The sequence below is a fragment of the Mobula birostris genome, chromosome 13 (genome assembly GCF_030028105.1).
Source record: "Mobula birostris isolate sMobBir1 chromosome 13, sMobBir1.hap1, whole genome shotgun sequence".
In the NCBI taxonomy this organism is placed as follows: domain Eukaryota; kingdom Metazoa; phylum Chordata; class Chondrichthyes; order Myliobatiformes; family Myliobatidae; genus Mobula; species Mobula birostris.
Window position 1 is genome coordinate 49,202,146 of NC_092382.1, and position 288,358 is coordinate 49,490,503.

Here is a 288,358-nt window from a genome sequence, read left to right on the forward strand (position 1 = left end):
ACACGTCCGCCTATAAGGTCGTCCTGTATTTCACATTGACCAGCCTGCTAACCTCCGTATGGTACACTGTCCTGTTCACAGTCGATCGGTTTGTAGCGATCTGTTACCAGAAACTGAAAGCGAAATATTGCACAGTTAGGACAGCTGTTGCCAGTATTATAACCGTGGCGCTCCTGGGGCATTTACAGAGCGTTCCGCTTCTATTTGAGCATAAACCTATGGGTATAGTTAAAGGTATTCAGTAGGGCTGTCAGCTGAGTTCGTGGTTCATGACGTCTCTTGTGGGAATCGCATTCTCCTTTCTGCAGAGTATTTTAACGGTTATATTACCTTTTGTTTTGATAACCCTGTTTAACTGTCTGACAGTGAGGCGCAATTTATTAGCCAGTAAAGTGCGCCGCGGACTGCGCGGTCACAGCAGTCAACACAGAAGGATCCGGAGATGGAAAGCCGCCAGAAATCCATCATTTTACTCTTTAGTGTGTCCGGCAGTTTCATTTTGTTGTGGCTGACGGCCGCCGTGAGCTTTCAGACCACCCGAATCACAGGAACCGCGCATTACGACGGCGATTACACCGACTCTGCATATGTCGCCACTGAAGCCGGCTACATGCTCATGTATCAGAGTTCCTGCACGAACGCCTGCATTTATACAGCGACTCAGAATAAGTTTAGAGAAGAAATGCTGCTGGTGTTAAAATCTCTTTGGACTTTGTTTTTAATATTGTTTAAAAAACGCAGGTAAAGCAAAGCACATGTTCCTAAAGGTCGAGTTATCTACTAATGCCCCGCATCGGGCATCCGTCATTGGGTCGCGATGTACATCTGAGTTTGGGGTGTTTAGGTATAATGCGTCTCGCTATTAAATCGACATGGAATAAAATAACACTCAAATTCATTTCCGTACAGGAGCGTCCTTGGTTGCCGTGACGTCGTCAACAATCCCGGTATCCGATCGCTTAGTTGATTTCATTCACTCGTTGCGTTTGACAGCTGCGTTGACACTCAGGGCTCATTCGGCCGCAGGGTAACCCGGGTAAAGGTGGAGCCATCGCAATGACTTTCATGCTGGCACTGGAGATTCAGTGCGGTCAGCGCTGTGACAGAGCTACCTTCTTGTAGATTGCAGTGGGAAATCAATATTGCAGAGATTCTGCCCCAGCCCGACTATGGCGACCTATGCCAATCCCCTGAGCCATAGAACAGCCCGTGTCCCTCGCTACCTTTGTTAACCAAGGGTTGTCTAGACACGTTTCCATGATTTTATTATCACCTGCATCCAGCACGTCTGCTGTACACATAACCACGCAGCACTGGGAGATAAAAGAGTGCCTTCAGATCTGTGTCTGCATGCGCCTGTAGTTTTAGCCACTGCTGACATAAGAAAAGACAAAATTGTTGGCTATCTGTACAATATTTACCTCCTCATAATTGTATACACTTTTACAAGGACCCTTCACTTTATTTTCTATTTCAGACAATCAAACTTCTCCTTATAGTTTATCCCCTTCCCCACAGTCCAGTAAACAATCTGGTGAATTTGATCCACCATCTCTCAGTTCTTACAAAATCCTTCCCATGGCGTGGCAACCAGGATTGCACCCATTGCTCTCAGTCTGTTTAGCCAGTGCTCCGTATAGCTGTAAAATTGAGTCGGAATTCTTCCACTCAAACCCTCGGTGAACAAGGCAAGGATAACAAAATCCACTTTCGCTGTACTGTCTCACTGCATTCAGAAAGGTATAGCCTAGCATTGAAAGGTTACAACTAGAAACGAACCTCTGAAGGTCTATATGTCCTCCCAGACTTTTATTTCACAATTTGGATTAAGTCACATTTTGTTTCATATACACTTTTACAAACAATAAAGGACCCTGCAGCAAATGTACAGCTCGCCACTTATTGCCGGCGTCCGGGAGGAGAGACACGCTGGCACACTACCATTTGCATCCTTTTACCAAGCTAATTCTGTTACTAGTTTGACAATTCATGTTGGCGTCCCTGTATCTGTATGGGTGCCTTGTTAGAAACATAATGAAAGTCCATCCAAACTCTATCTACCTTCCTGCTTCGTTAAATAGTCGAGATTATTCCTTTAAAATCACAGACATATTTGTGACACATGACGTGACCGGCACGACACCACACTGACTCCTTATTCGCTTCGATGAACTGCCTTCCGAGCTGTACATACATACATTCTGTTGACAGAAATTTTCTCGCATGACATTCCCATACCGATATAAAGAAAAATGATCCCAATATTCAAGAAATGAAGTGATAAGGGGTGCGCTGTGCAAACGGTGAAGAAGGGAGTCAAAGACATTTCAGGCAGCACAGACGGTAAACGAGGTTTGGGGGATAAATTGAAGGCACGTGTTTGCATAACTAAAGACACAACTAAATCGACATAGTGGGTTTATAATTATATGCACTTATATCCAGATTACTCCAATGTCCCGTCCGAATCAGTCCCTGATGCCAGAGTTCAGCGCTCTTTCAGTCATGTCCGCATGGTCCTCCGTCCACTGCGGACGTCCATCCTTCAGCCACCTGAGGTGAAATTTCCGCGGTACCATCCGTCAGCTCTGTAGCCTGTCTATTCCTTCCGCTTTTGAGCATTCTCTCGGTGGAGAATTGGGCAAGATACGCATCCCGTCAACAACTCATCCACAAGAATGCTCCAAGCCGTCTGATAAAGGACACGTAAGTGAAAGCGTTCCAGGAGAACGAAACCGGGCAAATAGAGCATAGCCTCCTGGGTAATAACTGGAAATAGCGATCACACTGCGAAAATTCTCTTAGACCATAAGACCATAAGACAAAGGAGCACAAGTCGGCCATTCCGCCCATTGAGTCTGCTCCGCCATTTTATCATGAGCTGATCCATTCTCCCATTTAGTCCCACGCCCCCGCCTTCTCAGCATAACCTTACAAGTCCTGGCTACTCAGGTACCTATCAATCTCTGCCTTAAATACACCCAATGACTTGGCCTCCACTGCTGCCTGTGGCAACAAATTCCATAGATTCACCACCTTCTGACTAAAAAAAAAATCTTCGCATTTCTGTTCTGAATGGGCGCCCTTCAATCCTGAAGTTATGCCGTCTCGTACTAGACTCCCCCATCATGGGAAACAACTTTGCCACATCCACTCTGTCCATGACTTTCAACATTCGAAATATTTCTATGAGGTCTCCCCTCATTCTTCTAAACTCCAAGGAATATGGTCCAAGAGCGGACAAACGTTCCTCATATGTTAACCCTCTCATTCCCGGAATCATTCTAGTGAATGTTCTCTGTACCCTCACCAAAGTCAGCACATCCTTTCTTAAATAAGGAGACCAAAACTGCCCGTACTCCAAGTGAGGTCTCACCAGCGCCTTATAGAGCTTCAACATCACATCCCTGCTCCTATACTCTATTCCTCTAGAAATGAATGCCAACATTGAATTCGCCTTCTTCACTACCGACTCAACCTGGAGGTTAACCTTAAGGGTATCCTGTACGAGCACTCGCAAGTCCCGTTGCATCTCAGAACTTTGAATTCTTTCCCCATTTAAATAATAGTCTGCCCGTTTATTTCTTCTGCCAAAGTGCATAACCATACACTTTCCAACATTGTACCTCATTTGCCACTTCTCTGCCCATTCTTCCAATCTATCCAAGTCTCTCTGCAGACTCTCCGTTTCCTCAGCACTACTGGCCCCTCCACCTATCTTCATATCATCAGCACACTTAGCCACAAAGCCATCTGTTTCATAATCCAAATCGTTGATGTATAATGTAAAAAGAAGCGGTCCCAACACGGACCCCTGTGAAACACCACTGGTAACCGGCAGCCAACCAGAATTGGATCCCTTTATTCTCACTCTCTGTTTCCTGCCAATCAGCCAACGCTCTATCCACGCATGTAACTTTCCCGTAATTCCATGGGCTCTTACCTTGATAAGTAGCCTCATGTGTGGCACCTTGTCAAAGGCCTTCCGAAAATCCAAATATACAACATCCACTGCATCTAGCCTACTGGTAATTTCCTCAAAAAATTGTAATAGGTTAGTCAGGTATGATTTTCCTTTAAAGAATCCATTCTGAGTTCTGCCTATCTTGTCATATGCCTCCAGGTACTCTGTAACCTCATCCTTGACAATCGACACCAACAACTTCCCAGCCACCGACGTCAAGCTAACAGGTCTATAATTTCCTTTTAGCTTTTTGCCCCCTTCTTAAATAGCGGAGTGACATTTGCAATCTTCCAGTCCTCCGGAACCATGCCAAAATCTATCGACTTTGAAAGATCATCGCTAATGCCTCTGCAGTCTCCACAGCTACTTCCTTCAGAACACGAGGATGCATTCCACCTGGTCCGGGAGATTTATCTACCTTTAGACTATTCAGTTTCCTGAGTACTTTCTCTGTCGTAATTGTGACTGCGCACACTTCTCTTCCCTGCCATCCTTGAGTGTCCGGTATGCTGCTGATGTTTTCCTCAGTGAAGACTGATGCAATAATCTCGTTCAGTTCCTCCACCATCTCCTTATCTCTGCATCTCCCATTACAATTTCTCCAGCATCATTTCTATCTGTCCTATATCTACTTTCACCTGTCTTTTCCTGTTTATATACTTGAAAAAGCTTTTAGTATTCTCTTTGATATTATTTGCTAGCTTCCTTGCATAGTTAATCTTTTCCCTCTTAATGACATTCTTAGTTTCCTTTTGTAAGGTTTTAAAAACTTCCCCATCCTCTCTCTTCCCACTATTTTTTGCTTCCTTGTATCCTTTGCTCTAACTTTGGCTTTGCCTTCTCTTGTCAACCACGGTTGCATCCTTTTTCCGTTCGAAAATTTCTTCTGTTTTGGAATATACCTGTCTTGCACCTTCCTCACTTCTCGCATAAACTCCAGCAACTGCTGCTCTGCCGTCTTTCCCGCCAGTGTCCCTTCCCATTCAACTTTGGCCAGTTCCTCTCTCATGCCACTGTAATTTCCTTTACTCCACTGAAGTACCGACACATCAGATTTCGGTTTCTCTTTTTCTAATTTCACAGTGAACTCAATCATGTTATGATCACTGCCTCCTAAGGGTTCCTTCACCTCAATCTCTCTAATCACCTCTGGTTCATTACACAATACCCAATCCAGTACAGCCGATCCCCTAGTCGGCTCAAAAACAAGCTGTTCTAAAAAGCATCTCGCAGACATTCTACAAATTCTTCCTCTTGAGATCCAGTGCCGACCTGATTTTCCCAATCCACTCGCATGTTAAAATCCCGCACAATTATCATAACACTGCCCTTCTGACAAGACTTTTCTATTTCCAGTTGTAATTTGTATTCTGCATCACTGCAGCTGTTTGGCGGCCTATAAATAACTGCCATTAGGGTCCTTTTACCCCTGCGATTTCTGAGCTCAACCAATAAAGATTCTGCACCTTCCGATCCTATATCACCTCTTTCTAATGATTTAATATCATTTCTTACCAATAAAGCCACGCCTCCTCCTCTGTCTACCTTCCTATCCTTCCGATACACCGTGTATCCTTGGACGTTCAGCTCCCAGAGACATGCATCCTTTGGCCAGGTCTTAGTGATGGCCACAATATCATACCTGCCAATCTGTAGCTGTACGACAAGATCATCCACCTTATTCCTTATGCTGCGTGCATTTAAGTACAACACCTTGAGACCAGTATTTGATACTTTTCACTTTGATTTCACTGCAACTCATCCCAATGGCTACAAATTTGCTCTATCACCTGCCTGTCTTTCCTGACATCTTTACTGCTCACTATCTTAGATTTATTTCTGTTTTCCCCTTCCTCCGCTCTATCATTCCGGTTCCCACCCCCCTGCCAAATTAGTTTCAACCCTCTCTAACAGCTCTATTAAACTTTCCCTCCAGGATATTGGTCCCCTTCGGGTTCAGGTGTAACCTGTTCATTTTGAACAGGTCATACTTCCCCCAGAAGAGATCCCAATTATCCAAGAATCTGAAGCCCTGCCCCCTACACCAGTCTCTCAGCCACGAATTCATCTGTCTGATCCTACTATTCTTGCCCTCGCTAGCACGTGGCACAGGTAGCAATCCCGAGATTACTACCCTGGAGGTCCTGCTTCTCAGCTTCCTTCCTAACTCCTGGAAACCTCTCTTCAGGACCTCCTCCTTTGTCCTATCTATGTCATTGGTACCAACATGTACCAAGACAACTGGCTGCTCACCCTCCCCCTTCAGAATATTCAGGTCTCAATCCGAGACATCCCGTACCCTGGCACCTGGGAGGCAACGCACCATGCGGGTATCTCCATCAGGCTCACAGAATCTCCTGTCCGTTCCCCTGACTATGGAATCCCCTACGACTACCGCATTTCTCTTCTCCCTCCTTCTCTCCTGCACAACAGCGCCAAGCTCAGTGCCAGAGATCCCGGTCACCATGGGCGTCCCCTGTCAGGTCATTCCCCTCAACAGCATCCAGAACAAGATATTTGTTGCTGATATTTGTTCCTTGGAATATAAATGATTGAGGGGAGGTTTGATGGAGGCGTTTTAAAATTGTGAGGGTTATAGATGGGGTAAATGCAAGCTGCCTTTTTCCACTGAGATTGGATGAGACTACAACCAGAGGCCATGGATGAAGTGTGAAAGGTGAAATTTTAAGGGGAACATGATGGGAAACTTCTTCACACAGATGAACATCTGCATGTGGAATGAACAGCCCGCACAAGTGGTGAATGGAAGCTCAATTTCATCATTTAAGAGGTTTGTGTAGGTACCTGGATGGTAGAGATATGGGAGTAGAAAGTTTAAATAGTTCAGCACAAACTTGATAGGCCGAAGGGTCTCTTTCTGTGTTGTACTTTTCTATGACTGTGACAAGAACCTAAAATGATACTAATATTCACTCTAATTCCTTTTAACAGCTGTGCAGACCAACCATACATCTCAGTCAGAGTCATTTACATGGTGTTAAAACTGTGGCACTTTAAATTAACAGCACATAAAAGAAAATCCCAGCAGGACGTCAACAAAGGCTATTTGTGTGAGAGTGTTTCAGTTACTGTGGGGCCAGGCACCCATGCAGCTCAGTGGGAACGGGGAATAATACCAATGGAGAGAGTCAAACTGAGCCAGGTCACAGATTGGAGATGGCAGAAATGCCCCATTCTTGTAGAGACAGGAAGAGCATCAGAGAATTTGATGGTCATTCCAGATACCAGCACTGTGCCCAGATAGAAGATGATTTCTCTATCCAAGTTGGGTTGAACTTCACTGTAACAGTTTGATGTCAGATCACACCTTGACAACTCAAGTGATCTCATCTGAAATGTTGTCCTGCACCCACTGATGGATTTTGTAAATCTTTTTACAGGTTAAAAATGACAAGGAATTTGTCTACAGGAATCTTGAACACAACACGCCAGTTTTGCTGTCTCTGTCCAGATATTTAAGAAGTGGAGCAAGGGATTCACTTGATCATCCTTCCTGCTCAGACTGTGGGGAGAGATTCACTCAATCATCTGACCGAATGGCACGCCCGTCATTTTACACAGGGGTGAACCCATTCATCTGCTCAGACTGTGGTAATGGATTCACTTGGTCACCTCAATTGAAGGTACATCAGCAAGTACACACTGGGCAAGGCCATTCGCCTGTTCTGTGGGTGAGAAGGGATTCAGTCGGTCTTCCCACCTGTGGATGCACCAGTCAGTTCACACTGGGCAGAGGCTGGTCATCTGCTGAATTTGTGGGGAAGGATTCACTCGGTCATCTGACCTAATGGCTCACCAGCGAATTCACACCGGGGAGAGGCCGTTCACCTGCTCGACCTGTGGGAAAGGATTCACTTGGTCATCTAAACTGAAGGTACACCAGAGAGTTCACACTGGGGAGAGGCCGTTCACCTGCTCAGTCTGTGGGAAGGGATTCACTCAGGCATCAAACCTGCAAGAGCACCAGAGAATTCACACTGGGGAACGGCTGTTCACCTGCCCGGACTGCGGGAAGGGATTCACTTGCTCATTCCAACTGAAGGTACATCAGCGAGTTCACACTGGAGAAAGGCCGTTCACCTGCTCAGACTGTGGGAAGGGATTCATTTCGTCATCTAAACTGAAGGTACATCAGCGAGTTCACACAGGGGAGTGGCCGTTCACCTGCTTGGACTGTGGGAAGAGATACACTCAGTCATCTCACCTAATGGGACACCAGCGAGTTCACACTGGGGAGTGGCCATTCACCTGCTCAGACTGTGGGAAGGGATTCATTCGGTCATGGCAACTGAAGGTACATCAGCGAGTTCACACCGGGGAGCGGCCATTCACCTGCTCAGACTGTGGGAAGCGATTCATTTCATCATCTAAACTGAAGGTACATCAGCAAGTTCACACTGGGGAGAAGCCTTTCACCTGCTCAGACTGCGGAAAGGGATTCACGCGGTCATCTAAACTGAAGATACATCAGAGAGTTCACACTGGGGAGAGGCCATTCACCTGCTGAGACTGTGGGAAGGGATTTACTTCCTCATCTCAACTGAAGGTACATCAGCACGTTCACACTGGAGAGAGGTCGTTCACCTGCTCAGTCTGTGGGAAATGATTCACTGAATTATCCTTCCTACAGAGACACCAGTCAGTTCACACTGGGAAGTGGCAGTTCACCTGCTCAGTCTGTGGGAAGGGATTTGCTTCGTCATTTCAACTGGTGGCTCATCAGAGAGTTCACACAGGGGAGAGGCCTTTCACTTGCTCAGTCTGTGGGAAGGGATTCACAGGGTCATGTCAACTACAGAGACACCAGCGAGTTCACACTGGATAGAGGCCGATCTCCTGCTCAGACTTTGGGAGGAGATTCTCAGCCAAATCAACCAGATTTGTATCATTGAGTTCACAGTGGAGAGAGGCCATTCACCTGCTCAGACTGTGGGAAGCGATTCACTTAGTCATCTAACCTTATATAACCCCCACTTCGGCTAGCTGCTTAATATAGGGGATGATAGTCCCTCAGTCTGGCCAAACTTAAGAAATCTCATTTGGGTGGATACTGCATGATGTGTTCCCTGTTACAAATCAGTACCACAAAATAACAAACAGTAAACAATATGTGATTAAGTGATTGAGCTTTATAATTCTTACTTTGACTATATGGTTAGTGATGTAAACAAAAAAAAAAGGGCCCACTCTCTCCATTCATGTCTTCTCATCTCTCCCCGACAAAAGACCATGAAAATCTCTCTTCCAGACTCACAAGAAAGAACACTTCTGTCATGGTATAGCCTGCACTCCAAAACCCTGTTGTCTCTAGTTATAACCTAAACATTGCTGCTACAGAGAAACCATTACCTCAGCAGTGAAACGTTACAGAGAGACCAGTACATTAGCAGTGAAACCTTACAGCTTGTGACACACTACCGGGTTTACAATGGGTAGAAAGTTTCAATAAGCTGCATGCTGGATATTTGTACTTCACAGTTGCTGATTGCAATTTCGAGAGTGACTGTCGGTGCTGAACTCTGCAATTATTGCTGCTGCTCACCACACCCAGTTCTGCACCCTGGTCACTGCACATGGGAGGAGCTTCTGCTGCATATTCACCTTTAATGGGACTGGAGTTTAATATTCTGGATAAGAGACCAATAAATCAGTTCTATTTTAAACTCTGTCTATGGTACTTAGTGAATTTATAACACAACTAGTGTACAGTAGAGAGTCAACTCAGGCCGTCTGGACCCTGCCAGTGATTCAGTTGCACAACAGTCCTTTTAAATCCTCCCCTGTTGTTCATCTCTCGCTCTCCCTGTGGGATAGGTTCCAGTCACCACTCTGTGGGTGAAGAGGATTCCATTGAACTTTCTGCAGACTGAAGAAGTCGAGGAGAAGGGAATCAGCAGCGGGGCATGGCAACGAATGACTGAATAGCAACATTTGGAAGCTGATTGACAGAGAAAATCTTTCGGTTGTGTGACTGATGACACAAACAATACCCATGGTGAGGATGTGTTGGGAATGGTTTTATTTATTGAGGGAGTTGTTCCTGCTTGTTTATCCTGTAACATTATGCCCGAATGGTTATTATGGATTATCCTATCTGAAATAATGTATTGATTATCAAATAATTTGTAAGATTTTGACTATAAAACTGGATCAGGCTTGAATTTATGGCGCCTTTATGAAGTGATGGAGGGTATTCATGAGTTTGAATTTTAAAGCAAGATTTTGGTGAATGATATTTGCTACTTGATTGTAGCTTTGTAAGTAATCAGATTGTGTTAACCTGCTGCAGGATCCTGAAATGTGTTGGATTGTTCCTGCTTTCTCTTGGCATTTTCTGCACTTACTCCCTTGTTTGTTTGTTCTCATTTCATGTATTTTTGATATTTTTTTCCTTTTGTTAACCATCCTGTCCTGTACAGGTGTCCCCTGCTTTTCGAACGTTCGCGTTACGAAACCTCACTGTTACGAAAGACTTACATTAGTTCCCTGTTTTCGCTAACAGAAGGTGTTTTCACTGTTACGAAAAAAATCAGTGTGCACCCCGAGTAGCTGCTCTCCCCCCAGATTTGGAATGGCATTCTCGTCGGCACTACTTAATCACGTTGCATTGAGCAGCCATTAGCAAGATGAGTTTTAAGGTGTCGGAAAAGCTAGAAAGAGCTCGTAAGGATGTTACACTTAGTGTAAAACTAGACATAATTAAGCGTTTTGATTGTGGTGAATGAAGTAAGGACAACATGAGTTTGGCTTGTGGAAGCTGATGAAGATGATGTTGAAGAGGTTTTGGCATCCCATGACCAAGAACTGATAGATGAAGGGTTGATGCAATTGGAAGAGGAAAGGATAACAATCGAAACCAAATTCATTAGCGAAATGAACATGAAGCAACTGCTTGAGATTTTCACTGCAATGATAAAGTACGACTTTAATTTTGAAAGGGTACGTCGGTTTGGGGATATTTGCAGGATGGTTTGAGTGCTTACAAAGAACTGTATGATCTAAAAATGCGCGAGGCTCAGCAGTCAAGCAAACCTTCCACACCAGCCGATGAATCTCAACCTTCGATATCGAGGTGGGCAGACATAGGAGAAGATGAGCTGCCTGCCTGATGGAAACAGACGACACCCCAGTGTCCCACCACCCCAACCCCCAGACTGCGGACAGATAGTGATTCACGGAGAATGCAGCGGTAGCTGGGGGGGGGGGGGGGGGGGGAGGAGGCACACAGCACATCTTTAAGAAAAAAGCCAAAATAAACATGATAATTAATTAGGTGCCGCCGACACGTAATTGTCGGCCCAGATCACGGAGGGTCATACTCATTCCACTGGTTAATGTTTTCTTCCATAGTAATGATTCATTTTTCTGAGTTAGTATCTCATTTAAGTTTTCTGGCCTGTCTTTCTTATCACAACTGCTTATCAGATACTTACATGCTTCTTGAAAGAACAAGCTGGTAGTGGGGTTGTGTGGCTCTGTTGGTAAAATATTAAATAAAATCATTAGAAAGAGGTGGCATAGGGATGGAAGATATAGAATCTGTGGGTAGGATTAAGGAAAAGCAAATGTAAAAAAAATCTGTGGTGGGAATTGTATAGAGACCTCCAAACAGTAGTAAGTATGTGGGCCTCAAATTACCATGGGAGATAGAAAATGGGTGCCAAAAGGGCAATGTTACAATAGTCATGGGGAATTGTCATGCAGGTGCTTAGGAAAATTAGGATGGTGTTGGTCTCAAGAGGAGGAATTCCTACAAGGTGGTTTTTTGGAGCAGCTCGTGGCTGAGCCCACTTGGGGATCAGTTATTCTGGACTGGGTGTTGTAATGAACCAGAATTAATTAGGTCACTTAAGTTCAAAGATCCTTTGGGGCAAGTGATCTTAATATGATCAAACTTACCCTGACATTAGAGAAGGAGAAGCTAAAGTCAGATGTGAAATAAAGAGAATTAGAGAGGTATGAAAGAAAAATTGGTCAAAATTGTTTTGCAAAGAACACGGGCAGGAATTTCTGGAAGCAATTCAGAAGGCACAGGATATATACAGTGGCATGTAAATGTTTGGGCACCCATGGTTAAAATTTCTCTTACAGTGAATAGCTAAGTGAGTAAAAGATTACCTGATTTCCAAAAAGTAAAAAGTTAAACATGACACATTTCTTTAATATCTTAAGCAAGGTTACATTTTTATTTCCATCTTTTACAGTTTCAAAATAACAGAAAAGGAAAAGGGCCCGAAGCAAAAGTCTGGGCAATCTGCATGGTCAGTACTTAGTAACACCCCCTTTGGCAAGTATCACAGCTTGTAAATGCTTTCTGTAGCCAGCTAAGAGTCTTTCAATTCTTGTTTGGGTAAATTTCTGGGTTCTATCATTAGCAGCAAAGCACTGACTGTGGAAATTACAGATCAGAATATTATTAGTCACAGAGCCCAGCAGCACTGAAACAGGCCCTTCGGCCCTTCTAGTCAATGCTGACCTGCTTTTGTTTTTACTGCCTCGTTCCAACTACCTGCACCATAGCCTCCATAAACCTCCCATCCATGTCATCACCCAAATTTCTCTTTAGTATCTCAATCAAACCCACATCCACAACTTCCACTGGCAGCTCATTCCACACTCCCACCAAACTCGGAGTGAAGAATTCCCCTTCAGGCTCCCCTAAAAGAATTCACTTTCACCAGGACCTTATGTCCAATGTGGAGGTGAGAGGGAAGACGGGGCAGAGAGGGAAGGCAGTAAGGCGATTGGGTGGGTGGTCGATTGCATAGAGGGAAACAGTGGAGAGTTTAAACTTAATATATTTCAGAAAAAGTACGTGTTTGAACTTACTTCCTGCAAACCTACCATCCATACCCTGTACATGGTCAACCAAATTATTGATCTAGATGACAAGATGATCAGTGTAAGATCAAGTAGAGCAGAGAATTCAACAACTGTGTAAATGCAATTATAAGTAAATATCAATAACTAATGAGAGCAATGGTTGTAACCCTGGGGAACATTACTAGGCACAGGCCTTGAGTCCCATAAACAGCCTTTCACTATCACTCTCTGCTTCCTACCATCAAGACAACTGTGCATCCAGTTAGCCAGCTCTCCTGGGATCCCATGTGATCTAACTTTCCACAGCAACTTGGAGTACTGTGTCCAGTTCTGGTTGCTTCACTATAGGAAAGATGTGGAAGCATTGGAAAGGGTACAGAGGAGATTTACCAGGATGCTGTCTGGTTTAGAGAGTATGCGTTATGATCAGAGATTAAGGGATCTAGGGCTTTACTCTTTGGAGAGAAGGAGGATGAGAGGAGACATGATAGAGGTGTACAAGATAATAAGAGGAATAGATAGAGTGGATAGCCAGCGCCTCTTCCCCTGGGCACCACTGGTCAATACAAGAGGACATGGCTTTAAGGTAAGGGGTGGGAAGTTCAAGGGGGATATTAGAGGAAGGTTTTTTATTCAGAGAGTGGTTGGTGCGTGGAATGCACTGCCTGAGTCAGTGGTGGAGGCAGATACACTAGTGAAGTTTAAGAGACTACTAGACAGGTATGTGGAGGAATTTAAGTTGGGGGCTTAGTTGGGAGGCAGGGTTTGAGGGTCGGCACAACATTGTGGGCCTATACTGTGCTGCACTATTCTATTCTTACCATGCTGAACCTTGTCAAAGGCCTCACTGATGCCCATGTCGGCCACGATCCTGGGACAGAGGTGTCACTGATCAGAGGGCACAGATTTAAACAGAGGACGAAGAGGTTTACAGGGATCTGAGGAAGAGATTTTTCACTCCGAGGGTAGCTGAAATCTGGAACACACTGCCCGAGGTGGTGGTGGAGACAGGTCCCCTCACAACATTTACGAAGTGGATGAGCATTGAAACTGTCGAGATACAGTCGGCTATGAACCGAGTGCTGATAAATGGGACCAGTGTAGACAGTGAGTGGATGGTCAGAACAGGTATGGCCGGCCAAAGGCCTGTTTCCGTGCTGTGTGATCCACCACTCCGGACATGACAAATTAACGATGGTGGCACCTCAAGGCATTGATTTCAAAACTCCACACCCCTCTCCAACCTGAAATAAACCAGACTGAACCCCTTTGTCACCACTGTGAAAATCTGTTTCTGTCGAGGTAACATACAAATTGGTCACTTCTGCTAAACAACTGGCAATTGATGAAGTCCCGTGTCATCTTCCATTAACGTTGCTTCCTTACAGCAAAACTAACCCTCTCACTGTGTCAGAATCAGTGATTAAATCCGACACCAAACACTGTGTTTTCATTCCTGCACATTGTAACTTGAACCATCTCACCAAGGGTCTGATGGAGACACAACCTCTGCCTTCTGCACATGTGATCACATCTCCCCTGATTCTGACATTTCAAATACCCTCAGAATGGTTTTCTGATTCAATCTGAAGGTTATGGTACATTCAGCTCATCGTCAGACCTGACAAACCATGTCTTCCCACAGCTGGTTCCACCTGTTGGTGTGTCCTCTTTCCTCCACCTGCAGGGAAGCTGCATCTCAACACAAACTCCTCACTTGAGACGACTGTCTGTACCCGTGACACAGGAAATCACATCACTGTCACTCTCCTGATACCATCCGGGAAGCGGTACAGCAACATAAAAGCCAGGACCAACAGGCTCCGGGACAGCTTCTTCCACCAGGCCGTCAGACTGATGAACTCACGCTGACTTGAGTGTACTCTATATTACATTGTCTGTTTTATTTATTATAAACTGTTATAAATTACTATGATTGCACGTTGCACATTAGACAGCTTCTGTACCCCTCCACCCCTGTTAAAACTCTCTGCTCAGCCCCTTCCCTATTCCCTTTCAGACTCCCGATGTGCCAGCAGATCCGAATTCACCGTGTGGACATTTCTACCCCACAGGAGGCTGTACAAACCCGTGTCCTTCTCTGATGCACAGCTCAGTGACCCCAATCCCTGTCTGCACTCGCAGCCCATGACGGTGACAGCTGTCCTAGACTCTGTAACTCACAATCTTGTAACACAATCTTGTTCATAGCAAGTTTAGACAGTCATTAATATGAAGAGAGAATTGTTGTTTCCTGAAAGGACAGGCGAGCGAAGCTGTCTGATCCAATTCACCAGATGTTCCGGTGTTTACAAGTTAATTTGTCCCGGGACCCACACCCACACCCACTGTCCCTTCGCCCCAAACCCCCTGCAGAACCACAAGGAATTGATCCACGGCCCGGGCTCGGTCACAAAGTGAAAACCGGGGCTGAGGAGAGCCCAGAGACAAACACTCCGCTGCCCACTCCACCAACAACACGGCACAGCCGGACACATCTCACAACACCGGATCCGGTCCCGATGAAACCCGAATTTAATTTTGTTGTTCCAGATCGGACCCAACAAAAGGTGTTTTAAAATTGAAGCGCTCCCCTTCATGTGACGTCACACATCAGCACCCCCCCCCCCACGCGCCTGACGTCACCCATGGTCTCCCCGCATCTGTATCTGCTGTCACGAGCACGGTGCCTTACATCACACACGCGCTGCTGTGCTCGAGCTTCTTCGGTTTAATGGCTGAGCTGCTGAGCACGAGCCTGAAATGTCGACTGTACCTCTTGCTAGAGATGCTGCCTGGCCTGCTGTGTTCACCAGCAACTTTGATGTGTGTTGCTTGAATTTCCAGCATCTGCAGAATTTCTCGTGTTTATGTTTTTAAAAAGACATGTTGAGGTGAGTTTAACAGGTGTCATTTGTTCATTAGCATAGCCAACGTTATTTAAACTACACAAACACGAGGAAATCTGCAGATGCTGGAATTTCAAGCAACACACACAGGCTGGCTGCTGAGGAGCTACGCTATTGATGTCCTACGTGATGAGGCCGAACTCCTTGTAGACTTGCTTAAAGTTATAATAGAATAAACATGATAATATAATATAAGTACATATTTTAAAGTCACATTTTCTGCATATACCCAACTTGGTTCACAGATTAGACAAAATGACTAAACAAAGTATTACATACACCCTTGGAGGTCGACCAGGGGTGGGGGTGGATATGGGGTTGCGGGGGGCACTGGCGCTACCTCCCTGAAATGAGTTTTGCAGGGTGCGATGTCTGTCATTACCGGTTGAACCAGGGAGCCCAGTCTCTGAAAAACGGGGTGGACTGTCCGGGACTGAGATGAGGGGAAGTGTCTCCACTCTGAGGGTGATGAATGTCTGTAAATCCCCACCACAGAGGGCGGTGAAGACTCAGTGATCGTCCTCACATAAAACAGAGACCGGCAGATGAGTGGAGACCGAAGGCATCGAGGAAATGAGGATCGGACAGAAACATGTGGCTGAGATGGGAGAGCAGCCATCATCTTGTTGATGGTTAGAGGGGCTGAATGGCCACCTCCTGCTGTTTCTCACTTGGTGTTTCAGTGCTGCTGTCATAGTCATGTCATACTTTATTGATCCCGATAAATAATTAAATAGTAATAACACCATACATAGTTCAATAGTGATATGTAAATTATGCCAGGAAATAAGTCCAGGACCAGCCTATTGGCTCAGGGTGACTGACCCTCCAAGGGAGGAGTTGTAAAGTTTGATGGCCACAGGCAGGAATGACTTCCTATGGTGCTCTGTGTTGCATCTCGGTGGAATGAGTCTTATCAAGTCTCACGAGGATGTTATCAGAAAAGTGGATGAAGGCAAGGCATTGGATGTTATCGACATGGCCTTTAGCAAGGCACTTGACAAAGTCTCATATGGGAGGTTGGTCTAGAAGGTGCAGTCACTCAGCATTCAAGATGAGATAGTAAATTGGATGAGACACTGTCTTTGGGAGAAGCCAGACTGTGGTAGCAGATTGTTGCCTCTCCGACTGGAGGCCTGTGACTAGTGGTGTGCCTCAGGGATCAGTGCTGGATCTGTTGCTGTTTGTCATCTATGTCAGATATCTGGATGACAGTGTGGTTAACTGGATCAGCAAATTTGTGGATGACAGCAAGATTGGTGGTGTAGTGGACAGCGAGGAAGACTATCATGGCTTGCAGTGCAATCTGGACTCACTGGAAAAATGGGCTGAGAAACAGAAAATGGAATTTAATGCAGACAAGTGTGAAGTGTTGCATGTTGGTAGGAACAAGGTCTTACACAGTGACTGGTCGGGCACTGAGGAGTGATGTAGAAGAAAGGGGTCTGGGAACACAGGTCTGTAATTCACTGAAAGTAGCGTCAGAGTTAGATAGGGACAGAAGGAAAGATTTTGGGACATTGGCCTTTATAAACGCAAGGACTGACTACAGAAGATGGATGTTATGTTGACTTTGTAGAGGACATTGGTGAGGCCTAATTTGAAGTATTGTGTGCAGTTTTGGTCACCTACCTACAGGGAAGATGTGAAAGAGGTTGAAAGAGTTCAGAGAAAATTCACAAGGATGTTGCCACGTCTGGAGGACTTGGGTTATAAGGAAAGAGTGAACAGGTAAGGACTTTATTCCTTGGAACATAGAAGATTGAGGGGAGATTTGATGGAGGTGTACCACAATTATGAGGGGTATACATAGGGTCAATGCAAGCTGGCTTTTACCACTGAGATGAGGTGGGACCACAACCAGAGGCCATGGGTTAAGGGTGAAAGGTGAAACGTTAAGGGGAACATGAGGGGAAACTTCTTCACACAGATCGCCATCTGGGTGTGGAATGAGCAGCCAGCACAAGTGGCGAATGTGAGCTCAATTTCAACATTTAAGAGGTGTGTGTAGGTACCTGGATGGCAGAGATATGGGAGTCGAAAGTTTAAATAGTTCAGCACAAATTAGATAGGCCGAAGGGTCTCTTTCTGTGTTGTACTTTTCTATGACTGTGACAAGAAGCTTAAATAATACTAATATTCACTAATTCCTTTTAACAGACCAACCACTCATCTCAGCAGCAAATTTTTATATGGCGTTTAAACTGTGGCACTTTAAATTAACAGTGCGTAAAAGAAAATCCCGGCTGCAGGTCAACAAAGGCTATTTGTGTGAGAGTGTTTCAGTTACTGTGGAACAAGACACCCATGTAGCTCAGTGGGAACAGGGAATAATACCAATGAGGAGAGTCAAACTGAGCCAGGTCACAGATTGGGGATGGCAGAAATGCCCCATTCTTATAGTGACAGAATAGCATCAGAGAGTTTCATTCCAGATACCATTTAATTCCAGATACCAGCACTCTGCCCAGTTAGATGATTTCGCTCTCCAACTTGCGTTGACCCTCACTGTAACAGTGTGATGTCAGATAACACCTTGACAACTCAAGTGATCTCGTCTGAAATGTTGTCCTTCACCCATTAATGGATTTTGTAAATCTTCTTACAGGTTAAAAATGACAAGGAATTTATCTACAGGAATCTCAAACACAACACGCCAGTTTTGCTGTCTCTGTCCAGATATTTAAGTGGAGCAAAGGATTCAATCGATCATCCTTCCTGCTCAGACTGTGGCGGGGGTGGTGGTGGGGGGATTCACTCAGTCATCTGACTGACTGGCATGCCTGTCATTTGACACATGGGGAGAGGCCGTTCACTTGCTCAGACTTTTGGAATGGATTCATTCGGTTATCTCACCTGAAGTTACATCAGTTTGGGCAATGGCATTCACCTGTTCTGTGGGTGAGAAGGGATTCAGTCGGTCTTCCTACCTGCTAGCATGGAGATGACTGCAGTTATTGAAGAATGTGCACATCTCAGCCTGTTACGTTGCTAGAAATCCTTTGCACACTGAACAAAGAGAACGAAGATACAGAAAGGATCACTGACTCAAGACCCATTCAGCTTTTCATCACTGTCAACTGGTACGAATATTGTTGCTGAGGGCTTGAGTATAGTTCTAAAAATAAGAGAGAAGTATAACATAGCAAAGACGAGTGGGAAGACGGAGGATTGGGAAACATTTAAAGGGCAACAGAAGGTAACTAAAAAGGCAATACGTGGAGAAAAAATGAGGTACAAAGGTAAACTAGCCAAGAATATAAAGGAGGATAGTAAAAGCTTCTTTAGGTATGTGAAAAGGAGAAAGATAGTTAAGACCAAAATTGGGCCCTTGAAGACAGAAGCAGGTGAATTTATTATGGGAAACAAGGAAATGGCAGATGAGTTGAACAGGTAACACACATCAAAGTTGCTGGTGAATGCAGCAGGCCAGGCAGCATCTCTAGGAAGAGGTACAGTCGACGTTTCAGGCCGAGACCCTTCGTCAGGACAGGAGTTGAACAGGTACTTTGGATCTGTCTTCACTAGGGAAGACACAATCTCCCAGATGTAATAGTGGCCAAAAGACCTAGCGTAATGGATGATTTGAAGGAAATTTATATTAGGCAGGAAATGGTGCTGGATAGGCTGTTGGGTCTGAAGGCTGATAAGTCCCCGGGACTTGATGGTCTGCATCCCAGGGTACTTAAGGAGGTGGCTTTAGAAATTGTGGACGCAGTGGTAATCATTTTCCAATGTTCTATAGATTCAGGATCAGTTCCTGTGGATTGGAGGGTGGCTAATGTTGTCCCTTTCTTCAAGAAGGGAGGAAGAGAGAAAACAGGAAATTATAGACCGGTTAGCCTGACGTCGGTGGTGGGAAAGATGCTGGAGTCAATTATAAAAGATGAAATTACGACACATCTGGATAGTAGTAACAGGATCGGTCTGAGTCAGCATGGATTTACGAAGGGGAAATCGTGCTTGACTAATCTTCTGGAATTTTTTGAGGATGTAACTATGAAAATGGACAAGGGAGAGCCAGTGGATGTAGTGTACCTGGACGTTCAGAAAGCCTTTGATAAAGTCCCACATAGGAGATTAGTGGGCAAAATTAGGGCACATGGTATTGGAGGCAGAGTACTGACATGGATTGAAAATTGTCTGGCTGACTGAAAAGAGTAGTGATTAACGGGTCCCTTTCGGAATGGCAGGCGGTGACCAGTGGGGTACCGCAGGGTTCAGTGCTGGGACCGCAGCTGTTTACAATATATATTAATGATTTAGATGAGGGAATTAAAAGTAACATTAGCAAATTTGCCGTTGACACAAAGCTGGGAGGCAGTGTGAAATGTGAGGAGGATGTTATGAGAATGCAGGGTGACTTAGACAGGCTGGGTGAGTGGGCAGATGCAGTTTAATGTGGATAAATGTGAGGTTATCCACTTTGGTGGTAAGAACAGGAAGGCAGATTATTATCTAAATGGAGTCAAGTTAGGAAAAGGGGAAACACAATGAGATCTAGGTGTTCTTGTACATCAGTCACTGAAAGCAAGCATGCAAGTACAGCAGGCAGTGAAAAAAGCTAATAGCATGCTGGCCTTCATAACAAGGGGAATTGAGTATAAGAGCAAAGAGGTCCTTCTGCAGCTGTACAGGGCCCTGGTGAGACCACACCTGGAGTACTGTGTGCAGTTTTGGTCTCCAAGTTTGAGGAAGGACATTCTTGCTATTGAGGGCGTGCAGCGTAGGTTCACAAGGTTAATTCCCGGAATGGCGGGACTGTCATATGTCGAAAGCTTGGAGCGACTGGGCTGGTATACTCTGGAATTTAGAAGGCTGAGGGGGGATCTTATTGAAACATGTAAGATTATTTAGGGATTGGACACGCTGCAGGCAGGAAGCACGTTCACGCTGATGGGTGAGTCCAGAACCAGAGGCCACAGTTTAAGAATTAGGGGCAGGCCATTTAGAACAGAGTTGAGGAAAAACTTTTTCACCCAGAGAGTGGTGGATATATGGAATGCACTGCCTCAGAAGGCTGTGGAGGCCAAGTCTCTGGATGCTTTCCAAAAAAGAGATGGATAGAGCTCTTAAAGATGGTGGAATCAAAGTTTATGGGGATAAGGCAGGAACTGGGTACTGATCGTGGATGATCAGCCATGATCACAGTGAATGGCGGTGCTGGCTCGAAGGGCCGAATGGCCTACTCCTGCACCTGTTGTCTAAATGTCTGAAATGCTGTGAATAAGGCATAACGATACCCAATTTTTGTTCTATTACACAATAAAAGTGAAGAGATTTGCATCCTTATACCTTGGTCATCAAGTAACAGAGTCTCTGGCTTGATGCCCCTGTGTGTAATTCCATTGTTGTGAAGATATTCCTGAAAGTAGGCAAAGACAAATATAAATCAGGTATTCTGAATTTACATCTTTTTCTAATTCTCCAAGCCCACAAAATATCAATTGTACAAATGGAACAGGTTTCTGGCAGAATTAGTCAGATACAATTGCTGGACAATCGGTTCAGAGAATATTTTGTGACTTAATCTGGGTGCACACCAGACTTCCAGTGCCGATATGAAAGTTGAGTATTAAGGCTGGCCTGGAAGAATGATGAAACTTCTGAAGATGCTTTGGGAGGTCACCCATCCATGAACAGCATTTTACTGTCAAAGGGAACTATGGTGAGCTCCAAAATTGATCTCATTTGAAAATTGGGACAAAGCACTGTTAACCTCCTTACTGCTGGTTATAGTGCTAGTTCAATTCTGGCAGACAAAGCTCTTCGAGAGCAAACATGGGCAGGTCAATCCATCTATGATCATGCTCAGTAATGCACGTCGAAATAGAGAAAACTGCTGCTGCACGTCATAAACACTCACTTAAAACAAAGGGATAAATGATGAGGAGCACTTACCACTCCTGCTATCAGCTGCTGGAAAAACCCATCAGCATCTGCCTCGGGCATCCCCACGTCAGGCTCTGTGGGAAGGCAGATCACATTAATCAAAGGCTGAACTTGGGATCAGTTCGCAAATCATTAATATTGTCTGAAATTATGTCATTTTACATCACGCTTAAATTTAATCCCAAATCCCAGGCCTCATTTCACTGAGGTGCCCAAGTAGATGGATTCTCCAACATGCCCTATTTAGACCACAGACAAAAAAACCTAGGACAGCTGAAGCAGCTTACATACTGAACTTTAAAGCCTGTCCTACTTTGTCCCCGTAACATCTGGAAATGTATTATGTACAACTTCAGATGTTCCATTTCTCCCATAATTTAGTTTTCTGGGTGTTCTATAGGGAGAATGTCTGGGAGTGGATGCCAGCTTTTTCCAGCTCAGGACACAAAGGTGCAGTTACTAAAGAACCCACACAAGTATATCTGTAAAAGTGACAGCAACAGTACAACCAAAATTATTAAAATTAGCCAATCCGTATACAAAACATCTTTAACCCTTCCCCCCTCACCCCAAACTTCTCTATTTTAAACCCTAAGTTTAAGCACAGATCCTACCTATTCTATCAAAGAGCTCTCCTCCACTGCAATACTCCAAAAACAAGTATTGGATATGGGCCTCGACGATGCCCATAAAAGCCGACAGTCTTTTCATGGTTCAACATCTTATTGATGCATATTTCTCTCTTGATGTTATCAGGGTAGTCACGAGCATGTGTGGTGTCCACTTTCTTCACTGTCACTGCTTCCTTTGTTCATCGACTAATTGCCAGTTGTACCCTATGATCAAATACAAAACCATTGTCTACATTGCAAAACTTCTCAATGCTCCATTGAGTTAAATGCATCAGAAACAGAGCATGAGCCAAATGGCTCTTCATCCCCGCTACCCCATGCAATAAGATCATTATTGATCTGGTTTTGGCCTCAACACCACTTTCCAACTCTCCCTCTGCACCTGTAGATTTCCATGTAGTTCATATGCCTGCAATATATTGTATATTCTATGGCTCTACCACAACTCTTAAAGTGGAGAATTCCAAAGGATCACAACCTGCAGAAGAAATTCTTCTTCATCTCCTGATCAATGGGAAACCAGTTACTCATACTATATCCCATTTTCTCGATATCCTCACTTGGAGAAACATCGTCTCAGCATCTTGTCTGACAACACCCTCAGAATCTTGCTTCAGTAAGATCACCTCTCTTTCTTCCCTACTCGCTCACCCCTCGCCCCCATACGTGAATCCCAATTCAAATATATCCTTCCTTAAAGACGAGATCTAAACTGTACACAGATCGCCAGGTGTTGTCTCACGAGCTCCCAATAAATTTGCTACAAAACATCCTTACCTTTGTTTTCCATAATCCTTACAATAACCTACACACCACTCTTGTGTGCTAGAGATTGAGTTTGCACTGCAACATTCTCTAATCACCTCTCTATTTAACCATCAAGTTTTTCATTCTTCCTTCCAGGGCAGGCAGGCAACTTCATATTTTGTTCTACATTATATTTCAAAGGCCACCTTTCTGCTCGTTCACTTAACCTGTGCTCATCACCAGATAAGCCACTTATCTCAAATTTGTTGAAAATATAAAGAACACACATCCGGTCTCCTCAGATTACAAGCAATGCATCCACTATCTCTGATGCCACTTATTTGTAAAGACACAAATTTGTCCTGTACTTTTTCACTGATAAAAATAAAAATTTCTCTCTCCCTACAGACCTTTGCAATCTGTTATTATTTTCATTATTTAGAATCTGTACCTTCTCATTCCCAATTTTACAATGAGCCTCAAAAACCAACATTACTTTTGGCTTTTTGCTTGTATTTCTGTAAAAACCCCATCAATATTTTTAATAATTTTCTTATATGTTCCACATTCTTTACAATTTTTGTGGCATACCTTGTAGTTTTAAACTTTCCCAGTCCTCTTGCCTACCGTCAATTAATTAATCCTCATTATAACACATGTTATTATCACCCTAACTTCCTTGGGAATTCTCCACAGATGGTGCACCCTTCTCGTGGGGCGTTTCTTTCTCCAGACTTTTGCTGCAAGTTAAGAAATACCTCCTTAAATGAGTGCTATTGCTAATCTACCAAACCAGTTTTTAAGAATTATTTTTTGAACTGCATGACTTACTCACCATATGCTCCTTCACCCAAAGTCTGCAGCAGATCCCAATCTTGCACAAACGGAACTGCCATCGTCCTGCACAATCACGAATGATGCTGAAAAGGGGAACGCATGATCACAAGCTGAAGTCATCTTCAGGTACACTTGAAGGACAGCCAGAGACCTTTCCTCCCAGTGCAGAAGTGGCTGATACCAGAGGGCATCATTTTAAGGTGACCGGAGAAAAGTACAGGGGGATATCAGGTGTAAGATTTTTTATATATATAAAGCACAGAGAGTGGTGTGTGGAACACACTGACTACCAGAGTGTTGGTAGAGGCTGATATATTCTGGACATGAAAGGGATTTTAGAAAAGTAGAGGGTGATTTAGGAGGGAGTGGTTAGCCCGAACGATCTGCACTGTGCTGTAGTGTTCTATAAGGTTATTTTTAGTTATTGGCTTTTCAGAATCCACACTTCATTGCCAATGTGAGATTTCACTGCACATCCATCATTGCCCAAAGGAAGTGACAGTGAATGCATCTGGAACAACTGCACTTCTTCTGGTTAAGGATCTCTGTACTCCTGAGGGGGAAAGCATTGGCGTTCCAGGATTTCGATCCAGCCACCACAATGACGGAACGGCAATATCTTTTCAATGAAAATAAGTGCTGGGGATACTTGTCACTTCATTCAGCATTCTGCAGAGAAACAGAGCAAATGTGTCAGGTTAATGGCTCTTCCTTAGAACTGATGAAAGATCTCTGCCATGATTAAGAATCACATCACATCTGAATCATTCTCTACAGAATGCTGCATTACCACCGAATCCTTTTCGGTATTTTATGCCTCTTTTCCTCAGATTTCCACCTTTTTCTCTCCTTGGAGATGTAGTAAGCCATAGGTTGGAGAACGTTGTTAAATGCTGGATGGAGCTGCACAAATTTAGGCAAATGTGGAATATTCATAAATATCTCCAGTATTTGGCTTGTGGCATATGGCAGAAAGACCTTGGGATATCAGGAAAGCAGTGTACCCACATTCTCCCGATTATCACCAATTTCTTAACGGAACCAGCTCTGGTCAAAAAGCTGAAGTCCAGCGGGACGGTTAGATTTTTTTCTGTGGAAATAATCCATTGACTGCTATGCCGTTATTTGTCACATGCCAGCTCACATTTAAATATTGTCAAAGTTGCAACCCTACCCCCTCCCTTTCGTCCGACTCTACCCCGTCCCTCTCCCCCCAACTACCCATCGTCCCTCATCAAACGGCCTCACTTCCCCCATTTACAACCCCAGCCATCGCTTCCATCCGATGTTCCTATCCACACTCCTCCCGTTTCCGGAGATCCCCCTTCCCCAGTCACCTGCCCCGCCGGGCCGCCGAACGACTCGGCCCAAACTTTGCTTCTCTCGCTGCAACGCCTTCCGTAAACGTCATCACGCTTGCACTAACATCAGACGCTAGAGAGGGCGGGTGGAACAGTTCAACAGGACTATCAGCTGAGAGGAGGAGTATTCATACAAACCACGGCCGCCTCTCTCATTTGGTTGGTACAGTATCAGCTATTTTACGTGATCAGCTGTATTCCGAGAGAGATTTCGCGACAAGGGAGAAAAATACAACTTATGTCAAAGATTGAGAGAAATTACACCAAATCTACTTCAAACGTTGGAGAGAAGTAGGATAAATCGGTGTCCTGTAGACAATCGGTCCAACTTAATAGAGGGAAGACTAGCAGGATCCAAAAGGGTCCGGACAGTTGTGGGTATCGCTTCTCGGCCTTTTGGCTAAGATCAAGCTTAGTATCTGTTCTTATCAGACCAGAAGGCGGAGGAGGAGAGTTCGCGCTGACGCAGGGGTGGATCCTAATGCTGATTGGCCTCCAATCTAACACCCCATACCAGCGACGACAGCAGTGAGTTAGAAGTTAGAAGATGGCAGCAGCGAGCAGTACATCAGCTCGAGGCCAGGGTATCAAGAACACTGTCAGGCTGACAGTGCGAGACCGGAACGGGGGCACCGGCTTCACCCGAGAGACCTTCATCCGGAAGGTCTTGCTGGATTGCTGCGGATTTACGCCCGATGACATCTACTGCGTCCAGGACTTCGCAGGCTTCTTCGATGTCACTTTCCGGCAGGCTGCAGGGTGGCAGAAGCTGTACCAGCAGCTTCAGCTGAAGGGGACAGAGGCGCCGCTGTCGCTGCTGAAAGCACAGCCCCTCTTTGCAACGGCTACGCAACAGGAAAGGACAATCACGGTGCACACGTTCAACCCGCACGTGCCAGTGGTAGATGTCCTTACGTTCCTCGCTCGGTATGTGGAGAGCGCAGGAGCACCAGCGGACGGGAAGGACGGGCTGGGAATCTGGACCAGCAAACGGCAGGTGAAGGTGAAGCTGAGGTTGGATTCCAACGGCGGCATCATCCACCCCCCCTCCGTCTTCGCCATCGGAGGGAACCGAGGGTACATGGTGTACGCGGGACAACCCAGGGTGTGCCGAAACTGCGGCAAGGAAGGGCACATCGCAGCCCAGTGCAGGGTGGTGATGTGCAAGAACTGTAAAATGGAAGGCCACCTGACCAAAGACTGCACGCAGGCCAAGGCCTGCAACCTCTGCGGACAGGCCGGCCACCTGTACAGAGCCTGCCCGAAGCGTGGGGGCACCTACGCACAGGCGACCAGGGGAGGTGCTGGCCCTGAAAGGGCCCAGGCTGATGCGGACGTACCCGCCAGCGCTGCAGATGAGGCACCCGACAGGACGGATGACGAGACCAGGGAGGAAGGTGCAAGCACCCCAAGACCTGCCACCCCACTGCAGACCCTCCAGGACCAGGCAAACGACGAGCAGGAGTCCATGGAGGAGGGGAGAGCGGAGGGGGAAACCGAATGGAAGGTCGTGAAACGAAAAAAGACCCAAAAGGCGGCGGCCAAGCGACAGAAGGCGGAGCAACGCCAGAAAAGGGCAGGGAACCACGCAGCCCCTGGTACCCTGTCCTCTTCAGAGGAGGAAGGAGTTGGGGGAGGCCAGCAGCCCCGGCGGAAGAAGCGGCTGGCAGAACAGGTGGAGAGGAGGAGAGAGAGGGGAGAAAGTCTGCTGGCCACCCCCCAAGTACAGGAGGCGGAGAGCAGCGGACGCACAGAGCTCCGGGAATCCGGGAGCAGAGCCACGGCTGGCACCCAGCAGCCGGAAGGGGAAGCAGCCCAGGAAGTCAGCAACCCCCCGGGCCCAGACCCAGAACCAGAATGGCCACACACGGAGGAGTACTACCAGCAGTACCTGAGCCCACAGGAGGTGGAAAACTTCACAAAGGCGGTGGGAATGAAGGCTCAGGATGGCAAGAGTGAGGACGGAGAGCAGCCAAAATAAAAGACTTAACGATGGCAGACCTTAAATTGGCGTGCTTGAATGTGCGAAGTTTGAAGAGTACTGGGCGATGCGTCAGCACGCTCCAGTACCTGGACACTGTAAAGGCCGATGTGACCTTCCTCCAGGAGTGTGGACTACCACATCTCCGTAACTACCGGAGGTGGTCACGGTGGTGGAAAAAAGGTTTGTCTGTGTGGTCGGGGGGCAACAATTGTCGCGCTTCCGGCCTGGGGATTCTGCTGCGGGGAGGCAACTTCTCAATCACCCAAGTTAAAGAGGTGGTTGCGGGTCGCCTCCTGGTAGCAGACGTCAAATACCGGGGCGCTCCGCTCCGGCTGATCAACGTGTACGCCTCCCCCGTGCGGAGCGAGCGGCGGGCCGTCTTCGAGCAGCTCCCACAGCTGCTGGTGACGACCCAGCCGGTCGTTCTGGCCGGAGACTTCAATTGCACCATTGATGCGGCTGGAGGACCCGGCAGTGCCGACGGCAGGCTAGACAGTACCTCTAGACTCCTGAGGGAAATGGTGAAGACAGCCAAGCTGCGCGACGCCTTTGGCACCCCCACAGGTGGAGCACAGCCGCAAGCCACCTGGACACGATCGGACGGCTCAGCCCGCTCCCGGATCGACTTCCTCTTCCTGTCTGAGTCCCTCACGGTCAGGTCCACCGACGTCACGCCGGTGTTCTTCTCTGACCACTGCCTTCTGAGAGCCACCTGTCACTTACGGGAGGACCAGAAGGCAGGCAGGGGGACGTGGAAGCTGAACGTAAAGCTGCTGACCCCAGAGAACATCGAGGAACTAGAGAGGGAGTACACAGGTTGGAGAACCTTGAAAGCCTTCTTTGATTCCCCGGTTCACTGGTGGGAAGCCACCAAGGAGAACATTAAGAGGTTCTTCATCCGCAAGGGTATTCAGAAGGCAAGGCAGGAGCAGAGGGAACTGCGTAAACTCCAGACAGAGTTGCAGCAACTTCTCCTTCTGCAGTCGAAGGGGGTGGATGTCAGGGAGGAACTGCGAGAGGTGAAGGGCCGGCAAGCCCAGCACCTCGCCGCTGAATCCTCCAAGATCATCTTCCGATCAAGGGTCCAAACCGTGGAGCAGGACGAGACGTGCTCACGCTTCTTCTTCCAAAAGGTGCACAGGGGGAGCTCTGTGATCCACAACCTTAAGGAAGAGGACGGCTCAGTCGCGTCCTCGCAGACCGACACACTGAGGATCTGCAAGTCCTTCTATGCCGGTCTGTACGAGGAAAAGGCCACAGAATCCACAGCCTCCCGCAACTTCCTGTCGTCTATCACGCAGGTCTTAGACGACGGCAAGCGGGAGAGTCTGGATCGGCCACTGACCCTGGACGAGCTGACAGGCTCCATCCGTTCCTTCGGGTCGGGTAAGACTCCCGGAAGCGACGGCTTACCGGCTGAGTTGTACTCGGCTCTGTGGAACTGGATAGGCCCAGACCTGCTGGAAGTGTACAACGCTATGCTTCTGGCCGGCAGTATGTCTGAGTCCATGAGGAAAGGCATCATCACCCTCATCTACAAGCAGAAGGGGGAAAGGGAGGACATTAGGAATTGGAGACCCATCTCTCTCCTGAATGTGGACTACAAGATCCTGTCCAAGGCTATCGCCAACAGGGTCAAGTCTGCTCTGGGACAGGTGATCCACCCGGACCAAACCTGTGCTGTACCGGGCAGGAAGATCTCAGACAGCCTCGCGCTGCTGAGGGACACCATCGCCTACGTGCAGGACAGGGGGGTGGACGCCTGCCTGGTCAGCTTGGACCAGGAGAAAGCCTTCGACAGGATATCGCACACGTACATGGCGGACGTGCTCTCCAAAATGGGATTTGGGGAGGGAATCCGGAATTGGATCAGACTGCTCTACACAGACATCCATAGTGCAGTCCAGGTCAACGGGTGGGAAACAGACAGCTTCCCCATCAGGTCTGGAGTCAGGCAGGGCTGCCCCCTCTCCCCTGTCTTGTTTGTCTGCTGCATAGAACCCTTTGTGGAAGCCATCAGGAGGGATGAGGGCATAAGAGGGGTGACGCTGCCAGGCAGTGGAGGGACCCAAGTGAAAACCTCCCTGTACATGGACGACGTCACCGTCTTCTGCTCTGATCCGAGGTCAGTTCGCAGGTTGATTGGCACCTGCGAACAGTTCGAGCTAGCGTCGGGGGCCAGGGTCAACCGCACGAACAGCGAAGCCATGCTCTTTGGCAACTGGCCCGACCGATCCAGCGTCCCCTTCACCATCAGGTCCGACCACGTGAAGGTGTTGGGGATCTGGTTCGGAGGGGCTGAGGCGTGCAACAAGAACTGGCAGGAGCGGACTGCCAAGGTGAAACAGAAACTGGGACTGTGGGGAGGGCGCTCCCTGTCGATAACGGGCAAGAACCTGGTCATCAGGTGTGAGGTGCTCTCAGGGCTGCTGTACTTGGCGCAGGTCTGGCCCGTCCCCCGCTCCTACAGCACGGAAATCACCCGGGCTGTCTTCAGATTCGTCTGGGGATCCAAGATGGAGCGGGTGAAACGGACCGCCATGCACAAGTCCCTGGACAATGGGGGCAAGAACATCCCCAATGTCGCCCTCACCCTGATGGCCAGCTTCGTATGTGGCTGCATCAGGTTGTGTGTAGAGCCCAGGTATGTGGGCACCAAGTACCACTATGTGCCCAGGTTCTACTTGTCGCCCTGGCTACGAAGGATGGGTCTGGCCCCACTCCCGCGCAACGCCCCAGTCAGCTGGTCGTTGCCGGCATACCTATCCCACGTAGCAAAGTTCTTCCAGGAGAACGCCTTTGACCACAAGGCCATCAGGCAGTGGTCGGCACGAAGTGTCCTGCAGGCACTGCAGGAGAAGGACATGATGGACACAGTGGGGTGGTTCCCTGAGCAGACTGTCCAGTTCATCTGGCAAAATGCCTCATCGCCAGATCTCACCAACAGGCACCAAGACCTCGCCTGGCTGGCGGTGAGAGGGGCCCTCCCAGTCAGAGCCCTCCTGTACGCCCGGAACGTCATCTCCGCACCCCACTGCCCACGGGAGGACTGCAGTGAGGAGGAGTCTGTGACCCACCTCTTTGCACACTGCCAGTTCGCAAAGAGGGTGTGGAGGAGGATGGACGGGCTAGTGTCACGTTTCATCCCCAGCAGCTGCGTGACAGAGGACTCTCTGATCTACGGGCTGTTCCCGGGGACGCACACGGAGACCAACATCCGGTGCTGCTGGCAGATCATCAACTCGGTGAAAGACGCTCTTTGGTCAGCCCGAAACTTGATGATCTACCAGCACATGGAGATGTCCGTGGGAGAATGCTGCCGACTGGCACACTCTCGGCTGCAGGAGTACGTGCTGAGGGACGCACTGAAACTTGGTGCAGCCACCGCAAGGGCCCGGTGGGGAAGGACCACAGTATAGGTTTCTCCACCCGTGGGAGTGGGAGGGGTCGGTGGGCGAGGAGTATACCCCTCAACAATGAGATGCTAAGCTGAACTACTGGAGTGCCACATGGGTGGCTATAAACACGGGTATTTTACTGAGTATAATGGAAACGTATGTAAAGGATGAAAAGTTATTGAATGGTTTATTGTATATATTTATTTTTGAATAAAGTATATTTTGAAATAAAAAAAAAATCTGTTCTTATCAGTTTAATATCTGATACGTCCCTTATCTGGGGACCATATATTAAATTGATTTTTGGGACAGGGAGATGGACTAGGGGCTTGCTCCGTCCACTCCGCGCATCGACCCGGTATTGCAGTGCCTCTGGGAACGGTGCACCTCCCTTCGGGGAGACTAACAACAAATTAAAAAATAGAATTCTGTTATTCGCAGGCAGGCTGTCGGGTATATTTCTTGTTTCTGCCTCGTACTTCTTGCAGGCTATGCTTGTTTTTAATGAGGACACAAATAGGCTTGCTTGCGTGAGTAAAGCAGTTTATTTGCAGAATATTTAGGAGCCTCTTGGACCACCACATGGAAGAAAGAACTACAAGCGAGGAAACGGATTCTTCAGGTCTCAAAGGCAACAGAAACAACACGCACACAATTTACAGCAGTCGTGGATAAAGTCGCATCGGCAGAGACACACGCAGAGAATTAAAAAAACGAACCTGGGAATAAAGTACATACATATGCAAGGGAAAAGTCAATACGATGCCCCTTCACTGTACAGGCACGGCTCAATGCTATCAGGGACAATCACCAACCCTATTCAATGCACAGCTTACCAACAATTTTCTCCAGCGCTGTTCCAAGGTTCTCAGCCTAAAATGAAGCAGAGTGGTCCCTCAGAAATGGCAAAGAGAGCGTCCAGCACACGGGGCGCCCTTTTAATGCAGGAAGTCTGAAGTGCCCGGCCCAGGTAATTCACAGGAACGCTAACGGCTCGGTGCCGGCAGAGTTAGGCTACGTCCACACTACGCCGGATAATTTTGAAAACGCCGGTTTCGAGTAAAAACGACAGGCGTCCACACTAAGCGTTTTTGAAAATATCTCCTTCCACATTAGACGGATATTTGGGCGAATCTCCTCCTACTGGGCATGCACAGGACACACAGAAAACAAGCGAAGAGGAAACGGTGTACTTAGTGCGCGTTTGTCCAGTTACAGACTAGAGAAACTTGAAAGGAATTGCTCTTAGCTCTCGCGCAGGACTTAAAACTTATATTAAAAAAAAACAAATACTGGAGCGAATGGAGGCAATCAACAGGGAGTTCACGGACAGTATGACCCAGCTGACGACGAACATTGAAAAACTGACTAACGCTGCTGCATTAACAAAGCACCTTGTTAAATGTATAAAACGTCTGCATCAGCGTTATTTCCATGCAATGTTACATTAGGCTGTTACACATTTATTGTCAGAGAAGTACTTGCATAAATAGGTAAACTACCCTCATACAAGCAAGGACAGAAAACAGGGCGAAGTGAGAATACGTATTTATTCAGTAAGTTATGGGTCAAAGTATTTGGTGAGTACATTTCTAACCCTTATGGCTTCAGTCTCGTCCGTCTGTTCTGAAGTTGTCAGGTGGTGGCGTTCAAGAAAACAACGAACATCTGTTCCAGCCCGTCATGACAGCGTTTTTAAATAGTCAAAAAAGCGCACTTTACAATTTAGCTCTCACGCCGTTCACACAGACTGCGCGTTATAACAGCTTGCGCAGTACCAAGCAGAAGCAGAAAAAAGCATTGTTATTGTGGTGTTGTCACGACAACGTTTTTAAATCTCTCCGTTTACCCCGTACACACTACGCCGGATATTAAGCGTTTTCACATTTATTCACTCTGGAGAGTGTTTTCGAAAATTTCCGTTTTCGGGAGCTGAAAACGCCGGCTCAGTGTGGACCGGAGGGCAAAACGAAGAGAAAAAGCTTCGTTTTCAAAATTATCCGGCGTAGTGTGGACGTACCCTAAAGCTGATTACAAAGGCCAATTACCCGAGGCCATATCCAAGGCTAACTAAAGAGGCCAGTGGTTAGGTGTGCAGTGATGGGCGAGGAGGGGTCAATCCTTGATTGGCAGGGGGCGTGTCTTCTGACCAGGAGTGGGCAGTGCTGTCACGTGACAGTCACGACTCCTCCAGTACAGTCCACCCCTCGGTAGCCACGCCACTCACCAAGCGTTACCACAGTGAAAAGGAAAGGAATATATCTTAATGGAAGTCTTACACTAACTATTTCTAAGGTTAATGCTTTTTGTGACTAAAGATAGGCAGACGTGCTCTTAATAATTGGGCAGACAACATAATATACACACAGCGATGATAACGAGAATGGGTGCAATCGACCAGTTGCCCACCACCCTACCGCCACAAAGCTCCTTCCACAGGGTGTAGAGGTCAGGGTTGGGGATCCATGTCCATGTACAGCTGCCTGCGCGTAAAACGGGGAGGGGTTGTATCTCCAGCCCTTGCCTCTGCCCTACGGACCAGGGTGGGTGCCCCCCGTTGCATCTATTCAAGCCCTTCCAGGACGGTGATGGCATCCCGCACGGTCCTCCCGTTAGCTGGTGCCATGAGGGGCAGTATCACTGATTTAAATCGGGGTGCGCGGTGGTGACCGGTATCCTGTTAGGGCACCGGTCACCCGGGTGTTTGCTAAAAAATTACAGTCGCAGGCTCCCTGGTAGATGCCGTTGACCAGCGCACACTCTTTAACAGCCCAGGTACCCTCACTGACCGTACCCCATTGCGGGCGCCGGTGTAGATCCCACTCCAGGAGGGTGGGGTACCGGACCCTCACAGCGGTCACCAACCGATCCCACAGGGTACAGCCTTCCCTGATCTCCGGCTTCGGCACCCATAGGGCGTTGTTGATGCTTTCTTGGTCAGAGAGGCTCCCCAGGGAGCTCGCGTCTCGAAGAGAGAGGTTCATGTTGCCTCCCCCCCCACCCCCTCATCCCACAGCCGGAGCAGCCCAGCGGGCAGGTGCTCGCGACGTGGGTCCCACTGCTCGGACCAGTCAACCGGTTTACAGTGGTCCGCCAGCGCTCAAATCCCTCTCTCGTCGGTCCACCCGGGAATCCTATGCTCGGTGCCTGTACTGGCTTTTTTGCCCGTTCCAGAACACTTTCCCCACGCAGCGCCAATTGTTGTAAGTCAGGAAACAGATTCTGCAGGTCTCAAAGTCAAGGGTTCTGGGCTCACAGTCTGGGTAGTGAAGGATTTTATTTACAGAAGGCAAACGGGGGAAAATAGCAACAGAAGCAACACGCGCACAATTTACAGTAGTCGGATCAGCAATAAATCACATTAAATCGCGTGGGGACAAAGTACACACACACACAACCACCCTTGACTCTGTGCAGGCACATCTCTTCTGCTTAGGGACAATATCCACACTCCCAACCCTATTCAAAGCACAACTCACAAACAGCAGGGTGGTCCCTCGGAGGCAGCAAAAAAGAGAGAAGGTCACGCACACGTGGGCTCCTTTATAGGACTGGAAGGTCCAGCCCAGGTGATTCACAGGGAAGCCAATGGCTCGGTGCCAGCAGGGTTAAACTGATTACAAAGGCCAATTGCCCGAGGCCAAGTACAAGGCTAATTAAAGGGGCCAATGGTGAGGTGCGCATTGATGGGCGGGGTGGGGTCAAACCTTGATTGGCAGGTGACGCGCCTTCCGACCAGGTAAATGGGCAGAGCCGTCACGTGATAGTCCTGACCCCAGTACAGACGCCAACTGCGTTTCATTGGCTTTGTATCTGTAGTCGCCACAATGACAATAAAGTTGCGTCTAGTCTGATCAAATCACTCAATTCAGACCCAAACAGGAAATGTGCAGGTTTCATTCAAATCAGTCTGTGTTTATAAACACTCATTTCTATTTACATTCCTCCGGCCTCACTGGACTGGAACACTGAAACACCAAGTGAGAAACAGCTCATTCAGCCCCTCTAACTATCAACAAGATGGCGACTGCTCTCCCCTCTCAGCCACATGTTTCTGCCGATCCTCATTTCCTCGATCCCTCCGGTCTCCACACATCTGCCAGCCTCTGTTTTATGTGAGGACGATCACTGAGTCTTCACCGCCCTCTGTGGTGGGGATTTACAGACATTCACCACCCTCGGAGTGGAGACATTTCCCCTCATCTCAGTCCCAGACAGTCCACCACCTTTCTCAAAGACTGGGATCCCTGGTTCAACCGATAATGGCAGACATCCCACCCTGCAAAACTCATTTCAGGGAGGTAGCATCCCCGCCCCCTGCAACCCCATATCTACTCCGTCCCCCCCCCACCCCCCGTCGATCTCCAAGGGTTTATGTAATACTTTGTTAATCATCTTGTCTAATCTGTAAACCAAGTTGGGTATATGCAGAAAATGTGACATTAAAATATGTACTTATATTATATTATCATGTTTATTCTATTACAACTTTAAGCAAGTCTACAAGGAGTTCGGCCTCATCACGTAGGACATCAATAGCGTAGCTCCTCAGCAGCCAGCCTGTGTGTGTTGCTTGAAATTCCAGCATCTGCAGATTTCCTCGTGTTTGTGTAGTTTAAATAACGTTGGCTATGCTAATGAACAAATGACACCTGTTAAACTCACCTCAACATGTCTTTCATATTTTGGCCCACCATGGGCAATAGAAAAGTCACTGTTGCAAACAGTGCAGTGAGCAACATTGTCATTATTTTTGAGGTCGACTGTAAAGCCCATCCACAGAGAAAACTGATAGGTCTACTTAACAGGGGTCCCCAACCTTTTCTGTACCGCAGACTGGTTTAATATTGACAATATTCTTGTGGACCGGCCGACTGGGGAGGGGATGTGGTGTTAATCACGACCGGAATATTGGTGATAAGTCAACCATAAGTCACTTATAAGTGGCTAATACACTCAATTTCGTTTCTAAAAGGGGTTATCTAACGAATTTAATATTAAATACACAGCGCATACTTTCCTCACATTAATAGAGTGATAAATCAATTATAAGTCAATAGCATCATAACATTTTAAGTAACGTTTGGATATTAAACAGCGCATATTTTCCTCGTGTGAACATATAAAATCATTGCAACACACCAATATCACTGAATCAGTGGGAGCCCTGGGCTTGTTTCCCTGCAACAAGACGGTCCCATCGAGGGGTGATGGCAGAGCGTGATACTCGAAGGGAGTTCCTTATGTCCAGTCTATTCTGCAATTTTGTTTTCATTGCAGAAAACCCTGCTTCACAGAGATATGTTGGAAATGGAAGCAATGTTTTCAGTGCTTTCGTGGCTATCTCAGGATATTCAGCCTTGACTTTGATCCAGAATGCCAGCAAAGATGTTACGTCAAACATACTTTTCAGCCCGCCGTCATTTGCAAGCTCGAGGAGTTGATCTTCCCGCGCTGACATGGATGACGCGCGGGTAATGACCTCGCATGCGTTCGAGTTCAACAGTGGGCGTGACAGGGAATGAGGAAAGGTGCAGCGGGCTCATATCGCCATATCATATTGTTTCCACCACTCTTAGCATGAAGAGAGACCATTCAGGATGCTCGCTCTCCCTCTCAATAAAATCAATTTCCAGGATATTGTATATAATTTCTGGGCATCAGGGAGCCACTATCAATATGCGGGAGACTCCCGGAACTTCCGGGAGAGGTGGGACGTCTGTAATGATGCTGTGCATTTCAATGTGTTCACCTCTCAGTCCTCCATTCTCTAAATCAGCAGTCCCCAACCACCGGGCCGGGGACCAGTACTGGGCTACAAAGCATGCGCTACCGGGCCGAGAGGAAACAACATGATTTGGCAATATGAGTCAGCTGCATTCCCTGTCACGCCCACTGTTGAACTTGAACGCACGCGAGGTTATTACCCTCACGTCAACCATGTCTGCGCGGGAAGGAGATCAACTCTTCGAGCTTGCAAAGGACGGCGGGCTGAAAAGTATGTTTGACATAACACCTCTGCCAGCATTCTGGATCAAAGTCAAGGCTGAATATCCTGATAGCCAAGAAAGCACTGAAAACATTGATTCCATTTGCAACATATCTCTGCAATGAATGCGATGAAAACTAAATTGCAGAATAGACTGGACATAAGGAACTCCCTTCGAGTATCACTGTCTCCCATCACCCCTCAATGGCACCGTCTTGTTGCAGGGAAACAAGCCCAGGGCTCCCACTGATTCAGTGATATTGGTGTGTTGCAATGATTTTATATGTTCATAAGAGGAACAACATGGGAGAGGTCTGGAGGGGGATGAGGACCATCACTGGGTTCTGGCAAACTAGCAACAGAGGAGTGGAAGGCAGTGTGGACAGGGCCAACGAACTTAACCTGTTCTTTCACAGATTTGACATTGTGATCCCTGCCCATCCCCAACATGAGCCATCTGTTGTCGGCCCCCAACCAACACATATTCCACTCTCCCCTCCTACCCCTCCTCACAGTCCCCCACCCTGCTCTCATGACTATACCCCTTCCCCACACAAAACCACCATGGTGGGCTTCACAGCTGAACAGGTGAGAAGACAGCTGAAACATCTCAACCCAAACAAGGCTGCAGGACCGGATGGTGTCAGTACCAGGGTGCTCAAAGCCTCTGCCCCTCAACTATGTGGAGTACTTCGCCATGTATTCAACATGAGCCTGAGGCTCCGGGGGGTTCCTGTACTGTGGAGGACGTCCTGCCTCGTCCCTGTGCCAAAGATGCCCCGCCCCAGCGGCCTCAATGACTACAGACCGGTGGCATTGACCTCCCACATCATGAAGACCCTGGAGAGACTTGTTCTGGAGCTGCTCCGGCCTATGGTCAGGCCACACTTAGACCCCCTCCAGTTCGCCTACCAGCCCTGATCAGGAGTTGAGGATGCCATCGTCTTCCTGCTGAACCATGTCTGCGCCCACCTGGACAAGCCAGCGAGCACTGTGAGGGTCATGTTTTTTGACTTCTCCAGTGCATACAACACCATCCGCCCTGCTCTGCTGGGGGAGAAGCTGACAGCGATGCAGGTGGATGCTTCCCTGGTGTCATGGATTCTTGATTACCTGACTGGCAGAACACAGTACGTGTGCTTGCAACACTGTGTGTCCGACAGAGTGATCAGCAGCACTGGGGCTCCACGGGGGACTGTCTTGTCTCCTTTTCTCTTCAAAACTTACATCTCGGACTTCAACTACTGCACAGAGTCTTGTCATCTTCAGAAGTTTTCGGATGACTCTGCCATAGTTGGATGCATCAGCAAGGGAGAAGAGGCTGAGTACAGGGCTACGGTAGGAAACTTTGTCACATGGTGTGAGCAGAATTATCTGCAGCTTAATGTGAAAAAGATTAAGGAGCTGGTGGTAAACCTGAGGAGAGCTAAGGTACCAGTGACCCCTGTTTCCATCCAGGGGGTCAGTGTGGACATGGTGGAGGATTACAAATACCTGGGGATACGAACTAACAATAAACTGGACTGGTCAAAGAACACGGAGGCTGTCTACAAGAAGGGTCAGAGCTGTCTCTATTTCCTGAGGAGACTGAGGTCCTTTAACATCTGCTGGACGATACTGAGGATGTTCTACAAGTCTGTGGTGGCCAGTGCTATCATGTTTGCTGTTGTGTGCTGGGGCAGCAGGCTGAGGGTAGCAGACACCAAAAGAATCAACAAACTCATTCGTAAGGCCAGTGGTGTTGTGGGAATGGAACTGGACTCTCTGATGGTGGTGTCTGAAAAGAGGATGCTGTCTAAGTTGCATGCCATCTTGGTCCATGTCTCCCATCCACTACATAATGTACTGGGTGGGCACAGGAGTACATTCAGCCAGAGACTCATTCCACCGAGATGCAGCACAGAGCGTCATAGGAAGTCATTCCTGCCTGTGGCCATCAAACTTTACAACTCCTCCCTTGGAGGGTCAGACACCCTGAGCCGATAGGCTGGTCCTGGACTTATTTCATAATTTACTGGCATAATTTACATATTACTGTTTAACTATTTATGGTTCTATTACTATTTATTATTTATGGAGCAACTGTAACGAAAACCAATTTCCCCCGGGATTAAAGTATGACTATGACTAATATGCGCTGTGTGCTTAATATCGAAATGTTACTTAAAATATTATGATGCTATTGAGTTCTAAGTGATTTATATAACCATATAACCATATAACAATTACAGCACAGAAAGAGGCCATCTCTGCCCTTCTAGTCCGTGCCGAATGCTACTCTCACCTAGTCCCACTGACCTGCACTCAGCCCATAACCCTCCATTCCTTTCCTGTCCATATACCTATCCAATTTTTCTTTAAACGATAATTATCAAACCTGCCTCTACCACTACTACTGGAAGTTTGTTCAACACTTACTTCAAGCTCCCCTGTCCTCCCCTGATAATTGACTTATCACTATATTCATGCGAGGAAAATATGTACTGTGTGTTTAATATTAAATTCGTTAGATAAACCCTTTTAGAAATGAAATTGAGTGTATTAGCCACTTATCACCTATATTCCGGTCGTGATTAACACCCCTCCCCCGAGCAGAATTGCCAAAAACGATTTGTAGAAAAAAATGTGCAGGTCACGCATGCACACTGGTGCCCGCTCAAGGCTTCATGGTCATTGTAGTCCTTCACGGGGTAAACACCATGTATTTGACTGCTACTCTTGTCCGTTGGCAACCCTACACCCCCCCACCCCGGGTTGGCCGGTCCGCAAGAATATTGCCAATAATAAACCGGTCTGCGGTGCTAAAAAGGCTGGGGACCCCTGCTCTAAATGAAAGGGTTATCATATTTGATCGTTCTTCATATGATGACCCCACCATTCCAGGGATCAGTCTGGTGAATCTTCATTGCACTCTCTACAGCAAATACTCTCTAACCTCTTTGTTAATCCTCTATGGAATTAATTTCCATCTTCTGCAGCCCTGTGTTGCCCCAAACACTCACCTCCCACCCCTGTCACTGTTTCCACCTTCCCACCTCCCCCTCACCTGGATCCACCTCTCACTCCCCAGCTCTTGCCCCATCCCCACCCCTCACCTCTTTTCTCTGACGATATCCCATCTACTCTCAGTCCAAAGAGAGGATCTCGGCACTAAATGTTGACGTATAATAAAACCTAAAATTCGGTGAAGCTAAACCTCCATTCTTTTTAGCTTTTTGAAGGTGAACTTTATTTAGTTGAGAATGTTTGTTTTTCCATATATAAGGAGACAGAGTAGAATCAAGAGAGTCAAAAAAGGTCTCAGGAATAAAAATGGGTAAGGCCTGAAAAAGATAAATGAATATAGGCAAGATATTCATTTTAATAGAATTAATTTGGCCAATCAATGATAACAAGAGGGGCGACCAATTTGATAGTGCCCTTTTTACATAATTCAGTAGGGTAAGAAAATTTCCTTTGAATATGTGTTTATAATTCTTAGTAATTGTTACATCCAGATAGGCAAATTGATTTCTTACAATTTTAAAAGGAAGGTTAGTGTTAATAGATACCAAATTATTCAAAGGGAAAAGTTCACTCTTATGTAAATGCAATTTATATCCTGAAAACTGGCTGAAACAGGAGAGTAAAGAAAGCACAGAAGGTAACAAAGTCTCAACATTAGAAATAAAAATCAATAGGTCATCCACATGGGGAAAAACTTTATGGGTAGTACTTCTTAAAATACCAGTGATATCACCAGATTCTCAAAAAGCAATAGCTAAGGGTTCTAAAGCCTGTCTGGTTCCACATTGGAGTTTAAATGGTTTAGAATTCTGAAAATTAGTAAGAACCCGAGCAGAGGGAGATAAGTAAAGTAATTTAATCCATTGAGTGAAATCGGGCCCCAAGTTAAAATTTTCTAAGGTTTCAAATAAATAATTCCATTGAACCCGATCAAAAACCTTCTCAGTGTCTAAAGATATCACGCATTCCAATATCTCCTTATAAGGAGAATAGATAACATTAGGTAAATGACGAATATTAAAATGGGAGTACCGATTTTTAATCAATCCAGTCTGATCATCAGATATAACCATATAACCATATCACCATTACAGCACGGAATCAGGCCATCTTGGCCCTTTTAGTCCATGCCGAACTCTTACTCTCACCTAGTCCCACCAACCTGCACTCAGCCCATAACCTTCCATTCCTTTCCAGTCCGTATAGCTGTCCAATTTAACTTTAAAAGACAACATCAAACCTGCCTCAACCACTTCTGCTGGCAGCTTGTTCCACACAGCTACAACTCTCTGAGTAAAGAAGTTCCTCCTCTTGTTACCCCTAAACTTTTGCACTTTAAATCTCAACTCATGTCCTCTTGTTTGAATCTCCCCCACTCTCAATGGAAAAAGCCTATCAATGTCAACTCTATCTATCCTCCTCATAATTTTAAATACCGTACCTCTATCAAGTCCCCCCTCAACCTTTTATGTTCCAGAGAATAAAGACCCAACTTGTTCAACCTTTCTCTGTAACTCAGGTGATATAATAGCTGGTAAAATATTTTCAATCCTATGAGCCAGAATTTTGGATAGAATTTTAGTATCAACATTAAGTAGAGAGTTTGGTCTATATGAAGAGCATTCAGTTGGGTTCTTATTCTTTTTAAGAATAAGCGAAAGAGAGGCTTCATAAAAAGATTGTGGCAGCCTACCCAGCTTAAAAGAATCCCAAAAGACTGAACATAAATGAGGTATAAGCAGTGAGGAAAAAGCCTTATAAAATTCTCCAGAAAATCCATCAGGACTTGGATCCTCCCCTGAGTGCAATCAACGTACAGCCTCAGTAAATTCCTCATAAGAAATAAGTTGATCCAACTGTTTTCGGTTATCAGCAGAAAGTTCAGGGATGTTTAATGGTCTAAAAAAAAATCATTACAGTATTATCTTTAAGAGGGTCAGAACTGTAAAGTTAGAATAAAATTCTCTAAAGGTATCTTTTATTTCTAAATGATCAGCTGTCTTATCACCATCAGCATTACAAATTCCTTTAATTTGCCGTTTAGATATAAAGGTTTTTAATTGGTTAGCCAATAGTTTACCTGTTTTGTCTCCATGAATATAGAATTGACTTTTATCTTTTAGGAGTTGAATTTCAATTGGCTATGTTAAAAGAATATCATAATTAGTTGTAATTTCAACATGCCTTTTGTATAAAACAGGACCTGGAGCCGAGTCATATTCTTGGTCTGATTATTTCAACTGATTAGCTAATTCAATTCTCTCTTTATTAGCTTTTTTCTTAACACTTGCTGTATAAGAAATAATTTGTCCTCTAATGTAGGCCTTAAAAGCATCCCGTGTAATAAGACTGGAAGTCTCGTCCAGCGTATTTTCTTCAAAAAAGAATAGTTTGTTTCTCCAAAAACTTTTAAAAATCCTTATCAGAAAGCAAAGTTAGATTGAAATGCCAAACGCAAACACGAGGAATTCTGCAGATGCTGGAAATTCAAGCAACACACATCAAAGTTGCTGGTGAATGCAGCAGGCCAAAATCTGTTTATCTGCGGGAGACCAAGGAGGTTTAAAGAGAAAAACACAGCAATCTCTGAAACAGCAATCTCTTTAGATTCACAGGATCGAACTAATGGAATCATTTGGCTATCAATAAAAAAAAATCAATCCTGAAATATGCATGATGGTTATTTAACCTCATTCCCCTTCCTGACTCTCACCCAGTTTCCTGTGTCCTGCACTTTTGGTGTAACTCACCTCTCTTCATGTCATATCTATCATCCGCTCTGACTCCCGAATGATCCAGAATTCATCCATTTCTAGCTCCAACTCCTTAACATGCAGGATTGCAGGGACTCAGATATGTCAGGGTATCAGGGACACTTGGAGGTCTCCCCACCTTCTCACCAATGTCCCCTCTAATTTGTAATGATCAGTGTGTGCAAAAATCTTGCGCTGTGCAATTTTCACCCAGTGACAACAACATGCATAAACTGGATTTTATATAGCGAGGTATTCATTTCAAAAGCGAGCAAATCATTGTTACTAAGAGCTTTGATCTCCCCCAGGTTTGATCAAGTTCATCTGCACTCTCACACAACCTATGTAGCAGGCCTATAGCGGGTAATGAAGGATTTTTTTTTTCCACCAGAGCTTTTGCACACTGCCTATATTTGATTTTCTTGCTAAATGATGCTTTAAAATCTCAGATTTCCAAATATCACTCCACTTCTCCCCACTTGCAAATTCTCCAGCAACTTTTGCATCACCACAATACACACAGCTAACACCAGTTTCTGCATTGTACATAAATATTTCCCCAGAACCCTCCCCCAGGTGACTGACTGTGGCGAACTCACTGATGGCAATGCCAATCAATATGAAGGGCAGGGCAGTAGTCTGTCTCATTGGAGTCTGGCACATTTGTGATGTGAAAGCTTTGCTCAGCGCAAAGGTGTTTGATATCATTCTGTACCCAGAGAGAATGGGTCAAACAAAACATGTTCTCTCGGATAGAAAGGTTCAGAACAGGAGGAGGTAGAACAAGCAACACAGACAAAATGCTGGAGGAACTCAGCAGACGAGGCAGCATAGATGGAAAAGTGTACTAATGCTGAATTCCTCCATCATTTTGTGTGTGTTGCTTGGATTTCCAGCATCTGTAGATTTGCTCTTGTTTGTGACTGAAGGTAGAACAAAGGTGATTTTCTCAACAGCTGATGTAAAAGATTTTGATCCCTTTCTCCGAGTTCCGAATCCTTGCATTTGGATAGCTGGAGCTCAGCTCTGTCTGAGGGATACATTAGCTCACATTCCCTTTTCAGCCGGAAGCTCCCCGGGGCCCGTGTACGGATCGTGGGGCTGAGAGAAAGGGAAGAGAACAGGACTGTCCCGGTATTGCGGGTCATGGTGTCCGCAGATCACAGCAATTAACCCTCAATCGGTGTTTAAAAGTTACGTCCGGAGATATTCTTACCCACAGCCGATCTAGGGAGGGCCTTTCTGTACTGCGCGCATGCGCAATATTCGGGAACGGCTCAACCCTGACGCCTGCGCATTTGATCGATGCTTCAGCGACAGCGAAAATTGTTCACGCAGAGATTTCTGAGTAATCACGGTGCCATTGAAAGTTTCTGCAAGTACCGGTTCTATGTCCATACCTCAGTTTTTTTTTTGTGTGTAGAAAACTCAGCAGCTCTTTTAACGCAGGAAGCAGCTCCCATGAAACAATACAATTAATATCAGCAAACTTTCCGCGTGTCTGATGCCAAAGTGGAACGTTCTTACAAATGCAGATATAAAACACAAGAGATTCTGCTGTTGTTGGAGATATAGGCACATGTACACAAAGTGCTGGAGGAACTCTGCAGTTCAGACAGCAACTAAGCAGAGGAGTACACAGTCTAGGCATGCTGAAAGGGCTCGTCCTAAACGTTGTCTATTTATTCCTCTCCACACATTCTGCCTGATCTGTTGATTTCCACCAGTATTTTGCAGAAATTAACCACCTTCTTTTTTCAATCAAACAGTTTCAAAATGTTTCTGATCTTTCATTTGTAGTCACATTCTGCCGGTCTGATTCCTCTTCCTCCTCCTTCTTGTAAACTCCGGACCCATCTCTCTCTCGAGCCCCAAAGCCCTGACTCAGGCTGGCAACTCCGGTTTCTGACTCTGCGCCATCGAAGATTCACTCACTGGTCTGCTGTTAGACTTTAGAGGCGAATTGCAACAACCCAGCTGTCTGAGGCACATTCATTTGAGATGAGTGAAAATGACCCAAAACGTTGAAAAAAGCAGGGAAGAAGGAGTTTAACCACCTTAGTCCGGAGCCCTGGGGAACGGCAAAACCACAGTGAGCTCATTGTCTTATTCAGCCTGGAGAAAATCATGAAGGGAATTCATGCAGGTGCACAAGATGATGAGAGTCATTGATCGTGTGGATAGCCAGAGGCTTTTTCCCAGGACAGAAATGGCTAACAGGAGGGGGTGTGGTTTTAAAGTGCTTGGAAGTAGGTACAGAGGAGATGTCAGAGCTAAGTTTTTTAAACAAAGCGTGGTGTGTGGAATGCACTGCCGGTGACGGTGGCGGAGGCGAATACAACAGGGTATTTTAAGAGTTTCTTAGATTGCTAAATGCAGCCGGTAAAAATAGAGGTTTCTGAGGTAGGGTAATTCTAGACAGAGTCCAGAGTAGGTTACATGGTTGGCACAACATTGTGGGCCGAAGGGCCTGTAATGTGTTGTAGATTATATGATTCTATGAAGTTCAAAGGAAATCTCTTCTCCGACGGAATGGTGACTAGTTGCAACCTGTCATCACAGGGAGACTGAGAGCGGAGCGGCAGGGATTGGTTTTAAAATACTGATATGGAACAGAAAAATGAGCAGGGACCAGATGGGCCGAGTGGCCTCTGTAGTGTACATTGTGAATGTGGTAGAGACAAGAAGTACCTGATACACAGGATTTGATACAGAACTGATTTATCTTTCACAGATCCAGAATATTAAACACCAGTCTAGTTTAAGGCTAACATCAGCAGAACGGACTCCTCCAATGCTCAGTGACCAGGGTTCAGTCTTGGGTGCGATGAGCAGCCACAAGAACTGCAGAATCTGACAGTAACAGTCCCTCATGAACCTGCAGCTGCCTTCAGTCACCGTGATGGTTAAACATTGAACACAGAACTGATCTGAACTTCCTCCCTGATGTGAAGCTGCTGGTGTTGCAGCAGTTGGGCTGATTGAGTAAAACTCTTTGCTCACTTCGGACAGAAATGTAGCCTCTATTTATTGTGAACTCACCGGAGCATCACAAGGTGGGTTAACTGAATGAGTCTCTTCGCACACACGGAGCAGGTGAACGGCCGCTTCCCAGTGCGAAGCTGTTGGTGTATCTGCGATGGCCGACTGAATCCCTTCCAAAATGAGAGCCAGTGAATGACGTCACACTGCTAGAACGTCATGGCAATGTATCCAATCAGATGACGGACATGGACACGTGATCGTGCTCTCCTTGTAGCGAGTGGGGCGCTGTCTTCTCCAGCATCTCCGCCTCCACATTCAAGGATCGGCGGCATTCAAGCGCTGGTGAACTGACAGATACAGCGGAACTAACGTGACGTTGTGTTTGAGATTCCTATACACAAATCCTTTGAATTTTCTGCACTGTTAAAAGTTTACAAAGCACGTCAGTGGGTGAAGGACAACATTTTAACTCAGATAATTTTAGTCCCCATGGTGCCTTCCGATGAAAACACTGTCACAACTCAAAACAATTGGAGGAGCAAGAGTTCATCTTCTGACTGGCTACAGTGTCGGCATCAGGCACAATATCAAACTCTCTGTTTCTCTCACTGTATGAAAATGGATCATTCCTCCCCTTCATCAGTCTGTGACTTGGCTCAGTTTGTCTGTCTCCTTCGCATTCTGAGCATGCTCCACACACCCACTACGATCACAGTTTATTTACACGGCTGCGACTAGAGACCTATGGCTGTGGCTCAAAAGAGGGGAGCCATGGAGTCATAAGTAGCTAGCCATCTGGACACAAGCTGGGGTCTGATCAGCCCCGGCTGGATCACCTGGAGGAGGTTGTATGATGTTGAATGACCCGAAACACCCGATGATTCCAGGAACATCACTGAAGATGTGTCCAGAAACATCGGTCGATGTATGTACACAGCAGATTATTATGACCCTCCTGGAGTTGATGGTATATTCAGAGTCAGTAATGTTATTGAATCTCAGGAGCAGGTGATTAAGCTTTCCCGTTGCAGATCGATAAACGGCCGGTAGTGCGTGGCTGGATGAGTGGGTCGTTTTCAGACTGGAAGGGGGTAGCGTTTGGAGTACCCCAGAGATCAGTCCCTGACCACAGTTGTTCACAGTTTAATGGCCTGGTGGAGGCAGCGAGATGTGAGATGTCCCAGTCTGCTGGTGACGCAGAAAGAGCGGAGTTGCGGGAGGGGAGGCTATTCACATGCAATTTCGTAGTTTTGCAATCAGTACATAGTGCACTGTGGGGCTGCAGTGGCGGGATCCATTGCTGGGATCAGTTTACAGTCACTGTGGTCTGTGAGGATTTTGTGAATAAAGCGCCATTCTCCAATTTAGAATCTCAAGCCGGGGAGCAAGGGCTATCGTTTGTATATGACAACCCCGCGTTGATGTAGACAGGAGCATTATATCACAGACCGACCCCCCCCGCACCCCCGACTGGTGGTGTAGACAGGAGCATTGTATATGTAAGTTGTATTTATGGCATTGAGATAACCAGACACCACAGCCCTCCACGACCTCTCTATCCAGGCCTTTCGATATTCGACTTCATTCGTAAATTTGGCCACACGGCCATCAATACTGTCATCCGATGCATTGACATAGAACGTAAACAGAAACGTTGCCAACACAGACCCCTGTGGATGTCTGCGGTAGTAATCTCAGGATTACTGCCTGCGCCACGTGTTAGTGATGTAAGAATAACGTGATCAGGCGTATTAATGTGTGGCTGAGAGACTTGTGTTGGGGGCAGGTCTTCAGATTCCTGGATCACTGAAGCCTCTTCCGGGGAGGTACGACCGGTACAAAAAGGACGGGTTACACCTGAACCCAAAGGGATTCAATATCCTAGCGGGCATATTTAAGAAAGCTGTTAGTGAGGGTTTAAACGAGTTTGGCAGTGGGAGCGGGTTTGCAACAAGAATGTCCAGGTTGTGAGCTTCTTTGAGTACACGGCCTGCTTTTCCGACGCAGGGGAAGTGCAGGAAGAGTCCATGGAGGGGAAGCTTGTTTCTCTGATGTTCTCTGCTCTCCAAAGTTCTCTGCAGTTCCTGGCAGTCATGGGCAGAGCAGTAGCCATACGAAGGCGTGAAGTATCGACAAGAAGCTCAGAGACCTCGGCCCTCACCCTGCCTTGTGTAGCTGGATCCTGGACTTCCTGTCAGATCGCCGGCAGGTGGTAAGAGTGGGCTCCCTCACCTCTGTCTCTCTGACCCTCAGCACTCATACCCCACAGGGTTGTCTCCTTGCCCCCTCCTCTACTCTCTGTATTCCCATGACTTGTGTCCCCACCCACAGCTCCAATCTGCTAATCAAATTCGCTGATGAAACTGCATTGATTGGCCTAATCTCAATTAATAACGAGGCAGCCTAAAGATAAGAAGTCATCACCCCGATACAGTGGTGTCAAGAAAACAACCTCTCCCTCATGGTGACAAAAACAAAGGAGCTGGTTGTGGACTACAAGAGGAATGGAGACAGGGACCAAATTCAACATTTCCAAGTCTGTTATTGACACAAAATGCACATTTTAATATTGATCAGGACACAGTGTATTTTATATATTGTTAATGACATAAAACGTATTTATAGATTGTTACTGACAGAGCATCGTATAATTTGTGTTCCGTGTGTTATCTGAATGTACTTGCCTGTGATGCTGCCACAAGTCAGTGTTTCTCTGTACCTGTACCTTCCCGTACTTGTGAACTTGGCAATAAGTTCAACAGGACCTGAGAAATCTCAATGAGATTTGATTAGTGATGATGATCTTGGCAGCTCGGTTGGTCGAATGTATGAGACAGTACACTGTTAAATGCAAAACCCTGAACGGTGTTGATGATCAGAGGGATCTTAGACTCCAAGTTCATCGCTCCCTGAAAGAGACTGCACAGATTGATCCGGTGGTTAAGAAGGCAAATGACGCGGTTGTCTTTATTAGTTGAAGCACTGAGTTGAAAAGTCGGGAAGTTGTGTTGTGGCTGTTGCGAGCCTGCGGTCGGACTGTGACTGTGTCTTTAAGAGCGCCGGAGTGAGGAGGCGGGACTATGACGTCAGTCACAGGCTGACGGCGCTAACTGTGGATTTAACCATAAGAGAGAGAGAGCGATCTGCAGACAGGCAGTCGGCCAGTCCAAAGAGAGAGAGACTGGAAAAGCTGATAGCTTCAGTTTGTCACAGCTGAGGCTTGGAACTCTCCTATGCTCTTGATCATCGGTACACGAAACCACAATGAATGTGTGTGGCTATCACTTCGTATAATCGATAGGAGTGAATTTTGGAATATCTTGGGGGACTGCTTGTGTTAACCCTTGCCTGGGTATGTTGAGTGGTAATACCTGTAAAACGGTATTCCTGTGACAGGTCACTTTCGCTGATAACTCGTATGTGACTTTGTCGAGGGCGCAGAGGAGCTTTACCAGGATACTGTCTGGATTAGAGGGCATGATCTGTAACGAGAGGTTGGACAAACTTGGGTTGTTTTCTCCAGAGCGGCGCAGGCTCGGGTGAGACTGGATAGACGTTTATAAGATTACAAGAGGTAGAGATAGAGTGGACAGACGATATATTTTTCCTGGGGGTTGAAATGTCTAACACATTTAAGATGAGAGGAGATGTGAGCTGCAAGTTTGTTTCTATCTACATTACGACAGTACATTGAACTGATATACGACAAACAATAACTGTAACAAAGCATTATGGCTGCAGAGAAAGTGCAGTGCAGATAGACATATGGTGCAGGGTCACGTCGAGTTACATTGCGAGGTCGAGTCCATTTTATCGTACTGGAGACCATTCATTCGGCTTATAACCGCAGACAGGAAGCCGTCCTTGAGCCTGGTGGTACGCACTTTAAGGCTTTTGTATCTCTTCCCCGATGGGGGAGCGGGTTTGCAGCAAGAATGTCCAGGTTGTGAGGATCTTTGAGTACATGGCCTGCTTTTCCGACACAGGGGAAGTGTAGGAAGAGTCCATGGAGGGGAGGCTTGTTTCTCTGATGTTCTCTGCTCTCCAAAGTTCTCTGCAGTTCCTTGCAGTCATGGGCAGAGCAGTAGCCATACGAAGGCGTGAAGTATCGACAAGAAGCTCAGAGACTCGGCCTTCACCCTGCCTTGTGTAGCTGGATCCTGGACTTCCTGTCAGATCGCCAGCAGGTGGTAAGAGTGGGCTCCCTCACCTCTGTCTCTCTGACCCTCAGCACTCATACCCCACAGGGTCGTCTCCTTGGACCCCTCCTTTACTCCCTGTAGACCCATGACCTGTATCGCCACCCACAGCTCCAATCTGCTAATCAAATTCGCTGACGACACTACATTGATTAGCCCAATTTCAAATAATAACGAGAAGTCATTACCCCGACACAGTGGTGTCAAGAAAACAACCTCTCCCTCATGGTGACAAAAAAAAACAAAGAAGTTGGTTGTGGACTGCAGGAGGAATGGAGACAGGGACCAAATTCAACATTTCCAACTCAGTTATTGACACAAAATGCACATTTTAATATTGATCAGGACAATATATTTTATACATTGTTAATGACATAAAACATACGTATAGATTGTTACTGACTGAGAATCGTATACTTTGTGTTCCGTGTGTTATCTGAATGTACTTGCCTGTGATGCTGCCACAAGGCAGTGTTTCTCTGTACCTGTACCTTCCCGTACTTGTGCACTTGGCAATAAATTCAACGGGACCTGAGAAAACTCAGTGAGATTTGATTAATGATGATCATCTTGGCAGCTCGGTCAGTTGAATGTTAAAAGACACTGTTAAATGCAAAACCCTGAACAGTGTTGATGATCAGAGGGATCTTAGACTCCAAGATCATCGCTCCCTGAAAGAGACTGCACAGATTGATCGGGTGGTTAAGAAGGCAAATGTCATGGTTGTCATTATTAGTTGAAGCAATGAATTCAAAAGTCAGGAAGTTGTGTTGCAGCTTTATAAAACTAGATAGAACACATCTGGAGTGTTTCATACAGTTCTGGTCGCCCCAATTCTAGGAAGGATGTCGGGGCTTTGGAGAGGGTGCCGAAGAGGTTTACCAGGATATTGCCTGGATTAGAGGGCATGAGTTATTACAGAAGTTTGGACAAACTTACTCTGCCTGCGGTGGGAGACTCTATCGGTCACGTGATCCCGTTTGCCCCTCCCATTTAACTGCAGACGGGCAACATCTGCGCGTCTGTTTCCGAGGCCCCGCCCTCCAGATGACGCAACATTCACTTTGCGCATGCTCAGTGTTGTCTGCGGGCTCAGGAAGGGATCCTCGCCTCTTGGGTTGGGAGCCGGGGGTCGCGATCATTGTCTGCGAGCCGAAGATATCACTTTCCCATCGGTGAGTATTGAGACCGATCCCGAGCGGGGTGATCCGATGTTGGCTGCGAGCCCCGAACTGAGGGCCAGTTCCTCATTTAACTTGCAGTTATCTGGGCTCGTCAAAAATGTGTAGACTTCACTTAATCTGCATTGAACGATCCAAACCAGGAGCCCGGTCTCTCTATTTCTGCAAAATTGAAATGGAAGTCCCGCCAACAGGTCACATGAGGCTGTGTGCGCAGATCTGCCCCGCCCTCTGCTTTGTGACGCAATATCACGGTGTGTGTTAAAGTAGTCCCCGGATGGGTAGTGATGCTTCCTCCATATTGTGTTGGGGAAATCTGATGTTGGCCACTGAGTCCCATTAACTCCCCCCAACTCTCCTCACTTCCTGAGGCTCCTCGCATTTGTCCTTGAGCTTCATGGCTGTTGTGTCTTTTCCCAGATTGGGGTGGGTGAGGAAGGAGAACTTCCCAGGTTGTGGGGATCTTTGATTTCACTGCCTGCTTTACCAGGGGACTGGGAAGTCTAGAAGGGAGAATGGTTTCTGTGATGTGCTGATCTGTATCCAAAGGTCACTGCAATTCCTCGCAGTCACGGGCAGAGTAGTTACCATGCAAAGGTGTGAAGTGTCCGGATAGGATGATGTGTTGATGAAGTGAGGTTGGGTGAGGATCAAAGCATATGTGAAAGTTCTTGTTGTTTGTTCTAACTTTGTCATTTTAGAATTTTTATACAGTAGTCTGTGCTATTAATTCAGTATCTGTGTATTGCTGGAGGACCATCAGTGATTGTTCTCGATCCCTTCTCCCACCTGGTTCCATCTGCTTATCCCTGCCCATCTTGTTCAACTACTGTCCAGTCTTGTAACACCACCTCCCACCCACCCCCCCACCCCACCTGCTTCAGAGATACCCTGCTCTACGGACAACGTGGCAGAGCAGGGTATCTTGCAGGGGACTTTAAATCACACAAGTTTGGATTCATTGATGAAATCTGTTAAATTTCTTTCGTTCACCCCCTGAAATCATTAAAAATGTCCATTAAGCAGCCTTTGAATACAAACTCTCACGCACATGTGATGTTATTCTGGTGCCCCCACATAAAACCATGAGATATACCGTAGGAGCAAAATTAGGCCATTTGGCCCATCGCACCTGCTCTGCCATTTAATCATGCCTGTTCCAATTTTCCTCAGTCCCAGTCTCCTTCCTTTTGCCCATAAACTGTCATCATCAAGAATCTAGAAACCTCTGCCTTTGATATCCATAAATACTTGGCCTTCACAGCTGCCCATGGCAAAGGATTCCACAGATTCAGCACTCTCTGGCTAAAGAAATTCCCCCTCATTCACCTTTCTAAAAGGACGTCCCACTGCCCCCTTTATACTGAGATGACATCCTCTGGTCCTGGACTCTCCCAATACAGGACACATCCTCTCCATATCCACTTGATCAAGGCCATTTACCATTTGATAGGATTCAATGAAATCATCCTTCATTCCTCTGAGTACAGGTCCAGAGCCATCAAATGCTCTTCATATGACAGGCCATTCAATTCTGTACTCATTTTCGTAAACCTCCTTGGAACTCTCTCCAGTATTAGCACATCCTTTCTGAGATAAGGGGCCCAAAACTGCTGAGAATAATCCAAGAGCTTTATAAAGTTTCAACATTACATCCTAACTTTTATGTTTTAGTCTTCTTGAACTGAATGCTTGCCTTCCTCACCACAGACTCAACCCACAAATTAACCTTTAGGGAATCCTGCACAAGGACTCCCAAGTCCATTTGCACCTCAGATTTTTTTTGTACATTCTCTCCATTTAGAAAATAGCCAACCCTTTCATTTCTTCTAGTGAAGTGTATCATCATGCACCTCCCAACACAGTATTCTATCTGCCATTTCCTTGCCCATTTTCCTGATCTTTCTCTAGCCTCCCTACTTCTCCAAAATGACCTGTCCTTCCACCTATCTTTAAATTCCCTGCAAACTTTGCAACAAAGCCATCAATTCCATCATCCAAATCATTGGCATATAACATGAAAAGAATCGTTCCCAACATAGACCCCTGTGGAACTCCACTAGGAACCGGTAGCAAGCCAGAAAAGGCTGTCTCTATTCCCACTCGCTTCCTCCTGCCAATCAGTCACTACCTTTTCCCTGTAATAACATAGGCTCAGAGTTTGTTAAGGGTTCTCACGTGTGGCACCTTGTCAAAGGCCTGAAAATCCAAGTACACAACATCAACCAATTCTCCTTTGTCTACCCTGTGTATTATTTCTTCAAAGCATTCCAACAAATTTATCAGACAAGATTTTCCCTTGAGGAAACAATGCTGACTCCGGCCTATTTTATCTTGTGCCTCCAAGTACCTCGAACTCACATCCTTAACAATCGACTCCAACATCTTCCCAACCACTGTCAGATTGAGTGGCCTATAGTTTCCTTTTTTCTGCCTCTCTCCCTTCTTAAAGAGAGGAGTGACATTTGCAATATTCCATTCTTCCAGAGCCATTCCTGAATCAAGTGATTCTTGAAGGATCATTACTAATGCCTCCACGATCTCTCTGGCCACCTCTTTCAGAACTGTGGGCATAAACCATCAGGTCCAGGTGACTTATCTGCCTTCAGATCTTCAGTTTCCTGAGAACCTTCTCTTTTGCTGTGGTCCTTTCTGTTCAGGTCCCACCTTCACTGGAAGAGAGCCATGGAACAAAAAGTCTTACCCCTCTCCTTCCCTCCTCCCACCACAAGCCTGATGTCATGCATGGGTTTGCTACACCAGGGTCTGGCGTCATGTGTATGATTCCTTATGTTAGGGTTCCCCAAACTTCTTTGCACCGTGGACCGGTTTAATATCGGCCGACGGGGGAGGGTGTAGGGGGGATGTTCAAGTTCTACATTGTGTGACAGGGAATGAGGAAAGGTGCAGCTGACTCATATCACCAAATCATATCATTTCCATTCTCTCTGTGTCCTTCATCCTCACTCTCTCTCATCTCCAGTGGTCTGCGCCCCAGTGGTTGGGGACCACTGCCTTACATCTGTGGGTTTGTTTCTCTTGTTTGTGCTGTTTAATATTTTTTTTCCATTCAGACAAGGGAGACACATCCAGATCTGTCACATTCTCTCATTGTGGGTGGGGATTTTTTTTCATTGACTCTATTCCACTGTTACAAATTGCCGAAGGGCAGCCAATGTTTCGAGGTATATAGCCCTATTAATGCAAGAAGGAAGCCTTTTCTGTTTTTCTGGGCTTCTCAAACATTTGTACACTTCAGTGAAATCTTCCTCCAGAAGTTCCAGAGGAGAAGCTCAGTCTGTCTAATATTTCCACACAATTAAAGTGGGGAATCGTTTATTATTGTCATGTACCGAGGTTTAATGAAAATCTTGTCTTGCATACCATCCTCTCAGATCAACAAATTACAACAGTAGAAAATAGTAAAACATTAACAGAGTGTAACAAAGCATTATGGTTACAGAGAAAATCCACTGCAGGAGGACATATGGTGCAAGGTCACGTCGACTTACATTATGAAGTGAAGAGTCCATCTTATAATGCTGAGGAATATTCAGTTTGCTTATAACAGCAGAATGGAAAATGTCCCTAGGTCTGGTGGTATGTTTTCTGTTCTTTTGTTTTCATTTATCTTCGACCTGATGGGTGGTTGATAATCGATAATGTCTGGTCTGGAGTTCTGGGAATCTTTAATTATGTTGGCTGATTTACTGAGGCTGCAGGAAGTATAGAGAGAGTATAGAGAGAGGCTTGTTTCCATGATGTGTCCACAGTTCTATTTCTTGAAGTCAAAAGAAGAGAATAGCTGTGCAAAGGTGTGAAGTATCCGGATGGGATACTTTTTATGGAGTAAGCTTAAATTTGCCGGATCAATAACCACACTACAAACAGTTCTTTACTTTATCCTTTTCACCAGTTTATTTCTTCGAACTCAGCCGGCGAGAAGCTCAGAGCCAAGCATCAGAGGGACACAACTCCTCTCCCTCTGGCTGCTCATGATGAATCTCTGTCTAACATGCAGAAACGTTCCAGTTATAGAACTAGCGAAACAAAGAGCACTTTAGTTCAACTGGTATTCCCACCAAGTCCGTTGGAGCAAAACTTAATTTATTAGATAAGAGAGTCCACTAAATCAGGGTTTTAAATTCAAATGAATGTTCTGTCCAATCCTTATTAGTTATTCTCTTTCGTTAGACACTTTGTTCAATTCGTGTCTCATGAGAACTCAACTCTACATAACGTTCCCAAGAGATATCTGTGAGTCGTTAATCTAAACAAGCTGCAAGCAGATCCCTCAGTGAAAGACAGAACAGAAATTTGCACACTATCTGGAACAAAGCACACATAAGTTTGGACTTAGTTTTAACCCATTATTTACAAGAGTCCAAGAATCATTTCTTACATCCCCCAATACCCTTAAAACTTCACCACCAGAGTGTTGTAGCAGATAGTTGCCTTTCTGACTGAAAACCTGTGACTAGTGGAGTGCCACATGGATCAGTGCTGGATCTGTTGTTGTTTGTCATCTATATCAGTAACCTGGATGATAGTGTGGTTAACTAGATCAGCAAATTTGTGGATGACACCAGGATGGGTAGTGCAGTGGACAGCGAGGAAGACTACCATGGCTTGCAATGCGATCTGGTCCGCTGGAAAAAATGGGTTGAGAAATGGAAAATGGAATTTAATGTAGACCAGTGTGAGGTGTTGTACTTTAGTAGTAGCTGCCAGGGTAGGTCGTACACAGTGACCGGTATGGCACTGAGAAGTATTGTAGAAGAAAGGGATATGGGAATACAGGTCCATATTTCACTGAAAGTTGTGTCACAGTTCAACAGGATGGAAAAAAAGATTTTGGCATATTGGCCTTCATAAACAAAAGTGCTAAGTAAAGGAGATGGATGTTATGTTGACTTTGTACAAGACATTGGTGAGCCATAATTTGGAGTATTGTGTGCAGTTTTGGTCACCAACCTACAAGAAAGATGTAAAAGAGATTGAAAGAGTTCAGAGAAAATTCACAAGGATTTTGCCTGGTCTGGAGGTCTTGGGTTATGAGGAGAGATTGAACAGGTGTGGGCTTTATTCTTTGGAATGTAGAAGATTGAGGGGAGATTTGATGGAGGTGTACCAAAATTATGAGGGTTATAGATGGGGTAGATGCAAGATGGCTTTTTCCAATGAGATTGGTTGGGACTACAACCAGAGGCCATGGGTTGAGGGTGAAAAGCGAAACATTAAGGGGAACATGAGGAAAAACTTCTTCACACAGATGATCATCCAGGTGTGGAATGAGCAGACAGCCCAACTGGTGCATGTGAGCTCAATTTCAACATTTAAGAGCTTGTATAAGTACCTGGATGGTAGGGGTACGGAGGTAAACAGTTTAAATAGTTCAACACAAACTAGATGGGCTAAAGGGCCTGTTTCTGTGTTGTAATTTTCTATGACTCTGTGACAAGGACATGAAATAATACTAATATTCATGTAGTTCCTTTTAACAACTGTGCGCGCCAACCATTCATCTGGGCAGGAAACGTTTATGTGGCTTTAAAACTGTGGCACCTTACATTGACAGTAGATAAAAGAAAATCCCAGCTGCACGTCAACAAAGGCTATTTGTGTGAGTGTGTTTCAGTTACTGTGGGGCCAGGCACCCGTGCAGCTCAGTGGGAACAGGGAATAATACCAATGCAGAGTGTTAACTAAGCCAAGTCACAGACTGGAGACGGCAGAAATATCCCATTCTTATAGAGACAAGAAGAGCATCAGAGAGTTTGATGGTCATTCCAGATACCAGCACTGTGCCCATTTAGAAGAGAATTTCTCCGTCCAACTTGGGTTGAACTTCACTGTAACAGTGAGATACCAGATCACACCTTGGCAACTAAAGTGATCTCATCTGAAATGTTGTCCTTCACCCACTGGTGAATTTTATATATTTTTTTCAGGTTAAAAACGACAAGGAATTTATCTACGGGAATCGCGAACCCAACACACCAGTTTTGCTGTCTCTGTCCACGTATATCCAGAAGTGGAGCAAGGGATTCACTCGATCATCCTTCCTGCTCAGACTCTGGGGAGGGTTTACTCAATCATCCTTCCTGCTCAGACTGTGGGGAGGGATTCACTCGATCATCTAACCGACTGGCATGTCCGTCAGTTTACACAGGGGAGCAGCCGTTCACCTTTTCAGACTGTGGGGATTCAAGGTCATCTCATGAAGGTACATCAGCAAGTTCACACTGGGACAAGGCCATTCACCTGTTCTGTGTGTGAGAAGGGATTCAGTCGGTCTTCCCACCTGTGGACACGCCAGTCAGTTCTCACTGGGCAGAGGCTGGTCATCTGCTGAATTTGTGGGGAAGGATTCACTCGGTCATCTGACCTAATGGCTCACCAGCCAGTTTGCACCGGGGAGAGAACGTTCACCTGCTCAGACTGCGGGAAGGGATTCATTTGGTCATCTCAACTGAAGGTACATCAGCGAGTTCACACTGGGGAGAGGCCGTTCACCTGCTCAGAGTGTGGGAAAGGATTCACTCAGTTATCCAACCTACAAGCACACCAGTCAGTTCACACTGGGGAGAGGCCATTCACCTGCTCAGTCTGTGGGAAGGGATTCACTTGCTCATCTAAACTGAAGGTACATCAGCGAGTTTACACAGGGGAGAAGCCATTCACCTGCTTAGACTGCGGGAAGGGATTCACTCGATCATCTCAACTGAAAGAACATCAGCTAGTTCACACAGGGGAGAGGCCGTTCACCTGCTCAGACTGTGGGATGGGATTCACTCGGTCATCCAACCTGTTGGTACACCAACGACTTCACACTGGGGAGAGGCCATTCATCTGCTCAGACTGTGGGAAGGGATTCACTTGGTCATCTCATCTACTAAAACACCAGCAAGTTCACATTGGATGGAGGCCGATCACCTGCTCAGACTTTGGGAAGAGATTCTCTCAGCCATCTCCACCAAATATGCATCATTGAGTTCACACTGGGGAGAGGCTGTTCACCTGCCATGAATGTGGGAAGTGATTCACTTAGTAATCTAACCTTGTGACACACTACCAGGTTCACACTGGGCAGAAAGTTTCAATAAGCTGCATGCTGGATATTCGTCCATCACCATTGCTGAATGCAATTTCGAGAGTGACTGTCGGTGCTGAAATCTGCAATTATTGCTGCTGCTCACCACACCCAGTCCTGCACCCTGGTCACTGGGCATGGGAGGAGTTTCTTCTGCTGCACATTCACCTTTAATAGGACTGGAGTTTAATATTCTGGATCTGAGACAAATAAATCAGTTCTATTTTAAACTCTTATCTCCGGTACTTAGTGAATTTATAACACAACTAGCGTACAATAGAGTCATCCCAGGCCGGCTGGACCCACTGTCAGTTGCATGACAGTCCTTTTCAATCCTCCCCTGTTGTTCCCCTCTCGCTCTCCCTGTGGTGATCGGTTCCAAACAGTCACCAACCTGGGGGTGAAGAGGTTTCCCTTGAATTTTCTGCAGACTGAAGAAGTCAAGTTGACTGCAGTTCTGTCTGAGATGTTCTTCACCACTCAAATCTCTGGGCTGAGGAAGAATGACATTGGTAGTTAACGTCCTTATTCACGGCTCATTTCCACATTATGGGTCATTTTCCCTGCTTTGAAAGGGTCCTTAGAAATCACCCCTGTCCTCTAAAGACTGAAAGCAGAATGGGAAACCATCAGTTGGATGTTCAACGAAGCAGGGTCAGAAACCAGAGGTGGGCACATGGCAGAGTTTGGGGATCTGGACGATGGTCGGGGTAAGAACGTATGATGAGGAGAAGGGAATCCACAACAGGGCGTGGCAACGAATGACAGTAGCAACATTTGGAAGCTGAGTGACGGGGAAAATCTTTCGGTTGTCTGACTGATGACACAAACAATATCTGTGCTGAGGTGCTCCACTGGTCGAGGAACATGTGTGTGTTGGGAATGGTTTTATCTAGTGAGGGAGTTGTTCCTGCTTGTTTATCCAGTAATATTATATCCGGATGGTTATTATGGATTGTCCTATCTGAAAAAATGTATTGATTATCATATAATTTGTAAGATTTTGACTCTAAAACTGGATCAGGCTTGAATTTATGATGCCTTAATGAAGTGATGGAGGGCATTCATGAGTCTGTATTTTAAATCAAGATTTTGGTGAATGATATTTGCGACTTGATTGTACATTTGTAAGTAATCAGATTAAGTTAAACTGCTGCAGGATCCTGGAATGTGGCCTTTTATATATTGGCGAGACCCGACGCAGACTGGGAGACCGCTTTGCTGAACATCTACGCTCTGTCCGCCAGAGAAAGCAGGATCTCCCAGTGGCCACACATTTTAATTCCACATCCCATTCCCATTCTGACATGTCTATCCACGGCCTCCTCTACTATAAAGATGAAGCCACACTCAGGTTGGAGGAACAACACCTTATATTCTGCCTGGGTAGCCTCCAACCTGATGGCATGAACATCGACTTCTCTAACTTCCGCTAGGCCCCACCTCCCCCTCGTACCCCATCTGTTACTTATTTTTATGCACACATTCTTTCTCTCACTCTCCTTTTTCTCCCTCTGTCCCTCTGAATATACCTCTTGCCCATCCTCTGGGTCCCCCCCTCCGCCCCTTGTCTTTCTTCCCGGACCTCCTGTCCCATGATCCTCTCGTATCCCCTTTTGCCAATCACCTGTCCAGCTCTTGGCTCCATCCCTCCCCATCCTGTCTTCTCCCATCATTTTGGATCTCCCCCTCCCCCTCCAACTTTCAAATCCCTTACTCACTCTTCCTTCAGTTAGTCCTGATGAACAGTCTCAGCCTGAAACGTCGACTGCACCTCTTCCTACAGATGCTGCCTGGCCTGCTGCGTTCACCAGCAACTTTGATGTGTGTTGAGAGGAATTGAATTGATTGCAGAGCTGCGCTATTCCCATTGGTGTGAAGCGATGTCAATCACCGGTTACACCCAATAGTAGAGGCGGACCAGCCAAGTGGGCGTTACCCCTTCTCCTGCTGGAACGCGAACTGCCCGTTAAAGCGGAACAAATCAAAAAGTAAATGTCCGCTTTTTGATTTATTTCCATTTCCCTCCGAGGGAAGTTGGGGCATTTGTGAAGCGTCTCCTGCGGCCGGAGTCTGATGTATCGCTGAGAGGTAGGAGGACACCACTCGGCCCGTCGGTTTGATGCCGGTTCCCTGGGGAGGGAGAGGGTGATTTTATTGAAAGGATGAAGACGGTGAGAGAGGGGGCGGACAGGATGTTTGTCCCGGTGGGGACAGGAGGGGCTCATCTGTGGAAATGTCTGAGCCCACGGTAGTGGCGATTCACCACATTGGGGGGCAAACACCGGCAGACTGTTGCCCTGCAATCGGGGCCAATGGTCCGGGCAAAGTGACAATTATTTGTGCTTTGTTGAGATTGTACCGGGAATATGGTGTAAAATCCTGCTCCCCACACTAACACGGGTTATACAGACCAAAGAACAAACTGCCGGAGGAACTCAGTGGGTCGGGCAGCATCTGTGGAGGGAAATGGACCGTCAACATTTCGGGCCGAGACCCTCCCTCTGGACTGAGAGTGGACGGGAAATAGTCAGAGAAAAGAGGTGAGGGGTGGGGATGGGGCAAGAGCTGGGGAGTGAGAGGTGGGTCCAGGTGAGGGGGAGGTGGGAAGGTGAAAATAGTGACAGGAGTGGGAGGTGAGTGGTTGGGGCAACACGCGGCTGCAGAAGATGGAAATTAACTCCATAGAGGATTAACAAAGAGGTTAGAGAGTATTTGTTATAGAGAGTGCAATGAAGATTCACCAGACTGATCCCTGGAGTGGTGGGGTCATCATATGAAGAAAGATCAAATGTGATAACCCTTTCATTTAGAGAACCGAGGGCTGAGAGGTGAACACATTGAAATGCACAACATCATTACCGGTTGAACCAGGGATCCCAGTCTCTGAAAAACGGGGTGGACTGTCCGGGACTGAGATGAGGGGAAATGTCTCCACTCCTAGGGTGGTGAATGTCTGTAAATCCCCACCACAGAGGGCGGTGAAGACTCAGTGATCGTCCTCACATAAAACAGAGGCCAGCAGATGTGTGGAGACCGAAGGGATCGAGGAAATGAGGATCGGACAGAAACATGTGGCTGAGATGGGAGAGCAGCCGCCATCTTGTTGATGGTTAGAGGGGCTGAATGGCCACAGATTCTGTTTCAGTGTTCCTGCAGATACACCAACAGCTTCACACTGGGAAGCGGCCGTTCACCTGCTCCATGTGTGCAAAGAGACTCATTCAGTTAACCCATCTTGTGATGCTCCAGTGAGTTCACAATAAATAGAGGCCACATTTCTGTCCGGAGTCAGCAAAGAGTTTTACTCAATCATCCCAGCTGCTGCAACACCAGCAACTTCACATCAGGGAGGAAGTTCAAATCAGCTCTGTGTTAAATGTTTAACCATCACGGTGACTGAAGGCAGCTGCAGGTTCAGGAGGGACTGTTACTGTCAGAATCTGCAGTTCTTGTGGCTGCTCATCGCACCCAGGACTGACCCCTGGTCACTGAGCATTGGAGGAGTCCGTTCTGCTGATGTTAGCCTTAAACTAGACTGGTGTTTAATATTGTGGATCTGTGAAAAATAAATCAGTTCTGTATCAAATCCCGTGTCTCAGGTACTTACTGTCTCTGCCACACTCACAATGTATACTAGAGAGGCCACTCGGCCCATCTTGTCCCTGCCCATGCTTCTGTTCCACATCAGTATTTTAAAACCAATCCCTGCCGCTCCGCTGTCACTCTCCCTGTGATGACAGGTTGCAACTGGTCACCACTCCTTGGGATAGGAGATTTCCCTTGAATTTCATAGAATCATAGAAATCTACAGCACATTACAGATCCTTTGGCCCACAATGTTGTGACGACCATGTAACTTACTGTAGAAACTGTCTACAATTACCCTACCGCATAGCCCTCTATTTTCCTAATCTCCATGTACCTATCTAAGAGTCTCTTAAAAGACCCTATTGCATCCGTCTCTGCCACGTCACCGGCAGTGCATACAACACACACACCACAATTTGTTTAAAAAACTTAGCTCTGACATCTCCTCTGTACCTACTTCCAAGCAGCTTAAACCTATTCCTCCCTCATGTTAGCCATTTCAGCCCCGGGAAAAAAAGCCTCTGTCTATCCACACGGCCAATGTCTCTCATCATCCTATACACCTGCATGGATTTCCTTCATGCTTCTCTCTGGGCTGAATAAGACGATGAGCTCACTGTGGTTTGATGTCCTTCAGAGCTCTGGATGAAGTTGGTTAAACGCCTTCTTCCCCGCTCTTTTCAACGTTTTCTGTCATTTTCACTCATTTCAAAGGACTGTGTCTCAGACAGTTGGTTTGTTGCAATGCGCCTCGAAAGTCTGACAGCAGACTGGGGAGTGAATCTTCGATGGTGCACAGTCCGAAACCAGCCTGAATCAGGGCTTTGGGGCTCCAGAAAGAGATGGGGCCGAGAGTTTACAAGGAAGAGGAAGAAGAGGAATCAGACCAGCAGGATGTGGCTACAAATGAAAGACCAGAAACATTTTGAAACTGTTTGTTTGATTGAAAGAAAAGGTGGTGAATTTCTGCAAAATACTGGAGGAAATCAACAGATCAGGCCGCAAATGTGGAGAGGAACAAATAAACAACGTTTAGGCCAAGCCCCTTCAGCATGCATTGGCTGTGTACTCCTCTGCTTTGTTGCTGCCTGAACTGCAGGGTTCCTCCAGCATTTTATGTGTTTGTGTCCACATCTCCTGCAACAGCAGCATCTCTTGTGTTTCTTATCTGCATTTGTAAGAACGTTCTACTTTGGCATTAAACACGCGGAAAGTGTAAGTGTATTGTTTTATGGGAGCTGCTTTCTGCGTTAAAAGAGCTGCTGAGTTTTCTACACAAAAAAAAACTGAGGTATGGACATGGAACCTGTGCTTGCAGAAACTTTTAATGGCACCATGATTACCCAGAAAGCTCTGCGCTGCAGTTTTCGCCGTCTCTGAAGCACCGATCAAATGCGCAGGCGTCAGGGTTGCGGCGGGTCCCGAATATCACGCATGCGCAGTACACAAAAGGCCTCGGATGTCGCTGCCGGTGAGTGTTTCTCCGTGCGACTGTTTTCACTACCGACTGAGGGGTAATTGCTTTGAGATACGGACACTGTGACCGCGATCTCGGGACAGTCGTGCTCTGGTCCCTCTCTCTCAGCCCCACGATTCCTGCACGGACCCCGGGGAGCTTCCGGCTGATGAGGGAATGGGAACTGATGGATCTCTCAGACAGAGCTGAGCTCCAGCCATCTAAATGCAAGGATTAGGAACTCGGAGAAAGGGAACAAAATCTTTTACATCAGCTGTTGAGAAAATCACCTTTGTTCTGCCTCCAGTCACAAACAAGAGAAAATCTGCAGAGAAGGCACAGTTTTAAGGTGTTTGGAAGCAGGTACGAAGGAGATGTCGGGGGTGTTGTGTTCTCTATACGTACCGTGGGTTACTAATAACAAACATATTCTGGCAGAATTGAACTTTTATTTGACAGCAACAAAACCACGTTTTACACCGCCATGCAACACACATCAAAGTTGCTGGTGAACGCAGTAGGCCAGGCAGCAGCTCTAGGAACAGGTACAGTCGACGTTTCGGGCCGAGACCCCCGAAATGTCGACTGCACCACTTCCTAAAGATGCTGCCTGGCCTGCTGCGTTCACCAGCAACTTTGATGTGCGTTGCTTGAATTTCCAGCATCTGCAGATTTCCTGTTGTCTGCCCGTGAGAACATGTTTTGACCCATTCTTTCTGGGTACATAATGATACCAAACACCTTTGCCCTGGACAACAAGTAGCTTTCATATCACAAATGAGCCAGACTCCAATGAGACAGACTACTGCCCTTCCCATCATATTCATTGGCATTGCCATCAATGAGTTCACCACCGTCAGTCACCTGGGGGAGGGTTCAGGGGAAATATTTATGTACGATACAGAAACTGGTGTTACCTGTGTGTATTGTGGCGATGCAAAAATTGCTGGAGAATTTGCAAGTGGGAAGAAGTGGGGTGATATTTGGATATCTGAGTTTTTAAAGCATCATTTAACAAGCAAATCACGTATGGACAGTGTACAAAAGCTCTGGCGAGAAAATCCTTCATTACCCGCTGCAGGCCTGCTACATAGGTTGTGTGAGAGTGCGGATGAACTGAATCGAACCCAGAGGAGATCAAACTTTTTATTAACAGTGATTTGCTAGCTGTTAAAATGAATACCTCTCTATATAAAATTCAGTGTGCACATCTTGTTGTCACTGAGTAAAAATTGGACAGCACAAGATATTTTTGCACACACTTGTCATTACAATTTTGAGGGGACATTGGTGGGAAGATGGGGAGACCTCCAGTGTCCCTGATGCCTTCACCTACAAGATGTGCATCCAGCTGCAGCTTGTAACCCTTCACTCTAAGGAGTTGGAGCTGGAAATGGATGAATTCTGGATCATCCGGGAGTTTGTGGGGGGGAGGTGGTGATAGCTATGACATGAAGAGAGGTGGGTTTCACCCAAGGTACAGGACATAGGAAACTGGGTGAGCGTCAGGAAGTGGAATGAGGTTAAATAGCCATCACAGAGTACTCTTGTGGCCATCCCACACAACAACAGGTGGACCACTTTAGATACTTTTGGGGGGGAGGGGGAAATTACCTGGCAGAAGAAAGTCAAAGCGGTGACAAGGGATTTGTTAGTTCGGGAATTAAAACTAGCAGAGGTCTAATATTCTAGTGGTAAGGCTGGCTTGTGCGAGTGTGGGGGGTCGGGGGTGTTGGTTAAACTAAAGTTGCAGGGGGGAGGTGGGAGGGAGAATGCTAGAACAGATAGTGGAGAGGGTGAATGGAATTGAATTGACTTCATTACTTAGATCCTTCATATACATGAGGAGTAGAAATCTTTATGTTACCTCTCCAGCTAAATGTGCAAGTTATAGTAATTTATAATAAATAGTTTGTACATAGGACAGTCAATATAACATAGAAATATAATTGTGTCAGCATGAATTAATCAGTCTGATGTCCTGCTGGACAAAGCTGTCCTGGAGCCTGTTGGTCCTTTTGCTGTGGTACAGTTTCCTGGATGGTAGCAGCAGGAGCAGTTTGTGTTTGTGGTGAATTGGGTCCCCAATATCATTTGGGCCCTTTTTACACACCTGTCTCTGTAAATGTCCTGAATAGTTGGAAGTTCACATCTACAGATGCGCTGGGCTGTCCGCACCACTCTCTGCAGAGTCTTGCGATTGAAGGAAGTAAAGGTCCCATACCAGGCAGTGATCCGGTCAGTCAGGATGCTCTCAATTGTGCCCCTGTAGAATGTTCTTAGGATTTGGGGGCCCACACTAAACTTCAATCATCTGAGGTGAAAGAGGCACTATTCTGCCTTTTTCACCACATGGCCAGTATGTACAGACCACATGAGTTCCTCGGTGACGTTTATGCCGAGGAACTTAAAGCTGTTCACCCTCTCAACCCCAGATCCATTGATGTCAATAGGGGTTAGCCTGTCTCCATTCCTCCTGTCGTCCACAATCAACTCCTTTGTTTTTTGTGACAATAAGAGAAAGTTTGTTTTCTTGACACCAGTCAGATGTTGTTCAGACCTCAGATAGAGTCAGCAATCAAATGGTTGAGCATGGTGCGGTGAATGTGCTGAGCTGTGTATATCACAATGCAAGAAGCATCGTAGGAGAGCTAGATGAGCTCAGGACAGGGAATTATGATGTTGTAGCCATTACTGGGACTTGGTTGCACCCAACAGTCTGAGGGATTGAGAGGAACAAATTTGTAGAGAGATCGCAGACTATGCCAAGAAACAAAGGTTGATACAGTAAGTGATTTTAACTTTTCATATATTGACTGGGGCTCCCATACTGTAAAAGGACTAGCAGGGGTAGAGTTTGTCAAATGTGACCTTAGTCAGTCGGTAAAATTCCCGATGTAGAAGTGTGCAATAAGCTATTAGCAAATGGTCCAGAGCTAGTGACAGAAATTAGTGTAGGGGAACACTTTGTACCTGGTGATCATAATGCAATGAGATTCCAAGTAAATATGGAAACAGAGAGGTCTGGACCCCTCTTGAGATTCTAAATTGGAGAAAGGTATCTTTTTGAAAGGTGTACTTGGTAGCGGGAGTTCTTCAGAGGTGAATTTTGAGGGTGTAGAGTTTGTATGTGCCTTCCAAAATAAAAGTTGAAAGGGAACTGGTGCAGGGAACCTTGGTTTTCAAGTGATTTTGAGACTCCAGATATTTTGTTCCCCGAAATGCCTCAGACTGTTGGGTGCTAAGAAGACTCATTAATTACTACAATATCATAATTCCACACCCTGAGCTCATCTGACTTTCTTTAGTTACCTTCTGTTGGTTTCTAAAAGCTCCCCAATGTTTTTTTTTCTATTATTTGCCTCTCGTTGGCTTTGGCTTCTCATTTCAGCCACGGTTATGCCCTCCTGCCTTTACAATGCTTCCACTTCTTTGGGATGTGTCTATCACTCAGCTCCCGAATTGCTCGCAGAAACTCCAGCCATTACTGCTCCATTGTCATTCCTACCAGTTTCCCCTGACAATCAAATTTGCCCAGCTTCTCTGTCATAGAGACATGGAGAAGGTCAGTACAGAATGTTAGAGTGGATTTCTCCTTTTCCTGAATCTATAACAGCTCCTGCTTCCCTGAGGATGTCTGTTCCAAGGATCGTGCCCTCATTATTTGGACATACCCAAGAATACACTGGAAGCTGTACTCCCCCGATTTCTAGTATTTGCATCTCGCTTCTTTCTGCTTTTACTGTTTTCCCTCCTACACCCCTGATATAACTGGCCTGTCCGGTCGTTGGTAAGGGCAAGTCTGTTATCGCTACAGATGCCCCTGTGTCCACTAACATATTGCATTGCCGTCCCCCTAACAATGCCGTTATGTACATCCGTGAGTCACCAGCACTGGCCGTGAAGCCTGCTGCCACATCCTTCTCTGCCTTAAGAAGCGCTGTCACTAACTCCTTGATCTGATCAACAGTCAGACTGGTGGGGTGAGTGACTGGGTGTCTGCTGTCTCCTTCGCCTGGGTTTTCCCCCTCCCTTTTAGACACTGTCTCCAGCAATGTCCCAATAGGCCACAGCTGTAGCATATCAGCTCCTTCACTGCCTTATACCTGGTCCGGCAGTCCTTTACAAAGTGCCCTGGCTGCTGGCAAGCAAAGCAAACCCTCCGGGATATCACAGCAGCTGCATCCACTATACCCACTTTACGATTTATCTTGCCTTTTCTTTGGTCAATCTCACTGGCTCACGAAACTATCTCAGAGTAGTTGGACCCTACCATTATACCTAAATCTAAAACTTCTTGGTGGGCTGAACTCAGCCCTTCCTTCAGCATTTTTAGGAAGACTGGGTCGTCCCTCCCTGGGTTATCCAACCCTGAATACTCTTCGTACACTCGGTATTTACGTTCTGCGTAATCCATGGCTGTCTCGTCAGCCTTTTGAATCACTGCCATTATCATTCCCCAGCTACTCTCGCCTCCCCCCAGGCGCTGCCTCACTTCCTCTTTAAAGGAGCGATATCTTTCTTCATTACTGGCGCTCCCGGTAGTTGCCCATGTACCATCCCGCACCCCCTGGGCCATCCTGTCCCACATATTCCTCAGGCACTTGACTTTCACTGACACAGTATATCTTTAGGGTGCATCTGGTGAATTTCAACCATTTCCTCGAGTTTGCGCCAGAATTCTGAATTCCCACAGGCGACTTTAAGTGAGGGCAACTCGGACAAAATGCTCTGTTTCTCCCCAGGGTTGAAGGGCTTATGAATAGTTGTAATCAAGGTCAAGGGCTGGCTCGGATCATCAGGGTTCTCAGCCTGACGTTGCCTGACTTCAATAGGTGCCATTCTGGTAGACTTATCTGGGTAAAACCTCTCCCTGAGATATCTCCATACTAATTCCCACACTACGCAAAATATAAAACTGCAGAGTACGTATTCCACAATCTGCCACTTTTGAGTACCCGAACTCTTGATGCCTGCTGTATTCCCTTGCATCACACTTGCACACGCATACACTAAAATGCAGCTCCCCGAACGAGTATACACACCCCCACGCTGACGTCTCGAACCGTACCGTTGGTTACCACCTTTCGCAACTGGTGGTTCAACTCTCACCAAGTTAACATGCAAAGATTCCTCACTTACATAAACACACATGCACACGCACACACTACTTTAATATCTACCAGTCATTTCTCCACGTTCGTGATACCTCATGTTCCCGTGTGTCCACCGACTGAACAGATCCAAGTGTGAGTGTTATTTTAGAAAAATACTCACCAACTTAGACTGCTAGGAACACTGGCCACACGACGGGTCACGAAGGTATCCCACTCCTGACACCAAATGTTGTAGAGTGGATGAGATCACTGGAGAGACAGAGTCACTGGTAGATACAAAGCAGCTTCTTTATTCGACACAACAAGGTACAGCAGGCATCTTACGGACGGAGACGCTTTCCGCAGAAAGGTCTGCTAGCTAAAATGTGGGCTCGATATTTATACGCTAAACACAAAGGCAATTGCTACTTAAAAAGTTACAGACAATGCTTCCTTTTGAAGTTACATACAAACATCACACCTTCGATTTCATCCTTTCCTTCTGACGCCAACATGTCTGTGTTGGTGTCCACAGCCTTTAGTTGAATCCACAATACATTTATTTGGCATTTTACGCGCTAACATAGAAGACAATTAATATTTATAATGTATAGATAAGACTGTCTTCAAAACTACAGCATCAGGCACCAGAAGCATCTGGTATTTACACCTTTTAGGAAGCCCATCGTGGTGGACTCAATCCACAGTCCTTTGTCAAACAGTTAAAATAGAAGTCTGGTGGCCAAAGTCATTTAAGTGTTAACAAATCATCTACCCAAAAAGAAATCCACTCTAACACAGAAACATGCCCACACTGGAAGATCAGAATGGTAATCTATATGAGGAGTCAAAATAGATAGGAGAGATTTTAAATAGTGTTTTTGCATCCGTATTTGCTCAGGAGATGGACACAGAGTCTATAGAAGTGAGGCAAAACGGTATCATCTTCATGGACCCTGTACAGATTATAGAGGTGGAGGTGTTTGCTGTCTCAAGGCAAATTAGCGTGGATAAATCCCCAGGGCCTGGCAAGTTGTTCCCTGGGACTCTGTGGAAGACATGTGCAGAAATTGTCAGGACCTAAACACAGATATTTAAATAACCCTCAGTGTCAGGTGAGGTACTGGAGGATTGGAGGACAGCCAATGTTGTTCTGCTGTTCAAGAAAAGCTCTAAAAATAAACTAGGAAATTATACGTTGGTGAGCTTGACATCAGTAGTGGGAAGGTTATTGGAACATATGTGCAGGAAGCAGATATATAAGTATTTGGATCAATGTGGACTGATTAAGAATAGGCAGTGTGGCTTTGTGCATGGTAGGTCATGGCTAACCAATCTTATAGAGTTTCTCGAGGAAGTTATCAGGAAAGTGGATGAGGGCAAGGCAGTGGACGTTGTCTACATAGACTTTAGCAAGGCACTTAATGAAGTCTTATATGGGAGGTTGGTCAAGAAGGTTTAGTCACTCAGCATTCAAGATGAGATAGTAAATTTGATGAGACATTGGCTTTGGGAGAAGCCAGACTGTGGTAGAAGATGGTTGCCTCTCTGACTGGAAGCCTGTGACTAGTGGTGTGCCACAGGGATCGGTGCTGGATCTGTTGTTGCTTGTCATCTATATCAGTAATCTGGATGATAGTGTGGTTAACTGGATCAGCAAATTTGTAGATGACACCAAGGTTGGGGGTGTAGTGGACAGTGAGGAAGGCTATCATGGCTTGCAGTGTGAACTGGACCAGCTGGAAATATGGGTTGAGAAATGGAAAGTGGAATTTAATGCAGACAAGTGTGAGGTTTTTGATAGGACCTAGGTCTTACACAGTGAATGGATGGGCACTGAGGAGTGTTGTTGAAGAAAGGGATCTGGGAATACAGCTCTATAATTCACTGAAAATGGTGTCACAGGTAGATAGGGATGGAAAAAAGAAAAAAATTTTGGCGCATTGGCCTTCATAAACCAAAGTACTGAGTACAGGAGATGGATGTTTTGTTAACGTTGTACAAGACATTGGTGAGATCTAATTTGGAGTGCAGTTTTGGTCACCAACCTGCAGGAAAGATGTAAAAGAGGTTGAAAGAGATCAGAGAAAATTCACAAGGATGTTGCCAGGTCTGGAGGACTTCGGTTATAAGGGGAGATTGAACAGGTCAGGACTTTAGAACATTCCAAGGAATAAAGGGAGATTTGATGGAGGTGTAACAAAATTATGAGGGGTATAGATAGGGTAAATGCAAGCTGGCTTTTACCACTGAGATTGGGTGGGACTACATCCACAGGCCATGGGTTAAGGGTGAAAGGTGAAAAGTTAAGGGGAACATGAGGGGAAACTTCTTCACACAGACGGTCATCCAGGTGTGGAATGAGCAGAAAGCACAAGTGATGCATGCGAGCTCAATTTCAACATTTCAGAGGTTTGTATAAGTACCTGGATGGTAGGGATATGCGAGTAGAAAGTTTAAATAGTTCAGCACAGACTAGATGGGTCAAAGGGTCTGTTTCTGTGTTGTTCTTTTCTATGACTGAGACAAGAACCTTAAGTAATACTAACATTCACTCTAATTCCTTTTAACAGCCGTGCAGACCAACCATACATCTGAGTAGGAGATATTTACATGGCGTTAAAACTGTGGCACTTTAAGTTAACAGTAGATAAAAGAAAATCCCAGCTGCACGTTAACAAAGGCTATTTGTGTGAGAGTGTTTCAGTTACTGTGGGGCCAGGCACCCATGCAGCTCAGTGGGAACAGGGAATAATACCAGTGGAAGAGTCAAACTGAGCCAGGTCACAGATTGGAGATGGCAGAAATGCCCCATTCTTTAGAGACAGGAAGAGCATCAGAGAGTTTGATTGTCATTCCAGATACCAGCACTGTGCCCAGTTAGAAGATGATTTCTCGCTCCAACTTGGGTTGACCCTCACTGTAACAGTGTGATGTCAGATCACACCTTGGTGACTAAAGTGATCTCATCTGAAATGTTGTCCTACACCCATTGATGGATTTTGTAAATCTTTTTTACAGGTTAAAAATGACAAGGAATTTGTCTATGGGAATCTCGAACACAACACGCCAGTTTTGCTGTCTCTGTCCAGATATTTAAAAAGTGGAGCAAGGGATTCACTCGAACATCCTTCCTGCTCAGACAGTGGGAATGGATTCAGACAGTCATCTCAACTGAAGGTACATCAGTAAGTTGACACTTGGACAAGGCCATTTACCTGTTCTGTGTGTGAGAAGGGATTCAGTCGGTCTTCTCACTTGTAGACACACCAGTCAGTTAACACTGGGTAGAAGCTGGTTATCTGCTGAGTTTGTGGGGAAGGATTCACTCGGTCATCTAATCTAATGGCTCACCAGCGAGTGCACACCGGGGAGCGACCATTCACCTGCTCGGACTGTGGGAAGGGATTCACTTTTTCATCTAAACTGAAGGTACATCAAAGAGTTCACACTGGAGAGAGGCCGTTCACCTGCTCACAGTGCGGGAAGGGATTCACTCAGGCGTCTCACCTACTGATACATCAGGCAGTTCACACTGCAGAGAGGGATTTCACCTGCTCAAACTGTGGGAAGAGTTTCCTTCACTCTTCCACCCTACAGAGACACCGGTCAGTTCACACTGGGCAGAGGCCGTTCACCTGCTCAGTCTGTGGGAAGACATTCACTCAGTCATCCCACCTGCAGAGTCACCAGCGAGTTCACACTGGGGAGAAGCCGTTCACCTGCTCAGACTGTGGGAAGGGATTCACTCAGTCAGCCCACCTACAGAGTCACCAGCGAGTTCACACTGGGGAGAAGCCGTTCACCTGCTCAGACTGTGGGAAGAGATTCACTCGGTCATCCAACCTACAGATGCACCAGCGAGTTCACACTGGGGAGAGACCGTTCACCTGCTCAGACTGTGGGAAAGGATTCCATCAATCGTCCACCCTACAGAGACACCAGCAAGTTCACACTGGGGAGAAGCCATTCACCTGCTCAGACTGTGGAAAGGGATTCACTCGGTCATCCTCCCTATTGGAACACCAGTCAGATCACTCTGGGGAGAGGCCATTCACCTGCTCAGAATGTGGGAAAGGATTCACTTGCTCATCTAAACTGAAGGTACATCAGCGAGTTCACACTGGGGAGAGGCCGTTCACCTGCCATGAATGTGGGAAAGGATTCACTTCGTCATCTCATCTGAAGGTACACCAGCGAGTTCACACTGGGGAGAGGCCATTCACCTGCCGTGAATGTGGGAAGGGATTCCATCGATCATCCAATCTAGTGACACACCAGCAAGTTCACACTGGGGAGAGGCCGTTCACCTGCTGTGAATGTGGGAAAGCATTCACACGATCATCACATCTACTGAGACACCGGTCAGTTCACACTGGGTAGAGACCATTCCCCTGCTCAGTCTGTGGGAGGGGATTCCATCGATCATCCAACCTTCATAGACACCAGCAAGTTCACATTGGGGTTAGGCCATTCACCTGCCCAGACTGTGGGAAAGGATTCACTTTATCATCTCACCTACAGAGACACTAGCGAGTTCACACTGGGGAGAAGCCATTCACCTGCTCAGACTGTGGAAAGGGATTCACTCGATTATCCTCCCTATTGGCACACCAGTCAGTTCACACAGGGGAGAGGCCGTTCACCTGGTCAGAATATGGGGAGGGATTCGCTCAGTCATCTCATCAGCTGAGACACCAGCGAGTTCACATTGGGTAGAGGCCGATCACCTGCTCAGACATTGGGAAGAGATTCTCTCAGCCATCTCCACTAAATGTGAATCATTTAGTTCACACTGGGGAGAGGCCGTTCACCTGCTGTGAATGTGGTAAGCGATTAACTCAGTAATGTAACCTTGTGATACAATACCGGGTTCACACTGGGGGAAAAAGTTTCAATAAGCTGCATGCTGGATATTTGTCCATCACAGTTGCTGATGCAATTTTGAGAGTGACTGTCGGTGCTGAACTCTGCAATTATTGCTGCTGCTCACCACACCCAGTTCTGCACCCTGGTCACTGGGCATGGGAGGAGTTTCTTCTGCTGCATATTCACCTTTAATGGGACTGGAGTTTAATATTCTGGATCTGTGACAAATAAATCAGTTCTATTTTAAATTCTGTCTCCGGTACTCAGTGAATTTATAACACAACTACTGTACAGTAGAGAGTCAACTCAGGCCGGCTGGACCCTGCCAGTGATTCAGTTCCATGACGGTCAATTTAAATCCTCCCTTGTTGTTCCTCTCTTGCTCTGCCTGTGGTGATGGGTTCCAAACAGTCACCACTCTGTGGGTGAAGAGGTTTCCCTTGAATTCTCTGCAGTCTGAAGAAGTCGAGCTGACTGCAGTTCTGTTTGAGATGTTCTTCACCCCTCTAATCTCTGGGCTAAGGAAGAATGACATTGGTAGTTAACCTCCTTATTCACTGTACATTTCCACATTATGGGTCATTTTCCCTGCTTCTCAAAGGTTGTTAGAAAACACCACTGTCCTCTAAAGACTGAAAGCAGAATGGGAAACCATCAGTTGGATGTTCAATGAAACAGGGTCAGAAACCAGAGGCAGGTCTGCACAGGGCAGAGTTTGGGGCTCTGGACGATGGTTGGGGTAAGAACGTATGATGAGGAGAAGGGAATCAGCAGCAGGACATGGCAACGAATGGCAGAGTAACAACATTTGGAAGCTGATTGACAGAGAAAATCTTTTGTTTCTCTGACCGATGACACAAACAATACCTGTGGTGAGGTGCTCCACTGGTCGAGGATGTGTGTGTTGGAAATGGTTTTATCTATTGAGGGAGTTGTTCCTGCTTGTTTATCCTGTAATATTATATCCAGATGGTTATTATGGATTGTCCTATTTGAAATAATGTATTGATTATCACAGAATTTGTCAGATTTTGATCCTGAAACGGGATCAGGCTTGAATTTATGGTGCCTTTATGAAGTGATGGAGGGCATTCATGAGTTTGTATTTTAGAGCAAGATTTTGGTGAATGATATTTACCACTTGACTGTACCTTTGTAAATGATCAGATTGAGTTGAACTGCTGCAGGATCCTGGAATGTGTTGGATTGTGTCTGGTTTCTCTTGGCATTTTCTGTACTTTCTGCCTTGTTTGTTTGTATTTTCATTTTTTTTTTCTGTTTGTTAACCAGCTTGTCCTGTATTTCTGCAAGGAACCCCTCTGTTTCTGGGAAGAGGTCTCCAACTCTCAGTCAGGTTCTCGAAGCTTCCTTGTCACCATCTCATCTGCTCAGATCATTGGGATGTCTCCCATGGAGGGTCATACTCATTCCACTGGTTAATGTTTTCTTTGACAGTGGTGATTCATTTTTCTGAGTTGGCCTCTCATTTAAGTTTTTTCGTCTGTATCTCTCATCACAATTGCATATACACACATGGAGCACTGAATCCTGTTATTTTTTGATGAAAGTATACACTGAGGTTTTTTCTGACTGTTGTGTGATTTCTTTTTCATGTGTGTTAATTCTCTTCCTCCTTCTGTCCAAGGTACTGTTAATCTAAGTGGGTTTGAGCGTAAATAGTCTTTTCTAAAGTTCTTACTTATCTTTGTAAATTTTACGGATTGAAGTGGCAGCAAGATATTTTTAAAAAAGTCAATGTCGGTTTTGATGGAAGTGTTTATTGCCTTTGTTGTATTTGCTAACCATTGAGCTCTGTTTGGCAGGTTTTTTTAAGCCTTGAACTAAATTTTGTCAAAGGTTTTCCCTATTTCACACTACTTTCTATTTTCTTTGCTTGTTGATATTCCAGGTATGTGGGTATCAAGAGTCCCGATGAAGGGTCTTGGCCTGAAATGTTGATTCCCATCCATAGATGCTGCCTGACATGCTGAGCTCCTCCAGCACTTTGTGTGTAGTTCTCTAGATTTCTGGCATCTGCAGGTCCTCTTGTTTCCCGGATACATATGTTTTTTGAAAGAACAAGCTGGTAGTGGGGTTGTGTGGATCTGTTGGTAAAATAGTAAATAAAATCATTAGAACGAGCTGGCAGAGGGTTGGAAGGTCTAGAACCTGTGGGTAGAATTAAGGAACAGCAAATGTAAAAAAAAATCCCTCATGGGAATTGTAGAGAGACCTCCAAACAGTAGTGAGTATGTGGTCCACAAATTACAATGGGAGATAGAAAGTGCGTGCCAAAAGGGCAATGTTACAATAGTCATGGGGGATTGTCATGCAGGTGATTAGGAAAATTAGGATGGTGTTGGTGTCAAGACGAGGAATTCCTAGAATGTCTACAAGATGCTCTTTAGAGTAGCTGGTGGTTGAGACCACTTGGTGATCAGCTATTCTGGATTGTGTGTTGTAATGAAGCAGAATTAATTGGGTCACTTAAGTTCAAAGAACCCTCAGGGGCAAGTGATCATAATATGAACAAATTCACCCTGACATTGGAGAAGGAGAAGCTAAAGTCAGATGTCGAAACAAAAAAGGACTAGAGAGGCATGAGAGAAAATCTGGTCAAAATTAATTTGAAAAGAACATGGGCAGGGATGAAAACAGAGCAGCAATGGCTGATAAGAGAAACCAAAGACAACATAAAAACCAAAGAGAGGGCACAGAACAAAAAATTACCAGGAAGTTAGAGGATTGGGAAGCTTTTAAAAACCAACAGAATGCAACTAAAATAAATAAGAAGGGGAAGATGGAACACATAGGTGAGCTAGCCAGTAGTATTAAAAAGGATACCAAATTTTTCTTCAGGTACATATAGTGTACAAGAGAGGTGGAAGTGGATATCGGACCACTGAAAAATGATGCTGGAGAGGCAGTAATGGGGTGGGGGTGCAAGGTGATGGTAATGGAACTGAATAAGTATTGTACATCACTCTTATCTGTCGAAGACTCTGGCAGGAATATGGAAGTCCCAGATGTCAGTTGTCAGAATGTGTAAAGTTACGTTACTCAGGAGAAGGTTCTTGGGAAACAGAGATGGTCTGAAGATAAGTAGGTCACCTGGACCAGATGGTGTACACCCCAGAGATCTGAAAGAGGTGGCTGAAGAGATGTAGAGTCATTGGCTATGATCTTTCGAGAATCGTTAAGGAAATGATATCCTAGAAAGTTTTTCCCTTCACTACTCCCCCTCTCCCAGTTTCACCTATCTCCTCCAACTTCTTCCACCCCTCTCACCCCCACACTTCTTTCTCTGACATCTCATCTTTTTTTTCCCCCCAGTCCTGATAAAGGGTCTCGGCCCGAAACATCATCTGTTTACTATTTCCCATATATGCTGTCTGGCCTCCTAGGTTCCTCCTGCATTTTGTGTATGTGTTGGTTGGATTTCCAGCATCCACAGATTTTCTCCTGTTTTTGATAATAAAAGCAAAAGTGGGGTCATATAATATAGCAAGAAAATATTGGGAAGTTAGAGGATTGGAAACTTTTACATAACCAACAGGAGACAACAAAAAAAGACGCACAGGAGAGACAAGATGAAAAATTAAGATAAGTGAGCCAATAATATCAAGTATAAAAATGTCTTTTTCAGATATATAAAGAGTAAAAGAGAGGCAAGTATGGATATTGTACTGCTGGAAGGTGATGCTGGCGAGTTATTAATAAAGCAAAGAAATAGCGGCCGAATGTAATAAGTATTTTGTGTCAATCTTCACTGTGTAAGACACCAGCAGTATCAGACCATAAGTCATAGGAGCAGAATTAGGCCATTCAGCCCCATCAAGTCTGCTCCACCGTTCTATCATGGCTGATCCCAGTTCTTACTCAACCCCATGCATCTGCCTCCTCGGCATATCCTGTACTGCCCTGACTGACCAGGCAATATTTCCCTGTACAGAAGCTATGCTGGCTTTGACTTATTTCATCATAAGTCTCCTAGTACCCTAAAACCTCATTTGTTATAATAGACTCCAACCCTTCCCCAGCCACTGACGTTAGGCTAACAGGACTATACATTGCTTTCTTTTGCCTTTCTCCCTTCTCAAAGAGTGGATTGACATTTGCAATCTTCCTGACCTCTGGGACCATGCCAGAATCAAGTGATTCATGACAGGTCATGACCAATGCATCTGTTCTCTCCTCAGCAACCTCTATCAGGACTCTGAGATGTAGTCCATCTGGTCCAGGTGACTTATCCATGTTAAGAACCTGAGTTTGTCTAGCACATTTTCCTTTGTAATAGCAATGGCACTCACTCCTGCTCCCTGACACTCACGGATCACTGGCACACTGCTAGTGTCTTCCACAGAGAAGACGATGCAAAGTCCCTATCAAGTTCATCTACCATCTCGTCCCCATTTCTATCTCATGAGCATCATTTTCCAGCGGTCCAATGTCAACTGTCGCCTCCCTTTCACATTTTTATAACTAGTTTATATTATTGTCTAGTTTGCCCTCTTATTTTACCTTTAGCATTCTTATCTATTTTTCATTGCCTGTTTTGGATTTTAAAAGCTACCCAATTATCTAACTTCCTACTCACTTTTGCTACCTTATATGCACTTTCCTTCACTTTTATACAGTCCTTAACTTCCTTTGTCAGCCACGGTAGCCTAGCCCCGCTGTTTGAGAGCTACTTCGTTGGGACATATCTGTCCTGTACATTATGAACTATTCTCAGAAACGTCAGCCACTTCTGCTCTGGCGTCATCCCCACCAGTATCCTTCTGCAATCCACCTGGAGAATCACCTCTCTCATGCCTGTGTAATTCCCTTTGTTCCATTGTGACACTACGCATGTGACCTATGCTCCTCCCTCACAAATTGCAGTAGGAATTCAATCATATTATTGTCCCTGCCTTCTAATGGTTCCTTTACATTAACCTCCCTAATATGATCTGGGTTATTACACGACACCCAGTCAAAGATTGTAGTTCCCCGAGTAGGCTCAACCATCAGCAGCTCTAAAAAGCCCTTTCGTAGGAATTCAATACATTCCCTCTCTTGCGATCTGACACAAATCTGACTTTCTCAAGTGTCCTGCAGATTGAAGTCACACACTACAATTGTGTCATTAAATTTATTACATAAATGCCAGCCATTCAGGAGTATCTGGGGCAGAAGTGAGGATACATGCTTTTTATCAAGGAAAGAACACACTTTGGAAGCTGAAAGGCCTGAAAGTAGATAAGACTCCTGGACCAGAACGTGAACACCTCAGGGTTCAGAAAGAGGTAGCTGAAGAGATTGTGAAGGCATTAGAGTCAGAGAACACCACAATACAGGAAAATGCCATTCGGCCAATCTAGTTCATGCCAAAACATTAATCTGCCGAGTTCCAACAACTTCCACCTGGACCATAGCCCTCCACATCCTTCTCATCCATGGACCAAAGCAAACTTCTCTTAAAGGTTGAAATCATCCCTGCCACTTGCTCTGGCAGCTCATTGCACACTCTCCCCATCTCTGAACAAATAATTTCCCCCTTAGTTTTCTCTTAAAGTAATGAGTAATGATGTATCACCAATCACCAGATTTTGGAATGGTTCTGGTGGACTAATAAGTACAAATGAGCGGGAGGCAGAAGAAAGAAAATTATAGGACAGTTCGGCTGACCACAATGGTCAGGAAGGTGTTTGTGTGTATTAAGGGTGAGTTTTTTGGGTACTGTAATTGGGGACGCCTTATGAAGTAGGCCAAGGTCAGCAGGAATCCTTTAGAGGAAATTATGTCTGACAAATCACTTGGAATTCTTTGAGGAAATAGCAGGTAGGATAGATAAAGCAGAGCCAGTGGATGTTGTTTGCCTGGATTTTCAGATGATCTTTAACAAGGTACCCCATGAAAGGCTCACTGAGAAAGTAAGGAGGCATGCGATCCAAGGCGACATTGTTTTGTGGATCCAGAACTGGCTTTCCCACAGAAGGCAAAGAGTGGTTGTAGATGGGTCATATTCTGCATGGAGGTCGGTGACCAGTGGTGTGCCTCAGGGATCTGTTCTGGGACCCCTACTCTTCTTATAAATGACCTGGATGAGGAAGTTAGTAAATTTGCTTATGACAAAAAAGGTTGGGGGTGTTGTGAATAGTGTGGAGGGCTGTCAGAGGTTACATCTGGACATTGATAGGATGCAAAACCGGGCTGAGAAGTGGCATATGGAGTTAACCCCAGATAAGTGTGAAGTGGCTCATTTTGGTAGGTCAAATATGATAGCAGAATATAGTATTAATGGCAAGACTCTTGGCAGTGTCGAGGATCAGAGCGACCTTGGGGTCCGAGTCTATAGGACACTCAAAGCTGCTACACACGTTAACTCTGTGGTTAAAAGGGCATATGGTGCATTGGCCTTCATCAATCGCAGAATTGAATTTAGGAGCCGAGAGGTAATGTTGCAGCTATATAGGACCCCGGTCAGACCCCACTTGGAGTACTGTGCTCAGTTCTGGTTGCCTGACAACAGGAAGGATGTGGAAACCATAGAAAGGGTGCAGAGGAGATTTACAAAGATGTTGCCTGGATTGGGGAGCATGCTCTATGAGAATAGGTTGAGTGAACTTGGCCTTTTCTCCTTGGAGTGACGGAGGAGAGGTTACAGCGGGACTTTGATAGGATGCAAAACTTGGCTGTGAAGTGACAGATGGAGTTCAAGCTGGAGGATGAGAGGTGACCTGATAGAGGTGTACAAGATGATGAGAAGCATTGATCGTGTGGATTGTCAGAGGCTTTTCCGAGGGCTGAAATTGCTATCACAAGAGGACACAGGTTTAAGGTGCTGGGGAGTAGGGACAGAGGAGATTGTCAGGGGAAAGTTTTTTACTCAGAGAGTGGTGAGTGTGTGGAATGGGCTGCCAGCAATGGTGGAGGAGGCGGATACGATAGGGTCTTTTAAGAGACTTTTAGACAGGTACATGGAGCTTAGAGAGATAGAGGGCTATGGGTAACTCTAGGTAATTTTAAGGTAAGGACACGTTCGACACAGCTTTGTGGGCTGAAGGGTCTGAATTGTGCTGTAGGTTTTCTATGTTTCTATGAACACACATTTCGTGTCAGTATCAGATTTGGAAATGTTGGATATGGTCTCTCAGCCAAATAGTTGACACAGTCTGGGAACAACTGGGCTCCGAGCACCGGTCCCTACAACACCGACTGGGACATCCTGCAGGCCCGGGAAGGGTCTGGTTATTCCTTGTGTTTGAACACACAGACACCAGGAACAGGATAAGGCCACTCGGCCCCTCTACACCGTCCTGTCATTCAATAAGACCCGGGCCCCCAACACCACTCCCATCCCCACTTTGCCCGGACCATTGGCCCCGCTTGCAGGGCAACAGTCTGCCGGTGTTTGCCCCCCAATGTGGTGAATCGCCACCACCGTGGGCTCAGACATTTCCACAGATGAGCCCCTCCTGTCCCCACCGGGACAAACATCCTGTCCGCCCCCTCTCTCACCGTCTTCATCCTCTCCCTCCCCGGGGAACCGGCATCAAACCGACGGGCCGAGCGGTCTCCTCCTACCTCTCAGCGATACATCAGACTCCGGCCGCAGGAGACGCTTCACAAACGCTCCAACTTCCCTCGGAGGGAAATGGAAATAAATCAGAAAGCGGACATTTACTTTGGGATTTGCTTTAAGGATTTCGGAGCTGCGGGCGACGGGGTCAGCGGGGGTAACGCCCTCTTGGGCGGTCCGCCTCCGCGACTGGGTGTAACCAGTGATTGACATCGCTTCGCACCAATGGGAATAGCGCGGCTTCAGAATCCTCTGTTGACAGCGGTGGGGGAGAGGGAAGAGGCTGGTCACGTGATTAGTAGCCCTGCCGTTAAACCGACCAAGCTCGAGCTCTCTAGCGCGTTGGTGACGTAAGACACCACAGACGTGGGAGCAGATCCCGGTGTGGGGGACCCATGTGTGACGTCAGTCACTTGGGGGGTGTGACGTCACCTGTGGGGGGCGCTTGTATTTAAAAACACTTTAATGGACGTTTCTTATGATTTCAGTGGGAAACAACATTAATCACGGGTTTCATCACTGAATCCAGTGTTGTGAGATGTAAAGTCCCTGTTATGTGTCCGGCTGTGCCGTGTTGTTGGTGGAGTGGGCAGCGTGGTGTTTGTCTCAATTCGGGTCACAACACCAGAATTGCCAGCGGGGTCCACACACAGTGTATTAGTGACCAGAAAACCTCCCGTCCCTGCAGTCTCTGTCTCCTGGTAAACTCAACACCCTGACAATGTGGACCATAGACACCCCTTCCTCTCAGAGTCAGGGAATCATTCAGACAGTGATCAAAGAGAGGAATTATATTTATTGGTCATTAAAGTTCACCCAGATTCGTGTGTATGAATTTGATGCGGAGTTCGGGAGTGTCACAGTGAAAGGGCGGCAAGGCTGAACTCTCTCCCTTGTCCAAACAGTCTTTCCAGCTGAGGCAGCAATTCACAATTTACTTCCTCTGACCTTTCATACCTCTGACCTGCTTTTCACTTCTCCCTGGGTCCACCCCTCCATCCCTTTCTCCTATTCTCTAATCTCCTCTGCTATTAGATATTTTCCCCTCCTGCTCTTGAGGTTTCCCACCGACCTGGCTTCAACTATCACCTTCGAGCGAGCCTTTTCCTCACCGCTCCGTTTTTATTCAGATATTTCCCCCGTTCCTTCTCAGTCCTGAAGAAGGATCTGAATCGTAATCGTATTTTTCTGTGAGGGAGGAGACCCGGAGGTGAGCTGGTCACACACGGTATCAGGAGAGTGACAGTAATGTGATTTCCTGTGTCACGGGTAGAGACAGAAGTCTCATGTGAGCAGTTGGTGAAGGTACAATTATCAGTTGTTTAGCAGAACTCGTTTGGTGTTTGTATTGTCCAGGTGATCTAAGGCCGTGTGGAGAGCCATTGTGATCACATCTGCCATGGACCTATCGTGGTGAGGGAGGAGTTCATTCTCACCATGACCAACCCTTCAACATCTCATCACCAGAGGTGTGAGAGCCACTGGATGATAGTCATTAAAGCAGCTCACTCTGCTCTTCGTGTTACTTGTCATCTGTAATCAGTAATTTGATTGAGAATGTACAATGGATAGTAAGTTTGCAGCAAGTAAGTTCAAACTACTATGTTTTCGAAAAACAGCACGTATAAACACTGCCCTCCGTTTCCTTGTCCCCAATCAGCCTCTCCCCTTCCTTACTGCCTTCCATCTCCACCCCATCTTCCCTCTTACCCCCACTTTGGACATAAGTTCAGGGTGAAAGCTGAAATATTTGAGGGGAATCTGAAGGGGAATTCTTCACTCAGAGTTTGGTGAGAGTGTGGAATGAGAGTTAGGTGAGAATGCCAGCAGAAGTTGTGGATGTGGGTTCTATTTAGACACTAAAGAGAAATTAGGGTGACGACATGGATGGGAGGTGTATGGAGGCTATGGTGCAGGTAGTTGGAACTGGGCAGTGAAAACAGAAACAGGTCAGCATTGACTAGATGGGCCGAAGGGCCTGTTTCAGTGCTGCTGGGCTCTGTGACTTCAATAATATTGTAATTTGCAATTTCCAGTCAGTGCTTTGCTGCTAATGACTGAGCCTGGAAATTTACAGTGTGGGTGAAGAGGCTGCCCAGTGACTGTTCCTGTGCTCAAAGTCACTGGGACATCCCATCACTGAGCAGATATTGTCATCTCCATTCTCTTTCACTCAGTCTGTCATTCAACACGTTCACTGTTCACAGGAAATCACAGAACTCACAGAGAAGGGAACCCCGACAGAGGGTTCCCCGCTCTTCCTCTGTCTGGTGATGGGGAAAGGCTCCCAGTCCCAGGGAGTGATGTGGGAATCCTTTGTGGAAATGAGGAATGGGTTGGCAAAGTTGGACACAATGCTGAAAGACGTTCTGGAGGTTGGTATGTTAAAACAAGACACTGAACTGAAAATCACATTGACACATTGCAGACTGCACAATATTACAGAACATAGACAGTACAGCACAGGGACAGGCCAAAATATTGTGCTGGATTGAATAAATTAGTAACCAAATGGCCAACTAAACTACACCCTCAATGTGCTCATATAACATGTGAATGGTTTTATGGTACATTTCAGGAGCTGATGCTATTCCAAATGGAAGCCGAAGAAAATGGTATCTGGCAACAGGAGTGTTAAAGGTACACAACTTTGAACTCAGTTCATCTCGTTTAAGTTGCCAGAATCCAGAGGATGCATCTAATTTACTAAAGTACTTTGCATTAGCAAGCTGTGACATAATTTCTTCACGAGTAGGCAATTTGAAATGCTCTCTTTCAAAGGTCCAATTCAAGTCTCTCTGGTCTAAGCAAATCCTCAGTTTTCTATTTTTCTTATCAACCATGACAAGCAAATTGACCCTTTTAGTCAGTTCATCAATATTTGTTATGACTCCGAGCCGTTCCATTCTGTCAACCTCTGTTTCAGTTGATGATGTAATGCAAAAGGTACCCTTCTACATGGATGTACTACGGGTGGCTCTGTGTTGTCAATTTTAATTGTGTGCTCTCCTGGAAGACAAATAAGCCCTTTGAACAAGTCCTCATACTCTTTCATCAAGTCACTGTATTCTGACTCTGTGCCACTGTCCACGACTAATTCTCTTTTCACCAAATTCAGTCTCTCACTGGCAAATAAACCCCAGTATTGACTGTACATTCTTTGGCACCACCATAAATGAAGCGTGTGCACAATATTTTTGTGTGATACTTTTGTGGCACTTGAATACCCAGTCACTTTTATATTTGTCTTATGTAACTTTGGTCTTGGCTTTCATGCATTAAACTCAGATTCTGCAAGAACATTTACTTATGCTCCAGTATCAAGTTTAAACAGAATATTGTTTTGGTTCACTTGCAATGGAATAGTCCAGTCATTTTTACTTTGATTGTTTTCACAAAGCACATCTATATAAAACTGAAGTTCATTTTCAAGCACTGCATTTACTTGTTTTAATTTCTTTCTACTTCTGCAACAGTGTGAAAAATGATTACTCTTACTGCAGCTGTTGCACATTTTCCCGGATGCTGGACACTGTTTTGGCCTATGCCGCTGCCCACAGCGAGCACATAGCTTTTTTCTCTCATATGACATCTTGCTCTCTGTCGGTTTTGTTGTCCTTTTATTATTTTTTCTAATTTGTTCACGGTTCCTCACTGCGTCTATGCTGGAGCTCTCAATGAAAAGTTCTTTAGCATGTGACATCACGGTTTCGGAAGCTTTGCAGAGCACCAAGGCTTTTTCCTAGTCTATGTCTTGTTCTCTTAACAGTCTTTCTCTCAGACCATTATCCAGAATGCCACAAACAATTCTGTCTTTAATGAGAGAGTCTGTCAGTTCTCCAAACTCACATGTTTTACCCCGGTGCCTCAACTCAGGAACATATTGATCAATATGTTTACATGTAAAAAGTTTATACCGCTCATACGTCACATTACGCTTCAGTATACAAAATGCTTCAATTTAACTTTAAATTGTCTCCATTTTCAAAAATAAAATGATTATATACATCAGTTGCATCATCGCCTATTACATGGAGTAGAAGGGCAGCTTTTGTTTTTTCCTGTTTTTTATCCGCTTCGATCGCCGATAAAAACAGTTCAAAACATTGTTTAAATCTTCTCCAGTTGTTAGCTACGTTCCCAGACAATTGAAGTGTTGGTGGGGGCTGCAACCTTCCATTTGTAAAACTGTTAGCAAACACCAAAACAGTCCAAACTCTTTTTTTATCTTCGATTCTCCCATGTTAGGAAATGTATTATTCTTCAAGAGCGACTTCTGACACCATAATATAAAAATTGCTGGTGAACGCAGCAGGCCAGGCAGCATCTCTAGGAAGAGGTGCAGTCGACGTTTCAGGCCGAGACCCTTCGTCAGGACTAACTGAAGGAAGAGTAAGGGATGCCCCACCTCCCCCTCATACCCCATCTGTTACTTATTTTTATGCACACATTCTTTCTCTCACTCTCCTTTTTCTCCCTCTGTCCCTCTGAATATACCTCTTGCCCATCCTCTGGGTCCTTCCCCCCCCCCCCGTCTTTCTTCCCGGACCTCCTGTCCCATGATCCTCTCATATCCCTTTTGCCTATCACCTGTCCAGCTCTTGGCTCTATCCCTCCCCCTCCTGTCTTCTCCTATCATTTTGGATCTCCCCCTCCAACTTTCAAATTCCTTACTCATTCTTCCTTCAGTTAGTCCTGACGAAGGGTCTCGGCCTGAAATGCCGACTGCACCTCTTCCTAGAGATGCTGCCTGGCCTGCTGCGTTCACCAGCAACTTTTATGTGTGTTGCTTGAATTTCCAGCATCTGCAGAATTCCTCTTGTTTCTGAGACCATGTTGTGTTCTTTATATTAATACAGTACGTATCCTGGGTTATTAATAAAGAACCATATTCTGAAAGAAATAGAACTTTTATTTCACAAGCACCACGCTTTTACAAAGCCACGTTCACGATCATTCTATCATTCCTGCACAAGTTCAGAACTCTCCCCAATCATGTTCTTACACATCATATCACCACAATTGCAAACAAGAGAAAATCTGCAGATGCTGGAAATCCAAGCAACACACACAAAATGCTGGAGGAACTCAGCATTAGTACTTTTTTCCATAGATGCTGCCTGGCCTGCTGAGTTCCTCCAGCATTTTGTGTGTGTTGCTTGTTCTACCTCCTCTTGTTTTGGACCTTTCTACCCGTGGGAACATGTTTTGACCCATTCTCTCTGGGTACATAATGATATCAAACACCTTTGTCCTGGGCAACAAGTAGCTTTCACATCACAAATGTGCCGGATTCCAATGAGACAGACTACTGCCCTTCCCTTCATATTCATTGGCATTGCCATCACTGACTTCACCACCGTCAATCACCTGGGGGAGGGTTCAGGGGAAATATTTATATACAATATAGAAACTGGTCTTACCCGTGTGTAATGTGGTGATGCAAAAGTTGCTGGAGAATTTGCAAGTGAGCAGAAGTGGAGTGATATTTGGAAATCTGACTTTTTTAAGTGTCACTTGGAAATCTGACTTTTTTAAGTGTCATTTGGCAAGTAAATCACATATGGATGGTGTGAAAAAGCTCTGGCGAGAAAATCCTCCATTATCCATTACAGGCCTGCTACAGAGGTTGTGTGAGAGTGCAGATGAACTTGATCAAACCCAGAGGAGATCAAAGTTCTTATTGACAGTGTTTGCTAGCAATTAAAATGAATACCTCTCTACATAAAATTCACAGTGCACATTTTGTCACTCTGTAAAAGGATGTACAGTACAAGATTTATGTGCACACTAGTCATTACAAATTAGAGGGGACATTGGTGGGAAGGTGGGGAGACCTCCAGTGTCCCTGACGCCCTCACCTACAAGATGTGCATCCAGCTGCAGCTTGTAACCCTGCACTCAAGGAGTTGGAACTTGAAATGGATGAATTCCAGATTATCCAGGAGTTGGAGGGGGTGATGGATATGACATGAAGAGAGGTGAGTTACACCCAAGGTGCAGGACACAGGAAACTGGGTGAGAGGAAGAGGAATGAGGTTAAATAGCCATCGCAGAGTACTCTTGTTGCTATCCCACACAACAACAGGTAGACAACAGGAATTCTGCAGATACTGGAAATTCAAGCAACACACATCAAAGTTGCTGGTGAACGCAAAAGGCCAGGCAGCATCTCTAGGAAGAGGTGCAGTCGACGTTTCAGGCCGAGACCCTTCGTCAGGACTCAACAACAGGTAGACCACTTTAGAAACTGTTGAGGGGGATTTCCTGGCAGAGGGAAGTCAAAGGGGCGATAGGGGATTCGTTAGTTATTCATTATTGTCCCACTGGGAAAATACACTATAGTTTCAGCCTTCAAAAGGGGTAGAAACTTGAAAGACATACTAGTCAGAACCAAATTACGAGCAGCACCAAACTGTGAGGTGGGAAACTGCAGAGTATGCACATACCTGCGAATTTCAAAAAGCATACACAACAGAGCTACAGGAAAGTGGGCTGCAATAGAGCAGAGGATAACTTGTGAACGAAAGAATGCAGTATATGCAATCCAGTGTCAACAATGCCATATTATACACATAGGGGAGACAGGCAACAGCTTGAGAACCAGACTCACAGGGCACCTCCGTAATATCACAACAGGAAACCAAAACAGACCAGTTAGTAGGCACTTCCTGAAGCACGGAATGTACTCCTTGGCAATCCTGGGCCTGGAAACTCACATAAACTGGTCAAAGCTCCGAAGAAAAAGAGGATATGGATTGAAAAACTACAGACATATTTCCCAAATGGCCCAAACGAGGCCTAAAAAGCTCGGCCAGCAAAATAAAATATACCCACTGGAGGGCCAAAACTACACCCAATAATTAAGAAAATTATTGAGAAAACCAGAGTAGGGAGGAAGAGGATGATTCCCTTCAGTCACCCACCCAGAAACAAAATTAAGACAGGTGTCCATTAAATAGGAAAAGTATGTCTTATTTTGGAAATAGAGCCTAACAACTAGGCCTCAGAACAGAACCTAACTCCCCAAATAGTAACATCTAAACAGAATAGAGAGAGATAAAGGTAGAAATTATAACTCTACAAGGGACAACCACTAGGAAGGATAGACTCGTAACGACCAGTTTGATCCAGACTCAGCACTCACTCTAACCTCCCAGCTTCCCCCCATGGGGAAGAATGCGTACCCATCACATGGCCCTGCCCTGAAACCTAACATCTTCAAACCCCCATAAACACAAGTCCTCTTCTCGCCAGGGTGCCTAACTCACCCCACACCACTAATTCTACCTCCCGCCACCCAGCGGACATCTCTCGACCCTACCCACCCCCCCCAACCTAATCCTAACATCCAAAGGACCACACACCCTAACTAAACCGGACAACATCCCAGTTAACCCTGGCCACACCCCCACAAAGGGGCTTACTTAACACTGGGACCCATGCCCCTTTCTTCCCCCCACCCCATGGGGAGGCCTGCATCCACATTCCTCAGCCATAGCCCTAAACATAACAACTTCACCCATCCTACACACCCCCATCGACCTGAGCCCTCTCTCTACCGGGAGGCCAGGTTTACCCCACTTCACCATTGGTTTGGGTGCTCTTTCAACTCCTCCCACCACCGCAAGGTCCCGTGGCCCCACCACCCAGCCATACACCTGAGTCTAACACTTCCAACCCCCCTACACACCCCCATAAACCTGTGCCTTCTCCCCACCAGGGAGCCAAGTTCACCTCACAAACATTCCCAACCCTACCCTTCACCCTAATCCTAACTTCCAACTGACCGTGCACCCGAACTAAACTGGACAGTGCTCCAAATAATCCAAGCCACATCCCATAAAAGGGCTTACATAACAGCCCTTTGTCCTGCCCCTAAACCTAACATCTCCAACCCTCCTACACACCCCCATAAACCCAAGACCTCAACCCACCAAGGGGCCAAATTCACCCAATATCACCAGCAGTTCAGTTCCTGTTTCAGCCCTCCCCCCTACTGCAAGGTCCTCCAGAAACCCCACCCCCAGCAATGCCAATTGCCACCCCACCCCACCCCCCTTCGCTGTGAATCCTCCACCCCCATTACCTAACTCTACCTCCGGGCCTGTCCCTGCCCACAGCACCCCTCAATAAGCTACTGCACAACCCCCAGATTACAGCACTCAGTTCCTATAAAGCCCACCACCCCCAAAACATTATCCATAAGCAATAACTCCACCATTTTAGCAAACTTCAAAATGGAGGTTAACGAGGAGCGAGATCCCAAGAAAGGCAAGTCGGGGACCAAGATGATGACAATCTGGGCCAAAAACAAAGTGGCAGGGTGAAGTGATACTCATCTCCAGTACGAGATGTACAAACACCAGAGGGATATTTTGCCCACTACCCGCACACTCGCATCCTAACTCTGTGGACAGTGTTTGATGGTTGTAATGGTTATAAATGGTTATATAATAAACCCCACGGTTCCAGAATGTTCTTGCCATTTTCAGTTTCAATAAAATATATTTAAATCATTATGGCTGTTATGTCTGCATGTCAAGGGTAAAATAGGACATGATATTGTGTGATAGTAGATGTTTTTTCTCCATGAACGAGTGGTGTAAAACCTAAAAAAATACTCTCCCTGCTCTCTGAAACATTAATTAAGGATTAATCACCCATTTATTAATGTCAGATAGGCTGTTTTAGCATTCTGAATAGATCTGTGGTTAAAACTTTGGTCTAGACACTTGTTATGAGGGGATTCTTGGGCCAGGTCAAAATTGACCCAGACCGTACTGTGAAGGTATAGAATAGGAACAGTATTGAAGGGTTAAAGATATATGTGTTCATGCCATTGGGTTGTAAACTACCCGGATGTAATATGTGTTGTTCCTCCAACCTGAGAGTGAACTCATCGTGTTAGTTAAACAATGAACTGGAAGGGAGAGTGGATTCATAGTTTTCCCCTGGGATCCCTATTAAATCAATCCTCTCTCACCTTAAACCAGTGCCGTCAGGTTGTTGATTCCACAAAGGAGGGGAAAGGACTGCGCACATTCCCCATTTCTGTTGTTACATACCCTGTAACGGATTAAAGAACCAGCCGAAATGGAACACACCTGGAGTCTGGTTTTGCTGTTAACTATTTCTATTTTTATGAGTAACTGCACAAAACAGTAATATATAACCAGAGAAATCAAACAGGTTAGCAGAACTTATGCATATACAGGTGTGTAAATACAGAACCCAAACTTCTTCAAGTTTAGGTGGTGAGGGACACAGTCTTACGATGGATTGTTCAGTTCAATGCTCACGTTAATTAATGCAAGGTGTTTGTAGTCCAAAAGGTGAATGCTGTGAGAAGGCAATTCTGTCGAAATTCCACAGATTCCATGACAGCAATACAAGATAACAATAGTAGTAGGTTTCATCTCCGAAGTTGTTCCACTCCACACATGAAGTATCACCGACAGTGATCTTCAACAAATATCCTTTCAACACAAGCGGTACCACACTCAAATTCAGCTACGGGTCATCCCAAAGTGGTGGCCACAGGATACTCAAACCAAATCGGCGTATGGATTATCTTCAACAGTAGCTTATCACAAAGGGAACCCTCTTCAAGGGAACCACCACCCAGCCAAGGGTAGACACACCAGTAGATTCCACAAGGTTACCCCAAACACACAATGTGATAGCCACTTATCCAGCTCCACGACATACGAAATAACTCCAACGGTGATTTGCCACAGGGGTGTCTTTCTTCAGTGAACTACCACACCCAGACAAGGGTAACACACAAGTGGTATTCACAAAGGTTTCCCCCTCACCAGAGAATCCTCTCTTGTGGATTAACTACGTGACAATCACACCTTCGTATTCAAATGGAACTCAAACTCACCCCTTACGGGCTACAGAGGAGAGAGTCCAAACAGTGACCTCTTTGTCACTCGGTTTCTTCTGTTTCAAACCTTCCTCTCCTCTCTTCTCTTCCTGCAAACTTGTTCTAGTTGCAGAAAACTTGTGAGTCATTCATCAATACCAGGATCCATCTCAACTCAGCCCTTTTGGGCTGCTGACCGACTCACTGGTGTCTTCCATTGACCAAATCCATCTTGACTCTGAGCACGCGCTTCTCTGTGTCCGTAACTGTTCTTGTAGAAAGTAAACACGCTGCAGAGAAACCATAACATCAAATGTCCATCAAATAACTCCACCTCTCTCTCTCTTTCTCTTTCCATGGCAACCCACAAGCTGACAGCAATAGTCGGTGTCCTTGTAAAAGTGTAAACACGAGCTAAAGGCAGTTCCGCCCCTCTCTCTCTCTCAACAGAAATCCAAAAGTTAGTCTCAGTTCTCTGTTGTTCCTTAAAGTGACAGTCCACAGCAAAACATAACCTTAGGGGTTCATAACACTGTACATTCATGGTTTGGAACACCTGCATCATGTCAGCCTCAATCTCCTGCACTTCAAGGTGTGAAGTCCCAACCTGCCCAGCCTCTCTCCAGACCTCAGTCCCTCGAGTACCGGCACCATTCTCGTAAATCTCCTCTGCACTCATTCCAGCTTGATGTCCTCTCCCCTACAGAATGACCAAAACTGAATACAATAATCCAGGTGCTGATACCCTAACAAACACTAATGCAACCTCACTGGCTTCTTCTTCAGGCCTTGAGCCATGAGACATGAAACAGAGGCTGCTCAGCCAATCGAGTCTGCTCCATCATTCCTTCGTGTCCAGTTGATTCTCTCTCTCAACCCCATTCTCCTGCCTTCTCCCCATAATCTTTCAACATCATTTAAAATACATTCAATGACTTGGCATCTACTCAGTCCGTGGCAATGAATTCCACAGATTTACCGCTCCCTGACTACAGGAATTGCTCCTCATCTCTGCTCTCAGTGGATGCCCTGTATGTTGAGGCCGTGGCCTCTGCTCCCAGGCTGACACAGTGTAGCGTGCATCTTCTTAATAGCCACTCTGTCCAGGCCTTTCAGTATTCAATAGGTTTCAATGAGATCCCCTCTCTTTCTTCTGGACCAGCGAGTACAGGGTCAAAGCTGTTCAACGCTCCTCACACGTTAACCCTTTCATTCCTGGAATCATTCTGGTGAACCTTCTCCCGACCCGCTCCAATACGAGCACATTTTTTCCTCAGTTAAACTGCTCACAATACAGCAAGAGCGATCTGACCAATGAGTTATAAAGCTACAGTGTCACATCCTTGCTCTTATATGCTAACGTTACAGTTGTTATCCTTAATCAACTCAATCTGCAAGCAAATGTTTAGGGCCTCCTGCTCAAGCACTCACAAGTACCCATACGCCTCTGATTTTTGAATTTTCTCCCATTTAATTTTTTTTCTACACCCTTATTCTTTCTACCAATTGTACGTGACCGTACACTTGCAGACACTGTATTTCATCTGATACTTCGTTGTCTGTTCTCCAAACCTATCAAAGTCCTTCTGCAGACTCCCGCTTTGCTCCAAACTACCTATCCCATACCTATCTTTGTATCAACTGCAAAGTTTGTCACCAAGGTATCGATTTAACATTAAAAGATGCAGTCTCAATACTGACCCCCACGGAACACCATTAGTTACCGACAGCATAACGGAATTCTCCACATTATTCTGACTCTTTCTCCCTTGTCAGTCAGCCAATCTTCCATCCATACAAGCATCTTTCCTGTAAATCCATGAGCTGTGATCTTGTTAAGCAACCTCACGTGCAGCACCTTAGAGACATAGAAAACCTACAACACAGTACAGGCCCTTCGGCCCACAAGGCTGTGCTGAACATGTCCTTACCATAGAACTACCTAGGCTTATCCATACTCCTCTATTTTTCCAAGCTCCATGTACCTATCCAGGAGACTCCTAAAAGACCTCATCGTTTCCACCTCAACACCGCCACTGGCAGCCCATTCCACTCACTTACTGCTCTCTGCGTAAAAAATTCACCCGATATCTCCTCTGTACCTACATCCACGCACCTTAAAACAGTGCCGGCTCGTGTTAGCCATTTCACCCTGGGAAAAAAAAACCTGTCTGTCAACATGATCAGTGCCTCTCCTCATCTTATACACGTCTATCAGATCACCTTTCATCCTCCCTCACTCCAAGGAGAAAAGGCTGAGTTCACTCAACCTATTCTCATAAGCAGTGCTCCCCAATCCAGGCAACATCCTTGTATATCCCCTGTGCATTGCCCTTTCGGCGTGCATTTCCTATCCCCCATTGTAATTTGTCGACCACATACTCACCACTGTTTGGAGGTCTCTCGACAATTCCCATAAGGGATTTATTTTTTTTAACATTTGCTATCCCTTAATTCTACCCACAGATTCGACACCTTCCAACCCTATGCCACCTCTTTCTAATGATTTTATTTAATATTTTACTAACAGGGCCACACAACCCCACTACCAGCTTGTTCTTAGCTTGTTCTTTCAAGAAACATACAAGTATCTGGGAAACAAGAGGACCTGCAGATGCTGGAAATTTAGAGAACTATACACAGTGCAGGAGGAGCTCAGCATGTCAGGCAGCATCTATGGATGGGAATCAACATTTTGGGCCAAGACCCTTCATCGGGACTCTTGATAGCCACGTATCTGGAATATCAACAAGCAAAGAAAATAGAAAGTAGTGTGAAATAGGGAAAACCTTTGACAAAATTTAGTTCAAGGCTTAAAAAACCTGCCAAACAGTTCAATAGTTAACAAATACAACAAAGGCAGTAAATACTTTCATCAGTACCAACATTGACTTTTTTAATGAAAATATCTTGCTCCCACTTCAATCAGTAAAATTTACAAAGATCAATAAGAACTGAAATGACAACTTTAGAAAAGACTATTTACACTCAAACCCACTTAGATTAACACTACCTTGGACAGAAGGAGGAAAGAAATAACACACATGAAAAAAAAATCACACAACAGTCAGGTAAAACATCTAAGTATATATTTTCATCAAAAATCAACAGGATTCAGCACTCCAGGTGTGTATATGCAATCGTGATAAGAAATACAGACCAGAAAACTTCAATGAGAGGACAACTCAGAAAAATGAATCATCACTATGGAAGAAAACATTAACCAGTGGAACGAGTACGACCCTCCATGGGAGACATCCCAATGATCTGAGCAGACGAGATGGTGACAAGGAAGCATGGAGCACCTGACTGAGAGTTGGAGACCTCTTCCCAGAAACAGAGGGGTTCCTTGCAGAAATACAGGACAAGGTGTTTAAACAAAGGAAAAAAAAAATCAAAAATACATACAATACAAACAAACAAGGCAATAAATCCAGCAAATGCCGAGAAACCAGACACAATCCAACACATTCCAGGATCCAGCAGTTTGAATCAATCTGATTACTTATGAAGGCACAATGAAATGGCAAATATCAGTCACCAAAATCTTGCTTTAAAATACAAACTCATGAATGACCACCATAACTTCATTAAGGCACCATAAATTCAAACCTGATCCAGTTCGGGACAGAATCTCACATTTCATATGATAATCAATAAATTATTACAGACAGGACAATCTCAAATAACCATCTGGATATAATATCACAGGATAAACAAGCAGGAACAACTCCCTCAATAGATAAAACTATTCCCAACACACACATGTTCCTCGAAGTGGAGCACCTCACCACGGGCATTGTTTGTGTCATCAGTCAGACAACCGAATTATATTCCCTGTCAATCAGCTTCCAAATGTTGCTACTCTGTCATTCGTTACCACACGCCGCTGCTGATTCCCTTCTCCTCATCATACATTCTTACCCTGACCATCGTCCAGAGCCCCAAACTCTGCCCTGTGCAGACCCGCCTCTGGTTTCTGACTCTGCTCCGTTGAACATCCAACTGATAGTTTCCCATTCTGCTTTCAGTCTTTAGAGGACAGTGGTGTTTTCTAACAACCCTATACAAGCAGGGAAAGTGACCCATAATGTGGAAATGAGCCCTGAATAAGGAGGTTAACTACCAATGTCATTCTTCCTCAGCCCAGAGATTAGAGGGGCGAAGAACATCTCAGACAGAACTGCAGTCAGCTCGACGACTTCAGTCTGCAGAGAATTCAAGCAAAACCTCTTCACCCACAGAGTGGTGACTGTTTGGAACCCATCACCACAGGGAGAGCGAGAGATGAACAACAGGGCAGGATTTCAAAGGACTGTTGTGGAACTGAATCACTGGCAGGGTCCAGCCGGCCTGAGTTGACTCTCTACTGTACACTAGGTGCGTTATAAATTCACTAAGTACTGGAGACAGAGTTTAAAATAGAACTGATTTATTTGTCTCAGATCCAGAATATTAAACTCCAGTCCCATTAAAGGTGAATGTGCAGCAGAAGAAACTCCTCCCATGCCCAGTGACCAGGGTGCAGAACTGGGTGTGGTGAGCAGCAGCAATAATTGCAGAGTTCAGCACCGACAGTCACTCTCGAAATTGCATTCAGCACGGTGATGGACAAATATCCAGCAAGCAGCTTAATCAAACTTTCTCCCCAGTGTGAACCCGGCAGTGTGTCACAAGTGTAACACACTGTAAGGTTCCACTGCTAATGTAACGGCCTCTGTGCAGTGTTTCACTGCTGAGGTAATGGTTTCTCTGTAGCAGCAATGTTTAGGTTGTGACCGGAGATAACAGGGTTTTGGAGTGCGGGGTCATCCAGTGAGAGAAATGTTCTTTCTTGTGAGTCTGGAAGAGGGATTTTCGTGTTCTTTTGTTGGGGAGAAATGAGAAGATGCGAATGGAGAGAGTGGGCCCTTTTCTTTTTGTTTACTTCACTAACCATATAGAACCATAGAACACTACCACACAGAATCAGGCCTTTTGGCCCTTCTTGGCTCTGCTGAACCATTTTTCTGCCTAGTCCCACTGACCTGCACCCGGACCAATTTACCACATTATCATCCAGATCATTGATGTAGATGACAAATAACAATGAACCCAGCACTGATCCCTGTGGCACACCACTAGTCACAGGCCTCCACTCAGAGAGCATTCCTCTACTACCACTCTTCGACTTCTTCCATTGAGCCAATGTTTAATCTAATTTACCACCTCTCCATGTATACCTAGCGACTGAATTTTCCTAACTAACCTCCCATGTGGGACCTCGCCAAAGGCCTTACTGAAGTCCATGTTGACAATATCCACTGCCTTCCCTTCATCCACTTTCCTGGTAACCTCCTCGAAAAACAGATTGGTTAAACATGACCTACCACGCACAAAGCCATGTTGACTCTCCATATTATGTCCCTGTGTATCCAAATACTTGTAGATCCTATCTTTTAGTACTCCTTCCAATAACTTACCTACTACCGACGTCAAACTTACCGGCCTATAATTTTCCAGATTACTTTTAGATCCTTTTTTAAACAACGGAACAACATGAGCCATCCTCCAATCCTCCAGCACCTCACCCGTAGATACCGACATTTTAAATATATCTGCCAGGGCCCCTGCAATTTCAACACTAGTCTCCTTCAAGATCTGAGGGAATACCCTGTCAGGTTCTGGGGATTTATCCACTCTAATTTGCCTCAAGATAGCAAGCACCTCCTCCTTTTCAATCTGTACAGTTTCCATGATCTCACTACTTGTTTCCCTTAATTCCATAGACTTCATGCCAGTTTCCTTAGTAAATACAGACGCAAAAAAACCATTTAAGATCTCTCCCATTTCTTTTGGCTTCACACATAGCCGACCACTCTGATCTTCAAGAGGACCAATTTCATCCCTTACAATCCTTTCACTCTTAATATACCTGTAAAAGCTCTTTGGATTATCCTTCACCTTGACTGCCAAGGCAACCTCATGTCTTCTTTTAGCCCTCCTGATTTCTTTCTTAAGTTTTTTTTCGCACTTTTTATACTCCTCTAGCACCTTATTTGCTCCCTGTTTCCTATACATGTCATACAACTCTCTCTTCTTCTTTATCAGAGCTCCAATATCCCTTGAGAACCAAGGTTCCTTATTCCTATTCACTTTGCCTTTAATCCTGACAGGAACATACAAACTCTGCACTCTCAAAACTTTCTCCTTTGAAGGCTTCCCACCTACCGATCACACCTTTGCCAGAGAACAACCTGTCCCAATCCACGCTCTTTAGATCCTTTCTCATTTCTTCAAATTTGCCCCTCTTCCAGTTCAGAACCTCAACCCTGGGACCAGATCTATCCTTGTCCATGATCAAGTTGAAACTAATAGTGTTATGATCACTGGAACCAAAGTGCTCCCCTACACAGACTTCCGTCACTTGTCCTAACTCGTTTCCTAACAGGAGATCCAATATTGCACCCCCTCCAGTTGGTGCCTCCATATACTGATTTAGTAAACTTTCCTGAACACATTTTACAAACTCTAAACCGTCTAGACACCTAACAGTATGGGAGTCCCAATCAATGTATGGAAAATTAAAATCCCCTACCACCACAACTTTATGTTTCCTGCAGTTGCCTGCTATCTCTCTGTAGATTTGCTCTTCCAAGTCTCGTTGACTATTGGGTGGGCTGTAATACAATCCCACTAATGTGGCCATACCTTTCCTGTTTCTCAGCTCCACCCAGAAGGACTCAGTAGACAAGCCCTCTAATCCTCAGTCCTGCCTGAGCACTGCTGTAATATTTTCCCTAACAAGCAATGCTACTCCCCCACCTTTCATTCCTCTGCCTCGATCACATCTGAAACATCGGAACACTGGAATATTAAGCTGCCAGTCCTGCCCCTCCTGTAGCCAAGTTTCACTAATTGCTATAACATCATAATTCCACGTTTCAACCCACGCCCTCAACTCATCCGCCTTCCCCGCAATACTCCTAGCATTGAAATGTATGCACCTCAGAAGATTTTTACAACCACTCACAACCTTTCTATCAGCGGATTTGCTTAAACTTTCAACATCATTTATTTTCACCGCAGCCACACTGTCAGCTCTGGCACTCTGGTTCCCATCCCCCTGCAAATCTAGTTTAAAGCCTCCCCAATAGTACTAACAAACCTCCCTGAAACGATATTGGTCCCCTTATAGTTCAGGTATAACCCATCTCTCTTGTACAGGTCCCACCTGCTCCAGAAGAGATCCCAATGATCCTGAAATCTGAAACCCTGCCCCCAACACCAGTTCCTCAGCCTCAGTCAAAGTAAGAATTATAAAGCTCAATCGTTTAATCATATATTGTGTACTGTTTATTATTTCCGGGTACTGATTTGTAACAGGGGACACATCACGCAGCATCCACCCAAACGAGATTTCTTAAGTTTGGCCGGGCAGGGGGGCTATCACCCCCTATATTAAGCTGCTAGCTGAAGCGAGAGTTACATAAGGTTAGATGACTGAGTGAATCCTTTCCCACATTCACAGCAGGGGAACGGCCTCTCCCCAGGGTGAACTCAGTCATGCACATTTGGTTGATTTGGCTGAGAGAATCTCTTCCCAATGTCTGAACAGGTGAACGGCCTCTCCCCAGTGTGAAGTCGCTGGTGTCTCAGTAGGTGGAATGACCGAGTGAATCCCTTCCCACATTCTGAGCAGGTGAATGGCCTCTCCCCAGTGTGAACTGACTGGTGTCCCTTCAGTTGAGATGACTGAGTGAATCCCTTCCCACACACTGAGCAGGTGAACGGCCTCTCCCCAGTGTGAACTGACTTGTGTACAAGTAGGTGGGATGACCGACTAAATCCCTTCCCACAGTCTGAGCAGGTGAACGGCCTCTCCTCAGTGTGAACTCGCTGATGTCCCTTCAGATGAGATGAGTAAGTGAATCCCTTCCCACAGTCCAAGCAGGTGAACGGCAGCTCCCCTGTGTGAACTCGCTGGTGTGCCTTTAGGTTGGATTACCAAGTGAACCCCTTCCCACACACTGAGCAGGTGAATGGCCTCTCTCCAGTGTGAACTCTCTGATGTAGCTTCAGTTTAGATGAGCAAGTAAATCCCTTCCCACAGTCCGGGCAGGTGAACGGCCGCTCCCTGGTGTGAACTGACTGGTGTCTCAGTAGGGCGGATGACCGAGTGAATCCCTTCCCACAGTCTGAGCAGGTGAACAGCTGCTCTCCAGTGTGAACTCGCTGGTGAGCCATTAGGTCAGATGACCTAGTGAATCCTTCCCCACAAATTCAGCAGATTACCAACATCTGCCCAGTGTGAACTGACTGGTGTGTCCACAGGTGGGAAGACCGACTGAATCCCTTCTCACACACAGAACAGGTGAAGGGCCTCGTCCCAGTGTGAACTTGCTAATGTACCTTCAGTTGAGATGACCGACTGAATCCATTCCCACAGTCTGAGCAGATGAATGGCCTCTCCCCTGTGTAAAATGACAGGCGTGCCAGTCAGTCAGATGATCGAGTGAATCCCTCCCCACAGTCTGAGCAGGAAGGATGATAGAGTGAATCCCTTGCTCCTCTTCTTAAGTATCTGGACAGAGACAGCAAAACTGGCGTGTTGTGCTCAAGATTGCTGCAGACAAATTCCTTGTCGTGTTTAACCTGTAAAAATATTTACAAAATCCATCAATGGGTGTACGACAACGTTTCAGAAGAGATGAATTGAGTTGTCAAGGTGTGATCTGGCATCACACTGTTACTGTGAAGTTCAACCCAAGCTGGAGAGAGAAATCATCTTCTCACTGGTCACAGTGCTGGTATCTGGAATGACCATCAAACTCTCTGATGCTCTTCCTGTCTCAATAAGAATGGGGAATTTCTGCCATCTCCAATCTGTGACCTGCTCAGTCTGACTCTCTCCATTGGTATTATTCCCTCTTCCCACTGAGCTGCATGGGTGCCTGGCCCCACAGTAACTGAAACACTCTCACACAAATAGCTGGCAGTGCATTCCACGCACCCACCACTCGCTGTGTAAAAAACTTACCCCTGACATCCCCTCAGTATCTATTTCCAAATACCTTAAAACTCTGCCCCCTTGTGTTAGCCATTTCAGCCCTGGCAGAAAACCTCTGGCTATCCACACAATCAATGCCCCTCATCATCCTATACCCCTAAAAAAGGCTCTAAACATAAACAAGGAAATTATATATTGAAGATTTGTTCGAAGTATACAAAATTATAAGGGTATAGATAGGGTAAATGCAAGCAGCTCTTTCCACTGAGGTTGGGTGGGATGACAACCGGAGGCTATGGGTGAAAATTTAACGGGAACATTTTGAAAATCTCTTTACTGAAATGGTCGTGAGCGTGTGGAATGAAATGCCAGCACAAGTGGTGAATATGAGCTCGGTTTCACCATTTCGAAGAGGTTTGGATGGAAGCCTGGATGGTAGGGGTACGGAGGGCAATGGTCCCAGTGCAGGTGGTTGCATTGGACAGCTTAAATGTTTTTTTGGCATTGACTAGATGGGCCAAATAGCCTGTTTCAGAACTGAACTTCTCCATGTTTCCATGACGGAGAAGCTGGCCAAACTTGTTTGGAAAGGAAAAGGTCGGAGTGACAACTGAGCAGCAATGGCTGGAGTTTCTGGGAGCAATTCCGGAGCTGAGTGATCGATACATCCCAAAGAAATGGAAGCATTGGAAAGGCAGGAGGACACAACCCTGGCTGAAATGAGAAGCCAAAGCCAACATAAAAGCCAAAGAGAGGGCAAACAAAAGAGCAAACACTAACAGGGAATGGAGTTGCACAGTGTGAACTTGCTGATGTACCTTCAGTTGAGATTACTGACTGAATCCATTCCCACTGTCTGAGCAGGTGAATGGGTTCCTCCCTGTGTAAAATGACGAGCATGCCAGTCAGTCAGATGATCGAGTGAATCCCTTGCTCCACTTCTTAAATATCTGGACAGAGACAGCAAAACTAGCGTGTTGTGTTCAAGATTCCCGTAGACAAATTCCCTGTCATTTTTAACCTGTAAAAAGATTTACAAAATCCATCAATGGGTGCAGGACAACATTTCAGATGAGATCACTTGAGCTGTCAAGGTGTGATCTGGCATCACGCTGTTACAGTGAAGTTCAACCCAAGTTAGAGCAAGAAATCATCTTCTAACTGCGCACAGTGATGGTATCTGGAATGACCATCAAATTCTCTGATGTTCTTCCTGTCTCTATGAGAATGGGTTCAGAAGAGATGTGAGGGGTAAGTTTTGTTACGCAGAGAGTGCTGAGTGTGTGGAATGGGCTGCTGGCAACGGTGGCAGAGGTGGATACAATAGGGCCTTTTAAGAGACCCCTGGACAGGTATATGGAGCTCAGAAAATTAGAGGTAATTTCTCAGGTATGGACATATTCGGCACAGCTTTGTGGGCCAGAGAGCCCGTGTTGTGGGGTAGCTTTTTTTCTATGTTTCTACCCTCCCCAATCTGTGACCTGGCTCAGCTTGACTCTCTCCATTGATATTATTCCCTGTTCCCACTGAGCTGCATGGGTGCCTGGCCCCACAGTAACTGAAACACTCTCACACAAATAGCCTTTGTTAACATGCAGCTGGAATTTTCTTTTATGTATTATTAACTTTTCTTTTATGTATTATTAACTGCCACAGTTTTAACACCATATAAACAATTCCTGCTGAGATGAATGGTTGGTCCGCACAGCTGGTAAAAGGACTTAAAGTGAGTTTTTGTATTATTTCAGGTTCTTGTCACAGTCATAGAATAATACAATACAGAAACAGGCCCTTTGGCCCACCTGGTTGGTGCCGAGCTACTTAAACTTTCTACTGCCATACCCCTACCATCCAGGTACCTGTACAAACCTCTGAAATGTTCAACTTGAGCTTGCAGACACCGGGCGTGCTGGCTGCTCATTCCACACCTGCATGACGGTCTGTGTGAAGACGTTTCCCCTCATGTTCCCCTACCCTTTCAGCTTTCACCCTTGACCCATGGCCTCTGGTTGTAGCCCACCCAATCCCAGTGGAGAAAGCCAGCTTGCATTTACCCTATCTATGCACCTCTGTCACAATCAAATCTCCTCTCAATCTTCCACATTCCAAGCAATAAAGTCCTGATCTGTTCAATCTTTCCCAATAACCCAAGTCCTCCAGACCTGGCAACATCCTTGTGAATTTTTTCTGAACTCTTTCAACCTCTTTTACATCTTTCCTGTAGGTAGGTGACCACAACTGCAAACAAGACTCCAAATTAGGCCTCACCAATGTCTTCTACAAGTCAACATAACATCCATAGGACCGAAAGAAGCTGCAGAAGATCGTGAACACGGCGCAGCACATCACACAAACCAATCTTCCGTCCTTGGACTCACTTTACACCGCACACTGTCGGAGCAGTGCTGCCAGGATAATCAAGGACACGACCCACCCAGCCAACACACTTTTCGTCCCTCTTCCCTCCAGGAGAAGGTTCAGGAGCTTGAAGACTCGTACGGCCAGATTTGGGAACAGTTTCTTTCCAACTGTGTTTAACCAACACCCCCGACTCCCCACACTCGCACAAGCCAAACTTACCACTAGAATATTAGACCTCTGCTAGTTTAAATTCCTGAACTAACAAATCCCTTGTCACCGCTTTGACTTTCCTCTGCCAGGTAATTTCCCGACCCCGAGCAGTTTCTAAAGTGGCCCACCTGTTGTTATGCAGGATAGCATCAAGAGTACTCTGCGATGGCTATTTAACCTCATTCCCCTTCCTGACTCTCACCCAGTTTCCTGTGTCCTGCACCTTGGGTGTAACTCACCTCTCTTCATGTTATATCTATCAACCCCTCCAACTCCCGGATGATCCGGAATTCATCCATCTCAAGTTCCAACTCCTTAAAGTGCAGGGTTACAAGCTGCAGCTGGATGCACATCTTGTAGGTCAGTGGTCCCCAGCCACCGGGCCATGGACCGGTACCGGGCGGCGAGGCAACGATATGAGTCAGCTGCACCCTTCCTCATTCTCTATCATGCCCACTGCTCTGCTGAACTTGAACGCATGAGAGGTCAAACCGCACACGTCATCCATGTCAGCACGGGAAGAAGATCGACTCCTCGAGCTTGCAAATGACGGTGGGCTGAAAAGTACGTTTGACATAACATCTCTGCCGGCATTCCGGATCAAAGTCAAGGCTGAATATCTTGGGATAGCCACGAAAGCACGAAAAACGTTGATTCCATTTCCAACATATCTCTGCAAAGCGGGGTTTTCTGCAATGAATGCAATGAAAACTAAATTGTGGAATAGACTGGACATAAGGAACCCCCTTCGAATATCGCTGTCTCCCATCACCCCTCGATGGGACCGTCTTGTTGCAGGGAAACAAGCCCAGGGCTCCCACTGATTCAGTGATATTGGTGTGTTGCAATGATTTTATATGTTCATACGGGGAAAATATGTGCTGTGTGTTTAATATCCAAACGTTACTTAAAATGTTATGATGCTATTGACTTATAAGTGACTTATAGTTGAGTTATCACTATATTCATGCAAGGAAAATATGTGCTATATGTTTAAAAATAAATTCATTACATAAACCCTTTCAGAAACAAAATTAAGTGTATTAGCCACTTATAAGTGACTTATAGTCGACTTATCACCTATATTCTGGTTGTGATTAACACCCCTCCCCACCCCCGTCGGCCAGTCTGCAAGAATATTGTCAATATTAAACCGGTCCGCAATGTGAAAAAGGTTGGTGACCCCTGGTTTAAAATGAGAGAAAGTCAACATGATTTGAGAGGAACGTGTATATTTCAAAAACAAAGGATAAAACAAATGTAAAAAATCATTGTATTTCAGTCAGAGGGGTGAATTTACGGAACAGTTGTAGTGAGAATTTAAAAACATGCACTACACTTAAAAAGTTAAAAAAGTATTAAGAATAATTTAATGAACAAATATAAAACACATGATTTAAAATAAACGGGAGTAATGTAAATTAATGATATTTGGAACTGGATTTTGTGTTAAAAGATTATCAATGTTTTCGTTTTGATGTGAAGATTGACACCAAATATGTTTTTGTATAAGTAAGAGGGGTAGGTGTAATAAGCTGTAGCTTCAGCCTACACCCTTTTGGTCTGTGTTAAAGAATATCTATGTTTTTGTTGTTTTATGAAATCATCGTTCAGAATGATGTTTTTTGTTGTTTGTACTGACCAAAAAATAAAATTTCATTCATATCCTTCCCACCATTCAGCCCACACCACCCGTACACGTAGTCAGATCCCTTTCACCCACATCCACCCTCCCAGCTAGGGGACCCACAACTAACTGATTCCACAATCCCAGCTCAGCACAAAATAAAACCGGGGCTGCAAGACCGGAGAGCCCGGAGCCTCTGGCTGTCCGGCAGAGCTCGTACTCGAACATTTCCCACTGCAACCGGCCCTCGATTTACACAAACCCGAGATCAGCCCCTTCCTCACCGCCGCCCGTACAGGAGGACCACCGGCGACGGCTGGGGTCTGCACCGAGTCTGCGTTTTGCAGGAGGTTCGCCGCGACACCACCAGTCTGCAGATGCTGGAAATCCGAAGCAACACAAACAAAATGCTGGCGGAACTCGGCAGGCCGGGCAGCATCTATGGACAGTCAACATTTCCAGCTGAACCCTCCTTCAGGACTGAGAAGGAAGGGGGGAGATATCGGAACAAAAACGGGGCGGGTGAGGAAGGGGTATCGATAATCCACAATGAACTTTAATGACCAATAAATATAATTCCTCTCTTTGATCAGCTGTTTGGATTTCCAGTATCCACAGATTTTCTCCTGTTTTTGATGAAAGCAAAAGTGGGGTCATATAATATAGCAAGAAAATAGTGGGATGTTCGGGGATTGGAAAGCTTTACATAACCAAGAGGAGACAACTAAAGAAAAAAACACACAGGAGAGACAAGATGAAAAAGTAAAGTAAGTGAGCCAATAATATCAACTATCAAAAGTTGGTCAGATATACAAAGAGCAAAAGAGAGACAAGAGTTGATATTGTACAGCTGGAAGATGATGCTGGTGAGTTAGTAAAGAAATAGCGGCCAAATGTAATAAATATTTTGTGTCAATTTTCACTGCGTAAGACACTAGCAGTATAAGACTATAAGACATAGGAGCAGAATTAGGCCATTCAGCCCCACCGAGTCTGCTCCGCCGTTCTATCACGGCTGATCCCGGTTCTCACTCAACCTCATGCACCTGCCTCCTCAGCATATCCTGTAATGCCGTGACTGATCAGCAAACTACTAGTTTCTGCTTTAAATGTACCCACAGACTTGGACCCCACTGCCATCTGTGTCAGAGAATTCCACAGATTCACTGCTCTCTGACTAAATAAAATACTCCTTAACTACTATAAAAGGTCGCTCCTCAGTTTTGAGGCCATGCCCTCTGTCATGGCTACCCCCACCATACGAAAAGTTCTCTCCTCCTCCACACTATCTCGACCTTCCCACATTCGGTGGGTCTCAGTGAGATTTACCACCCATCATCTGCATTTATTAAACATAAGTCAGTGAAGGAACACAGGCCCAAGGCTGGCAAATGCTCCTCGTATCTTAACCCCTTCATTCCCGATATCATCTTCTTGAACATCCTCTGGTCTCTCTCCAACGACAGCACACCTTTTCTGAGATATGGGTCCCAAATACTCTAACTGTGGCCTAAGTAGTGTTTTATAAAGTATCAGCATTATCTCCTTGCTTATCAATTCCACTTCACTTTGAATAAATGCCAGCATTGCATTTGTCTTCTTTACTACAGGCTCAACCTGTAAACTAACCTACTGTGAGTCTTGCCCAAGGACCCATATTTCCTGCTATACTTCTGTTGTTTGAAACTTCTCCCTAATCAGATAATAGTTCACTGTTGTTACTTTTGCCCAAATGCATTATTGTACATTTCAAAATATTGTATTTCATCTGCCACTTTTTTGTCCATTCTTCAAATTAGTCTGTGTCCTGCTGCAATCGCATTGCTTCCTCAGTACTACCAATGTCTCCACCTATCTCTGTATCATCTGCTAACCTTGCCACAAAGTCATCAGTTCCATTATCCAAATTACTGACAAACAATGTGAAAAGTAGCGGACCGAATACTGACCCCTGAAGACCACTAGTCACTGCTAGCCAACCAGAAAAGGTTTCTTTCATTCCTACTTGCTGCCTCTTGGCTGTCAGCCATTCCTCTGTCCATGCCAGTATTTCTTCTGATTTTTATCCTGTCAAGCAGTCTCATGTGTGACACCTTCTGAAAGTCCAACTAAATGATATCCACTGCCTCTCGTTAGTCCATCCTGCTTATGACTTCCTCGAAGAACTCTAACAGATTTGTCGGGCAAGATTTCCCTGTAGAGAAGCTTTGACTTATTTTATCTTTCGTCTCCTAGTACCCCAAACCTCATCTGTTATATTAGACTCAAACGCTTTCCCAGCCGCTGAGGTTGGGCTAACTGGACTATAATTTGCTTTTTTTTATACCTTCCTCCCTTCTCAAACACTGGAGTGACATTTGCAATCTTCCTGTCCTACAGGACCATGCCAGAATCAAGTGATTCTGAACGGGCCACGACTATTGCATCTATTACCTCTTCAGCAACCTCCCTCAGGACTCTGGGATGTAGTCCATCTGGTTCAGGTGACTTTTCAACTTTAAGAAACTGAGTGTGCCTAGCACGTTTTCCTTTGTAATAGCAATGGCACTCACTCCTGCTCCCTGACACTCACGGATCTCTGGCACACTGCTAGTGTCTTCCACAGAGAAGACGATGCAAAGTCCCTATCAAGTTCATCTACCATCTCTTCCCCATTTCTACCTCATGAGCATCATTTTCCAGTGGTCCAATATCAACTCCTGCCTCCCTTTAGCATTTTCATGATTGTTTATATTGTTGTCTAGTTGGCTCTCATATTTCACTTTTCCCTTTCATATAGTTTTTTTTAGTTGCCTGTTGTTCGATTTTAAAAGCTGCCCAATTATCTAATTTCCTGCTTACTTTTGCTACCTTATAAGCACTTTCCTTGACTTTTATACAGTCCTTAACTTCCTTTGCCAGCCACGGTAGCCTAGCCCCGCTGTTTGGGAACTACTTCTGCGGGACATATCTATCCTGTACATTATGAACTATTCTCAGAAACGTCAGCCACCTGGGGAACCGCCTGTCTCCTGCCTCTGTAATTCCCTTTATTCCATTTCCATTGCAATACTGTGCATGTGACCTATGCTTCCCCCTCACAAATTGCAGTAGAAATTCAATTCAATCATATTATGATCACTGCCTTCTAATGTTTTTTTTTTTTTTAACGTTACCTTCCCTAATAAGACCTGGGTTATTACAGAACACCAAATCTAAGATAGCAGTTCCCTGGGCAGCCTCAACCATCAGCTGCTCTAAGAAGCCATTTCGTATGCATTCAATACATTCCCTCTCTTGCAATCTCACAAAAAGCTGACTTTCCCAATTCTCCTGCAGATTGAAGTCACCCACTACAATTCTGTCATTGAATTTATTACATAAATGCCAAACATTCAGGAGTATCTAGGTCAGAAGTGAGGTTACATGCTTTTACCAAGGAGGGAAGATGTTTTGGAAGTTGAAAATTTTGAAGGTAGATAAGACTCCTGGACCAGAAGGTGAACACCCCAGGGTTCAGAAAGAGGTAGCTGAAGAGATTGTGAAGGCATTAGAGTCATAGAACACTACAGCGCAGGAAAATGCCATTTGGCCAATCTAGTCCATGCCAAAGCATTAATCTGCCGAGTTCCAACAACTTCCACCTGGACCATAGCCCTCCATATCCTTCTCATCCATGGACCTAAGCAAACTCCACTTAAAGATTGAAATCGTCCCTGCCACTTGCTCTGGCAGCTCGTTGCACACTCTCCCTGCCTGTGAGTGAAGAAAACCCCCCTTAGTTTTCTCTGAAAGTAATGAGTAATGACCTATCACGAATCACTGGATTTTGGAACAGTTCTGGCGGACTAGAAAGTTGCAAATGTCACTCCACTCTTTAACAAGAGAGGGAGGCAGAAGAAAGGAAATTATAGGACAGTTTGTCTGATCTCAGTGGTCAGGAAGATGTTAGAGTGTATTAAGAGTGAGTTTTTTTGGGTACTGTAATTGGCGACGCATGATGAAGTAGGCCAAACTCAGCAGGACTCCTTTGGAGGAAATTATGTCTGACAAATCTCTTGGAATACTTTGAGGAAATAACAGGCGGGACAGATAAGCAGAGGCACTGGGTGTTGTCAGCTTGGATTTTAAGATGACCTTTAACAAGGTACCCCATGCAAGGCTTATTGAGAAAGTAAGGAGGCATGGGATTCAAGGGGACATTGCTTTGTGGATCCAGAACTGGCTTGCCCACAGAAGGCAAGGAGTGGTTGTAGATGGGTCATATTCCGCATGGAGGTCTGTGAGCAGTGGGGTGCCTCAGGGATCTGTTCTGGGACCCCTACGCTTCGTGATTTTATAAATGACCTGGATACGAAGTGGAGGGATAGGTTAGTAAATTTGCCGAAGGGCCTGTATTTTGTTGCAGGTTTTCTATGTTTCTCTGTTTCTGAGGCTGCTTAACAAGATCATAGCTCATGGAATTACAGGAAAGATACTTGCATGGATCGAAGATTGGCTGACTGACAAGGGAGAAAGAGTCAGAATAATGTAGAGAATTCTGTTTCGCTGACGGTAACTAATGGTATTCCATAGGGGTCAGTATTGTGTGACGATATCCTGAATGATCCCTTATGGCCTGTACCTTTAAAAAGAGAGAGAGGGTGCAGCTGATTTAGAGAGAGAGAGCAGCGAGCAGCTCGTGAGTCGTCATGGTGACCGAGGGCGGTGTTATGTGATGGACAGCTGGTGTTCAGCATGCTGAGATAAACACAAGGTCAGCTGGTTGTTAGACACACACATGGTTCTGGACACTGGATGAGCTTTGTTGTGCCCACAGAAAGGTGGGTCTTTGGAGCATCGATCAGTGTGGAAAAGGGGTGACCGGTGGGAAGTTAGCAATGTGTCCAACCCTGGCCTCGGTTGATAACTTAAGCACAGAAGACGGTCTCCTTTTCGTGGTCACATTCAGGGATTTCGGAAGGCAATGGAGGATCGACGGCATCGGTTTACTCGAACAACCACCACACCTCTGTCTCTCCATCACTACTCAAATCAGTAACACAAACTGAACTGATTTCATTTACCCATCATCGTTAGACTATCCATTTACTTCCCAAGCTTGAAGAAGCTTGGCTTTTATATATTTCCACACTTATATATGCATAAACTTTGCTAACCTGTTTGATTTATCTGATTTTATGTGACTGTTTTGCGTAGTTACTCATAAAAATAGAAATAGTTAACAGCAAAACCAGACTCCAGGTATGTTCCATTACTGCTGGTTCTTTAAACCCTTTATGGGGTTTGTAACAAAATTGGAGGCACCGCTGGGATCTCCAGTTTAGCAACTGGTTCTTTAAATTTTGATTTGATTGGGGAAGATTTGTTTGTTGGGAAAACAGGAAAACAACAGCAGAAATGGAGGCTAGTATTGAAAGATTTATGGCAGAACAAACCCCTGAAGACTTGGATGATGCTAAGCGGGCTCTGCTGTTGGGAATTGCTGACATGTCAAACCTTATTGTGACCACTAGAATGAGGAAGGTGTTAATACAGGCGTTAATAGCACAGCAATATATATCCAAGGGAACGTTTGAAGAGGATATGTGGGAAATGTTTGTTGAAAGTAAACCTACTGAGGCTGAGGATCAGCTTTGGTTAGAAATATTAAAGAAGGAGGATGAGAAAGAGGCTGAGACCCTTTCAGAGTCTGCTAAGTCAGCGGCGAGGTTGTTTTAACCCACGAGGTTGAGTTTACTCCGGATGAGAGTTTCCCAGAGAGTAGCTGGCAGGATCAGGGTAACCTGCAATGTGAAACTGGGACCAGTGATGAAGGCCTAGAAGAGGCAGCTGTCCCGATTGCCTGTGTTCAGGTTGTTGAAGTACCTGTGGATTCACAGGTACTGAACCTTGTGTTGAAACTCAGTTAAGGTCTGAGGTGTCTGACTTGGTTGAAAAGGAATGCAGTCCTTTAGTGTAAGATGGACTTGGTTCCGTGAATAAGGGGTTAATCTTGGTACCAGTGGAAATTGAGGATTCTCAGTCACTTGTATTAGACAGTGTTCTAAAAGTTGGAGATGAGATGAAAATTGGTGAGGTAAATGTTATTGAAGATAAAGAAAAAAGTGTTGTTTCTGAACCTTTGAATAAGGTAAATTTAAAGTCTGGATTGGTTTCAGGACCGTTGACCTTGCTGAAGGGACGGTGGTTTGGTAGCAAGGTGCCTGCTAGTCTGTTACCGTTTGTTTTGGACTTTAGAAATAAACAAACTGAAGTTTGTGGTGTGGAGAGACAAAACTTGAAGTGTTGTTTTGACCAGGAGGGACCATCTGTGTGTGTTACTATGGAAACCTGTGGAACTAAATATGTTGGAGATAAAAGTAATTACTTGTTTGGAATTAACAACTTGTTTGGAAGTTCACCGAATGGGCTTAGTTTGAGAAACACTGGTGATAAGGTGTTACCTGTGCAGCATGAAGTTCAGGCAGTTATGCGAGCTGATCACGTGATGGTTAATTGTTCTGGTGAAGTGGAAAAGGGACAATGGGTGATGAAACGCCAGTTTGAATATACCAGGATCTGGTTCTGCAGGAATTTGACTTTTTTTGTAACAAAGCATGTGAAAGAGAAAGACGATATCATGGTAGATTGACTATCTGAATGTTAATTTTAAAAGTGAAATAGAAACTAGTATTTGTATACGATTCTGTCATGTGCTACATGATAATCACATCTGCATTGCTTTATATTTTGTAATGCACAGTTAAAAATTTTGCTCTTTGATCACAATTTTTCCAAAAGGTAAGTAGGTGTAACGATATCCTGAATGATCCCTTATGGACTGTACCTTTAAATAGAGAGAGAGGGTACAGCTGATTTAGAGAGAGAGAGAAACGAGCAGCTCGTGAGTCGTCATGGTGACTGAGGGCGGTGTTATGTGATGGACAGCTGGTGTTCAGCATGCTGAGATAAACACAAGGTCAGCTGGTTGTTAGACATACACACATGGTTTAGCACACTGGATGAGCTTTGTAGTCCCCACAGAAAGGTGGGTTTTTGGAGGATTGATCAGTGGTTCTCGCAGTGTGGAAAAGGGCTGACCGGTGGGAAGATATCAGTGTATCCAATCCTTGCCTGGGTTAATAACTACAGAAGTTGGTCTCCTTTATGTGGTCACATTCGGTGACTTAAAGGTCATTTCGGAGGACAACGGAGGGTCGACGGCATCGGCTTACTCATATAACCACCACACCTCTCTCTCTCCATCACTGCTCAATTCAATCACACGAACTGAACTGATTTCATTTACCCATCATCATAAGACTGTATCCATTGATACATACCTCGTGGGTATTTTCTGACTGCCTTATGACGATGATGTAATTGAGTATCTTGTGAGCATGATGTAATGGTCTTGTGATGGTGGGATGATGTAAATTTCCCGCTAGTGTGATGTCACGTGATGACATGTTCCCTACAGGTATATAAAAGTGGAAACCCCTGTTGTGTTGCAGTTGATTCGTTGTTTAATTCGTCAGTTAGTCCGACCTGCTGCGTATTCGTCTCATGCCGAGGTTTCATTTTAAAGTGGAGTTATACATTCTGTTGTAAGGTGATATCGTTGTGCCGGCAGTTTCACCAATCGCTGCCAGTTTTTTGTGTTGCACCCCTGATTTACCTTTACAGTCTAGTATAGGAGAGTGAAGACCTTACTGAAGTACGGGAACACGAAGGATTGAGTAAAGTTGGTGTCGTTCAGCGGTTTTATAAAGGATCGACCTTATTGAATCTTCGTTCAGGAATAGTGGCCTGCATCTGAGAGAGCCCCTGAAGGATCAGGAAGGTTTATGCAGCATTCAAAAGATCAGTTCCTTTAAGCCATTTTATTTCCTTCGTTGTGAATCCTTTGGACGGGATCAGCAGTAACGTCACGCCTGGATGAATTCCGTTTCCAGAGAAGTCTCTCCGTACCGACTGTATAAATCACTTGAACTTTTGAATTTACCACTTTAAGAACTGTTCCAGAGTTGCCGTACAACGGTTAACTTCCGGTTAAGTTAGTCGTTTGAATACTTTTTGCTATTGTTCAGCAGAGTTTAATAAATGTTTAATAAATGTTTGTTTGTAAAACCTGACTAAATTCTATATTCAGTGTTGCTGGACACGTGACAGAATTGGGGCTCGTCTGTGATATGTTCCGATTTTGAGGCTAAGTGTTTCTTTAATTATCAACCTGATGTGGAAAAGGGAAATACCCGATTCTTTTGTTTGATTGGTCTGTGGGTGGTATTCGGCAGCAATGAATATTGATGAGTTTATGGCATCCCCAAACCCGGAGCTATTAGCGAAGGCCAAAAGGGATGATGTATCCGAGATTTCTAGAAGTCTGGACCTTAAAGGTATTTCGAAGGTTACAACAAAGCCAGTAATTCAAAGGGAAATAGTGGAATATTATTTAAATTCGGGTGATTTTGATAAAGAAGTGTTAGATATGTCTCCAATGAGTAATCTAGAGATGCAATTACATATTGAACAGATAAAATTGGAATTATTTAAAGCGGAGGTGCCCGAAAGAGAAGCTTATAGGAAAAGCGAATTTGGAGAAAGAGAAACAGATAAACGGGGGGAATTTGAGCTAGCCATGGAGAAATTAAAGATGGAGAATCAATCCTCTGGTCCTAGGAAACCCGTTTGTTGCTAGTCGGGAAGTTATATTAGTTCCTCCATTTAATGAAACAGAAGTGGATAAATATTTCCAACACTTTGAAACTGAAGCTCTGATTTCAGGGTGGCCGAAAGATAAATGGCTTGTGATGTTACAAAGTGTAATTAAAGTTAAAGCTCAAAAAGTTTATACAGCTTTAACTGCTGAGCAAACACTTGATTATGATATTGTGAAGCATCATATACTGAAAGTGCATGAACTGGTTCCAGGAGCTTACAGAGAAAGATGCAGAAATTTGAAGAAACCTGTAGAACAAAAAAAAACTTATGTGGAATTTGCCTACGATAAATCTGTGCGTTTCGAGTAATGGGTTTCCTCTAAAAATGTGAATGAAGAGTATAATGACTTAAAAGAGTTTATTTTAATGGAGGAATTTAAAAGGAGCATCCCCGTTGAAGTAAGGACATACTTAAATGAGAGGGACACTGCTACATTGCAGGAGTCTGCTAAATTAGCAGATGAGTATGTTCTAATCCACAAGTGTAAATTTCCTCTGGGTAGAACTTTCAAAAGGAAAAATAGCACAGAGAGTCAAGGTAAACCAGAAATTAAATCAGAGGTTGGTGAGAAAGGTAAGGATGAATGGAAACATGTGAAGGAAAGACATCTTGGTCCTATTTGTAATTATTGTAAGAAACCCGGTCACGTAATAGCTAACTGTTTCCGATTGAAGAAGGAGGAGAAGGAGGCGGTCCCAGATGTTTGTGTGCAACATATTGAAACACCTGTAAATCCACAGGGTTCGAAAAATTCGAATGAAGCTTTGTCAGAGTCTGACCAAGTTAAGAGTGGATATGATCATTTTATAACCGAAGGACTTGTATCCTTGAAAGAGGAAACCACTCTAATGCTAATAAAAATCCTTAGGGATACTGAAGCTTCTCAGTCACTTATGTTAGACGGTGTTCTACGTTTAGTGATGAGTCTGACATTGGTGAGGTGAACTATATACGAGGTGTTGGGAGTGCCCAGTGCCCTTATGCCTGTATATTTGCATAAAGTAAATTTAAGGTCAGAGTTAGTTAAAGGACCTGTTAAAGTAGGACCACAACCCAGTTTACCCGTGAATGGTGTTACTAATTTGCTGCATTATGTTTTAAAATTTAAAGAAAGATGACATAAAGCTTTTAGCTTAACAAGGGAAAATTTAAAATCGGCTCAGGGAAAAATGAAACCTTGGTATGATAAGGAAGCTAGAATGAGGTCATTTAAGCCTGGAGATAAGGTGTTGGTTCTTTTCCCGGTGCAAACAACCCCTTTACAAGCTAAATTTCATGGTCCTTATCAGGTATATCTAAAGTTAATGATGTGGATTATGTGATTTAAAAACACCAGATCGAAGAAGGCCAACACAGCTTTGTCATATAAATGTGATAAAACCATATTATGAGAAACAGTCCACTAGTATGACTGTTGTGGTCAATGATAATGAGTCTGATCCCATGAGGAACTTAATGGTTGATTCATCTGTAACTCATTTTAAACCCAACATTATTTATGCCAGATAACCAAACTCAACAATTCTGGAAAATATTGATGAGAAATTCGTTCATTTACAGCCGGAGCAGAGGCAGCAGATGAAGCAGTTAATTCTTAAATATAGGGATTTATTTCCAGACGTTCCTAAAAGAACCACAGTAGCTTCACATGATGTAGGTGTTGGAGATACCAAACCCGTAAAGCAACATCCATATCAGATAAACATGTAAAAATGTGAACTTGCTGAACATGAAATTAAGTATATGTTGGAGAATAATATTATTAGACCTTCTAATTCGAATTGGAGTTCATCTTGTGTTATGGTGCCTAAACCAGACAGTAGTATTCGGTTTTGTACGAATTCCAGGAAGGTGAATGCTGTGACAAAAACTGATGCGTATTATCCCTAGAGTGGGTAATTGTGTGGGCAAAGTTGGAAAAGTGAAATTCCTTACAACGATTGATTTGGTAAAAGGTTATTGGTGTGTTTCATTGACGGATACAGGTAGAGAAATTTTTGCATTTGTAACCCCATCTGGGTTATATGAATATAATGTTCTTCCCTTTGGGATGAAGTATGCACCACGTACTTTCCAGCGGATGATTAATTCTGTGATTCATGGGTTAAAAGATACAGATGCCTATACTGATGATTTAGTTACAGGAAATGATACTTTGGAAGCCCATATTACTGAGGTGGAGAAACTATTTGAAAGGTTTTCAAAAACTAACTTAACTATTAACTTAGCTAAAAGTGAATTTGGTCATGTCACTGTGACCTACCTTGGTTATGTTGTGGGTCAGGGTAAGTTAGCTCCTGTTCAGGCAAAAGTTCGGGCAGTTTTAGAGGCACCAATTCCAACTGCTAAAAAGACTCTCAGAAAATTCTTGGGAATGGTAGGATATTACCGTAAATTACCGTTAACTAATCTCTTGAAGAAAAGTGAAAAGTTTGTTTGGGCAGAGCCTTGTTAAGAGGCCTTTGATAAATTGAAAACTATGCTATGTCACAAACCTGTGCTCAGGTCACTTTACTTTGAAAACACATTTTCATTAGCTGTAGATGCTAGTGATGAGGCTGCAGGAGCAGTGTTACTTCAAAGGGATGATGGTAATCAGGCTGATTGTCCAATAGCTTACTTTTCTAAGGAATTTAATGAGCATCAAAGAAGTTATTCAACCATAGAAAAGGAATTATTATCTCTCGTTTTGACTTAACAACATTTTGATGTGTATGTTGGTACAACTCAGAAACCACTCATAGTTTACACCGATCATAATCTGTTAGTGATATTGAGTAAGATGAAAAACAAAATTAGAAGGTTACTGAATTGGAGTTTGATGTTGCAGGAGTATAATATTTTGATAACTCATATTAAAGGCAAAGATAACGTGATTGCTGACTGTCTATCTAGATGTTGAATGTACAATGTATTTTTTATGGCGTGGTAATGTATTTCCTGTAAAGGTATTTTAACATTTCTAATAGTCCTACTGTATATTAGTTTGTAAGGTGCTGTATGATAACACTGTGTACATTGTGTATGTTGTAGATTTTATAGATTTGTAATTTTTTTTCTGTAAATAGTTGTTAAATTTTTCTCATCAAAGACCACAATTTTCCATTTTGCAGGAAGGTGCTACATACCTCGTGGGTATCTTGTGACTGTCTTATGATGATGATGTAATTGAGTGTTTTGTGAGCATGATGTAATGGTCTTGTGATGGTGGGGTGATGTAGTTTTCCCGCTAGTATGACGTCACGTGATGACATGTTCCCTACAGGTATATAAAAGGGGAAACCCCTGTTGTGTCGCAGTTGATTCATTGTTTAATTCGTCAGTTACTTCGACCTGCTGCGTATTCGTCTCATGCTGAGGTTTCATTTTAAAGTGGAGTTATACATTCTATTGTAAGGTGATATCGTTGTGCCGGCAGTTTCACCAATCGCTGCCAGTTTTGTGTGTTGCACCTCTGATTTACCTTTACAGTCTAGTATAGGAGAGTGAAGACCTTACTGAAATACGAGAACACGAAGGATTGAGTAAAGTTGGTGTCGTTCGGCGGTTTTATAAAGGATCGGCCTTATTGAACCTTCGTTCAGGAATAGTGGCCTGCATCTGAGATAGCCGCTGCAAGATCAGGAAGGAGCTCGATAGGTTTGGAGAACAGGCAACGAAGTATGAGATGAAATACAGTGTATGTAAGTGTACGGTCACGTACAATTGGTAGAAGGAATAAGGGCGAAGAAAAAAATAAATAAATGGGAGAAAATTCAAAAATCAGAGGTGCATAGGTACTTGGGGGTCCTTGAGCAGAGGTCCCAAAAGCTTTGCTTGCAGATTGAGTTGATAAAGGATAACAACTGTAATGTTAGCATTTCAGAGCAAGGATGTGATACTGTAGCTTAATAACACATTTGTCAGATCGCTCTTGGTGTAACACACATAAAAGTTGCTGGTGAACGCAGCAGGCCAGGCAGCATCCCTAGGAAAAAGTACAGTGGACGCTTCAGGCCGAGACCCTTCATCAGGAGACCTGACGAAGGGTCTGGCCAAAAACGTCGACTGTACCTCTTCCTAGAGATGCTGCCTGGCCTGCTGCGTTCACCAGCAACTTTTACGTGTGTTGCTTCAAATTCCAGCATCTGCAGATTTCCTTCTGTTCTCTCTTCTTGTATTGTGAGCACTTTCCGACCTCCTATCTGAGAAAAGATGTGATTGTATTGGAACGGGTCCGGAGAAGGTTCATGAGAATGATTCCAGGAATGAAAGGGTTAACGTGTGAGGAGTATTAGACGGCTTTGACCTGTACTCGCTGGTCCATAAGAAAGAGAGGGGATCTCATTGAAACTTATTAAATATTGAAAGACCTCAATAAACTGCCTATAAGGAAGATGCACCTTATACTGTGTGAGTTTGGGACCAGAGGCCACGGCCTCAATAATATAGGGCATCGATTGAAAGCAGAGATGAGGAGGAATTTCTTTAGCAGAGATTGGTATATCTTTGGAATTCATTGCCATGGACAGAGTAGACACCAAGTCAGTGAGTGTATTTTAAATGGATGTTCAAAGATTATGCGGAGAAGGCAGGAGAATGGGGTTGAGAGAGATAATCAATTGGACACGAAGGAATGGTGGAGCAGACTTGATTGGCTGAGCAGCCCCTGTCTCATACCTCATGGCTCATGGCCTGAAGAAGAGGCTAGTGAGGTTGCAGTAGGGTTAGGGTATTGCTCGAGTATCCGTGCCTGGATTATTGTATTCAGTTTTGGTCGTTCTGCTATAGGAGAGATGACGTCAAGCTACAATGAGTGCAGAGAAGATTTATGAGAATGGTGCCGGTACTCGAGGGACTGAGGTCTGGAGAGAGGTTGGGCAGGTTGGGACTTCATGCCTTGAAGTGCAGGAGATTGAGGCTGACCTTGTGCAGGATTTCCAAACCATGAGTGTACAGAGCAGTCCCTTTCCCCGCTTTTGTGGAATCAACAACCAGAGGGCACCAGTTTGAGGTGAGAGAGGATTGATGTAATAGGGATCCCAGGGGAAAATTACTAATCCACTCCTTTCTGGTTCATTGTTTAACTAACACGATGAGTGCACTCTCAGGCTGGAGGAGCAACACCTCATATTACATTCCGGCAGTTTACTACTCATGATATGAACATCGAAGTATTCAACTTGAACCTCCACCTTTTCTTTTCATCAACCCACATGTCCGTCTCCTCCATTCCGTCTTCCCACTTCTCTCTTCTCCACTGCAGATTGTCTCCCTCTGGTTCCTCTTTTACTTCCTTCTTTTTCCCATTTTCCGCTCTCCTATCCTATCAGATTCCCTCTTTTCAGCCCTTTGCATTTTCCACCTCCCACCTCACACCGTCTCACTTCATCTCCCACCTCCCCCACCCACTCACCGTCACTCTTATCTGACTTCACCTTGGACCAGACCAGCTTGGACTCTTTCCACTCCCCGCACCATCTTGTTCTGGCTTCTCCACACTTCCAGTCCCGATGAAGGGTCTCGGCAGGAAATCTCTGTTTTGCTTTATCCCCCTCTATAGAAGCTACCTGGTCTGCTGACTTCCTCGAGCATTTTGTGTATGTTACTCTGCATCTGCAACATCTGCAGAATCTCATCGGGACAGCGTGCAGAATGCAGACACTTCATCGGGTCTCACTAATGTCAAGGAGGCCATACCGGGAAAACTGGAAATAGTAGATGACCCCAACAGTCACGATGTTGAAGAGTTGCCTCATACGGAAGGACTGTTTGGGACCTTGACTAGTGGTGAGGAGAGCGGTTTGGAGCAGGTCTGGCAATTCTTCCACTTGCAGTTGGCTTCCAGCCCCCTGCACCTCTCGTTATCGCTGCAAGCCTCTCCCTTTTGTGGACAACACTGCCACTTGGTGGTGAATTGCCATAACAGGACCCCCTGATTTGTGGACACTATTGTCACCAGGTGGCGCTCTGCCACAATAATGTTGAGAGACAGAAACGTGACGCTGCAACCTGCTGAAATGTTTATTCAAGATTCAAGGTTGTTTAGTTCCATTTCCAGCAGACAAGTGTAAATGAGGTCGAAGTAATTCTTACTCTGGCTCCAATGCAGCACAAAAACACAATAGTGAAAACATACATCCACAGCTTATATATTGTGTACGGATTGATTGTATGTCCTTAAAGTGACGCTTGGCATAGGATGTCTGCACATAAGATGACAGACAAGTAGAGGGGTCTGATGGTGTGGAAGGGTGGGTTAGTGGGTAGAGTTATTTAACAGCCTTCCTGCTTGGGAAAAGTAGCCGTCCCAGAGGCTGGTAGTCCTGGTGAGGATGCTGCGCAGTCTACCCCCCGATGGGAGTGGGGCAAACAGTCCGTGAGCCAGATGGGTGGAGGGAGATTATGAGAATCAGGTTTGTGCTTGATCTCAAGAGAGAGAATTTGGAAAATACCAATGAGATACCTTTTAGAACAGCTTGTAATTTTGCCCACTAGGGAAAAGTTAATTCTGGATTGGGTGTTGTGTAATGAACCAAATTTGATTAGGGAGCTTATGGTAAAGGAAGCGTGTGGATGCAGTGATCATAACATGTTAGAATTCACCCTGCACTTTGAGTGGGGAAAGGTACAACAAGTTGCATCATTATTAGTGGAGTGAGGGGAGCTACAGAGGCACGGGAGAAGAGCTCACCAAAGTTGATTGGAAGGGAACACTAGCAGGGATGATGGCAGAATAGTAATGGCTGGAGTTTCTCAACTTGACAGCATCAGGGTTGAAGAGAAACACATCATACTCCACCTGTGTAGCTCAAACCTGAATGCATCAGTATCGATTTCTCCTTCCAGTAGGAAAAAAAAATCACTGCCCATCATCTTTCCTTTTACTCTTCACTCTGGGCATTCACCAGTAAAGTTATGTAAATATGATGCTACCATTCATTACGAGAGGACTATTCATAAGGATACTATGTTGAAACATTATCAGGCAACGGTTAAACCACGCGGACTATTATGAATAGTGTAGGGACTCATCTCGGGAAAAATTGGACAGAGTCCAGAGGAGGTTCATGAAAATAATTCCGAGGCTGACAGGTTTAACGCATGAGGAGCATTTGATGTCTCTGGGCCTGTATCCTATAGCATTTAGAAAAAAAATGAGGGAGGCTGTCGAATACCAAAAAGCAGAGAAAGAGTGCATGTGGAGAGGATTTTTCCTGCAGTCGGGGACCAGGGGAACACACCCTCAGAATAATGGGACCTCCATTTAGAACAGAGAAGATGAAAAATTCTCCCACTGCGTTTTATGATCTCATGATTATTCAACACAACTGTTTATGATCTAAGCTCCTGTGCCAGTTCCCCTCGCTCCCCTTAATTAATTATATATGTCCACCTCAAAAATACCCAGCCAACCGGCCTTCATACCCTCAGGACAGTGAATCCCAAAGAGTGTACACTCAAATAGATTGATAGCTCATTGATCACAAAGCAAAATTAAATAGAAAATATAAATTTCCAGGAATTTTCACACATCTCCATTTGAAATGAGCATCTCTCATCGACCCCTCTCTGTGGCTCTCTGACTGATGAGGAGAGATACTTCAAGATGCTTCACAAATAACCTATTGTTTGTAAATATGTTCTAAATTCAGGGCCAAATCATCTCACATCTGCTGGTAAATCATCCCATTTATTACACTGGTAAAACTGCTCTGGCGGACTCTATAGCTACTCTTAAGATTTCTTTCTGCTTGGGGGTTAAAGCCGTGCATAGAATTCCAGATGTGGCTTCACTGACACCCTGTACAATGGTAGCTACACTGGCCCATTACATTATCTCCACTCCCTGTGCGGTGAAGGCCAAAATACAATCTGCCTTTTGAACTACTTGATGCAGAAACAGAATGTCATCATTAGATTTCCTTCCTTTGCTTCTGTGTTCTCAGCATAGTTAGATAACCAATTTAACCAATTTCCCCCGGGATCAATAAAGTACGACTATGACTATTTCCCATCTCGTTTCCTCCTCCAGGTGATTAAGCAGTGAACATGTTTACTGAGCATATAAACGTGTACCAGAGCATGTCTGCAGGGTTAGGACTTTGCTCTGGGAGTAATATGTGGGAACCCCGGGAATCTTCCAGTCTCCCATATGGCCGTATCTGTGCCAGGTGCACCAAGGTGCAGCTTCTGAGAGACCGCGTTTGGGATCTGGAGCTGCGGCTTGATGACCTGCAGCTTGTAATGGAACGTGAGCAGGAGTTAGATAGGAGCTACAAGGAGTTAGTCACTGAGGCTGCAGGAGTTAGATAAGTGGGTGACTGTCAGGGAAGTGATGGGAAGAGCTCAGATAGTAGAGAGCACCCCTGTGGCCATCCCCCTCAGTAATCGTTATCTCATTTTGGATGCTGCTGAGAGGGATGACCTGACAGAGGACGACCACGGTGATCCGGTCTCTGGCACTGAGTCTGGTTCCATGGAGCAGGAGGGAAAGAGGAAGATGATCTCTGTTTTAAGTCTTCATAACCTGAATCCCGAATTTGGCTGTCATGGGTATCAGAATCATGCCGCACAGAACTGTCTGCATTGGCAGACATTTAGCCATACTTGGAGTTACTGCGCAGGAAGGATAAATGTTAAAATCCATCTGTGGATCGTCAGTGGTTGGCTTAGTTGTCAACTGCACTGCAGGAACAACTTCACCATCTGCCCGGTCATTCCCTAACAGCAAAGTAACATCTTCCACCGGTAAACTCGAGCATAATCTGAACTTAACAGGTCCCGAAACCAACCCTGACTGTAAAGTTACCCTGTGCAATGGCACAGAAACCATGCCACCCCCAATGCCTTTAATAAGATTTACCTCACCAATGTCAGACTCATCACCAAACTTTAGAATGCTGTCTAATATAAGTGACTGAGAAGCCCCAGTATCTCGAAGAATTTTCACTGGTATCAGGGTTGACCCTTCCTTTACTAATACAAACCCATCTGACATAAAATGATCAAATCCCTTCTTCACTCGGTCAGACCTCTCAGTCCTTAACTGAGCCTCAACAAAATGTGGGTTTGTAGGTGCTTCAACAGACTGATCACAGGCATCTGGGACTGCCTCCTTTTCCTTTTTCTTCTTCAGGATGGAACAATTAGCCATCATATGACCAGCCTTCTTACAATAGTAGCAAGTAAGACCAGAATATTTCTCCTTCAACTTCTTCCCTTCATCCTTACTCTTGTTAATAGTCCCAGCATTAATTTCTGGTTTACCCTAGTTATTCCTGCTACTCTTTTGGTAGCTGTTACTCAGGGTAAATTTAACCTTATGAGTTAAAGCAAACTGATCTGCTAATCTAGCAGACTCCTGCAAAGTGGCAGCATCCTTTTCATCTAAATATGTCTTTAAGTCATTATGGACGCACCTTTTGAATTCTTCAACTAAAACTAACTCTTTCAAGCTGTTAAAGTCATCATTTACATTTTATATGTGTGCCAGCGGTCAAAACACACAAACTTCTCATAAGCAAATTCCATACAAGTCTGGTTCAGAGATCTCCTCAAATTTCTAAACTTTTGCCTGTATGCTTCTGGGACCAACTCATAAGCTTTGAGCACAGCCTGTTTCACAATGTCATAATCAGCTGTTTCATCAACTGTCGAAGCAGAATAGGCTTGCTGAGCCTTCCCCTTAATTACACTTTGTAAGAGAATAGGCCAATCCTCTTTTGGCCACTTTAAACTCTGAGCAAAATGCTGAAAGTATTTATCAACCTCTGCCTCATCAAATGGAGGTACCAATTTAACTTCCCGACTGGCCTCAAACTTATCACCAGAGTCTAATGCTAGACCACTTTGCTGCAATCTCTCTACCTTTCCAGCTCAAACAGCCTCTGTCTTTCTGCTTCCTCCTTCTGTTTTTCTGCCTCTCTAGCTTCAAACTGCCTCTGCCTTTCTGCAGCCTCCATCTTTATTTTTTTTAACTTGTACGGGAGCTCAAGCTCACTCAGTTTACTTTCAGGAAACACCTCCAACTCCTCCACTTTAAACATACCCTTGGATACACAATGTTCAGTTATTATCCTCTGCCTCTGTGACCTCCTCATTGTCAATTTCACCTTTCCAAGTTTTAACCTTTTAGCAGTACTCAACAGCTCAGTCCTTCTGGCATCCTCTAATGCCTCAGAGGTTGGCGCTTGCAGAAATCTATCAACATCCATTGCTGCTGATTTTTCACCCACAAATAAATCAAAAGGGATTTCCCCAATGAAATTGATAATTAATCAATCAATACGCCCCCGAATTTGTTCATATCCTGGACGCAGGCCCCAATTTTGTTACAAACCATAACGCTTTAGAAATGAACTAGCAGCAGTAGACTACACCTGAAGTCTGGCTTTGATGCTAAAACAACTATCTTTATTAGTATCAACTCATAATATAGTAACTTAAGCAAGATAAACAAAAGCTAACAGAGTTATGTGTGTATATATGTGTGGGTAAATATAACTCCCAAACTATTGAGCTCGGGGGAAACAAGGCTTAGAGTCTTGAGATGGTAAAATATGAAAGTTCAGTTCATCCATGGAATAGGTGATGAGAGAGATATTTGTAATGCAGGGTGAATTTCCAGAGAAGGCAATTATGTCGAATTCCACAGGTCCCATGGTGGTAAAACGAGAGAACAGTCACTGTAGATTTTATCTGTCATCATTCCAAATCCACATACGAATTATCACCGAAAGTGACTTGTCACAAGGGGTATCGTCTTCAAGTGAATTACCACACCACACCCAGGCAAGGGTTAACACATAAGTGGTCTTCACAGGATACCTCAAATCAGATCCACTCCTATGGATCAAACGAGGTGACAACCACACATTCGATGTACACTGAATCGATAATTAACCCACCCTTGTGGGATAGGGAAGTTCTAAACAGTGACCCTTGGCCACTAGTTCCCTGGTTTCGATCCTTCCATTTTTCCTCCTTCGTCTCCGTCTGACTCTGAGTGTCCGTGTCCTCGGTTTAAACTAAACAAGCTGCGAGCGATATAAAGAAGCGGCAAGTCAGACTGATTCGCCTTCTTAATCTCTCTCTCTCTCTCTCTCTCTTTAAATGACAGTCCACAGCAAACGAAACCTAGAGATTCATAACAACGGCCACTCCCCATTGTGAACTGACTGGTGTGCCAGTAGTTGGGATGACTGAGTGAATCCTTTCCCACATTCTGAGCAGGTAAACGGCTTCTCCCGAGTGTGAACTCGCTGATGACTCTGTAGGTTGGATGACCGAGTGAATCCTTTCCCACATTCTGAGCAGGTGAATGGTTTCTCCCCAGTGTGAACTTGCTGGTGTCTCTGTAGGCTGGATAAGTGAGTGAATCTATTCTCACAGACTGAACAGGTGAACGGCCTCTCGCCAGTGTGAACTCGCTGGTGACTCTGTAGGTTGGATGACTGAGTGAATCTCTTCCCACATTCTGAGCAGGTGAACAGCTTTTCCCCAGTGTGAACTCGCTGGTGTCTCTGTAGGGTGTAAGAGTAAGTGAATCTCTTCCCACATTCTGAGCAGATGAACGGCCTCTCCCCAGTGTGAACTCGCTGATGACTCTGCAGGTGGGATGACTGAGTGAATCTCTTCTCACAGACTGAGCAGGTGAATGGCTTCTCCCCGGTGTGAACTGACTGGTGTGCCAGTAGTTGTGATGACAGAGTGAATCCCTTCCCACATTCTGAGCAGGTGAATGGCCACTCCCCAGTGTGAACTGACTGGTGTGCCAATAGCTGGGTTGACTGAGTAAATCCTTTCCCACATTCTGAGCAGGTGAATGGCCACTCCCCACTGTGAACTGACTGGTGTGCCAATAATTCAGATGACTGAGTGTATCCCTTCCCACATTCTGAGCAGGTGAACAGCTTCTCTCCAGTGTGAACTCGCTGGTGTCTCTGTAGGTGGGATGACTGAGTGAATCCCTTCCCACATTCTGAGCAGGTGAACGGCCTCTCTCCAGTGTGAACTCGCTGATGACTCTGTAGGGTGGATGAGTGAGTGAATCTCTTCCAACAGACTGAGCAGGTGAATGGCTTCTCCCCAGTGTGAACTCGCTGGTGTCTCTGTAGGTTGGATGACTGAGTGAATCCCTTCCCACATTCTAAGCAGGTGAATGGCTTCTCCCCAGTGTGAACTCGCTGATGATTCTGTAGGGTGGATGACAGTGTGAATCTCTTCCCACATTCTGAGCAGGTGAACGGCCTCTCTCCAGTGTGAACTCGCTGATGACTCTGTAGGTGGGATGAATGACTGAATCCCTTTCTACAGACTGAACAGGTGAACGGCTTCTCCCCAGTGTGAACTCGCTGGTGACCCTGTAGGGTGGATGAATCAGTGAATCTTTTCCCACAGACTGAGCAGGTGAATAGCTTCTCCCCGGTGTGAAGTCGATGGTGTCTCTGTAGGGTGGAAGAGTGAGTGAATCTCTTCTCACAGACTGAGCAGGTGAATGGCCTCTCTCCAGTGTGAACTTGCTGATGTACCTTCAGTTTAGATGAGCAAGTGAATCCCTTCCCACAGTCTGAGCAGCTGAACGGCAGCTCCCCGGTGTGAACTCGCTTGTGAGCCATTAGGTCAGATGACTGAGTGAATCCTTCCCCACAAATTTAGCAGATGACCAGCCTTTGCCCAGTGTGAACTGACTGGTGTGTCCACAGGCGGGAAGACTGACTGAATCCTTTCTCACACCCAGAACAGATGAATGGCCTTGTCCCAGTGTGAACTTGCTGATATACCTTCAATTGAGATGACTGAGTGAATCCATTCCCACTGTCTGAGCAGATGAATGGCCTCTCCCCTATGTAAGATGACGGGTGTGCCATTTGATCAGATAACCAAGTGAATCCCTCCCCACAGTCTGAGCAGGAAGGATGGTTGATTGAATCCCTTGCTCCACTTCTTAAATATCTAGACAGAGACAGCAAAACTGGCGTGCCATGCTTGAGATTCCTGGAGACAAATTCCTTCTCATTTTTAACCTGTAAAAAGATTTACAAAATCCATCAGTGTGTGCAGGACAACATTTCAGATGAGATCATTTGATTTGCCAAGGTGTGATCTGACATCTCACTGTTAAAGTGAGGTTCAACCCAAGCTGGAGAGAGAAATCATATTTTATCTGGGCACAGTGCTGGTATCCGGAATGACCATCTAATTCTCTGATGCTCTTCCTGTCTCAATAAGAATGGGCATTTCTGCCATCTCCAATCTGTGACCTGGCTCAGTCTGACTCTCTCCATTGGTATTATTCCCTGTTCCCACTGAGCTGCATGGATTCCTGCTCCCACAGTAACTGAAACACACTCACGCAAATAGGCTTTCTTGATTGCAGCTGGGATTTTCTTTTATGTATTATTAACTTAAAGTATCACAGTTTTAATGCCATGTAAAAAATTACTGCTGAGATGAATGTTTGGTTCGCCCACATAATTAAAACAAATAATATGGATTGGCCTGACTATGATTGAAATTGAATGCGACGAGCTTTGACATATTACTGGAACCCTGGGATCAGTGAACAACCGACAGCTTCCCCAGTTACTGACCCCCCCAATGGTGGTTACTTAATCAGGACTCCACTCCATTCGAAACCCCAATGCCAGCGGTCCACCCGCTGTGACTCTGTGCTATGACCCTATGGCGTACTCAACTGAGGAAAGCCAATATTATGCACCCCTCGAGGGACAGAAGTTCCCAGTTATGGTGATTGGAGAGGTTAAAGGAAGAGAGGGCAGTGCATTACTGGCCGAAGTTCCGGATTTCCTTTGGCAACAGACAGAACTGGTGGTTCCCCAGACCACCGTTAGGGTTTGCCCTGGGTTCAAGCCAAAGAACCTGGGTTCCTTGCCTACACCTCAATGAATCAAACCTCCAGCACCCAGGAAGACTGGCAAGACTTGGCCATGGGCCAATTCAGATACTGGAAGGAGTCTGAGGTGAAGACGGGACATCTGGTAAGACATTCTTTTAATATTGACCGAACTCAAGATGTTGTACCCCATCTCTGGGCAACTTCAGGCCAAGAATTCGACCACACCAACTTCCCCCCTGTCTGGATCACCATGAAAGAAGGACAGACTCTCCCATCCATTCCGCAATACCCCCTGAAGCCCGAGGCAACGTCTTATGAGGATGGAAGCTCTTTTGTCAATCCAGCAGGAAAATGATATTCTGGCTATGCGATAGTGACGGACACTGAAATAGTTGAGCAGGCCTCTTTTGAAGCAGCTGCCTCCGCCCAGAAGGCTGAGCTGTTTGCTCTGACTCGTGCCTGTATCCTAGCAACAGATAAAAGTGCGAACGTTTACAGAGACTCCTGTTACGCATTTGGAGTTGTACATGACTACAGGGCTCTCTGGGAACATGGGGATTCCAGAATTCCTCTGGCCACCCCATTAGTAATGCCACCTTTGTAAACAACTTTACTCACAGTTCTACAGCTACCTTGAGTTTTGGCTATTGTTAAATGTGCGGCCCACACACGCATGTCCGACCAGGTCACTAAAGGCAATGCTTTAGTGGATGAGACAGTGAAAAGTGCGGCACAATCCTCGGTAGTTGTGGTGCCCTCGGGTTCCCGTCAAGCAACGTTCTGTGACTTAAGCAGAACGAGTTTGCCAGACATGCGGGAGGTACGTACTTTTCAGGGGGACGCCTCTGAGGAGGAGCGCAAACTGTGTTCCCAGATGGGTGCCAGAAAGACCCTGACCTAGGTTTTTGGATCACCCCAGTGGGGCAGATTTATTTTCCTGCAGAGTTTTTATCAATATTGGTCAATTAAATACATAATTGTACACACCTGGGAAAGGAGGGAATGGTTGGTAACCTGTACCCTGCACACCGGGTACTACTCCCTTGACAGGTGAACATTATTCATGTCTACAAGTTGATTTTATTGAATTGCCTGCACTACATTGCTATAGATATTGCTTAGTTATTATAGATGTGTTTAGTAGGTGGATTGAAGCTATTCCAACTACCAATAATACTACTGTGACTGTTGTGAAGGTATTATTACAGGGAATAACTCTCAGGTATGCTGAGCTCTGCCAATGGCCCACACTTTGTGGCGAAAGTAAATGAAGGGCTATGTAATGAACTAGCTATGAAGCAACAATTCCACTGTGTACACCACCCACGGGCTGCTGGCATAGTGGAAACAGCCAATGGCACTCTGGAGAGTAAATTGGCTGAACTAACAGCAGAGACTGGACTCACTTGGTTGAAGGTCCCACCGTCACCCCTATTCCACATGAGGGTTACCCCACAGGGGAAAACAGTGTTGTCACCAGCTGAAATCATTTATGGACGGCCCATGAGGACACCCTGGGGACCAAGACCTTGTGTACCATTGCTCTCAGAAAGTCTACCAGCAAAATTGGATATGCATACCCTGGGGGAAGAGATGGGGAAATATATATGCCAACTAACCAAAATTTTCCAAGCATTACATTCACAGATACAACAGGCTTACAAGGAAGAGAACCACTCTGCAGAGAGGAGTGACTATCCCACCATAGAACCTGCTAATTTTGTCCTGATCAAGAACTGGGATCGAGGGAAACTCAGACCTCGCTGGAGAGGACCATATCTGGAGTTACTGACCACTCCCACGGCTGTGAAACTGAAGGGGCAATCTCGGTGGATACATCGAACAGACAACAAACGTGTTACTGAAGGAACTGAGTAGAAGGACTCTCTTGGACTAAAGGAAAATGTATTGGTTGATAGTGGTGTTCGTGTTTATGTCTTTGAGAGGGCTCACCCCAGCATCCGGGGGCCCCCATGTTAACACCTTTCTGTCACACCTATGCCAAACAGGTAGAAGTAGGGGCCTGCTGGGTTTGTGGTGAAATTCCGCAGCATGATAAAACTATGATCCCAATGTCAGTAATCACGCTCAACCAGACTGAGGAACTCTCAGCCTGGGCTTTCTCAAATAACACCCGGGGAAGTGAGGTGAGGAACTGTGTCCAGTCAGAGATGACTGTGGTTGCCAGTGTTTTGAGGGATGGTATCTCAGGCTCCAACCAAACGGAACTTCCTGTACTGGGAAACATGCATCCTGGCCATACTTGCAGGTGCCCAGCAGCAGAGAAGCTGAGACTGAGCGATTTTGGATGATCACTTTTCTCTCCTATGGAGTAGCCAGGAATTCACGAGAGAGAATCAATTTGGCTACAGCACTTGAGGAGCTGGCCACAATACTGCAGGGGCCCTGACAGAAACACAGGCCCAAGTAACAGAAATATCCACTGAAATGATTGCAATCTGGCAAACAGTCCCACAGAATCGTAAGGCTTTAGATTTTATTCTGGCTGAGAAAAGGGGGAACCTGTGCTATTATTGACACAGAATGCTGCACCTATATCCCTGATGACTCTACTAACATTACATCCCTCTCCGAGCACACTGTCAAGGAGATTGACAGCATCAAGAAAGTAGGGCAGGATTTACACGGGTTCACCGAAGGGTCGAAATGGTGGTCTTCGAAGGCCCGTTCGGTAATACGTGGGGCATGATATTGCATTATGGCCTAATAGTTGTACATATCATTGTTATAATTACTGATGTCTGCTGTTTTTACCCACTGATAAGTCAATGCTGTACTCGTTTGCTTTCTCTGTAAAAGATTACTACTTTGTTGATCATGTAATGATGAAAAGGAGGGAATGATAAAGTATGTAAAAGGGTTAACACTTCGTTAAACAATAGCAGCCTGTTTTTCTGAAAGAAACTGCTGATGACCAACAGATGTGCTGAGCCATGCTGAGCCATATTTCTTCTTCAGGGTCACTAGCTGGGGTTTCGGGATGCTTATCTCCTTGTGTACTCAGGTGTAGAGATAGGACAGCTTCAGTCTGTTCTGTGTGTGAAAGCCATTATGACGACTTTGTAATTTGTCTTTAGGGGCTGTCATGTAGTAAATAAATTTGGCTCCAGCCTGTCTTGTGTGGGGGGTATCTGGACGGATATACCTATGGTGTAAGTGGAATTGTTAGTCAGTTAGTGGATTGGGTGGGAACAGTCATATACTGTTCCTGTTTGAGCAAATAACGGAGTAAGCCCCAGGTGCTTGGAAAAACGAATCTGTACTTATACGGTCTCTGAGTGACTTTATCCGGATTCGACTTCCACAGAATGGGAGTGGTTTTAAAGGGCTGGGCTGCTGGTAGCACATTACCAGACCTGGAGTGATTGCAACTGGGTCTGACAGAGGCATAACTGGTTCTTCTGGGCACATTCAGTCTCACTCCAACTATTTCCTACCTTCCTTTGTACAGGTATGCAAAGTCTAAAGGACCAGTGTTTGAGTAAATGAGACTCACCAAACTTTCTCCTGACTGAAACACTGGATTCTCAAAGTCAGATGGGTTCTCTTCAGTTAATGCTCTCAATCCTCGGGCTGGTTCACTTGTTGCTGTTCCCTCGTGTGAGTTGTGGTTTGCTTCCAGTTGGGGTTCTTCTTCCAATAAATCTCTCACCGCAGGTCTAACTTTAACATGAAAGATAATGAAGCACATTAACAATAAAATGGAGAACCAAACATTTCTGCTTAATATTACTAAGAACAAAACTCACTGAAATTTAAACGCTGAAGTCAAATATAATGATCTCAGTGAACAATCTTTTATTGTCCCTCACACGTCACAAAACAATATGGGATAAGAAGGAGCCATCATTCAGTCATGGTGAGACATAAGACACAGGAACAGAATTAGGTGATTTGACCCCTCTGGTCTGCTCCACCATTCAACCATGGCTGAGTTTTATTCCAACACCATACTCCTGCCTTCCTCCTGTAACCCTGAAGGTACTTAGTAATCATGAATATATTAATCTCTGTCATAAATATACCCAAATAGCAGCCTGAACCAACCTCTGTGGCAACAACTTCCACAGATCAGAGATATTTTGGCCAAAATTTTTTTCTCATCTCAGTGTAACGTTCCGTTATATTGGCTCGTGTATGTCTAGGGGAAATCCCGCCCAGCACCTGCTTCAACACTCCCCTCAGGAACAGTCACCGCTCGAATCAATCACAAACATCAATCATCTTCTGGATGATCCAGAATTCATCCATTTCAAGTTCCAGTTCCTTCAAGTGCAGGGTTACAAGCTGTAGCTGGATACACATCTTGTAGATAGGAGAGAAGGGCAGGAACGCAAGTCTAAAGTTCGAACTGATAAGGAAACAAGGGATCCCGAACCCATGTCTGGCATACCGACCCTGTTTGAGGACGATAACCGTGATGAGGAGTGGGCTCCCACCGTAACCGACCCCCCCCCCCACCAGCTTACCAGGGGCTAAGTGTTCCCAGTGCTCCCGTACCCCAATCCTCCCAGTACTCAGGTACGGTGGCCGCTCAGGTAAAACAGTGGCGGCAGGGGAGGGGAGGCACTCTATACCCTGAGATCCAGAAAGAGAATACCGAGGATTATTCCGAGACAAGGAGGGAAGAATCCAATAAAACCGCAGAGTTAATGGCTCCACAAAGACCATTGCCCACCTGAATGCTGCCCAATCCACGAGCAGGAGGAGGGACAGCCCTCAGTGATTCACCCTTGAAGCCTCAGGAAATGATAATGATCATGAATCAGGCCCCAGATAGAAAAGAAAAACCAGCACAGTTTGCTCAGTATGTCCGCAGTACTAAACAAATGTTTAATGCAACCCTGCAAGATTTATTCAGTCTCTGCTGCATGATTCTCTCAGCTGATGAGGGGTGGAAATGGAAGGCCGAATTGAGATACCACACCTATCAGGAGTTACAGACGGAACATCATAATGGGAATGAACAGACAGACCAGATTATTCAAGCCTTGGAAGGACTCTCCAGCAACCTGTAAACATCATTAAAGTACTTGAATGCAAACCTAAGCCTGGAGAATCGGGACCAGAGTATTGGGAGCAAATTGTGGGCTGCTGTGGCACTTTCGCAGGAGACCAAGCCTTTAATGATGGGAATTTGTCCCCCCCAGTTTAATGCCTTACTGCTCCAATGCTTACCAACTAAGTTAGCCAACATGATTAAAACAAGTAATATGGATTGGCCTGACTATGAACAAAATCGAATGCGACGAGCTTTGACATATTACTGGGACCCGGCTTTTGAATCCCGACGAACCCCGAAGGGAAGTAATATCAAAGGTGAATATGTTCAGCGGGAAGAACGACACAAGCAGGCTACATCTGGGGATCAGAAATGGGAACCAAAGCATGCAACGCATGTACTCACGTGCAGGTGGAATTCCAGGGGAACCAGTGTGATGTTTCATTTACAGCCACCACCAGACTGGGGTGTAATCTCGCAGGGGGAGACTTGCTAAGTACCTTGGGAGTCGAGATTCTATGCTCAGACAAGGGTACGACCCTGGGACCAGTGAACAACCGGCAGTTTCCCCAGTTACCGACCCCCCCAGTGGTGGGCACTTAACCTGGACTCCACTGCGTTTGAACCCCTTCTGCCAGTGGTTGACTCTCGTGTGACTCTGTGCTATGAGCCTACGGGGTGCTCAGCTGAGGAAAGCCAATATTATACACTCCTCGAGGGACAGAAGTTCCCAGTCACGGTGATTGGAGAGGTTAAAGGAAGAGAGGGCAGTGCACTTCTGGCCAAAGTTCCAGATTTCCTTTGGCGACAGACAGGACTGGTGGTTCCCCATACCACCGTTAGGGTTTGCCCTGGATTCAAGCCAAAGAGCCTAGGGTTCCTTGCCTACACCTTGATGAAACAAGCCTCCAACACAGAGGGAGACTGGCAAGACTTGCTGGTGGGCCAACTCCAATACTGGAAGGAGTCTGAGGTGAAGACGGGACATCTGGTAAGACATTCTTTTAATATTGACCGAACCCAAGATGTTGTTCCCCATCTCTGGGCAATTTGAAGCCATGAAGTCGGCCGTACCACTGCCCCACTGTCCGGATCACCGTGAAAGAAGGACAGACTCTCCCATCCCTCCTGCAATACCCTCTCAAGCCCAAGGCAACATTGTGTTCTCTCCAGCTGACGCTCTCAGTCCTTTGGCAGGTTCACTTGTTGCTGTTCCTTCATCTTCAGCTGTGGTTCGCTTACAGTTATGGGCTTTTCCTTCAATAAACCTCTCACCACAGGTCTAACTTTAACATGAAAAATAATGAAGCACGTTAACAATGCAAAGGAGAACAAAACAATTCTGTTCAATGTTCCTAAAAATAAAACTCACCGAAATTTAAGCATTGAAGACAAATGTAATGCTGTCAGTGAACAAATCTGTAAATATCGCTGACACGTCATAAAACCTGATAAGGGATAGGAAGGAGTCATCGTTCAGTCATGGTAAGACATGAGATGTAGGAACAGAATTAGGTGATTCGATCCATTAAGTCTGCTCCACCACTCAACCATGACTGATTTTTATTCCAACACCATATTCCTGCCTTCCTCCTGTAACCCTAAAGCTACTTAGCAATCATGAATATATTAATCTTTGTCATAAATATACCCAAATGGCAGCCTCAACTGACCTCTGCGGCAACAACTTCCACAGATCAGACGACTTTAGGTCAAAATATTTTCCTCATCTCAGTTTTAAAGGGAAGCATATCTATTCTGAGACTGTGCTGTCAGATCAGACTCTCTATCTAATGGGGACATCCTCTCCATATCCATTGTATCCAGGCTTTTCAGCATTCGGTAGGTTTACTTAACCATACATCTCTCCACCACCCCCACTGTCCCTCTGAACTCCATTGAGCACAGGTTCTGAACCATAAAATGCTCCTCATACATAAAACTGATCATTCCTTAGATTATTCTTGTAAACCTCATTAGCAACAACTGCACAAAACACATTTCCAGGAATAACAGACAGACTGGTACCTGTATAATTTACAGGGAAAAGTTGTGCTTTCTTTACTGTTCTACTGTCACAGAACAAGCCATTTCCATTCCCAGATTAAAACAGGTCCATTTCAGGAAATATAAACCAGTCCAGGGTGAATGTAACAAAAAGAAACTGGAATTACCAGAAACGCTCAGCAGGTAAGGAACAGTTGCGGGGAGAGGAACAAACATTACAATTCAGGTTAATAATATTTTGTCAGAATGACGTCAAACATTTTCTGTTTTTAGTGCAGATCTCCAGCAACTCGAGATTCTCTCAGATTTCCACCAAGTGACAGACAGGTGACAGTGAGGGGGGATATTTCCAAACACAGTTTGAACACCAGACTCACGGGTCTATTTCCACTGTTGTAAACACGGACCAGCCCATTTACTCATAGCCTCTCCCTGTGAGGATGGAATGGGAACTCATCCTCTCCTCAGATTAGCAATCATTGCTTCCAAAGGAACTCCAGAAACAAACATCTGATCCCAGACCAGAAATACTCACTCAAAACCTCATAAACCCAAGCAGCTTGATCTCTGGGTCCATTTTACCTGGATCAAAAAGTGTGATATCCCAGGACCCAAACTCAGAGTCACACAGCTGAATCTGCCACTCACCAACACTGAGAGTCTCACACATCATCCCCACGTTTCACACTGGGTGGTGCAATCCGGGATTTCCCCACAACCAATGTCCAGCTGCTCGAAGTTTCTGCTTCACTGCAGAAGGATGACCATCCAGCCCCATCAGTAGAAGCACTAACCAATGTCAAATCCAGAACACTAACAGTTCCATATGCCTGGAGTGTAGATCACAGAATTATAGCCCAAGCACCAACTCTCCCAGTACTCTTTGCTGCCAGTAAAATACTGCAGTGTGTCAGCCAGTCACAATTCAATAACTAGCACCTCCACACCAATGCACAACAGAACTGGTACCTGATGACCCTCTGGCATTCTAGCTAATAAAAACTGATTCTGGAAATAACACAGCGAGGCCAAAGTTGTAAATGAACACTTCACAATAAAAACAAGAGTTAGAAGAAAGATGGCTGATATATAATATTGAGGTGGTCAGATACAGGGTGGACCAAGGTTGATCTAGATGGTTTATGTACATCACTGAAGCTGGGGGGGTGGGGGGTGGGGGGGGTTGGGGATTAGGAGACTGGACAGAGGTTGAACAAGATGGGCAGGGGATGAGCAGATGGAACCAGGTGGGAGAAGGGTTCAAGGACAATCTCTGATGGTCCTCCAGCAATACACAGATACTGAATTAATAGTAGCATAGTCACAGTCATACTTTATTGATCCCGGGAGAAATTGGTTTTCGCTACAGTTGCAGCATAAATAATAAATAGTAATAGAACCATAAAAAGTTAAATAGTAATATGTAAATTATGCCAGTAAATTATGAAATAAGTCCAGGACCAGCCTATTGGCTCGGGGTGTCTGACCCTCCAAGGGAGGAGTTGTAAAGTTTGATGGCCACAGGCAGGAATGACTTCCTATGACGCTCTGTGTTGCATCTTGGTGGAATTACAATAGTACATACTACCGTATAAAATGACAAAGTTAGAACAAAGAACAAGAACTTTGCCATATATCCTTTGATCCTCACCATTTTTTTATCAATACACCATAGAAAATTTCCAATCCGGACACTTCACGTCTTTGCATGGTAACTACTCTGCCTATGACTGTGAGGGACTGCGGGGACCTTGGGATACTGATCAGCACATCACAGAAACCATTCTCCCCCCTAGACTTCCCAATCCTTCTGTAAAGCAGACAGTGAAATCAAAGATCCCCATAACCTGGGTCATTCTCCTTCCTCACCCTCCCCAGTCCGGGAGAAGACACAACAGCCATAAAGCTCAAAGGACAAATGTGAGGAGCCTCAGGAAGAGAGGCGACTTGGGGGAAGTCAACGGGACTCAGGGGCCAACATCAGATCTCCCCAACAAAACAAGGAGGAAACATCACCATCCATCCGGGGATTAAGACGCCAAGTGATCTTGCGTCACAAAGCGGAGGGCGGGGCAGATCTGCGGTTAAAAAGCCTCACGTGAGCAGTTGGCGGGAGTTCCATTTCAATTCTGCGGAAATAGACAGCCTGGTCTCCTGGTTTGGATCGTTCAATGCAGATTAAGTGAAGTCGACACATTTCTGATGAGCCCAGATAATTGGAAAATAAATGAGTTCTGGCCTCACGGCCAACATCAGATCTCCCCGCTCGGGATCGGTCTCAATACTCACTGATGGGAAAGTGATATCTTCCGCCCGCAGACAGTGATCTCGATCCAGGCGGTGAGAATCCTTTGCCGATTCCGCAGACGACTCACTTCAGCACTGAGCGGAAAGGCGAACACCGTCCATCTGGAGACTGTGAGCAGGCGCGGAGTGATTGTTGCGTCATCCGGAGGGCGGGGCCTCGGGAACAGACGCGCAGCTGCTGCCTGTCTGCGGTTAAACGGGAGGGGCGAACGGGATCACGTGACCCGTGGGGGCGGAGACTCCAGCTACCCGCCACTCTGTGGAAAGAAACAAACTTGTGTTATGTACCATCAGTAATAGACCACAAACTCAGTTTTAATGTCAACTACTGCCTTTATTAGTATATAGAAAATTAAACTAACTTCTCACTGAAACAGAAGTTAACAGTGTTATGCGTTTGTGCCTCCCACACTGTCAAGTTTAGGAACAAGTACTTAAAGTTTCAAGGTGGCAAGTTTCAGTTATCCACGGAATGGGGAAATTTGTAAATCCACATTAAAATACAACGAGGAAGTAATCACGAAGAATTTCACTGGTTCCATGCTGGGAGAACGAAGTAACAGTCGCAGGAGATTTTCAGTCACCGAGTCATATTCCAAAATCCACGAAGAGATTGTACAAGATGACAGTCACAGGAATATTCTTTAGAACAAGTGGTTGCTACACAACACCCGAATCCATCCAAGTGTTAACGAAAGTGGTCGCCACAGGAAAACTCCAACAGTCCACTTCTGGATCAAAACAGTGACAGTCACACATTCAATATGCACTGCGTGCTGCTCCTTCACCCAGTCCATTTTGGCACAGGAAAAGTATCAAACTTTTACCCATTACTTTAGCAAACTGCAGCTTGCAGTCCGCTGGTCCTCCAACTGACTGTCTGTCTCTGTCTCTCTCTCTCTCTCTCTCTCTCTCTGAGACTGAGAGCTCCAGCAGTCAGTGTAGTGACGTCATACTCCCGCCTCCTGCAGGCTCTCTTAAAGTAACACCCACAGCAAAATGAAACCTGTGATCTCGTAACACTTGCCGCTCACATCTCCTCTCATTGTGTATTAGACATTTCGACCCCCAGGAAAAAATACATCGTCTGCCCGCTCTATCTATTCCTCTCGTAATCTTATAAACGTCCATCCAGTCTCACCCCAGCCTGCGCCGCTCTGGAGAGAACAACACAAGTTTGTGTAACCTCTCGTTATAGCTGTCTTAACCACCCGATCAATCTGTGCAGTCTCTTTCAGGGAGCTGTGAACTTGGATCCAATATCCCTCTGCTCATCGACACTGTTCAGGGTCTTGCATTTAACAGTATACTGTCTCTTTACATTTCACAGTGCACTGTCTCTCTACATTCGACCTACCGAGCTGCCAAGATGATCATCACTAATCAAATCTCACTGAGATTTCTCAGGTCCTGTTGAATTTATTGCCAAGTGCACAAGTACGGGAAGGTGCAGGTACAGAGAAACACTGACTTGTGGCAGCATCACAGGCAAGTACATTCAGATAACACACGGAACACAAATTATACGATTCTCTGCCAGGAACAATCTATAAATATGTTGTGTCCTGATCAATATTAAAGTGTGCATTTTGTGTCAATAACAGACTTGGAAATGTTGAATTTGGTCCCTGTCTTCATCCCTCCTGTAGTCCACAACCAGCTCCTTTGTTTTTGTCACCATGAGGGAGAGGTTGTTTTCTTGACACCACTGTCTCGGGGTGATGACTTCTTCTCTGCAGGCTGCCTCGTTATTATTTGAGATGAGAGCAATCAGTGTAGTGTCGTCAGGGAATTTAATTAGCAAATTGGCGCTGTGGGTGGGGACACAAGTCATGTGAATACAGAGAGTGAAGGAGGGGGCCAAGGAGACAACCCTGTGGGGTATGAGTGCTGAGGGTCAGAGAGACAGAGGTGAGGGAGCCCACTCTTACCACCTGCCGGCGATCTGACAGGAAGTCCAGGATCCAGCTACACAAGGCAGGGTGAGGGCCGAGGTCTCTGAGCTTCTTGTCGATACTTCACGCTTTCGTATGGCTACTGCTCTGCCCATGACTGCAAGGAACTGCAGAGAACCTTGGGGAGCAGAGAACATCAGAGAAACAAGCCTCCCCTCCATGGACTCTTCCTATATTTCCCCTGCGTCGGAAAAGCAGGCCGTGTACTCAAAGATCCTCACAACCCGGACATTCTTGCTGCAAACCCGCTCCCCCATCGGGGAAGAGATACAAAAGCCTTAAAGCGCGAACCAACAGGCTTAAGGACGGCTTCCTGTCTGCGGTTGTAAGCCAAATGAATGGTCTCCAGTCCGATAAAATGGACTCGACCTCACAATGTAACTCGACGTGACCCTGCACCATATGTCTATCTGCACTGCACTTACTCTGCAGCCATAATGCTTTGTTACAGTTATTGCTCTGTCGTATATCAGCTCAATGTACTGTTGTAACGTGTAGAACTGTGTGTGGATGGTACGTCAGGCAAGATTTTCACTGTAGCTCAGTACGTGATGATAATAAACAGATCCCCCATTTTAATTGTGTGAAAATATTAGACAGGCTGAGCTTCTGCTTTGGAACCTCAGAAGGAAACTTCACTGAACTGTTGTTATTTCTGAAGAATGCAAATAAATAGAAAAGGCTTCAATCTCGCATTACGATCTGCGGTAACTGGGATCAGGTGACCGGTGGTGGGTCTCCCATATCAATATCAGAATCAGGTTTAATAGCACCAGCAAATGCCATGAAATTCGTTGTCTCTGCGGCAGCAGTAGAACCAAATTCATAACAATAGATTTTAACAACTATGAATTAACATATGTAACGTTCCGTTATTTTGGCTCGTGTATGTCTAGGGGAAATCCCGCCCAGCACCTGCTTCAGCAGTCCCCTCAGGGTCAATCGTCGCCCGAATCAATCACAAACATCAATCATCAGCCAGCACACCCAGTAAATTTTAACACATACACTTTATAGATATTACTAATTCTAGGGCATTAATATACATGTGATACAGAGAGGAAAGTAATGAAAAAAAAAAGGCGCCAACACTTATTCAAAGTCCAAGTTCTTCGCGCGCTACCGTTGGAGCTCAAGTTCGACGTCAGACGACCACCCGAATTCCGTCGACCCACGGCTCGGGACCACCCGAAGTGATCGACCGGAGCCTCTCCGCACGTCCGCCGTCCTCCTCGTCTCTCCTCCCGACTCCCCGCCAAAACTCAGTCCACAGTCATATCATACAGCATAGCATCCGAAAACAAAACGATACATAACCACCCATTGGCTAATAGCACCCTCTTATCACCCTCTAAACCACAATAAACTGCTAGCGCAAACTCTCTGAAGCGTTAAAACACAACAAAGCCGCATTCCACAGATTAACATAACAAAAATCGCCATTTTAAATGTAACAAAAGAAAGACCCCGTACACTCTCCCCCCACCTAAAAAAAGTCATGCCCTCATGACGTTAACAGAATTCACTAGTACTCCTTGTAAAACACAAAACCCAACCCAGGTGCATAAAGCAGTGACATAACTTTGCAGGGCAGTAGAGATTACACCCTGCTCTCCCGGCGCTATATAAGTGAGTCTTTCCGGGGGATGCCTACTCCTCTGAGGCCTCAGGACTTCCTCTGTGGACTCTCCCTGTTCAGACACCCCAGGTGACCCCTCGAGCCGATCTGTCGGACCTTCCCCTTCACCGGGATCCCTCTGCCCCGGTGAGCCCTCTGGCTCGGGTTCTGCCTCCACCCTCTCCTCCCCCAATGCCGGCTGTAATACAGGCGGCTCTGCAACACCCTCCCTCGGTCCCCCTGACTCAGTGATGGAAGGGCCAAGAGTCTCTTCTCCTGGCACCGGGGAATCAGCGAACGGAAGCAGGTACCACACGTCCGAATCATCATCTTCCGATGACGTATCCCTTCTCGAGGTGGGGACCGGCCCCGTTTTCTTCGCAGCGGCCTCTTCCCGCGCCCCGCGCCCTCGCAGAGTCCTCGTACTAGGAGTAAACTCCCATTCGGACTCTAGGTCCATCTTCACCTCTTGACCCAGAGGCAACAGGTGGTTCCGATGGAGTACCTTGACAGGCCCCTGCCCGCCCTCAGGTCTCACCCGGTAAACCGGGAGATTCGGCATCTGACTCTCCACCACATATGGGGTGGCTGCCCAACGGTCCGCCAACTTGTGCTTACCCTGTAGTCCTAAATTCCGGATGAGGACTCGGTCTCCCGGCAATAGCTGGACGAACTTTACCTTCTGATCATACCTCCTTTTATTCCGCTGGTTCTGCTTGGTGGCTGCCGCCTCAGCCAACTCGTACGCCCTTTTCAACTCTCTCCTCATATCGGACACGTACTTCAGACATGGCTTCGAAGGTATTTCCCCCGCTTCAGTCCCAAAACACAGATCAATGGGCAACCTCGCTTCCCGTCCGAACATCAGATAGTAGGGCGAGTACCCCGTAGCATCATTGCGAGTACAATTGTAACAATGAACCAAATGGGCGATGTGCTGACTCCACTTACTCTTCCGTCCAATCTCCAAGGTGCCGAGCATGTCCAGCAGGGTCCGGTTAAACCTCTCGGGCTGAGGATCACCCTGAGGGTGATAGGGGGTGGTTCTGGACTTTTCAACCCCAAGCATATCCAGCAATTCATGGATAAGCCTGCTCTCGAAGTCCCGTCCCTGATCACTGTGGATCCGCCGGGGAAGGCCATAATGAACAAAGTACTTCTCCCATAACACCTTCGCCACTGTAGTCGCTTTCTGATCCTTAGTAGGAAAAGCCTGCGCATATCTAGTGTAGTGATCCGTGAGGACCAAAACATTCGCGGTATTGCTGGTGTCCGGCTCAATAGACAGGAAATCCATACACACCAGGTCCATGGGTCCTGCACTCTGCAAGTGGGATAACGGAGCCGCCTGCGCAGGCAAGGTCTTCCTCCTGACGCAACGGCTACAGGTCTTACAGTATTCTTCCACCTCCCCCCTCATCCGGGGCCAGTAAAACCGGTCCTTGACTAATCCATAGGTCTTCTCTACCCCTAAGTGCCCGGAATCATCATGTAGAGCCTGAAGCACAGCCTTTCGATACTTCTCGGGCATGACCAGCTGCCAGCGCCGGGGGTGGTCCGGAGGCGAAGTGACTCGGTACAGGACGTGGTTCTTCAGCTTCAACCGGGGCCACTCCTTCAGTAGTAGAGGAACGGAGGCATGTTTCGCCTTCTCCACCTGCCCCATATCACCCTGGCTAACCGCGTACCAGATAGTGCCAAGGCTTGGGTCATCACGCTGAGCCGCCTGTACTTCCTGGTGACTCAACTCCGGCAGCTGCCGGTTCCTCAGAGCAGTCACATTACAGTAACCAGTGGGCAGCGCGTCACCGTCAGCCCCCAGTTGATCTACTGCCCGATCCGTTCCCATCTGTGCTCCTACTTCCCCGTCGCTCCCAACTTGACACATGGCCTTTACTCCCTGGGCAGGGACACTCTTCCACTCCTCGGCCGTGCCCGACTCGTCGTGCGCCCGACGAGACAGGGCATCTGCATCGATGTTCCGACTCCCCGGGCGGTACTTCAGGCTGAACTCATAGGCAGACAAGGCTGCTACCCACCGGTGCCCAGTAGCGTCCAGCTTCGCCGAAGTCAGGATATAAGTGAGGGGGTTGTTATCAGTTCTCACTTCAAACTGGGCCCCGTATAGGTAGTCACTCAACTTGTCTACCACCGCCCATTTCAATGCCAAGAACTCCAGCTTGTGAGTGGGATAGTTTCTCTCAGATGGCGACAAGCTCCGACTGACAAACGCCACTGGCCTCAATCCGTTTCCCTGTTCCTGGTACAGAACAGCCCCAAGACCCTCGTGACTGGCATCAGTGTGTAGAACATACGGCTTCCGGGGATCAGCAAAAGCCAACACTGGGGCCTGTGTCAGCGCCCTTTTTAGAGATTGGAACGCCTCCTCACATTGAGCATCCCACCTCACTCCAAAAGGCTCCCCCGGGTTCAAGTATCCTCCTACCTCCGACCCTCGGTCTCCCTTCCTCCTCCTCCCCCCCATAGGTGGATAGCCACACAACAGCTGGTTCAATGGATGACTCATTTTCGCATATCCTTTCACGAATCGCCGGTAATATCCGCAAAACCCCAAAAACGAGCGTAAGGCGCTCACCTTCTGAGGTCTCGGCCAGGTGGTGACTGCGGCTATCTTATCCGGATCGGTGGCCACTCCATTTCGCGAGATTATGTGCCCAACATAACTGACTGACGTCTTACAGAACTGGCATTTATCCAGGGAAAGTTTTAACCCTTCCTCTTTCAGCCGACTCAGCACCTTCAGCAGCCGCTCCTCATGTTCCTCCAACGTAGATCCGAACACTATCAGGTCGTCCAGGTACACCAATACCTCCAGCAGGTTCATGTCCCCCACTGTCCGCTCCATGAGCCGCTGAAAGGTGGCTGGGGCCCCCGAGATACCTTGGGGCATTCGTTCGAACTGGAAAAACCCCAGGGGACAGATAAAGGCTGTCTTCTCCTTATCAGTCTCGCTCATCGGAATCTGGTAATACCCACTCCGCAAATCCACAAGTACAACTTTCCCGAAAAAAAAATCCAAATCCCGGACGAGCCCCCACTTGTAACGTTCCGTTATTTTGGCTCGTGTATGTCTAGGGGAAATCCCGCCCAGCACCTGCTTCAGCAGTCCCCTCAGGGTCAATCGTCGCCCGAATCAATCACAAACATCAATCATCAGCCAGCACACCCAGTAAATTTTAACACATACACTTTATAGATATTACTAATTCTAGGGCATTAATATACATGTGATACAGAGAGGAAAGTAATGAAAAAAAAAAGGCGCCAACACTTATTCAAAGTCCAAGTTCTTCGCGCGCTACCGTTGGAGCTCAAGTTCGACGTCAGACGACCACCCGAATTCCGTCGACCCACGGCTCGGGACCACCCGAAGTGATCGACCGGAGCCTCTCCGCACGTCCGCCGTCCTCCTCGTCTCTCCTCCCGACTCCCCGCCAAAACTCAGTCCACAGTCATATCATACAGCATAGCATCCGAAAACAAAACGATACATAACCACCCATTGGCTAATAGCACCCTCTTATCACCCTCTAAACCACAATAAACTGCTAGCGCAAACTCTCTGAAGCGTTAAAACACAACAAAGCCGCATTCCACAGATTAACATAACAAAAATCGCCATTTTAAATGTAACAAAAGAAAGACCCCGTACACATATATATTAAATAGTTAAATTATATAAGTAGTGCAAAAATAAAATAAAAAAATGTAATAAACTCTTTCAATTGTGTGGGAATTCTGGAGCAAAGTTTAACTGAACCGTACACATTATGAGAAGCTCAGAAAAATAGAAAATGCTAAATTCTCATATGAATGGGTCATATACCCAGAAATATTGGCTGCACTTTGGCGGGCCGAAACAGTGGAATAGACCATTAGACAATAAAATATTGGAGCAGAAGTAGGCCATTTGGGTCATCGAGTCTGCACCGCCATTCAATCATGGGTTGATCCAATTCTTCCAGTCATCCCAATTACCCTGCCTTCACCCCTTACCCTTTGATGCTTTGGCTAATCAAGAACCTATCTACCTCTGCCTTAAATACACCCAGTGACTTGGCCTCCACAGCAGATCATGGCAACAAATTCCTCCTATTTACCACCGACACTCTTAAGAAATTTCTCCGCATCTCTGTCCTAAATGGCCGTCCTTCAATATGGAAGTCTCTTGTCCTAGAATCCCCTACCATGGGAAATCAACTTTGCCATATCTAATCTGTTCAGTTCATTTAACAATCAAAATGTTTCTATGAGATCCCCCCCTCATTCTCCTGAACTCCAGGGAATACCGCCCAAGAGCTGCCAGACCTTCCTGATACGGTAGACCTTTCATTCCTGGAAACATTCTCGTGAATCTTCTCTGAACCCTCTCCAATGTCAGTATATCATTTGTAAAATAAGGATCCGAAAACTGCACACAATAGTCTGTGTGATCTCAGGGGTGCCTTATAGAGACTCACCATCGCATCCCTGCTCTTATATTCTATACCTCTAGAAATGAATGCCAACGTTGCATTTGCCTTCTTCACCACCGACTCAACCTGGAAGTTAACCTTTAGGGTATCCTGCACAAGGACTCCCAAGTCCATTTGCATCTCTGCATTTTGAATTCTCTCTCCATCTAAATAATAGTCTGCCTATTTATTTCGTCCACCAGAGTGAATGACCATACACTTTCCAACATTGTATTTCATTTGCCACTCCCTTGCCCATTCCCCTAAGCTATCTAAGTCTCTCTGCAGGCTCCGCAATCTCTCCAGTTACTTCCTTCCGAACCTGAGGGTGCATTCCATCAGGTCCGGGAGATTTATCCACACTCAGACTATTAAGCTTCCTGAATGAAGTCGAATATTGAAATGCCTGGATAGAGAAGTCGTGGAGGACTACAGTATCTGGTTATCACAATGGCATAAATACAACTTAAATATACAAACGATAGGCTTGCTCCCCGGCTTGAGATTCTAAATTGGAGAATGACGCTTTATTCACAAAATCCTCATAGCCCACAGTGACCGTGCACTGATCCCAGCAATGCAACCCGCCACTGCAGCCCCACAGTGCACTATGTACAGATTGCAAAGCTACGAAGTTGTATGTGAATAGACTCCCCTCCCCCCAACTCCACTCTTTCTGCGTCACCAGCAGGCTGGGACATCTCACATCTCGCTGCCTCCGCCAGGCCATTAAACTGTGAACACCTGTGGTCAGGGACTGATCTCTGGGGTACTCCAAACGCTACCCCCTTCCAGTCTGAAAACGACCCACTCATCCAGCCGCGCACTACCGGCCGTTTATCGATCTGCAACGGGAAAGCCCAAATAAACTACTCCTGAGGTTCAATACCATTGCTGACTCTGAGTTTACCACCGTCAAATGCCAGAAGGGACATAATAATCAGAAAGTCTCTAGTCGCAGCCGTGTAAATAAAACGTGATCTCAGTGGGTGTGTGGCGCATGCTCAGAATGCGAAGGAGACAGACAAACTGAGCCAAGTCACAGACTGATGAAGGGGATGAATGATCGATTTTGATACAGAGAGAGAAGCAGAGAGTTTGATATTGTGCCTGATGCCGGAACTGTAGCCAGTTAGAAGATGAACTCTTTTTCCTCCAAATTGTTTTGAGCTGTGACAGTGTTTTTATCAGAAGGCACCATGGAGACTAAAATTTTCTGAATTGAAATACTGTCCTTCACCCACTGATATGCTTTGCAAACTTTTAACAGTGTAGAAAAGTCAAAGCACTTGTGCATGGGAATCACAAACACGTTAGTTCCGCTGTATCTGTCACTTCACCAGCGCTTGAATGCCGCCGATCCTTGAATGTGGAGGCGGAGATGCTGGAGAAGACAGCGCCCCACTCGCTACAAGGAGACCCCGATCACGTGTCCATGTCCGTGATCTGATTGGATACATTGCCATGACGTTGATAGCAGTGTTATGTCATTCACTGGCTCTTATTTTGGAAAGGATTCAGTCGGCCATCGCAGATACAACAACAGCTTCGTACTGGGAAGCGGCCGTTCACCTACTCCGTGTGTGCAAAGAGACTCATTCAGTTAACCCACCTTGTGATGCTCCGGTGAGTTCACAATAAATAGAGGCCACATTTCAGTCCAGAGTGAGTAAAGAGTTTTACTTAATCATCCCAGCTGCTGCAACATCAGCAACTTCACATCAGGGAGGAAATTCAAATCAGTTCTATGCTAAATGTTTAACCATCACGATGACTGAAGGCAGCTGCAGGTTCATGAGGGACTGCTACCGTCAAAATTTGCAGTTCTTGCGGCTGCTCATCGCACCCAGTACTGAACCCTAGTCACTGAGGATTGGAGCAGTCTGATCTGCTGATGTTAGCCTTAAACTGGACTGATGTTTAATATTGTGGATCTGTGAAAGATAAAGCAGTTCTGTATCAAATCCCGTGTCTCAGGTACTTACTATCTCTATCACACTCACAATGTATACTGTAGAGTCCACTCGGCCCATCTGGTCCCTGCCCATGTTTCTGTTCCATATCAGTATATCAAAATCTATCCCTGCCGTTTCCCTCTCACTCTCCCTGTGATGACAGGTTGCAACTAGTCACCACTCCGTGGGATAGATTTCCCTTGAATTTCACGGAATCATAGAAATCTACATTACGTTACAGGCCCTTCGGCCCACAGTGTTGTGCCGACCATGTAACTTACTCTAGAATCTGCCTAGAATTTCCCTTCTGCATAGCCCTTTATTTTCCTAGTCTCCATGTACCTATCTAAGAGTCTCTTAAAAGACCCTATTGTGTCCGCCTCTACCACCGTTGCTGGCGATGCATTCCACACACACACCACTCTTTGTTTAGAAAACGTAGCTCTGAAATCTCCTCTGTACCTACTTCCAAGCACCTTAAACCTATGACCCCTCGTGTTAGCTGTTTCAGCCCTGGGAAGAAGCCTCCGGCTATCCACATGACCAATGCCTCTGATCCTACACACCTGCATCAATGTCCTGCATGCTTCTTTCCAGGCTGAATAAGAGACTGAGCGCACTGGGGTTATGACATTCTTCAGGGCTCTTGTTAAAGTTGGTTAAACTCCTTCTTCCCTGCTCTTTTCAACGTTTTGTGTCATTTTCACTCTTTTCAAAGGACCGCGCTTCAGACAGCTTGGTGGTCCCCCGTGTTTTATATCTGCATTTGTAAGAAGGTTCTACTTTGGCATCAGAAACGCGGAAAGTTTGCTGATATTAAGTGTATTGTTTATGGGAGCTGCTTTGTGCGTTAAAAGAGCTGCTCAGTTATCCACATTTAAAAAAAAACTGAGGTACGGACGTGAAACCTTTGCTTGCAGAAACCTTTAATGGCACCGTAATTACCCAGAAACCTCTGCGTTGCAATTTTCGCTGTCGCTGAAGCATCGATCGAATGCGCAGGCGTCAGGGTTGCGGATGGTCCCGAATATCACGCATGCGTGCAGTATGCAAATGGTCTCGGGTATCCATGGGCTTCAGGAAATCGGCTCAGGTAAGATGTGAGCTGCCGGTAAGAATGAATCTCTGGGCGCGGGTTTTTCAACACCGACTTCGGGGACATTTGCTGTGAACTCCGGACATCGTGACCTGGAATCCCGGGACAGTCCTGCTCCCTTCCCTCTCTTTCAGCCCCAGGCTCCGAACACGGGCCCCGGGAAGCTTCCGGCTGATGAGGGAATGGGAGCCGATGGATCTCTCAGACAGAACTGAGCTCCAGCTGTCTAAATGCAAGGATTGGGAACTCGGAGAAAGGGAAGAAAATCTTTTATATCACCAGGTGAGAAAATCACCTTTGTTCTATCTCCAATCACAAACAAGAGAAAGTCTGCAGATGCCCAGAGTGAATGGGTCAAAACATGTCCTCATGGCGAGAAAGGTCCAGAACAAGAGGAGGTAGAACGAGTAACACACACAAAATGCTGAAGGAACTCAGCATTAGTACTCTTTTCCATAGATGCTGCCTGGCCTGCTGAGTTCCTCCAGCATTTTGTGTGTGTTGCTTGTTCTACCTCCTCTTGTTCTGGACCTTTCTACCCGTGAGGACATGTTTTGACCCATTCACTCTGGGTACATAATGATACCAAGCACCTTTGCCCTGAACAACAAGTAGCTTTCACATCACAAATGTTCCAGACTCCAGTGAGACAGACTACTGCCCTTCTCTTTATACTTTATTGTCACCAAACAATTGATACCAGAACATACAATCATCACAGCGATATTTGATTCTGCGCTTTCCGCTCCCTGGAGTACAAATATTAAATATTAAAGATATTAAAAATTAGTAAATATTAAAAATTTAAATTATAAATCATAAATAGAAAATAGAAAAATGGAAAGTAAGGTAGTGCAAAAAAACCGAGAAATAGGTCCGGATATTTGGAGGGCATGGCCCAGATCCGGGTCAGGATCCATTCAGCAGTCTTATCACAGTTGGAAAGAAGCTGTTCCCAAATCTGGCCGTATGAGTCTTGAAGCTCCTGAGCCTTCTCCCGGAGGGAAGAGGGACAAAAAGCATGTTGGCTGGGTAGGCCGTGTCCTTGATTATCCTGGCAGCGCTGCTCCGACAGCGTGCAGTGTAAAGTGAGTCCAAGGATGGAAGATTGGTTTGTGTGATGTTCTGCGCCGTGTTCACAATCTTCTGCAGCTTCTTTCGATCTTGGACAGGACAACTTCCATACCAGGTTGTGATGCACCCAAGAAGAGCGCTTTCTACAGTGCATCTATAAAAATTAGTGAGGGTTTTAGGGGACAGGCAAAATTTCTTTAGTTTTCTCAGGAAGTAAAGGTGCTGGTGGGCCTTCTTGGCAGTGAACTCTACTTGGTTGGACCAAGTCAGGTCATTTGTGATATTGACCCCGAGGAACTTAAAGCTTTTGACCTGTTCCACTGATGTAAATTGGGTCGTGCGGTCCGCTACTCCTTCTGAAGTCAACAACCAATTCCTTCGTCTTGCTGACATTGAGAGATAGGTTATTGTCTTTGCAACATGCCACCAGGTTCTTAATTTCCTCTCTGTACTCAAACTCATCATTACCCGAGATACGGCCTACAATTGTTGTGTCATCAGCAAACTTATATATTGAGTTCGATGGAAACTTGGCTACACAGTCATGGGTGTACAGTGAGTACAGCAGGGGGCTGAGTACACAGCCCTGTGGGGCACTGGAGCTCAGAGTGATTGTAGAGGACAGCTTGTCCCCTATTTTTACAGCCTGGGTCCTGTCTGTGAGGAAATTGAAGATCCGACTGCAGATCTGAGCGCTAAGGCCCAGGTTCCGGAGCGTAGGAATCAGTTTATTTGGAATGATGGTATTAAAGGCAGAGCTGTAGTCAATGAAAAGGAGCCTTACGTATGCGTCTTTATTCTTCAGGTGTCCTAAGGAGGAATGTAGGGCCAGAGAGATGGCATCTGACGTAGACCTGTTGCTCCGGTAGGCGAATTGCAAAGTGTCGAGGTTGACCGGTAGGCTGTGGTTGATGTGTGCCATAACCAATCTCTCAAAACACTTCATCGCAATTGATGTCAGAGCCACAGGTCGATAGTCATTCAGGCATGCCACCTTGCTCTTCTTCGGCACTGGGATTATCGATGCCTTCTTAAAACACGAGGGGATCTTAGACTGAAGCAAGGAGCAGTTGAAGATGTCAGCAAACACTCCAGCTAGCTCGCTTGCACAGGCCCAGAGAACCTGTCCTGGGACGCCACCTGGGCCCGAGGCCTTCCTTGGATTTATCTCAGGAAGGCCATTCTAACGCCCTCCTCAATGCCACCAGGTCCAGTTCATCCGGAGGAAGCGGGATGCTCCTTTTCTGTTCGAATCTGGCGTAGAATACATTTAGTTCATCAGGAAGAGAAGCATCACAGTTATTGATATTCCCAGCCTTTTCTTTGCTCTCAGTGATCTCATTTAGACCCTGCCGCATCCCTCTGGTTAGCCTGGACTTCCAACTTGGCTTGATATTGCCTCTTGGCACCCTTAATGGCTTTCCGGAGTTCACACCTGGATTCCGTGTAGCAACTGGTATCCCCGGACCTAAAAGCCACAGCAGTAGCCTTTAAAAGGGACGACCTCATACTGCAACCAAGGTTTCCGGTTAGGTAATACCTGGATTGTCTTGCGAGATAATACTCATTGGTATTGCCATCACTAAGTTCACCACCATCAGTCACCTGGGGGAGGGTTCAGGAGAAATGTTTATGTCCAGTATAGAAACTGGTGTTCCCTGTGTGTATTGTGGCAATGCAAAAGTTGCTGGAGAATTTGCAAGTGGGAAGAAGTGGAGTGATATTTGGAAATCTGACTTTTTAAAGCATAATTTAGCAAGAAAATCACATATAGGCCGTGTGCAAAAGCACTGGTGAGAAAATCCTTCATTACCTGCTATAGGCCTGCTACATAGGTTGTGTGAGAGTGCAGATGAACTCAATTGAACCCAGAGGAGATCAAAGTTCTTATCGCCAGTGATTTGGTTGCTGTTGAAATGAATACCTCTGTATATAAAGTTCAGTTTTCACATGTTGTCACTGGGCAAGAATTGTGCAGCACAAGATTTTTGAACACACTGGTCATTACAAATTAGAGGGGACATTGGTGGGAATGTGGGGAGACTTCCAGTGTCCCTGATACCCTCACATACCTGACTCCCTATGACCCTGCACGTTAGGGAGTTGGAGCTGGAAATGGATGAATTCCGGATCATTCAGAAATCAGAGGGGATGATAGATATGACACGAAGAGAGGTGAGTTACACCCAAGGTGCAGGACACAGGAAACTGGATGAGAGTCAGGAAGGAGAATGAGGTTAAATAGCCATCACTGAGTACTCTTGTGGCCATCCCCCAGGACAACAGGTAGACCACGTTAGAAACTGTTGGCAGGGAATTAGCTAGCACAGGAAAGTCAAAGGGCTGATAGGGGATTTGTTAGTTAGGGGAACAGAACTAGAAGGGGACTAATATCCTAGTGGTCATGCTTGCTAGTGCTAGTGGATGTTAAACTGAAGTTGCAGGGTGGATGGGAGCCTGAATACCAGAACAGATAGTGGAGTCATTGAAGTGAATTGACTTTATTACTTACATCCTTCATATACATGTGGAGTAGAAATCTTTATGTTCCGTCTCCATCTAAATGTGCAATTTGTAGTAATTTGTAATAAACAGTATGTACATCAGAATGGTCAATATAATATAGAAATACAATTGTATCAGCATAAATATATCAGTCTGATGACCTGGTGGAAGGAGCTGTCCCAGAGCCTGTTGGTTCTGGCTTTCATGCTGTGGTACCATTTCCCGGATGGTAGCAGCTGGAATAGTTTGTGGTTGGGGGTGAATCAGGTCTCCAGTGATCCATCAGGCCCTTTTTTACACATCTGTCAGTGTAAGTGTCATGAATAGTGGAAAGTTCACATCTACAAATGCACTGGGCTGTCCGCACCACTCTCTGCAGAGTCCAGCGATTGAGGGAGGTACAGATCCCATACCAGGCAGTAATGCAGCCAGCCAAGATGCTCTCTATTTTGCCCCTGTAGAAAGTTCTTTACATTTGGGGGCACATTCCAAACTTCTTCAGCTTCTGAGGTGAAACTGGCATGCTTGTGCCTTTTTCACCACACAGCCGGGATGTACAGACCACGTGAGATCCTCGACGATGTTTATGCCAAGGAACTTAAATCTGTTTACCCTCTCAACTCCAGATCCATTGATGTCAATAGGGGTTAGCCTGTCTCCATTCCTTCTGTAATCCACAACCAGCACCTTTGTTTCTGTGACATCGAGGAAGTGGTTGTTTTCTTGACACCAGTCAAATGTTGTTCAAACTTCAGACAAAGTCAACAATCAAAAGATTGAGCATGGTGCTTCGAATGTACTGAGCTGTGTAAATCAAATGCAAGAAACATCATGGGAAAGCCAGATGAGCTCAGTGTATTGAATTATGATATTGTTACCATTACTGGGACTTGGTTGAAACCAAAAGTCTGAGGGATTGAGAGGAACAAATTTACAGAGAGATCACAGACTATGCCAGAAACAAAGACTGATACAGTAAGTGATTTTAACTTTCCATATATTGACTGGGGGTCCCATACTGTAAAAGGACTAGATGGGACAGAGTTTGTCAAATGTGCTCTCAACCAGTAGAATTCTCAAAGTAGAAGTGTGCAATAAGCTATCAGGAAATGATCCAGGGCTAGTGACAGAAATTAGTGTATGGGAAGACTTTGTACCTAGTGATCATAATACTATGAGATTCCAAGTAAATATGGAAAGAGAGAGGTCTAGACCACAGGTTGAGATTCTAACTTGGGAAAGGTCAATTTTGGTGGTATCAGAAAGGATCTGACAAGTGCGAATTGGGACAGGATGTTTCTGGCAAAGGAGCACTTGGTAAGTGGGAGTTCTTCAGAAGTGAAGTTTCGAGGGTTGTATGTGCCTGTCAAAATAAAAGTTTGGTAACTGGTGCAGGGAACCTTGGTTTCCAGAGATATTGAGGCCCCGGATATTTTGTTTCTCTAAATGCCTCAGGCTGTTGGGTGCTACCAAGACTCATTAGTGACTACAATATTATAATTCCACACCCTGAGCTCAGCTGACTTTTTTTGAAGTCATCTTCTGTTGGTTTCTAAAAGCTTCCCAATAGTTTTTGCTCTTTTGTTTGCCCTCTCTTTGTTTTTTACATTGGCTTTGGCTTCTCATTTCAGCCATGGTTCTGCCCTCCAGACTTTACAATGCTTCCAGTTCTTTGGGATGTATCTATCACTCACCTCCCGAATTGCTCCCAGAAACTCCAGCCATTGCTGCTCTGTTGTCAGTTTCTACCAGTTTCCCCTTCCAATCAAGTTTGGCCAGCTTCTCTGTCATAGAAACATGGAGAAGGTCAGTGCAGAAACGTGCCCACTCTGGACGATCAGTGAATGGTAATCTATACTGTGAATGGTATCTATAATGTGAAAAAGACTAAGGAGCTGGTGGTAGACGTGAGGAGAGCTAAGGTACTGGTGACCCCTGTGTCTATCCAGGGGGTCAGTGTGGACATGTGGTGGCCAGTGCTATCATGTTTGCTGTTGTGCGCTGGGGCAGCAGGCTGAGGGTAGCAGACACCAACAGAATCAACAACTCATTCGTAAGGCCAGTGATGTTGTGGGGATGGAACTGGACTCTCTCACGGTGGTGTCTGAAAACAGGATGCTGCCTAAGTTGCATGCCATCTTGGACAATGTCTCCCATCCACTACATAATGTACTGGGTGGGCACAGGAGTACATTCAGCCAGAGACTCATTCCACCGAGATGCAGCACAGAGCGTCATAGGAAGTCATTCCTGCCTGTGGCCATCAAACTTTACAACTCCTCCCTTGGAGGGTCAGACACTCTGAGCCAATAGGCTGGTCCTGGACTTATTTCATAATTTACTGGCATAATTTACATATTACTATTTAACTATTTATAGTTCTATTACTAGTAATTATTTATGGTGCAACTGTAACAAAAGCCAATTTCCCCCAGGATCAATAAAGCATGACTATGACTATACGAGGAGGCAAAATAGATAGGGTAGATTTTACATAGCATTCTTGCATCTGTATTTACTCAGGACACAGATACCCATTCAAACTTCTCATCAATGGTGAAATCGAGCTCACATGCATCACTTGTGCTGGCATCTCATTCCACACTCTCAACCATTTCACTGAGAGGTTTTCCACATGTTCCCCTTAAATTTTCACCTTCCCCACTTACCCATGACCTCTGGTTGTCATTCCACCCAAACTGAGTGGTAAAAGCCTGATTGCATTAACCCTATCCATACCCTCATAATTTTGTACATTTCTAACAAATCCTCAAATCATGTATAATTTCCTTGTTTATGTTTAATGCCTTTTTTAGGGGTCTAAGATGATGAGGGGCATTGATCATGTGGATAGTCAGAGGCTTTTCCCAGGGCTGAAATGGCTAACATGAGGAGCCTGAATAACAGAACATATAGTGCAGGGTTGTGGAGACAGATGTTGTTCAGACTTCAGATAAAGTCAGGAATGAAAAATTTCAGCAACTTTAGTTTAATCCCCCCCATACACACACAAACCCACCTTCCCATGCAGCTCTATCACCCCTTTGGCTTTCATCTCCCAGATCAATAAAAAGGAGGTACATACCAGTTACAGGTAAATAGGAACAAATGGGGTACTTATGAAGTACAGGATATTCAAGTGAACACTTACGAAAGAAATAAAAGAAGGCATGAGGTTGCCCAGCAGACAAGGTGAAGGAGAATCTTCAGGGATTCTGCAGATATGTTCAGAGTGAAAAGATTGCAAGGGAGAAAATTAATCCTCTGAAAGATCAGAATGGTAATCCATATGAGGAGACAAAATAGATGGGGGAGATTTTTTTGCCATCTGTATTTACTCAGGAGATGGTCACAGGGTCTATAGAAGTGAGGCAAAGCAGCATCAACTTCATGGACCCTGTACAGATTACAGAGGTGGAGGTGTTTGCTGTCTTAAGGCAGATTACCATGGAAAAATAACCAGGGCCTGACAAGTTGTTCCCTGTGACCCTGTGGAAGACAAGTGCAGAAATCGGCGGGGCCCAAGCACAGATATTTAAATCATTCACAGTGACAGCTGAGGTACTGGAGGTTTGGAGCCAATGTTATTCCGCTGTTCAAGACAGGCTCCAAATATAAACTAGGAAATTATACGTTGGTGAGCTTGACATCAGTAGTGGAAAAGTTATTGGAACGTATGTGCAGGAACTGGATATATAATTATTTGGATAGATGTGGACTGATTAAGGATAGGCAGCATGGCTTTGTGCATGCTCGGTCATGTCTAACGAATCTTATCGAGCCTCACGAGGAAGTTATCAGGAAAGTGGATGAAGGCAAGGCAGTGGATGTTGTCTACATGGACTTTAGCAAGGCACTTGACAGAGTCTCATATGGGAGGTTGGTCAAGAAGGTTCAGTCACTCAGCATTCAAGATGAGATAGTAAATTGGATGAGACACTGTCTTTGGGAGAAGCCAGACTGTGGTAGCAGATGGTTGCCTCTCTGACTGGAGACCTGTGACTAGTGGTGTGCCACAGGGATCACTGCTGGATCTGTTGCTGTTTGTCATCTATGTCAGATATCTGGATGATAACATGGTTAGCTGTATCAGCAAATTTGTGGCTGACACCAAGGCTGGGGGTGTAGTGGACAGTGAGGAAGACTATCATGGCTTGCAGAGCAATCTGAACCCACTGGAAAAAATGTGTTGAGAAACAGAAAATGGAATTTAATGCAGACAGGTGTGAAGTGTTGCACATTGGTAGGAACAAGGTCTTACACAGTGACTGGTCGGGCTCTGAGGAGTGATGTAGAAGGAAGGGATCTGGGAACGCAGGTCCATAGTTCACTAAAAGTGGTGCCCCAGTTAGGTAGGGACGGAAAGAAAGATTGTGGCACATTGGCCTTCATAAACCAAAGTACTGAGTACAGGAGATGGATGTTATGTTGACGTTGTATAAGAAATTGGTGAAACCTAATTTGCACTGTTGTGTGCAGTTTTGGTCACCTACCTACAGGAAAGATGTTAGAGGTTGAAAGAGTTCAGAGAAAATTTGCAAGGATGTTGCCACGTCTGGAGACTTTGATTATAAGGAAAGATTGAACAGGTCAGGCCTTTATTTGTTGGAACGTAGAAGATTGAGGGGAGATTTGATGAAGGTGTACCAAAATTATGAAGGTTATAGATAGGGTAAATGCAAGCTGGCTTTTACCACTGAGATTGGGTGGGACCACAACCAGAGGCCGTGGGTTAAGAGTGAAAGGTGAAACGTTAAGGGGAACATGAGGGGAAACTTCTTCACACAGATGGTCATCCGGTTGTGGAATGAGCAGTTAGCACAAATGGTGAATGTGAGCTCAATTTCGACACTTAAGAGGTATGAGTAGGTGCCTGGATGATAGGGATATGGGAGTAGAAAGTTAAAATAGTTCAGCACAAACTAGATAGGCCAAAGGGTCTGTTTCTGTGTTGTACTTTTCTATGACTGTGACAAGAACCTTAAATAATACTAATATTCACTTTAATTCCTTTTAACAGACCAACCATTCATCTCAGCAGCAAATTTTTATATGGTGTTAAAACTGTGGCACTTTAAATTAACAGTGCATAAAAGAAAATCCCAGCTGCAGGTCAACAAAGGCTATTTGTGTGAGAGTGTTTCAGTTACTGTGGAGCCAGAGACCTATGTAGCTCAGTGGGAACAGGGAATAATACCAGTGGAGAGAGTCAAACTGATCCAAGTCACAGATTTGAGACGGCAGAAATGCACCATTCGTATACAGACAGAAAGAGCATCAGAGAGTTTAATTCCAGATACCAGATACCATTTAATTCCAGATACCAGCACTCTGCACAGTTAGAAGATGATTTCTCCTTCCAACTTGGGTTGACTGTCACTGTAACAGTGTGATGTCAGATCACACCTTGGTGACTAAAGTAATCTCATCTGAAATGTTGTCCTTCACCCATTGATGGATTTTGTAAATCTTTTTACAGGTTAAAAACTATAAGGAATTTGTCTATGGGAATCTTGAACACAACACACCAGTTTTGCTGTCTCTGTCTAGAGATTTAAGAAGTGGAGCAAGGGAACCACTCGATCATCCTTCCTCCTCAGACTGTGGGGAGGAATTTACTCGATCATCTGACTGACTGGCACGCCCATCATTTTACACATGGGGAGAGGCCATTCACTTGCTCAGACTGTTGGAATGGATTCCCTCAGTCATCTCAGCTGAAGGTACATCAGTAAGTTCACACTGGTCAAGGCCATTCACCTGTTCTGTGGGTGAGAAGGGATTCAGTCGGTCTTCCCACCTGTGGACACACCAGACAGTTCACACTGGGCAGAGGCTAGTCACCTGGTGAATTTGTGGGAAGGATTCACTTGGTCATCTGACCTCATGGCTCACCAGCGAGTTCACACTGGGGAGAGGCCATTCACCTGCTCAGAATGTGGGAAGGGATTCACTCGTTCATCCACCCTACAGAGTCACCAGCGAGTTCACACAGGGGACAGGCCATTCACCTGCTCAGTCTGTGGGAAGGGATTCACTTTGTCATCTCAGCTACTGAGACACCAGTCAGTTCACACCGGGGAGTGGCCATTCAACTGTTCAGACTGTGGAAAGGGTTTCACTTGGTCACCCGACCTACTGGTGCACCAGCGAGTTCACACCGGAGAGAGGCCGTTCACCTGTTCAGACTGTGGGAAGGGATTCACTCAGTTATCCACCCTACTGGCACACCAGTCAGTTCACACACGGGAGACGCCGTTCACCTGTTCAGCCTGTGGGAAGAGATTCACTCGGTCATCTGACCTACAGAGTCATCAGCGAGTTCACACTGGGGAGAAGCCGTTCACCTGCTCAGAATGTGGAAAGGGATTCACTCAGTCATCCAACCTACAGAGTCATCACCGAGTTCACACTGGGGAGAAGCCCTTTACCTGCTCAGACTGTGGGAAGAGATTCTCTCATTCATTTCACGTACTGACCCACCAGCGAGTTCACACTGGAGAGAGGCCGTTCACTTGCTCAGAATGTGGGAAGGGATTCAATCAGTCATCCACCCTACTGAGTCACCAGCGACTTCACACTGGGGAGAGGCCATTCACCTGCTCAGAATGTGGGAAGAGATTCACTCGATCATCCGACCTACTGAGTCACCAACGAGTTCACACTGGAGAGAAGCCGTTCACCTGTTCAGAATGTGCGAAGAGATTCAGTCGATCATCTGACTTACAGAGTCATCAGCGAGTTCACACTGGAGAGAAGCCATTTACCTGCTCAGAATGTGGGAAGGGATTCACTCATTCATCCACCCTACAGCGTCACCTGCGAGTTCACACTGGGGAGAAGCCGTTCATCTGCTCAGTTTGTGGAAAGAGATTCACTCGATCATCCACCCTACAGAGTCATCAGCGAGTTCACACTGGGGAGGGGCCGTTCACCTGCTCAGACTGTGGGAAAGGATTCACTCAGTCATCCCAACTACTGGCACACCAGTCAGTTCACATTGGGGAGCGAGCATTGATATGAATCTCGAGGTTTCACTTCCTGTGGACTGTCATTTTAAGGGAGAGGGAGAGATTAAGAAGGCGAATCAGTCTGACTTTCAGCTTGTTTACATCGCTCGCAGCTTGTTTAGATTTAACCAAGGACACAGACACTCAGAGTCAGATGGAGACAAAGGAGAAAAAATGGAAGGATCGAAAGAAGGGAACTAGTGGCCAAGGGTCACTGTTTAGAACTTTCCCATGCCCACAAGGGTGGGTTAATTATTGATTCAGTGAACATCGAATGTGTGGTTATCACCTCATTTGATCCATTGGAGTGGATCGGATTTGTGAAGACCACTTATGTCTTATGTGTCTGGGTATGGTCTGGTAATTCACTTGAAGATGATACCCCTTGTGACAAGTCCGTTTCGGTGATAATTCGTACGTGGATTTAGAACGACAAGGATAAAATCTACAGCGACTTTTCTCTTGTTTTACCACCGTGGAGCCTGTGGAATTTGACATAATTGCCTTGTCTCAACATTTACCTTGGATTACAAATATCTCTCTCTCATCAACTATTCCATGGATGAACTGAACTTTCATACTTTACCATCTCAAGCCTCTAAGCTCAATAGTTTGGGAGTTATCTTTAAATATATATATATACACACACACACATAACACTGTTCAATTTTGTTTATCTTGTTTAAGTTACTATCTTATAAGTAGATACTAATAAAGATAGTGATTTTAACATCAAAACCAGACGCCTGGTGTAGTCTATTGCTGCTGGTTCGTTTCTAAAGCGTTACAGTTCGTAAGAAAATTGGGGCCTGCGCCTGGAATATGAACAAATTTGGGGGCATATTGATTGATTAATTATCAATTTCATTGGTAAATCCCTTTTGATTTATTTGTGTGTGAAAAATCAGCGGCAATGGATGTTGATAGATTTCTGCAAGCGCCAACCTCTGAAGCATTAGAGGATGCCAGAAGGATTGAGTTGTTGAGTATTGCTAAAAGGTTAAAACTTGGAAAGGTGAAATTAAAAAACAGAGGGAGGAAGCAAAACGACAGAGGCTGTTTGAGCTGGAAAAGATAGATTGCTGCAAAGGGGTCTAGTGTTACACTCTGGTGATAAGTTTGAGTCCAGTCAGGAAGTTAAATTGGTACCTCCATTTGATGAGGCAGAGGTTGATAAATACTTCCAGCATTTTGAGAAGTTTGCTCAGAGTTTAAAGTGACCAAAAGTGGGTTGGCCAATTCTCTGACAAAGTGTAATTAAGGAGAAGGCTCAGCGAGCCTATTCTGCCTTGACAGTTGATGAAGCAGCTGATTATGACATTGTGAAACAGGCTGTGCTGAAAGCTTACGAGTTGGTCCCAGAAGCATACAGGCAAAGGTTTAGAAATTTAAGAAAATTGTTGTATGGAATTTGCTTATGAGAAGTTTGTGTGTTTTGAACGCCGGCGCACATATGAAAATGTAAATGATGATTTTAACAGCTTGAAAGAGTTGGTTTTAATTGAAGAATTCAAAAGGTGCATCCCTGATGACATGAAGACATATTTAGATGAAAAGGATGCTGCCACTTTGCAGGAGTCTGCTAGATTAGCAGATGAGTTTGCTTTAACTCATAAGGTTCAGTTTACCCGGAATAAGAGCTTCCAAAAGAGTAGCAGGAATAACCAGGGTAAACCAGAAGTTAAAGCTGGGATTAGTAACAAGAGTAAGGATGAAGGGAAGCAGTTGAAGGAGAAATATTCTGATCTTTCTTGTTACTATTGTAAGAAAGCTGGTCATATGATGGCTAATTATTCCATCCTGAAGAAGAAAAAGGAAAAGGAGGCTGTCCGAAATGCCTGTGATCTGTATGTTGAAGCACATATAAACCCACAGGGTTCTGAACATTCTGTTGAGGCTTAGTTAAGGACTGAGAGGTCTGACCGAGTTAAGAAGGGATTCGATCATTTTATGTCAGATGGGTTTATATTAGTAAAGGAAGGGTCAACCCCAGTACCAGTGAAAATTCTTCGAGATACTGGGCTTCTCAGTAAGTTACGTTAGACAGCGTTCTAAAGTTTGGTGATGAGACTAACATTGGTGAGGTAAATCTTATTAAAGGCATTGGGAGTGGCATGGTTTCTGTGCCATTGCACAGGGTAACTTACAGTCAGGGTTGGTTTCAGGACCTGTTAAGTTCAGATTATGCTCCGGTTTACAGGTGGAAGTTGTTACTTTGCTGTTAGGGAATGACCGGGCAGATGGTAAGGTTGTTCCTGCAGTGCAGTTGACAACTAAGCCAACCACTGACGACCCACGGATGGATTTTAATATTTATCCTTCCTGCGCAGTAACTCAAAGTATGGCTAAAAAGTCTGCCAATGGAGATGGTTCTGTGCAGCATGATTCTGGTACCTATGACAGCCAAAATCGGGATCAGGTTATGATGACTTGTAAGGGTCTTTTCTGCCTTCATTCTTTCAACAGGATTCGGGTACTAAGTCTGATGAGAAATATTTATCCCTGTCTAGGAAGGAGTTTATAGCAGAACAGAATTGAGACCCTGAGATTGAAGCTTTAAAAGAAAGGGCTTTCTCAGATGATGAGATTAAGAAAGTGCCAGTAGGGTATTATCTCAAGGATGGAGTGTTAATGAGGAAGTGGAGGCCACCTGCTATACCTGCGAGTGAGGAATGGGCAATTGTTCACCAAGTTGTAGTCCCTAAAGTTTATAGGACTGAAATTTTAACTTTCCCCCACAGTATGCCCTTAGGTGGCCATTGAGAACCTAGAACAGTTCAGGCCCTATGGCCCACAATGTTGTGCCGACCCTTAAACCCTGCCTCCCATATAACCCCCCACCTTAAATTCCTCCATATACCTGTCTAGTAGTCTCTTAAACATCACTAGTGTATCTGCCTCCACCACTGACTCAGGCAGTGCATTCCTCGCACCAACCACTCTCTGAGTAAAAAACCTTCCTCTAATATCCCCCTTGAACTTCCCACCCCTTACCTTAAAGCCATGTCCTCTTGTATTGAGCAGTGGTGCCCTGCGGAAGAGGCGCTGGCTGTCCACTCTATCTACTCCTGTTAATATCTTGTATATTTTGGAGTGAATAAAACTGTAAGCAGGATTATGAAAGAATTTTACTGGCCTAATTTGAGGAAAGATGTTGTGACCTATTGCAGAACCTGTCACACTTGTCAAGCTGTGGGTAAACCCAATCAGTTCACCCCAGTGGCCCCACTCCGGCCTATACCTGCTTTCAGTGAACCCTTTTCCAAAGCTATAGTAGATTGTGTTGGCCCATTGCCAAAGACTAAAGCTGGCCATCAGTATTTGCTAACTGTTATGTGCACTGCATCCAGATTCCCAGAAGCAATACCTCTCAGAAATATTAAAGCTAAAACTGTGGGGAGGGCTCCTATCAGTTTTTGTTTTACTTTATTTGGTTTGCCTAGAGAAATCCAGTCTGATCAACGAAGTAATTTTACATCTGGATTGTTCCAGCAGGTAGTTTATGAACTGGGAACTAAAAAAATTACATCGTCTGCATACCATCCAGAATTACAAAGGGCTTTAGAAAGATTTCATTCTACCCTCAAAACAAAGATTAAGACATACTGTGTAGAAAATGGAAAAGACTTGGATGAGGGCAAACTGTCTTTTTTGCTTTTGTTCGCAGTAAGTGTCTCGGTACAGGAAAGACTGGGCTTTAGTCCATTTGAACTTATATTTGGTCATAGAGTGAGGGGAACTTTGACCTTGTTAAAGGAACAATGGACTGATGGGGATGTACATGTTAACCTGTTAGACTATGTTTTGAAGTTCAAAAATAAACTACACCAAACCTGTAGTCCAGCGAGACAAAACTTAAAGATTTCTCAAAATAAAATGAAGTGTTGGTTTGGTAAGCAGGCTTCCAAAAGAAAATGTCAGGTGGGGGATAACGTGCTTGCCTTATTTCCAATGTTGCCGAATCCACTTCAGGCGAAATTCAATGGACCCTATGAAATAGTCTCTCAAAGTAATGATGTGAATTATGTTATTAAAACACCTGACCGATGTAAACTAACACAGGTGGTACACACAAATATGATAAAGCCTTATTTTGACATGCAAACCATGGTTACAGTACATGACACAGATATTGGTCAAGCCAAACCAATTAAACAACAGCCGTATCGCATGAACGTAGAAAAGTGTAAATTGGCTGAGCAAGAAATTGAATATATGCTGAAAAATTATATTATTAGGCCTTCAACATCAGATTGGAGCTCACCCTGCGTTATTGTGCCCAAACCTGATGGTAGTGTTAGATTTTCCACTGATTATAGGAAGGTAAATGCAGTAACATAAACAGATGCCTATTCTATCTCTAGGGTGGATGATTGCATGGATAAGGTTGGAAGAGGTAAATTTCTTACAAAGATTGGTCTGCTTAAAGGGTATTGGTATATTCCATGGACGGACAGAGGTAGAGAAATTTCTGCGTTTGTGACACCTTCTGGGTGGTATGAATACAATGTTTTGCCATTTGGAATGAAAAATGCTCCAGGAACATTCCAGAGAATGATTGATTCTGTAATTTGAGGGTTAGAACACGCAGTTGCCTATATTGGTGACTTAGTCACAGGGAGTGACACTTGTGAAGAGCATATCTCTGCAGTAGAAAAGCTGTTTGACAGGCTTTCCCAGGCCAACCTTACAGTTAAGAGTGAATTTGGCCATGCCACTGTGACCTATCTTGGCTATGTAGTAGGTCAAGGCAAGTTGGCTCCTGTTCAGGCAATTTCTGAAGTTTCTATTCCAACTGGTATGAAGGCTCTCAGAAGATTTCTGGGAATGGTTGGATATTATCGTAAGTTCTGTAAGAACTTTGCTGATATCGCTCTTCCTCTGACTAATCTCCTGAAGAAGGGTGAAAAGTTTGTCTGGACCGAGCCCTGTGAGGATGCATTTGATCGATTGAAAGTTATTATTTGACATTAGGCCAATCAATGTAGTGTCATCAACAAATTTAATTAGCAGATTGGAGCTGTGGGTGGCTACACAAGTCATGGGTATAAAAAGAGTAAAGGAGGGGGCCAAGGAGACAACCCTGTGGGGTATGAGTGCTGAGGGTCAGAGAGACAGAGGTGAGGGAGCCCACTCTTACCACCTGCCAGTGATCTGACAGGAAGTCCAGGATCCAGCTACACAAGGCAGGGTGAAGGCTGAGGTCTCTGAGCTTCTTGTCGATACTTCACGCCTTCGTATGGCTACTGCTCTGCCCATGACTGCAAGGAACTGCAGAGAACTTTGGAGAGCAGAGAACATCAGAGAAACAAGCCTCCCCTCCATGGACTCTTCCTACACTTCCCCTGCGTCGGAAAAGCAGGCCGTGTTCTCAAAGATCCTCACAACCTGGACATTCTTGCTGCAAACCCGCTCCCCCATCGGGGAAGAGATACAAAAGCCTTAAAGCGCGTACCACCAGGCTCAAGGACGGCTTCCTGTCTGCGGTTATAAGCCAAATGAATGGTCTCCAGTCCGATAAAATGGGCTCGACCTCACAATGTAACTGGACGTGACCCTGCACCATATGTCTATCTGCACTGCACTTTCTCTGCAGCCATAATGCTTTGTTACAGTTATTGTTTTGTCGTATATCAGCTCAATGTACTGTCGTAATGTATTGATCTGTGTGGATGGTCCGTCAGGCAAGATTTACACTGTAACTCAGTACGTGATGATAACAAACAAATTCCCCATTTTAATTGTGTGGAAATATTAGACAGACTGAGCTGCTTTGGAACCACAGAAGGAAATTTAATTGTTGTCATTTCTGAAGAATGCAAACAAATGGAAAAGGCTTCAATCTCGCTTTACGATCTGCGGTGACTGGGATCAGGTGACCGGTGTGGGTCTCCCACATCAATATCAGAATCAGGTTTAATAGCACCGGCATATGTCATGAAATTCATTGTCTCTGCAGCAGCAATAGAACCGAATTTATAGCAATAGATTTTAACAATTGTGATTTAAAATAAATATATATATTAAATAGTTAAATTATGTAAGTAGTACAACATAAAAAAATGTAATAAACTATTTTAAATGTGTGGAGCTATTTGACTCCAGCATTGGAAATTCTGGAGTGAAGCTTAACTAAACTGTATGCATTTATGAGAAGCTCAGATAAATAGAAAAGGCTAAATTCTCACATAAATTGATCATACACCCAGAAACATTGGCTGCACTTCAGCAGGTAAAAACAGTGGAATGAAACATGCTGAAAATTTTGCAGATAAAAACATATTGTCCACCCACAACGAGAGGACGTGACAGATCCGGATCTCACTGCCTTGTCTGAACGGGCGAAAGATGAAGCTACACGGACACGTAGAGCAGTGACCGGCAGATGCTGCAGATCTGCGGGAAAACGTGAACAGGAAACGGGATCAGGTGACGGGTGGATGGTCTCCCACCTGAACCGGTGACTCTGCTCCTTGCCCCTCACATGCTGTCCGACCCATCCGCTGCATTTCCCACATTATTTCATATTTACAACAAATACATAGTTACCTTTTCTCTCCATATCTTCTCTGTCCCTTTCCTTTCAGGTCACAGAGTCACGGGCTCGATTCCCATCCCGATCCAACACACAATTCAGACCTAAACAGGAAATGTGCAGGTTTCATTTAAATCAGTCTGTGTTTAAAAACACTCATTTCTATTCACATTCCTCTGGCCTCACTGGACAGCAACACTGAGAAAAAGCAGGAGGTGGCCATTCAGCCCCTCGAACCATCAACAAGATGGCGGCTGCTCTCCCATCTCAGCCACATGTTTCTGTCTGATCCTCATTTCCTCGATCCCTTCGGTCTCCACTCATCTGCCGGCCTCTGTTTTCTGTGAGGACAATCACTGAGTCTTCACCGCCCTCTGTGGTGGGAATTTACAGACATTCACCACCCTCGGAGTGGAGACACTTCCCCCTCATCTCAGTCCCGGACAGTCCACCCCCTTTTTCAGAGACTGGGATCCCTGGTTCAACCGGTAATGATGTTGTGCATTTCAATGTGTTCACCTCTCAGTCCTCGATTATCTAAATGAAAGGGTTATCACATTCGATATTTCTTCATATGATGATCCCAACACCCCAGGGATCAGTCTGGCGAATCTTCATTGCACTCTCTATAACAAATACTCTCTAACTCTTTGTTAATCCTCTATGGAATTAATTTCGATTTTCTGCAGCCCCATGTTGCCCCAACCACTCACCTCCCACCCCTGTCACTATTTCCACCTTCCCACCTCCCCCTCACCTGGATCCACCTCTCACTCCCCAGCTCTTGCCCCATCCCCACCACTCACCTCTTTTCTCTGACTACTTCCCGTCCACTCTCAGTCCAGAGGGAGGGTCTTGGCCCGAAATGTTGATGGTCCATTTCCCTCCACAGATGCTGCCCGACCCACTGAGTTCCTCCGACAGTTTGTTCTTTGGTCTGTATAACCCGTGTTAGTGTGGGGAGCGGGATTTTACACCATATTCCAGGTACAATCTCAACAAAACACAAATAATTGTCACTTTGCCCGGACCATTGGTCCCGCTTGCAGGACAACAGTCTGCCGGTGTTTGCCCCCCAATGTGGTGAATCCCTCTGCTCGCCACCACCATGGGCTCAGACATTTCCACAGATGAGCCCCTCCTGTCCCCACCGGGACAAACATCCTGTCTGCCCCCTCTCTCACCGTCTTCATCCTTTCAATAAAATCCCCCTCTCCCTCCCCGGGGAACCGGCGTCAAACCGACGGGCCGAGCAGTCTCCTCCTACCTCTCAGCAATATATCAGACTCCGGCCGCAGGAGACACTTCACAAACGCCCCAACTTCCCTCGGAGGGAAATGGAAATAAATCAGAAAGCTGACATTTACTTTGGGGTTATGAGTGGGTGTGGGTGTGGGTCCCGGGACAAATTAACTTGTAAACATGGAACCATCTGGTGAATTGGATCAGACAGCTTCGCTCGCCTGTCCTTTCAGGAAACAACAATTCTCTCTTCATATTAATGACTGTCTAAACTTGCTGTGAACAAGATTATGTGTTGCAAGATTGTGAGTTACAGAGTCTAGGACAGCTGTCACCGTCATGGGCTGCGAGTGCAGACAGGGATTGGGGTCACTGAGCTGTGCATCAGAGAAGGACACGGGTTTGTACAGCCTCTGTGAGGTAGAAATGTCCACATGGTGAATTCGGATCTGCTGGCACAGCGGGAGTCTGAAAGGGAAAGGGAATAGGGAAGGGGCTGAGCAGAGAGTTTTAACAGGGGAACCTGTTCAGGGGTGGAGGGGTACAGGAGCTGTCTGATAGATCGTTTTAATTGTTTTTTATAATCCGACAGATGGTGACTGAGGAAGAAGCTTGTTGACGGAGGATACCCGGAGGCGAGCAGCTCAGGCACAGAATCAGGAATTGAATTGAATTGACTTTATTTCTTACATCCATGAGGAGTAATAATCTTTACGTTACGTCTCCATCTAAATGTGCAATGTGCAATCATAGTAATTTATAATAGTTTATAATAAATAAAACAGACAATGTAATATAGAGCACACTCAAATCAGCGTGAGTTCATCAGTCTGACGGCCTGGTGGAAGAAGCTGTCCCGGAGCCTGTTGGTCCTGGCTTTTATGTTGCGGTACTGCTTCCCGGATGGTATCAGGAGAGTGACAGTGATGTGATTTCCTGTGTCACGGGTACAGACAGTCGTCTCAAGTGAGGAGTTTGTGTGGAGATGCAGCTTCCCTGGAGGTGGAGGAAAGAGGACACACCAACAGGCGGAACCAGCTGTGGGAAGACATGGTTTGTCAGGTCTGACGACGAGCTGAATGCACCATAACCTTCAGACTGAATCAGAAAACCATTCTGAGGGTATTTGAAATGTAAGAATCAGGGGAGATGTGATCACATGTGCAGAGGGCAGGGGTTGTGTCTCCATCAGACCCTCAGTGAGATGGTTCAAGTTACAATGTGCAGGGATGAAAGCAGAATGTTTGGGGCTGGATTTAATCACTGATTCTGACAGTGAGAGGGTTAGTTTTGCTGTAAGGAAGCAACATTAATGGAAGACGACACAGGGACTTCATCAATTGCCAGTTGTTTGGCAGAAGTGACCAATTTGTATGTTACCTCGACAGAAACAGATATTCACAGTGGTGACAAAGGGGTTCAGTCTGGTTTATTTCAGGTTGGATAGGGGTGAGGGGTTTTGAAATCAATGCCTTGCGGTGCCACCATCGTTAATTTGTCATGTCCGGAGTGGTGGATCACACAGCACGGAAACAGGTCTTTGGCCGGCCATACCTGTTCTGACCATCCACTCACTGTCCACACTGGTCCCATTTATCAGCACTCGGTTCATAGCCGACTGTATCTCGACAGTTTCAATGCTCATCCACTTCGTAATGTTGTGAAGGGACCTGTCTCCACACCACCTCGGACAGTGTGTTCCAGATTTCAGCTACCCTCTGAGTGAAAAATCTCTTCTTCAGATCCCTCTAAGCCTCTTCGTCCTCTGTTTAAATCTGTGCCCTCTGATCAGTGACACCTCTGTCCCAGGATTGTGTGCGATATGGGCATCAGTGAGGCCTTTGACAGGGTTCAGCATGGTAAGTTGCTGTGGAAAGTTAGATCACATGGGATCCAGGGAGAGCTGGCTAACTGGATGCACAGTTGTCTTGATGCTAGGAAGCAGAGAGTAATGGTGGGAGGCCGTTTATTGGACTCAAGGCCCGGCCTAGGTGGGTTCCCCAGCGTTACACCCCATTGCTTTTGTTATTTGTTGATATTTAATTATATTTGCATTTACACAGTTTGTTGAATTCTCTGCTCTACTTGATCTTTCATTGATCCTGTTTCTATTCTATAGATTTGCTAAGTGTTCCTGTAGGAAAAAGTATCTCAGGGTTGTATGTGGTGACATATGTACTCTGATAATAAAATTTACTTTGAACTTTGAACATTGCTACTTGTCATCTCGATCAATAATTTGGTTGAGAATGTACAGGGTATGGATAATAGGTTTGCAGCAAGTAAGTTTAAACAAGTACTTTTTCTGAAAGATATTAAGTATAAACTCTCCACTCTGTTTCCCGCTCCGCACTCGACCACCCCCTCCCCTTACTGTCCTCCCTCTCACCTCCATATTGAACATAAGTTCAGGGTGAAAGTGAATACTTTTAGGGGAGTCTGAAGGGGAATTCTTCACTCAGAGGTTGGTGGGAGTGTGGAATGAGCTGCCAGTGGAAGAGGTGGATGTGGGTCCAATTGAGACACTAAAGAGAAATTTGGGTGATGACATGGATGGGAGGTGTATGGAGGCTATGGTGCAGGTAGTTGGAACTAGGCAGTAAAAACAAAAGGTCAGCATTGACTAGAAGGGCTGAAGGGCCTGTTTCAGTGCTGCTGGGCTCTGTGACTCTAATAATATTCTGATTTGTAATTTCCACAGTCAGTGCTTTGCTGCTAATGACTGAACCCAGAAATTTACCCAAGCAAGAATTGAAAGACTCTTAGCTGACTACAAAAAGCGTTTACAAACTGTAATACTTGCCAAAGGGGGTGTTACTAAGTACTGACCATGCAGGGTGCCCAAACTTTTGCTTCGGGCCTTTTTCCTTTTTCATTATTTTGAAACTGTAAAAGATGGAAATAAAAATGTAACCTTGCTTAAAATATTAAAGAAATGTGCCATGTTTAACTTTATGCCTTTTGGAAATCAGGTCATCTTTTACTCACTTAGCTATTCACAGTAACAGAAATTTAACCAGGGGTGCCCACACATTTGCATGCCACTGTATATATCCTGTGCCTTCCAAATTGCTTCCAGAAATTCCTGCCATTGCTGCTCTGTTTTCATCCCTGCCCGTGTTCTTTTCAAATCAATTTCGACCAATTTTTCTCTCATACCTCTCTAATTCTCTTTATTCCACATCTGACTTTTGCTTCTCCTTCTGCAATGTCAGGGTGAATTTGATCATATTAATATCACTTGCCTCTAAGGGTTCTTTGAATTTAAGTGACCCAATTAATTCCGGTTCATTACAAGACCCAATTAATTCTGGTTCATTACAACACCCAATCCAGAATAACTGATCCCCAAGTGGTCTCAACCCTGAACTGCTCTAAAAAAGCATCTTGTAGGCATTCTAGGAATTCCTCCTCTTGAGATCAGCACTATCCTAATTTTCCTAATCACCTGCATGACAATCCCCCATGACTATTGTAACATTGCCCCTTTAGCACGCACTTTCTATCTCCCATTGTAATTTGTGGATCATGTACTCACTACTGTTTGGAGGTCTCTATACAATTCCCATCAGGGATTTTTTTTACATTTGCTGTTCCTTAATTCTACCCACAGATTCTACACCTTCCAACCCTATGCCACCTCTTTCTAATGATTTTATTTAATATTTTACCAACAGAGCTACACAACCCCACTACCAGCTTGTTCTTTCAAGAAGCATGAAAGTATCTGATAAGCAGTCGTGATAAGAAAGTTAGGCCAGAAAACTTAAATGAGAGGCCAACTCAGAAAAATGAATCATCACTATGGAAGAAAACATTAACCAGTGGAATGAGTATGACCCTCCATGGGAGACATCCCAATGATCTGAGCAGATGAGATGGTGACAAGGAAGCATCGAGCACCTGACTGAGAGTTGGAGACCTCTTCCCAGAAACAGAGGGGTTCCTAGCAGAAATATAGGTTTCCCCCGCCATCCGAAGGTACAGCGTTCCTATGAAATGGTTCGTAAGCCGAAATGTCATAAAGCAAAGAAGCCATTACCATTTATTTATATGGGAAAATTTTGTGAGCGTTCGCAGACCCAAAAACAACCTACCAAATCATGCCAAATAACACATAAAACCTAAAATAACAGTAACATATAGTAAAAGCAGGAATGATATGATAAATACACAGCCTATATAAAGTAGAAATACTTTTCCACAATCATTGCCGGCACTGTTCTCCGTAGCGAAAATCTCACACAAGCACTCTCGGCAGAAAATCTCATGCAAGCGCTGTTGGCAAGAACACTCTCTCCAGTAACCTGTAAGCCATGAAGCTGCCAAATCATACCAAATAACACGTAAAAATACACAGCCCATATAAAGTAGAAATAATGTCTGTACAGTTTGGTATCACTCATCAGAATCGGGACAGCGCCCAGCACACTGATGGTGCTGTGTTAGGCTGAGTCGTCGCAGGTTGGGATGGTGCAGTGGCCCCCACACTCTGGGCCGCCGACCGATATATTGCCGCGAAGAATGCAGCAGTAGCCGGGAGGCATCTAGCACATCTTTAAGAAAAAAAGCCGAAATAAACATGCAAATTAATTAGGTGCCGCCCGACACATAATTAATTAGCATGTTTATTTTGGCTTTTTTCTTAAAGGTGTGCTGTGTGCCTCCCGGCTACCGCTGCATTCTCCGCGAATCACTATCTATCCGAGGTCTGGGGGTTGGGGTGATGGGACACTGGGGTGTCGTCTGTTTCCATCAGGCAGGCAGCTCATCTTCTCCTATGTCTGCCCGCCTCGATGTCGAAGGTCAAGGTTTGTCGTCTGCTGTGGCTGATGTGGAAGGCTTGCTTGACTGCTGAGCCTCGCACCTTTTTAGATCATACAGTTCTTTGTAAGCACTCAAATCATCTTGCAAATATCCCCTAAACCAACGTACCCTTTCAAAATTAAAGTTGTACATTATCATTGCAGCGAAAATCTCACGCAGTTGCTTCACGTTCATTTCGTTAATGAATTTGGTTTTGATTGTTATCCTTTCCTCTTCCAATTGCATCAGCTCTTCATCTATCAGGTCTTGGTCATGGGATGCCAAAAGCTCTTCAACATCATCTTCGTCAGCTTCCACAAGCCAAACTCACGTTGTCCTTACTTCGTTCACCACGATCACAACGCTTAATTATGTCTAATTTTACGCTAAGTGTAACACCCTTACGAGCTCTTTCAGGCTTTTCCGACACCTTAGAACTCATCTCGCTAACGGCTGCTTAATGCAACGTGTTTAAGCAATGCCAGCGAGAATGCCATTCCGAATCCAGGGGGAGAGGGGCCGCTCGGGGCGCGCGCTGCCTTTTATTGCTCGCTGATTTTTTCGTGCACTGATTTTTTTGTAACAGTGAAAACACCTTCTGTTAGTGAAAACAGGGAACTAATATAGGTCTTTCGTAACAGTGAGGTTTCGTAAAGCGAACGTTCGAAAAGCGGGAGACACCTGTACAGGACAGGATGGTTAACAAAAGGAAAAAAAAAAACAAAAGTAAATGAAGTACAAACAAACAAGGCAGTAAGTGCAGAAAATGCCAAGAAAAACCAGACACAATCCAATACATTTCAGGATCCTGCAGCAGTTTAACTCAATCTGTTTAATTACAAAGGTACAATCAAGTGGTAAATATCATTCACCAAAATCTTGCTTTAAAATGCCCTCCATCACTTCATAAAGGCACCATAAATTCAAGCCTGATCCAGTTTTATAGTCAAAATCTTACAAATTATTTGATAATCAATACATTATTACAGATAGGATAATCCATAATAACCATCTGGATATAATATTACAGGATAAACAAGCAGGAACAACTCCCTCAATAAATAAAATCATTCCCAACACACATATTCCTCGACCAGTGGAGCACCTCACCACAGGTATTGTTTGTGTCATCAGATAGACAACCGAAAGATTTTCTATGTCAATCAGCTTCCAAATTTTGCTACTCTGTCATTTGTTGCCACGCCCCGCTGCTGATTCGCTTCTCCTCGACTTCTTCAGTCTACAGAAAATTCAAGGGAAACCTCTTCACCCACAGAGTGGTGACTGGAACCTATCCCACAGGGAGAGCGAGAGATGAACAACAGGGGAGGGTTTAAAAGGACTGTTGTGGAACTGAATCACTGGCAGGGTCCAGCCAGCCTAAGTTGACTCTCTACTGTACACTAGTCATGTTATGAATTCACTAAGTAGAATAGACAGAGTTTAGAATAGACAGAGTTTAAAATAGAACTGATTTATTTGTCTCAGATCCAGAATTTTAAACTCCAGTCCCATTAAAGGTGAATATGCAGAAGAAACCCCTCCCATGCCCAGTGACCAGGGGCAAGAACTGGGTGTGGTGAGCAGCAGCAATAATTGCAGAGTTCAGCACCGACAGTCACTCTCGAAATCACATTAAGCAACCGTGATGGCCAAACATCCAGCATGCAGCTTATTGAAACTTTCTCCCCAGTGTGAACCCGGTAGTGCGTCACAAGCTGTAAGGTTTCACTGCTAATGTAATGGCCTCTTTGCAATGTTTCACTGCTGAGGTAATGGTTTCTCAGTAGCAGCAATGTTTAGGTTACGACTAGAGACAACAGGGTTTTGGAGTGCGGGGCTATCCAATGACAGAAATGTTCTTCCTTGTGCGTCTAGAAGAGAGATTTTCATAGTCTTTTGTCGGGGAGAGATGAGAAGACACGAATGGAGAGAGTGAGCCCTTTTATCTTCTTTTGTTTACATCACTAACCATATAGTCAAAGTAAGAATTATAAAGCTCAATCATTTAATCACATATAGTTTACTGTTTGTTATTTTGGGGTACTGATTTGTAACAGGGAACACATCACGCAGCATCCACCCAAACAAGATTTCTTAAGTTTGGCCAGGCTGAGGGACTATCACCCCCTATATTAAGCAGCTAGCCGAAGCGGGGATTATATAAGGTTAGATGACTAAGTGAATCGCTTCCCACAGTCAGAGCAGGTGAATGGCCTCTCTCCACTGTGAACTCAATGATACACATTTGGTTCATTTGGCTGAGAGAATCTCCTCCCAAATCGTGAGCAGGTGAACAGCCTCTATCCAGTGTGAACTTGCTGGTGTCTCTATAGTTGACATGACCGTGTGAATCCCTTCCCACAGACTGAGCAGAAGAACGGCCTCTCCCCAGTTTGAACTCGCTGATGTACCTTCAGATGAGATGACATAGTAAATCCCTTCCCACAGTCTGAGCAGGTGAATGGCCTCCCCCCAGTGTGAAGTCTCTGATGTATCTTCAGTTTAGATCACGAAATGAATCCCTTCCCACAGACTGAGCAGGTGAATGGCCATTCCCCTGTGTGGGCTGACTGCTGTGTCACGAGGTGAGATGACCGATTGAATCCCTTGCCACAGACTGAGCAGGTGAACTGCCACTTCCCAGTGTGAACTGACTGGTTTCTCTGTAGGAAGGATAATTCAGTGAATCCTTTCCCACAGACTGAGCAGGTGAATGGCCACGCCCCGGTATGAACTAACTGGTGTCTTAGTAGGTGAGGTGACAAAGTGAATGTCTTCCCACAGACTGAGCAAGTGAATGGCCTCTCTCCAGTGTGAACGTGCTGATGTACCTTCAGTTGAGATGAGGAAGTAAATCCCTTCCCACAGTCTGAGCAGGTGAATGGCCTCTCTCCAGTGTGAAGTCTCTGATGTACCTTCAGTTTAGATGACCGTGTGAATCCCTTTTCACAGTCTGAGCAGGTGAACGGCCGCTCCCTAGTGTGAACTCGCTGGTGTCCCATTAGGTCAGATGACTGGGTGTATCTCTTCCCACAGTCCAAGCAGGTGAACGACCTCTCCCCTGTGTGAACTCGCTGATGTACCTTCAGTTTAGATGACGAAATGAATCCCTTCCCACAGTCTCAGCAGGTGAACGGCCTTTCTCCAATGTGAACTCGCTGGTGTACCTTCAGATTAGATAACCAAGTGAATCCCTTCCCAAAGTCCGAGCAGATGAACGGCCGCTCCCTGGTGTGAACTCGCTGGTGAGCCATTAGGTCAGATGACCGAGTGAATCCTTCCCCACAAATTCAGCAGATGACCAGGCTCTGCCCAGTGTGAACTGACTGGTGTGTCCACAGGTGGGAAGACCGACTGAATCCCTTCTCACCCACAGAACAGGTGAATGGTGCCCAGTGCCCAGTGTGAAATATCTGGACAGAGACAGCAAAACTGGTGTGTTGTGTTCAAGATTCCCGTAGACAAATTCCTTGTCATTTTTAACCTGTAAAAAGATTTACAAAATTCATCAGTGGGTGAAGGAAAACATTTCAGATGAGATCACTTGAGTTGTCAAGGTATGATCTGGCATCACACTGTTACAGTGAAGTTCAACCCAACTTGGAGAGAGAAAGCATCTTCTATCTGGGCACAGTGCTGGTATCTGGAATGACCATCAAATTCTCTGATGTTCTTCCTGTCTCTATAAGAATGGGGCATTTCTGCCATCTCCAGTCTGTGACCTGGCTCAGTTTGACACTCTCCATTGGTATTATTCCCTGTTCCCAATGAGCTGCATGGGTGCCTGGCTCCACAGTAACTGAAACACTCTCACACAAATAGCCTTTGTTGACGTACTGCTGGGATTTTCTTTTATGTTCTGTTAATTTAAAAGTGCCGCAGTTTTAACACCATGTAAATGACTCTGACTGAGATGTATGCCTGCACAGCTGTTAAAAGGAATTAGAGTGAATATTAGTATTATTTTAGGTTCTTGTCACAGTCATAGAAAAGTACAACACAGAAAGAGACCCTTCGGCCTATCAAGTTTGTGCTGAACTATTTAAACTTTCTACTCCCATATCTCTACCATCCAGGTACCTACATAAACCTCTTAAATGATGAAATTGAGCTTCCATTCACCACTTGTGCGGGCTGTTCATTCCACATGCAGATGTTCATCTGTGTGAAGAAGTTTCCCATCATGTTCCCCTTAAAATTTCACCTTTCACACTTCATCCATGGCCTCTGGTTGTAGTCTCATCCAATCTCAGTGGAAAAAGGCAGCTTGCATTTACCCCATCTATAACCCTCACAATTTTAAAACACCTCCATCAAACCTCCCGTCAATCATTTATATTCCAAGGAACAAATATCAGCAACAAATATCTTGTTCTGGATGCTGTTGAGGGGGATGACCTGACAGGGGACGCCCATGGTGACCGGGGTCTCTGGCACTGAGCCTGGCGCTGTTGTGCAGGAGAGAAGGAGGGAAAAGAGAAATGCGGTAGTTGTCGGGGATTCCATAGTCAGGGTAACGGACAGGAGATTCTGTGAGCCTGACAGAGATACCCGCATAGTGCGTTGCCTCCCAGGTGCCAGGGTACGGGATGTCTCGGATCAGGTACTGAATATTCTGAAGGGGGAGGGTGAGCAGCCAGTTGTCTTGGTACATGTTGGTACCAATGACATAGATAGGACAAAGGAGGAGGTCCTGAAGAGAGATTTCCACGAGTTAAGAAGGAAGCTGAGAAGCAGAACCTCCAGGGTAGTAATCCAGGGTGCCCAAACATTTGGATGCCACTGTATATATTCTGTGTCTTCTGAATTGCTTCCAAAAATTCCTGCCATTGCTGCTCTGTTTTCATCCCTGCCTGTGTTCTTTTCAAATCAATTTTGACCAATTTTCCTCTCATGCCTCTCTAATAATCTTTATTCCACATCTGACTTTAGCTTCTCCTTCTCCAATGTCAGGGAGAATTTGATCATATTAAGATCACTTGCCCATAAGGGTTCTTTGAACTTAAGTGACCTAATTAATTCTGCATCATTACAACATCCAATCCAGAATAGCTGATCCCCAAGTGGGCTCAACCATGAGCTGCTCTAAAAATGCATCTTATAGGCATTCTAGGAATTCCACCACTTGAGACCAACACCGTCCTAATTTTCCTAATCACCTGCATGACAATCCCCCATGACGATTGTAACATTGCTCCTTTGGCACGCATTTTCTATCTCCCATTGTAATTTGTGGCCCACATACTTACTACTGTTTGGAGGTCTCTATACAATTCCCATCAGGGATTATTTTTTTGACATTTGCTGTTCCTTAATTCTACACACAGATTCTACACCTTCCAACCCTATGCCACCTCTTTATAATGATTTTATTTAATATTTTACTAATAGAGCCACACAACCCCACCTCCAGCTTGTTCTTTCAAGAAACATACAAGTATCTGGGAAACAAGAGGATCTGCAGATGCGAGAAATCTAGAGAACTACACACAAACTGCCGGAGGAGTTCAGCATGCCAGGCAGCATCTATGGATGGGAATCAACATTTCAGGCCAAGACTCTTCATCGGAACTCTTGATATCCATGTATCTGGAATATCAACAAGCAAAGAAAATAGAAGGTAGTGCGAAATAGGGAAAACCTTTGACAAAATTTAGTTGAAGGCTTAAAAAACCTGCCAAACAGTTCAATAGTTAACAAGTACAACAAAGACAATAAACACTTCCATCAATACCAACATTGATTTTTTTTAATAAAAATATCTTGGTCCCATTTCAATCAGTAAAATTTAAAGATAAATAAGAACTGAAATGATATTTACGCTCAAACCCACTTAGATTAACACTACCTTGGACAGGAGCTAGAGAAGTAACACACATGAAAAAAATATCACACAAAGGTCAGATAAAACTTCTAAGTATATATTTTCATCAAAAATGAACAGGATTCAGAACTCCATGTGTGTATATGCCATCGTGATAAGAAATACAGACCAGAAAACTTCAATGAGAGGCCAACTCAGAAAAATGAATCATCACTATGGAAGAAAACATTAACCAGTGAAATGAGTATGACCCTCCATGGGAGACATCCCAATGATCTGAGCAGACGAGATGGTGACAAGGAAGCATCGAGCACCTGACTGAGAGTTGGAGACCTCTTCCCAGAAACAGAGGGGGTCTTTGCAGAAATATAGGACAAGCTGGTTAACAAAAGGAAAAAAAAATGTGAATACATGAAATACACACAAACACGGTGGGAGGAGAAAATGGCGGCGCGCCAGCGTGTGCACAGCCCTCCGGTGAAAAATGATGTTGTATCTGTTAAATAGGGGCCGTGGACAACTCTGATTTGATGGAGAATGGACGTGAAAGCACAGAGGAACATCTGGAGAAATTTATGAAATGCCCATTCGCTGCTGTCATTACCGTGTGGTCGGGAATCTTTCGGAGGGTAGGCCTCAAAATCCCCGGCCTTGCCTGCTTTTGGTGACCGAGAGGAGGTCGAATCGTTCAGACAGAGATGGCGCTCAGTACTCGGTGTCAGAGAGCTGATCACAGCTCGAAGTTTTCGGATGGCTCAGAGACGGATTGTGATCGGCATGGCAGGGAGAGTTTTTCTTCCTTCTCCTGTCTGTGTGAGATGTGGGACATTTGAGAAACTTTGAACTTTACTGTGCTCACTGATTTCTTCATCAAGTTATGGTATTGTTACACTCTTTGTAACTATATGTTATAATTATGTGGTTTTGTCAGTTTTTTCAGTCTTGGTTTGTCCTGTGTTTTGTGATATCACACCGGAGGAAATAATGTATCATTTCTTAAGGCATGCATTACTAAATGACAATAAAAGAGGACTACGTGTCTTCATAATCATATAAAAACAAGGCAGTAAGTGCAGGAAATGCCAAGAGAAACCAGACACAATCCAACACTTTCCAGGATCCTGCAGCAGTTTAACTCAATCTGATTACTTGCAAAGGTACAATCAAATGGCAAATAATATTCACAAAAATCTTGCTTTAAAATACAAACTCATGAAGGCCCTCCATCACTTCATAAAAGCATCAGATTTCAAGCCTGATCCAGTTCAGAGTCAAAATATTACAAATTATATGATAATCAATACATTATTTCAGATAGGACAATCCATAATAACCATCCGGATATAATATTACAGGATAAACAAGCAGGAACAACTCCCTCAATAGATAAAACCATTCCCCACACACACGTTCCTCAACCAGTGGAGCACCTCACCACAGGCATTGTTTGTGTCATCAGTCAGACAACTGAAAGATTTTCTCTCTCAGTCAGCTTCCAAATGTTGTTACTCTGTCATGTGTTGCCATGCCCCACTGCTGATTCCCTTCTCCTCATCATACATTCTTACCCCGACCGTCGTCAAGATCCCCAAACTCTGCCCTGTGCAGACCTGCCTCTGGTTTCTGACCCTGCTCCATTGAACATCCAACGGATGGTTTCCCATTCTGCTTTCAGTCTTTAGAGGACAGTGGTGTTTTCTAACAACCCTTTAGAAGCAGGAAAAATGACCCACAATGTGGAAATGAGTCGTCATTATGGAGGTTAACGACCAATGCCATTCTTCCTCAGCCCAGAGATTTCAGGGCGAAGAACATCTCAGACAGAACTGCAGTCAGCTCGGCTTCTTCAGTCTGCAGAAAATTCAAGGGAAACCTCTTCACCCACAGAGTGGTGACTGTTCGGAACCCATAAGCACAGGGAGAGCGAGAGATGAACAACAGGGCAGGATTTAAATTGACCGTCATGGAACTGAATCACTGGCAGGGTCCAGCTGGCCTGAATTGATTCTCTACTGTACACTAGGTGTGTTATAAATTCACCAAGTACCAGAGACAGAGTTTAAAATAAACTGATTTATTTGTCTCAGATCCAGAATATTAAACTCCAGCTCCACTAAAGGTGAATATGCAGCAGAAGAAACTCCTCCCATGCCCAGTGACCAGGGTGCAGAACTGGATGTGGTGAGCAGCAGCAATAATTGCAGAGTTCAGCACCAACAGTCACTCTCGAAATTGCATTCAGCAACTGTGATGGACAAATATCCAGCATGCAGCTTATTGAAACTTTCTCCCCAGTGTGAACCCGGCAGTGTGTCACAAGTGTAACATACTGTAAGGTTCCACTGCTAATGTAACGGCCTCTGTGCAGTGTTTCACTGCTGAGGTAATGGTTTCTCTGTAGCAGCAATGTTGAGGTTATGACTGGAGATAACAGGGTTTTGGAGTGCGGGGTCATCCAATGAGAGAAATGTTCTTTCTTGTGAGTCTGGAAGAGGGATTTTCGTGGTCTTTTGTTGTGGAGAGATGAGAAGATGCGAATGGAGAGAGTGGGCCCTTTTTTTTTTGTTTACTTCACTAACCATATAGAACCATAGAACACTACCACACAGAATCAGGCCTTTTGGCCCTCCTTGGCTCTGCCGAACCATTTTTCTGCCTAGTCCCACTGACCTGCACCTGGACCAATTTAGCACATTATCATCCAGATCATTGATATAGATGAGAAATAACAATGGACCCAGCACTGATCCCTGTGGCACACCACAAGTCACAGGCCTCCACTCAGAGAAGCAATCCTCTCCTACCACTCTCTGGCTTCTTCCATTGAGCTAATGTCTAATCCAATTTACCACCTCTCCATGTATACCTAGCGACTGAATTTTCCTAACTAACCTCCCGTGTGGGATCTTGTCAAAGGCCTTACTGGAGTCCATGTACACAATACCCACTGCCTTCCCTTCATCCACTTTCCTGGTAACCTCCTCGAAAAACTCTAACAGATTGGTTAAACATGACCTACCACGCACAAAGCCATGTTGACTCTCCCTAATAAGTCCCTGTCTATCCAAATACTTGTAGATCCTATCTTTTAGTACTCCTTCCAATAACTTACCTACTACTGTCGTCAAACTTACCGGCCTATAATTTTCCAGATTACTTTTAGATCCTTTTTTAAACAACAGAACAACATGAGCCATCCTCCAATCCTCCGGCACCTCACCCGTAGATACCGACATTTTAAATATATCTGCCAGGGCCCCTGCAATTTCAACACTAGTCAACTTCAAGATCAGAGGGAACACCCTGTCAGGTTCTGGGGATTTATCCACTCTAATTTGCCTCAAGATAGCAAGCACCTCCTCCTTTTCAATCTGTACAGTTTCCATGATCTCACTACTTGTTTCCCTTAATTCGATAGACTTCATGCCAGTTTTCTTAGTAAATACAGACGCAAAAAAACCATTTAAGATCTCCCCCATTTCTTTTGGCTTCACACATAGCCGACTACTCTGATCTTCAAGAGGACCAATTTTATCCCTTACAATCCTTTCACTCTTAATATACCTGTAAAAGCTCTTTGGATTATCCTTCAGCTTGACTGCCAAGGCAACCTCATGTCTTCTTTTAGCCCTCCTGATTTCTTTCTTAGTTTTTTTTTTGCACTTTTTATACTCCTCTAGCACCTTATTTGCTCCCTGTTTCCTATACGTGTCATACAACTCTCTCTTCTTCTTTATCAGAGCTCCAGTATCCCTTGACAACCAAGGTTCCTTATTCCTATTCACTTTGCCTTTAATCCTGACAGGAACATATAAACTCTGCACTCTCAAAAATTTCTCCTTTGAAGGCTTCCCACTTACCAATCACATCCTTGCCAGAGAACAAACTGTCCCAATCCATGCTTTTTGGATCCTTTCTCATTTCTTCAAATTTCACCTTTTTCCAGTTTAGAACCTCAAACCGAGTACCAGATCTATCTTTATCAATGATCAAGTTGAAACTACTGGCGTTATGATCACTGGAACCAAAGTGCTCCCCTATACACACTTCCGTCGCCAGTCCTAACTCATTTCCGAATGGGAGATCTAATATTGCATCCTCTCTAGTTGGTACCTCCATATATTGATTTAGAAAACTTTCCAGAACACATATTACAAGCTCTAACCTGTCTAGACCTTTAACAGTATGGGAGACCCAATCAGTATGTGGAAAATTAAAATCCCCTACTATCACTAATTTTTGCTTCCTGCAGTTGTCTATCTCTCTGCAGATATGCTCCTCCAATTCTCGTTGACTATTGGGTGGTCTATAATACAACCCCATTTATGTGGCCATACCTTTCTTGTTTCCCAGCTCCACCCATATGGCCTCAATAGACAAGCCCTCTAATCTGTCCTGCCTGAGCACTGCTGTAACATTTTCCTGACTAGCAATGCTACCACCTGCACCCCCCACCCCCTTTCATTCCTCTGCCTCTATCACGTCTGAAACATCAGAACCCTGGAACATTAAGCTGCCAGTCCTGACCCTCCTGCAGCCAAGTTCCACTAATGGTTATAATGTCGTCATTCCATGTGTCAATCCACGCCCTCAGCTCGTCTGCCTTCCACACAATACTCCTTGTATTGAAATAGACACACCTCAGGAGATTATTTCCACTATTCACAACCCTTCTAATTGTGGCTTTGCATGAGCTTTTAACATCATTTATTTTCACCCCCGCTCCACTATCTGCTCTGGCACTCTGGTTCCCATCCCCCTGCAAATCGAGCTTAAACCCTCCCCAATAGCACGAACAAACCTCCCCGCAAGGATACCAGTCCCCTTGTAGTTCAGGTGTAACCCGTCTCTCTTGTACAGGTCCCACCTGCCCCAGAAGAGATCCCAATGATCCTGAAATCTGAAACCCTGTCCCCTACACCAGTTCCTCAGCCTCAGTCAAAGTAAGAATTATAAAGTTCAATCGTTTAATCAGATATTGTTTACCATTTGTTATTTTGTGGTACCGATTTGTAACAGAGGAGACATCACGCAGCATCCACCCAAACGAGATTTCTTAAGTTTGGCCGGGCTGGGGGGCTATCACCCCCTATATTAAGCTGCTAGCTGAAGCGAGAGTTACATAAGGTTAGATGACTGAGTGAATCCTTTCCCACATACACAGCAGGGGAACGGCCTCTCCCCAGTGTGAACTCAGTCATGCACATTTGGTTGATTTGGCTGAGAGAATCTCTTCCCAAAGTCTGAGCAGGTGAACGGCCTCTCCCCAGTGTGAAGTCGCTGGTGTCTCAGTAGGTGGAATGACCGAGTGAATCCTTTCCCACAGTCTGAGCAGGTAAACGGCCTCTCCCCAGTGTGAACTGACTGGTGTCCCTTCAGTTGAGATGACTGAGTGAATCCCTTCCCACACACTGAGCAGGTGAACTGCCTCTCCCCAGTGTGAACTGACTTGTGTACAAGTAGGTGGGATGACCGACTGAATCCCTTCCCACAGTCTGAGCAGGTGAACGGCCTCTCCCCAGTGTGAACTCGCTGATGTCCCTTCAGATGAGATGAGTATGTGAATCCCTTCCCACAGTCTGAGCAGGTGAACGGCAGCTCCCCAGTGTGAACTCGCTGGTGTGCCTTCAGGTTGGATGACCAAGTGAATCCCTTCCCACACACTGAGCAGGTGAACGGCCTCTCCCCAGTGTGAACTCTCTGATGTACCTTCAGTTTAGATGACTGAGTGAATCCCTTCCCACAGTCTGAGCATTTGAACGGCCTCTCCCCAGTATGAACTGACGTGTGTACCAGTAGGTCGGATGACCGAGTGAATCCCTTCCCACAGTCTGAGCAGGTGAACGGCTTCTCACCGGTGTGAAATCGCTGATGTCCCTTCAGTTCAGATGACGAAGTGAATCCCTTCCCACAGTCCGAGCAGGTGAACGGCCGCTCCCCAGTGTGAAATCGCTGATGTATCTTCAGTTGAGATGACGAACTGAATCCCTTCCCACAGTCTGAGCAGGTGAATGGCCTCTCTCCAGTGTGAACTCTCTGATGTACCTTCAGTTTAGATGAGCAAGTAAATCCCTTCCCACAGTCCAGGCAGGTGAACGGCCGCTCCCCGGTGTGAACTGACTGGTGTCTCAGTAGGGCGGATGACCGAGTGAATCCCTTCCCACAGTCTGAGCAGGTGAACAGCTGCTCTCCAGTGTGAACTCGCTGGTGAGCCATTAGGTCAGATGACCGAGTGAATCCTACCCCACAAATTCAGCAGATTACCAACATCTGCCCAGTGTGAACTGACTGGTGTGTCCATAGGTGGGAAGACCGACTGAATCCCTTCTCATATACAGAACAGGTGAATGGCCTTGTCCCAGTGTGAACTTGCTGATGTACCTTCAGTTGAAATGACCGACTGAATTCATTCCCACTGTCTGAGCAGATGAATGGGTTCCCCCCTGTGAAGTGATGGGCATGCCAGTCGGTCAGATGATCGAGTGAATCCCTCCCCACAGTCTGAGCAGGAAGGATGATCGAGTGAATTCCTTGCTCCACTTCTTAAATATCTGGACAGAGACAGCAAAACTGGCGTCTTGTGCTCGAGATTTCTGTAGACAAATTCCTTGTCCTGTTTAACCTGTAAAATTATTTACAAAATTCATCAATGGATGTAGGTCAACATTTCAGATGAGATCACTTGATTTGTCAAGGTGTGATCTGACATCACACTGTTACAGTGAGTTCAACCCAAGTTGAAGAGAGAAATCATATTCTAACTGGGCACAGTGCTGGTATCTGGAATGACCATCAAACTCTCTGATGCTCTTCCTGTCTCTATAAGAATGGGGAATTTCTGCCATCTCCAATCTCTGACCTGGCTCAGTTTGATTCTCTCCATTGGTATTATTCCCTGTTCCCACTGAGCTGCACGGGTTCCTGGCCCCACAGTAACTGAAACACTCTCACACAAATAGCTGGCAGTGCATTCCACGCACCCAGAACTCTCTGTGTAAAAAACTTACCCCTGACATCCCCTTGGTATTTATTTCCAAGCACTTTAAAACTATGGCCCCTTTTGTTATCCATTTCAGCCCTGGGAAAAAGCCTCTGGCTATCCACAAGATCAATGCCCCTCATCATCTTATACGTCTAAAAAAGGCTCTAAACATAAACAAGGAAATCATACATTGAAGATTTGTTAGAAGTATACAAAATTATGAGGGTATAGATAGGGTTAATGCAAGCAGCTCTTTCCACTGAGGTTGGGTGGGATGACAACCAGAGGTCATGGGTGAAAATTTAACGGGAACATTTGGAAAATCTCTTTACTGAAATGGTCATGAGAGTGTGGAATGAAATGCCAGCACAAGTGGTGAATATGAGCTCGGTTTCACCATTTCGAAGAGGTTTGGATGGGAGCCTGGATGGTAGGGGTACGGAGGGCAATGGTCCCAGAGCAGGTGGTTGCTTTAGACAGCTTAAATGTTTTTCAGCATTGACTAGATGGGCCAAATAGGCTGTTTCCGTACTGAACTACTCCATGTTTCTATGACAGAGAAGCTGGCCAAACTTGTTTGGAAGGGATACGGTAAGAGTGACAACGGAGCAGCAATGGCTGGAGTTTCTGGGAGCAATTCCGGAGCTGAGTGATAGATACATCCCAAAGAAGTATAGGCTGTGGAAAGGCAGGAGGACAAAATCCTGGCTGAAATGAGAAGCCAAAGCCAAAATAAAAGCCAAAGAGAGGGCAAACAAAAGAGCAAACACGAACAGGGAATGGACTTGCACAGTGTGAACTTGCTGATGTACCTTCAGTTGAGATTACTGACTGAATCCATTCCCACTGTCTGAGCAGGTGAATGGGTTCACCCCTGTGTAAAATGACGAGCGTGCCAGTCAGTCAGATGATCGAGTGAATCCTTCCCCACAGTCTGAGCAGGAAGGATGATCGAGTGAATCCCTTGCTTCCACTTCTTAAATATCTGGACAGAGACAGCAAAACTGGCGTGTTGTGTTTGAGATTCCCATAGACAAATTCCCTGTCATTTTTAACCTGTAAAAAGATTTACAAAATTCATCAATGGGTGAAGGACAACATTTCAGATGAGATCACTTGAGTTGTCAAGGTGTGATCTGACATCACACTGTTGCAGTGAGGTTCAACCCAAGTTGGAGAGAGATATCATCTTCTAACTGGGCACAGTGCTGCCATCTGGAATGATCATCAAATTCTCTGATGTTCTTCTTGTCTCTATGAGAATGGGTTCAGAGGAGATGTGAGGGGTATGTTTTTTTACGCAGAGAGTGCTGAGTGTGTGGAATGGGCTGCCAGCAACGGTGGCAGAGGTGGATACAATAGGGTCTTTTAAGAGACTCCTGGACAGGTATATGGAGCTCAGAAAATTAGAGGTAATTTCTCAGGTATGGACGTATTCGGCACAGCTTTGTGGGACAAAGAGCCTGTGTTGTGGGGTAGTTTTTTTTCTATGTTTCTACCATCCCCAATCTGTGACCTGGCTCAGCTTGACTCTCTCCATTGGTATTATTCTCTGTTCCCACTGAGCTGCATGGGTGCCTGGCCCCACAGTAACTGAAACACTCTCACACGAATAGCCTTTGTTAACGTGCAGCTGGAATTTTCTTTTATGTATTACTAACTTAAAGTGCCACAGTTTTAACACCATATAAACAATTCCTGCTGAGATGAATGGTTGGTCCGCACAGCTAGTAAAAGGACTTAAAGTGAGTTTTTGTATTATTTCAGGTTCTTGTCACAGTCATAGAATAATACAATACAGAAACAGGCCCTTTGGCCCATCTGGTTGGTGCCGAGCTACTTAAACTTTCTACTGCCATACCCCTACCATCCAGGTACCTGTACAAACCTCTGAAATGTTCAACTTGAGCTTGCAGGCACCGGGTGTGCTGGCTGCTCATTCCACACCTGGATGACGGTCTGTGTGAAGAAGTTTCCCCTCATGTTCCCCTACCGTTTCACCTTTCACACTTAACCCATGGCTTCTGGTTGTAGCCCCACCCAATCCCAGTGGAGAAAGCCAGCTTGCATTTACCCTATCTATGCACCTCTGTCACAATCAAATCTCCCCTCAATCTTCCACATTCCAAGCAATGAAGTCCTGATCTGTTCAATCTTTCCTAATAACCCAAGTCCTCCAGATCTGGCAGCATCCTTGTGAATTTTCTCAGAACTCTTTCAACCTCTTTTACATCTTTCCTGTAGGTAGGTGACCTCAAGTGCAAACAAGACTCCACATTAGGCCTCACCAATATCTTCTGCAAGTCAACATCCATAAGACCGAAAGAAGCTGCAGAAGATCGTGAACACGGCGCAGTGCATCACACAAACCAATCTTCCGTCCTTGGACTCACTTTACACCGCACACTGCCGGAGCAGTGCTGCCAGGATAATCAAGGACACGACCCACCCAGCCAACACACTTTTCGTCCCTCTTCCCTCCGGGAGAAGGTTCAGGAGCTTGAAGACTCGTACGGCCAGATTTGGGAACAGTTTCTTTCCAACTGTGTTTAACCAACACCCCCGACTCCCCACACTCGCACAAGCCAAACTTACCACTAGAATATTAGACCTCTGCTAGTTTAAATTCCTGAACTAACAAATCCCTTGTCACCGCTTTGACTTTCCTCTGCCAGGTAATCTCCCGACCCCGAGCAGTTTTGGGAACAGCTCTTTTCCAACTGTGATACGACTGCTGAACGGATCCTGACCCGAATCTGGGCCGGACCCTCCAAATATCCGGACCTGTCTCTCGTTTTTTTTGTACTACCTTACTACCATTTTTCTATTTTCTATTTATGATTTATAATTTAAATTTTTAATATCTACTAATTTTAACTATTTTTAATATTTAATATGTGTAATCCAGGGAGTGTGAAGCGCAGAATCAAATATCGCTGTGATGATTGTTCGTTCTAGTTCCAATTGTTTGGCAACAATGAAGGATAAAGTATAAAGATCTATCATTGTCACTACTTTGGTTCATGAAGGCCAATGGGCTGAAATCTTTCTTTCTGTCCGTATCTAACTGTGACACCACTTTCAGCGAATTAAGGACGTGTATTCCCAGATCCCTTTCTTCTACAACACTCCTCCATGCCTGAACAGTCACTGTGAAAGTCCTCCCTTGGTAGGTCCTACCAAAGTGCAACACCTCACACTTGTCTCCATTAAATTCCATTTTCCATTTCTCAAACCATTTTCCCAGCTGGTCCAGATCGCACTGCAAGCCATGATAGTCTTCCTCACTGTCCACTGCACCACCAATCTCGGAGTCAGCCACAACTTTGCTGATCCAGCTAACTATGTTATCATCAAGATTACTGATATAGATGACAAACAACAGATCCAGCACTGATCCCTGAGGCACACCACTAGTCACAGGCCTCCAGTCAGAGAGGCAACCATCTGCTACCACAGTCTGGCTTCTCCCAAAGACAGTGTCTCATTCAATTTACTATCTCATCTTGAATGCTGAGTGACTGAACCTTCTTGACCAACCTCCCATATGAGACTCTGTCAAGTGCCTTGCTAAAGTCCATGTAGACAACATCCACTGCCTTGCCTTCGTCCACTTTCCAGATAACTTCCTCGAGAGACTCTATAAGATTGGTTAGACATGACCTACCATGCACAACGCCATGCTGTCTATCCTTAATCAGTCCACATCTCTCCAAATACTTATATATCTGGTTCCTGCACATACATTTCAATAACCTTCCCCTACTGATGTCAAGCTCACCAAAGTACAATTTCTTGGTTTATTTTTAGAGCCTTTCTTGGACAGCAGAACAACATTGGCTGTCCTCCAATCCTCCAGTACCTCACCTGTCACTAAGGTTGATTTATATATCTGTGCTTGGGCCCCGACAACTTCTGCACTTGTCTTCCGCAGAGTCCTAGGGAACAACCTGTCAGGCCCTGGTGATTTATCCACGGTAATGTGCCTTAAGACAGCAAACACCTCCACCTCTGTAATCTGTACAGGGTCCATGAAGTTGATGCTGCTTTGCCTCACTTCTATAGACTGTGTCCAACTCCTGTGCAAATACGGATGCAAAAAACCTATCTCCCCCATCTACTTGGTCTCCTCATATGGATTATCATTCTGATCTTCCAGCGGATTAACTTTCCCCTTGCAATCTTTTTGCTCTTAACATGTCTGCAGAATCCCTGAGGAGTCTCCTAAATCTTGTCTGCTGGGGCAACCTCATGCCTTCTTTTATTTTAACTTGAATTTCCTGTATTTCATAAGTACCCCATTTGTTCCTATCTGCCTGTACCTGGTATGCACCTCCTTTTTATTGACCTGGGAGAAGAAGCACAAAGGGGTGATGGAGTTGCATGGTGGGAGCTGGGGGAAGGGGTTATTTAAATTAAAGTTGCAAGGGGAATGGGAGCCTGAATAACAGAACAGATAGTAGAGGGGTTGTGGAGACAGATGTTGTTCAGTCCTCAGACAAAGTCAGGAATGAAAAACGTTGAGCATGGCGCAGTGAATATGCTGAGCCCTGTATATTTCAATACAGGGAGCAGCGTAGGAAAGGCAGATGTGTTCACGGCATGGAACAACACTGGAATTATGACACTAGGATCTGGCAACTGTGGATTGTGACAGGCTGCTTTATGGCAAAGGTGTGCTTGGTAAATGGGAGGCCTTCAAAGCAAAATTTTGAAAGTACAAGGCGGGTATGTGCTTGTCAGAATAAAAGGTAAAGTTGGAAACTGTATCTCTTGGTTTTCAAGAGATATTGAGAACCTGGTGAAGCACAAAATGGAGTTGCATAACAGGGATAGGCAGGTAGATTCTTATGGAGTATAAGAAATGCAAGAGAACAAGGAAGAAATAAGTCAGGATGGCTAAAAGAAAGCATGAGATTGCCCTCACAGAAAAGACGAAGGATAAGCCTCACGGATTCTAGAGATAGATTGAGAGAAAAAGGATTGCAAGGCACAAAGTTGGTCCTCTGGAAGACTGGAATGGCAATCCACGTGTGGAACCAAAGCAGATGGGGGAGATCTTAAATATCTTTTTCATCTTATTTACTCAGGAGATGGACACAGTGTCAGTGAGGGTGTGGAAAAGCGGCATTAAAATCATGGACCCTGTACAGATTAATGAAGAGGAGATGTTTGCTATCCTGAGGCAGATTAGGGTGGATAAATCTCCAGGGCATGACAAGGTGCTCCCTCGGACCCTACAGGAGGCAAGTGCAGAAATCGTCAGGGCCCTAGCAGAGATAATTAAATCATCCTTTGTGCCGGGAGAGTTATCAGAGGATTGTAGGATAGCCAGTTATTTCACTGTTCAACATAGAACATAGAAATCTACAGCATATTCCAGGCCATTCAGCCCAATGTTTTGCCAACCATGAAACTTACCTAGAAACTGCCTAGAATTTCCCTAGCACACAGACCTCTATTTTTCTAAGCTCCATGTACCTATCTAACAGGCTGTTAAACGACCCTATTGTATCTGCCTCGACCACCACTGCTGGCAGTGCATTCCACACACCCATCACTCTCTGTGTAAAAAACTTACCCCTGCCATCCCTTCGGTATCTATTTCCAAGCAGCTCAAAACTATGCCCCTCATGTGAGCCATTTCAGCCCTGGAAAAAGCCTCTGGCTATCCACACGATCAATGCCCCTCATCATCTTATACACCTGAAAAAGGCTCTAAGCATAAACAAGGAAGTTATACATTGCTTTGAGGATTTGTTGGAAGTATACAGAAGCTTTTGCATCACCGCAATACACACAGTTTCTGTATTGTACATAAATATTTCCCCTGAAGTCTCCGCCAAATGACTGACTGTGGTGAACTGATTGATGGTGCAGTAATGCCAGTGAATATAAAGGGAAGCGCAGTAGTCACATTTGTGATGTGAAAGCTATTTGTTGCCCAGGGCAATGGTGTTTGATATCATTATCTTCACAGAGTGAATGGGTCAAAACATGTCCTCACGGGTAGAAAGGTCCGGAACAAGAGGAGGTAGAACACGCAACACACACAAAATGCTGGAGGAACTCAGCAGGCCAGGCAGCATCTGTGGAAAAGTGTACTAACGCAGAATTCCGGCATTTTGTGTGTGTTGCTTGGGTTTCCAGCATCTGCAGAATGTCTCTTGTTTGTGATTGGAGGTAAAATAAAGGTGATTATCAGAACTGGCGATGTAAAAGATTTTGTTCCCTTTCTCCGAGTTCCTAACCCTTTGATAGCTGGAGCTCAGCTCTGTCTGAGAGATCCATCGGTTCCCATTCCCTCATCAGCCGAAGCTCCCCGGGTTCCGTGCAGGGATCGTGGGGCTGAGAGAGGGGGAAGAGAACAGGACTGTCCCGGGATCGCGGGGCACAGTTTCCGGGAGTCACAGCAATTGCCCCTCAGTCGGTAGTGAAAACGGGCGCACGGAGAAACACTCACCGGCAGCGAGATCCGAGGCCTTTTGTGTACTGCGCATGCGTGATATTCGGGAGCGGCCGCAACCCTGACGCCTGCGCATTCGATCGGTGCTTCAGCGAGGGCGAAGAGTGTTACGCCTCAGTGTTCAAGCTAATCACAGTGCCATTGAAAGTTTCTGCAAGCACCGGTTCAAGTACATACCTCAGTTTTTGTGTGTAGAAAACTCAGCAGCTCGTTTAACACAGAATGCAGCTCCCATAAAACATTACACTTAACATCAGCAAACGTTCCGCATGTTTAATGCCAAAGTAGAACGTTCTTACAACTGCAGATATAAAACACAAGAGATTCTGCTGTTACAGGAGATGTGGACACATTCACACAAAATGTTGGAGGAACTCTGCAGTTCAGGCAGCAACTAAGCAGAGGTGTACACAGCCAATGCATGCTGAAGGGGTTCGGCCTAACCGTTGCTTATTTGTTCCTCTCCACATTGACTGCCTGATCTGTTGATTTCCACCAGTATTTTGCAGAAATTAACCACTTTTTTTTTGATCAACCAGCTTCCAAATGTTTTTGATCTTTCATTTGTAGCCACATCCAGCTGATCTGATTCCTCTTCTCCCCCCTCCTTGTAAACTCTCGGTCCCATCTCTTTCTGGAACCCCAAACCCCTGACTCAGGCTGGCAACCCTTGGGGTCTGACTCTGGTCCATCGAAGATTCACTCTCTAGTCTGCTGTCAGACTTCAGCAGTGCATTGCAACAACCCAGCTGTCGATGGCACAGTCGTTTGAAATTAGTGAAAACGGCCCAAAAAGTTAAAAAGAGCAGGAAAGAAGGAGTTTAACCACCTTAGTCCAGAGCCCTGGGGAACGGCAAAACCACAGTGAGCTCATTGTCTTATTCAGTCTGGAGAAAATCATGCAGGAAATTCATGCAGGTGTATAAGATGATGAGAAGCATTGGTCGGGTAGATAGCCAGAGGCTTGTCCCAGGGCTGAAATGACTAACACGAGGGACATGGTTTAAAGCTGCTTGGAAGTAGGTACAGATGAGATGTCAGAGCTAAGTTTTTTAAACAAAGAGTAGTGTGTGTGGAATGCACTGCCAGCAACGGTGGTCGAGGTGGATACAACAGGGTCTTTTAAGAGACTCTTAGATAGGTACATGGAGATTAGGAAAATAGAGGCCTATGCGATAGGGTAATTCTCGCTGTTTCTAGAGTAAGTTACATGGTCGGAATAACGGACCCAAAGGGTCTGTAATGTGCTGTAAATTTCCATGATTCCATAATATTCAAGGGAAATTTCCTATCCCACGGGGTGGTGACTAGTTGTAAACTGTCATCACAGGGAGAGTGAGAGGGGAACGACAGGGATAGATATTGATATACTGATATGGAACATGAAACATTGGCAGGGACCAGATGGGCCGAGTGGCCTCTCTAGTGTACATTGTGAATGTGGTAGAGACAGCAAGTACCTGAGACACGGGAGTGAATATAGAACTGTTTTATCTTTCACAGATCCAGAATATTAAACACCAGTCTAGTTTAAGGCTAACATCAGCAGAACGGACTCCTCCAATGCTCAGTGACCAGGGTTCAGTCCTGGGTGCGATGAGCAGCCGCAAGAACTGCAGAATCTGACAGTAACAGTTCCTCATGAACCTGCAGCTGCCTTCAGTCACCGTGATGGTTAAACATTTGACATAGAGCTGATTTGAACTTCCTCCCTGATGTGAAGTTGCTGCTGTTGCAGCAGCTGGGATGATTGAGTAAAACTCTTTGTTCACTCCGGACAGAAATGTGGCCTCTATTTATTGTGAATTCACCGGAGCATCACAAGGTGGGTTAACTGAATGAGCCTCTTCACACACATGGAGCAGGTGAACGGCCACTTCCCGCTGTTAGTGTATCTGTGATGGCATGGTTTTCCCTTCACTTTGAGCAGATTAGGTTCCTCTGATTTGCAGAGTAGGAGGTTATCTGTGTACTAGTTGAAGTGTTTCCTTCAATTTTGGAGGGACAATTATCTCCCAATTTGTGTAAAGGAAATTACAGTTCTACTGGATTTGCAAATGCAATATGCAGTTATGGGTGGGCTATTGATGGGAATCCAACTCTTTTGAATTTTGGATTTCCTGTGGTGTAGAAAGATGGGTGAGAATGCACACAAAAAAAAACTGGAAACACCCTTCAGAACAGGCAGCACTGGGAAGGACAACCAGACTTAATGCTTCATCTCAAAGAACCTTTGTTGGAAGTATAAAGGAAACAGGAAGGTATGGGGAAGACAAGTGTGGCTCTATTTGAGAGACAAGAATACATTGCAATGAGAAAGGCAGTCTGATGTAGGAAAATTAATTTACCTGTCTGGAGGGGCTTATGGGATATCCTATATTAAGGGAGTAGGAAATGCTCCCTTGTTTTTTTTTCTGGGGATGGGGTTTATGGAATTTGCTATATTGAGGGAGTAGGAAATACTCCCTTGTTTTTTTTTCTGAATAATTGGTTTGAGATGGAGATCTGTTTTCTCCCGAGTCAAGGGAAATTGGAATACATATTCCGTAAGAAGGAGTTAAATTACATCTAGTTTTTAAAATTATTATAAACAGGTTTGCTCCATCTAACACACGGACACCCCAAACATGACTTGCTCTGCTCACTCACCAGGAACTCCAGTGGCGGCAATGACCGTGTACAATATTTTCTGCACAGTGCCGTACCTAACCCACATTTCAGACATTTTGTCCATCCAGTGATTTGACCCCAGACACCACAGACGATCTCTATGAACAAAATATTAAGTCTGTGATTTGAAATACCACTTAGCCACTCCAAAGTGACAGATTTCAACAGATTTAAAAATAAAGATTTTGAACAAGCCATTACGTCACACGAGTGTAATCCCTGCACTGACAGACTGTGATTAATTTAGTGAATTATTTTAGGTACTATTTGTGTGAGTTGGTTTGTTCCATCAAAGATTTGTGTCTGATTACAGAGGAAAGGATAGTCTTGTATGCAGAGTGAGGGATCTTCACAGGTTTGGAAAACAGGATTCCTTGGTGTGATGTGGAAGTTGATTCCCCTGGCGTACACACAGGGAGATTTCCATGAACCGTGAGGGAGGGGTGTTCTCTAGTGTTTTGGAAGGTGATTTGCTCTGGTGAGGGAAAAGTTGGTTGGTGATTAATGAGGAACATGAATAATCTGATTTGGAAGCAATTAAGTCTCGCAGTGTTTTGGGGATGTGGGTCTTGGTGTGAAGGAAGGGGATTCTCTTGGTGTTAAGTGATGGATTTCTGTGGATGATGGTGAGTGGAGGAAAGCTCTCTGCTGTCTGGCTGGAGGTCATGAGCCTACGAGTGCAAATTAACCATGTTTCTTCACCCATTTCTCATCATCAATTGCCCTGATCCACAGACAGCTACGTGAGATGCTGATAGAGCTGACACCCTGTAAGTACGTTCTGTCTAAGTGCAGAAGATAAACGGAACAGAGAAAGCAGGAAGATGGAAAAGAGTTGATACAGAAGATACTGGATTATGGTCATGCATGTATTATTCCATTCAATGTATTGATGGGGTGGGGATGGTGGTGGGGAATCTGGGACAGTGGGGTAATCTAAGTAAAAAATGCATAATTATCCATGCAGTCTTTCTTCTGCATTTCCTACATCTTTTTGATAAACAAGTTATTTTTTTTCCAATTTTAAAGTAAATTCTATTATTAAACCACATATATGTTACCAGAAACAATCCTGAGATTTACTTTCTTGCATATCAATAGAATAACAATCATAACCAAATCAATGAAAGACCGCCCAACTAAGGTGTTCACCAGAATGCAGAAGACAACAAACTGTGTAAATACAAAATGAAGAGATGATCATAATAAATAAAAACGTGCTGAATATTGAAAACATGAGATGAAGAGCTCTTGAAAATGTATCAATTGGTTCAGGAAACATTTCACTGATGGACGAGGTGAAGTTGAGTAAAGTTATACCCTTTGGTGCAAGAGCCTGATGGTTGAAGGGTGGTAACTGTTTCTGAACCTGTCCTTGATGTTAGGTGTTCCTGTTGACAGCGGCAGCTTTCCTGCCATAGCACTTCATGTAGATGTGCAGAATAGCTGGGAGGCCTTTATCGCTGACTGATTAGGCTGTATCCTTTACTTTTTGTAGGATTTTTTGTTCAAGTACATAGGTGCTTCCATTCTGCAAAGGCCAGTAAGTTGTCAATGATGGAATGCAAGGACAGATGCATTCATGACATTCTTATCTGTTTCAGTAATTGTTTCTGCATCTGTTGATACAAGGCATATGTTCCCACTTTACTTCAGTGTGACATTATGCTCATTTATCTACGTTGTGAAAGTCAATGTAGTAAAGACACAGAATAATGCACAAATGTTTCCAGATAACTTTATGACAATGGGAACCAATCTAAACAGATTGCAGATAACATAATATATGGTGGCCATGTCCATCGGTAGGATAGTCTTGGGTTACAGGATGATATTGATTACTGGGGAAAATCGACAGAAAAACTTGCCCCACTCTTCTTGAACTCTCCCTCCCATCCCCTGCATGATCACAAACTCCTTGGTTAATGGTTTTGGCTGTTAAGAAAAAAAAAGTTGGCAACCCCGGTCTACATGATAATTTCTCCATAATTTTATCAAGTTCTATCAAGATTCCTCTCAGCCCCGAGCATTCCAATAAAAGCCCATGATTGTTGAAACTCTAAACTCTGTTTATAAACCTTGGGACAGGCAACATCCTGGTAAATCTTACCTGTACATTTTGAAAGTCACCTTAGGAAGATCGGAATTGCACAACTGTATTCCAAGTGGAAACCGGAATGTTTCATGGAGCTGCTGTTGACCTTCTCCAACCAATAATGACAGGCGTGTCAATAAAAACAGGCCTTCACCATTTTGTTGACTTGCATACCTTTGTTCACTTTTAACCTATTCTAAAATCAAGCTGAACTCTTCCTGCATGGTCATTAAATGTTTAATGGGGTAGTAAGTCTGGAATTTGATTGTAAATAAGGTGGGGCACCAGAAAACTGATTGAATGAGGATGAACCAATCAGGATGGATGGACGATGGAGACCATGCTGTCTCCCTTTTTTGGGGATATGCTCCCATGGTGGAGGGGGTGGTGTAGGTTAAGCATCTGCTACTCGTTGTCCAAGGGTGACCTGCAGACTAGAGAAGGGAAGGAGCACATCAGGAAGAAGCGTGTGGGGTTCAAGTTTAGGGGTTCAGGCTCAGGTGTTGTAGGAAGGATCTTTGTTTCGTCAGACACTCCTGTCACCACTCACAGTCCTGGCAGTGAGGCAGTGGGATACATGTGCTTAAACACCTGGGAGGGTAGCGGATAACAGTCTATTAATCCCGAGCTTCTAAATAATCTGGAATAAACCAGCAATGGCAGACAAGAAGATCAATGCGCCTTGATGTACCTTGCAAGATTGGTTTATTGTTGACACCTGTCCCGAGGTACAGTGACAGTCTTGTCTTGAGTACCGTACACAACAATCAGAACACTACACTGTGCACTGCGGTAGAACAAGGTAAATCAATAACAGAACGCAGAATCGAGTATAACTGCCTCAGATAAAGAGATAAAGTGCAGTGCAGTTAAACAATAACGATATTGTGGCGCACCGGACGGCAACTTGTTAAACGGCAATACGGAGTCGAACAGCGGTTCCCGCCACGACTCAAAGTTTCTCCTCATCGAGGTCGTCCGAGTGCGCGCTCCTGTCACAGAATCTTCTCGGAGCCAGCAAAGCGCTGGATCACTCAAACCATCTCCAGGCTGTAAATCACAACCTTTACCTGTCCCAGAAACACAATAAAGATAAAAAAAACAGACATAAAAGAAGTAAAAAATATATATATATTCGTGTCCTATGAAAGAGATGTCGACCGAGAGAGCGTTTCTCCAGCATTTGTGTCTGTTTTGGAAGAAGATGGTTGGATTCTAATCCAGGATCATTCCTCCCCCGAAGTCCAGTGCGGATGCCACTACATCACTGGCCAGATGGACAATAAGGTGCAAGATGCTAATCCAGTACATTGAGGTCGAGTCCATCTAGTTATAGTAGGGATATTCTTATCGCATAAGGATATTATAAAACATAATCATTGTCCTTATAACAGACTGTCCATGAGCCTGGCAGTGTGAGCTTTCAGGCTTTGGTATCTTCTGTCCGGTTAGAGGGGAGACAGGATGTCTGGGGTGAGTGATTATACTGGCTGCTCTACAAGGCAGTGGGAAGTGAAGACAGAGTCCACGGAGGGGAGGTTGGTTTCCGTGACATGCTGAGATGTGGTCGTAGCCCTCTGCAGTTTCTCACAGTCACAGGAGGAGTATTTTGCTGTACCAAGCCATGATATCAGGATGCTTTCCGCCAAGGTCAAGGTGGACGTGGCTACAGGGGTGTGGGCTGCCACATTTACCTGTCTGGATAGGGGGAGGAAATCGCAATGTGGTCCCACAGATTTCTCCACGGCCTGTGGTGGGGAGGTGGGTGATCTTACGTCTGGCTCTGTGTATGAACCTCTCAGTCCACGACGGGAGTCCAGCTCCTTGTGTTCGAGGGAGGAAGTGCTGTGGCCATTCACTTCGGCTGATCACTGTATCCATCTGTCCGGGTGCAGAACAAACATCCTCCAGCAGTTCTCCCACCTATTGCTTGTCGGGACATCGCAGACTCAGCCCACCCGTAGGTTCCTCTTGACCGGAAAACTCTGGTTTTCTATATAACTCTGGTCAGATTGCACGTGGGGTATTGCATTTAGTTTCGGTCGCTCCATATCAGATGAATGCCGAGGATTTGGAAAAGGCATAGAAGAGGTTGTAAGGAGGACCTTTAGGAGGAGATCTAGAAGGTGGAGTTGCACAAAGTTGGATTGTTCTTTCCGGAGTGGTGGGAGCCAAGGGGAGAACTGAGAGGATCATTATTGTCATAAAAGGAAGTGATGTTACAGCTTTATCAATCTCTGGTTAGGTTGCATCTGGAGTTTGCAGTCGCCCCATTACAAGAAGGAGGCCAAGGCTTTGGAGAGGGGAAAGAAGAGGTTTATAGGGAGGAGATCTATAAGGAGGATTTGCAAGAACTTGTGTTATTCTTTCCAGAATGGCAGCTACCAAGGGGAGATAGAGAGGCCTATAAGAGTCATAAATGCGGTAGGCAACTGTGATCTTTCTCACAATATCAAAATACCGTATAACAGAGGACACGCAGTTAAGGTGAGAGAGGAAAATGTTCAAAGGAGGTCTGCGGAGAAATGTTTAATATAAAACAAAGCCGAGAGTTGCGGTTTCTGGAATGTATTTCTAGCTTGGTAGTGAAGGCAGTGGTGTGTTTCAGATTCTGTGATAGACAAACAAACACACAGAGAAAGGACAGATATAGACAACACGCAAGCAGGGTGATTAGTATAATTAGGCATCATCGGCTAAATCATATCAACCCAACATCACAGACTGAATTGTCTCTTCCTGTCCTACAATGTCTAACTGGAGAAATAATCACTGATGAGGGAAATTTATTTTCCACTTCATCGTGAATATCAGTTCCTTCATTCTGAGTCTGTGACCGATGGTAATAGAATTCTCATTCAGGGGAAACGTCCTCCCAGCCATCGGTCCAAATTATCTGGAAGAATCCATCAATTCTCCTCAAAATTCCAGAAAATACAGGCCTAGCTCATTCACTCTCCCCTCACACAGACAGCTTGCTATCTCTTGAAGCAGTCAAGTCAGTGTGAGGAACTGTGACTAGACCTGGAAATAATATTCAATGTGCATTCAGGCAGAGGGATTAGTTTAATGAGGCTTAATTACGTCAGCCCAACATCACAGACCAAATAGCCTTCTCCTTTCCTGCAGTGTTGTATGTTTTAACTGGAGAAAGAATCACTGATTAAGGACATTTGTTTTCCACTCCTTCCTGAATATCCGTTCCTTCATTCTGGGACTGTGACACATGGTATTAAAATTATCATTCAGGGGAAACATTCTCCCTGCAATTGGTCTGAATGACCTGAAATAAGCCAGCAATTCTCCTCACAATTCCGGAGAATACAGACTCAGTCTCCCCGCACGCAGCAAGTGTGTCCTCCCAGGAACGAGACCTGTCAGTGTGAGGAATAGTCTCGGCACCCTCTCTTCAATAGGGATAACTTTCCCAAGGAAATGCGGCAAAACCTGGAACTAATATTCAACGTACATTCTCACCACACCCTGTAGGACCCCTCCCAGTCAGACATCTCTATACCTCTTCTCCAATCCTCCTGTATCACGGCACAGAATATCATTTGGCTCCCTAATTATTTGCGATACGTGAACGTTAACTATTAGTGATTTGTTGACAAGGACTGTCAGGTCCCTATGAACCAGTCACTCTGTCCCCATGTAAATGTGGATTTTCTAGTTTGTTCCTCTGGGAATGAATGGCCTCGCATTCCCCCATATTCTGTCTGTCTGCCACATCTTCACTCCGTCACTTCTGTCTGCATCCCCAAACTCTCGCTGCGTCCTTCTCAAACCTTGCCTTTCAGCTCCGTACAACAGCCAACAGGGATATAATAAAGTTGGTCCTCACATCCAAATCGCCAATGTAGACTATGAACAGCTGGGGTCTCAGCCACAAACACTGAGTCACCTAAATGTTGAACGTGTTCCCTTTACTTCCTCTATCTGACCTTCACCTGCTGACTAATTCTCACACAGGTATAGTGTCCCAAACCCCATGTGCTTATCCGATCCTTTCTTAGGTTCTTCTAATACCACATTCATCAGTTCTCAATTAAACATCTGTTTGTCCAATCCTGAATCCACACTGACTCTGCCAGCCCCAGTGAGTATTTGGGGACTTGGTCTGTGTCTCTACCTGTAAGATACTGGTACAGAATACAATCGGAATATTACCCATCTGTGGTTCAGTGTAACCGTTGTATTGGTGACCTGTGTCGGGGTCTTGGGTTCAGTGTGGGACTGAATCTGAATATCTCTGCTGTCTGAAACTGTGGAACTGATGAGCTGTCGGTGTCTCTGTGCTCTGTAACATACCTTGTGTGTCAGACAGGAGCGGCTGATCTGGTGCCTCGACAGGAGGGAATATCGTAGTTGATTGCAGTTTGTTTTTCCTGTGGGTACGAGAAAGAAACTCGGTCAGTGATGGAGAGGTAAATGTCATGTGGTTCTGTGAAGCGGCCGTTGCAGCCTGTGCCATTGTCAATCTGTCGGTCTGACTCTCTCTCTCTCTCTTTCACACATATATAACATTGCATCTGATGCTTGTCTTTCTTTCATTCACGTTCAGCTATCCTGCGTCGATTCACCTCCCAATTTATTAGATTATGAAGACATGCAGTCCTCTTCTACTGTCATTTAGTAATGCATGCATTAAGAAATGATACAATATTTCCTCCGGTGTGATATCACAAAACACAGGACAAGCCAAGACTGAAAAAAAAACCTGACAAAACTACATAATTATAACATATAGTTACAACAGTGCAACAATACTGTAACTTGATGAAGAAGCCCATGTGCACAGTAAAAGTTCAAAGTCTCTCAAATGTACCTCATCTCACGCAGACGGGACAAGGAAGAAAAACTCTCCCTGCCATGCCCGATCACAATCAGTCTCTGAGTCATCCGAAAGCTTCGAGCCTCCGAATCAGCTCTCCCACACCAAGTACTGAGCGCCATCTCTGTACGAACGATTCGATCTCAATCTCGGTCGCCAACAGCAGGCAAAGCCGAGGATTTTGAGGTCTTCCCTCCGGAAGATTCCCGACCGCGCCCTAACGACAGCAGCGAGCGAGTGCTTCTGAAATTTCTCCAGATGTTCCCCTGTGCTTTCACGTCCGTCTCCATCAAATCAGAATTTAGAGTCCTGTTTTTAATATTTAAGCGGTCTTCGCATTCCTTTGCCGATCGAAGCATTTCTTTGTAATTTTCGTTTGATCTCTTGCAGGTTTGAGATGCTCTTAAACGCCTATTACATCAGTAACATGTCAAAATTCTCCACAGAGCTTTGCCAGCACTTTGTGTGTGTTGCCTTGAATTTCCAGCATCTGTAGGTTATCTCATGTTTTGTACATCAGCATCGTGATCATCTGATCACTGCCATCCCGTGTGTGTGTGTATGTGTGTGTGTGTGGCCAGGATGATGTTGAACGTGCAAAACCGCAGGGACAGAAGTTGGGAGTCGGACGTGTCGTTGAACTCTGTTTACAAATGGATAATTAGCGAAGACAAAATTGAAATCTGTAAATGTGGCTGCTTCGGGTCTTTGTCAATAGAACTCCGACATTCTTTTCAATAGAACACACATCAAAGTTGCTGGTGAATGCAGCTGGCCAGGCAGCATCTCTAGGAAGAGGTACAGTCGACGTTTCAGACCGAGACCCTTCGTCAGGACTAACTGAAGGAAGAGTGAGTAAGAGATTTGAAAGTTGGAGGGGGAGGGAGGGGGAGATCCAAAATGATAGGAGAAGACAGGAGGGGGAGGGATGGAGCCAAGAGCTGGACAGGTGATTGGCAAAGCGGATATGAGAGGATCATGGGACAGGAGGCCTAGGGAGAAAGAAATGGGGGAGGGCGAAGCCCAGAGGATGGGCAAGAGGTATAGTGAGAGGGACAGAGGGGGAAAAAGGAGAGAGAGAGAAAAAGAATGTGTGTATATAAATAGATAAATAACGGACGGGGTACGAGGGAGAAGTAGGGGATTAGCAGAAGTTTGAGAAGTCAATGATCATGCCATCAGGTTGGAGGCTACCCAGACGAAATATAAGGTGTTGTTCCTCCAACCTGAGTATGGCTTCATCTTTACAGTAGAGGAGGCCGGGGATAGACATATCAGAATGGGAATGGGACGTGGAATTAAAATGTGTGGCCACTGGTAACTCCAGTTTTCTCTGGTGGACAGAGCGTAGGTGTTCAGCGAAACGATCTCCCAGTCTGCGTCGGGTCTCGCCAACATATAGAAGGCCGCATCGGGAGCACCGGACGCAGTATATCACCCCAGCCGACTCACAGGTGAAGTGTCGCCTCACCTGGAAGGACTGTCTGGGGCCCTGAATTGTAGTGAGGGAGGAAGTGTAAGGGCATGTGTAGCACTTGTTCTGCTTACAAGGATAAGTGTCAGGAGGGATATCGTGGGGGCGGATGGGGGCCAGGGTGGGGGTGGGGGGACGAATGGATAAGGGAGTCGTGTAGGGAGCGGTCCCTGCAGAAAGCAGAGAGTGGAGGCGGGGGCGGGGGGGGGGGAGGGAAAGATGTGCTTAGTGTTGGGATCCCGTCGGAGGTGGCGGAAGTTACGGAGAATTATATGTTGGACGTGGAGGCTGGTGGGGTGGCAGGTAAGGACCAGGGGAACCCTATTCCTAGTTGGGTGGAGGGAAGATGGAGTGAGAGCAGATGTGTGTGAAATGGGGGAGATGCGTTTGAGAGCAGAGTTGATGGTGCAGGAAGGGAACCCTCTTTCTTTAAAAAAGGAGGACATCTCCCTCGTCCTGGAATGAAAAACCTCATCCTGAGAGGAGATGCGGCGGAGACGGAGGAATTGCGAGAAGAGACAGGGTGAGAAGAGGAATAGTCCAGATAGCTGTGAGAGTCAGCAGGGTTGTTTCCACTGCCACATGTCCAGTCCTGGTATTCAGCATTCTCGGAATGGAATCGAAACCAGCCTCTGTGGATTCTGAAATCTGGATCTAAAAATAAACCGCTGTAGGATTCATCGATAGACCTCAGTGGGTCACGCAGATTTCCTTTCCCGAGGTGAGTAACCGCTGAGGTAATGCCTAGGAATTTAGAAGTGCTTGTCTTCAGTCGGCTGAATATTGACATCAGAGACAATGAATGGTGTTGAATTACCATGTTTATTCAAGTGACTGTTGTCAGTTCGTCAGCGGCATAACCGTATCTCTGGAGACTGATCCTTTGTATAAATCAGAGCCGTTTTGAATGCATTAGCTCAGAGTTGCTGAAGGAGCTGTGAGTTCAGAAGCAAGACAATTGGCAGATTATTCCTGAAATGGGGTATCCAGTCCTTTTACGGATAGGAGAAGTTTACTATCCATTTATTTCAGCCTTTGGAATTCCCGGTAAGCCGCCGTATCAGCTGCCGTTGGTGGGAATTGAAGTTAAATGCCAAAGTAGTGATCGTTTCTGTCGCTGGTTTCCACGGTCACATGCTCAGTCCTAGTGTTCGGCATTCTCGGAATGGAATCGAAACCAGCCACTGTGGATTCTGATGTCTGGATCTAAAAATAAAACGCTGTAGAAATCATCGGTGGACCTCAGTGGGGCAGGCGGATTTCTTCCAGCGGTTTGTGTTTCAATGATGTAATGCTCGGGTCTCTGTGCTTTTGGTCTCGAAGCAGCTACACTGCATTTGCCAATATTGTGTTTATACTGCTGTGGAGATGATAACAATTGATTGTCTGCATTGGTATGTCAGCGGTCGTGTGAGGCACGTGTAATGATCAAACCATCGATTAGTGATAACGATTTAGGAAATGTGATGAGTTCCATGTTGCAGCATGGAACTTGAGGATTTTTAGTAAATGTGTGCGGTGTGACAGAAAATAAAACAGTTGATGGACAACACAATGACATCGCTGCTGATCAATACTGTGAAGTGTATTCTATCATATCCACATCTGACCCCTCTACAGACATTGCACTGCGTCACCGAGTCTGCTACTGGACGTTGAATCCCTCTCCCCGGCTTCGCTGTGATGGATTCAGTCGGAGGCTTCGAGTATATCTGTGAGGCTGTATCAGACCTCGCTGTGACTGCTGCCTCGGACAATGTTCTGTTGTAAAATCAGCGAGGTGAGAAATGCTGGAATAGGGAACAAACACGGGGAATGCTGGAGGCACAAAGTAACATCTATAGAAAGAGAAAGTCCTGTCATAGGGGCTCTCTGTAAACAGTTCCAACAAAATACACGCTAACTGCTTTCCCACATATTCTATTTTGCCTGGATGAGTGGTTCCAGGATTTCCTGTTTCTGTTTCGTCCTTCGGCTATTCTGTCGCTGACAGGGAGTTGCATGGAAGTTGATGATTGTCTAATGCAAGAATCCCGCCATCAGCGTCCAGATTTATTAATTTCATTCATATCAGACGCGGATGAAGCCGATAGAAAATGTTCCAACCAGTACTGACTCTGAGGTTACCTAGCTTTATCTTTCCGCTGCCTCTTCACATTTTGAAAGGAATCCAAATTCAAATCATTTGGCTTTATTTTAATGTATAAACTCAATCAGCTCTTGGACCTCTCTTCAACTTTCTACCGTTAAATGCAGCATTAAAGTCCAAATATTAGATGATCCCCGAAAACTGCTGCATTGGGTTCTGCTCAGTTTTTTCTCAATTTGCTATTTTCTGTCTCTCTTCCAGCGAACTTGGTGGCGATTGCGATCCTCTCCCGTGGAAAGTGCGGTCTCTCCAAATGTGTTACTCGCTACCTGGTGGGAATGGCAGCGGCCGATCTCCTGGTCGTTATCTCGCAACCGCTGCTGATGTGGACTGCTTGGATTTACTTTCGCCGATCATTCCTGTTCATTACTCCTGTGTGCAGTCTCGCCAGATGGTTGATTTTTGCGAGCACCGCGGCCTCTGTCTGGCTAACTGTCGTTTTCACCGTCGATCGATTTGTGGCTATTTGCTATGAGAAGCTAAAAACAAAATATTGCACCGAGAGAACGGCGGCTGTGGTTATCGGGACAGTGAGTGTGCTGGCCTGTTTGGAGAACGTCCCTTGGGGCTTTACTTCTGAACCTCTTGTAATAATTGATGGTGTTCCCTGGTATTGTGTTCTTACATCGAGCTACAAATACTCTTCTTCTTGGGCGGTATTTGAGATGCTTCACCGCATTTTTACCCCTTGTGTCCCATTCTTTCTGATTTTGTTGTTCAATATTCTGACAGCCAGGCGGATTCTAGTGGCCAGTCGAGCCCGCAGGAGGCTCCGGGGACAAAAGACTGGAGAGAATGACAAGGACCGGGAGATGGAGAACCGACGCAAATCCATCGTTTTGCTCTTCAGCATAACCGGTAGTTTCATATTGTTGTGGGGAACAAATTTGGTATTTTATATCTATCAACGGATTTCAATGAGTTTTGTTTATTATTCTGTCATGCATCCCGTTTACATTGTAGAAGAGACATCGGGAATGCTGCAGATCATCAGTTCCTGCGCCAACACGTGTATTTACGCCCTGACTCAGAGCAAATTCCGAGAGGAACTCAAGAATGCGGTGATATACCCACTGAATTGGATTTTGAAACTCATTAAATGGATATAAATAAATGCTGTGCAGTAGTACAATTCAGCTGCTTTCATGTCCCTATTCTGTACTCCCACTTGTGAGCAAACGGAAACAATACGATGAACAGAGTTACAAACAAAGCATGAGAAACTCTGTCGATGCTCGAAATACAGAACACACACGAAATCATGAAGATTGTCGGCCCGAATAGTTGAATATTTACTTTTTTCCAAAGTTGCCCCCTATCTGCTGAGTTGCTCCAGCATTTTGTGTGTGTTGCCTTACCGTTATAAAACAGCTATTTACAGTCGATCCCGACGGCACCAGTGGCCTCAGCATCCCAGAAAAATCCCCTTTGCATCTCACCCTCGTCACACTGAAATTGAATCTTGAGGCTAACCGGCCACCCCTTCTTCCAGATTCTGACAAAACTGTCTGTTTTTGGAGCATAATTCCGTCGGTATCAAGCACTCCTGTTCCCATCATTACCCGTCCTTTCCTTCACGATCTTTTTCTCTTCTGTCTCTACCTGTAGTTCCTCCTTTTGTTTTCCCGTTTGAACTAACTTCCAGTGTCAGAACTTTAGCTCTCAGAGAAAGAGTTGCGGGGGTGGGAGGTGTGGTTGGGTGGAAGAGGAGATGCTGTGAACCCAGAACAAAAGACACAGTGAAGAAAATGGGAACTGATGTGGTCTAATCCTACACAAAGTGCTGGAGAAAAGCTTCAGCTCAGGCAGCAGGACGAGAGAGAGAGAGAGAGAGAGAGAAAAGAAAAAGAAAGAATGAATATCCAATTCTGCCCAAAATGTCCACAGTTTACTCTTCTCCATAGATGCTGATGTCCACAGTTTACTCTTCTCCATAGATGCTGATGTCCACAGTTTACTCTTCTCCATAGATGCTGATGTCCACAGTTTACTCTTTTCCATAGATGCTGATGTCCACAGTTTACTCTTCTCCATAGATGCTGATGTCCACAGTTTACTCTTCTCCATAGATGCTGATGTCCACAGTTTACTCTTCTCCATAGATGCTGATGTCCACAGTTTACTCTTTTCCATAGATGCTGATGTCCACAGTTTACTCTTTTCCATAGATGCTGATGTCCACAGTTTACTCTTTTCCATAGATGCTGATGTCCACAGTTTACTCTTTTCCATAGATGCTGATGTCCACAGTTTACTCTTCTCCATAGATGCTGATGTCCACAGTTTACTCTTCTCCATAGATGCTGATGTCCACAGTTTACTCTTCTCCATAGATGCTGATGTCCACAGTTTACTCTTCTCCATAGATGCTGATGTCCACAGTTTACTCTTCTCCATAGATGCTGATGTCCACAGTTTACTCTTCTCCATAGATGCTGATGTCCACAGTTTACTCTTCTCCATAGATGCTGATGTCCACAGTTTACTCTTCTCCATAGATGCTGATGTCCACAGTTTACTCTTCTCCATAGATGCTGATGTCCACAGTTTACTCTTCTCCATAGATGCTGATGTCCACAGTTTACTCTTCTCCATAGATGCTGATGTCCACAGTTTACTCTTCTCCATAGATGCTGATGTCCACAGTTTACTCTTCTCCATAGATGCTGATGTCCACAGTTTACTCTTCTCCATAGATGCTGATGTCCACAGTTTACTCTTCTCCATAGATGCTGATGTCCACAGTTTACTCTTCTCCATAGATGCTGATGTCCACAGTTTACTCTTCTCCATAGATGCTGATGTCCACAGTTTACTCTTCTCCATAGATGCTGATGTCCACAGTTTACTCTTCTCCATAGATGCTGATGTCCACAGTTTACTCTTCTCCATAGATGCTGATGTCCACAGTTTACTCTTCTCCATAGATGCTGATGTCCACAGTTTACTCTTCTCCATAGATGCTGATGTCCACAGTTTACTCTTCTCCATAGATGCTGATGTCCACAGTTTACTCTTCTCCATAGATGCTGCCTGGTCTGCAGAACTCCTCCAGCGTTTTGGATTTCTAAAATCTGCAGAGCTCCTCTTGTTTGTGTTTGGTCTAATCCTAGTCAGTGTCAACGAGATGTTCGGCTGTGCCAACACAGAACCGACCCTGGACAAAGAACAAGCGAATAATGGTTGAAAAGGACAGTGTTACAGAAACAGACACTTGATAATTAATGGAACAGGGGCTCATTTAATTTTGAACTCATGCAACTGGAAGATTGGAGGATCTCTCTAAACAAACGCGATCAGGGATATTATTGTTTATACAATTAGAAAGGTGATGAGAGTAGTGGCAGTTTGTATTCAGATAATACATACTCCAGACAAAACTGAATTGAGGAATCAATCTGAATCATTCAGTGGTTGGTCCGTGATGTCAATTAATGTTCATCGTGAGAGGGTAATATCTAAATATAAACTCTAAATGTAAGCTTGGTTAAGACGGGTAATAGGTAGTGAGGATAACCCTGTTAATTGTATAACCATGACTCCTGGCATTAATGGAGGCTAAATCTTTGAAGGGAATTCTTCGCGATAGGATTGACAAATATTTGTAGAAGCATAATTAGAGACAGTCAAATGGCTTTGTGAGGGGAAGATCATGCCTTACGCACCTGAATGACTTTCCTAGGGGTTGACAAAACAAAGGCTAGAGTGGTGGACGCTGTGTGTATGGAATTGAGTGAGGCGCTTGACAAGAGCCCCTGCAATAGATTCACCCAGAACGTCGGGAGGCATGGGACTGATGGAAACTCAGCTGCCTGGGCTTGGACTTACCTTGCCCAGTGAGTATGGGACTGGCAGTAGGTGGGGCGTTTCCAGGAGATCTACTTTTTCTCATATTTGTAAACGACTTGAAAGAGGAAGTGGATATGTGGGTTGGTAACTTGCAGTTTGAAGCTCCACGTAGCGTAGCGCTTAGAATCAGACTATTCCAGCTCGGGGCACTGGAAATCAGAGCTCAATGCCGGTGTTTTGCTGGAAGGAATTTGTACTAAATCCCCGTCACATTTATGGGTTTTCTCCCAAGTTAAAAAAGGAAACAAAACTTAGCGATTAGGCTAGAGTAACGTTGAGGTTGCTGGGCGCTGCGGCTCATTGTTCCTCACTTCATCTCTAATTGAATCAAGGACACCTATGTGCTGCAGCTGTGGATAGTGTAGAATTTCATCATAGGTTACAATGGGACGTCGACACGGTGTAGAGCTGGGGTACGATGTGATAGATGGACTTCCATGAGTAACAGTACGAGCTGATACATAATAAAAATTCAAACTGGATTATGGAGCACAAATGGCAGATTTTATTGCAGTGTGGAGGATCAGGGGAGTCGTGCTATGCAAGTCTATAGGTCCCTCAAAATTTCCAAACAAGTTAATTGAGAAGCTAAGAAGGTTTATGGCTTAAGAACTAGCAACTCCGGAAAAGTGATCTCACTATTACTTCCCGTATCACGGGCTTAAGAGGGAAAAGATGCTAAGGAAGAACAGGTACTTGTGCGGCTAACAGTTTGTGCAGGAGGAAGGGCATCGTATACACATATTATTGGGCTCTCTTCGAGGTTTGGTGGACTGGTGTAAGAACATTGGTTTTACACCTGCACTGAAAGGGAGTTGATATTCTAACTGGCAAGTTTGATGTATCTGCCCTGGCATTAACATGTGGCATGTGCAGGCCTGGTCTTGGGGGTTGGGCGGGAGAGTGGGAAATGGAACTGCAAGTGAGTAAGTAGGATTGAGTAAAAGGTAGAGACGAGGTCAAGGAATGCCAAAATGAAGTCCAGCCAGGACCCCGTTAATGAGCCCGGTGTCTCCGAGGGGCTGAAGTGAGGTTATGTCAGTAAAGGTGTGTAACACTTAAGACAGACGTACTTAGAACCTGGATTAGTACGTGACACAGTGAGCCAGATATTGCAGAGCTCTGGTTGAGAGAAGGTCAGGGCTGGTCGCTAACCATTCCAGAATTCAGATGATTCAGGCAATCCAGAGGGTGAGGTGGTGGTATGGGGGTGGGGGGTCCTGTAGGTAGTAAAGCTGTTTTCTAAAGTTATAAAAATAAAATTTGAAAGTTAAGCATATTACATTAAAGTAAAGAAAGTTGCAATTGAGTTAGTGCAATATAAAATAGCAGATCAAGCATGATGGCAGAATATAGCATTAATGGAAGGAGTCTTGGCAGTGTGGAAGATCAGAGGGATCTTGGGGTCCGAGTCCATAGGACACTGAAACCTGCTGCGCAGGTTGACTCTGTGGTTAAGATGGCATACCTTGCATCGGACGTCATCAACCATAGGATTGAGTTTAGGTGCCGAGAGGTAATGTTACAGCTGTATAGGAACCTGGTCAGAACCCACTTGGAGTACTGTTCTCAGTGCTGATCACCTCATTACAGGCCAGCTGGTGGCGCAATGGGATCAGCGCCGGTCTCTGCAGCGAAGGCTCCCGAGTTCGAATCGCAGTCGGTCCACCGCCGAGGACGCTTTCCTTCCGTGCCGGGTTGAGCGTCGAGCTCCTGACACCACCCGCCAGACAAGGATAGCTGACTTTCTGGTGCGACACGCTCATTACACGAAGGATGTAGAAACTATAGAAAGGGTGCAGAGGAGGTTTACAAGCAGGTTGCCTGGATGGAGAGGGAAGCATGCCCTATGAGAATAGATTGAGTGAACTTGACCTTTTCTCCGATTAAGGATGAGAAGTGACCTCGTCGAGGTGTATAAGATAATGAGAGGCATTGATAGTGTGGATAGTCAGAGCTTTTTCCCAGCGCTGAAATGGCGAACACGAGAGGGCACAGTATTAAGGTGCTTGGAACTAGGTACAGAAGGCATTTCAGGGGGGAGTTTTTTTTTTACCCAGAAAGTGGTGAGTGCATGGAATGGGCTGCCTGCAGCGGTGTGGAGGCGGATGCAATGGAGTATTTTAAGTGACTCCTGGATAGGTAATGGAGTTTAGAAAAAATAGAGGGCTATGGGCAACCCTAGGTAATTTCTAAATAAGTCCATGTTCGGAACAGCATTGTAGGCCGAAGGGCCAATATTGTGCTGTAGGTTTTCTATGTTCTTTGTTCTAACAGCAGGGTACAGTATAACTGATCAATGAATACGGTTACTTTATATGTTAATGACTTGCATGTTGGAAATAATGATTTTATGGACGTTTGTGGACTAGACAGGGATAGGTGGAGGAATTAGCAAGGCTAGTAAAGAATGTTTACAGATTAGGAGAATCGGCTAAAAATTTGCAGATAGAACACACAGTCAGGAAATGTATGGTCCTGCAGTTTGGTAAAAGAAGTAACATCGTAGATTATTTTCTAAACATAGAGAAAATTAGAATATTTGACGTGCAAAGGGACTCAAAACATTTCGTGCAACACTCCCTGAAGATTAACTTGCAGGTTTCGAAGGTGGTGAAAAGTGCAAATGCGATGTCGGAAAACATTTCGAGAGGAATGGAATATAGATATAAGAATGCATTGTTGACGCTTTAAGATGCACTGATGAGGCCTTGCTCTGAGTATTGGAGCTCCTTGTCTCAGAAAGCATGTCCTAATATTGGAAGGATTCAAAGGTGGTTTACAAAATGATTCCAGGATTGAAAGGTTTGTCATATGCGGAGCATGTGACGGTTCTGGGCCTCTACTCACGGGAATTCGCACGATTGAACTGTTACCGAATCAACCACCTCCTCTGACCCTTTCTGATTACGAGAGGGTGTCTCCCTCTAGAGACTGAACTGAATTGAGCTCCCTTCAGTTTCAGCAGGTGCTGATAAGCATCTTGAAATTCCCTTGGAAACATCCGGAGAGACCGCTCTCAGAAAGGGGTGTCCTCGGTTGCTCTAATAGTATGGTGAGGTATCTTGGAGAAATCAAAATCAGACCTGCCACCAGAAAGGACACCTTCGCGTTCCAATATTTTCTCAGTTAATCCCTGTGTCCATTCCTCTAACATTTCAGCAAATATAGAGTTTCCTGACACTCCAGCTACTGCCAGAACGTATACTGACAGGTTTAGAATGAGGGTACCTCAGAGTTCCCTCCTTCCGCTCATCGTCTATTTAGCAGGAACTTTCACCTTCTCAAAAGCAGCTCTGAACACAGGGTGAATGGACAAGGTGTTTCTAAAGCTCTCTCTGTTCCTCTGTTTGCATGCTTCCTGGAGCCTTCTCACAACGGCAGTATTTTTCCCACGAGAATCAATGCTCCATCCTTTTCAATCCGATCCGTGCAGAGCATCAATTGTGTGTCAATAGTCTCAGATACTCCAACATCTGATTTCGTAAACTCCTGCTTCAACGACAAGTAACTACCGTATGGGTACTCATCTATAATAAGCCCCGGAATTACAAGGGGACTGACTGGCGTCAACGGTAAGTGCGTCGGATACTGGTTGTAAAAGGATATATTAAGTAAAATAACTTAAGAATCTGTGTCAAGTATGGCTCTAGCAGAAATACCTTTATTCCGTAGAGATACATCAGAGCATGGTCCCACAACTCCTTCAGAAATAATGTTTTGTAGTTTAACATTTCCCTTGATACAGTGATAGTACCGTATCCTCTCATTAACCGTGTTCTTCCATAGTTTATCTATTTTCTTCGCTGTTGACCGTTGATTTACTTTCCGAAGATATACTTGTCCTTCACATCCCCGCGTGAACTGTCCATCTTCTCCACGGCAGGCACGGTCTAGGGACCCTTCTCAGTAGCAGCCCTCGCCTTGGTGCATCGCCAACCGATATCGACCGGATTTCCTCGCCCTCAGATCTAGGCTGCTCAGTAGCAGCCGTCGAGTTTTCCTGCTCTCTAACTTCTCTGAGTGATTCGGTATAAAGATGGAGGCGGCCACATCTTTCCGGTCATTCGAAGACGTAGAGCAATAACGTTATGTGACATTCCGCCCTTCACAGTTTGCTCCATCCTCAAACAATTTCTCTCAGAGAATTGAATGCACCCTTTGTGGTTCAGACAGTGCAGCACTTCTCCAACCTGAAAATGCAGGCAGGCAGTTTTCCTCCTTCTTCCTAAAATGTGTGCCTAAACTTCATCCTGAGATCGGCTGCACTTTTGGCAGTGCCAATAGCATCTCCCATAGTTTGCCAATTACCTGATGTCTCTAAAGGATTTTCTGCTTGAAGAAACTCAGTATATCAGCCGCTGGACCCTTTAAGCTTTCTACCGGTCTCAGTATTTTCATGTGACCTGAGCACTGCCATTCATCCAGAAACTGACACTTCTGCTCAGCCCAAGCCTCATATAACTCTTCTCTATCGGGTGTGGGCTTGACCCTAGAGAACACACCCAGCCTACAATAACTTTTTGTCTCCGCAGATACACCTCTGTATTTATCAGCCAGTGATGTAATAGCCAAACCGAGCTCCGAATTAAAATCAACCGCTGAATGAATCATTAGACCATTCACATCTGACAGCTTCTTCCATTCTGTGAAAGAATTTAAGACTCTTTAGATATGTAGAGGTTAACCTAATCGCTTGTGAATGTTCTTAAAATTTAGCTAAGGTCCTTGCAAGTCTTATAATTTAGCTAAAGTCCTTGCAGGAAAGATGTTATGGCTCTGCAATTACAAATACTGTTGTTCTTTTGAAATCTAGTTCTAAGTTCAAAGTCACGTTGTTTGTTAAGTGTTTTTAGTTACGTATGTTGTGTCTATATAATGAAGCGTGTCTGAGAGCTAAGCAGAGCCCCTAAGCATCCCTTTCAGGTACAGAGGCTCTCCATGATATCATGTAATAAAGTCCTTTAGTCTGAAGCAATTCTCTGAGTCGACCTGATTTATTCTGTCTGCTGCTCCTGACATTTATCCGCAACAGTTTGTTGACGAGGATGAAATCCTCAATTTAGTCTCCTGGCTGAAAATGAGAGGCTATAGGAGCAGGATCAAAATAAAAAGAAGAACCCTCGGCGGGAAAGGAGAAGCAAGACAGAAAGGTGCCTTCCAAGTTGGGAAGGAAAACCATTCTCCTAGCTGAAAGGGGGAGACAGGTGCTCTGCGTCCAGGCTGAAAAAAGGACGGCAGGGGCGGCCATTAAGGGTACCAAGGTAGAAATAGAAAACACTTTGGAGTCTGGTATTGCTATTAACTAATGCTGTTTATTAATAACTACGCCATACAGTCATATAAATTCAGATACATTAAACAGGTTAGTAGACATTATATGTATATAAGTGTGGAAATATATATATATATATATATATATATATATATATAACAAGCCTCTTCAACCCTAGGGGTAAATGGATACAGTCTTACAATGATGAGTAAAGTCCAGTTCATTTCGTGGTGTTGAGTTGAGCAGTGATGGAGAGAGATATTTGTACTCCAGGGTAAATGCCGAGAGAAGACAATTACGTCGATATTCCACAGATTCCACGACAACAATACAAAATAGCAATAGTAGGTTTTATCCCCGAAGCTTTTCCACTCCACACACGAAATATCACCGACAGTGATCGTCAACGAATATCCTTCCAACACAACTGGTACCGCACCCGAATTCAGCTACGGGACATCCCAAAGTGGTGGCCACAGGGTACTCCAACAGAATCCACGTATGGATTATCACCAACAGTATTCTATCACTGTGGTACCGTCTTCAAGTGGTAAAACTACCAACCCAGGCAAGGATTATCAGACACAGGTAGTTTCCACACAAGGTTGCCCCAAACACACAACTGTGATAGCCACCTATCCAGTTCCACGACATACGAAATAAATCCAACCGTGATTTGCCACAGGGGTGCCTTTCATCAGTGAACTACCACACCCAGACAAGGGTAACACACAAGTGGTATTCACAAAGGTTTCCCCCTCACCAGAGAACCCACTCCTGCGGATTAACAAATTGACAATCACAGCTTCGCATTCGAATAGAATCAAACTCACCCTTACAGGCTACTTAGAGAGCGAGTCCAAACAGTGACCTCTTTGTCACTCGGTTTCTTCTGTTTCAAACCTATCTCTCTTCTGTTCTCTTCCTGCAAACTTGTTCTAGTTGCAGACAAGTTGTGGGAGTCATTTATCAATACTCAGGATCGATCTCAACTCACTCCTTTTCGGGTCACTGAAAGTTTAAACCGGCGACCGACTCACTGGTGTCTTTCAATGACCGAATCCATCTTGACTCTGAGCATGTGTTTCTCTGTGTCTGTAGCTGCCCTTGTAAAAAGCAAACGCGCTGCAGAGAAACCATAACATCGATTGTCCGTCAAATGACTCCACCCTCGGTTACCATGATGACTTACGTGCTGATCTTTGCTCTCTCTCTCTTCCCCTCTCTTTCCATGGCAACCCAGAAGCTGACAGCAGTAGTCAGTGTCCTTGTAAAAGTGTAAACACGAGCTGAAAGGCAGATTTTGCCCCTGTCTCTCTCTCAGCAGAAATGCAAAAGATAGTCTCAGTTCTTTCTTGTGCCTTGAAGTGACAGTCCACAGCAAAAACGAACCCCGGGGGTACATAACATGTTGTCTCCACTAAATTAGAAGTAAATCTCATTTTAATTCTAATTTCCTTGATTTATAAATCCTTAATTCTTATTCCACTGTTCGGACTTATTCCCCGGTCTGCGGCGTTCTCAGCTGCTATCGTGAGGCAGAGCATAAATGAGAGGGGCGGCATCTCATCTGGCAACGATCGGGAAGGAAATGTGTTAACCTTTCTTATTCAGGATGACCAGCTGTCTCGCTGTTTCCGTGGTGCTACCCATGCTCCTTTCTCACTCCGCTTCGATAAAATCCAAAGGAACGGCCAGTATTTCAAGCTTCACAGAGGCCGAATAAGTTTCATGTGCTGTTTTGTATTCACCGGCCCACAATCTGTTTTAAACCAGTCCAAGCACTGACACTGACCGCGCCAGTGTTTGCAGGGAAGAAGACTAAGTGGGAGTGCAGAAGAGGAATCTTCAATGACAAGCTGCTCCTCATAATTTTGCTTGCTTTAAAAGCATGTTGTCAACCAGCTGCACGAAGCTCGGTGCTCTGTAGTGGCATCGGCGACAGCGGAAGGCAGGTGGAGCACCACATTACGCGGTGAGTTCTTGCTCCTTGCGTGTTTTCCCTCCAGTGGTAACAGAGACATCGAGGAGCAGATAGGGAGGCATATTATGCAACAGTGGAATAATAATAACGTTTTTGTGACGGGTGATTTTAACATTACTAATATTGACTCGCAACGCCTTAGAACAAAGGGTTTGGATGCGGTTGAATTTGTTGGGTGTGGTCAGAAAGGTTTCCTGACGCCATATGTATGAAACACTCGGGTTTCCTCGGCTACATAAGTCAATCTCCGACCCCGCCAAACGTGTGGACAAGGTTTATTTGGAAACAGGGGACACGAGGCACTCTGTGCCATTCTCCGGTGATGTGCATGCATATATTTGCGGTGATTGCCTGTGTGGTGGATCTTTCAATTTAAAGAACATTCTGTACTGGAAACACGAAACAGAATTTGGGGTTAGGAATCCAAACTGGGACTTAGAATATATGATGTGGTGTTTTAATAAATTGGAAGAGATGGCGAGAAAGCATTAGCCACCAAAGGTTAACAGCAAGGAAGCAGAAAACCAGGCCCCTCAGAGGGCAGCGGTAACTCATCGAGACCCTTTGCTCCGACTGTCTCAGGCACCGGACTGTACCCTCAGATAACGCCCACCTCCTTATCAGGAGCTCCCCGAACACATGGAATGGTTCTGGGTTTGTCTCAACAACGTGATCACCAGCGGCAGAGGCAACGACAGCCGCCACCAGGGGGGCGGCGCTCAGAACGGTGTAAAGGTCAGAATCACAAGACCGCGGGACGGGCAGGGAGAATCCAGATTCTTCGGCGGGTACATGGATTGGTCTCGTCAGCAGAACTCGATCCAAGGCAGAGACGGAAACAGGACCCGCCGGTTCCGCAGATCAGGGGTTGGGTCAGATATTGGTTTTGTGAGATATGGCCATTTTAAAACCTTTAAGCCCGGCTGAGCCAATTCGGAATTATGCTCCCCACCCAATTCGGAAACGTGTGGCGGTGCTGAAGCGGTTGATCCAGACCAGCGAATTTTTCACCCCTTGCCGGGAGATATGCAGGCCCTACCGAGAATATTATAGTCCCTTGGCAGACGGCAACGGAGAAAATCCCTGAAGTAAGAATACATGCATCAGGGGACTCGACAGGAGACGGCCCAGTATCATCCAGGGATGTGATGATAGGATGGCTAAGGGATTGTAAGCAACCTGATAGCTAAACAAGTAGGTGATTTTGGAGAACTCACGAGATGTATGCAAATGAACGGAGAAACATTTAGCGATTTTATTGCTAGATTTACCAATACGTGGGAAGCTAATGGAGGAATTCCTTAGAACATAACGACCCACTGGAGTGCGACGCTGCTAAATTGCCTCGGACCTGAGGTGACCCACTCCTTCAAATTAACAAATTTGAATTGGCAAATACAAGACTGGACGGTGTATATAAATGTGCTGATAAATATGGAACGCAATGGCCTGCAGAAAGGGTGTTCTTCGGCCGGCTCAGAGTCCGTGTAATACTCCAGCGTTGCCTATCGCAAAACCTGGGAGGCCCGAGGAAGGGGTTTGTGCGGGATTTCAAATAGTGCAACCCAGAACACCGTCTCCGTGATGCTGTGCTCAGAACAGCGGGTTTGAAAGAGATAATGTCCTGTGGGTTGAAGACAGGCAAGGAGCCTTCAAGGTTCCGAAAGATGCGCTGAAGCAAGCACCAGACTAGGGTCTGCCGGACTATAGCAAACCCTTCGAGGTGTACGTAAGCTAAAAGGAACACAGGGCAGTGCAGTGTTGACTCAGGAGTATGGGGCATTAAAGATACCGGAGAGTATTGGGTTAGGGTAGGTTTAGTATTAGAGTTAGGTAAGGTTAGGGTAAGGTTAGGATACAGTTACGTTTAGGGTTTGGATTAGGTCGGGGTATTCTGTGGTCTCTGTTGTTTGCTATTTATGTTTCATATTTTCTGCCTTTTATTAATTATAATTACAATGCATCGTCGCGCTTCGGGTTTTTATATGTGCTACAGGTTGTTCTTACCTAGCTGATGTATAAGCGGCAATTGTCTTTGGGTACTTCCACTAACTTCTCCTCGAGAGTTTGCTGGTGTCCAAGAAAGTGTCCTTCGAATTTTCTCTCTTATCAGAATAGTTACTGGTAAGCTTGTCGAGAGTCGGGGCTTTTAATTAGCTGGGCGTGGATTACTTCATGCCGCGGAATGTATTAAAAATGCTAGTGCTAACACCTCGGTGTTAGTGGGACTGATCTTTGCCTAGTGAAGTTCTGGCCGAGTTAGTCCGAGTTTTCCAAGACGTTGTAGGTTCTACTGTTTCTTTTTGTGTCTATTATGAATAAAACTCATTTTTTTTACCCTTCCGCATCTCAATGTGATCCTACCCTTGTGTCGGAAGATGCAGAATAACGTCCATGCCATGCACAATTGCACCTGTTCTGTGGTGCGCATAAAGTTTGTCCTATGAGCAAATTGTAACCATTTCCATAAAGGTGAGATTTAGTCAAAATATAGCGTGACCGATAATTTAATCGCCATGCTTTTCGAGCTAATTAGAGCTTTGTGAGGGTCGTCATTTTGTGTGGGTGTAAGGGACGGGTAACCAAAGTTTCGAACTGTGCGGATTTCTGTGAGGGTCGTCATGTTCTGTGGATAAAGGGGACGGGTAACAGGAGTTTGGAACTGACTGGAGATCTTTGGATATTTGCGAGGATCGTCATGTTGTGTGGATATAGGGGACGGGTATCAGGAGTTGGCTTAAATTCCAGAACGAAGGTCAGGACGCACATCAGATTATGCAATAGAACGTGAAAGCCTAGTTTATGAGCATGAATACAAATTCCGCAAATAGAAATATATCCAATTCACTGGAAAGAGAGAGGTAAGTATCTGTTTTACTCACTGGCATGTGTAGGGATTTGAGTCAAAGCCTGCTGCTCCTCGCCTTTCTGTAATTTCCATCAATCACTTTCATGCATGCTCCGCAGGCCGGAGTTCTGAAGGTGTTCCGTGAGAAGTTGGGGTCGGAGGCGAAATTAGAGCGAGCGGAGTGGGGACAAGTTGGAGCTGAGTTGTTGCGGAGCCCGTCCACCTAAAATAAACAGGGAGGTCTGTATGTCAGGTTGGATCTACACAACCAAAACCGAGGGAATGTCTCCTGTCCGCGAAATATGAGGAAATAAGCGAATTCTATTTGCAATGTGGAAGAGGAGGTTAACGCTTGGGCAAATAGATATCTAATGATGTCTGGCCATTTTAAAAGTTGCCTGTTTAGTGGTTTATGACGACGTCTATAGGCAAGGGGGAAAATACACTCCAGCCGTGAAATGCAAGTCAGAGATGTTGCAGGAAATTAAAACTATTAAGAACGTCGGAAATATCGGCAGTGACAAAACCGTTTTCTGCGCTCGATGCTCACAATGTGGAGTCTTTCTCCAAGAAAACACAAAGCAATACTGCATGATCGCCTTGACTCCTGGTTCCCGCGTGTGCATGTTATTCAGTCTCCATCCTCAACGCCTGATCTCTGACCCGAGGCATGGTTCCAGCAGCATTAAAAACGAGACTGGGTAACTGCATTTCACCTTCCGCAAGCGCGGTACACTCAGTTCTTGTGAGGTCCATGATGGGAATATTGGTATTTCCGCCCGTTTGCCCGCCTGTCACTCTTGTCTGACTTTTCCGCTGTCTGTCTGTTTCTGTGCATGTATCACGCGTCTGCCTGCCTGTCAGCCCTCCTTCTCTAATCCCCCTCATCTCTCTCTCTCTCTCTCTCTCTCTCTCTCTCACACACACACACACACACACACACACACATGCTTCCTCCCTTCTCTGTCTATTTCTATCACCCCACCCTCCTTCAGTCCTCATTAGCACAAAGACATATGTATAACACTGACGCCCGGTCTAAAACATAATTCCGAATTACAGTTACTAAAAAGTAGAAGCATCTTGGATGCACAATTTCTTTCGAACATGCTGCCTATTGCAGAAATGTATTATCATCATTATTATTAATGATAATAATAACACAAAAGAATGGGAGGTTTCCGACATGAAAGTTTAACAATATTTATTTGCATGTACTCTGTCCAGCTGGCTGACTGTTTGGAAATGTACTTTTTATTAATGTGAATACAGACACACAAAATATGAGAGTGGCTCCGGTGCTCTGAGTGGCGCTGAACCTGGGGAATACGGGAATGAATGTAGCGCTGGACGCTGGGAGATCGCGACTCTTGCTGATGACTGGGCGTTCAGCTCCGCCCCCGCAATTGGAGATGAGACAGCGCAGAGCAAGGACCAGGTCCTGGGCTGTTGGGCTGAGCTCATTTCGCAGTTTTTTTAAAGAACCGGACTACTGAGGTGACTGGATACTTCATCGCGGTCTTTACCTGCTCCCTGAACTTGGACTGAGTCACTGCGTAGATAAAGGTGTTGGTGCAGCAACTTACGTTCGCTAACGCGTAGCCAACTTGTGCCAAAATATTTTCGGAACCAATGCTGGCCTGTCCTGTCCCTTTGACCTGGTAATAGACGAATTCTACGACAACCGTCAGCCACAGGAGGATGAAGCTGCCAGACAGGGTGAAAAGTAAAACCACAGACCTCTTCCTGTTCTCCATCTCCGGGTCTCTACTGTTCTCCCGTTTGCTCTGACCTCTGAGCCCCCTGCGGACACGACTGGCCACCAATATGTGCCGGACTGTCAGAGCGTTGAGCAGCAGAATTATAGCGAATGGGAGCAATGGTGTGAAAACAGTATCGAACCAGTCGAGTCCAAGCCAACCTTTGTCAGTGAAGTAACTTGGCTTGGGACCGCAGAACCACGGGAGGTTGTCAATAATCTTCCCAGGTTCCGTTGCGAAGTAAAACGGAATATTTTTCAGACACAGAAGAAGTCCGGTTGTTATTTGCACCACAGCCGCAGTTTTCCCGGTGCAATATTTAGTTTTCAGCTTCTGGCAACAAATGGCGACAAATCGATCAAAGGTGAATGTGACGGTGAACCAGACTGAACAATTTGTGGTTATTCGACGGAGGACGTGGATAACAGCGCACACAGGAGTGATGTCCAGGAAACTCAGTGGGAAGTAATGATATTTGATTTGACTCAGGATTACTTCAGTGACAATGACCAGTAGATCCGCCACCGCCATAGCCACCAGGTAACGAGTGGTGCAGGTGGAGAGGCCGCATTTACCCCGGGGCAGGATGATAATCGCCAGTAAATTCACTGTGTTGTCAAAAAAAAACGGACATCAACTGAATTATCGTTCCTTGGATCTGATGGCGAAATCAAATCTCTTAACGAAATAACATGCATTGGGTCAGAGCTTGTCATCCAAAGTAAACATTCTGCAGCACCTCGGGAACCTTCCTTTTTGGGTTAAAGTTGGATTGGATCGATCAAAACACCGGCTCATTGGTTTCAGGCAGCATTTGTGAAGTAGATAGGTGATTTACGACCCAGGTCGCAGCCCTGTATAGCGATAGGCACAATATTCCCCACCCAAAACGTCGAATTTCCTTTGTCTCCAAAGATGCTGCCTGACCCGTTGACTTCCTCCAGCATTTTGCCCTTTTATTGCAGACCCCATTATCTGCCTCCTCTTACATCCTTACCTTTGCTGTCAATGGTGATGGTGGCTCCCAACACCCCGATTGTAATTCTAGTGATTGTCAATCCCAATAATGGCGAACCGAGTTGTCAGATATTGGAGAATAGCCCGCAGCGATGGGGTCCCATAGTGCAGAGTGCACATTGATGCAGGACCATTAGACTATATGCTGCACGCTGGACTGTAACTAACAATTAGACATCTATTAATCTATCAGTTCATATCAATAATACTTCCTTTACTTTACTGAGATACAGCCCAGGGTAGGCCTAGCAATTCCCCATTTTAATCCTATCTAATCATGAGACAATTTACAACTAATCTAACAACTGGTATGGCTTTGGACTGTGGGAGGAAACAGGAACACCCGGAGGAAACGCGCGCGGTCACGATGGGAACGTACAATCTCCTTATAGGCAGCGGCGGGTATTGAGCTAGTACTGTAAAGCGTTGTGCTTACCACTGCACAACCTGGCCGCCCAAAATAGTTCTCAAAACTTGTGCACGGCGACTCCTTAAAGCTCAAATCATAATACTTTGATGCTTCATTAAAAGGCAGATCTGGCTTCAAATATTTACCTTCAAGAAGCGGATTCCCCGATCGTATCTGTTTTACACTTACCATAGCTGGCAAAATTACCGTTACGAGAGTGTCAGCAGCGCACACAAGGAGTGACAGAATTTAAAGCATTAATCTCGCTTACCAGGAACTCCAATGGCTGCCATAATCACGTACAATATTCCACTGTCACTTGCAAATGTTTGCCACATTTCTGCCGATGATATTCTCGGCAGTCTTTCCGAGTGGAACACTGGCATGGCAGTTTACCTGAGTCTATATAGCATTTCCGAGCTCCACGGGGAGGTGTTTCAACACTTCCCACCAGCAACAGCAGAGTACAATTCCTGCAGGGCAGCCTAAATTTCGTTAGTGGTGATGTAATTGTGAGATTCAAACAACTGGAAAATCTGACATTGCGGGAGACACGTCATTCTTGCATCATGTATTCGGCAATGTAACTCCAAATGACTGTGGCCCCGTCAAGAATGAATGAAGCATCTCTAAAACTATGCGTAATTAATTAAACTTCTCAGATGTTTACAATAGACGCAACGATGAAGGGTCGCGTCCTGAATCCCCTTTCCCGTCCGCCTTCCTTCTTCACCCCATTTTTTGCCCCCACTTCAGAGCTCCCAGATTATGGGTGAAAGCTGAATATGTTAAGGGAAATTGAGGAGGGAGAGGTGATGAGAGTGCGGAACGGGCTGCCTGTGGAAGTGGTGGATCCGGGTTCGATTTTGACATCGAAGAGAACATTGGAAAAGTATATGGTTAGGCATTGTCCGGTGGGTGGTTGTGCAGGTAATAGGACTAGGCAGAAAAATTAATTCGCCATTGACTAGAAAGGTCAAAGGCCCTGTTCCCTTGCGCTTGTGCTCAGTGACGTTAATAATATTCTGATTTGTAATTTTCACAGTTAGTTCTGTGTTGCTAATAAATGCACCTAGAAATTTCCGGAATTGGTGAAGAAGCTTGGAGAGATTGTGAATGGGAGGACAGGCAGATGATAGAGAGGGGACGCGCTCAGACCAATTGCTTGAGATGTGTCCATTTTAATTCGAGGTGTAATATGAATAAAGCAGATGAGCTTAGAGCATGGATCAGCACTTGGAGTTATGATGTTGTGGCCATTACAGAGACTTGGATGGTGCAGGGGCAGGAATGGCTACTTCAAGTGGCAGGCTTGAGAAGTTTCAGAAAGGACAGGGAGGGAGCGATAAAAAGTGGGGGCGTGGCATGTTGATCAGAGATAATGTCACGGCTGCAGAAAAGGAGGAACTCGTGGACAGGTTGTCTACGGAGTCTCTGGGTGGAAGGTTGGAATAGGAAGGGGTGAATAACTATACTGGGTGTTTTTTATAGACCACTCAATAGTAACAGGGACATCGAGGAGCAGATATGGAGACAAATTCTGGAAAGGTGTAATAATAACAGGGTTGTTGTGGTGGAAGATGTTAATTTCCCAGATATTGATTGGCCTCTCCCGAGAGTGAGGGGTTGAGATGGGGTAGAGTTTGTTAGGTGTCATGGTCCGGTCTATGAAGTCCGCATTCCGTTTCACGGTCCGGTCCGTGGACTCAGGACTCCGGGTCATCCGGCTGTCCCTTGTTTCGGTTGGGCTAATCATAGGCACCTGATTCCCATCTTGGGGCTTGGAATATTAGATTAGATTAGATTATGAGGACATGCAGTCCTCTTTTATTGTCATTTAGTAATGCATGCATTAAGAAATATTACAATTTGTTCCTCCAGAATGATATGACAGAAATACAAGACAAACCAAGACTAAAAAAAACTGACAAAAGCCACATAATTATAACATATAGTTACAACAGTGCAAAACAATAACGTAATTTGATGAAGAACAGACCATGGGCACGATTAAAAAAAAGTCACAATGTCTCTCGAAAGTCCCATCATCTCACGCAGACGGTAGAAGGAAGAAAAACTCTCCCTGCCATAAGCTTCCAGTGCCGCAAAGCTGCCGATGCAGCATCCTGGAAGCACCCGACCGCAGTCCGACTCTCAGTCCGTCCGAAAACTTCGAGCCTCCGCCCACCCCTTCGACACTGAGCACCGAGCGCCATCTCTGCCGAGCGCTTCGACCCCGACCCCGGCAACAGGTAATAGGCAAAGCCGAGGATTTGGGGCCTTTCCCTGCGGAGATTCTCCATCGCACAGTAGCAGTGGCAGCGAAGCAGGCATTTCAGAAGTTTCGGATACTTTGGGAAGCGCGGGATGAGATGGCTGAGCCTCAGGCAATGATCTTTGCATTCTCAATGAGGACGGGACAGATTCCAGAGGATTGGTGGATTGCGGATGTTTTTCCCTTATTCAAGAAAGGGAGTAGGGATAGCCAGGAAATAATAGTCCAGTGAGAATTACTTCAGTGGTTGGTAAGTTGATAGAGAAGATACTGAAAGGCAGGATTTATGAACATTTGAAGAGGCATAATATGATTCGGAATATTCAGCATGGCTTTGTCAAAGGCAAGTCGTGCTTTACGAGCCAGATTGATTTTTTTGAGGATGTGACTCAACACATTGACGAAGGTAGAGCCATAGTTGTAGTGTACTGTATATGGATTTCAGCATGGCATTTGATCAGGTTCCCCATGCAAGGTTTATTGAGAAAGTAAGGAGGCATGGGAACCAAGGGGTCATTGCTCTGTCGATTCAGAACTGACTTGCCCACAGAAGGCAAAAAGTGGTTGTAGACGGGTAATATTCTGCATGGATGTTGGTGATCAGTAGTGTGCCTCAGGGATCTGTTCTGGGAACCTTAATATTTTTGTGAGTTTTCTAAATGACATGGATGAGGAAGTGGAGGGATGGGTTCGTAAATTTGCTGATGACACAAAGGTTGGTGGTGTTGTGGATCATATGGAGGGCTGTCAGAGGTTACAAAAGGACATTGTTAGGATGCAAAACCGGGCTGAGAAGTGGCAGATGGAATTCAACTCAGATCAGTGTGAGGTGGCTCATTTTGGTAGGTCAAATATGATGTCAGAATATACCATTAATGGTAAGTTCTTGGCGGTGTGGAGGATCAGAGGGATGTTGGGCTCCGAGTCCATAGGACACTCAAAGGTGCTACGTAGGTTGACTCTGCTGTTAAGGAGGCATACGATGCATTGGCCTTCATGAATCGAGGGATTGGGTTTAAGAGCCCAGAGGTAATGTTGCATCTATATAAGACCCTGGTCAGACCCCACTTAGAATACTGTACTCAGTTCTGGTCACCTCACTACAGGAAGGATGTAGAAACCATAGAAGGGGTGTAATGGAGATTTACAAGGATGTTGCCTAGATTGGGGAGCGTGCCGTATGAGAATGAGTTGAGTGAACTCGGCCTTTTCTCCTTAGTGCGACGGAGGATTAGGGGTGACCTGATAGAGGTGTATAAGATGTTGAAAGGCGTTGATCGTGTGGATAGTCAGAGGCTTTTTCCGAGGGCTGAAATAGTTTCCACAAGAGGACACAGGTTTATGCTGCTGGGGGTAGGTACAGGAGAGATACCAGGGGTAAGTTTTTTTATTCTGAGAGTGGTGAGTGCGTGGAATGGGCTGCCAGGCGACGGTGGCGGAGGCGGAAACTATAGGGTCTTTTAAGAGACTCCTGCATGGCTACATGCAGCACAGAAAAACAGAGGGCTATGGGCAAAGCCGAGGCAGTTCGAAGGTAGGGATCATATTCGGCAGAGCTCTGTGGGCCGAATGGCCTGTATCGTGCTGTATGTTTTCTATGTTTCTATGAATGCACTCGGAAATTTCCTTAATGGGTGAAGAGGTTGCCCAGTGACTATTCCCGTGGTCATGGTCACCGGGACGTCCTGTCACTGTGGAGGTATGTCCTCTCCATTCGCTTTCACTCAGCCTGTCACTCATCAAGTTCACTGATTACAAGAAATCACAGAACTCCCAGTGAAGGGAACCCCGGCAGAGGATTCCCCGCTTTTCCTCAGTCTGTTTGTGTGGAATGTCTCCCAGTCCCAGAGAATGATCTGGGAATTCTGTGTGAAAACGAGGAATGGGCTGACAATGTTGGACAAAATGCTGAAAGACTTTTTGGAGCTCGGCATGTAAAACAACACACTGAACTGAAAATCGCATTAAAACATTTTAGAATAACAGTGTTCTAGGACAACAGTGTCCTGGTGCCGGGAACCAGGATGTCACGGACCGATTGCAGGGAATCCTCAAGAGTGAAGCTGAACATCCGGAAGTGGTGTTGCATGTCAGCACAAATGACGTGGGGAAGAAGAGTAAAGACATTTTACAGCGCGACTTCAGAGAACTTGGAAGAAGGCTGAAAAGCAGGACTTCCAGGGTGGTTATCTCCGGTTTGCTTCCAGTTCCCCGTGCTGGAGTGGTCGAGAACAGGGAGATAATGGACCTGAATGTGTGGTTGAGGAACTGGGGCAGGAAGCAAGGGTTTACATTCTTGGACCACTGGGGCATGTTTTGTGGTAAGGATGAATTGTACAAGAGTGACGGTTTGCACCTTAATAAACGGGGCACCAGCAGTCCGGCAGGCAGGTTTGACTCTGCAACACGGGTGTGTTTAAACTAAGTAGATGGGGGGGGGGAGTGGAAGAGCTGGAAACATAAGGATGGAGATAAAGGGAAAGTGAGAATAAGAAAAGTTAAGAAAGATAGCAGAATCAACAGAGCGGAAAGTTCAAGAAGGGATCGTACAGTATGGCCAAGTGAAATAGGAACTGATATGGGAGGTGAAGGGAATAATGAATTAGAAGTATTGTATATGGATGCACGGAGTATAAGAAATAAAGTGGATGAGGTTGAGGCACAGTTGGAAATTGGTAAGTATGATGTTGTGGGAATAACAGAGACATGGCTTCAAGTGGACAGGGCCTGTGAAATGAATATTCAAGGGTATACGTCCTATCGAAAGGACAGACTGATGGGCAGAGGGGGTGGGGTGGCAATGATGGTGAGGAATGATATTCAGTCCCTTGCGAGGGGGGACATAGAATCAGGAGACGTAGAGTCAGTATGGATAGAACTGAGAAATTCCAAGCGTGGAAAGACCCTAATGGGAGTTATCTACAGGCGCCCAAACAGTAGTCTGGATGTAGGGTGTTAGCTGAATCAAGAGTTAAAATTGACATGTCGCAAAGGTAATTCTACAGTTGTTATGGGTGACTTCAACATGCAGGTAGACTGGAGGAATCAGGTTGGTACTGGACCCCAAGAAAGGGAGTTTGTGGAGTCCCTCCGAGACAGATACTTAGAACAGCTTGTACTGGAGCCTACCAGAGAAGAAAAGGCAATTCTAGATTTAGTGTTGTGCAATGAACTGGATTTGATCAGGAACCTCGAGGTAAAGGAGCCATTAGGAGGTAGCGACCATAATATGATAAGTTTTAATCTACAATTCGAGAGTGAGAAGGGAAACTCGGAAGTGTCAGTATTACAGTTGAACAAAGGGAACTATGGTGCTATGAGGGAGGAGCTGGCCAAAGTTCAATGGAACAATACCCTAGCAGGGATGAGAGTGGAACAGCAATGGCAAGTGTTTCTGGGAATAATGCGGAAGGTGAAGGATCAGTTCATTCCAATGAGGAGGAAAGATCCTAATGGGAGTAAGGGGAGGCCGTGGCTGACAAGGGAAAGAATGGACAGAGTAAAAATAAAAGAGAAGAAGTATAACATAGCAAAAACTAGTAGGAAGCCAGAGGATTGGGAAATTTTTAAACAGCAACAGGAGGTAACTATAAAGGCAATACGTGGAGAAAAAAAAATGGGGTACGAAGGTAAACTAGCCAAGAATATGAAGGAGGATAGTAAAAGCTTCTTCAGGTATATGAAAAGCAAAAAAAAAATAGTTAAGACCAAAATTGGGCCCTTGAAGACAGAAGCGGCTGAAATTATTTTGGGGAACAAGGAAATGGCAGAGGAGTTGAACAGGTACTTTGGATCTGTCTTCACTAGGGAAGACACAAACAATCTCCCAGATGTAATAGTGGCCAAAAGACCTAGGATAATGGATAAATTGAAGGAAATTTATATTAGGCAGGAAACGGTGTTGGATAGGCTGTTGGGTCTGAAGGCTGATAAGTCCCCGGGACCTGATGGTCTGAATCCCAGGGTACTGAAGGAGGTGGCTTTAGAAATCGTGGACGCATTGGTAATCATTTTCCAATGTTCTATAGATTCAGGATCAGTTCCTGCGGATTGGAGGGTGGCAAATGTTGTCTCTCTCTTCGAGAAGGGAGGAAGAGAGAAACAGGGAATTATAGACTGGTTAGCCTGACGTCGGTTGTGGGAAAGATGCTGGAGTCAATTATAAAAGATGAAATTACGACACAGCTGGATAGCAGTAACAGGATTGGCCCGAGTTAGCATGGATTTATGAAGGGGAAATCGTGCTTGACTAATCTTCTGGAATTTTTTGAGGATGTAACTATGAAAATGAACAGGGAGAGCCAGTTGATGTAGTGCATCGGGACTTTCGGAAAGCCTTTGATAAAGTCCCACGTACGAGATTAGTAGGCAAAATTAGGGAACATGGTATTGGGGGCAAAGTACTGACATGGATTGTAAATTAGCTGGCTGACTGAAAAGAGTAGCGATTAACGGGACCCTATCGGAATGGAAGGCGGTGACCAGTGGGGTACCGCAGGGTTCAGTGCTGGGACCGCAGCTGTTTACAATATATATTAATGATTTAGATGAGGGAATGAAAAGTAACATTAGCAAATTTCCCGATGACACAAAGCTGGGTGGCAGTGTGAAATGTGTGGGGGATGTTATGAGAATGCAGGGTGAATTGGACAGGCTGGGTGAGTGGGCAGATGCATAGCAGATGCAGTTTAATGTGGATAAATGTGAGGTTATCCACTTTGGTGGTAAGAGCGGGAAGGCAGATTATTATTTAAATGGAGTCAAGTTAGGAAAAGGGGAAGCACAACGAGATCTAGGTGTTCTTGTGGATCAGTCACTGAAAGCAAGCATGCAAATACAGCAGGCAGTGAAGAAAGCTAATGGTATGATGGATTTCATAACAAGGGGAATTGAGTATAAGAGCAAAGAGGTCCTTCTGCAGCTGTACAGGGCCTTGGTGAGACCACACCTTGTCATGGTCCAGATCGGGGTCTCTTTTCATTTACTTTGTTTATGTTACGATCCGGACCGTTGACTGCCTGTTTCCCTTTGGTTCCATATTTTCCCGTCTCCGTCGGCCTTGGTGATTAGAGGCAATTTACTCTTGGCTGAACCAGTAGTTCATAGTCTCCGGCTTTCAGCTGTTCGGCGCGGGAGAGTCTGCAAAGTCACTGAAGGTACGGCGTGCCAATGTCTTGGCTGGAGCAAGTCTAGTCTCCGCCCGAAGCGAGTGCCGGTAATTCGCCTTTCCTCACCGGAGCACTCCTGTCAAGTTACCTCGCCAAAGCGAGCCTGCAAAGATTCCTCACCGAGGTGGGTCCGTCAGTTAACCAGCCGGAGGGAATCAAGAACCGCTGTCTACTGTTCCCGGGCCGAGTCGAGAGCTCGCCACTACCCGGAGGCTCCAAGTCATGTCCTGGCTCCTGGGGCATTCAAGTACTAAGTCAAGTCCTGTTCCTGGCGGCATCCAAGTTTCGAGTCAAGTCCCTTCCCTGGCAGTCTGTGGTTCCTGTCCTATCCCCCGCCCCGTCCGAATCCCTTCTCTGCCCCTCTCGCCTCTAGTCTTCGTCTGCAGCCCTCGCCGGCACCTCGGTCTAGTTCTATCGCTGGAGCTAAATAGGTACTGTCTGGTGTTCTTTCGTGTTGGTCTTGTCTTGTCCTCACCTCCGTGGGTAAGTCGGGCCGTCTTGCTGTTGCCCGGTGGGGGGTCATGTCTTGTCGTGTCTTGTCCTCACCTCCGTGGGTAAGTTAGGCCGTCGTGCCGTTGTCCCGCGGGGGATCATGTCCTGTTTTGTCTTGTCCTCGCCTACGTGGGGTAAGTCAGGCCGTCTTGCCGTTGCCCCGCGGGGGGTCATGAGTCCCGGCCCTGTGTCCTGTACCCAAGGAGGGGTCCCGACTGTGTTCTGTGTATGTGTCCATGGTTCCATTACCTGCTCTCCCGAGACCGAGGCTCTGTGTTCCCATGTTCCTCCTCTCCCTAGCCCATGTCACGTCCTTGCCTGGTTCTGGGGTCCGAGCCCGAGGCAAGACCCAGGTACTGGGTCCTTGCCCAGTCTCTGGCTCCGAGTCCATACCCTAGCCTCTTCATGTCTCCTCTAGTTCTGGGATCCGATTCCGAGTCCAAGCCCAGACCCTTAGTCCCAGCCTAGTCATAGTCCTGAGTCCTTGTCCAGTTCGCTATTCCTGCTTCTGCCTTGCTTTCCTTGTATCAAACAATAAACTCAATTTAAGTAACCTCACAAGATGTGTCTAGCATTTGGGTCCACCCCACCATTGTGACATCTCTCCTATTGGACACTTTCCTATTGGCATTTTCCGCTTATCATCCCAGGCCATTTATTTCGCTCCTCTATTCCATCCACCTGACGTCACCTAACACCTTCTAGTTTGTTCTCCTCTCCTCCCGCAAACTTCGTATTTGGGCATCTTCCCCTTTCCTTTCCAGTCCTGTTGAAAGCCGTGACCCGAAATGTCGACGTTTATTCATTTCTATTGCTGCCTGACTTTCGAAGGTCCTCCAGAATGTTGTATGCGCTGCGTATTGATGCAGTCCCTCGTATAGTAAACCGCCTGTCATCAAATTCACACCACTATGAAGCAAAGCAATTCAGTCACTGCACACATATCTCTGAAATTGGTGCAAATACTTAAACCGACAGAGCATCTACATTCATCGCATTTGTACCAACAATGAAATGGGCTTTTCAGATGCTCGAAATTGGTAGCGTTGCTAACAGAGAGGTAGATATTCGTATTTACTTATTTGATAATCTTAGCCGTCCTTTCGCTGTAAATGCTACAGAACAATACATATCCTATTTATTTTTCCTGATGTGTTAACTCGATGTGTTGAATGGTCTGAACTGAACGGCACATAAAAATAGCCTTTCACTATGTCTTGATGCTGGTTGCAGTCAAAAGTCAACGGGTCGTCAGATATGCGATGAAATTGATCAGTTTGTCTGCTGGTCGGAGAAGGGCAGGCACAAATAAATACCGTCCATGGATGACAAGGGCTGGGAGATTCACAAAGAGTGACGGCGTTCTCGTGTTGTAGAGAAGGACAAGAAAACAGATGTTTAAACACAAACAACGTTTTCAGACGCCGGTCGATAACTTGCTGCTGAACACATTCCGAATAACTGCCTTCACTGACCAGAAAGGTGAAGACATAAGAATATATAGTTCTTCACATACAAGAGAAAATCTGCAGATGATGTAAATCCAAGAAACACACACAAAATTGCGTATATAATATTTGCCTGATTAGAGATCTTAACTTACCTGCTGTGAATGCAATGGAACCGATGCAGAGGGGTTTCACCAGGAACATGGAACATTTCAGATATCAGTGGGGGATCCTTCATTCCCTCCTTGAAGCGGGGGAAGATGAGATGCTTCATACAGAAGCTTAAAAAGTATTGGCGAGGTACTTGTGTTCACTATGGTAACCATGTGTCCATATCAGCTGCATCTAACACGATGGACACAGGTTTAGTGGAAGTGTAGGTTTCAGAGGATGTTGCGTAATGTGTTGACGTTCTTTGTTCCATTCTGACGTAATGCAATGACGCGACGATTTAATTGGACATTTGCCGGCCGAGGTTACTGTACTTTCATTGTTCACAACGAGAAACATTGTAACAATAAACACACTGAGTTTGGCTGCTCAATCTACGGAATACTTGTCTACGCGGTTGATCCCGAGTTCCCGATTAATGCTGAATCCACTGATATCAGGACTTTAATCTCCGTCTGCGGTGGGGGATATGTGCGTTGATGATCCTGCCGCCTTTTGTTTCCCTCGTGGTTTCATTTCCAACCGAATTAGAAGAAGATTTGTAAAATTTGATAATAAATGTACCTTTTAACCTGAAGTTATACCCGCTTGAGCTGAAAGCGAAGATCGATAAGGAGGTTCATCGATCAACCTTGCTTTTATAAGATGAAACTTGCTCTTATTAGTCGAAGCCTTAAGTTCAAAAGTGAAGGGGTTATGTTGCAGATTTATAAAACTCTGATTAGGCTATTTCTGGAGTATTACATGCAATTCTCGTCACCCTACTGTAGGAAGGAAGTTCAGGTTTTGAAGAGGTTGAAGAGGAGGTTTACCTGGATGCGGCCGGGTTTAAAGGGTATGTGTGTGTGTATGGAAGGTTGGATTAACATGGTTTGTTTTCTCTGGAGCACCGGGAGCTGAGAGAAGATCTAGTAAAGGTTTAGAAGATTATGAGGTGAAGATTTAGAGTAGACAGGGTGTGTCGGTTTCCCAGGGTTGAAGTAACTAATACCAGATGACATGCATTGAGGATGGGAGGAGGTAGATTCTGGGGAGATGTCAAGGTCAAGCTTTTTTGATCAGAGTGGTGGATGCCTGGAGTGCACTGCCCGGTACGGTGGTAGAAACAAAAACATTAGAGGCTTTAAAGAGATCAGAATCAGAATTCAGAAAAAGAATCGGGTTTATTATCGCCGGCATGTGTCGTGAAATTTTGTAGCTTAGCAGCAGCAGTTCAGAGTAATACATAATATCGAAGAAGAAAATAAATAATAATAAATAAGTAAATCAATGATAGTATACGTATATCGAATAGATTAAAAATTGTGTAAAAAAGCAGAAATAATATATATTTGAAAATAGAGGTAGTGTTTATGGGTTCAATGTCCATTTAAGAATCGGATGGTGGAGCGGAAGAACCTGTTTCTGAATCGCTGAGTGTGTACCTTCTGTGCCTCCTGTCTGATGGTAACAGTGAGAAAAGGGCATGTCCTGGCTGCTGGAGGTCCTTAATAGTGGACGCTTTCTGAGGCACCGCTCCTGGAAGATGTCCTGTGTACTTCGTAGGCTAGTATCCACGATGGAGAAGAATAAATTTTACAAACCTCTGCAGCTTCTTTCGGTTGTGTGCAGTAGCCCCACTCCCCGTACCAGACAGCGATGCAGCCTGTCAGAATGCTTCCCAATGTACATCTATAGAAGCTTTTCAGTGCATTGGTTGACATAACAAATCTCTTCAAACTCCTGATGAAATATAGACGTTTTCTTGCCTTCTTTATAACTGCATCGATCTGTGGTGACCAGGATAAGTCCTCAGAGATCTTGACGCCCAGGAACTTGAAACTGCTCACTGTCTCCGCTTCTGATCCCTCTATGAGGATTGGAATGTGTTCCTCCGTCTTACCCTTCCTGAAGTCCGCACTCACCTCTTTCGTCTTGTTGATGTTCAGTGCCAGGTTGTTGCTGCAACACCACTCCGCTAGTTGGCATATCTCAGTCCCGTAGGCCCTCTCTTCTCCATCTGAGATTCTACCTACAATATTTGCATCATTAGCAAATTTATAGGTGGTATTTGATACGCACTTTTGATGACTCGATATCCACATGGATGTCAGGAAGATCGAGGGATATGGACATGGTAGGAAGGAGGGATTAGAGTTTGAGTATCTTTGATTTGCTGTTTAGATGTCACGGCAATACACTGTGGGCCGAACGGCCTTTTCAAGTATATTTCTGTGCTGTTTGCTCCATGATATTGGAATGTCTTCCAGTTTTCCTTTCCAGATATTTACAACCAAGTGTTTGCAGCGCTGGGCTCTAGTGGCGCAATCGGTTAGCGCGCGGTACTTATATGGCAGTACACGGCGGAGAAATGCCGAGGCTGTGAGTTCGAGCCTCACCTAGAGCACTTGTGATTTTAATGCTTGCAACGCCCAGGTGACTGGGCGTTTTTCAAGCTGAGCACCCTGTTTATTACTTGCATTTAACTTCGAAGCGATGCACCTTTGACCTTATTCACTAAAAGGCATGTGCCCGCGGGGCTGCAAACATTCTCCCTGTTTGCTTCTCTCGCTCAACACGCGTAGCCTCACTTCCCTTTGTTGAACGTGCCTGAACAGGTGGTTTCTTTGTTGAATCAGGACATCACAAGCCCAACACATTCCTGTCTTCTCAATTCAATGAACCAAACAGTGAAACAACGAACCCGACCTTTCCTGAAGCCATGCCTCAGAAACACTGTAATTGCACCTCACCTTGGTTCGCTGTGCTGTCGATTAAGCGCAATGTTTACTTACAACGGCGAATTGTTTCAGGCCCACGCGAACAAAAGAGATATTAATCGTGGCCTCAATGGCCAGAAATGGTATCGAGATGCTGATACCTCTATCCCTCTCTCTCAACATGAAGCTCCACTATTTCAGGACAGAATTATAAAATAATTCTCACATTCCCGTGTTCACCAAGCCTCTGCTAAAGAGAGGACACCTCCCCTGATTCTACTGACGTGCTGATCTTCCATTTCCAATGGTCAGATCCCTCTAGTTGCAATGCGATCCCTCCACTGCGACCTTGATTTGATCTACTTGCCTGAAGGTTGTTGTTCCCAATATAAATTTCCTTCACAATCGGTCGTATAACTGGCCTTTCATGTCTTTGTCTGGTTGCGATCCGACGGGTCAGATTGGAACATGATCATCAGTGAAATATCAGTGTGATGGTGTGTCTGGTGTTAGTGTGGATTCGGTGTGACGATTGGCCGTGATTCATTATTCTACAACTGGTATCATCTCACAAGTAATTCCGGCTTGTAACGCGTCCTGTTGTCTATAAGTGTATCGGCACGTTGTTCAGTTACTTTCAATTAACTTGTAATCTGAGGTGATGAGAACGGACGAGAGAGACAGGGTGAGAAATCTTAAAGGCGCCGTTGAATTTAGTCCGTGAGCTGGAGCGCAACCTCGTGGTAGGGGAAGGGGGAGATCCAAAATGATAGGAGAAGACAGGAGAGCGAGGGAGAAAAAGGAGAGGGAGAAAAAGAATACACACACACACACACACACACACACACGTGTGTGTGTGTCTGTGTGTGTGTGTGTGTGTATTTTTCTCTCTCTCCTTTTTCTCCCTCTGTCCCTCTCACTATACCCTTCGCCCATGGGCTTCACCCTTCCCCTTTCCTTTCTCCCTGGGCCTCCTGTCCCATGACCCTCTCATATCCCTTTACCAATCCCCTGTCCAGCTCTTGGTTCCATCCCTCCCCCTCCTGTCTTCTCCTATCTTTTTGGATCTCCCCCTCCCCCGCCCATTTTCAAATTTCTTACTAGCTCTTCTTTCAGTTAGCCCTGACGAAGTGTCTCGGCCGAAACGTCGACTGTACCTCTTCCTAGAGATGTTTCCTGGCCTGCTGCGTTCACCAGCAACTTTTATGTGTGTTGCTCGAAATTCCAACATCTACAGATTTCCTCGTGTTTGCTGTTTGAATTCTTGCTGTATATAAGCAACATAGTTCAGTTACCTGTTACATGTCACGCCCTGACCAGCACCCCACAGGAAATTGTTAATGCATGTAACTGTATATGTCACATAAATGTAATAATTGTCACTGAAAGCGAAGAGGAACGGTGGGCAATGATTTGTTCTTATTGCTGTATTGCAGAGCAGGGTGGGGAGGGGGTGCCTCGGGTCATTGCTCAATAGCGCAGAGTATTGAGCGCTTTGCACAGTTTCTGTGGTGTAATGGTTATCACGTTCGCTTCACACGCGAAAGGTCCCCAGTTCAATCCTGGGCAGAAACATCGTTTGGGCTCCAGTGTTTGGGATGAAGTTGAAACTGAACTTTTCAGTTCGTGTTCAGGTTTACTGTCGTGGGCATCCAGGGAGTAAGTACAATGAACATCCGCTTTTCCAGCAGTAGCACATTGTATTTCAAACCTGACAATGGTAAAGTAAAGAAAGAAAAAATAATAAAAATGATAAATAATTTCCAGGAATACATAAACGGATTTAAACATAAGTAGGTTCGTGGATGACGTAGACGGCACAACGGGAGAATTAGCGGTTCGAAGCTATTGTCGCAGAGCGGAGGATGTGTTCTGGTGACACCGGAGCGGACATCTCAAATGTTCCCATCCAGACAAACATCAGGAGCAAATACCGTGTCCTGGAAAATTTCAAAACTACTTTAAGATGTTAAATCGCTCCACATCCTTCCTGTAGTCAGGTGACCAGAACTAAGCACAGTACTCCAAGTAGGGTCTGACCAGGGTCCTATCCAAGGCTATCCCTATTACATTTTCTGCACAAAGAAGTAACATCTGCCTTTCTCCCATCCTCCCGTACTACTTCTGTGGACAGTGATGATGCAAATGTCATGTCCAAAAGCGCTGCAACATCTTCGCTCGCTTTCTATAATTACCTGGATTACATAGCTTCCAGCACCGGGAAATGGTTTATATTCATGTATTCCCAGCTTCTAGGTCGTAATTCTAAGTGTCTGCATGCCTCAGCTCACCTGCATTTTTTCGCTGTATCCACATTCATCAAGGTCTCACTGACTGGTGAATCCCGAAGCAAAGTATCAAAGTGTCACTGCCTCCTTGGACTACAAACAAGTTTCCTCTTTTATCTCTGATCTCTCCCACTCTCTCTCGTCATCCTCCTGTTTTTCACCTATCTTAATGCGGCTCTCTCATGCCTTCTCATACCTCCTTTTAATCTTTCTAAGTCCATTGTTAAATCCCTCCTGGCTACATTGTGACTTTCCATAGCACTGTCTGATCCTTTCTTCCAAAACCTTAAGTATATTTATTTCTGTTTCTTGAAGAGGTGTTCCATATCTCTTATCAACCAGGGTTACTTTACGGAGCCATCCGATCCCCACCTCAATGAAAGAAGCTAATACTGAATCCCAATCAATGCTGCATTAACGATCTCCATATTTCTCTTGTGCATTTGAAGGTACAAATCGCTTCCCAAAATCGGCTCCAACGTTCCTACCCAATAGTATCAATTAAGTGCATTCCATATTGTCTGCTGCTATCCCAGTGTAAGGTATGTCGAATCGCTGTGCTCTATCCATCTGAACTGCTGACACGCGGAGAGATCAGTTACCTGATCCATTTCACTTTCTGGTGATCCTAGCACAGGATCGACTGTTCACTAGTCCACCTGCCCGCTACTTGTACCAATTCTTCTGCCTGTACACAACTGAGAAATTCTGTCACATCTAAACCTTTTAAACAGAGGAATTGCCGATGAATATCAGTGAAATTTAAGTTGCCTGTGACAACAGCCGTGTTAATATAAGCAGCTGTGCAAAATCTATCTTCCGATCTGTCACTGTCTGTGTGTGTTGTTTTCGTTTTGGTGATGGGAGCTCTGTACAGAATACTCTCAAACGAGTGTTTGTTCCCTTCCTACTTCTGAGTTCCACTCACAGTCCATTAACATACAATCCCATCACATTGTCCCCGCTTTCCGCGCTGTGCTACTATGATGCTCTCCTTGTGTTTAAAAGGCTTTCCCTTTACTCTCTTTTACCAGACTATGAGCATTTTGAAACACCTGAACCTGTAGAAGTACGGAAATCATTCCTTCCCTTGTAATTGAATTGACTTTATTTCTTACGTCCTTCACATACATGAGGAATAAAAAAAAATCTTTAGGTTACGTTTCTGTTTAAATGTGCAATGTGCCATCCTAGTAATTTATAATAATTTATAATAAATGGAACAGGCAATGGAAGATAGAAAAACATTCAAACCAGCGTGAGTTAGTCAGTTTAATGGTCTGGTGGATGAAGCTGTCCCGGAGACTGTTGGTCCTGGCTTTTATGCTGCGGTAAGGTTTCCCGGATTATTGTCAGATCTCTGTAATAGTTTGGAATTTATTCATTTCAGGATGACCAGGCACATGATTGTTTGAATTTATGACGTACTTGCCAAACCAACTGAATTTTAAACTGCTTTATTTAAAAACTTCGCTGAATTGGAATTGGAGTTGGCGTTATCTACACAGAAGGCCATTTAACGTAAACACATATTTCATTTCATCCTTCAGCTGTTGTCTGAATTTCCTTTGTGTCAGTGTGAAGATACCAGTATTAAGTGCACACACTAAGAATTTGAAACATTAATCCAATTTGCTGCAGTATATATACCGGGGAACTGAAATATCTGTCCCGGTAATAGTAATTTTCCACTTACCATTTCAGAGAATGAGCTATATAGGGCATCCAAAATAATATGAAATTAGTTGAAATTGCAAACAATAAGATCATCGATTTTCTGCGGTTTTCCACCTCGGTATCTTTCTGTTTATCGCTGCTTTTCCGAAGCCCTCTGCGGGCTCTATTTGCCGCAATTATATGTCTTACTGTTAACCCATTGAAGATAAGAATTAAGCCGATTGGTAGCAATGGTGTTAAAATGCTCTCTCGTAATTCGATTCCTTTCCACACGGGTGAAGTAGCGTATTCATGTGTGAGGGCGCATCTTTTTCTCCCTCTCCTTTTTCTCCCTCTGTCCCTCTCACTATACCCTTCGCCCATGGGCTTCACCCTTCCCCTTTCCTTTCTCCCTGGGCCTCCTGTCCCATGACCCTCTCATATCCCTTTACCAATCCCCTGTCCAGCTCTTGGCTCCATCCCTCCCCCTCCTGTCTTCTCCTATCATTTTGGATCTCCCCCTCCCCCGCCCATTTTCAAATTTCTTACTAGCTCTTCTTTCAGTTAGCCCTGACGAAGGGTCTCGGCCCGAAACGTCGACTGTACCTCTTCCTAGAGATGTTTCCTGGCCTGCTGCGTTCACCAGCAACTTTTATGTGTGTTGCTCGAAATTCCAACATCTACAGATTGCTAGAGCTTCTTCCTTATCGTGATCAAAGGGCAACAGAATGTATTGTGTGTCTGCACTAATGTCAAGTATCAGGACCTGACTGTGAATGTTGTCCTTTAATGTTGATTTGAACCCCAAGGCCTGCATCCTACAATGGACCGTTCTGTGATCATGAGTGCGTGAACAGCTGATAACTAACCGATAACCCCTGCTTGTAGATCTTACTGATATGTACTCAACTGTATCAATGAAGCTGTACTTGAAGCTGTTTCCGGAACTCTGACACCCCGCTCTTAGGGAAGGGTTTCCCGTGATATCACGAATAAAGATTGGTTGAAGCGATCTCCTCCGTGTCTGAGTGCAGTTCCTAATATTTCTCCGACAAGGAAGAACCTCTATTCCCCTCAGTCTTAGCCTTATCGGCAATTTACTTCTCAACCTGCACTTTGGGAGTCCGAATATAACTCTTGACTGTTGCTCTCACTATTTCATGTGCCGTACGGTTAACATCATTACTATCTTTTCTCTATTCTTTTTATAGCTGTCTTTTCTTCAATATTTTACCTATATATTTATTGATCCGTATATTCGTCTATAGATTTGCTAAATATGCCTGCAGAAAATAAAGGATCTCAGGTTGCATGTTTTATGTACTTTGATAATAAATTTTACTTTGAACTTTCAACATTAATCTATTGTTTTTATTGTGCTTCTGACGACCTTGGGTTCGGAAGCTCCCTGCACAGCGTGAATAAACATTTTAAATCGACTCCGTTGTTCTGAAACTGACTCAACATCCAGCATTTCCCTTCAGTTTAATTTCTGAAGTCTCAGCCGCATCTGCACACATTTTCCTTTATGACATCTACTGTATTTTTTATTGATATAGTCCCTTGGATTAACAATGAAATGATAACTTGCTCCGACAGGCTGAACATCTTCCGTACTGAGAATTCTCCCCTGATTGTTACACGGTAACGTGGAACTCTCCTCAGTGTGGGGATATCGCTGGTCACGGATGTACGGAGGATATTAAGTGCCTGTGATGAGGCTCTCGATGATTACCCATGGGACGATGTGAGGCAGGGAATTTAAACGAAGCTGGAGCAAAAGGAAGCTTAATTGAGAATTTAGTAGAATTGCGGCAGCAAAATGGATACAGGGGGACTGATTAGATGAAGCAATCATGTTTTCCATGATCTGGGGACCCGTCTTGAAGAGAAGCTGTTGAACTTAATTAGAAGGCAACATATTTGCGAGGAAGGTGGTTGCGAGGAGCGTGTAAATAATGCATTTGAATCAGTTTTAGAATGCTTGTGAAAAAGAGTGAGTGAAAAGAAGCACTTCCGTTTGCAGCGAAGTGGAAGTAAGAGTAAAATGTATGCTGATTTTAACACATTTTGAATGTAATGTCGAAATTATTTTCAGAAAAGGAACGTAACACTGGAGATGAAATGAAGTGTCTGCAGCCGATAGGAAATTTGCTGAGCCAACATCCCCATTCACAGAGAAATAATAAACAGGGGCCGCATATGAAACACGAGGTTGGTGGTGGACGTAGCGACACAGCTCCGTATGGTTATGACGATGAAAGTCAGCCTGTTTCCAACATCTCCTGCCAGCATACAACCAAAGAAACCAGTACTATTGTCACTACTCCGACTCCCTTCCCCACTTGCGACTAAAAATAAGCTCACAATCGAAGGAAATAGGGGCAGGAATCTGAATGAAGACTATAACATGCACTACCTCCTTTGTACTTCAGCATCTGAGAAATATTGATCATGATAATGGGACATTGCTGCCCGCGGATAATCATAGTGAGCTGTTAGAGGCAACTGATCACTAGAGAGCCGTGTAATGTCAAGGTACGGCAGGAGAAAGGAAATTGATTGGACTGTGTTCCTATGCGAACATATCAAAAGAGCACAACACATCGCAGTTTTATAAAGTCTCAGGTTTACATTCGTAACATTCGACTTTTCCGACAATACAAGGATAGAGGACCAAGTGAAGAATTAATGAAGCCGTTAAGTTACTTTTGGGTATTAGCAGAAGACACCGCTGGATGTGCTAACCAAATGTAACCATACGAGCAGCAAGCATAAAAAACAGAAGAACTTAAGAAATAGGAACAGGGGTAGGGCATTTGGCCCATCGAGCCGGGTCCGCCGTTTAGTAAGGTCATGGCAAATCCGACCATGGACTCATCTCCACCGACTTGTCTTTTCCCCGTAACCCCTAATTCCCCTACTTGCAAAAATCTATCCGACCTAGTCTTAAATGTATTTCCTGGGGTAGCCTGCACTGTTTCATTGGGCAGAGAATCCTGCAGATTCAACACTGTCTGGGAAAACGTTTCCTCCTTATCTCGGTCCAAAATCTACATTGCCGTCAGTTGAGGCTATGCCCCAAGTTCTAGCCACGACCTTATCCATTATCTGTCAATAAGGGTGCCGTGCACAATCCTGATTTGATGGAGACAGACGTGAGAGCACGGAGGAACATCTTGTGAAACTTCTGAAATGCCTGCTTCGCTGCCGCTGCCACTGTGCGATCCAGAATCTCCGGAGGGGAAGGCCCCGAGTCCTTGGCTTGGCTTGTTGCTCGGTGGCCGGGGCATGGTCGAAGCGCTCGGCAGAGGATGGTGCTCGGTGCTCGGTGTCGGAAGGAGGGTCGGAGGCTCGAAGTTTTCGGCTGGACTCAGAGTCGGCTGCGGTCGGGTGCTTCCAATCCATCGGCAAGTTTGCGGCGCTTGGAGGTTCATGGCAGGGAGAGTTTCTCCCTTCTACCGTCTGCGTGAGATGATGGGGCTATCGGGACTTGAGACTTTTTTTTTACCGTGCCCATGGTTTGCTCTTTATCAAATTACGGTATTGTTTGCACTGTTGTAACTATATGGTATAATTATGTGGTTTTATCAGTTTTAGTCTTGGTTTGTCCTGTGTTTCTATGATAGCTTTCTGGAGGAACATTGTGTCAATTATAATGCATGCATTCCTAAATGACAACAAACGAGAACTGAGTGTCCTCATAATCTAATCTAATCTAATCCAGCCCTTTCATAGTTTTATATGTTTCTATATCGTGTAACTCCTGGCCGCAGCCTTCAAAAGAACTCAAAAAGGGAAGGAGAAGAGATATTAAAGATAGAAATAGAGCTGAATCAGAAGATGCAAGCAAACGAGTCTCCATGAGGCGCCATCATCCGAAGCTTCACCCTCCGATGATAAGGGAGGTAACACACTGAAAGAATATACCTTCACTCCATCATTAAAGCAGTAAAGGACATAGTTCTTGATTGGGATGTGGGGGTGTGTGGCAAAGGCGCCAGTACAGTGTTACAAATCTGTTACTTTAACGGTGGTGATAGGGATTATTAAACCTGATAATACACAACAAATCGTTCATTCCATCTCAATTGTATCTTTGATCCGTGATTGGAGGTGAGAAAACGTTTCAGTCGTTGGAGATTTGGTGACGTCGTGACGTCATCTTTCAGATATGTTGAATTATAATTTGCGGATGATGCATAACTTTCAGCGTCCCTTTGCTTTAGACTCGAAAGGATTTCTTAAATGCTGTATGATTCTAATTATAGATTATTTGTAGACTGTTCAACACTTAAAACTTCTGCTTAAAGTGTGAATCCATTGAATATGTAAAATATTGCACAATGACTGGACATTTGTGAGTTCAGTTGAAAGAGAAACAGAGATAATGTGTGCGTGAATGAACGGAAGGCAGCCATGTGATTGTTAGCACCGTACTGAAAGGATGTTTGAATTGCTCTTTTTATTCACAAGAGGATCTCACTGTCTGCAAATGTCTGTTTCATTGGTTGAAATAAATTTGCAGGAACATGTGAATATCAGAGACCGCTTTTGTTTCCGAAATTGTATAAAGTCTCAGTGTATGGGGGCCACAATCACACATATCTGGTTTCCCTTTGTTCTTTAGAATATTTGATAAGGATTTTCACTCCAGGAATTAACTGTTTATTCTATATACGCCAGTTACCAGCGAGAGTTTTGAAGGAAGAAACGTTGGAGCTTAGATTATTGCTTTGCCTTACCTGCGTATTTCGATTGCTTTCTTGTGCTTGTTTGCTGTGGTATTGATTTCAGAGGGAGACACGGATTCCACACTGGCCACGTGAAATCAAGGTTAAATGGACCGAGGTATGAGTGTATCTATTCCGGGTACGATAAACCCACTGTTCAAAGGTAAATTGACATAAGACAAATTCGTGTGTACTTGAATTGGGAATTTTAAATTCGCTTTCTTGGAAGCTGGTTCGTTTGGAATGCAACAAGGGGTGCTGCTGAATATTTTGAAATGCTGATCTTGAGTTGCAAAGTTCCATTGGGAAAAAACAATGTTTTGATGTATTCGTGGCATCTGCCCTGTAACAGGTAAACGTGATTTCAGTTTAGATAGCGTGCAATTTCAGTCCGAATTTCAAAGTTGCTGGTGAACCATTAACTTTGATGTGTGTTGCCTGAATTTCCAGCATCTGCAGAATTCCTGTTGTTCAGTCCGATTTTAATAGTTTGCTTTCCAAATCAGCCCTAAATCCGTAAATTATCCACGTCCTGCAGGATGGTCAAATTAAATCCTGCCACCCAAAACACTATAATAGCAGTGTCTTGATATAGTTTGTAAAGTGTAGTAAAGATTATACCCTCCTTGCGGAACATCACCAGCCACTGTCCTCCAGGCAGAATACACTCCATCCACTACCTCATCGGCTTCCCTTGGTTTGCCAGTTCTGAATCTATGCAGCCGGGTTTCACAAGATACCAGGCCACCTGACTTTCTGAATGCGTGCACCATAGGGAACCCAGTCTAACACCTTACAGAATTAATATACTCCACATTGACTCTTCTGCTTCATCAGCCTTATTTTTCACTTTTTCATGGAATTTATTCTGGCTCATGAGGGACACAAACCATTCTGACTATCCCCAACCAGAGTAGGTTTCTCTGTAAATTCCGACTTAAGAAGCCTCTCCAATACCTTACCCACTACTCAACGAAGTCTCACTGGCCTGTACTTCTCAAGACTATCCTTATTATATTTCTTGAGCAATATCTTTTCTCACTTTCTCTAATAACCTGGATTGCATACATTCTAGGACCGGGAAATGGTTTATATTCATGTATTCCCAGTTTCCAGGTCGCAATTCTAAGCTTCTGCATGCCTCAGCTCACCTGCCTTTTTTCGCTGTGTCCACATTCAAGGTCTCACTCACTGGTCACTACCGAAGCAAAGTATCATAAAATAGTTTCACTGCGTCCTTGCAGTCCAGACACATGTCTCCTCTTTTGTCGCTGATCTCTCCCATTCTCTCTCGTCATCTTCCTGTTTTTCACCTACCTTAATGCGGTTCTCCCAAGACTTCTGATGTCCCCTTTTAATTCTTCTAATGTCATTGTTAAATCCCTCCCTGCTACATTGTGACTTTCCACAGTCCTGCCTGATCCTTTCTCCCAAAACCATAAGTATATTTCTTTTTTCTTGAAGAGATGTTCCATATCTCTTATCAACCAGGGTCACTTTACGGAGCCATCCGATCCCCGCCTCAATGAAACAAGCCAACGCTGAGCCCTAATCAAGTGCTCCATTAACAATCTCCATATTTCTCCTGTGCACTTGAAAGAACAAATCGCTTCCCTAAATCTGCTCCCACGTTCCTACCCAATAGTATCAATAAGTACATTCCATATTGTCTGCTGCTATCCCAGTGTAAGGTATGTTGAATCGCTGTGCTCTATCGTTCTGAAATGCTGACACGCGGAGAGATCAGTTACCTGACCCATTTCACTTTCTAGTATTAGCACAAGATGGACTGTTCACTAGTCCTCCTGCCCGCTACTTGTGCCAGGTCTCCTTCCTGTACACAACTGAGAAATTCTGTCACACCTAAACCTTTTAAACTGAGGAATTGCCGATGAATATCAGTGAAGTTTCAGTTACCTGTGACAACAGCCGTGTATATATAAGCACCTGTGCAAAATCTGTCTCCCGATCTGTCACTGTCTCTGTGTGTTGTTTTCGTTTTTGTGATGGGAGCTCTGTACACAATACTCTCAAACGAGTGTTTCTTCCCTTCTCACTTCCGAGTTCCACTCACTATCTATTAACATACAATCCCACCACAGTGCCCTCTCTTTCCGCAGCTGTGATGCCATCACACTCGCCCTGTGTTTAAAAGGCTCTCCCTTTACTCTCTTTCACCGGACTATGAACATTTTGAAACATCTGAACCCCGGTAAGTCCGGATGTCATTCCTCCCCTTGCGATTGCATGGACTCTATTTCTTACATCCTTCACATAAACGAGGAATACAAATCTTTAGGTTACGTCTCCGTCTAAATGTGCAATGTGCAATCCCAGTAATTTATAATAATTTAGAATAAATAGAACTGTCAATGCAAGATCGAAAAACACTCAAATCAGCGTGAGTTAATCAGTTTGATGGCCTGGTGGGAGACGCTGTCCCGGAGCCTGTTGGTCCTGGCTTTTATGCTGCGGTACCGTTTCCTGGATGATTGTCAAGTCTCTACGATATTTTGGAATTAATTCATTTCAGGATAACCAGGCACATGCTTGTTTGAATTTATGACATATTTCTCAAGTCTACTGATTTTTTGAACTGTTTTATTTTAAAACTCCTCTGAATTGCAATTGGAGTGGGCGTTATTTACACAGACGGCCATTTAACGTAAACACATACTTCATTCCCCCCTTCAGTTCTCGTCTGAATTTCCTCTGGGTCAGTGTATAGATACAAGTATTGGTGCACACACTGAGAGATTGCAACATGTACCCAAATTGCTGCAGTATGTATACCGGAGAACTCAAATATCTGTCCAAGTAATAGTAATTTTCCCTTTGCCATTTCAGGGAATGAGCTGCATAGGGCATCCAGAATAATATGAAATTAGCTGAAATTGCAAACAATAAAATAATCGATTTTCTGCGGTTTTCCACCTCGGTATCTTTCTGTTTATCGCTGCTCGTCCGAAGTCCTCTGCGGACTCTATTTGCCGCAATTATATGTTTTACTGTTAATCCATTGAAGATAAGAATTAAGCCGATTGGTAGGAAGGGTGTTAAAATGCTATCTAGTAATTCGATTCCTTTCCACACGGGTGAAGTAGCGTATTCATTTGTGAGGACACAACGCCATGGCACGTTGTCAATGATGGCGTAAGGTTCAACTGTAAAATAAAACGGGACGCTTCTTCCGCAACTCACTAACACCACGGCCAGCATGACCACTGTTGCTGTTCTCTCAGTGCAGTATCGTTTTTCGAGCTTTCGACAACATATTGCGATGAAACGATCGAAGGTAAAACTGACCGTAAACCAAACGGAACAGTCCCTCGTCACAACAAATAATACAATTGTCACTGCGCACACAGGAGTGATGAGCAGGGATCTGGAATAAATGTAGATATTGTTGGTCTGTTCCACTAAAGCGAAAACTATAACCACCATCATATCCGCTGTTGCCATTCCAACCAGGTAACGGGTGATGCATTTGGAAAGTCCGCATTTTCCCCGAGATAGGATCACAATCGCCGTTAAATTAACTAGAAGAAATTTGGAGAGAATAAAAATCAACACAGAATTACCGTTAGCTGCAAATATCTGAATGGCTACCATTTTTCCAAAGATCCGCAGGGAATGCTTTTTTTGGAAGTGAAAAGCAGAAATTCAATTTGTGCGGACTCGGTCCGTGCACTCCGGCTGGACAATAATGGACAGAATTAGCAGTGGGTTGGCGACTTTCCGAAAGATTAGAAACGGGCGTCTGATTTCCACCACTCACGTACCGGTGAAGTTCGATCGCTCCATAAACAACACCAGTTTTCATTATTTGAGGTGAAATAGCTGAAATCATGAGACTTAATGCATAAGTTATAATTTACCGTTTTAGGGGAGAACAGACCTGAGTGTCGATATTTGACTGATCGGTCAGATGAAAAAGCCTCTGAACTGGAAATGCGACCACTGTCGGTTCAGAAAGCTGAGCAAAATGAAACAATGCATTATGGCAATATCGGCACCAACGTCGTTGACAAAAGAAATGCAAAGCATCACATAGAAACAATATCGATTCTGAATAACGAATCTATCAAGTGCTTGAATCCTCAATTCTGGAAACACATTTCAGACGAAGGTAGCACCTGTGCTCAGGGAAAGTAGAAACAGTGCAGCGGAACAAAATCAAGATGTCGACGGCACCGTACACAGAGTGACCAGCTCCAGTATCTTACCAGGGATCCCGATCGCTACAATTGCAGGATAGAAAATGCCCGCGATGTAGTAAATCGCTGGATATCCCATATTCCGTCTGAGGCAGCGTTCAGATGCACGGAACCTTCCAAACGCTTATACGGACTGGTGGCAGGTTTTACAGAGTTATATGCAATTCAGAGTAATTCCACTGAGGCAATTAGTGTGGTTATCACATCAGCCGCATGAGGGACAACCAGCTACACAAACACTGACATTAAAGTTTTCTTCTCACTCTGGCACCGTGCCATGAATTCATATCCCCAAGGGATGTTACAGGTATTAACTTGTAAACAAAAGATAATGCGAACGTTACCAATGTACTTTCCAAGACATCTGACGTCAGCTGCTAAAATGGGATATTTTCTGATCAGTGTTGTTTCTAACATAGACAATCATTCTGAACAATCAACTTCAAACACATTTATTTTGTCCCATTCAGCGGAGCACATTCCCTTCTGTCACTGAGGGCGGGACATTACCTCGGCAGGTGAAATAGTGTACAATTTATTGAGGGGGGAGACAGGATCATTTTTTTCTGTCGCCTGTTTTTGTCATTTCGAGTTATTTGAATCAAGAAAGTCACAGTAATAGCTAATGATATATATCACAATAAAAGACGTTGTACGTATGTTCTTCTGAGCATATAAAAGAGATCGAGTGCAATATTCCAGGGACCTTTGATAATAAAATGTTCCGCGCCCACACGAATTTAGACGCGGCTTGTGGACGGATTGATGAGCGGTCTTTTCTTGATTAGCAGAGAGTGGATGGTTGATTCTTTCACTCAGTGTAGTGTAGTGCAGGGATTTTTTATTTATTTAATCATGCATGTTAATGACTCAGGTGTTGATGTAGAAAACTGAATCAGAAGGATTGCGGCCGACTCTGAAGTAGTAGGCGTTGTTCCAGCCAGGAACTCTATCCAAGCTGCAGCTTGATGTTGACTGGCTAGGAAATGGGCTGAAAAATGGCAGATGGCATTTAATACAGACAAGTGCGAGATGGCTTGCTTTGTGAGGAAAGATACAACAGGTTTCGACACACGTATTGAATATGTGGAGTTACTGTGCAGTATTTAAAAAGAGACCTGGCGATACAGATCGATAATTCCAGGAAATCGGGTGTCACGGGCAGATCGGCTCGTATTGAGCTCTGATCACAGTGTCCTTCACAATCAGTTCACTGAGTACAGGAGTTGGGACGTTTTCCTGAAGCTGTACAACACGTTGGTGAGGCCGTAGATAGAATATCGTGGCCTGTTCTAGCCACCTGCTTACAGTTTGGAAATCTCAACAAGCTTCAGAATGTCCAGCGATAATTTGAAAGGAAGAGTTCGGGAAATGAACTGTGATTCCCCATCCAGGTTCTATACGATAGACACTATAGAGAGGATGCGTGGATACTAGGGAGGGAGTGCAGAGGAGATCTACAAGGGAGTTGCCTGGAATGGAGGTCGTCCCTTAGGTGAACAGCTCGAGTGCACTTGTCCTTTTCTCCTTGTAGTGACGGAGGATGAGAGGTGACCTGGTCGAGGTGTATAAGATGAAGGGAGTCATTGATCGCTTGAATAGTCAGAGATTTTTCTCCCCCAGGGCCGAACTGGCTAACACAAGAGGGCATAGCTTTAAAGTGTTTGGAAATAGGTGCAGAAGGGATACAGGGGTTAAGGTGTTTTTCACACAGAGAGTGGAGTTTTAATGGAAGTGCCGGCGGCGGTGGTGGAAGCGGATGGAATAGGGTCTTTAAGAGGCTTTTAGACAGGTACATGAAGCTTAGAAAATTAGAGGGCTATGCGCTCGGGGAAGTCGAAGGAGTTTCTAGAGTAGGTTACATATTAGGCACAACATTCTGGACCGAAGAGCCTTTTAATATGCTGTAGATTTCTATGTTCTATGTTCCATCCTTTGAGTGAATCTACAACTGGAGTTCATAGGCTTGGGCAGAAATTTTAAATATGCAAGAAGCATGTGAATTAGAACTTATTCACTCAGAGGGTCAAGCGAGTGTGGAAGGAACTGCAAGCGTAACTGCTAGATGCGGATTCAATTGTATCATTTCAGTGAAGGTTGTGTAGGTACGTGGATGAGAGTGGGACAGAGGGTGCAGATATATGGATGATCACAGAGGGATGACCAGATGAACGGAAGTGCCTATTTCTCTGTAGTAATAATCTGCAACTTCACGACTATTTATGATCGATTTCCCCATTCAGTGTCTATTCATTTTCGTCAAAAACCTAAGTATGTGCAGAGCAGAGGATGTGGTCAAGCTCACCTTTCAAGGTCATTTCCTTCTGCTTTTGTAGTACAAACTAAACTACTCTGTGCCTATTGTGAAACTCGGACGGATGAGAAGCCTTCGGCTTATTGGAAAAGTAAAGTCTTACCATTCTACATTCAGTGTGGAACTTGTACAAATGTACAGCCTTCGGTAGCCTGGAGAAAGTCTCACGTGTGCATCTATCGTGGAGCTGGTATCGATGCGCGATGTGCGGAACTGGTATTATCACTGTGGGCTGACTCGCCACTCTGTATCCATTGTGGGACTGGTACCGATGCGTGGCCCTCGGATTCTTTGAGAATATCTCAGCGCTGATAACACGCTTTTTCCTCTCACACTTTGAATTCGATTTGTGAGGCTGGCTGCGCTAGTTTCACAGTGTGACTCACCTCTTCTTGTAAATTGCTTTCTATCAGTAACTCGGAAACAGTTACCATTTGTTGCGACAGAAATTCATTTCAATTCCTACTCAGCTATTTCATTGTTCACTGGGCCATTAATCAATGCATCCTGTCCATTGATCAATACATCAACGCTCGCTCTAGTTTTGTTGATTACTGCGATATTTGTGTTGTTACCAAGGCATCATTTATTGCCTGTCTCCAATTGCTCCTCCGATGGCAATGATTAACTTCTCTTTTATAGGATTGCAGCCTTTCCAGTGGTGAATGGGAAGAGGCAGAGAATAACAGTGACGTGAGGAGATATATTTCTCTGCAAATCAGGTTTCTGACTGACACGGGGACTCTGAGGTGGCGAGTTGCCCTGTAACTGGGGTCATTGGTCCAGTTGCCTGGATGAGCACTGAACACGGCACACAATGCAGAATGAAATGTGATGAAGTGGGTGCTTTGCTGGATGGCATCAACATCCGTATTGACCTGCTGAAGATTTAAGTGTGGAATGCTCCATCATACTCTTCATCCTTGTCACCTGTGGACAAAAAGTAGGATAGTTTAGGAGGAGAGTCACAGAGCAAGATTCCACCGTGAATCTATGCATCCTGTTTCAAGACAGTTTGAAATTCATTTTGCCAATCTACCTGGGATTCACTGGGCTCCATTCTTATAGACCGGTCGCAGATCCATCTGGATAGGAACACCGAGGAATGTTTACACGTTCATTCGCCAATGTAAAAGGAGGCTAATATTTAGAGGGTGAATGCGAAGCGATAGTGTTCCACAATGCGGTACCGGAATCTATATTGGGTCTCACCAATGTGGAATGAGGGAGAACGTGTAGATGTAGTTAGGGTACTTGTAACGCTTGCAGTGATAAGTGCCAGGAAGGAGATTAGTCGGGAGGGATAGTGGACAAGGGAGTGACGTGATACCTGCAGAAACCGCAGAAGGGGCTGGGGGCCGTGTAGGGGATTTTATCGTGGTAAGATTCCCGTTGAAGACGGAGGAAGTAACGGAGGACGAATGATGGAGGCGTGTTAGGTAACAACATGAAGATTTTTTTTTCTCTCCAGGTATAGGGAGAATGTGGAAATCACAGAAAGGGTGAAGAGGAGATTTACAAAGATTTGCCTAGATTAGGGAGCATGCCTTATGGGAATAGATTGAGTGAACTTGGCTTTTTTTTTTTTAATTCGAGCGACAGAGGATGAGAGGTGACCTGATATAATGATGACAGGAGCAACAGTCACAGCACGCTGCAGGAACTCAGCAGGTCGGGCAGCATCAGTGGAAACGATGAGTCGACGTTTTGGGCCGGAACCCTTCGTCAGGACTGAAGAAAGAAGGAGGGCGAGGGATTCGAAGAATGCTTGTGGGTTCAGTTGAAAAACCAGTAATATTAATGATGACAGGCATTGATCGTGGGTACACTCAGAGGCTTTTTCCCAGGGCTGAAATGACTAGCACGGGTGGTCACAGTTATAATGTGCTTGGAAGTAGGTTGAGAAGAGATGTCAGGGGTATTTATTTTTTACGCAGAGTTTGGTGAATGCATGGAATGGGCTGCCGGCGACTGTGGTGGAGGCGGATACGATAGCGTCTTTTAAGAGAATCCTGGACAGGTACATGGAGCTTAGAAAAATAGAGGGCAATGGGTAGCTGTAGGCAATTTCTCAGATAATGACATGTTCGGCAAAGATCTGTGGACCGGAGGGCCTGTATTGAGCGGCAGGTTTTCTATGTTCCTATGACGTTGGAGAAGGTAAGTGTAAATTCTCCAGAAGGTGAGACATAGATACCGAGAAATTCTCACACGTTTCAGGGTGATAATGTCGTTCAGTTAGTCGATGGTCAGGCAAATATTGTGCAAAAACAAACAATGAACCCTGCAGAATAAGGATGATTACTCTCTGAAGTAAATGAGAATGCACTAGATTTCAAGCGTGTGAGGATTTTTTTTTCTGGATCTTCAATAGGAAGTGTCTGAGAACACAGGCCGACGTAATAATAACCGGCTAGAAAGTGTTGTTCTGCCAACTCTGCAACAGAATTCCAAATACTGTCTCTCCGGCGAATACAATTACTGTCCTTGTCACCCTGAACATGTGGATTTTGTACTGGTCATAAAATATCGCAAACATTCATAATGCTAAATATCATCAACTACAACCAGCATTGGATTACTAACGGCTCAGTACCCTGCACAGCAGGAGATGGTTATGTGTTGTCGACAGAATTTCCATGCAACTTATCGTTCAGAGAAAAGAGTTGTACGATCAATGCACCAAAGAGTGACCGAAACATCAGTGGACATGATGACATTTAAATTCGGCTTTTGTTGTTACTTTCGAACTCATCTCAGCTGTGACCCCGCCGATAATAATAAATATTCACTCTTCTTTTCCATCATCAGATTCAGCTGTGTTTCTATTTCAAGAAACCAGCACTTTTTTTTATTATTATTATTTTCGTATGTCTAAATGAAATTCGGCGTTATTTATTTGCAAGTCCTGTTACATACTTACACGGGGGAGAAAAAAAAAAAGATCCTGACATTGTTCAGTCGGTTCCCAGATAAATACCCGCAATGACGAAAATAGGTCGGTTCAGATAATGGAAACACCGGGGGCATAAGAATGTCTAGTCTTCATCAGCTGCACCTTTACACAACCGATATTTCCTCTGATGTCTAATACCAGGAATAAAATAGTGAATATAATAGCTAAAATGACTCGTATACATGTAAACATTCGTTAGGTGTACTTAACCTTTGAAAACAATGTGCTGAATGCTGCGAATAAATGTGTATGTTTTTGTTGTTTCAAGGAGGCGCTGTAGAACAACAAGAGAAAATTATTTCACACCACTAACCAGATGAACTACAGTCAAGGTGAGATGTAGCTAACCCTTTATAGTTTGGCACTTGGAGACTTACGAGAAACGCTCAGTTGTATGTTTGTGTACATAAAATTGAGACAGTTTTTGAAAGATTTTGAAATAATGAGACAGATCCTACAAAGAAGACAATAAGGAGGTCTCTGCAGGAAGGCCAGTAACCCGAAACACAACTGCATAAATATGCACAAGATCTAGAAGGTGAGAGATCAAAACAGGTGTGAGAGATCTCCTTCTTGTTCTACTCTTTGAGTTCTTCTCCTGTCATTTCGCAACTTCAGACACATATTTTCATTCGTAAGACTAAACGCAATATGGTACATTTACACTGAAGTCCTCTCACATTCATTATTGTGACCTATCAGTTTTAATTGAAATCTGGACTCATCCGCATATCAGTGGAAACAGAAACGGGCGTTGTATGAGCATGTGCCACTTGTATTCAGTGACTAGAGGTAATGGTTCCGATCTGGGAATTGAAAAGTGTTTTCACTGAATCACTTACCGTACAATGCTGTGTAGAGTTTTATATTGTACAACTAAACTTTAATGCGGTTTCGTGTCGTGAAGAATATTTTAATTGCTGTTTTACAGAATGATGACTACACACACTGACAATGGCATTGCTGACCATGATGATGACGACATTGGTAATCCAGGCCCATCACTGACCAGACTAATACTAAAGTTGTGTCTGCAGACGTACCAGAGAGAATGATTTATTAACGGGCACTGATTTAAAGTGACGAGAGAGCATTAATAGGAAGTGGAGGAACCACTTTTGACCAATGAAGTGGGTAAGTGTATGGGACGAGCTGCCCGAGGGTGTGTTTCAGAACATTCAAAATGTAACTGGACAGACCATGGATAGGAGTGCTTTAACGGGATGAGGTCAAGAAGGGAGGAAATGAGGATATCTTCGATGGTACTAACAGCTTGGGCCGCAGTTTCTACATCCGTTTGCTCCGACTATTTACTTTAAGGACTGGGACATTAATAGCTTCTGCGATTCTATGTGTGAGTTGTGCTTTGTTTCTGATTTCCGTCACTTGTGGCAGTTGGATTTCAGTGAGCTTTCATGCAGGGCAAATTATGCAAGATCACAACGTTGACCAGTGAGGGAATTCAACTTGTCGTTATGTACAAGGTCTGTCCGAAGCACGGGACTGATGGATCTGGATAAATCGTGTCCTTTCACCCTACTACTTTGCATCCAAGGGAGTAGCAGCAGATCCCATACTCCGGAAAATTTTGTACATCTGTGGTGTGGAATCATGCACGGGTTCTGCTGCAAAGAAAATATTTTATAATCCATTTCTTTTTCCTTTCTGATTCAACAGCTGTATGTATTTACAATGGAATAATGCACCGTGGAAGTTTTGAAGTCCGTAAAAGTACAAATTTATCAGGATGATATGCAATCTGCTCAGTAACCACATGAAGTAAATTAGGGAAAGATAGATTGTGAAGAATACCTATCGGCCATTCAGTAATCTGACGCATTGAATACTGAAGGGAAACCACTTGAAGAAAGCTTAACAAGCCAAAGCACATTTATGCTGTTGCCACTTTGTTTTCCTGGCACCAGTTTTCGTCACTAATTTTTAGACATAACAGGCGAACACAAATCCGATTTTTGACAAATTTCCTATTACCTTTAAAGCTCGTAAAATAAAAAAAAACGACGTATGAAGTTCTTCCTTCTACGTTAAATGTAATCCTTTCTGCCATGATTGCTTTCATACATGTTCCTATACGTTTTGAGTGTAATTCAAAAATATCTAATAACAGGAGCATATATCCTCACAGATTTTGCTCCACTACTGTTCAAATCAAGGTAAACATTGCATGTCAGTTCGTAGAATATAATTAACGTCATTTCAAGGGTGGCTGTGATATCACCGGAGAGATGTCTTCTCTAGTTAACACGCTTGCCATTTAGTCTGACAGGAAATGCAGAGGAGGCTTGAGCCAAAATCAGAACAGAGGAGCGGATTCAGCGGGGAACGATTATCTTCCACAACAGAGTGGAAAATATAAAGCAGCATAACACCAGAAGCCACAAAGCAAGGGAAAGGGAAATTAAAGCCATTTGCAACAAGTTAAATGTTTTGCAGGTCGAGTGAAATTCAGAAACTCCTGGTTGAGGCCGATGAGTGAACAAGGATTGTGGTTGAGAACTGGGCTTAAATAGGCTGCAGATCATGTGTATGGAACGAGTGGCAGGTGAATCCTATCAGGTGGGTGGAGACAAGGGCATGTCAGCGTGTGCAGGGCCGGATAGAAACCCCACCGCCCCACCCTCCATGGCCGGTCCCCGATGGCCTTAGTCGATCCGGATGGGTCGGGTAGAACTCAATGACGAACAATTTATCCAAAATGCTGCTTTGAAGGAGGAGGTCACGGGTTTGACAAGTGAGACAGAAGATGCTGATTACGAAAAGCTCATTAATCATTCACTTACCAACAACAACAACTGTGACAATCCTTGCAGCAGAAAGACAGATCCCGATCTCCTTGGAGAACGTCCCCTATCTGTTTGTATTTCAAACTCTGCCGATAATTGGGAATATTTCATGGGATTTTGAATTTAATCTGGATGCCATGTGTTTTGCAGCACTTGCTGTGTTCACACGAATAAAGTTTATCTTTGATCATTTTGTGCATTTGTTGCAATATTTTTGTATATAGGATGAAGTTTTGGCATCCGTTTGTGCTCCGAAAATCGCAAAACGGATTCGGGAATTACAGGAATGTGGATTCTGGTAAGCTGGACATTATAAGCAGAAGGCAAGCCACAATATTGCTCTTCCCTCTATCGGGCAACTTCATCTTACTGTCTGACAGCATCTGGGAGTCCTGTCACCTCCTTTTTTCGCCATGTATTCAGATCACGACATCTCCTGTTGTACAGGTGTCATTGAACAAATCGGAAACCTGCTCACGCCCATCACTTCCTGTGCAAAGATCGGTATTTATGCATTTACCCACGCTAAATTCAGGTAAGAGCAAAAGACTTGATAATGTCTCCTTGCAGGATTATTCTGACATTGACCAAGAAATATATATTTCAATCCAGGTCGCCATGTCTTCGGAAGTGATCGTCCCCATTTCAGGCCGCTGTTGCAACTTGCACCATTTTAGCGGGAATCCCGATTGTTACTGAGAAAAGCAAAGAGTAACATCTAAACAAAGTGACTAAAGTCCTGCTGGCCTATTGCATAATCTATTGTCTGTATAGAGTGATTATACTTAGTTTAATAAATGAGGAAAAGCATTTCAATGAGCAGAATCGAAGGGAGGTGAATCTTAAGGTAAATCTTTCATCGGCGGCACCGTGGATCATAGTCAGAAACTCAAGTCGGAGTTAAGAAGAGACTAGATAGCCGTGTGTTTTACCTGAGTTCCTTGGAAAACGGCAACACTTAACAGTCAGCAGTTCAATTGTTCCCCATTTAATATCAAAGATTCTATACAATGTACAACATCAAATTCTTGCTCTTCGCAGACATCCAGGGAAACAGAAGCGCACGCCAAAGGACGACAGACGGTATAACATTTGGAACCCGAAAGCGTCCCCCTACTCGCCCGTCACACGCACAAGCAGCAGCAAAACATCGACAGTCCCGCTCCACAAAAACGCACCGACTCCCCTCACCTACCAACCAAGCAATAGCAAAGCCCCAGAAGAAAACTATTATCTGCAGTAAAAGAAAAAAAAAAAACACTAATTTTAAAAAAAGGATAATTCCACATAGCTCAGGCCTTCTCTCCCTCTTTCACACACACACACAATCTCTGTCTCCATTCTCCGTCTATTTGAATCACCTGCACGATTCTCCTCAGCACAGGGGTACACACTGCGCTCCATCAAAATGGAAAGCGAAAGCATTTTCCTGGCACAATATCTGTCCGACGTGCAAATCAGTGCAGAAGTTTATGATTATTATTTTTTTTTGTATTGTTTTCTCAGCTCAAACTGGTAAACCCTGAGGTACGGAAAAACCCAAGCACGCTTAGTTCTCAGTTGCTGGAAGCAGGCTTAAAGCTAGGCAGGAGCATAGTGGTCTGAGGGAATCGTCCTGGAACTTCTGTTAACCGTGGGTGTGGGGCAGAGTCAAAGTCTTCTTGGTAGTGAGTGTAGAAACACGGAACATTACTGCATTACTGCTGGGCTTAATTTACAATTATGGAATCTATTATCAATTGTTCTTTACTTGAGAAATACATGATGTTACAAATTGATATATTCAGTCGTTTGTAATCAAGTTATGTGACCATATTTTGATGCAACATCTGTGCTTTCCCTTTGGGTATGACATATGTTTTATCATCTGTTGAAATGTAAACACTTTTTCAGAATACTTAAGTAAATTTTTGACATGCGTTAATAGGTACAGATGAAAGGAAGTATAGTTCTGTCAATATTTATGAATATTATGACTGCCAGTACCTTTCCACTTCTGGGTATATTTTATAGCTTCTTTCAACATATCCACTGTAACCAGGTATGCACATTTCTTCAATCCTGTGTGTGCGTTCAGTCCCTCCCTAATCCTGCTTACTTCTTGATTTTGCCTGATCCCGTTTGACCCGATATTAGACGAAATGTGTATTATATCTGTGTTTGTTCAGTTGATATGCTGGGAATCGTAACGTTTTGGTACATTGAATTTAGTTTCAAACGTCTTCCCTAAGTTTTTGTCGTTGTGTTTGAACTGATAACTCTGTTTTCTTTGTCTGGTGCATTTCATGTTCTATTTAGTCTCGTTATGTATGCGCCAAGTTTCGGTTTAATGCATTACATTTTCCAAAATGCTTTTCTTATGCTAATCTTATATGGACGTTATATTTGCTTAGTATTTCCCACGTTTTTTCCTAAAATTTCTTCATCGTGTTGTGCATGTAATACTCCATTGGGCAGACTACTTCTTTTCTTAACGTTTCAATTTTGTTTCTGAGTCCCTTCTGTCATTTCGGTGTTCTCATTCCATCACTTCGTTTTGATTTCCTATAAATGAGTGTCTCTATTTTGGGGCCATTGTATTGCACCGCCGTTAATACTGAAAATTATGTTACTCTCTGTCCTTCTTCAAATGTGTCAAGTTTTCCTATACGTTCTGGTAACATTATATTATTGAGACTGTTTAAAAATTTCTGCAAATTACAATGACGTATATTTTTACATGCACAAGATCCTTTGCTGGGTCTCGTGTAGTGTTAAATATGAGGATAATTATGTTTTTCCTCTAAGCTTCATCTGCATTCGGCGAAGGCTCTTCATATGTATTGCTGCTGTTGGAATAGTTGTACTTTCATCACTGCTTCGGTGGGTGAAAACTTCATTATTTTATTCAATAGTGCTGTTGTGGTCTTTGGGTCTGTTCCTTTCCAGCTCTCGTGTAATGTCATATTTCATCTGGTTTAACATGTCTATAGTGATTAAGCTACATTTTTTTTAAAATTTTTGTTCTAGGTTGATGAGCGATTCGTTGTGTATTTGCTTGCATGTAGGAATATTGCATGATAAACTGTTGATGGAGTCTATGCTGACATATCAGTCTCAAATGCCAGTAAAGGTGTCCCGTAGACATACTACAAATTCTCTCTTTTGGTCCATTACACACCGAGCTTTCCCAATCCACTATCATGTTGAAATCCCCAACGATTATTATGACATTGCCTTTCTGACACGCCTTTTTCTATCGCCTGCTGTAATTTTTAAACCACATCCCGGCTGCTGCTTGGAGACCTGTAAACAACGGCCATTAGGGTCCTTTTCCTCTTGCCATTTCTTAACTCAACATAGAGAGACTATACACCTTCCAATCCTATTTCATCTCTTTCCAATGATTTAATATAATTTCTTATACAAAGAGCCACACCACCCCCTCTGCCTATTAACATATCTGTGAAATACACACTATATCCCTGGACGTTCTGCTCCCAATGGCAGAAATTCTTTAATCAAGTTTCAGAGATGGCCGCAGCGTCATATTTGCCCATCTGTAGCTTAATTTTAATATGGTCCATTTTATTCGTTATGCTGAGTGCATTCCAATGTAACACTTCAAGTCCAGCATTTGCTGTTTTCTGTTTCAACTGCATCACGCCTCTATTGCCCTGTCACTCATGCCACTGACTGTAACTAAGCTTCATCTCCTGACTGCTCTTTCTATAATCTCTGTTGCACGCTATCTTTGATTTATTTCTCATTTCCCCTTCCTCAGCCCTATCACTCTGGTTCCTATACCCCCTACCAAATTAGTTTAAACTCACCCTAACAGCTCTATTAAATGTGCCCGCTAAGATATTGGACCAATTTGCGTTCTGGGATAATCCGTCCTTTCTATACAAGTCGTATCTCCCCCAGAAGAGGCCCCAATGATCCAGGAATCTGAAGCCCTACTCCCTACATAGGTCTCTCAGCTACACATCAATTCGCCTGATCATGTTATTCATGGATTGCCGCACATTTCACAAGCAGAATTCCCGAGATTATTATCCTCGACGTCCTGCTTTTCAGTTTCCTACCAAACTCCCTATATTCTCCTCTTTCCTTCTAACTTTTTTTCTACCTTTGTCATTGGTAGCAACGTGTACCAAGACTTCTGGCTGCTCACCCTCTCCCTTCAGAATACTCTGCACCCAATTCAAGACATCCCATACCCTGGCACCTGGGAGGCAACACTCCGTGCGGGAATCTCTATCATGCTGACAGAACCTCCCATCACTATGAAATCCCCCATGACTCCGCATTCCTCATCTTCCTTTCTTTCTTCTGCACCACTGAGCCAGTCTCAGTGCCAGAGTCCCGATCGCTGTGGTCGTCCTCTGTCGGGTGATTCCCCCTCAACCGCATCCAAAACGAGATAACGATTACTCAGGGGAATGGCCACCGGGGTGTTCTGTACCATCTGAGCTCTTTCATTCGCTTCTCTGACAGTCACCAACTTATCTGACTCCTGCAGCCTCGAGGTGTCAAATTCCCTGTCGCTCCTCTCTATCTCCAGTTCACTGTCGCTAATAAGCTCTAGGTCATCAAGCCGCAGTTCCAGGTCCGTTACACTGTCTCTCAGGAGCAGCATCTCGGTGTACTTGGTGCAGGTGTGGCCATCTGGGAGACTGAAAGATTCCCAGGATTCCCAAATCGACACCCACTCAGAGCAAAATACTAACCCTGCCGACATGCTCTCTTTTCCTCAAAATACATGCAAAGAAAGGCCAAAAACGAAGCTCACCTGCTCACCTACCTCGCCGAAGCCGAAGCTGACAATCGAAGTCAGCGTGTAACCCCAAATCAGGGTCTTCAATAGGACCTTTGTAGAGTGGCGGGGGGGCGGGGGAGATATCAAATGATAGAAATGCAGCTGTTTCCGAAAATGCAACGTAAGGATTCGTCGTTAGGCGCCATCGTCCTGATAAGCTTCACCCATGGATGTGAGCTGAGACCGCACGTGGTCGGGCTAGGATTAACAGCGTTGATGTGGTGACGAATTTTACACGTGATCCATATCATGGGTAAATGGTCGGGACATTTGGTCCGTTAACCAGCGAGCCATGGGACCTGAGTCAATATGCGATTTGTCAGTTACGGCCTTAATGAATTCTAGACAGTTCCGAGCTACGGTTCACGCTGCTATTGCTTTTTGTTGGTATGAAGACAAACATTATTCAACGCCTGAAGTATACCCTGGGCACCCGGTTACGTCCGGAATCAAATGGCAGCTTCAAGCCCGAATTTTCAATCAGGGCCAACTCAGCGTCAGTTAACTGATCCCATAAGCCTACTGTGGTTAAAATAAAATGGCATATGCGAAGAGGTTACATAAACGTATTCATGATTTTTCTTCTCAAATTACCGTAAAATAATTGATTATATTCTTCAAAGTTGCTGGTGAACGCAGCAGGCCAGGTAGCATCTCTAGGAAGAGGTACAGTCGACGTTTCAGGCCGAGACCCTTCGTCAGGACTAACTGAAAGAAGAGTTAGTGAGAGATTTGAAAGTGGGAGAGGGAGGGGGAGATCCAAAGTGATAGGAGAAGACAGGAGGGGGGAGGGATGGAGCCAAGAGCTGGACAGCTCCAAAATGGGTAACGAAAACTGGTGACAGGAAGACAGTGGTGTTGGCAGAAATGTGCTTTGGCGGGATAACTGTCGGCAAGTGGTTTCCCTCCAGTATTCAATAGGTCAGACCACTGAATGCCGATAGGTACTCTTTACAATCTATCTTTCCCTGATTTACTTCAAGTGGCTGATGAGTAGATTGCATGTCATCCTGATAAATTTGTGCTTTTACCGACCTCACCACCTCCATGGTGCTTTATTTCATTGTAAATACATGCTGCTGTTGTATCAGAATAGAAAAATACATGGATTTAAAAGTATCTTCTTTACAACAGAACCCGTACATGATCCCACACCACAGTTGTACAAAGAGTTCCGGGGTATTGCACCTGCTGCTGCTCCCTTGGATGCAGAGAAGCAGTGTGAGAGGATACGATTTATCCAGATCCATCAGTCCCGTGCTTCGAGCTGCCCTTGCATATATTGACAAGCAAAATAAGCTCAGTTGTAAACGGTGTGATTTTGCATAATTTGATCTCCATGAAAGATCACAGGAATCCATTTGTCACAAGTGTCCGAAACCGGAAATGAAGCACAACTCAGGTGCAGAATCGCAACCGTATTAACATTTCAGTTCTTAAAGTAAACAGTCTTAGTGAACGGATGTAGAAACGGTGGCCCAAGCGGTTCGTACCATCTAAGCTATCCTCATTTGCTCCCTTTTAGACCTTATCCCGTTAAAGCCTTCCTATCCAAAGACTGTCCAATTACATTCTGAATGTTTCCAAAGTGTGTACCTCAATCACATCCTCCGGTACCTCTTTCCATATACTTCACCACTGAATTGGTCAAAGTTGTCCCTCGACTTCCTATTAATTGTCTCTCGTCACTTTAAATCAATGTCCATTAGTAATTGATTCTCTAAACTGCTGTCGCTGGTAAATCTGCAGAGACAACAGTATTATTAGTCTGGTCATTGATCGGCCTGGATGACCAATGTCATCGTCATCATCATGGTCAGCAATGACATTGTCGGTGTGTGGTAATATTTTTTTCTGGCAAAGCAGCATTTAAAATATTCTACATTACAGGAAATAGCAAGAAAGTTTGGTTGTACAATATAAAGCTCTAGCCATCATTGCACAGCAAGTGATTCAATGAAAACACTTTTTTCAATTCTCAGACCATAATTTCTAGCTACTGAATACAAGTGGCACACGCTTATGCAAATCCCGATTTTGTTTCCACTGATCTGCATATGACCCAGATTTAAATTGAAACGGATAGGTCACAACAATGTTTGTGAGAGGACTTCAGTGTAAATCTACCAAATTCTGTTTAGTCTTACAAATAAAAATATGTGTCCGAAGCTGGGAAATGACAGGAAGAAAAGACAAAGAGTGGAACAGCAAGGATATCTCCTCCACTGTTTTCATCTCTCACCTTCCAGAGCATGTGCATATTCATCAGGTTGTGTTTTAGATTGCAAATTATTTCAAAATCCGTAAAAACTTTCTCAATTTTTTGTACACAAACATGTAACTGAGCGTTTCTCGCAATTCTGCAAGTGCCGAACTATAACGGGTTAACTACATCTCAGCTGACTGTAATTAATCTGACTAGTGATGTACAATAATTCTGTATTATTTTTCTACACCATCTGCTTGAAACAACAGAAAGCTTACACATTTATTCGCAGCGAACAGCACATTTTTTTTTTTCAATAGTTAAAAATACCTAACATATGTTTACACGTATACAGGGTATTTTAACAATTATATTTACTATTTTATTGCTAGCATGTGACATCAGAGGAAATCATATTGGCTGTGTAAAGCTGATGAAGACACGGCATTCTTGCGTTCCCCGGAGGTTTCCATTATCTGAACCCATTGAACACAAACTGCACCTATTCTCCTCATTGCAGTTCTTTATCCGCCAACACACTCAACAATGTCCCGATTTGTTTCCTGCGGACTGACTAAGTACAAGAGTCTAACGGGACTTGCAGATAAATAACACCGAATTTCATTTACATATACGAAAATGAAAATGTGCCGGTGTCTCGAAATATAAACACGGCCCAATGTGATGATAGAAAAAATGAGTGAACGTTTGTGCTTATATAAGCATATAACCATATAACAATTACAGCAAGGAAACAGACCATCTCCGCCTTTCTAGTCCGTGGCGAACTCATTAGTCTCACGTTGTCCAGCCGACCTGCACTCAGCCCATAACCCTCCATTCCTCTCCTGTCCATATACCTATCCAATTTTCCTTGAATGACAATATCGAACCTGCCTCCTCCACTTCTACCGGAAACTCGTTCCACACAGCCACTACACTCTGAGTAAAGAAGTTCCCCTCGTGTTACCCCTAAACTTTTGCCTCCTAACTCTCAATTCATGTCCTTTTGTTTGAATCTCCCCTACTCTCAAAGCAAAAAGCCTATCCACGTCAACGCGATCAATCCCGCTCATAGTTTTAAATACCTTTATCAAATCCTGCCTCAACCTTCTACGCTCCAATGAATAAAGACCCAACTTGTTCCGTCGTTCTCTGTAAGTTAGGTGATGAAACCCAGGTAACATTCTAGTAAATCTTCTCTGTACTCTCTCTATTTTGTTGACAACTTTCCTATAATTCGGTGACCAGAACTGTACACAATACTCCAAATTTGGCCTCACCAATGCCTTGTACAAATTTAACATTTCATCCCAACTCCTATACTCAATGCTCTGATTTATAACGGCCAGCATACCAAAAGCTTTCTTCACCACCCTATCCATATGCGATTCTACCTTCAGGGAACTATGCACCATTATTCCTAGATTGCTCTGTTCTACCACATTACCATAGAACCATAGAAACTACAGCACAGAAACAGGCCTTTTGACCCTTCTTGGCTGTGCCGAACCATTTTCTACCTAGTCCCACTGACCTGCACACGGACCATATCCCTCCATACACCTCCCATCCATGTATCTGTCCAATTTATTCTTAAATGTTAAAAAAGAACCCGCATTTACCACCTCATCTGGCAGCTCATTCCATACTCCCAGCACTCTCTGTGTGAAGAAGCCCCCCCTAATGTTCCCTTTAAACTTTTTCCCTCTCACCCTTAACCCACGTCCTCTGTTTTTTTTTTTTTCTCCCCTTGCATCAGTGGAAAACGCCTGGTACATTCACTCTATCAATACCCGGCATAATTTTATATACCCCTATCAAATCTCCCCTCATTCCTCTACGCTCCAAGGAATAAAGTCCGAACCTATTCAACCTTCCTCTGTAACTGAGTTTCTCAAGTCCCAGCAACATCCTTGTAAACCTTTTCTGCAATCTTTCAACCTTATTTATATCCTTCCTGTAATTTGGTTGCCAAAACTGAACACAATACTCCAGATTCGGCCTCACCAATGCCTTGTACAACCTCATCATAACATTCCAGCTCTTACACTCAATACTTTGATTAATAAAGGCTAATGTACCAAAAGCTCTCTTTCCGACCCTATCTACCTGTAACGCCACTTTTAGGGAATTTTGTATCTGTATTCCCAGATCCCTTTGTTCTACTGCACTCCTCAGTGCCCTACCATTAACCCTGTATGTTCTACCTTGTTTGTCCTTCCAACGTGCAATACCTCACACTTGTCTGTATTAAACTCCATCTGCCATTTTTCAGCCCATTTTTCCAGCTGGTCCAATTCCCTCTGCAGGCTCTGCCTACTACATCTCCAATCTTTGTATCATCAGCAAACTTGCTGATCCAATTTACCACATTATCATCCAGATCATTGATATAGATGACAAATAACAATGGAGCCAGCACTGATCCCTGTGGCACACCACTAGTCACAGGCCTCCACTCAGAGAAGCAATTCTCTACCCCCACTCTTTGGCTTCTTCCATTGAGCCAATGTCTAATCCAATTTACCACCTCTCCATGTATACCTAGCGACTGAATTTTCCTAACTAACCTCCCATGCCAAACCTTGTCAAAGGCCTTACTGAAATCCATGTAGACAATATCCACTGCCTTCCCTTCATCCACTTTTCTGGTAACCTCCTCGAAAAATTCCAATAGATTGGTCAAACATGACCTACCACGCACAAAGCCATGTTGACTCTCCCTAATAAGTTCCTGTCTATCCAAATGCTTGTAGATTCTGTCTCTTAGTACTCCCTCCAATAACTTACCTACTACCGACGTTAAACTCACCGGCCTATAATTTCCCGGATTACTTTTCGATCCTTTTTTAAACAACGGAACAACATGAGCCACTCTCCAATCCTCCAGCACCTCACCCGTAGACAACGACATTTCAAATATTTCTGCCAGGGCCCCCGCAATTTCATTACTAGTCTTCTTCAATGATCTACCAATTACCATGTATGTCCTATTTTGATTAGTCCTACCAAAATGTAGCACCTCACACTTATCAGCATTTAACTCCATCTGCCATCTTTCAGCCCACTCTTCTAACTGGCCTAAATCTGTCTGCAAGCTTTGAAAACCTACTTCATTGTCCACAACGCCACCCATCTTAGTGTCATCTGCATACTTACTATTCCAATTTACCACCCCATTATCCAGATCATTAATGTAAATGACAAACAACAAATGGACCCCATACGAGGCACACCACTAGTCACCGCCTCCAATCTGTCAAACAGTTATCCACCACTACTCTCTGGCATCTCCCATCCAGCCACTCTTTAATCCATTTTATTACTTCAATATTAATACGTAACGATTGAACCTTCCTAACTAATCTTCCGTGTGGAACTTTGTCAAAGGCCTTACTGAAGTCCATATAGACAACATCCACTGCTCTATCCTCGTCAAGTTTCCTAGTAACCTCTTCAAAAAAATCAATAAGATTTGTCAAACATGACCTTCCTTTCACAAATCCATGTTGGCTGTTCTTAATCAGACCCTGTCTATCCAGATAATTATATATACCATCTCTAATAATACTTTCCATTAATTTACCCACCACTGACGTCAAACTTACAGGCCGGTAATTGCTAGGTTTACTCTTAGAACCCTTTTTAAAGCAATAGAACAACATGAGCAATTACGCCAATCCTCCGGCGCCATCCGCGTTTCTAATGACATTTGAACTATATCTGTCAAAGCCCCTGCTATTTCAGCACTAACTTCCCTCCAGGTTCTAAGGAATATCCTGTCAGGACCCGGAGACTTATCCACTTTTATATTCCTTAAACGTGCCAGTACTTCCACTTCTTTAATCATCATAGCTTCTATAACATCCCTACTTTTTCCCTTACATTAGACAATTCAATATCCTACTTCTTAGTGAACACCGAAGAAAATAAATTGTTCAAAATTTCCCCCATCTCTTTTGGCTCCACACATAGCTGTCCACTCTGATTCTCTGAGGGACCAATTTTATCCCTCACTATCCTTTTGCTATTAATATAACTGTAGAAACCCTTTGGGTTTATTTTCACCCTACTTGCCAAAGCAACCTCGTATCCTCTTTTAGCTTTTCTAAATTCTTTCTTAAGAATCTTTTTACATTCTTTATATTCCCCGAGCACCTCATTTACTCCGTGCTGGATCACACCAGATATGAGTACGAAAATATCAAAAAAGGCAAGGTTAAATGTCTTCATGTCCACTGATGTTTCGGTCATTTGTTGGTGCATTGACCGTACAACTCTCTCTTCTGAATGATAAGTTGCATGGGAATTCTTTCCACATCTCCTAGCCATTTCCTGTTGTGTAGGGTACTATAAATGCCATTAATGATTACACATTTGAGGTATTGAATCTGCAGTTTGTAATTTGTGTGTTCTTAGCATTTTATTTGCTGAAAGGGAGCGCATATTGATAAATAAATACACAACCGATATGTTCTGATATTCAGCGACAGTCTGAACATTGATTGCAGGGCATCATCACTAATAGTGTGATTCTGCCGAAGAGCATTTTTATATAAAGAGAGATAGTGATACTGTTTAATGGTCATACATCTTGTTTTCGCTGTGCCCATCATGAGGTTCGGTAAGCAATGAATATACCAGTATACTTGGAATGGTTCCGAATAAGCAGTGAAACTTACAGTGTGAGAGATCCTGGGACGGAATGAGATTTTATATTAGCATTGCAGAATTGTGGGACCTGTACCAGCAGAGGCATTATCCATGTGGTGGCTGGCACGTCAGAATAAGCACTGATAACACCGTGTGGTCAGTGATGTTCCTGTAGACCTATGACAGTCCTGTACATTGCAGTAATGGAGCCCCTGGAAGGAAGGGAATAACACAGTTGTCTCCCCACAGACGAGAAAAGGGATCAGATTTTCTGTCTCGTAAATGTATTCCTTCCCCATCTATCTATCTATCTATCTATCTATCTATCTATCTATCTATCTATCTATGTACCAGTTTATCAATTTGACTGCGCCCATTGGCGATAAAATGGAAACGCCTTTCTATGAAATAGCCGTGGTGACAATTTCTATGGAATATGCAGAATCAAAACTAGAAAACGGATGTATACTTGAAATGATTGTGAAAATTGTGCAAGGTAAAGTCCTGGAAGAATATTAATCGGTTATGTCCTAGCTGATTTGTCTTGTTGTTTTATTTCTAATTCCTTTTTAAAGTTTTGTTTATCGGTGTTGATTGCCCATCGTTTCCGACGATGGCGTGACTTTTGAAGGAGGAATTTCACAGTGATAAAGCCGTTGCGCTGGGAGAGTTCCAGTCTCACGGCCTCAAAATTCCGGATGAAATGGCAGGAGAGAAAGCACAGATCGGAGCTTCCCTCGGCTGTAGTGGATATCCATGACGCCTTTTGTGCCTCGTTTTGCCCTTCGCTGTCCATGAAGCGTTGCTGAACCAGCTCCTTGGGTGTTGGAACTTGTAGTTGTTCTCATCCGCAGAGTCCCGGAACTGGCTTCACATGCTGGGGTAGGCAAATCCCAAGCTCACGGAGGCTGAAGTGTCCCGGCTATCCTCACCTGGTTTAGCCCGTCTGTCGGAGCGTCGTACCAGGGGTTGCCACTGTCGGATGCAAACAGTTACTCGGAGCGACCGGTAAGAGCTGGGTGTCAGGAGGGACCTAAAAGTAGACGTGCTGCCTCTGGGTAGAGTACGCCAAGTCCGCCACCAGAGGTGCACGTAAGTAACTGCTTATAACATTTTAAAATTCAGGGTCCTGGAGATTTTATTTTGACACGAAACTTGAGCTGCTAATTTGAGAAATATTAATAACTAGTCACTTTCATAGCATGTACAACGTGCACTAAATAAGTGACAAATATGAGCTTTGCAAAGCACAATGGTTCCCTGTTAACGACAGAGATTTTTCAAACTAGTAAAATTAAGGATATGTATGTGCGTTCCTGAATGTTGAAGTCTCACATTTCGCTGAGCCGTTAGCATTTCAATGCTGGTGGTAGTTGTTGATACTCAGCATAATAAAAGTTTAGGATATTTATTTGACTAGGACAAAATCAACATTTTCAGGATGACAATGACAGTAATTGTATTCACTAGAGATACACCATCTAGAATTTTGTTGCAGAGCTGGCAGAACAACAGTTTTTAGCAGGTAGATATACCGGTGAGCCCCTGCCCTTAGATAACTCCCTTTGAAGATCCTGAAAAAACAACCTCACACGCTTCAAATCTGGTCAATTTCCTGCATTCTCATTTACTTCAGATCGTAATCATCATTATTTTGCAGGTTTCATTGTTTGATTTTGCACAACATATCCCTGACGTTAGATTGACCTGAAAGAGTAAATAATTCAAATATCCATGTCTCACTTTCTGGAAAACTTACCCTTATACCATCCTCCAACGTCATAGAAGCACAAAAAACCTACTGGCCATTCAGCCCACACAGCTGTGCCGATCCTGTTCTTTCCTATGAAACTACCTAGAGTTACCCATAGCCTTCGATTTTTCTGAGCTCCATATACCTGTCCCGGAGTCTCTCAAAAGACCTTATCGTATCCAACTTCACCACCGTCGCCGGCAACCCATTCCACGCACTCACCACTCTCTGTGTAAAAAAAAATACCCCTGACATCTCCTCGGTACCAACGTTCACGCATCCTAAAAATGTGCCCTCTCGTGCTAGCCATTCCACTCCTGGGAAGGAAGCCTCTGACAATCCACGCGATCAATGCCTCTCATCATCTTATACACCTCTATCAGATCCCCTCTCATCCTCCGTCGTTCCAAGGAGAAAAGGCCGAGATGACTCAACCTACTCTCATAAGGCATACTCCCCAATCCAGGCAACATCTTTGTAAATCTCCTCTAAAACCTTTCCATGGTTTCCAAATCCTTCCTATAGCTGGTGGAAATAAAATCTTCATGTGGTTACCCAATACACCTCCAGCATTTCTCCTTCCTAACTTCCTCTGTCTTCAACGGAAATCTAAAAGCGATGCAATTACCTGCACGGCCCCCAGTCCCTTCTGCGGTTTCTGCAGGTATCCCGCTCCCTTGTCCACTATCCCTCCCGACTAATCTCCTTCCTGGCACTTATCACTGCAAGCGTTACAAGTGCCCCACCTGCATCTACACGTCCTCCCTCATCTCACATTGCTGAGACCTAATATAGATTCCGATAGCGCAATGTGGAACACTATCGTTTTGAATTCACCCTCTAATATGCATGCTTTTTGCAGTAGCGAATGAACGTGTAAATATTCCCCAGTGTTCCTATCCAGGTGGATCTGCGGCCGGTCTCTGAACGGAGCCCAATGAACCCCAGGTAGTTTGGCCAAATGAGTTTCAAACTGCCTTGCAACAGGATGCATAGATTCACGTTGGAGACTTGCTCTGTGACTCGCCTCTTAAAATATCCTATATTTGTCCACAGGTGACACGGAACAAGAGTATGATGGGATATAACACATCTAAATCTTCGGCAAGTCAGTAGGAATGTTGAAGCCATCCAGTAAAGGACCCTGCTTCATCACATTTCATTCTGCAGTGTGTACCGAGTTCAGTGCTCGTCCAGGCAGCACCTCCATCGTCTCAGCATTGGCCATAGTTGCAGGGGAACTCGCTATCTCAGAGTCCCCATTTGAATCAGAAACTTCCTTCCCCGGGAAATATATCGCCGTCCGTCATTGTCCTTCTCTTCCTCTTTGCATTCGCTACTAGAAAGCCTGCAATCCTATTAAAAAAATGTTAATAATTACCATTGGAGGGATATAGTAAATGATGCCTTGGTAACAACATAGATATCGCAGAAGTCAACAAGTCTAAAATGAACTGGATGTATTGATCAATGGCGTAGTTGACAATGTAATGGCGGAGTAGAAATTGAAATGAATTGCTATTCCAACTGTTTCCGAGTTACTGATAGAAAGCACTTTACAACAAAAGGTGAATCACACGGAGAGACTAGCGCAATCAGCCTCACAAATCATATACAAAGTGTGAAAGTGAAAAGCGTTTTATCAGCACTGAGATATTCTCAAAGAAACGGAAGGCCACGGACCACTGAAAGTTCCACGATGGATACAGAGAGGTAAGTCATCCTCCAGTGAGCCGTGGGCCGCACATCGATACCAGTTCCACGACAGATAGAGACGTGAGACTTTCTCCAGGCAACCGAGACAGAAAACAAAAGACAGAAAAAAATGACCCTATCTTCCCCCTCTATAAACTGTACTCTATTTCACCTGTCGAGCCAATGTCCCACCCTTAATATCAGAAGCGAACGTGCTCCGCTGGATGGGACAAAATAAATCTGTTTGAAGTTGATTGTCCATAATAATTGTTCAGGACGATTGTCTATGTTAGAAACAACACTGATCAGAAAATGTCCCACTTCAGCAGCTGACGTCTTGGAAAGTACAATGGCAACGTTCATATTATCTTTTGTTTAAAAGTTAATATCTTATAACATCCCTTCGGGATACGAATTCATGGCACAGTGATATAGAGTGAGAAAAACAAATTAATATCAGTGTTTGTGTAGCTGGTCGTCTCTATTGCGAAGATGTGATAACCACACTAATTCCTCAGTGGAATTGCTCTCCCTTGTATATAACTCTGTAAAACCAGTCACCAGTCCATACGAGCAGTTGGATCGTTCCGTGCAACTGAAAGCTGCCTCTGACGGAATATGGGATATGCAGCGATTTACTACATCGCGGGAGTTTTCTATCCTGCCATTGTAGCGATCGGAATCCCTGGTAAGATACTGGAGCTGGTCACTATATGTACGATGCCGTCGACATCTTGCTGTTTTTTTTTTTCCGCTGCACTGTTCAGACTTCCACTGAACACAGATGCTACAGTCGTCTGAAATCTGTTTACAGAATTGAAGATTCAAGCACCTGATAGTTTATTTATTCAGAATCCATACCTTTTCTATGTGTTGTGTTTTTAAATTTCTTTTGTCAATTGTGTTGGTGCCGATATTGCCATAGTTCCATAGTTTCGCTTTGCTCGGCTTTCTGAACAGACAGTGGTCGCTTTCCAGATCAGAAGCTGTTTCAACTGACCGGCCAGTCGAATATCGACACTCAGGTCTGTTCTTCCATAAAACGTTAAATTATAACTTATGCATTAAATCTCATGATTTCAGCTATTTCACCTCAAACAATGGGAATGGTGTTGTTTATGGAACGATCAACCGTCACCGGGACGTGACGTGGAAATCAGATGCCCGGTTCTAATCTGTCGGAAGGTCGCCAATCCACTGCTAATTCTGTCCATTATTGTCCAGCCGGAGTGCACGGACAGAGTCTGCACAAACTGAATTTCTGCTTTTCACTTCCAAAAAAAAAAACATACCATTGGAAAAATGGTGGGATTGCGGACATTCGCAGCTAACGATAATTCTGTGTTGTGCTTTTTTTTTTTCATTCTCCAAAGTTCCTGTAGTTAATTTAACAGCGATTGTGATCCTACCACGGGGAAGGTGCGGACTCTCCAAATGCATCACCCGTTACCTGGTTGAAATGGCAACAGCGGAATTGATGGTGGGTATCGTTCATGCTTTAGTGGAACAGACCAACAATATCCACATTTATTCTAAATCCACGCTCATCACTCCTGTATGCGCTCTAACACTTGTATTATTTGTTGTAACGAGGGACTGTTCTGTATGGTATACGGTCAGTTTTACCTTCGATCGTTTCATCGCAATATGTTGTCGAAAACTCGGGGAACGATACTGCACTGACAGAACAGCAACGGTGGTTATGGTGACGGTGGTTATAGTGAGCTGCAGGAGAAGTGTCCCGTTTTACTTTGCCTTTGAACCTTACGTCATCATTGACAACATGCCGTGGCGTTGCGCCTTCTCACATGAATACTCTACTTCACCCGTGTGGAAAGGATACGAATTGCTGGACAGCATTTTAACACCGTTGCTACCAATCGGCTTAATTCTTATCTTCAATGGGTTAACAGTAAGACATATAATTGCAGCAAATAGAGTCCGCAGAGGGTTTCGGAAGAGCAACAATAATCCGAAAGATTCCGAGGTAGAAAACCGCAGAAAATCGATGATATTATTGTTTGCAATTTCTTCTAATTTCATATTACTTTGGATGCCCTATGTAGCTAATTCCCTAAAATGGCAATTGGAAAACTACTTTTATCAGGACAGATATTTGAGTTTCCCGGTATATATACTACAGCAATTTGGGTTCATGTTGCAAACTCTCAGTATGTGCACCAATACTTGTACCTATACACTGACACAGAGGAAGTTCAGACAAGAGCTGAAGGATGGAATGAAGTATGTGTTTACATTAAATGGCTATCTGTGTAGACAACGTCAAGACCAATTGGTATTCAGCGGAGTTTTAGATTACATGATTAGGTTTGGCAAAATGTCATGAATTCAAACTATCATGTCCCTGGTCCACCTGAAATGAATGATTTCCAAACTATCACAGAAACCTGACAATCATCCGCGAAATGGCAGCGCAGAATAAAAGCCAGGACCAGCAGGTTCGTGGAAAGCTTCGACAACCAGGCTACCAAACTGATGAACTCACGCTGATTTGAGTGTTTTTCTCTGTTACATTGACTGTTCTATTTATTATAAATTATTATAAATTACTGTGATTTCACATTACGCATTTAGACGGAGACGTAAGCTAAAGATTTCTACTCTTCATGTATATGAAGTATGAAAGTAATAAAATCAATTCAATTCAATTCGCCCTTTCCACTATGTTATAGCCGACCCTCGACTTGTATTTAATGTTCAGAAATGTGAATATGATGCAATTGCTATCTCTGATCATGCTCCCTTAAATTTAATATTTGATTTGAAATATGTTGTTTGTACAAGAACACCTTGGCGTTTTCCAGAACATTTGCTACAGATTTCAGTTTATTGCAACTCAGATAAAAGAGTTTTTTTTTCTCTCTTTAATAATACAGGAAACGTCTCAAAGTTAGTAATTTGGGATACGTTAAAAAGGTTATTTACGTGGTCAGATTATTTCTTATTTAGCTAAATTGAAGAAACAGACAAGAATGGAATTAGATAAAATTGTTAAACAAATTAAATATTTAGATAATATCAATGCAATCTTTCCAAATGTTGATTTGTTTAAAAGAAGAGTGAAATTACAATCACAATACAATTTATTATTAGCTTATCCTATTGAAGGGTATTTGATTAAATTTTTAAAAAAATCAGTTGTATATGTTTTGGAGATAAAAATAATAGGCTCTTAGCTTCCCAATGAAGGGCTGCTAGAGCTAAAAGACAAATTTTAAAGATTCGTAAAGATAATAGAGATAGAGTAAGTAATTATGAAGACATTAATAATATTTTTTTCAGGATTTTTATTCCGAATTTTATAAATCTCAGTTTCCTGCAGATGCCTTCAAAATGAAGGTTTTTTTCTTGAATATAAGATTAGATTTCCTCAAATTACTGCTGAATATCAACAGACCCTTCATGCTCCAACTGTTGAGCATGAAATTCAGAAAACTATATGGTCTATGCAATCAGGTAAAGCTCGATGGTTATTCGATAGGATTTTACAAAAAAAAATTGAAAAATTACTTTCCCCATACCTTTTAGAAATATTTCATGAATCTTTTGAGAAAGGTAATTTACCTTCTTTTTATGAAGCCTCTGTTTCTTTAATCCTTAAGGAAGATAAGGATCCTACTGAATGCTCATCTTATAGACCTATTTCCTTATTAAATGTGGATGCTAAAATTCTTTCTAAGATAATGGCTAACAGTTTGGAAAACATTTTATCTAAAATTATCTCTATGGATCAAACAGGCTTTATTGGAGGCCGTTATTCTTTTTCTAATATTCGGAGATTGGTGAACATTATATATTCACCATTATCCAAAACACCCCATCGTGTTATTTCTCTGGATGAAGAAAGGGCATTTGATAGAGTTAAATAAGTCAATCTATTAATGTATTAGAGAAATTTGGCTTTGGAAATTTGGCGAGGTACTCGACAAGGTTGTCCATTAAGTCCTTTACTATATAATCTGGTACTGGAGCCTTTGGTTATAACAGTTCGTGAAGCAAAACACATTCATGGTATTTCTATAAATGGGACCATAAATAAGATCTCTCTTTATGCAGATGATCTTTTGGTTTATATTTCGATTCAAGAAGAATCGTTTCCTAATCTTTTGGAAATATTAAATGATTTTCGAAAATTTTCAGGATATTAACGTAATTTTATAACAAGTGAATTGTTCCCTTTAAATGTTCTTGTTTTTATATATAATAATATTCCATTTAGAATTGTGAATTTTTTTTAAATATTTGGTATTACCATTACAAAAAAAAAAGATTTTTATAAAGCTAATAAAGTTCCTTTATTGGACTCCATGAAGCAATTATTTTCTAGTTGGAATCCTCATAGACTTTCTTCAATAGGTCGTACTCATGCCGTGAAAATGATGATTTTACCTAGATTATTATATATTTTTCAAAATATACTTATTTTTCTAACTAAAAATATTTTTGATCAAATTGATTCTACTTTATTTCGAACAATAAAAAAAAACAAGAGTTAATAATTTTCATTTCCAAAAATCCCCCCAAAAATGGCGGACTTGCGCTATCTAATTTAAGATTGTATTATTGGGCTGTTAATATTCGACAACTATGTTTTTAGGTATATTAGCTCGATAAGAGCCAAAAACGAGTTTGGATTGATTTGGAATTAGAAGCTATTAAACAGTTCCATTTAACTTCATTATTCGGAGGTCTATTACCTTGAGAACTTGCTAAAATTCCCAATTTAAATCTCTACCCTGTTATTAAACGGTTCTTACAGACTTGATTTCAGTTTCGCAACTCTTTTAATTTTAAACAATTTAAATTGACTTGCCCTGTATTTCGAAATTTGCTATTTAAACCTACAATTACTGATCCCATTTTTCTTTTATGGTGAAATAAGGGGATCTGTTCTTTTGACATTTATTTAGTGATGGTCGATTGATGACTTTATAAAAGGAGTTAATCTGCAGATATTCCGTCACTCATACACATTTCTTGCAAATTTTTCAGGTTAGACATTGTTTACAAAAATATATTTCTCCATTTCCATATAGGCTAGAATCTGATTTGATGGATACTATTTTAAATATGAATCCTTTAGTGAGATGTTCCATTGGTAGGATTTATAATTTATTTTTACTACAAAAAGATAACCTCTCAGTAAAGATTAAACAAGATTGGGAGAGAGAACTTAATATGACTTTTGTTAATGAAGATTAGTTGCGAGTTCTGAAAATGGTTAATTCTTATTTGATATGTGCCAATCATTGTTTATTTCAATTCAAAATTGTTCACCGTTATATTTTAACAAAGGAAAGGCTATGCGAAATATTTCCTAATATAGACAATTATTGTGATAGGTGTAAAAATGAAGTAGCTACCCTGTCACATATGTTCTGGTCATGTCCCTCATTGAAATATTTTTTTGGAAATCTTTATTTTCTACAATTTCTAAAGCTTTGCAAATTAATTTACAACCTAGTACATTGACTGTTCTATTCGGAATAGTTCCGCATTATATTTAGGAATTTCATTTTCAAACCAACATGTAATTGCATTCGTTACATTGTTGGCAAGAAGGGATATTTTATTGAAGTGGTAAGATAGCTCTGCTCCTACACTAATTCAATGGTTTTTCCAAGTAATGTTATGTCTTAGTTTGAAAAAAAAAATAGAAGTAGAACTTTTGATCCCAGATTCGATTCTGAGAGAAGGTGGGGCTCTTTTGCCAAATATTATCATTTAATTTGAATTGATTTATATGGTTTCCTTCCAATTTTATGTTATATAAATGTGATTTGGCCGTTATATATATAGATGGTTGTAAGATGTATTGCTCCGGGAGTTGGTTCCTAATGTTTCTTTGTTTCTTTTAGTAGGTAGTTGCCTTTTTTTTTAGTTAGTTGGGGTTCTCTTTTTTTCCCCTTTTTTCTTATATATTTTGATTTCAGTAGCATATACAATTTTTTCTTCAGCTTTGTTAATAATATATGCTAATTTTTTGAACTTTTGTACTTTATAACTGTAGAAGATTATATATCAATAAAAATATTTTTAAAAATGAAAATGAAAGATTTTATTCCTCATGTATGTGAAGGATGTAGGAAATAAAGTCAATTCAATCACAAGGGGAGGGATGACTTCCGGACTCTTCGGGGTGTGATGTTTCAAAATGCTCATGTCGGGTAAAAAAGAATAATGGAAAAGCGTTTTAAATACAGAGAGATCTGATGACATGTTTCAGAATAAAAGACGCTGTACGTATGTTCTTCTAAGCATATAAACGAGATCGAGAGCAATATTCCGGGTCATTTCATAATAAAAAGTTAGGCGCCCACTCGGCTTTCTCTGCGGCTTGTGAACGGATAGATGAGCGTTCTTTTCTGTATTAGCAGAGAGGGGATGGTTGATTCTTTGACTCTGACAAGTCCCTTGCAGCGATTGGTGTTAGATCCGTTCTTATTTTTTTCATGTACTTTCATGACTTAGATGTCGATGTAGAAAACTGAATCAGGAAATATTGGACGAATCCGAGGGTTGGGGCGTTGTTACGCTTGTAGCTTGATGTTGACTGGCTGAAAAATGGGTTGGAAAATAGCAGATTGAATTTAATAAAGACAAGTATGAGTTCGTCTGCATTGTGAGGATAGATACAACAGGTAAAGAAGCACATTGAATAGATGGAATTTGATGTGCAAAAGGAGACGTGGGAGTACAGATCGATAATTCCAGGAAAGCAGCGTCACGTCAGATCGGCTCGTACTGAGCTCGAATCACATGGACCTTCACAGTCAGTTCACTGAGTACATGAGTTGGTGCGTTATGTTGAAGCTGTACTACACATTGGTGAGGCCGTAGATTGAATATCGTGGGCTACTCCGGCCGCCTACCTACAGTTTTACAATGTCAATAAGCTTCAAAGTGTGCAGCGATAATTTGAAAACAAGAGTCCTGGAACTGAGAGCAAGAGTTAGAAGGAATTGTTGAATTGTAATTTATTCGCTTGACAGCAGAAAAACGAATGGAGATCTGACAGAAGTATACACATTTGTGAGAGTTACGGACAGGGTGATTGTTCGCAGATTTTGCCGATCCTCTGAGTGAATCTAAAACTAGCTCATAGGTGTGGGGTGAAAGTTGAAATATGCAAGAGCGGTGTGTGCAAAAGCTGACTCGCTAAGAGGATCAAGGAGTGTGGCAGGTTCTGCCAGCGTAAGTGGTAGATGCGGATTCAATTGTATCATTTCAGGGGGGGTTATCTAGGTAAGTGCAGGAGAGACGGGACCGGACGAAGCATCACAGAGGGATGGTACAGATGGGCTGAAGAGCCTATTCCTCTGCAGTAATAATCTATGATTCCATGACTATCTCTGTCCCATTTCTCCATTCAGAGTCTTCTGATTTTACAGTTCGTCACCAATCTAAGTATGTGCAGAACTGTGGATGTGTTCAAATTCACGTTTCGACCACACTTCCTTCTGCTCTTGCAGTACATCCCTTTGTGCCTATTGAGAAACTCGTACCGATGAGCAGATCTCGGCTTATTTGAAAATGAAGTCTCACCCACTCTGTATCCATTGTGGAACTGTCATCGCTGTGCGGCCCTCTGATCACTCTGGGATCATTCACCTGTCTGTATCCATTGTGATGCTGGTATCGATGAGCGACCGTCGGCCGCCCTGCATCCGTTGTGGAGCTCGTACTGATGCGTGGCCCTCGGCTAATGTGAGAATATCTCAGCGGTGATACACGCTTTCCGCTCCTACACCTTGAATACCATTTGTGAGGCTGGCTGCGCCAGTCGCACCGTTTTACTCACCCTTCCTTGCGAATTATTTTCATCCCTATTTCGTGAGCATCTGCTCCTTTTTGCGACAGCTGTTCACTCATTTCCTACTCGGCTATTTTATTGCCAACGGCGCCCTTAATCAATACATCGGATTAATTGATTAATACATCCACGTCAGGACTGGTTTTGCTTTCTTCTCCGATATATGCGTTCTTACCCAGGCATCATTTATTATCTGTCTCGAATTGCTCCTCCGATGGAACTGAATACCTTCTCTTCTGTACGATTGCAGCCTTTCAAGTAGTGAATGGAAGGAGGTAGACTGAAGAACAGTGACGGACGGAGATTTACTTCTCGGGAAAAAAAAAAAAAAACATGTGGCTGACATGCACGGGACCTCTGAGGTGGCGAGGATTCCCTGCAACTGTGGTCATTGTTCCAGACGCTGGAGATGCTGCCTGGACGGTCACTGCAATCGGTACACAGTGGCGAATGTAATATGATAAAGTGGATTTCCTTTTCTGGATGGTATTAATAATCCTGCGACTTGCTGAAGACCCATTTACCCGTTTAGCAGGCAATATTCCATCATTCCTCTTGTTATGTGCCCTGTGTGGACAGAAAGTGCTATATTTTAAGAGGCGCGTCACAGAGCAAGTCTCCACCGTGAATCTGTGCCTGCTGTTGCAAGACAGTCTGAAACTCAATTCACCAACCAGCCTGGGAATCACTGGATTCCATGCTTATTGACTGGCCGTATATCCATTTGGATAGGAATACTGAGAATTGTTTACACCCCCATTCGCTAATGCAAAGGCCGTGGATTGTAGAGAGTGACTGCAAACGATGGTGTTCCACAATGTCGCAGCCCATCTACATTGGGTCTCACCAAATGTGGAGTCTGCCATACCGGCAGAACCCGATATAAACGTCTGACCTAGAAGGACAGATTTCCGTGAACGGTGGCTGGTGAGGGAGGAGGTGTAGATGCTGGTGTGGCAGTTGTAATGCTTGCAGGGAAGGCGCCAGGATAGAGATCAGTAGGAAGGGATGGTGGGAAAGGGATTGATATACAGAACGATACCTGCAGACAGCGGAGAAGGCGGTGGAGGTGGGATAAGGGATGTGAATCGAAGTAAGATCCTGTTGGAGACAGAGGGGGTTACGGAGGAGCAGTTGCTCGTGTGGTAGGTAACGAAGTAAAGACACTTTTCCCAGTTGTGACACGGGGACATGGTAAGAGGGCAAAATTTCTAAAAAGATGCGACACGAATAACAATAAATTCTCAACGAGTTCTGAGTGCTAATATGGTTCAGCCAAGCCAAGATCAGGCAAATTTTGGGTTGACATGCAAAGCACTGGGACCTGCAAAATAATGGTGATTACTATCTGAGGTAAATGAGAATACGAAAAGTAAGTCCGGTCCTTCAGTGGGATTCCGAGGGATTTGGGCCGGACAGTAAACTTATCTGCGAAAAAGTATTGTTCACCCAACTCTGCAATAACTCCAGGTGGTGCGTCTGCGTGCAATACAATTACTGTCATTTTCGGCGTGAATGCGATGATCCCTTACTGGTCCAACAAGCATCGCAAACATTTATTATGCTAAATATCATCAACTACAACCTTCATTAAATTAGTAATGGCTCAGGGAAAAGTGGATGTCCACCTTCAGGAACAGATATAATTCATTGTACCTGCCAAACAAATTTTCTTTCTTTATCAAAGAACATTGGGAGCTGGCGAATTTTCAGTAAGACCTGACACTTACATGGAGCTAATTGTTGACGTTATTAAAATGACTAATTATTAGGTTTAAAAAACAGGTGAATTTTCGTGCCAAAGTAAAATCTCCAAGACCTTCATTTAAAATGTTATAATAAGCAATAAAAAAGCAAAGTTTGCAATATTTTAGGGGACAAAATCCATTGCGAATTGAGGCAATGAATAATAATATTAATAAAATATTTTCTCACGTGTTTTTCAGTGTATTGTAACTGATGCGCCAGAGGACGCGGTCACACTTACTGAGGCCGTTGCGTTTGCCTCTGTGTACAGAAATCCGTCAAATCAATCACAGTGCACAACGCCCGTTGGAAGACATTGAAAATTAATGGAAAATTTATCAGGTAATCTATGACAGGTAGGGATTTACTACAAGCGAAATATCTCCTATACTGTATTTGTAGCCGTCAGTGTCGGCGGTATGAGAATGGACCAGCATGAAATTTGTGAGTTTTCCTTCTCTTTCTGTCCGTTGCATCCTAGAACAGTCGTCTTGAACCCGTCACAAATGCTTTTGGTGATACTTTCCAGGACTACTCCGAATTCAAAATATCTGTTTTTGGTTTTATTCTATCATTGATTTTGTTACTGCTCAGTTTTTTGGCGAGTGTATCAATTAAGTCAATGTATTCTGTCCTCATGCACGAGTTTCTCCGTTTTCCTAAGATAAGAGGAAAGGTAACTTATAGCACCGGCGTAGTTTTATCGTTCACCAACGTGTTACAGTGCCCAGGGAACTGACTAAAATGGCATTACGCCTCGGCGTCCTCACGAAATATCGGTTCATATATTGCTTTGAACTCCTTCGACTTCCAACAAAGTGCTTCCAACTCATGGCGACAAAATGGAAAGTACAAATGATCTGAAAATGGACATTAAAAATAAAATAACAGATATACCAGGAAGGACATAACACAGAGCTAACATTGATAATCTTCCGGCGTTTCACCGTGAACTATTTTCACAATCATTGCAAGTATGCATTTGTTTACTCGTTATGGCTCTGCAAACATTCCAGAGAAACCATCATCACGGCTATTTCAAAGAAGGAGGGTTTCAGTTTACGACCAACCCAAGCGCATAAATAAGTAGATTGTTATATTGTTGATAGATGCATAGACAGACAGATAGATAGATAGATAGATAGATAGATGCATAGATTGATAGATAGACAGACAGACAGGTAGATAGATAGATGGGTAGATAGATAGATAGTAACCTTGCCTCCCATATAACACCCCCCCACACCTTAAATTCCTCCATATACCTGTCTAGCAGTCTCTTAAATTTCTCTAGTGTATTTACCTCCACCACTGACTCAGGCAGTGCATTCCACGCACCAACCACTCTCTGAGCAATTAGAGATAAAGGTGGGAAGATGTGCCTGCAGACTGTGGAAGTGAGCGAGGTCCTCAACGAATACTTCTCTTCGGTATTCACCAATGAGAAGGAACTTGATGATGGTGAGGACAATATGAGTGAGGTTGATGTTCTGGAGCATGTTGATATTAAGGGAGAGGTGGTGTTGGAGTTGTTAAAATACATTAGGACAGATAAGTTCTGCATTGCATTTCTTTGTTTTGTGGTCGCCTGCAACAGGACATGGTTAGCACAGCGCTTTAAAATACCAGACACCCGGGTTCAATTCTCGCCACTGCTTGCAAAGAATTTGTACGTTCTCCCCATTCTTTACGACACGATACAGCAGACAAGTTCAGCTGTGCAGTATAAATTTCTAAACACCATTGAACATTTCAGTAACAATGTTTCTGCATTCATTATTTGGTACAAGTGGCACATGTCTATGCAACTTCTGCTTTTGTTTTCACTGATCTGCATAAGTGTATAGATTTAAATTTGAACCGATATGTCACAGAACTGTATGTGGGAAGACATCAGTATAAATTTACTGCATTCCGTTTAGACTTACAAATGAAAATATGTGTCCGGAAGCTGGGAAGTGACAGATGGAAAAGGAAAAGAGATAGGCAAGAAGGATATCTCCTCTACATGGGTTCACCTTCCCCCACATTTTTATTCAGGCATCTACCCCCTTCCTTTCCAGTCCTAACACAGAGCCTCGATTTGAAACGTCGACTGTTTATTCACTTCCATAGATGTAGTCTGACCTGCTACGTTCCTCCAGTATTGTGTGTGTGCGTTGCTCAGGGTATATAGCATCTGCGGAATCTCTTGTTATTAAGTATTTGAAACATTGCCTGCTCTGAATCTGTAGTTGAATTGAGCAATATGTCCCAGCCGAGATTACATTATTGCGTTGTTTAATTACTTCGCTCCTTCGTCCGATCTATCATGAAACGTTATATCCATTGGTGTTCATTTAATATCATTTCCAATCTGTATTATAATCACTTATATTTATAGACACGAGACCAGCCTCATTCTGACAAATTGCGATCAATTGACATTACGATCACGACACAACAGTTTCATATCTAAGATCAAAGCCAATGCATGGGATATGCAGTTGTCCTGCATTTGAGATAGAGCTGCGGCTGCGTGATAGTAGCATCTGAACTAATTCTCCATCTGGTTCATCTGCTCTATCGTTTAGGGCGGTAATGTCAATGCTGCCAACGTCATTAACAACTAAAGAAGAGTATTGTACAGAATGCAGATCTGAACGCAGTTGATCCCTTTCATCAACCTTTGCCTATCAGTTGACTGAAGAGATCACACAAGGACTTGGATAAATCTCCAGCTGAATTTTGTAGAGAGAGGAGACATTAAAAATACATCTGTCAGAGGAATGCTGTCAGTGAATGAACAGGGTACACTGTGGCATCATTAATTTGATCAGCCGAGGCTGCAGAAGCAACAAAATTATCAGTAGGGTTAACGATAGACAGTAGGATTAGACATGATGTCATCAGCTTGGCCAGCAGTGATATTATCATTTCAGCTCATTGATGGTTCAAGAGGTGCAGTGATAACATCAGCGTGTTCAGTGACATTTTCGTAAAGCGCGAACAATTCTGCTTATTGAACTGATGGGTCTCTATGAACTATAGACCAGGCCTGTAATCGTTCTGAAGCTTCAGCATTACAGTCAATGTGTCTGCTTCATAACTGCTATCGTCCTATCCAAATCCAGGTATTGGCTCCCCAGTAACTCAGACAGATGACCGTGAGTGCTCTTACTGGATAGTTGTGCACATTCATCCGGCTGTGTTTCACATTACTGCCCATCTGCAAAGACCTCTTTATTCCGTTCCTTGCAATGTTTTATCTACTTCCAACAATATTTACAAATTATTTCAAAATCTTTTTGCGAAAATAAGCTGTTTTTTTATTGTACACAAATATATAACTGAGCGTATTCCGTAAATTTGCAAGTGTTTAACTATAACGGGTTAAAAGCATCTCATCTTGACAGTAATTAACCTGATTAATAATGTGCAATAATTCTCCCTTGTGGTTATTACACAGCCCGACTGAAACTACAAAAAACAAGCACGTTTATTCGCAGCATTCAGCATATTTTTCTACAATTGTTAAGTATGTTAAACATATGTTTCCGTTTACACAGCGTATCTGAACAACTATATTTACTATTTTATTCCTGCTGTGTGGCATCAAAGAATATAATAAGGGTTGTGTAAAAGTGTAAGTGACGAAGGCTCGGCATTCTTCTGTTCCCCGGTGGTTTCCATTATCTGAACCGACTGAACACAAGCTGCACCTATTTTCCTCATTGAGGTTCTTCATCTTCAAACCCACTGTACAATGTCCAGATTTGTTTTCGTGCGGACTGACTAAAGAAAAAAAAAACTGTAACAGGACTTGCAAGTAAATTTGCACCGAATTTCATTTAGATATACGCAAATAAAAATGTGCCGGTGTTTCGATATATAATTATGCGCACAATGCGGTAATAAATATAATGGAGTGATTATTTCTCCTGAACCGCCGGGTCACTCCTGATTTCAGTACGAAAATAAAAACAAATGCTGAGGTTTAATACCTCTAGATTCCACTGCTGATCACTATTTGTTTCACTGGCCGCACATCTCTCTCCTCTGAACTATGCAGGCGGGAAGTTCAAGTCCATAACGAGACGATGCATGGAAATTCTGTCCATGACTCGGCAGCTATACCCCGCTGTGCAGACTGCTATAAATATAATTAATGATTGCACATTTGAGGTATATTTTATTTCTTCCAAGGGAGCGGGCATTGACAAATAAAGACATGACCAATTTCTTCCGATATTCAGTGACAGTGTGGTGTGTGACTACTAGGCGATATCACTAAGAATGTGATTGTGGTGAGAAGCATTTTATGATGCGGGATATTGTTATGTTTTTTTTATTGCCTTATGGTCATATCTTGTTTTCGTGGTGTCCATCATGAGGCTGGACAGACAATGATATTACCGATATACTGAGAGATGGTTCTGAATAGGCGGTGATATTCTCTTCGTGTGTTCAATCGTGGGACAGAAAGAGACGTGATGAATCTATGGTAGTCACTACCACAAACGGCAGCAGAGGACAAGGTATTCGAGATAGCATTTAAAGCGGAACTTGATATGCTTTTGATTGGTCGGGTCATCAGTGTTAATGGAGAGAAGGCAGGAGAATACGTTGAGCGTGACCGCGCTGACAGGAGTACTGTTCGAGTCGAATATATTAGGGGCATTTCAGAGACTCTGACAGAGACGCATGAATGAAAGGAAAACAGAAGGTTATACAAAAATAATTGGTGGGTTGATTTTGGAGAAGGCTAAGAGTTCAGCAGAGTTTTGTGAGGCGAAAACCCTGTAGTATGCGGTACTGTTCCATAGTCTGTGTATTAGAGTTTCAACGGCGGATCTGAGTGGTTTTGGCGCAGTATCAAGAGAGCATTTTCCACGGGCTCTCCGACGTCCACCATAGTTATTAATAAGCGGATAGTTGCTGCTATCTCCAGACTTAAAATGTTTTTTTTAATCATTCAAAATGCTCTTACCAACACCGATAACGCTAAGGAAGTGAAAACAAACAGATGTTGAATTTAGCATGACATATTTGCCAAGAACAACATAAAGAAAACCGGAGATGTTTTCAGGCAAATAAAGACGTAATTGGACATTTAGATCGATCGCTCTATCTATCTATCTATCTATCTATCTATCTATCTATCTATCTATCTATCGATATATTTATCTATCTATCTGTTTGTCTATCTATCTATCTATCTATCTATCTATCTATCTATCTATCTCTCTATCTTTCTATCTGTCTATCTATATATATATCCATCTATCCATGTATCTATCTATCTGTCTGTCTATCTATCTACGCATATATCAATCATTCTATTAATTTATGCGCTTACATTGGTGATAAACTGAAAACCACTTTCTTTGAAATAGCCGTGGTGATGATTTCTTCGGAATGTTTGCAGAATCATAACTAGCAAACAAAAGTGTACTAGCAATGATTGTGAAAATGGTGCACGATAAAGTGCTGGAAGCTTATCAATATTAGCTCTGTGTTATGTCCTTCCAGGTATGTTTTGTTATGATATTTCTAATTACTAGGCCTCACTGCTTACTGTAGATTCACAGCTGTTGCTGATTAGTTGTTGCTGCATTATTCAGCAATTACCTTTCGGCATCAGGTCGTCCATCTTCAGATCATCTGTACTTTGCATTCTGCCGCTGTCAGTCAGAAGCACTTTGTTGGAAGTCGAAGCATTCCTAATCAATTTATGAATCTGTACTCGTAAGGTCGTAGAGATGAATTGCTTTTTTACTCATTTCTCTGGGTAGTATAACGCGTTTGGGAACGATAAAATACGCAGTGGCTAGAGCTGACCTATCTTCTTATCTTAGGAAAACGGGGAAAGCCGTGAGCGAGGACAGAATACGTTGACTTAATTGATGCACCCTACAAAATCGATGATACAGTAAAACCAAAAATAAATGTTTTGACTTCGGAATAGTGCTGGAAATTATTATCAGAAACATTTGTGACGGGATCAAGGCGCCTGTTCTAAGATGCAGCCGATAGCAAGAAAGGGAAAACATGCAAATTGCACCCCGCTGCTTTCTGATATGACCGATACCGAAGCCACAAATACAGCGTAGGAGATATTTCCTATGTAGTAAATCTCTGCATCTTATAGATTCCATACGAAATTGCTATTACATATTCGAGGTCTTCCAACGGACGTTGTGCACTGTGATTGATTTGATGGACTTCTGTACACAGAGGCAAACGCAGCGGCCTCAATTAGTGTGACCACGTCCTCTGGCGCATCAGTTGCAATGCACTGAAAAGCACTTGAGAAAAATATTTAATTAATGTCATTATTCATTGCAGCGATTAGCAGTGGATTTTGTCCCCTACAATATTACAAACTTTGTTGTTTTATTGTTGATTATAACACTTTAAATGAAGGTCTTGGAGATTTCATTTTGGCACGAAAATTCTGCTGTTTTTTTTAAGATAATACTTAGTCAATTTATAACATGAACAATTAGCTCCATGTAAGTGTCAGGTGTTACTGAAAATTCGCCAGCTCCAATGTTCTTTAATAAAGAAAGGGAACTCATTTGGCAGGTACAATGAGTTATATCTGTTCCTGAAGGTCGACATCCACTTTTCCCTGAGCCATTACTAATTTAATGAAGGTTGTAGTTGATGATATTCAGCATAATAAATGTTTACGATATTTGTTGGACCAGTAGGATATCATCACATTCACGCCGACAATGACAGTAATTGTATTGCACGCAGACGCACCACCTGGAGTTTTTGCAGAGTTGGGTGGACAATACTTTCTCGCAGGTAAGTTTACCGTCCGTCCCAAATCCCTCAGAATCCCACCGATGGACCGGACTTTTCGTGTTCTCATTTGCCTCAGATAGTAATCACCATTATTTTGCAGGATCCAGACCTTTGGATGTCACCCCAAAATTCTCCTGACCTTGGCTTGGCTGAACGATATTAGCACTCAGAACTCGTTGAGAATTTGTTGTTATTCATGTCGCACATTTTTAGAGATTTTGCCCTCTTACCATGTCCCCGTGTCACATCTGGGAAAAGTGTCTTCACTTCGTTACCTAACATACGAGCATCTCCTCCTCCGTAACCCCCTCTGTCTCCAACCAGATCTTACTTAGATTCACATCCGTTATCCCACCTCCACCGCCTTCTCCGCTGTCTGCAGGTATCGTTTTGTACATCAATCGCTTTCCCACCATCCCTTCCTACTGATCTCCATCCTGACACTTATCCCTGCAAGCATTACAAATGCCACACCAGCATCTACACCTCCTCCCTCACCAGCCGCCATTCACGGAAATCTGTCCCTCCAGGTCAGACGTTTATATCGGGTTCTACCGGTATGGCAGCCCCCCCAGTGCTGAGACACAGTGTAGATGGGGTGCGGCATTGTAGAACACCATCGTTTGCAGTCACTCTCTACAATCCACGGCCTTTGCATTAGAGAATGGAGGAGTAAACAATTCTAAGTATTCCTATCCTGATGGATATGCGTTCGGTCAATAAGCATGGAATCCAGTGATCCCCAGGCTGGCTGGTAAATTCAGTTTCAGACTGACTTGCAACAAGAGGCACAGGTTCACGGTGGAGACTTGCTCTGTTACTCGCCTCTTAAAGTGTCCTACCTTCTGTCCACACAGGACAGACAACAACAGAAATGATGGAATATTGCCCACTGAACGGGGAAATGGGTCTTTAGCAAGTCGCGGGATTATTACTACCATCCAGAAAAGGAACTTCACTTTATGACATTTCATTCGCCACTGTATACCAATTTCAGTGATCGTCCAGGCAGCATCTCCAGCGTCTGGAGCAATTATCACAGTTGCAGGAAATCCTCGCCACCTCAGAGATCCTGTGCGAGTCAGACACATGTTTTGCCGAGAAATATATCTCCATACGTCACTGTCATTCGGTCTACCTCTTTCCATCCGATACTGGAAAGGTTTCAATCAAACAGAAGTTATTCGATTCCCTCTGAGGAGCAGTTGGAGACAGGTAATAAACGATGCCTTGGTAACAACTCATATTTCGCAGAAGTAAACAAAACCAGTGCTGGCGTGGATGTATTAATCAATTAATCCGATGTATTGATTAAAGACGCTTTTGACATTTTCAAACAACAGAGTAGAAATTGAGTGAACAACGGTCGCAAAGAAGAACAGCTGATCAACATTATGGATGAAATCAATTCACAAGGAAAGGTGAGTAAAACGATGAGACTGGCGCAGTCAGCCTCACAAATGGTATTCAAAGTGTAAGAGCGGAAAGCGTGTATCAGCGCTGAGATATTCTCAAATGAGCCGAGAGCCACGCATCAGTCTGAGCTCCACAATGGATGCAGGGTGGCCGACGGCCGCTCATCGATACCAGCACCACAGTGGATACAGACAGGTGAGTCATCCCAGAGTGATCAGAGGCCCGCACAGCGATGCCAGTTCCACGATGGATACAGAGTGGTGAGACTTTTCCTTTTTCCAATAAGCCGAGAGCCGCTCATCAAGGCAGAAGGAAGTGTGGTTGAAATGTGAATGTGAACACATCCACAGTTCTGCACATACTTAGATTGGTAACGAAGTGGAAAATCAGAAGACACTGAATAGAGAAATAGGACAGAGGCAGTGATGGAGGCATAGATTATTACTACAGAGAAGTAGTCTTTCGTCCATCTGGATCATCCCTCTGTGATCCTTCGCCTCGTCCCATTTATCTGTACCCTCCGTCCGTATCTCATCCACATGTCTGCACAACCTTCACTGAAATGATATCATTAGTTAACAAATTTCACGTCACGTGTCGGTGATAACAAACCTGATTCTGATTGAGATTCTGAATCCGCAAAAGCTCATTCCACACTTGCTCGACCCTCTTAGCGAATAACCTTTACCATATACCGGTCCTTCAGATTTCACCTTTCAATGCAAACCTATGAAGTAGTTGTAGTTTCAATCAGTGGATGGGGAAAATCTGCGGGCATTCATCCGGTTTTTAGCTCTCACAATTTTGTATACTTCTGTAAGATCTGCATTCATTTTCCTGCTCTCAAGGGTATAAATTCCAATTCAACATTTCCTGCTAATTCTTGTCCTTAGTTTCTGAACTCTCCCTTTCAAATTATCGCTGCACATTTTGAAGCTATTGACATTTCAAATCTGCAGGTAGCTGGCCACAACTGCCCATGGTATTCTATCTATGGCCTCACCAACGTGTTGTACAGCTTCAGCATAACATCCCAACTTCTGAACTCAGAGACCTGATTGTGAAGGTCAACGTAATTTGGGCTCAACACGAGACGATCAGCCCTTTCCTGGAATTATCGATCTGTATTGCCAGGTCTCTTTTCAAATACTACACAGGAAAGTCCACCTATTCAATATGTGCTTCTTAACTTGTTGTATCTTTCTTCACAACGCAGAGTAACTCACACTTATCGATATTAAATTCCATCTCCCATTTTCAACCCATTTTTCAGCCAGTCAACATAAAGCTACAAGCTTGCATTGAGTTCCTGACTATACACAACGCCCCCAACCTAGGATTCGTCCGCAATTCTTTTGATTCAGTTTTCTATATCGACAGCTAAATTCTTAAAATACATGATAATAGCAACGGACCTAACTCTAATCCTGCAACACACTTGTCGGAGTCAAAGAATCAGCCGTCCTCTCTCTGCTGATCCAGACAAGAACGTTCATCAATCCGGACACAATCCGCAGCTAAAGTCGTGTGGGTGTGTAACATTTTATACTGAAATGCCCCTGAAATTTCGTTTTCTATCTCTTTTATAGGCTGAGAAGAACACACGTACAGCGTGTTTTATTGTGAAACATATAACCAGCTCTTACTATGACTTTGGTCATTCAAATGACTTGAAATGGCCAGAACGAGCGAAAGGGAAAAATGATCCTAACTTCCCCTTCAGTAATGTGTACTCAATTACACTTGCCGATCTAATGCCCCGCCCTCAGTGTCAGAAGCGAAAGTTCTCGACCGAATGTTACAAAATAAATCTGTCTGAAGTTGATTGTCCATGTAGTTTGTTCAGGATGATTGTCTATGTTAGAAACAGCACTGATCAGAAAATGCGCTATTTTCGCAAATTAAGCCAGGTGTCTTGGCAATTAAATCGGCAATGTTCATTTTAGCATTTGATTCAAAGTTAATAAATTTTAATATATCTTGGTGAAACGACGTTATGGCCCAGTGACAGAGTAAGAAAACAACTTAATACAAATGTTTATGTAGCTGGTTGTCACTAATGTGACTGACGTCATAACCACACTAATTGCCTCAGTAGAATTACTCTGAATTGCATATAACTCCGTAAAACCTGTCACCAGTCCATATGAGCAGTTGGAAAATCCGGTAGAAGTGAACGCTGCCTCTGACGGATTATGGGATATCCAGCAATTTATTACATTGCGAGCATTTTCTATCCAGCAATTATAGCGATCGGTATCCCTGGTAAGATACTGGAGTTAGACACTACATGTACGGGCCGTCGTCTTTCTTTCTTGCTTTCTTTCCGCCGAGCAGTTTGGACTTTTGCAGAGCACGGGTATTACCTTCATTTGAAATGTACTTCCAGATGGAGCGTTCAAGCAACTGTTAGTTTTGTTATTCAGTTTCCTTTTTTTTTCTATGTGATGTGTTTTTTTTTCCTGTTGTCAATTACGTTGGTGCCGATATTGCCAAAGTTTCATAGTTTTACCTTGCTCGGCTTTCAGAAGCGACACTGGCCGCTTTGCAAAATGAGAAACTTTTTCAACTGACCGGGAGTCGAATATCGACACTCAGATCTGTTCCTCCATAAGCCACTAAAACATTACTTATTCATTAAATCTCATGACAACACTCCAAATAATTCATTCAGCTATTTCACCTCAAATAATGGAAATGGTGTTGTTTATGGAGCGATCGACCATTCACCGGTACGTGATTCATGGAAATCAGATGCCCGGTTTTAAACAGTCTAAAAGTCGCCAACCCACTGCCACTTCTGTCCATTATTGTCTTCCAGCCGGAGGCACTCACGGAGTCCGCACACATTGAATTTCTGTTTTTCACTTCCAAAAGTACTATACACTGCATAGCATTGGAAGAATGGTGGACATTCAGACATTTGTTCTAACGATTATTCTGTGATTTTATTTTTTTTGTTTCTCCAAATTATTTGTAGTTAATTTAACGGCGATTGTGATCCTATCTCGGAGAAAATGCGGACTCTCCAAATGCATCACCCGTTACCTGGTTG

The 288,358-nt window shown here is 44.6% G+C and overlaps 4 protein-coding genes, 3 non-coding genes and 1 pseudogene across 9 annotated transcripts; 5 read left to right on the top strand and 3 right to left on the bottom strand.

Annotated features, from left to right (window-relative positions):
• Positions 1 to 1,115: 1,115 nt before the first annotated feature.
• Positions 1,116 to 34,712, bottom strand: LOC140207599 (serine/threonine-protein kinase Chk1-like). Its single transcript, XM_072276146.1, has 6 exons — positions 34,276 to 34,712; positions 23,824 to 23,908; positions 21,619 to 21,683; positions 21,013 to 21,082; positions 11,419 to 11,460; positions 1,116 to 1,374 (listed from the first exon to the last, which is right to left on the bottom strand). The coding sequence occupies exons 2-6, from the start codon at positions 23,882 to 23,884 to the stop codon at positions 1,244 to 1,246; spliced, it is 369 nt and encodes a 122-aa protein (XP_072132247.1). The 5' UTR covers positions 23,885 to 23,908; positions 34,276 to 34,712; the 3' UTR covers positions 1,116 to 1,243.
• On the top strand, positions 25,567 to 25,698 carry LOC140208815 (U2 spliceosomal RNA; annotated as a pseudogene).
• LOC140208880 (U2 spliceosomal RNA) lies at positions 30,767 to 30,960 on the top strand. Its single transcript, XR_011888967.1, has one exon. It is a non-coding gene; the product is annotated as a U2 spliceosomal RNA (small nuclear RNA).
• Positions 34,713 to 50,552: 15,840 nt separating the features above from the next.
• LOC140206820 (uncharacterized) lies at positions 50,553 to 157,603 on the top strand. The gene is made up of 4 exons (XM_072275058.1): positions 50,553 to 50,675; positions 70,939 to 72,154; positions 78,724 to 78,731; positions 156,231 to 157,603. Exons 2-4 carry the CDS (start codon positions 71,263 to 71,265, stop codon positions 156,969 to 156,971), a joined length of 1,641 nt encoding a protein of 546 aa, XP_072131159.1. The 5' UTR covers positions 50,553 to 50,675; positions 70,939 to 71,262; the 3' UTR covers positions 156,972 to 157,603.
• Positions 122,325 to 135,380, bottom strand: LOC140206818 (uncharacterized). 3 transcript variants are annotated; one of them, XM_072275057.1, is made up of 3 exons: positions 135,253 to 135,380; positions 129,451 to 129,613; positions 122,325 to 125,100 (listed from the first exon to the last, which is right to left on the bottom strand). In XM_072275057.1, exon 3 carries the CDS (start codon positions 124,690 to 124,692, stop codon positions 123,220 to 123,222), a length of 1,473 nt encoding a protein of 490 aa, XP_072131158.1. In that variant the 5' UTR covers positions 124,693 to 125,100; positions 129,451 to 129,613; positions 135,253 to 135,380; the 3' UTR covers positions 122,325 to 123,219. The 3 variants fall into 3 exon arrangements, with proteins under 3 accessions (XP_072131158.1, XP_072131156.1, XP_072131157.1); XM_072275055.1 differs by having other exon boundaries at positions 129,451 to 129,617; XM_072275056.1 differs by lacking the exon at positions 135,253 to 135,380 and adding an exon at positions 132,031 to 132,081 and having other exon boundaries at positions 129,451 to 129,617.
• A 17,713-nt stretch (positions 157,604 to 175,316) lies between the features above and the next one.
• Positions 175,317 to 188,884, bottom strand: LOC140206817 (uncharacterized). The gene is made up of 3 exons (XM_072275054.1): positions 188,814 to 188,884; positions 183,163 to 183,406; positions 175,317 to 181,990 (listed from the first exon to the last, which is right to left on the bottom strand). Exon 3 carries the CDS (start codon positions 181,582 to 181,584, stop codon positions 180,562 to 180,564), a length of 1,023 nt encoding a protein of 340 aa, XP_072131155.1. The 5' UTR covers positions 181,585 to 181,990; positions 183,163 to 183,406; positions 188,814 to 188,884; the 3' UTR covers positions 175,317 to 180,561.
• A 42,142-nt stretch (positions 188,885 to 231,026) lies between these two features.
• Positions 231,027 to 231,120, top strand: trnai-uau (transfer RNA isoleucine (anticodon UAU)). Its single transcript has 2 exons — positions 231,027 to 231,064; positions 231,085 to 231,120. It is a non-coding gene; the product is annotated as a tRNA-Ile (tRNA).
• A 1,815-nt stretch (positions 231,121 to 232,935) lies between these two features.
• On the top strand, positions 232,936 to 233,008 carry trnav-cac (transfer RNA valine (anticodon CAC)). Its single transcript has one exon. It is a non-coding gene; the product is annotated as a tRNA-Val (tRNA).
• The last annotated feature ends 55,350 nt before the right edge of the window (positions 233,009 to 288,358 follow it).

What these genes read in the sequence shown, in the direction of transcription:
- LOC140206817 (XM_072275054.1), bottom strand. Translation starts at nt 181,584, where the DNA reads ATGGCTCACCAGCGAGTTCACACTGGAGAGCAGCTGTTCACCTGCTCA.
- LOC140207599 (XM_072276146.1), bottom strand. Translation starts at nt 23,884, where the DNA reads ATGGCAGTTCCGTTTGTGCAAGATTGGGATCTGCTGCAGACTTTGGGT. An exon ending in AGCAGCTGATAGCAGGAGTG is followed by an intron (nt 21,083 to 21,618) that starts GTAAGTGCTCCT and finishes GCCTACTTTCAG; the next exon opens with GAATATCTTCACAACAATGG. An exon ending in TCTGTTACTTGATGACCAAG is followed by an intron (nt 11,461 to 21,012) that starts GTATAAGGATGC and finishes TTTTACCAACAG; the next exon opens with AGCCACACAACCCCACTACC.
- LOC140206818 (XM_072275057.1), bottom strand. Translation starts at nt 124,692, where the DNA reads ATGGCTCACAAGCGAGTTCACACCGGGGAGCTGCCGTTCAGCTGCTCA.
- LOC140206820 (XM_072275058.1), top strand. Translation starts at nt 71,263, where the DNA reads ATGGCTCACCAGCGAGTGCACACCGGGGAGCGACCATTCACCTGCTCG.